Source organism: Aquarana catesbeiana, linkage group LG04 (assembly GCF_042186555.1).
Source record: "Aquarana catesbeiana isolate 2022-GZ linkage group LG04, ASM4218655v1, whole genome shotgun sequence".
Lineage (NCBI taxonomy): Eukaryota > Metazoa > Chordata > Amphibia > Anura > Ranidae > Aquarana > Aquarana catesbeiana.
Window position 1 is genome coordinate 413,320,095 of NC_133327.1, and position 205,978 is coordinate 413,526,072.

The window sequence follows — 205,978 nt, forward strand, 5'->3', positions numbered from 1 at the left end:
TTACATTGGGGTGTATTGTTCATATAATTTCATATAGTATATGAATATTTTGAGATGGGGCTCCAGGTTGGGCCGTGGCTCTATTTCCATTTTTAAATTATCATACATTTTTTCTATATGTATATATAATAGGAACACTACCATTTTTTAGTATAAAATCTATTTGGGTTCTCTCTTTTTCGTTTTTTCATTTAAATACCAATCTGAAATATAATTATTTTTTGTGTATACTTTTTGTGTATATACCTCCTATTATATACACTCATATTATTCTGTCATCACAGCTGTCTTACTTCTGAGAATCTGTGTGACACTAATACATTGCCTTTATAATATGTCCACACCTTTTAACCTTTGGCCCTTTAATATATACTTTTATATGCATATGTTATTTTATTTTAACATTTTTTAGGCGTACGTTAATCTTCAAAGTCAGGTACTCTGCTATGTGTACTACTACCCCGTTATAATGATATAAATCTTTGAATCAACGTTATGCTGTTAACACTAAGATATCCCCGTTATGCGCTTCATTTGTCCCTACTCACAAGGAGGCTTGGGTGGCAGCGTTGTGACGTCACAACGTCAGCTTTTCAATCTAGACGTCGCACTACAGATGCACTTCTGCGCTCCAAGCGTGCGTTCCGGATGTCTCCACTTAGGAAGGATGAGACTTGCAACGCACTCCGCTAGTACGATGTACTTGAAATCTGTGTCAAAAAATGTCCCCGCTTAGAGCGAGGCTTGCAGCACACACTGCCAGCGCCATTTTCCGTACCTGGAAGTTACTGTCATTGAACGGTGCATTTGATTGGAGCCACGTCTCAACATGGGGGTTCTTCTTAATATATATATATAGGGCAGCATATACAGTGGTGCGGTACCCCAGATGATGTCCTAGAGGATGAAACGCGTCGGGACGGACTACTGACACCACTGGTACTGCCACACATTCTACTTACAAAGCGCTTTTTTATCTTCAAGAAATGTGAGTGTTTTTACCCTCAATAAATATGCTATGAGCTTTTTTATACAGTATCACACTATGTGCTCTCATATTTCTTTCACATATAACCTTGATGTCTGATTGGACCTATCTTTAAAAAATACATCTTTGCAAGCACCTGGGCCACCTGGAACTGAGTCCTCTACGGTAGCTATAGTAATGAAAGTGGTTAATGTACTAAACCTTAAAACTCAAAACAGAGCTGCTACAAACAATGTGACAAACATAAATATATGGTGGGTAAATTGTAGCGCTAATAAATAAAAAAACACAACATAAACACCATGTGAAGTGATGTGTAAATGTCTCTCCAAACCTCTACTACACTGCCTAAATATATAAATAACTTTAAAAATAAAATTATAACACAAGACCAAACAGCTAAGAGGAGACTGGATGAAGGAATTTCATTGGATAGAGGATGGCCACATGTTACATGTGGCCAAGACTCACCGTGAGATCCAATCGTCAGCCAGTCATTGGACAGACCTGCCAAAATCACCCAACCAGAAGGGCACACGTCACATGACCAGACAGTCAGCTGACAGGCCCGGAACACATGTCACGTAAGAAAGCCCGCGAAAAAAGCGAGACGGACCACGTGACGATGGCGTCCACCCAGAAGCACACACACCTCATGGCAGGGCGGCCAGCCGGCTCCGTGCGTCACGTCAAAAAGCCAGCGAAAACGCAGGACTGATCCCGTGACGATCACATGACCTGGCCGACATGTGACCAATGTCAAACAGTGTCATATAGAAAAAAACCACAAAGACGGAAATAAAAAGCACGGGATAAACAGAAAACAAGGCATGTGGCCCCGCAGAAAGGAGCCGGAGCCCACAGACGGTGGGGCCACTTGACAGGTCCAGATCACGTGATTTCAACCACTAAACAAAAAATAATTAAATGAGAGTAAGCATGAAAATGACCATAATATTACAAATAAACTGAACATGAAAACCTGACCATCTCAAATGCTCAAAAATGGACAAGGAGAGATATATAAGAATGACCAAACCGGAGATAATTATATCTCCAGAGATGGTCACCAACATACAGTAAGAATAATAACTGTAAATCATAATGAACACCAAAAAAGTACATAACTGCCAAAAATTGTGCATATCGGTGGGGGTTAAGATTGATTAATAAATGAGTTAAGGTCCCACTCAACGTTTAACCCAAACGGAAAGTAGGACCTGAGCTCATATATCCAATAGGTCTCCAACTTTGAGACGCCACGTAGACAGGATTCCCCCCTCCATGAGGGACAAATTTGTCAATCACCTGGAATAAGGTTCCCGTGGGATCCCTATTATGATGTAATAAGTAATGGCGGGGTACCGTGTGTTTACTTTTGCCACTCTTTATGCCTGCAATATGTTCGTTCACACGTGCAGTGAACGTTCTGATGGTCCGACCCACGTATTGCTTCTTGCATGGGCAAGTCAGCAAGTATACAACATACTGAGTGGCACAAGTGGCAAAATGTCTTATGCAATAAGTGCGTGAAGTAGTGGTGGAGCAAAAAGTGTCAATTTTGCGTCTCCCTGCAATGTTATGCGCACACACGTTGCACTTTCGACACGGATAAAAACCCTTGCATTGTTGAAAAAAACGAGACTTTTTTGGGGGGGTCAATGATGTTAGGAGCAATTTGCCCCTGTATGGAGCGTGCACCTCTAAAAATAATTCCAGCCTGCTCAGGAAGGACGGGACCCAGGAATCTATCATTCTTGAGTACCTTCTAGTGTTTCCTAAAAATCCCTTTGTTTGGTCTGGACTGTGTGCAGTACGTTGTAAAAAAAGACCATCTAAATTTAGAATCTGAAGGATCCATAGGACGTTCAACCAGAGTAGAGTTTCTATCAATAAGTGAAACTCTATTGATTTCTGCATCCAACTATTTGGGGTCATAATCCTTGGCAATAAATCTATCTCTGAGTACTTGAGACTGTAAAAAATAATCTGAGATCCTTGAACAGTTGCGACGCAGTCGTAAAAATTGGCTGCGTGGGACCGACTTAAGCCATTGGGCATGGTGGCAACTATCTGATGGAATGTAACCATTTTGGTCGGTGGGTTTGAAAAAAGTTCTGAACTCAAAGTGTTGGTCTACCATCATAATTTCGAGATCCAAAAAATGAATGGAACTCGAACTAGCGTCATAGCTCAAGGAGATACCGCAGTCGTTGAGGTTAAGTGTGGCCATAAAACCATCCAAAGATTTGCGGTTTCCATGCCATAGGAGGAGGATGTCGTCAATGTACCTAGCCCAGAGAACCAATTCTGGTCTCCGGGAGGCATAGACGACATCCTCCTCCCATTGGGCCATGAAGAAGTTGGCCAAACTGGGGGCAAATTTAGCCCCCATGGCCACACCCTTCTGCTGTAAATAAAACTGATTTTGAAACCAAAAATAGTTATGACAGGTAGCAAACCTAAGAAGCTGCATAATGAAATTGCGCTGTATTAATGGGAGGGCATTATTTTTAGATAGATGATTTTCCACAGCATCAAACCCCAAGTTATGCGGTATGCATGTGTACAGTGCGGCCATGTCAGCCGTAACCAAAATCATCCCCTCACTAAGCTCTACGCTTTCAAGAAGTTTGCTAACGTCTCTAGTATCCTTAAGATAGGACGGAGTGGACCGGAAAATAGGTTGGAGATAAAATTCAACATATCTCCCAATCCTGGAGGTGACTGAGTCAATCCCGCTGACTATGGGTCTGCCCGGGTGATTGACTGGGTCCCTATGGACTTTATTGAGGTAGTATATAGCCGGGATCCGCGGAACAAGAGGCACAAGGAAACTTTTCTCCTTTTTGTTAAGAATCCCAAGGGAGAAGCCCTCGTTGATCAATTCCTCTAGGGCTCGTTTGTAGCTATTAGTGGGATCATAATTAATAGGAGTATAGGAGTATAGGTGTCTGGGTCATTCAAGATCTTATACATTTCTTTAACATAATCTTCCTTATCTAAGATGACGATCCCCCCGCCTTTATTGGCGGGATGAGTAATAAGGCTTTTTCTCTCACAGAGTTCTTTAAGTCCAACTTTAATCTGGGGTCCATATTTACCCTTCTTTTAGAGTTGGAAAGTTTCTCTAAGTCCTGTAAAACTAGACCTTTGAAGACCTGAAGTGAAGGTGCTAGAGTCTCTGGGGGGTTCAACAGGGAGGGGTTAGATAGTCCGGAATGTACATATCCATTATCCTTTAAAGTATTATTGGCTACAGAGGAAATGGGAGGTTGAGTCAAAAAGTGTCTCTGTATACTCAATTTTCTAGTAAATTTCAATACGTCAATAAACGTAGTAAATTTGTTCAGTGGTTTCGGGGGAACAAATTTAAGTCCCTTGTCCAATACAGATTTCTCAGCATCTGTCAAAAGGACAGAACTCAAATTAAAAATCCCAGTGCCTCTCAAGTACTTTTTCTTTTGGCTTCAGACCTTCCACCCCCCTCTGGTCCCTCTTTTCCTTCTTGGTTGCCTGGGTAATTTTCTATCAGTCTCTGAAAACCCGATGGTTCACTAAAACCCAGGCCTTTTTGGTTATATTGTAAGGGGATCTATTTTACGGGTCTTCTTCCCTCTCATATTGGGAATAAGTCTCATGATAAACATCCCGTGGTGGATGGTCTTGAAGAGGCTTAAATCGGTTTTGAGTATGAATCCCATAATTATAGTCGCGGCTATAATGTCTTTGCCCTTGATTATCTGGGTAATTTCGCCAGTTATGGGGGGAACCACCGGGAACCCCACAATAGGATGGATCAACTGGGTATCCCCATTGGGGGCCCCTGCCTCGACCCTATATCCTCCGCCCCTATGAGAAGGGGGGTGATGGGAAGGTGGAGGCGGGCGTTGAAATGCATTTCTGGGACTCTGATTTCTAGGGTTGTTATTTTTCGGTTCAAGAGTGCGTCTAGGAATTTGGTAGGATCCTACTCCAGGATTGTGTGATGGTTTGTAAACCAATCTCTTGTCTGAGTTTGGTACTATTGGATTACGAGCCCCCATTGGAAGAGACTCACTCTCCAAAGGGGCAGAAGAAGTAATCTTTTTTTGCCAGTTAAAAACTACAGTAAATGTGTATTATAGTCAGTAAAATCTCTGTTGTATTTCTTTTGCTTTTTGTTTCTTTGATCTTTTTCCTCCATCTCCAAATTGTTTTTTAGGGTGGAGGAAAGAGTAATGTATTCAGCTGTAGTCTTGTGTAGAACTAGCTTATCTCTTAGACCTTTGATTTCTTTATCGATCAAGGATAGTTTGGTTCGTTTTCTATTAATTAAAAATTCCAAAAATTGAATCCCTACATCATTGAAATATTTGAACCATGACTCTAGGTCCGGTCCGTCTTGCTGTGGGTGAATATCCCAGCGGAGACCTCTAGGTACCATCCGTTCCTTGACATACTGCTCAAGGAAAGCTGTATCCCATTGAAGGTGGATTTTGCTGATCATCAGGTTTTTAAGCCTAATGAAAAGCCCACCAATCTCAGAATCTGGATTGGTTACCACAAAGACACCCTCAGTGTTTAAGGACCTGGCAGTCCTGTAATAGAATACATCCATGAGTATAAAAAAGGAAAACTAAGAAATAGGAAGCAGCAAAAACAAAAGTCAAGGTAAAACCCCCACCGATATGCACAATTTTTGGCAGTTTTATGTACTTTTTTGGTGTTCATTATGATTTACAGTTATTATTCTTACTGTATGTTGGTGACCATCTCTGGAGATATAATTATCTCTGGTTTGGACATCCTTATATATATATATATATATATATATATATATATATATATATATATATATATATGCTTTATTTCCGTCTTTGTGTTTTTTTCTATACGACACTGACATTGGTCACACGTCGGCCAGGTCATGCGATCGTCACGTGATCAGTCCCGCTTTTTTGCGGGCTTTTTGACGTAACGCACGGAGCCGGCTGGCCGCTCGCCATGCGGTGTGTGCTCTTCTGGGTGGACGCCATCGTCACATGGTCCGTCCCGCTTTTTTCGCAGGCTTTCTTACGTGACATGTGTTCTGGGCCTGTCAGCTGACTGTCCGTTCATGTGACGTGTGCCCTTCTGGTTGGGCGATTTTGGCAGGTCTGTCCAATGACTGGCTGATGATTGGATCTCAGGGTGAGGCTTGGCCACATGTAACATGTGACCATCCTCTATCCAATGACATTCCTTCTTCCAGTCTCCTCTTAGCTGTTTGGTCTTGTGTTATAATTTAATTTTTAAAGTTATTTATATATTTAGGCAGTGTAGAGGTTCTACTATGCCCCTGTTGAAGGTCTTTTGATCGAAACACGTAGGGAGGCTACTACTCTCTACATTGCCACTTTGTTTTTTATTCCTGTGATCACTTTTATGTACAGTGGTTTTTTTAGCAATGAACAACCTTGATTTGCACTATGTGGAGGCATTTCACTTTTTTCCACATACTTGCCGGATATGAGAAGACGTCTGCACTTTGAGTCCATTCCTGCTTTGGTTATTGCGATCCAGCCGTGTGGTCCGTGTCCGGAAACCATCCATCCTCTCTGGGCCATCTTTACACCTGCCCGTGGTGGCACACTGCTCGATTGACTCTATGCTGCTGGCACTAGAGTCCACCGGTTCTGGTAAGTGTACCTAAACCCATTTACTGTTTTGAAGACCCCAGATTGGATATTTAGAATGTTGAAGGAGCTTCATTCCTGATCCACTTCAACTCATCACCATTTTCATTGACTTTATACATTTTTGAGTATGCCCTTTTAGTGGTGTACTCTCACATGTTTGGAGAGACATTTACACATCACTTCACATGGTGTTTATGTTGTGTTTTTTATTAGCGCTACAATTTACCCATCCTTTACGGTAGCCACCATTAAGGATCCCCACTTTACAAGCCTGATTGACCCAGTGGGTATAAGCCCACCTGGGTCCAATCTTTCTGGTAAGCCTCCATTAAGAGCGGTGGTGGATCTTCTATCAACACACTTTCAATATTTTTTTGTGTCACATTTTGTTGTGTCACCTTTATACAGACTAAGTTTATGTGTCACTTGTATATGGACTAAGTTTATGCACCTAAAGCTACCTGAAGAAAATTAGTGGTGTTCTTCTGATCCTATTAATACCACAGGCAGGCAGCTGCAGTATTTACAGTTAGTGTAGTGCGTCCTCAGTACAGTGTGCACCTAAAGCTATCTGGAGACAATTGCTGTTCTTCTGCGCCTATTAATACCACAGGCAGGCAGCTACAGTATTTACAGTTAGTGTACTGTGTCCTCTGCACAGTGTGCACCTAAAGCTACCTGAAGAAAATTAGTGGTGCTCTTCTGATCCTATTAATACCACAGGCAAGCAGCTACAGTATTTACAGTTAGTGTAGTGCATCCTCTGCACAGTATGCACCTAAAGCTACCTGGAGACAATTGCTGTTGTTATGCTCCTATTAATACCACAGGCAGGCAGCTACCGTATTTACAGTTAGTTTACTGTGTCCTCTGCACAGTGTGCACCTAAAGCTACCTAAAGAAAATTAGTGGTGTTCTTCTGATCCTATTAATACCACAGGCAGGCAGCTACAGTATTTACAGTTAGTGTAGTGCATCCTCTGCACAGTGCGCACCTAAAACTACCTGGAGACAATTGCTGTTGTTCTGCTCCTATTAATACCACAGGCAGGCAGCTACAGTATTTACAGTTAGTATACTGTGTCCTCTGCACAGTGTGCACCTAAAGCTACCTGAAGAAAATTAGTGGTGTTCTTCTGATCCTATTAATACCACAGGCAGGCAGCTACAGCATTTACAGTTAGTGTAGTGCGTCCTCAGCACAGTGTGCACCTAAAGCTACCTGGAGACCATTGCTGTTGTTCTGCTCCTATTAATACCACAGGCAGGCAGCTACAGTATTTAGAGTTAGTGTACTGTGTCCTCTGCACAGTGTGCACCTAAAGCTACCTGAATAAAATTGGTGGTGTTCTTCTGATCCTATTAATACCACCGGCAGCTACAGTATTTACAGTTAGTGTACTGCATTCTCTGCACAGTGTGCCCCTAAAGCTACCTGAAGACAATTGCTGGTGTTCTCATACTAATAATACTACGGGCAGGCAGTTGATTCTGTTAGCTGCAGTATCAGTATATATATACATCCCAGCTTTGTGCAGCTACATGACTTGGTAGAGTGGATGACCAGGCCGTCCTCATCCTCCTCATCCTCTCTCACCCAGGCTCAGGGTACTTTGTCTGGCAAAGCAGCTGCCAACGCGGCCTCTTCCTTCGGCTCAATGGCATCAGTCACTCCTTCCCTAGCCCCACCATGTCTTCCTGAGGAGTCCCCCAAACTGACCACAGTGTTGGATACATGCTCCAGGAGGATGCCCAGCATTTTGAAGGCTCCGATGATGGTACCCAGCTAGAGGAAGGCAGTAACGTGAGCCCAGAGAGAGGGGGTGCCCAAGAAGGACAGCAATCTGGCAGTCATGTTCCCCCAGCTGCAGCATACTGCCAGCTTTGCTCCAGTGATGAGAAGGGAGGGGATGATGAGGTCACTGACTCAACGTGGGTGCCTGATAGGAGAGAGGAGGAGGCATATCACCAACAAGGTAGGATGCCCTCCAGGGGCCAGCTTAAGGGCAGCACACCGACTGCATCACACCGCAGAGCTCCGCATGTGCAGGGCGCTGCTGTCTCTGCGCATTATTCCAAAAGTTCTTTGGTGTGGGCCTTTTTTGAATGAGTGCATTAGATCCCACCGCTGCTATTTGCAACATATGTGTTGACCTGCCATGCAGTTCGTTGGCAAGCGTACCTAAAAGACCCACACCAAAGAACAAAGAGGACCTCTCCTTGCTCCTCATCAGCTGGGATCTCCAACCCCACTATACCTTCAGTCCTTCTCTGAGACCTGCACTGAGAGGAATGAAGGTGTAGAATTAGGTGTGTCACAGCCAAGTACTTGGGGGCAATCTGCTATCGGTACACCAACGTCAGATTGTACCAGGCAAATTTCCCTGCCCCAGCTGCTGCACCGCCGAAAGAAGTTCGCTCCCAGCCACCACATTCCCAGCGGTTGAATGCTAGCTTGGCTAAATTGCTAGCACTTCAACTGCTGCCTTTTCAGTTGAATAGACTCTGCCCCCTTCCGTGAGTTTGTGGAATGTGCGGTTCCTTAGTCAGGTTCCCAAACGCCACTTTTTGTTATGGAAGGCGATTCTGGCTCTCTACCGGCATGTGAAAGGCAATGTCTTGGCCTCGCTGGACAGGGCGGTCAGTGGTAAGGTACATATTACCGCTGACTCATGGTCCAGCAGGCATGGACAGGGACGTTACCTATCTTTCACAGAGCACTGGGTGACTCTTCTGCCAGCTGGGAAGGATGCAGGGCAGGGTACAGTAGTGTTGGAGGTTGTTCTGCCACCATGCCTCCAAAATACTACTAGTGGTGATTCTGCCACACCTCTCTTCTCCACCCCTCTTCCTCTTCTTCCTCCATGGCCTCTTCCTGTGCTGATTTGACTTCGGAACCAGCGGTGCTACGCAAGCACGCAGGCCAAAAGATGCCATGTGGTACTTGAGCTGGTGTGCTTGGGGGACAGGAGCCACACTGGGGCAGAGATTCTGTCAGCTCTGCAGGGGCAGGTTCAGAGGTGGTTGACGCCACACCAGCTTAAGGCAGGTATGGTGGTTTGCGACAATGGCACCAACCTCCTCTCCGCCCTTCAAAAGGGACAACTGACCCATGTGCCCTGTTTGGCTCATGTCCTTAATTTGGTGGTACAGCAGTTCTTGAGCAGGTACCCGGGCTTACAGGATGTCCTGAGGCAGGCCAAGAAAGTCTGTGTGCATTTCCGCAGGTCATATAATGCCAGTGCTCAGCTGGCTGAGCTCCAAAAGGAATTTAACCTGCCCAAGAACCGCCTAATCTGTGACATGCCCACCAGGTGGAACTCAACGTTAGCCATGCTGCAGCAGCTGCACACGCAGCATAGGGTTATCAATGAGTACCTGTGCGATTATGGCACCAGGACAGGGTCAGGGGAGCTTGTTTTTTTCCCCACGGCAATGGGCCATGATCAGGGATGCATGCACTGTCCTGTCACCATTTGAGGAGGCCACGAGGATGGTGAGCAGTGACAGTGCATGCATCAGTGACACTGTCCCCCTTGTCCACCTGTTGGAGCACATGCTGCGTGGAATAATGGACAGGGCACTTGAAGCAGAACAGAGGCAGGAAGAGGAGGACTTCCTTAGCTCTCAAGGCCCCCTTTATCCAGACAGTGTTCCTGCGTGCCCGCCGATCACACAGGAAGAGGAGGAGGAGGATTGTGTCAGCATGAAAGCGGAGCCTGGCACTCAGCATCAGCAGCAGTCTTTAAGGGATCATTTACAGTCCCAAGAAACCCATGGACTTGTATGGGGCTGGGAGGAGGTGGCTGCGGATCATGTCGTCCTTAGTGACCCAGAGGACTCTGAACCGAATGCCTCAGCAAACCTACGCTGCATGGCCTCCCCGATCCTGCAAAGCCTGTGGAAGGATCTTCGTATTTGTGGTATTAAGGAGAGGGATCAATACTGGCTGGCAACCCTCCTTGATCCACGTTACAATGGTAAGGTTGTGGACCTTATCTTGCCATCGCAGAGGGAGCAAAGGATGAAACATCTTCGGGAGGCCTTGCAGAAAGGTCTGTGCAACGCGTTCCCAGAGACTGGGAGGTTACAAACACCTGTTCCTGAACAATGTGTTGCTGAGGCTTCTGTCAATCAAAGAAGGACGGTGGAGAAGGTGGTCGTCTGACCGATGCGTTCGGTTCCGGCAACCATCGCCAACGTCTGTTTTACATGGTGCAGGAATACCTAGGGACAAGATCTGACTTGGACAGCTTTCCCAGCGAAAATCCTCTGGGTTACTGGGTCTTGAGGATGGATTACTGGCCAGAGCTTGCACAGAATGCAATTGAGCTACTGGCCTGTCCTGCATCCAGCGTTCTTTCGGAACGCACATTCAGTGCTGCTGGAGGTTTTGTAACCGATCACAGGGGGCTCCTGTCCACCGACTCGATCGACTGACCTTCATAAAAATGAATCAGTCTTGGATCACCACCAGCTACCAAGCACCTGCTGCTAATTTTTTTTGAAATGTCAGATCCCTTCAACACTGCCTATGCTGATGTTGAGTGACTATCCTGTTATGCTGAGTGACTATCCTCTTCCTCCTCAATGATCATGCTGATAGCTTGTAAGAATATTTTTGGTTCTAGGCGCCGCCACCAGTGGCTAAGGCCCAATTTTTCAGCCCCTGTTTAACAGGGGCGTGTAATTACAATTTTTGATGTAATACTTTGCAGCAGGGCTCGTTCCTGCGCTCCAACTAGAGTATCTGTGAGGGGTTGCAGTGTTGTGGCACCAGCACCAGTGCCTAAGGCACAATTTTTCAGCTACTGTTTAACAGGGGCGTGTAATTACAATTTTTGATGCAATATTTTACAGGAGGGCTCATTCCTGTGCTCCAACTAGAGTATCTGTGAGGGGTTGCAGTGTTGTGGCACCAGTGTCTAAGGCCCAATTTTTCTGCCCCTGTTCAACAGGTGCATGTAATTACAATTCTTGATCTAATATTTCACAGCAGGGCCCATTCCAGCTCCCACCAAGAGTAACTGTGAGGACTTACAGTGTTGTGGCAACACCACCACCACCACCACCAAAGGCCCAATTTTTCTGCTCCTGTTCAACAGGTGCGTGTAATTACAATTCTTGATCTAATATTTCACAGCAGAGCCCGTTCCTGCTCCCACCAAGAGTAACTGTGAGGTCTTACAGTGTTGTGGAAACACCAACACCTAAGGCCCCAATTTCTGCAGAGTATATAGGGCAGGCCCCTACTTTCAAACATCCAACATACAAACGACTCCTAATTGCAAACAGAAGGAGACAACAGGAAGTGAGATGAAATCAGATCCTTCCTGTGGCCTCTAATGGAGACGAGTGAAGGGAAGATGGCCCCCACCCATCTCCATATCTTTGCAGGGCGGAAGCGACATCAAAACGTCACTTCCTCCCATAGCTCTTAAAGGGCCATTTTTTTTTAAATGACAATTTTTTTTTTTAATTGCATTTTAGTGTAAATATGAGATCTAAGGTATTTTTGACCCCAGATCTCATATTTAAGAGGTCCTATCATGCTATTTTTCTATTACAAGGGATGTTTACATTCCTTGTAATAGGAATAAAAGTGACACTTTTTTTTTTAAAACAGTGTAAAAATAAAAAATAAAAGGTATAAAATGAATAAGAATAAAAAAATGTTTTTTTTTAAATACTCCCCGTCCCGATGAGCTCACATGCAGAAGTGAACGCATACGTGAGTAGTGCCCGCATATGAAAACGGTGTTCAAACCACACATGTGAGGTATCGCCACGATCGGTAGATTGAGTGCAATAATTCTAGCCCTAGACTTCCTCTGTAACTTAAAACATGCAACCTGTAGAATTTTTTAAACGTGGAGATTTTTAAGGGAAAAGTTTATCGCCATTCCACGAGCAGGCGCAATTTTGAAGCATGACATGTTGGGTATCAATTTACTCGACGTAACATTATCTTTCACAATATAAAAAAAATTGGGCTAACTTTACCGTTGTCTAATTTTTAATTTAAAAAAGTGTATTTTTTCCAAAAAAAGTATGCTTTTAAGACCGCTGCGCAAATATGATGTGAAAAAGAAAGTGAAAAAAAATTGCATGAAATGTATCAATATCCATGTCAATTACAGACATGTACCTGCTATAGATCCATGGTGTGGATAAGTGACCAAGAACAACAGACAAACAGCCGCTCGGGTAGAAAGCGACTGAGATGTAGGGCTGGATAGAGGGACGCTGAGCAGCATCTCTTTGTAGTTAAAAGGAAGCAATATATCTTATTGTAAGAAAAAGCCAGAGGGGAAAGGGATAGGACGTAAACTAAAAATTACATGAAGTGTATCAATATGCATATCAGTTACAGACATGTACCTACTGTAGATCCATAGTGTAGATAAATGGCCGAGAACAACAAACAAACAGCCGCTCGGGTAGAGAGCGACTGAGATGTAAGGCTGGATACAGAGACGCTGAGCAGCGTCTCTTTGTACAAACGTCCCGCTTTGTGGTCAACCAATCGGAGAAGCCGATGTGACGTCATCCAAGCCGGTCGCTGGGTGCAGACTGCGCATGTCCTCACTCACAGCGTTGGCAAAGGAACAGCCTGACGCGTGAGATAGGGAACACGGCCGCAACCAAAGGCATATCAGGGGGATTAACCCTGGTAATGCCTAATGTGTGCCTCCAGCCCTGGGAAAGGGATGTGGCGCTGGGCGGCTGCATAGTGGTGAAAGTGAGCCCAGGACCTATGCAGGACCAGACTGGCACGGGTTAGCAAGACAGTAGGATTTCAGAATCGCAATATCTATAAAAAAAAAATGAATATTGTTAATTGCAATCTTTTTGCAATTGCAAAAAAATTGCAAAACGTAGATACAATGTAATAGAATAGTCATAAAAACGGCTGATTTATGTAACAATATCTAGGATTATAGGAGGGTAGAGCATATAAACATTAAGTAAATAAGAATGAAATGACAGCCCCACCTATTAACCCCAAACACAGACAATATTAAGGTAGGAGATAATTGGGGAAATACTGATCTTGGAAAACCAATAAATAAAATAGGGACCAGGAAAAGAAATGACAGAAAGGGCTTATATGTATGGGCCTCATTGATGCCTGGGGCATGCATAGCACCAAGGCGCTCTATCCACATAATTTCTTTTTGGAGAATGTATTTATCCCAGTTCCCCCCTCTAGGATCTTTTGGGACCACTGACAATACAATAAAAGATATCAGAGATACATCAAATTTATAGTACAGATCTAAATGTCTGCTGACTGCAGTGATCATCTTACCCTCAGCTGAGTAGTAAACATGATCTTTTATTCTGCATCATAGATGTCTGATAGTTTTCCCTACATAAAAAGCGCCACACTGGCATAACATGAGGTATACTACTGCTTCAGTATCGCAGTTGGCATGAAATTTGGGGGTAAAGGTTTCGCCATTAGGAAGTAAGAACGCTGTGCCTACTTTAATCCATTGGCAGAATGGGCATTTGCCACATCGTGATAATCCATATATAGATTGTTTAGACTTGATATTTGTAGAGTAGTGGCTGGATGTCAGTTTATCATGTAGGGACCTGGCCCACCGGAAATTACTTTCAGGGCCAATATACTTCTTGAGGATAGGATCCTCTTGAAGAATCGGCCAATGGTTGGTTAAAATATCTCGAAGTTGTTGGTGTTGTTGCGAAAATCTCGGAGCAATTGATGGTAGCTGGTTTCGTTTTATAAAGTAAGGAGCTTCGTGATTGACATATGGCTTTGTTGTAGACACTACGCAATAACGTTTTCGTATATACCCTGGGTATATCCTGGCACAAAGGGTATTCGCTTGGAGTTTGAATTCCTCCAAATGAGTGCAATTGCAGTGCAATCTTAGATATTGCGCGTATGGAATACTCTTAATGAGTGACCTAGGGTGGGCACTACCTGCGTGTAACAGGGTGTTCCCTGCCGTCTCCTTCCTAAAAAGGGTAGAAGCTAAGCAGTTCTCATTATCTTTGAAGATAGTTAAGTCTAAAAAGGTTATTTGTTGAGGATTACTTGAAACTGTAAATTTTAGTTTAAACTGGTTTTGATTGATGGTTTGAATAAATGTATCAAGTAGATCAGGAGCGCCCGTCCATACAACAAATATATCATCAATATAACGTCGCCAAATAAGGGTGTGGTCCACAAACGAGGTCAGTAATTCATCTGAAAAAATGCTACGTTCCCACCCCCCAGGTACAGGTTGGACAAGAGCCCATAGCCACTCCCTGTACCTGGAGGAAGTGGGAACCTTTAAAGCAAAAGTAATTACGAGTGAGCACAAATTTCTGTAAATCCAGAACAAATTCACAGTAATTCCAGCTATAGTGATCCTGTTCTCGTAAGAAGGTATGGACCATCCCGATGCCCTGCTCGTGAGGGATGCTAGAGTACAGTGACTCAACATCCAGAGTCACGAGAAGGGCATCGGGAGGGACAGGTAACCCCTCTATTTGTTTCAAAAGGTCCAATGTATCACGAGTATAGGAAGGTAAACCCAGTACTTGTGGTATTAGAACGGAGTCGATTAACCGACTAGCATTCTCCGTCAGGCAACCAATCCCAGAGACAATAGGGCAGCCAGGGGGCATTGTAGGATACTTATGTATTTTTGGTAAAGCATAGAAGGTAGCTTCTCTGGGATTTCGTACATTTCGATAATTGTAGATGTCCTGATCAATAAGACCTCTCTGGTGGACCGATCCAATAATACATAGGTGTAAAACAATTATTTTGGGACGTGGCACCTAATACTTTATATGTATCCACAGTACCACTATGTGCTGATACTTATTTGATCCAACAGTCTTTAACAGTTCCTAACTCAAACGTAACAGTTCCTTCAGCTTCACTACAACTGCTTCTTGTAGTTCTTCAACACTGAGCTCCCAGTCTCTCACTAGACCCACTGTTTCACTGACTCTGAATCCCTTGAGCTCCTCCAATCTTTGTGGTGGTATCTCCCTCAAGCGTCACCACACTTCCTTGCTGGGTCTCTAGCTTGGTACTCCAGATACTTCTCAAACTTCACCCCTGCTGACCGGCTCAGTCCCTGGCTTGACACACAAGGATGCTCTGCAAGCGTCACCTCCGCTAGTTGGGACCCTGACGTGATCACTGCCTGAAGTTTCCTGATTCTCTACCATGCCCGTTCGGTGAGAATACTCCGGTACTTGCTTTCGTTACTCGCTGTTGTCCCTTGTAAAGGTGGTTGGTCCCTTAATGGTGATAGCTCCCCTTCTACCTACGACCACGACAGGTTCTCTGGCCGGCAGAACCATCACTTTTGGTTGGACTGCAGGCTGCAATCCCAACACTGCGCTGCCCTCTTACTTCTGGATAGGCCATCACACAGCCTGGCAGCCAGATGCCCCAGGATAGGCCCAATCTCCGGCCTAGCACCCTAGGGCGTACGACACATGTCCACCCAGACAGCCGTCCAGGTGGCACAGAACGTAGATCACCTGACTCCACCCAAATATATAGGTGCCCCCAGCAGGCTACGGGATTCAAGAAAACCGCTGCCCATCGGCTGAGGTACCCCATATACCCATAACCAGACCTTGGGTTTCCCTTCTCATATCTAGTACCACCAAGTACCTGGCCACCTAGTGGTAGAAGAGAAAAGTGCAACAAGGCCAAAGTTAGGGAGACATCAATGGATGTCTATCAATCAACCAGGATAACTACTTCTGGCAAGTAAATTTGTGAGGATCTCCCTGCCTAAGCTACAGGGTGCTACATCGTATAGCTAATCCACACCAATGACATAGATACACAGTCTACTGGGCCTTAGATTGTTGCCCCACAAACTGGAAAATCTCTGCGCAGGGTGAGGCTGAGAGTGAAAATTATCACACCACTGACCATCAACGATTGGGGGATTTTTTTTTTGAAGTTGGAGGTGCTCAAATTGACAAAGTTCTGTTGAATTATTATTGTTTTTAACTTTAAACCTAGGTTCACACATATGCAAGCTCAGTCATCGCATGTGATTCGCACCTGTACCGCAGGTGTCAATCACATGAAATGTCTGTGCAATGGGAGTTCAGCCATACAGTTGTATGGCTGAACGCACATTAGATTCGCAGAAAAAAAAGTGCAGGGAATTTTTTGAGATACTTGAGTTCTATTCGATTTCATATACAGATGCATCTGACCTTAAGCTGACCTCTTTCTAAGCTGCGTCCAGTTGCTTTTTTATTCCTATGGTCTTGTATGGAAAGAAAAAAACAAAGTGTACACTGGACCTAATATAAATAGTCTGCCTCTCATCCTGATGTAAATAAGAAACATACACATAAGCATGTAAAACATTGAGATATTATGGATGAAGACATTTTGGGGTAAAACTCCCATTAAATGCATGGAAAAGCTGATTAATGTACTTATGATGTGTATTATAAGTATCTAGAAGGCAACAAGAAACTGCAGGATAAAAAAATAATTATTGTGCACGTAGTACCCTCCTCTATAGGTGCTAGGATTAGGTGAATTTAGTTTTTACTCACTGGATCCAGTAGAGCTGCTGTTTTGTTGTTAGGTAAATTTAGAGTTGCTTATTGTAATGGTTATTCTTATCTGTTCAGTGTTTCACATGTCACAGGTTTGATTGCTCTCTCTACTTTCTGAAGAACTGTGGATCTCTCTAGAACATAGGTGTGGAGCAAGGCAAATGGGCAGAATGAATATTTATAAAGCTCTGGCCAATCTCTGGGAGAGTGGCCCTGAAGGCTGCTGGGAGTCTATATAAATACTCTAAGACACAGAGCTTCCAGGTTTTCCTGTAGGAGAGGAACATAGCCAATCGGTTGCCCCCTTAGGAAACCCTGCCAAGTGCTTGCTGTTCACAAGGCCTTAGGAGTGCAACCTGAGGGCCTGCTTTGCTGGAAGCTACTGAAAGCTTACTGAGGGTCTGTCGTCTGAAGATCTAGTCTGGTATCGCAGGAAAAAGGGTGTTTCATGGATGTTCAAAGGAAGCAACCAACTTTCCAATGACATTTTGTGAGTACAAGCTGCAGTGAGAGATCATAGAGCCTGTGGGCTGCTGCCACCTCTCTGGTGCTAGAGAGTCAGTTGTGTCTGTGTGTAAAGGGGACATCGTCTGGTGTCCTGAAGAGATCAGTCTTTCTAATTCTTTGTGAAGGGACTCTGCTGTGATTAATTGTAAATGGAGGTATGGCGCTTCCTTGTGGAGTGTATAAATGATAATGATGTGACTGATATGAAATGTACCATACACAAACAGTGATTAAATACTCATACTAAATGACCCCATAAATGATAAATCAAAATACATGTGATAAAAAACGTGATAAAGACCCTTATTAATTACCATACACCTATGTAACACAGGTAATTACAGAAAATAACCACTAGGTGTAGCTGCTGATACACTATGCAGCTAATGTGATGAATCCAACATTTATATATGCAAAAAAGTGAATGACAGTGCAATCAAATCCAAAAAATAAATGTGTAAAAAACATATATGAATAAAAATAATAATAAAAAGCACAAAAAAGTCTGTCACAAGTGATACGTCCCAAACTGCAAATAGCAGAAAAAGAAAAAAGTTCCAAGAGCTTAGTGACTGTGGTGCCCTTATAGATGAAAATCCGTGACTTCTGTGCTCCCCTTTTGGCTCCCCACTCACCGGCTCCCACTACCCCTGCAGGGGTAACAGGCACTTTAAAATCCCAGTCCCGTCCTCTTGGCCGATATCCCGTGGTCACTGAGATAGGGTGTCCTCTCTCCCAGCCGTTTCCAGATTGCCTCTTTATACCACCTCTTTATACCACGTCCAAGACGGGGATCCCCAGAGAAATCCTCACAAAAAGAGATGCCACCTCATAGTGTAGTATAATTAAAACTTTAATAGAATAAAACTCCCCACATGGGAGAAATTAAAACCGTATAACACTACACTATGGGTGAAGCCGAAAGCCAGGAAGTGCTTCACCGCAGCATGCGGTCCAGCTGCGTTCCAGGCTCTCTCGCTCCGTACCCGGAAATGACGTAAGTGCGTAGCCCCGCCTTACGCGTTTCGTCATCGACGTTTTCAAAGGCGGTGCCATCTTACTACATCTCACAGGTTATAAGGTGAGCGGACATGCTGGATCCTCCCTTCTCCCGTCACTATAGGAGTTTTGATTGGACATTCAATCCTAAGGCTCCTCCTCCCGGTACATTCCCATTAGGAGAACCCAAATCAAATCCCTATGTCCCTAGGTCAAAAAGTAATAATACTTATTACGGACCCATGCATCTCCGCTGACCCTTACATAAATTAGCAGACATATTTCACACAAAGTAATAGTAACATCAGACATCTTATTAATATATAATACAGGTTAAATTCAGTTAGAAAAAACAGGTAAGTATATCATATAGGCAAAAACCTCAGTGGTGGGTTACGGTACTGCATGTTCTCCATCTTGCAAACCCAGTGCCTATCTTGTAAAAGTAAATAAAGTGAAAAAAACTGAGTCCCATTCAAGGTCTATTTTTGTGTAAAGGTAAAGGAAAGATATTAAGTATTCATTACTATCTTTATGGGTATCTACCTCAGATCTCCAAACGTCAGAAGAGAGAAAAAATTTTTTTTTGTATTAGACATCTGAGATTTGGAACCAAATGTAATTGGTGTTTCTGAGACCCTCCAAACCACTCGGAAAAATTATAATTAAAAATATATACATAAGGACTAACTTCCAAACATTTCTATATGGGCCGGTGTGTTCCTAGGTATAGGTATTATATAAACATTTCCAACTACAAAGCACTAATACACCTGGTTACTATCCCACGTACTGCAGCCTCCCAGTGGTGTGTTCTAATAATGCACTCTCTCACGTACACCCAGATACTACTTAGTAGGCGTTCTCTAATGTAGTGTCAGCACCCCAAGGTTGCATTCTGGGGTGCTAGGAATCCGGAGTACATATTATCACCCCGGGGGTGTGGGTTGCCTTAAGGACATAGGAAATGTAAATATAAATATAAAAAGAAGCCACATAAAGGGCATTAGTAAAAACAAACGGAAAACAGCATAAAAGACATGATTGGAAATATATATACATATATATGGAAGCAATATCCATATGTGTGTTAATTCCACATAGTCCCTCATAGCTAAGTATGGGTATCCCCACCTACATCCATATATGCACATGTGCCTAATTAGTTCTGTATGTTAATGGTGCTGAGGGTGTAGGCTGTATTCAAACCCATACTCCAATCCCATATTAATCATGTCTATGATTTTCCTACTGCTGTCCCCTACTTCATCATTAATCTACCAGCACATGTATACACAGGCAGTAGATTAGTTATCTACTGTCATAATGTTTTGTTGCACTCTGCCCCCTTTTCCCTTCTGGACACCCAACTGGTAAGGATAAAGGACATACATCATAGAGGACCTGGGGAAGTATAATTAAGATAATACTACTGTAGATTGGTTTAAGGATTAGCTATGAAACAGTTGAGGTCTATGTCCAAATTCAAGCCTCTAGGGGCAATAGACCCCAACCGATATATCCACCCTGTCTCATTCCTAGAGACCAGTGTTTCTTTATTACCCCCTCTCCAGTGGTTTTTCACTTGATCAATGCCGTAAAAAATGAGGCCACTTGGATCTTTTTGATGGAATTCGGCAAAATGCCGTGATAGATGATGCTTCGGGAACCCTTTTTTGATATTTTTAATATGTTCCCGTATTCTGACATAGAGGGGGCGGGTGGTTCTCCCCACGTATTGTAAATGACAAGGGCATTCAATGATATAAGTAACGTGGGTACTACGACAAGTTATCAGCTCTTTAATATCATATTCTTTATGGTCTACAGTTGACTTAAACTTTTCCTTCTTTCTAGGTTGGGGTTTGCTAACTCTGCAAGGTAAACATCTGCGGCATCTGAAAAACCCTTTCATATTGGGTATAATGTGGGTTTGCTTGGGGGGGTCAATGACATTATGTACAAGATGGTTGAGAAGTGTAGGTGCTTTCCTATACACAAACTTCGGTTTGGTGGGGAGGATTTTGGCTAGTACACGGTCCTCTTTCAGGATAGGCCAGTATTTCTTAATGATCCGTTCCACATCCTTATATTGGTTGTTAAACCCTGTAATAAAGGTTAACTCTGTTTGATCATTTCTGGCCCTATTGTTCTTCTTAAGTAGTTGGTTTCTATCCATGTTCTTGATCTCCTGTTTCAGCTTGTCCAGGTTTTCCTGTGGGTATCCTTTCTCTTGGAACCGCTGAATAAGGACATCTGCCTGAACATCAAAATCTTCCAGTGTGTTACAGTTTCTCCATATCCTTAATAGTTGGCCTTTTGGAATGTTGGATTTCCACTTCGGATGGTGACAGCTTGAAGTGGGTATGTACCCGTTCCGATCTGTACTTTTAAAAAAAGTACGGGTATTGAGGGAATCCCCTGCTTTAAAGATTTCCAGGTCTAAATAGTCAATCGCCTGCAGGTTCCACTTGCCCGTGAACGTAATCCCATACCTATTCATGTTCAGCTCCTCAAGGAATTTCTCAAAACTGTCTGTTGTACCATCCCATAAGATGATTAAATCATCAATGTATCTACGGTACATTTTAATTTGGGGGATATTCTTGTTATAGATGTATTCCTCCTCCCACATGTTCATGAACAGGTTTGAAACACTTGGTGCATATCGTGCCCCCATTGCAACACCTTTAGTTTGTACAAAATACTCCTTGTTGTACCAGAAGTAGTTGCATTCCATTGCCATTTTAAGGCCTTCCCGAATGTAATTGATCTGCCCCTGTCTCATTGCTGTGTTCTCATATAGAGCCTTTTCTACTGCTAGCAACCCATCCGGTTGTTCAACACTTGTGTACAATGAGTTGACGTCTATTGTTGCCAATACCCAATTTTCTGTACCTTTTATATTTTGGAGTTCTTCGATGAGCTGTAAGCTGTCGCGCAGATATGATTTCCCTTGCTGTACCAGAGGTTTCAAGTATTTATCTAGGTATTCCCCTAATCTTGAGAAGATCGAGTTTATGCCACTGATGATGGGTCTTCCAGGTGGTTTATGCAATCTTTTGTGGATCTTCGGTGTGTAATATATCACGGGGGTCTTTGTAGAGTTAGAGTATAAATATTCAGCTTCTTTAGCATTCAATATCCCCATAGCTTTTCCTTTAGTGATGTACTTCTTTAGTTTTTCCTCATATTTTTTCTTTGGATTCGTTCTAAGCTTCTTATACGTATTTTCCACATTTAGTAGGTTGCCCATCTCTTCTTGATAATCTTTTTTATCCAAGATAACCAGTCTGCCTCCTTTATCGGCCGGGCGTATAACTACCTCATGTCGTTTCCCTAAATCTCTGATGGTCCTCCAGATATTTTTCCTCTTTCTTTCCTTCCCCTTCAGATTTTTCAGATCCTCTTCTACCATTTTCTTGAAAGCGGTCAGGCACTGACTCCCTGGCGTTTTGGGGTTGAAGGTAGAGTTATTCCTCAGGTTGGTTTGGATATATTCTGGATTGTCTTTAATGCTAATGTTTGTATTCATAGCAAAGTGTTTTTTCAAATTGAGTTTCCTCATGAACTTTTGAAGATCAATATAGGCCTCAAATTTATCCAAGCCCTTATCCGGTGCAAATTTTAGGCCCAAATCAAGCACCTGTAGTTCTTCGGCTGTAAATGTTACATTACTTAAATTATAGATGCCCTTTCCTATTACACTCTTCTTCTTTTTCTTCCTGCCTCCTCTGCATCCTCTTGTCTGCCTCTTCTTACCGGGTTTCTTCGCATCTCCTCTGTGTTTATTCTCTGGCCATGCTCCTGTCCGTAATTGGGGTTCCTCCTTTCTCCATATCCTCGATTTATAATTGGGGTTCGTTCTTCTCCAGTTCCCCATTGGTCCTCTCTCTGCATATTGCCTCTGTTCGTATTCATTCCCCTCCATCCATGGGCCCTGTAAGGAGGGCGGGTCTTCCATCTTCCCGGAGGTCTGTTTCTCTGTCCTCCATGAAAATCCCTCTCCTCCCTCGAATCTCTCCTATAGGAGGGATGAGATTCATATTGGTATCTCAGGGGTGAAAATCTATTATGTGTGGGTACTTCATACCTCACATTACTTGGTGTCCTATATTCATGGGGTCTTTGATGGCTTGTCCTTCTATGGTTAGATCTATCTGGAGCCCTATTGAAAGGTCTAGATCTCCCACGGTTCCCGCCGTTAAAATACTCTGGGGATAGGAATTGGGAATTATCGACCATCAATTTCATCATCCGGCCCTCAGTGGGTTCATCTGGGCTATCATCCATGCTGATGTCATCCATATCATCATTATGATCTCTCATCATTGATTGCCACTTGTATACTTTCCCATTCCTATAGTCAAGAACATCCCTTTTAAATTTCTTTTGTTTTTTTGCTTGGATCTCCCCATCATATTTTATGATGATTTCCTGGAGTTCCTTTTCCTTATCCTTATATTCCCTTTGGGTAGAGAAGTGTGCCAACATATTTTTAATCTCTGTAATTTTTGCTTCTATACCCCTTAGTTTAAATTGTCTTCTCTTAACAATATTCCGCAGCAACTCTCCCTCACACTTATTAAAGAAGGAGTACCAGTCACCCATAAGGTCTCCATCATCAATATTATCATTCGGGTGTCATTGGATATATGACCAGCAGAAATATAGATTTAGGGGGCGTGTTCAGTCAGGAACAAGTCACCAACACACAGGATATGCAGAGCCTCATGAGGCAGCTCAGACATGCCATGGAGAAGCAGCTGAGAGTGTGGTGGGACATTGCCACCTTAGATATGTACATCACTGAAAAAATGACCCCTAGGAGACTAAGGTGGGACTTACACCCGAATGATAATATTGATGATGGAGACCTTATGGGTGACTGGTACTCCTTCTTTAATAAGTGTGAGGGAGAGTTGCTGCGGAATATTGTTAAGAGAAGACAATTTAAACTAAGGGGCATAGAAGCAAAAATTACAGAGATTAAAAATATGTTGGCACCCTTCTCTACCCAAAGGGAATATAAGGATAAGGAAAAGGAACTCCAGGAAATCATCATAAAATATGATGGGGAGATCCAAGCAAAAAAACAAAAGAAATTTAAAAGGGATGTTCTTGACTATAGGAATGGGAAAGTATACAAGTGGCAATCAATGATGAGAGATCATAATGATGATATGGATGACATCAGCATGGATGATAGCCCAGATGAACCCACTGAGGGCCGGATGATGGAATTGATGGTTGATAATTCCCAATTCCTATCCCCAGAGTATTTTAACGGTGGGAACCGTGGGAGATCTAGACCTTTCAATAGGGCTCCAGATAGATCTAACCATAGAAGGACAAGCCATCAAAGACCCCATGAATATAGGACACCAAGTAATGTGAGGTATGAAGTACCCACACATAATAGATTTTCACCCCTGAGATACCAATATGAATCTCATCCCTCCTATAGGAGAGATTCGAGGGAGGAGAGGGATTTTCATGGAGGACAGAGAAACAGACCTCCGGGAAGATGGAAGACCCGCCCTCCTTACAGGGCCCATGGATGGAGGGGAATGAATACGAACAGAGGCAATATGCAGAGAGAGGACCAATGGGGAACTGGAGAAGAACGAACCCCAATTATAAATTGAGGATATGGAGAAAGGAGGAACCCCAATTACGGGCAGGAGCATGGCCAGAGAATAAACACAGAGGAGATGCGAAGAAACCCGGTAAGAAGAGGCAGACAAGAGGATGCAGAGGAGGCAGGAAGAAAAAGAAGAAGAGTGTAATAGGAAAGGGCATCTATAATTTAAGTAATGTAACATTTACAGCCGAAGAACTACAGGTGCTTGATTTGGGCCTAAAATTTGCACCGGATAAGGGCTTGGATAAATTTGAGGCCTATATTGATCTTCAAAAGTTCATGAGGAAACTCAATTTGAAAAAACACTTTGCTATGAATACAAACATTAGCATTAAGGACAATCCAGAATATATCCAAACCAACCTGAGGAATAACTCTACCTTCAACCCCAAAACGCCAGGGAGTCAGTGCCTGACCGCTTTCAAGAAAATGGTAGAAGAGGATCTGAAAAATCTGAAGGGGAAGGAAAGAAAGAGGAAAAATATCTGGAGGACCATCAGAGATTTAGGGAAACGACATGAGGTAGTTATACGGCCGGCCGATAAAGGAGGCGGACTGGTTATCTTGGATAAAAAAGATTATCAAGAAGAGATGGGCAACCTACTAAATGTGGAAAATACGTATAAGAAGCTTAGAACGAATCCAAAGAAAAAATATGAGGAAAAACTAAAGAAGTACATCACTAAAGGAAAAGCTATGGGGATATTGAATGCTAAAGAAGCTGAATATTTATACTCTAACTCTACAAAGACCCCCGTGATATATTACACACCGAAGATCCACAAAAGATTGCATAAACCACCTGGAAGACCCATCATCAGTGGCATAAACTCGATCTTCTCAAGATTAGGGGAATACCTAGATAAATACTTGAAACCTCTGGTACAGCAAGGGAAATCATATCTGCGCGACAGCTTACAGCTCATCGAAGAACTCCAAAATATAAAAGGTACAGAAAATTGGGTATTGGCAACAATAGACGTCAACTCATTGTACACAAGTGTTGAACAACCGGATGGGTTGCTAGCAGTAGAAAAGGCTCTATATGAGAACACAGCAATGAGACAGGGGCAGATCAATTACATTCGGGAAGGCCTTAAAATGGCAATGGAATGCAACTACTTCTGGTACAACAAGGAGTATTTTGTACAAACTAAAGGTGTTGCAATGGGGGCACGATATGCACCAAGTGTTTCAAACCTGTTCATGAACATGTGGGAGGAGGAATACATCTATAACAAGAATATCCCCCAAAATAAAATGTACCGTAGATACATTGATGATTTAATCATCTTATGGGATGGTACAACAGACAGTTTTGAGAAATTCCTTGAGGAGCTGAACATGAATAGGTATGGGATTACGTTCACGGGCAAGTGGAACCTGCAGGCGATTGACTATTTAGACCTGGAAATCTTTAAAGCAGGGGATTCCCTCAATACCCGTACTTTTTTTAAAAGTACAGATCGGAACGGGTACATACCCACTTCAAGCTGTCACCATCCGAAGTGGAAATCCAACATTCCAAAAGGCCAACTATTAAGGATACGGAGAAACTGTAACACACTGGAAGATTTTGATGTTCAGGCAGATGTCCTTATTCAGCGGTTCCAAGAGAAAGGATACCCACAGGAAAACCTGGACAAGCTGAAACAGGAGATCAAGAACATGGATAGAAACCAACTACTTAAGAAGAACAATAGGGCCAGAAATGATCAAACAGAGTTAACCTTTATTACAGGGTTTAACAACCAATATAAGGATGTGGAACGGATCATTAAGAAATACTGGCCTATCCTGAAAGAGGACCGTGTACTAGCCAAAATCCTCCCCACCAAACCGAAGTTTGTGTATAGGAAAGCACCTACACTTCTCAACCATCTTGTACATAATGTCATTGACCCCCCCAAGCAAACCCACATTATACCCAATATGAAAGGGTTTTTCAGATGCCGCAGATGTTTACCTTGCAGAGTTAGCAAACCCCAACCTAGAAAGAAGGAAAAGTTTAAGTCAACTGTAGACCATAAAGAATATGATATTAAAGAGCTGATAACTTGTCGTAGTACCCACGTTACTTATATCATTGAATGCCCTTGTCATTTACAATACGTGGGGAGAACCACCTGCCCCCTCTATGTCAGAATACGGGAACATATTAAAAATATCAAAAAAGGGTTCCCGAAGCATCATCTATCACGGCATTTTGCCGAATTCCATCAAAAAGATCCAAGTGGCCTCATTTTTTACGGCATTGATCAAGTGAAAAACCACTGGAGAGGGGGTAATAAAGAAACACTGGTCTCTAGGAATGAGACAGGGTGGATATATCGGTTGGGGTCTATTGCCCCTAGAGGCTTGAATTTGGACATAGACCTCAACTGTTTCATAGCTAATCCTTAAACCAATCTACAGTAGTATTATCTTAATTATACTTCCCCAGGTCCTCTATGATGTATGTCCTTTATCCTTACCAGTTGGGTGTCCAGAAGGGAAAAGGGGGCAGAGTGCAACAAAACATTATGACAGTAGATAACTAATCTACTGCCTGTGTATACATGTGCTGGTAGATTAATGATGAAGTAGGGGACAGCAGTAGGAAAATCATAGACATGATTAATATGGGATTGGAGTATGGGTTTGAATACAGCCTACACCCTCAGCACCATTAACATACAGAACTAATTAGGCACATGTGCATATATGGATGTAGGTGGGGATACCCATACTTAGCTATGAGGGACTATGTGGAATTAACACACATATGGATATTGCTTCCATATATATGTATATATATTTCCAATCATGTCTTTTATGCTGTTTTCCGTTTGTTTTTACTAATGCCCTTTATGTGGCTTCTTTTTATATTTATATTTACATTTCCTATGTCCTTAAGGCAACCCACACCCCCGGGGTGATAATATGTACTCCGGATTCCTAGCACCCCAGAATGCAACCTTGGGGTGCTGACACTACATTAGAGAACGCCTACTAAGTAGTATCTGGGTGTACGTGAGAGAGTGCATTATTAGAACACACCACTGGGAGGCTGCAGTACGTGGGATAGTAACCAGGTGTATTAGTGCTTTGTAGTTGGAAATGTTTATATAATACCTATACCTAGGAACACACCGGCCCATATAGAAATGTTTGGAAGTTAGTCCTTATGTATATATTTTTAATTATAATTTTTCCGAGTGGTTTGGAGGGTCTCAGAAACACCAATTACATTTGGTTCCAAATCTCAGATGTCTAATACAAAAAAAAATTTTTTCTCTCTTCTGACGTTTGGAGATCTGAGGTAGATACCCATAAAGATAGTAATGAATACTTAATATCTTTCCTTTACCTTTACACAAAAATAGACCTTGAATGGGACTCAGTTTTTTTCACTTTATTTACTTTTACAAGATAGGCACTGGGTTTGCAAGATGGAGAACATGCAGTACCGTAACCCACCACTGAGGTTTTTGCCTATATGATATACTTACCTGTTTTTTCTAACTGAATTTAACCTGTATTATATATTAATAAGATGTCTGATGTTACTATTACTTTGTGTGAAATATGTCTGCTAATTTATGTAAGGGTCAGCGGAGATGCATGGGTCCGTAATAAGTATTATTACTTTTTGACCTAGGGACATAGGGATTTGATTTGGGTTCTCCTAATGGGAATGTACCGGGAGGAGGAGCCTTAGGATTGAATGTCCAATCAAAACTCCTATAGTGACGGGAGAAGGGAGGATCCAGCATGTCCGCTCACCTTATAACCTGTGAGGTGTAGTAAGATGGCGCCGCCTTTGAAAACGTCGATGACGAAACGCGTAAGGCGGGGCTACGCACTTACGTCATTTCCGGGTACGGAGCGAGAGAGCCTGGAACGCAGCTGGACCGCACGCTGCGGTGAAGCACTTCCTGGCTTTTGGCTTCACCCATAGTGTAGTGTTATACGGTTTTAATTTCTCCCATGTGGGGAGTTTTATTCTATTAAAGTTTTAATTATACTACACTATGAGGTGGCATCTCTTTTTGTGAGGATTTCTCTGGGGATCCCCGTCTTGGACGTGGTATAAAGAGGTGGTATAAAGAGGCAATCTGGAAACGGCTGGGAGAGAGGACACCCTATCTCAGTGACCACGGGATATCGGCCAAGAGGACGGGACTGGGATTTTAAAGTGCCTGTTACCCCTGCAGGGGTAGTGGGAGCCGGTGAGTGGGGAGCCAAAAGGGGAGCACAGAAGTCACGGATTTTCATCTATAAGGGCACCACAGTCACTAAGCTCTTGGAACTTTTTTCTTTTTCTGCTATTTGCAGTTTGGGACGTATCACTTGTGACAGACTTTTTTGTGCTTTTTATTATTATTTTTATTCATATATGTTTTTTACACATTTATTTTTTGGATTTGATTGCACTGTCATTCACTTTTTTGCATATATAAATGTTGGATTCATCACATTAGCTGCATAGTGTATCAGCAGCTACACCTAGTGGTTATTTTCTGTAATTACCTGTTTTACATAGGTGTATGGTAATTAATAAGGGTCTTTATCACGTTTTTTATCACATGTATTTTGATTTATCATTTATGGGGTCATTTAGTATGAGTATTTAATCACTGTTTGTGTATGGTACATTTCATATCAGTCACATCATTATCATTTATACACTCCACAAGGAAGCGCCATACCTCCATTTACAATTTTTTACATATGTTAGTCCTCTTTGAGGGCTTAACTAGGGGTGGCAGCATACCTTTACTCTCTCCTCTTTCCCGTTTCTTTCTCATTGGGGTAATTTACCCCTTGCACCTTCCCCAGGCCCCCCCCCCCCTCCCCCCCGGGTATTCTCCTCCCTCCTTTTTGCCCTCCTTTTTCTTTTTTCTTTTATCTTTTCTCCCTCTTTTTGTCCTAAGCGCAGAGGTTGTGTGTTTTTGTTCTAACTCTGCTGTGATTGCCCAAATAAGGAGGCTTTTGTGCCTTTAGCTACCACTACTTCAAAGTCCACTGACTGCTTTTACAAGGACTTTGCTTACAGTTCTACATGAAAGAAGTTTACAGTCCTCACTTTGTACTTTTTTGAGTATCCCACTCAATTCCCCAACCCTATCCAAGTTACCCGAAAATAAAAACACCAAAAGGAACACCCCTAGACTGATCATCGAGCCAAGGAGTGACTGTGAATGTGTGCCTGGCTGCAGGATATCACTGGAAAAAAAAACCTGGGCACAATGCCAGAGGACCCTATGGGGTTGCACATTCACGAAACTACCAGTAATGATATATTGAAGCATACATTCTTTATTGTACAAATGTTCTGGTTCAAATACTTTAAAGTGACTTTAAAGGTGAACATAACAAAAATGCAGCAAATTCTACTCATCAAGCAGCATAGTTCTTGAATGTGTATCAGTTTTCACTTTCTTTAACTTTTCAGGTGGGTCTTGTTCATACCATCTTCCAAACAGAGTTGCACTTAGTAGGGGATGAGAAGAAATACCAACTTTACTAATAAGCCGTCCATCATTTAAAACCTGAATGAAAACAATGTAATTACAATGATTATGTTAAAATGATACCATATGGAAATGAGCAGGTATACTGTATGTTACCCAAATATTGCATTGGCAATGTGTGACTGAACACAAAAGTTAAAGTGTGCCGAAATTCATTTTTTTTAATTTATTGATTCATTACTGGATAGGTTATGGAACCTCCAGCATAGAGGATAGAGGGGGAAGATTCAGTTTCTGTTTTGTTCTGGTGATCGTTAAAAACTGTCATCAGAACAGAAAGAGATTATCTGAGCTCCACACTTATCATCTGTCAAACCTATGTTCCTGCTGCAAATTGCATTCTTTCTCTCTGGGTCTTTGTACTGCTTTTGACCATACTACAGTTGCTTTATGCAATTCTGTGTAGACCTACCCCTTTTGCGTCACCTCTGGCCTTGTTGGGCTTAGTAGATGCATGGAGATGGCTTCACTCAGGCTCCCATCAATTCTCATTTCATTCCAGCACCCACTCCACATTATCGAGGATAGACTATGCCCTTGTAATCCATTCCACCCTTCACCTTCTTCAAAATATTAATGCCTGGGCTACATTCACATAATCATACCTATCAAATGTTTGAGATGGAATGAGGGACAACTATTAGCAACAGTATGTAGGCATAGGAGACACCCCTGCTGACACCCCGTAAAGGAGAATTATACAAAAAAAAATCTGTTAAACCCACAAGTGCTCTTTTTAACACTACTATTCCTTTATACTGGCTTCTGAAAATTACAAATGCAGCAATTTAGAGTTTGGATGAACGGTTTACCTCTGGCAAACACTTTTTGAAAGATAAATAGTGCATATATATGCAACTATCTAGATTAGACCAAAATGAGAAAAGGAGGGACAAATGGGGATAAAAGAGGGACATAGTTACAAATCAGAGACATTTCCGTGAAAATTATGGACAGTTGGAAGCTATGCATAATTCCTACTCAGTCTTTTACTGCAATGGGGACTCAGTCTGTAGGCGGGTAGTGGTTAACAAGTTGAGAGTTAATTGTGCTTCCTGAGTTTTTCTTCACAGGATTTTCTTGTGCCTGACCCCCTGTGTGCTATAAAAAGGACAGAGGCCCAGACCCTAGGGCTGCTGCCAAGTGGATTCTTGTTGCTGTTCTGTTGGTTCGGTTCTGGCCGTTTTGTTTGGGTTGGACCTGTTCACTGCCATTACCGGAGTCTGGCTTGCCAGTAATATGCTGAGGTTGGAGTTCTCACTGCCAAGGAGGATTTCTGGGGCTTGCAGACCTTCCTAAAGACAGCAACCTAGGACTCTGCCAAAGAAGGACTTTTTCCTGTGCAGGTACGCTGGGGCAGCCACAAGCCTGAGTTAGGGACTAGGGATGTTATGGAAATGTTTGCACTTTATTCCAGAATATCTATGTCACCATTGTAATTTACTCATATAAAGCTTTTGAAACTTTGCTTTTGCCTGTATTGAAGTTACTAAAGGGGTGTAATGCAAGTAAACGGCACACATAGTTGCAGGTAGCTCGGGTCATTCATCACATCGGGGTAGGAAGATAATGGTATAAGAGTTTAAGCAGTGTGAGGATGCAAGTGGTTACCATGGGTAATGAAGGTCTCTCTAGCAGCCTGTCGTAAGCATGTATATGTGCCAGGTGAGATACCCTCTTGTAGCGAGGGAGACGTTGTTGGCACTCCTTCAGCAGCGATCCATCTCCCATGGCAATGGGAGCAGAACTGCACTGCCGGGGCACAGGTACAGAAGAGAAAGAGTTAAGTGAAGTGCATGTATGGAGTCCACTCTAGGTGCACAGCGGGATCCTATACCCTTACTGGGAGTGAGGTAGCGGTGATATGCTGCACAGATGGAGAGGACAAGGTGTCTGTGGTGATGTACAGTGGTACAACATGTTTATTAGAGATCAGCCGGTTGTTTCATTAAAGGTACCCTGTGTAAGGCAGTGATCCTTTCCAAAAGTGACCAACGTAGCCCAAAAGACCCCCCCCAGGGGTAGGACTCTCACATGACCCTTGCTTTGAGCCCAACAAGGAGGCAAAGATGGAGGATGTGACGACCAACTGCACCCCACCATGGCACCTACTACCCCTTACAAGCCCCCCCTCTAACATTGTGGAAATGTAACTCCTTTTGATTTTACTTGTTCACAGAGGACACTGATCTTACTTCCATGGCCTACTTGGGGATTTTGTCTGCTTCTTCCGATCAGAGCATGCTAAAAAGCTCTGATTAAGCCTCTGATCCCATGGAGAAAGCAGATCATTATCTAATGATGTACAACAATGTGATAAACACTAATGCCATGATCGGACATTCCGACAACAAAATCCTTGATTTATTTCCAACGGATGTTGGCTCAAACTTGTCTTGGATACACACGGTCGCACAAATGTTTTCGGAAATTCCAAACGTCAAGAACGCGGTGACATACAACACGTACGACGAGCCAAGAAAAATGAAGTTCAATAGCCAGTTCAGCTCTTCTGCTTGATTCCGAGCATGCGTGGAATTTTGTGCATTGGAATTGTGTGCACACAATCGGAATTTCTGACAACGGATTTTGTTGTCAGAAAATTTGAGAACCAGCTCTCAAATTTTTGTTGTCGGAAATTCCGACAACAAATGTCCGATGGAGCCTACACACAGTCTGAATTTCCAACAACAAGCTCACATCGAACATTTGTTGTCGGAAATTCCGACCTTGTGTACGCGGCATAAGAGTGAGGCTTGGATTGAATAAATAATTAAAATTATTTGATTGGAAAGAGGCTTGGATTAATTTTCTGATCAAGGAGAATAAAGTTTATCTTCTAGCATGAATGGAAAGGTGTAATATTAATCTTGTACAGGTTAATGGTCAGAGGAAATACGGTGGCCATCCTGCAGACTGAGTTGGAGCCCCTCCACTTGGGACAGAAATATTTATCAACAATATCCCTCAAGAAATCTATGAAGATAAATGAATTCCACTTTTTCAGACTGCTGGAACATTGTACGAGCTTTGTCTCATAGACTGTTGTAGACCGATGCCGGACAGTCTGAGGTGGGCTGGGATCAATGATTAATGAAAGCATTGTCTGGGTTGCCTAGGCAACTAGTTGTTAATTAGATCACTGTTAGCTGTTGGCTGTTCCTTAGATGTGCTAATGAGACCACTGTTTACAGTCTGCATTGTTAGAGTAATGTGATCAGGCTCTTATCTGATCTTGTGTGCTATATATTCTGTGTGAGTTTACAATAAAGTGAGTTCCTGGTACCAGACTGGAGGAAGCTGTATCTTTGCAGAAGCACCCAGTATTTCAGGTATTGATATATCATTGTCAATTTACGCAGCACTTTACATATATTGTACATACACATCTGTCTCTGCCGTCAAGGAACTTACAAAGTATGGTCCCTAGCTCACATGCAAAAATACACATACTAGGGCCAATTTGGACCGGAACCAATTAATCCACCAAAAAATGTCTTTGGAATTTAGGAGGAAATACATGTTAACATAGGAAGATATGCAAATTCAATGCAGGTAATGTCATGGTTGGGACTCAAACTAATAACCCTAATGCTGCACGGTCTAAATGGCAAACTGTAGTAAAACCTAGAAGGTTAAGGTGAGAAGGGATGAAAGGAACCAAAAATCCCACCACTAAACCACTGTTTGGCACACTAGAGCGTTCTTAGTACAGAAGGTATTTACATGTCCTATTCCTATTGCATCACATAACCCAAAACTTATGGAATTAGTTCTTATTTCAGGATTTTAGGTCCAAATCACACATTAAAAAAAACGTAAAACAAAACTATACAGTATATACAGTTACAAACCTGAAACAGCTCAGGAGCCAAATTAATTTGAGTCAACAAAACTTCTGGGAAAACATAGGAAGTGGAGAAATTTCCACTGAGAGAAAATGATTCAAATCTAGTAGAAGCTTCCTCAACAGATTCTCCACATGATGCAATATCTGTGCTTTGACACTTCAATAATGTGCATACCTGGATAATAAAAGTCATAATATACATAAGGTTATCTTTATAATACTTAAAAGTTGTGTTATTAGTAACTGATTATAAAATGCTATGGAGCAAATATGATAGTAGCATATAACTAGTATTCTTTTTTTTTCATATTAACAAGCCATTTCTAACCATATCGGTTCCTGATTACACACCTTCTCCTATGTTCACCCCACACTGAATTGCAAATAGTATTCCTAAATGGGGAAAATGGCGAAAATGGCAAGGTAATGTTTAGAGGTTAGGTTGTTTATGTTTTAAACTGCTTGCAAACTATACAGTAAGCACACTGTGGGGGTGATTTACTAAAACTGGTGCACTCAGAATCTGGTGTAGCTGTGCATGGAAGCCAATCAGCTTCTAACTTCAGCTTGTTCAATTAGGCCTCATGCACACTGGACGTTTTTTGACGTTTTTACAGCAGCTGTTTTTGGCTGTAGACGTTATTTTCTACAGTCATTAAACTCTACATCATGCTATCCTATGTGTCCATGCACACATAGGCTGTTATCAGTAGTTTTGAGCAGTGGCGTTTTTCAGCATCAGCAGTAAAAAAAAAAAAAAAGAAAAACTAGTGGGTTCTGAGAGACATTTTTTCAGCTGTAAAAACGATCTAACAATGAAAAACGCTGATAAACATCAATAAACGTATATATAATATCTAATATAATATATTTTTTTCTTCAAAAAAACGCTCATTAACACTAAAAAACGCTATTGCAAAAACGTTGAAAAGAGTTGAAAGAAGTTGAAAAACTCACTGCAAAGCTACTGGAGTTTTTATAACGTTATTTTAACATCCAGTGTAAGCTGATTGGTTTCTGTGCAGAGCTGCATCAGATTTTGCACGCTCTAGTTTTAGTAAATCCCCCCAGTGTGTTATTTTGACCCAAGTCAATGTAGAAATGCCCATGTATGACATAACTCTTGTTGCACCAATTTAATTTGCCTAGTGTGTTTATGCCTAAATATTATTCCAGCACACTACCTTGGCTTGAGCAAACTGTTAACTTAAAATAAATGCCACCACATAAGTCATAGACCTGCCACTTCCAAGTATTAACCAATCAGCAAATGTAAATACAGCTGGCCCCATGAAACAATGTGCCCGTCATCTAGAAGGTATACATAATTATCAAACTACTGTAAATAGAGGTAGAGTCATTCTTCATATAGCATAGTATGGCTTACTGGATCCAGAAAGAGATAAGGTTACGGTTAGTTAGGGCAGAGCTGTTTTGTGTTTATTTTCTGCCCTGAAGCAAACTTGTCCACACTTGTTTTTTATTGAGTAGGAGAAGGCTAAAACCCCTTTTAGTATTTTATTGTCTGTATCCCCATGGAGAGCTTCCTTCAATTCCTCTTCAGGCTATGTTGTTACTGGGATAGGAATTGAAAAGAAATCTCCTTAACAAGATCTTAAACAGCAATAAGAAGCCAAAAAGAGTTTTAGTCTTCCACCAGTCTAACCACTCCTGAGAAAAAGTTTTTGAAGTTGTACATTAAGTATTCAAAGACAGTGAGTCCAGACTGTAGCAGTTTCCTATTTTGAATTCAAGTATGATTGCTACTTTATGTTGACCAGTTTATTAGTAAAGGCAAATTATTCACTTTGAGCACACTAGGCAAACATTATCACAAAAAAAACTTAACTACAGTTATATTACCTGTAGATAGTATTCTCCTTCAACTACATGTAGACCATCGAAAACACCTAATACGTAAATCTCACCCTCGTGTTTGTCTGCCATTTTAAATTTTAAATGACAGCACAGTTGGTTTTGACAAACCGTATATTTCCCTTGCAAGTCTGTGAGCTCCATGAAAGTGTAGTTATCAGAAAAGAGGTATCCATTAAAAACATTGCTGCCAGGAGGATAATTCTGAATCATAGAGGCATGCAAGTTCCATTTGGTAGGGGAGTATGTTTCAGATTTCCGTGGATGGGAGCTCAGTTCAGAGATAAGCAGTTTACCTTCCTCATTCTTCATATTATAGAAGTATGGCACAATTTTATCTGGGGAAAATATTCCACTGCCTGAAAACAGGAAACGATAAATTGATTAGTTTGAGAATTGCTGGGAAATGTGGCAGTTTTTCTAGCAGGAAATACAAACTAAAACAGAATTAAAATACAAATTATACAAGGGACGTTCCCATGCAGAATACAGTCTTTACCGTCTCAAAAAACATGCAATATAACAAAAATCCATTGGGTATGTAGCTCCCTCCTCTAGTTCTCTAGGTTCAATTTAGGCTTTGACTTGTGATTGTTTTCATCTGTTCAGGGTCTCCTGTGCTGAGGGTTTGATTCCTCACACTTGCCCCTGAAAGAAGTTTCCAGAGTATAGAGCAGGGAGATTCAAATGATCAGTATGAATGTTTATTATGCCCCAGCCAATTCCTGGAAGGTGGAATCCAGAAGGTGGCTGGGGAGTTGATAAATGTTTTGGAAGCCTTACTAGGATGTTCTTTTCCCTCCGGGAATGGTTCTGGAGTCTCTTGAAGCTGCTGCCCCTGCAGGCAGCTTTACTGAGCTAGGCCTTAGCAGTTGCTAGACTGAGGGACTGGAGGAGATTGCCAATGTGTGTTTGTTGGACTCTGGGGGGTACTTGTGTGTGTCAGACAGCCCTTGGGACACTGTCAGTTAAAACCTTGCTAGCGACTATTGGTTTGAACAAGTGTCAGATTTGTCCAGATGGACTGCTGCTGTATATCCTAGATATACTGGCTATTCCCTGTTACATCCAGAAAAGCTGGTATTGGAAGATTAGAGAAGTTTCTCCTGTTGAAGTTTTTCAGCAATAAATACTAAAAAGACATCCTCAAGACTGAGCCGGAATTGTCGGTGTGTGTGGGACTGTGCCTTTGTGACTGGCGACCCCTCTACTATTGTGGGGGAACCTGTCTATTTCCAGTGGCCCCTCTGGGGGTGAGCGCTACATGTATATTAGAAAAAAATTGAAAACACAGTTGTCAGTTGTACTGTTGATGCATTCTCATGCTTTTGACCCCACTTCTCAAAAAGGCATTGCATACAAGTCTTCTTTACTGATAATATAACCATTAAAAACATAAGTGGCTTTAGGTACTGTCAAATCAAATGACCCAAAAATCACATGTTGCCATGCTTAAAAAGAACTTATTTGGGGTTGAGAAATTTTTTTTTTTCAAGTTTGCTATAGGGATTTGAGCTTATAGCAATAATACTTCTAGATAAAATTGGTTCAGCTTGAAAGGATGATTATTAGTCAAGTCACTATAGAATAGGATGTTCTTTTTATTGCTAGCCTAGGACCCCCTGTAAAACCTAGGATACTTTAGGGTCCTAGGATCGCCTGTCCTTTCAGCCAGTTGGGTAACGGGTCCCAGGACTGGCTTCCTGATTGGCCGAGAGGAGGATCAGTGTGAAAATAGCAAATATTAATTTGCTATTGCTCACCACTGGGTGGGCTCGGGGTGCAGAGCACCCTTTTTTAAGCCTATTAGAGCCTCTAGCCCATTGGAATCTCTGACCCATTGTAATCTATACGTCCAGCGCTCTGCATGTAGATTAGCGGACCCAATGCATGGATAGGGGGACTAATGAATGGGCAGCTTGTAGTAGTTCTTGATTCATACTTACATTCCTGAACTGCATACTACTTCCAGGCCAGTGACCCAGTCGTAGAAGCCATTAAGTTAGTTTAAAAGCCAGGAAAGGAGGACATATGCAAGGCAGATTTTGTGCTTCTTTTATGAAAGCTTCACTTTAAAATGGAACTGTAGTTCCATGCCTCCATTCCTGGTATCTGTTGGATGCCAATAATGGATTTGTGATGCCAGGTCAGCTAATGCACTTGCCAAAATATTGCAAGGACTGCCAATATCTTGCAAGAACTCCTGACCACAGAGAAGCTCCTGCATTGCTGAAGTCAACATTGGGCTGTCTCAGTCTAGCAAATGGAGGCATGCCCTGCATCAGAAATGGCAGAGCAGGGAAAGTTTCAGCTTTGTTTTAAATTGGATCTGGATATAAAAAGTAAAGAATTGCTATTTTAAATGTGTAGCCTGGTGCTGCCGCCAACTGTGTTTTTCCACCCACTTCACCCCCATGTTGGGAAGTATGGCAGAGTTACTGTACTGTAATAGGGGAGAGGTGCAGCTGCGAGCTCTGTGTGACATCCCCGCTCACCCCAACTTTTACTCTGTCGAGCAGACTGTGTCCAAATTCAGTTATTTTGACCTGGATCAATAAATTGAGTTCATCTACCACTAAACGGTCTTATGTCTATTTTCTGGTAGTAGCCTACAGCCAGGTTAAAGGTATCTATACTCATATCCTTATATGTGCATGCAGTGATTTTCATTCAATCAGGTGTGCCAGAGAGGCTGAGGTTGTTTTTGGAGACAAGGCGCAAAAAATAGAATCCATAATTACCAAACAGTTCCTTCGGGGAGTAGTGCTACAAAGGGAACATTTAAAATGTTAATTGTGCCTATACAGTACACTGAAAAATGTACAACCTCATGGAAATAGCAGTGCACATCCTGGTAAATGAGTGTGCCTACAGCCTTATAGCTGTATTTCAGTAGTGTGAGATCTAAGGCACTGATGTCTCCGACTGCTCATGCAAGGAGATATGGAATGAGATTTGGTGATGTCACCACTGTGCTTTTACTGTTCTCCTCACTGGAGACAATGAAATGAGGAAGCAAAGCCATGTCTCTATCAAGATGGCTGCCTCCAGACTCTGAAATGAGGAAGCAAAGCCATGTTTCCACCAAGATGGCTGCCTCCACACAGGGACACAGTGTAGAACAAGGCAAGGTAAGTTACTACTAGTAGAAAGATCAGTTGCAGGGAGATCACAGGCAATAACGGTGAATAATCATTTGCCTACATCTTAACTTTGTGAGATGGGATCGAGGGCTACACTGCACTGTATGACAAATGCACCAAAGTAGCTCCTTCACTTTTTTTCGCAGTGAGCCTCATGCGTTTTGCCACGCAGCTGCTCCCAATGTTTGGAGTGCCGTGAAGGCACTGAAAACATGATGCACATTTTTCACCTGTTTCTGTTCACATTCCAAAAAACACCAAGGTGTGAATGAGGCCTAAGTGAAGTATTTATTGCTGCTTACCTGTCATCCTCATGCTAGTATTATGGGTATTTGAAGACAGCAGATTAACACCCATTCCCATGGCCCATGCAGAGTGAAATTCCACAGCAGTCAGATGAGGGAGAAGGTTCATCCATGCAGTTGGGAAAAGAATAGTGTCTACATTGTGCTCGACAACCAGAGCAACAGCTGGGTTATAAAATAGCAGATCAAAGCAAATAAAAATGCCAAATTTTCCAAAAGGTGTTTCAAATGTCACAAGCTCAGGTTCATTGGGCGCGTTGAACTGCTTTTCCCCAAGGAACAAGTTATACTGCAAATTATATATATAAAAAAAAAAAGCATCAATACTGATAAAACAAATGCTAAATGAAACTAAATTATTTAGGTCAGACAATAAACACTATACTGAAAGTTGGTACTGTTAGTACAGCTCATGCTAAAAGAACTAAAAGAGAAATATTATTTTTTCTTACTTAAACCAAAAGGGTATCAGATTTGGCATGAACAATCTGACTTGATGGACCAATACAAAAAAATAATAGCAATAATAATAATAGCAATGATGTGAAACTACATACCTTGTGGTAACGTGCTACTAATTTTCCTTGAGAGTCGTACACAACAGCAGTGTTATAATTATACTGACCATCATCTGGGCATCCAGAATCAGAGGTATTACACAACTTTTTGTCTCCAAAGTTTGCAACTACGTATATAGAGTTATGTTTAGCCATACAGCTCAACCTTGTCTGCACTGGTGCTGGACCATACCTACACAAACAAATAAGACTTTAATGAGTATATAAACTTTAATACTATATTTTTCCCTAAATATTGGCAGTAATTGCAGGGTTGTTGAGTTCAGTCTTTGGTCTTAGTTGGCTTATGTACAGCATTGATCAGTTGGATGTTTGGCACCTATCAGTAACAACAAATGTGCAGGTTGGTTACAAAATTAAAGCAGTATTAAACCCACAAGCAAACATTTGTTATATTGCAGCTTACCAGTTCTTAAATGTGATGGCTGCATTAGATTTATTGTTTAGGCTTTTCTTTCTTTTACTTTCATCTTATGATCCAGCCAGTACATCTGTTGTTTTTCAAAAGAACAAGCTCTCTTGCAGGTGCATCAGTTACAAAGTTGAGACAAACCATTTACCACTGGCAGAGGTGCTTACAAAGAACAATTTCTATTTATTGATGAGAAACCTTTATCCCAAAAGGAAAAAAAAACTGATGTAACTGTTTTGCTGGAATTTGGCTTCAATGTGTTAGTGTATCTAAATCTGCTAGTATAACTAACACTCCCCTCCCCCCAGACTGCCAGTGCTGCTGCCCCCTGTGCTCCTTCGTCCAGGGTGGGGGCACTATAATACAGGAGATGTGTTACTGACCAGACCACACGGTGAAAACAGAGGGAAAAAGCCTAAAACAAAAGAAAACTAATATAGCCACATCTAAGTATAGATAAGCTGCAATATGTTACATTTTTGGCTTGGGGTTTAATACCACTTTAAACTGTAAGCGTAAAGCAGTGCCTGCACATTTATTTATTACAGGTATTTACACATGTAAGCAGTGCTTTACATATATTTATGATAAGTCCCTGCCCTCAAGAAACACACATGTAAAAACCTGCTTTTTTTGCTACAAAAAAATCACTAAGAATCCCCAAATATTATATATTTTCTAAAACATTTCTATAGTTGCAGTTTATTTTATGTCACACCATATTTGCACAGTGATTTAACAAACACAAATTTTCAAGAAAAATACACTTTAACCACTTGCTGACCCAACCTTTTTCTGACATTTGTTGCTTACTAGTTAAATCCAGTAGTTTTTGCTAAAAAATTACTTGGAACCCCCAAATATTATATATATATATATATATATATATATATATATATATATATATATATATATATATATATATATATATATATATATATATATATATTTATTAACAGAGACCCTAAAGAATAAAATGGTGGTTGTTGCAATATTTTAGGTCATATTGTATTTGCGCAGCATTCTTTCAAACGCAATGGTTTTGGAAAAAATACACTTTAATTTAATAAATAAAAAAAAACAAAGCACAATAGCTACCCCAATTTTTCGGTATAATGTGAAAGATAATATTATGCCAAGTAAATAGATACCTAACATGTCATGCTTTAAAACTGCGCACGCTTGTGGAATGGCGACAAACTACAGTATCTAAAAATCTCCATAGGCGACGCTTTAAAATTTTTTACAGGTTATCTGTTTAGATTTATAGAGTCTTGCACTAGAATGATTGCAAATGATTGCAAATGCAATGCAACCTCACATGTGTGGTTTGAACACCATTTACATATGTGGCGCGACTTACATAGGGATGGGAGGATGGTGGGATGGGACACTGTCCTTTTTTTTTATTTTATTTTTTTATCACTTTTGTTCATATTGCAAGGAATGTAAATATCCCTTGTAATAGAAATAAGCATGACAGGTCCTCTTTATTGAGAGATCTGGGGTCAAAAAGACCCCAGATCTCTCATTTACCTTTAAAAGCAAAAGAAAAAAAACATTTTTGACTTTAAGGAAAAACAAAATCCTTTGTTTATGCCCGAGAGCCACAAGTGGCAGCAGAGGTCGCTCCGGTCCTTCAAGGGCATAGAGCCGAGTGGGGCCATCTTGCCCTCACTCAACTTCTTGCCCAGCAAACGCCGCATTGGATAGTTTCCGGGCTTAACAGATGGCTCCGGTAAGCTTGAAAATGACTGGGAAGTGTCGGGGGGGGGGGCACCTCTCCCGCCACCTATAAAATCCACCACTGGGATCACATTTATCGAAAAGTTGGCTACCTAATTAAAAAAAAGATACTGGGGTTATGGCATCTAGCTGCAGCCATAACCCCAGTATTTAATGTCAAAATATGACGTACATTTATAGTTTGGCGGTCTAATATACAAAAACACAATATGATACCCAACTGTTTTTGTAAAATATAAAAGATGATGGTATGCTGAGTAAATAGTTATCTAACATGTCATGCTTTAAAATTGCACATACCCATGGAATGGAGACAAACTACGGTAGATTCAATTATCCATAGGTGATGCTTCAGAAGCCTTTACCAGTTTAAAGGTAAACAGGACGTCTGGTGATTTTATTTCACAACAATACCTTATATGTGTTGTGCAATTACTGTTTACATAACGATCTATGTGCGTGTAAGCATGAAGTGACAGGTTTGCTTACATTTTTTTTTTTATTATTATTTATTTTATTTACATTTATTTTTTGACACTGTGTTTTTATTTTTTTATTGTTGTTTTGTTTTGTTTTTTTGTTTTTTATTCTATCATATGTATTGCTATCAAAAGGGATTAACAACATCCCTTGTGATAGAATGGGTAGTGACTGAGAAATCTGGGGTCTATTAGAGATCAGTTTGATCGACAGCCAAAACCGGAAGTGATAAAATCCTTGTTGCTTCTGATTTCAAACATGATAGAGATGATCAGGTAATGGAAATCCTTCCTTCATCTCTATGGTTAGCAAGTCCAATGGCTTACAGTGGCTCCAGGCTCCCCGGTGGGACAGTAGAGCCCAGAAACAGCAGCGTGCAGCATGGTCGAGGGGCCCTACTGCTCCTTGTAAAAGTCATCAGGCAACTGTTTAGCCACTCGAATCACTGTTACATGAAAGGGCATCACAAGCACTGAAGAATGATATCTGGATCATGATCCGGATATCACCACTTCCTGAGGATAACATACAGTGGGGACAGAAAGTATTCAGACCCCCTTAAATTTTTCACTCTTTGTTATATTGCAGCCATTTGCTAAAATCATTTGAGTTCATTTTTTTTCCTCATTAATGTACACACAGCACCCCATATTGACAGAAATACAGAGAATTGTTGACTGTGCTGACAGTGCTGTGAAAAATTATTTGCCCCCTTCCTGATTTTTTATTTTTTTGCATATTTATCACACTTTAAATGATTCAGATCATCAAAGAAATTTTAATATTACACAAAGATAACCCAAGTAAATCAAAGATGCAGTTTTTAAATTATTATTTCATTTATTAAGAGAAAAAAGCTGTTCAAACCTGCCTGGACCTATGTGAAAAAGTAATTGCCCCCTCCCATGCTGAATCATGAATGAACTGTGATATAACCACAATTTTTTGGATAGCTGAGTTTAATTTCACTTGCCACGCCCAGGCCTGATTACTGCCAGACCTGTTGAATCAAGAAATCACATAAATAGAAGCTGTCTGACAAACTGAAGCAGATCAGCTAGCTAGCAGAACAGAAAAAGCCAAACATCATGCCACAATCTATAAAAATTCAAGAACAGATTATAAACAAAGTAATGTACATGTATCGGTCTATGAAGGGTTTCAAAGCCATTTCTTAGGCTTTAGAACTCCAGCGAACCACGGGGAGAGCCTTTATCCACAAATGGAGATAACTTGGAACAGTGGTGAACCTTCATAGGAGTGGCTGGCCTACAAAAATTACTTTAGAGCATGACGACGACTCATCCAGGAGGTCATAAAAGAACCCAGAACTACATCTAAATTAACTGCAGGCCTCACTTGCCTCAGGTAAGATCAGTGTTCATGATTCAATAATAAGAAAGAGACTGGGAAAAAATGGCATCCATGGGAGAGTTTCAAGGCCAAAGCCACTGCTGACCAAAAAAAAACACAAAGACTCATCTCACATTTACCAAAAACATCTTGATTATCCCCAAGACATTTAGGCAAATATTCTGTGAGACTGATGAGAAAAAAAATGCAATTTTTTGGAAGGTAAGCGTCCAGTTACATCTGGCAGAAAACAAATACATTTCATAACAAGAACATCATACCAACAGTCAGACATGGTGGTGGTTGTGTGATGGTCTTTGCAGCTTCTGGACCTGGGCGACTTACCATAATTGATGGAACCATGAATTCTTAGCTCTACCAGAAAATCCTAAAGGAGAATGTCCAGTTGTCAGTTTGTGACCTCAAGCTCAAGTGCAGTTGGGTTATGCAGTAGGACAATGATCCGAAACACAACAGCAAGTCCACCTCCAAATGGTTCAGACAAAGCAAAATTTAGGTTTTGGAGTGGCCTAGTCAAAGCCAGTCTTAAATCCCATTGAGATGCTGTATCATGACCTTACACAGGCCATTCATTTTGGAAAACCCTCCAATGCGGCTGAACTAAAACAATTCTGCAAAGAAGAGTGGGCCAAAATTGCTCCACAGTAGGGATGAGCCGAACACCCCCCGGTTCGGTTCTCGCCAGAACCTGCGAACGGACCGAAAGTTCACGCCAACTTTAGAACCCAGTTAAAGTCTATGGGATTCGAAAGTTCGAAATCAAAACTGCTAATTTTAAAGGCTAATATGCATGTTATTGTCCTAAAAAGGGTTTGGGGACCCGGGTCCTGCCCCAGGGGACATGTATCAATGCAAAAAAAAGTTTTAAAAATGGACGTTTTTCCGGGAGCAGTAATTTTAATGATGTTTAAAGTGAAAAAAAAAGTGAAATATTCCTTTAAATATCATACCTGGGTGGTGTCTATAGTATGCCTGTAAAGTGGCACGTGTTTCCCGTCCCTGTACAAAATGACATTTTTAAAGGAATAAAAGTAATTTAAAACTGCTTGCGGCTTTAATGTAATGTTGGGTCCCGGCAATATGGATGAAAACAGTGAGACAAACGGCATGGGTACCCCCCCCCCAGTCCATTACCAGGCCCTTTGGGTCTTGTATGGATATTAAGGGGAACCCCGCACCCAAATTAAATAAGGAAAGGCATGGGGCCCCCTGGGCCCTATATACTCTGAACAGCAGTATACAGGTGGTGCAAACAAGACAGGGACTGTAGGTTTGTTGTTAAGTAGAATCTCTTTGTAATTTTGAACTGGTACATTTTTAAAGAGTAGCTCCAGCCAAAAAATCTATTTTTAAGCTTTTTGGAAACCATAGGGAAGGGTTATCACCCCTGTAACATTTGTTTTGCTGTCTGTGCACCTCTTCAGAAGATTTCACCTCACTTTCTGTCCCAATGACAAATGTTTTTTTTAAATTTGGGGGTTTTAGTGAAACAAGGATTGGTGATAAAGCATCAGTGGAGAAGAGACATGTTTTTCCCATATTAACTCTTACAGGAGAGAATTTCCCTTCCTAGGGGTAGATTTCATCTCACTTCCTGTTGTCTCCTTTAGTTTGCAAGTAGGAGTCGTTTGTAAGTTGGATGTTTGAAAGTAGGGGCCTGCCCTATATACTCTGCAGAAATTTGGGCCTTAGATGTTGGTGTTGCCACAACACTGTAAGCCCTCACAATTACTTTTGGTGGGCGCAGGAACAGTCCCTGCTGTGAAATATTAGATCAAGAATTGTAATTACATGCCATTGTTGAACAGTGGTGGAAAAATTGGGCCTTTGGTGGTGGTGGAGGTGGTGCTGGTGCCACAACACTGTAAGTCCTCACAGTTACTTTTAGTGGCTGCTGGAACAGGCCCTGCTGTTAAATATTATATCAAGAATTGTAATTACATGCACCTGTTGAACAGGGGCAGAAAAATTGGGCCTTTAGTGGTGGTGTTGCCACAACACTGTAAGCCCTCACAGTTACTCTTGGTGGGTGCAGGAACGAGCACTGTTGTGAAATATTAGATCAAGAATTGTAATTACATGCCATTGTTGAACAGTGGTAGAAAAATTGGGCCTTTGGTGGTGGTGGTGGTGGTGGTGCCACAACACTAATGCCCCGTGCACATGGTCGGATATTGATTGGACATTCTGACAACAAAATCCTAGGATTTTTTCCGACGGCTGTTGGCTCAAACTTGTTTTGCGTACACACGGTCGCACAAAGTTGTCGGAATTTCCAATCGCCAAGAACGCGGTGACGTCAACCACGTACGACAAGACTAGAAAAGGCCAGTTCAGAACCAAGTGCGGCACCCTTTGGGCTCCTTTTGCTAATCTCATGTTAGTAAAAGTTTGGTGAGAGACGATTCGCGCTTTTTCAGACTCGTGGTTTTCAGATCGTTTTCTGCTGTTCAGTTTGTGCTTGTGGGTTTGTATCTGCTCTTCAGTGCGTGCAAGCAAGCTATGCATGACTTTGATTAGTCATTGTGTTCTTGTTCGTTCGTTACTGTTTTTCAGGTCGCTCTTCACAGGTCTTGCTGTTCTTCAGTGCGTTCTGTTACTTCGTTTTGAGCAGCCGACCGTTTTCTAGCCATGTTGCGTATACGTACTCCTCGTAGAGTTCGTGCTGTGCAGGGGCTTGGTGTTGGGGTCCTGACCTTGACACAAGTCCAGTCCATGAACAGGGTGGGGAGGAGTTCATGGACCAAGAATTGGTTGCTTCAGTGTGACCAGTTCTGTCATATGCCTTTGCTCCATGAGATCCGTGAGAATAATCCTGATGATTTCAGGAACTTTCTCCAGATGACGGACCCTGTATTTCACTGTTTGTTGGCTTTGCTGACCCCTTATATTAGCAGGCAGGATACCTGCATGAGGCAAGCCATCACTCCGGAGCAGAGGCTCATCGCCACCCTGCGGTACTTGGCAACGGGGAGAAGCCTGCAAGACTTGAAGTTCTCGACAGGCATCTCCCCCCAGGCTCTGGGTATCATTATCCCAGAGACCTGTTCTGCCATCATCCAGGTCCTGTTGAAGGAGTATATTAAGGTAAGATTTTTATCCTTTAATATCACATTTTATTGTATTTAATGTTTGCTAATATATTGTATTTCTTTCCTCATTCCCTAATGACCATGATTGTAATATGCTGTGAATGTCCCCTTTGTCCTCATGCATGCTGGAATTGTAGGTAATTATTTTTGTTGTCCTTCATACATATTTGCCTTCACTTACCTCCCCAGCATGGTTTCTTGGCCCTATATTCACCTCATGTAGTCACTTAACAATGTATTTTATCAGCTCCATAGTAGTGCTTTACCCCAAACACCCCCTAAAATGTTTTTAAATGTGATTGGTGCTTTAAATTCAGGCAGAGTGCCAGAGGCTTTTTTTGGGGGGTCCCCAAATCATTTGGAACCCTCCCTCCCCCCAACTGCTAAGTCAGCTGATACCAATTCTCTATCTATCCTCAATCATCTATCTGCTGACTTTGCCAAACCCATACACACTATACCCATCTCTTCTGTGCTCAGATTTATGGATGAATTCCCCAAAGCATGTAGTGCAAGGGCTTGCCTGTATACTTTCAAATGGTACTGTTTAAAGTTTTGGTATCCTATTATTATCTTGATAGGTAATAGCAGAATGTCCAAATGTGCTCAAATGTGTACAATGTGTATTTATATCTTTGAATTATGACACTTCTTACCTGTCCAGTGGGCTGCCAATAGTGTAACTAAGGAGGGGCTGTTCAAAGTAATACCCATTATTTAGGCATTTATCTCTCAATGAAGTGGAGAGGGTTACCTGTCCAAGAGCTCCCCCCCCCATAACGTTAGAAATGGCCCAGGAGAGGGGGGGGGAATATGATAGGTGTACCTTATACTTTGGTCTTTAAAAATTCCCAATAATAAATGTTATCTTGATGTTGGCCAAGAAGGTTTGTGTCTAATCTGCTTTCCATGTTTGAATGTGCAAAAAGACTAATTTTTTTTGTTTTCCTCAACAGTTTCCTTCCACGCCACAGGAATGGCAGACTGTGGCCTCCCACTTTGCCCAGCGGTGGGACTTTCCTAACTGCGGAGGGGCAATTGATGGGAAACATGTCCACATCGTCCCACCACCCAACTCAGGGTCATACTATTATAATTATAAGGGGTTCAATAGTATTGTGATGTTGGCGGTGGTGTCAGCTAATTACGAGTTCCTGTATGTGGACGTGGGGAAGAATGGCCGGATGTCCGATGGTGGAGTCATCACCCAGACGGAGTTTTACAGGCGTCTCCAGAATGGCAGCTTGGACTTGCCACCTCCAGAAGACAATGTGGAAGGACTCCCATTCGCTTTTGCGCTGGGGGACTATCTTATGCGGCCATCCCCGATGAGGACCCTCACCCCGGACCAGAGGGTTTTTTTAATTACCAGCTGGCCAGAGTCAGAAGAGTGGTGGAGAACACATTTGGAATCATGGCCAGCCAGTTCTGCCTATTTCTTACACCCATACATATGGCGGAGTATAAACTGAATCATATTATCCTGGCGTGCTGTGTTCTACATAACTTTTTACGGCAATATTCTGCCAACTATGCTGGCTCAGTTGGGCCTGAGGCCGGAATTCTAAATGAAACAACCCTGACAGTGCTTGAAAGTGGCCGTCCTGGCTTGCCCTCCCTGAGTGCCCGTGATGTCCGGCTAAGATACTTTGATTTCTTTGCGGGTAGGGGGGCCATCAATATGCCAGACAATGTGTGAAACCTTTATCAAATAAAAAAAAAATAAGCAAATCTTTGGTGACATTTACTGCTTGTGTTTGTTTTAGCTGACCCTGACAGAAATGTGGTGAGTCGTGAAAATGGCGTGATTGTGTAACCTTACAAAGCACTGTTGGGTGTTATTTACTAAAGGCAAAGACACTTTGCACTACGAGTGCACTTGAAACTGCACTTGTAGTGCAAAGTGGATTTGCCCTTATGAAATAACACCCATTGTCACAGAAAGCAGCAATTAGAGCACCACAAAAGTGTTGTAGCGTTGAGACAATTATCCACACATTCTGGATTAATAACAATCTTTTTCATACCTGCACAATCACATGTGCATTTTGACAAGGTTTTTAAAACAAACCAACATGTTTAATGGAAAAGGAAATGATTAATGCGCTACCTGAAAAAAGAAAAAACCAAAGCTGCTACAAACCATGTGACCAAAATGTGAACCAATACTAAATAAATTGTAGCGCTAAAATACACATATATCATATGAACAGAATGTCTCTGTAAACATAAAATAATGTCCCAATAGTGACGTATAGTCAAAGGAAAACCTGATAATCCACAGTGAATGAATGTGAACAGTGGAACCGTATGGCCCTGTTGAAGGTCTTTTGATCGAAACGCGTAGGGCGGTTTTATACCCTGTACACTGCCTTTTTTACATTTGTGATCATTTTTAGGTATAGCGGTTTTTTAGTAATAAATTACCCTGATTTACACTATGTGGAGGCATCCCTCTTTTTTTCCATATACTTTCGGGATTTGAGAAACAACTTCAACTTTGGAACCAGTTTTTGGCTTATTTCCCGTGTATCCAGAGGTGACATCCAGGCCTTACAGAGGCTCCATCTGCTTTCGACCACTTCACTTACCTGCCCGTGGTGGCTCACAGCTCGATTGATTCTATGCTAATGGCAGTAGAATCCAACAGTTCCAGTAAGCGTACCCCATCTATTCATGAGTTTGATGACATCTGAATTGGGATTTGGGAAGCAGAAGGAACTGCTACACCGTTCACATTCATTCACTGTGGATGATCACGTTTTCCTTTGACTATACGTCACTATTGGGACATTATTTTATGTTTACAGAGACATTCTGTTCATATGATATATGTGTCTTTTAGCTCTACAATTTATTTAGTAAACCAACATGTTTGTTGTATAACAATTTTTGGGGTGGCATTAGAAAAAGTAGAAATGTCCATTTAACATAAAACTGGCATGTGTAAAACCAACAAGAAAGACACAAATCTTGAAGTTATAAAGTTCACATTTGGTAGAACTTGAAGTCAATATCAGACATGAGTATTTAGGAACTGTGTTTGATATTGCGTTCATATGGGGTGAAGTCACCCCAGGAAAAGCCAAATTTTGAAGATGCACACCAATTTACGAATGTCAACATGTGCTAGCTGCCATCACGGGGGATCAAGGAACGTGTTTTGGGGGAGCAACCCCTTCCTCACAGATAATTTATTATTGAGGAAGGGGTTGCACCCCCAAAACACGTCCATTGATCTCCCGTGATGGCAGATAGCACATGTTGACACACTGTGTGCATCCTCAAAATTTGGCTTTTCTACAATTCACAAAAAATTTTAAATGTTGTAGCTAACCTTCTTATTTTTTTTAATAACATCATTGATGTTTTTCGTGATGTTTTCCAATGCAACATTACACCCCATGATCTCCCCGATCAGGATCTGTGCACTTTCTGAGGTGAAATGCTCTGGATCCACAACATCACGATCACCTAAAAAGAGAGAAACCAAAAAAAAACATGTATTATAAATCTGCCGGCATACATCTCTTACCTGAGCCTGTGGTCGCAGACACTCACCTGTTGTGGTGACTAGTTCCACCACGTCTTCTTCCTCCTCCTGCTCTTCTTGTGTTTGGGGTATTTCCCCTTCTTCCAGAGGTGGAGGGTCTCTGGTCTCCTCGGATGAGGGGTGTCCTCCGAGTCTTTTCTCCCCTATGTGAAACAAAAATGGTATACTTAGCACACAGATATTTGATGGCAGAACTATAAATATGAAACATTGCTTAGAAGTGGGGTACAATTGTCTATTTTGGCAGAGTTCCAAGATGTAGAATTTTGAGTGTCCTTTGTCAAGCTTGAATACTTACCTGTCTTGTACAAGCTTCACAGATGGAGACCCCCCTATAGTATACACTGGAGCACCTGTGTGGGCCCCCTAATAAAAAGGGTGTTCTTGTGTCCCACACTAGAGCTCCAGTGTCCAGATGTGAAAACTGCTGCTAAGTGTCCTCTCCTTACACAGAATCTAGTTTGCATTTCATTCTAGTAACAAACACATCTACACAACCAAATTAGTTTCATACAAGTAGGCCCTCAAAAATGTGGTCAAATGCATATGGCCAAAACAATGGTGTTTTATAGGCTGAAAGAAAAATGTTTGATACGAACGAATAAAGTGCCAATGAACATGAAAGTTGCCATTTTAAACTGTACAACAGTTAAGAAAAGCACATGGAGCAGCATGAACGTAATAAACACAAAAAGAATAGGAACACAGCACAACTACTTACTATTTTGCAGCACTCTCTGGATCTTTCGGTACTGCTCATGCTCTCTTAATTTTAGGTCCGACCACCGCTTCCTGAGTTGATCTTTCGATCGTTGTACTCGAAATTCCGGTGCAGACTCTTGACCACTTTCACCATGATCTTGGCCTTTCGGATATTGGGGTTGGGGTAAGGTCCATACTTTCCATCATAGTCGGCCCTCTTCAGGATGTCGACCATCTCCAACATCTCCCCAAGAGACATATTTGATGCCTTAAATCGTCTCCTTCAGGATCCAGACGTTTCCGGCTCTGGGCTTTCCTCCCCCTCCTCCTCGTTGCTATAATTAGCACGCACCTGCTGTGTCTCCGAAGGAAGAAGTGGAGGAGCCCAGCTTGAGTCAGGTATAGCATTCTTCTACAGATTTCTGGTCAATAAAGAAATGATCTTTACTAGATGTTACTATTGATCACTAATTGCTGATTTAATAAAGTGTTTTACATATCAATAGACAGTAGTGGGCAAAAATAATTGGGACAAGAATGAAAAATGCTGGGCTCAGAATTATCATCAGTTATATTTGTTAACATTCAATTTGCAACAGTCAGGAGGTGACAATTGTATGTGATTGATGACTATAAAAACTGAAAAAAACTGAAAAATGTCCCTTTTTCATACACAGGAAGACCTCAGCCAGGAGGAGGCTCTGGAATGTGGCAGCCAGGAAGAGGCGGGGCTAAGTTGCAGCCAGGAGGAGGCGGGGCTAAGTTGCAGCCAGGAGAAGCCTGGAACCAGTTGCAGCCTGACTGAATCGCAGGTTCTTCCCCCCCCCGCCTTCCATACAAAAGACCCAGGAAGGGGACTCACATGCAGGATTCAGCGCTCAGGCTCATTCAGGCTTCTGCATCCCTCAGAGCCTTACCTACTCCTGAAGAGGCCTTTGCCTGCATGGCTGCCACCAAACTGAAGTGCATGCAGGAGGATCAACGCCTCATGTGTGAGCAACTTATTTATAAAGTCCTAACTAAGGAGGTGAGTGGCAAAATCACACTCAAGACCGACGTGATTGAGTTGGACCATCCTCCTCCTCCTTCTCCTGCTGCCACAACTCCACCACCAGAGCCACAGCGTGGAAGGAAGCGTGGAAGGAAGTGTGGAAGGAAGACCAGAGAGTGATGGCCCTGGGTTCAGTCTGGTCTGACAAAAGATGCAGTCTCTTGTATGACCACAGCCTGGGGACACAGATGTCATCTGCTGCTTTCTGGATCTCTGGGACTTCTGGACCAGACTGCACTACCTTAGATATGGACTCCTCAGGCCACCAATTTTGCAGTAAAATAATTGATGTCTGCCCTGGGGGTCAAAGGCTTCACCTATTTCTGCTGTTTCTCCAGTGTTTCCTCCCTCTTTTTTTGGTTGTGAGCCCTTAATAAAGGCATTTTTGGTTCAATTATACTCGCCTATGTGTGTTTTCCTTCCAAAAAAATAGTTTGTTGGTGAGGATTCAGGTACATTTCAAATATACAATGTGAAATTAACAAGTGACACCAACACCAAACAATCTCATTGAGATTCAATAATATAAGATATCAATGGTGTTGTGGTAACTTGACACACAAAACACACACCAAAAAATTCTTTATTAAAAAGCATAAAAAATTTTTTAACAAAAAACAGCCTTGAAAACAAATTTTTTTACAATTAAAAACAAACCAAAAAAAAATTGGTCAGATGTGACAAATCAAAATATATTGAGGGAATCCCAATAAATAATAAAGAAAGAAGTTTGTGAGAAGTCTGTGTGAATATGAGCAGCAAAACTACTTCATTCTTCTCCCATTATAAAGAAGAAGAGAGTGCGCTGTATTAAACCATTTTTTACATAGCACCGTGATGAAAGTTCTATATCCATTGCGAACGCTAATTTTACCAGACCGGGCTGTTCCGTCTCTGAATTTCTTCTGAGCATGCGTGGCACTTTGTGTGCCGGAACAGGCCACACACGGTCGGAATTGACGCGATCAGATTTTGTTGTCGGAAAATTTTATAGCCTACTCTCAAACTTTGTGTGTCGGAAAATTCGATGGAAAATGTCCGATGGAGCCCACACACGGTCAAAATTTCCGACAACACGCTCCGATCGGACATTTTCCATCGGAAAATCCGACCTTGTGTACGGGGCATAAGTCCTCACAGTTACTCTTGGTGGGCGCAGGAACGGGCCCTAGTGTAAAATATTATATAAAGAATTGTAATTACGTGTCCCTGTTAAACAGGGGCAGAAAAACTGGGCCTTAGGCACTGATGCCACAACACTGCAACCCCTCACAGATACTCTAGTTCAAGCACAGGAATGAGCCCTGCTGCAAAGTATTGCATCACAAATTGTAATTACATGCCCCAGTTAAACAGGGGCTGTAAAATTGGGCCTTAGCCACTGGTACTGGTGCCACAACACTACAACCCCTCATAGATACTTTAGTTGAGCGCAGCAACAAACCCTCCTGCAAAATAGTGCAAAAAAATTGTAATTACACGCCCCTGTTAAACAGGGGCTGAAAAATTGGGCCTTAGCCACTGGTGGCGGTGCCCAGAACCAAAAATGTTTTTACAAGCTATCAGCATGATCATTGAGGAGGAAGAGGATAGTCACTCAGCATAACAGGATAGTCACTCAGCATCAGCATAGGCAGTCTTGAAGAGATCTGACATTTCAAAAAAAATTATTCGGTTACATCAGCATCAGGCGCTTGGTAGCTGGTGGTGATCCAAGACTGATTCATTTTTATGAAGGTCAGTCAATCGTCCGAGTCGGTGGACAGGTGCACCCTGTGATCGGTTACAAAGCCTCCAGCAGCACTGAATGTGCGTTCCGAAAGAACGCTGGATGCAGGACAGGCCAGTAGCTCAATTGTATACTGTGCAAGCTCTGGCTAGTGATCCATCCTCAAGACCCAGTAACCCAGAGGATTTTCGGTGGGAAAGGTGTCCAAGACAGATCTTGCCCCTAGGTATTCCTGCACCATGTAAAACAGACGTTGGCGATGGTTGCTGGAACCGATCATACCTTGGGGCTGCGGACTAAAAAATTGTCTGAACGCATAGGTCATACGGCCAACTTCTCCAACGCTACTTCTTTGACTGACTGAAGCCTCAGCAACACATTGTCCAGGAACGGGAGTTTGTAACCTCCCAGTCTCTGGGAACGCATTGCACAGACCTTTCTGCAAGGCCTCCCAAAGATGTTTCATCCTCTGCACCCTCTGTGATGGCAAGATAAGGTCTGCAACCTTACCCTTGTAACAAGAATCAAGGAGGGTTGCCAGCCAGTAATGATCCCTCTCCTTGATACCACAAATACGAGGATCCTTCCACAGGCTTTTCAGGATCAGGGAGGCCATGTAGCGTAGGTTTGCTGAGGCAGTCGGTCCAGAGTCCTCTGGGTCACTAAGGACGACATGATCTGCAGCCACCTCCTCCCAGCCACGTACAAGTCCATGATCCCTTGAAGACTGCTGCTGATGCTGAGTGCCAGGCGCCACCTCCATGCTGACACAATCCTCCTCCTCATCCTCTTCCTGTGTGATCGGCGGGCACACTGTCTGGATAAAGGGGGCCTTGAGAGCTAAGGAAGTCCTCCTCTTCCTGCCTCTGTTCTGTCTCAAGTGCCCTGTCCATTATTCCACGCAGTGTGTGCTCCAAGAGGTGGAAAAGAGGAACAGTGTCACTGATGCATGCACTGTCACTGCTCACCATCCTCGTGGCCTCCTCAAATGGTGACAGGACAGTGCATGCATCCCTGATCATGGCCCACTAGCGTGGGGAAAAAAACAAAGCTCCCCTGACCCTGTCCTGGTGCCAAAGTCGCACAGGTACTCATTGATGGCCCTCTGCTGCCTGTGCATCCGCTGCAGCATGACCAATGTTGAGTTCCACTTGGTGGGCATGTCACAGATTAGGCGGTTCTTAGACAGGTTAAATTCTTTTTGGAGGTCAGCCAGCCGAGCACTGGCATTGTATGACCGACGGAAATGCACACAGACTTTCCTGGCCTGCCTCAGGACATCCTGTAAGCCCGGGTACCTGCCCAAGAACCTCTGCTCCACCAAGTTAGGGATGTGAGCCAAACAGGGCACATGGGTCAGTTGTCCCTGTCGGAGGGTGGAGAGGAGGTTGGTGCCATTGTCGCAAACCACCATTCCTGCCTTAAGCTGGCGTGGCGTCAACCACCTTTGAGCCTGCCCCTGCAGAACTGACAGAATCTATGCCCCAGTTTGGCTCCTGTCCCCCAAGCACACCAGCTCAAGCACCGCATGGCATCTTTTGGCCTGCGTACTTGCGTAGCCCCTTGAACGTCTACAGAGCACTGCTGGTTCCAAGGACAAAGCACAGGAAGAAGCCATGGAGGAACCACCTCTAACACTACTGCATCCTTCCCAGCTGCCAGCAGAGTCACCCAATGTGCCGTGAAAGATAGGTAACATCCCTGTCCATGCCTGCTGGACCATGAGTCAGCGGTAATATGCACCTTAACGCTGACCGCTCTGTCCAGTGAGGCCAAGACATTGCCTTGCACATGCCGGTAGAGAGCCGGAATCGCCGTCCGTGAGAAAAAGTGGCGTTTAGGAACCTGCCACTGAGGAACTGCACATTTCACAAACTCACGGAAGGGGCAGAGTCTACCAACTGAAAAGCAGTTGAAGTGCTAGCAAATTAGCCAAGCTAGCATTCAACCGCTGGGCATGTGGATGGCTGGGAGCGAACTTCTTTCAGCGGTGCAGCCGCTGGGGCAGGGAAATTTGCCTGGTACAATCTGACGTTGGTGTACCAATAGCAGATTGCCCGCAAGTACTTGGCTGTGACACACCTAATTCTACACCTTCATTCTTCTCAGTGCAGGTCTCAGAGAGGATTGAAGGTATAGTGGGGTTGGAGATCCCAGATGAAGAGGAGCAAGGAGAGGTCCTCTTTGTTCTTTGGTGTGGGTCTTTTAGGTAAGCTTGCCAACGAACTGCATGGCAGGTCGACATATGTCTGGTCAAGCATGTGGTGCCCAAGCAGGTAATGTTTTGGCCACGCGAGATATGCTTGAGACATATGTTGCAAATAGCAGTGGTGCAATCTGATGCACTCGTCCCAAAAAAGGCCCACACCAAAGAACTTTTGGAATAACGAGCAGAGACAGCAGCGCCTTGCACATGCGGAGCTCTGCGGTGTGATGCAGTCGGTGTGCTGCCCTTAAGCTGGCCCCTGGAGGGCATCCTGCCTCATTGGTGATGTGCCTCCTCCTCTCTCCTATCAGGCACCCACGTGGAGTCAGTGACCTCATCATCCCCTCCCTCCTCATCACTGGAGCAAACCTGGCAGTATGCTGCAGCAGGGGGAGCATGCCAGATTGCTGTCCTTCCTGGGCACCCCCTCTCTCTGGGCTCACGTTACTGCCTTCCTCTAGCTGGGTACCATCATTAGAGCCTTCAAAACACTGGGCATCCTCCTGGAGCATGTACCCAACACTGTGGTCAAACAGTTCGGGGGACTCCTCAGGAGCACATGGTGGGGCTAGGGAAGGAGTGACTGATGCCATTGAGCCGAGGGAAGAGACCACATTGGCAGCTGCTTTGCCAGACAAAGTACCCTGAGCCTGGGTGAGAGAGGATGAGGAGGATGAGGACGGCTTAGTCATCCACTCTACCAAGTCTACCGCATGTTGCAGCTCAACATGACCAGCTGCCGAAAAAAAGGACAAGCGTGTCCCACGGCCATGTGCTGATGAGGATACACTGTGTCCACGACCAGCACTGTTGCCTCTAGACACAGAGCCTGCTTGCCCTCTTTTATTGGCTTGTGACTGTCTGCCTCTCCTTGTTGCATACATACTAATGACCTGCAGTGAGATGTAGCTGCACAAAACTGGGATGTATATATATACTGATTATACTGCAGCTAGCAGAATCAACTGCCTGCCTGTAGTATTATTAGTATGAGAATACCAGAAATTGTCTTCAGGTAGCACACTGTAAAGGGTACACAGTACACTAACTGTAAATACTTAAAGCTGCCTGCCTGTGGTATTAATAGGATCAAAAGAACACCAGCACTTGTCTTCAGGTGACAATAGGTGCATACTGTGCAGGTTGCAAAGTACACTAACTGTAAATATTTAAAGCTGCCTGCCTGTGGTATTAATAGGATCAGAAGAAGAACACCAGCACATGTCTTCAGGTAGCTATAGGTGCACACTGTGCAGGGTACACAGTACACTAACTGTAAATACTTAAAGCTGCCTACCTGTGGTATTAATAGAATCAGAAGAACACCAGCAATTGTTTTCAGGTAGCTTTAGGTGCACACTGTGCAGGGTACACAGTACACTAACTGTAAATACTTAAAGCTGCCTGCCTGTGGTATTAATAGGATCAGAAGAAGAACACCAGCACTTGTCTTCAGGTAGCTATAGGTGCACACTGTGCAGGGTACACTAACTGTAAATACTTAAAGCTGCCTGCCTGTGGTATTAATAGGATCAGAAGAATATATATATATATATATATATATATATATATATATATATATATATATATATATATATATACATACACACAACACACTGTAAGTGCAGCTAACTGACTCGCCTGACTACTGTATCTAACTTAAATCAAATGACACTGTCTCTCTCTCTGTCTATCTCTCTCTGCCGCCGCAACACACTACATAAGGCCGCCACGCAGGCGGCCTTATATAGTGTGGGGCGTGTACTAAACCCCCTGAGCCATAATTGGCCAAAGCCACCCTGGCTTTGGCCAATTACGGCTCTCTGTACAGACGGCACTATGATTGGCCAAGCATGCGGGTCATAGTGCATGCTTGGCCAATCATCAGCCAGCAATGCACTGCGATGCCGCAGTGAATTATGGGCCGTGACACACCACTCGAGTTTGGCACAAACGGCCCAAAACGTTCCCAATTTGACGAACAGGCGATGTTCGAGTCGAACATGGGTTCGACTTGAACTTGAAGCTCATCCCTACTCCACAGCAATGTGAAAGACTCATTGCCAGTTTACGCAAATGCTTGATTGCAGTTGTTGCCTCCAAGGATGGCACAACCAGTTATTAGGTTTAGGGGGAAATTACTTTTTCACATAAAGACAGGCAGGTTTGGACAGCTTGTTTGCCTTAATAAATTAAACCATCATTTAAAAACTGCATTTTGTATCTACTTGGGTTAGCTTTGTGTAATAATAACATTTGTTTGATGCTCTGAGGCATTTAAGTGTGCCAAATATAGAAAAAAATATATAAAAACAGAAAGGGGTCAAATACTTTTTCACAGCATTGTACATACACTTTGGCTCATTTGGACAGGAGCCAATGCCTCCCGCTGCTGTCTTAGCCAATGAGGAGGGAGAGACGCAGGACAGTCAAAGCTCTTGTGCACATCGCTGGTTCGAGATGGGGCTCAGGTATGTATTGGGAGGGGGGGGACGGACTGGGGGCTGCTGCAGCACACAGGGGTTTTTTTTTTAACCTTGAGCCTTTATAACACATTAAAGCATTTTACTTGCATTTGTTTATTTGGGGACTTCCTTATGGCAAGGATAATATTTTGAATGTTGCTAAATATACACACGTATACAGTATATGGATATTTTAGGAGGTTTTTCTAAAGTATGTTTTTTTAATTCTTTTTTTCAATTCAAAGTGAAGAAGAATCTTTTGTATGAGAAATAACTTTCTTGTATTTTTTTTTCTATAGATGTTGTTGTGATTTCATATCCTATATTAATATTTCACTGGAATGCAGGGTATCCATCAATTAATTATAGTTATACTTCTTGATAAAGCATTGAGCATGTATAAAAACATGACATGGGGTTTAGATGCACTTTAAGGTGTATTTTGTTGACAGGGCTAAAGTTGCATACACCTAAAACATTAATGCCGCGTACACACGAGCGGACTTTCTATCCTACTTGGTCCGGCACACTTTCCGACGGACTTTGTCCGCCAGGTGCGCCGGACTTTAAAACGGACGGACTTGCCCACACACGCCGGGACTTTCCGGCGGGCTAAGTCCGCCCGTCTTTCCGACGGACTTTCGCCGGAGTTCCGGCGGACTTTCAGAATGAACGGACTTGCCCACACACGGACAAGTCCGTTCATTTTGAACGTGACTCAGGTGCGACGGGACTAGAAAAGGATGTCAATCTTGCCGCTTTTATCGGCGAGATTGACACCTTGCTAGCCCCGTCGCGGGGCATACCAGGCCCTTAGGTCTGGTATGGATTATAAAGGGGAACCCCGCTACGCCGAAAAAACGGCGTGGGGTCCCCCTAAAATCCATACCAGACCCCGATCCGAGCACGCAGCCTGGCCGGTCAGGAAAGGGGGTGGGGACGAGCGAGCGCCCCCCCCCCCTCCTGAACCGTACCAGGCCGCATGCCCTCAACATGGGGGGTGGGTGCTTTGGGGGAGGGGGGCGCCCTGCGCCCCCCCCCCAAAGCACCTTGTCCCCATGTTGATGAGGACAAGGGCCTCTTCCCGACAACCCTGGCCGTTGGTTGTCGGGGTCTGCGGGCGGGGGCTTATCGGAATCTGGGAGCCCCCTTTAATAAGGGGGCCCCCAGATCCCGGCCCCCCACCCTATGTAAATGAGTATGGGGTACATGGTACCCCTACCCATTTACCTAGGAAAAAAGTGTAAGTAATAAAACACACTACACAGGTTTTTAAAATATTTTATTAAACAGCTCCGGGGGGGGGATCTTCCTCCGGCTTCGGGGGTCTTCTTCCGGCTTCGGGGGTCCCTCCGCTTCATCTTCTCCCGGCGTCCGGTTGGTTCTTCTCCGCTCTCCGGCCTCTTCTCCCGGTGTCGCAGGTCTTCGGCCGGCCCCTCCGCTCTCTTCATGTAGCTCTATTGCGAGCGGAGGTCCGGACTTCTGGGCTTCTTGGCTTCTTGGCTTCTCTTCTCTTCCCCCAGATGTTGACACGACGCTCTCTCCGGCTGGACTGGTCTCTGAGGGCTGCGTTGTGACTTATATAGGCGGAGACCCCGCCCCCATATGATGTCACAGTCCCTGGGCATGCTGGGACTGTGACGTTTTAGGGGGCGTGGTCGACCACGCCCCCTAAAACGTCACAGTCCCAGCATGCCCAGGGACTGTGACATCATATGGGGGCGGGGTCTCCGCCTATATAAGTCACAACGCAGCCCTCAGAGACCAGTCCAGCCGGAGAGAGCGTCGTGTCAACATCTGGGGGAAGAGAAGAGAAGCCAAGAAGCCAAGAAGCCAAGAAGCCCAGAAGTCCGGACCTCCGCTCGCAATAGAGCTACATGAAGAGAGCGGAGGGGCCGGCCGAAGACCTGCGACACCGGGAGAAGAGGCCGGAGAGCGGAGAAGAACCAACCGGACGCCGGGAGAAGATGAAGCGGAGGGACCCCCGAAGCCGGAAGAAGACCCCCGAAGCCGGAGGAAGATCCCCCCCCCGGAGCTGTTTAATAAAATATTTTAAAAACCTGTGTAGTGTCTTTTATTACTTACACTTTTTTCCTAGGTAAATGGGTAGGGGTACCATGTACCCCATACTCATTTACATAGGGTGGGGGGCCGGGATCTGGGGGCCCCCTTATTAAAGGGGGCTCCCAGATTCCGATAAGCCCCCGCCCGCAGACCCCGACAACCAACGGCCAGGGTTGTCGGGAAGAGGCCCTTGTCCTCATCAACATGGGGACAAGGTGCTTTGGGGGGGGGGGGGCGCAGGGCGCACCCACCCCCCATGTTGAGGGCATGCGGCCTGGTACGGTTCAGGAGGGGGGGGGCGCTCGCTCGTCCCCACCCCCTTTCCTGACCGGCCAGGCTGCGTGCTCGGATCGGGGTCTGGTATGGATTTTAGGGGGACCCCACGCCGTTTTTTCGGCGTAGCGGGGTTCCCCTTTATAATCCATACCAGACCTAAGGGCCTGGTATGCCCCGCGCTCGCCGCAATAGGAAGATTTGTTTTTCCTATTGCAGCGAGCGCGAGATGCAATACCATCCCCTCGTGTCGTATTACGAGCGGGCTTTCCGTCGGACCAGCACACACACGAGCGGACTTTCCGCCCGAAACTGAGTCCGACGGAAAGATTTCAAACATGTTTAAAATCTAGGTCCGGCGGGCTTTTGGGAAGAAATCCGCCGGAAAAGTCCGCCGCCGCCCACACACGGGCGGATTGTCCGGCACACTCTGGTCCGCCGGACCAAGTATGCCGGAAAGTCCGCTCGTGTGTACGCGGCATTACACAAACTTTTTGTATTACAGCAGTGACATCATTACAGGGATACGGTGATAATAGCACTGTGTGTGTCCACAATAGCACTTGTCTTATGTGTATTATGTGTTATGTATGATATATTCAGCAAGAACATCCACAGAAAGGTGGGACTGTTATACCCCAATAGCTTGAAACTTCAGAGGTTCAGTCATTATCTCTACAACAATTTGTAATATACCTAACCAAAGTAAACATGTATTATGATTGGAGTTTACATGTGTTTGCGTAGGGTTTCCCAAAATAGTCTGGTTTACTGCCACACTCCAAAGACAAGCTGGTATGTTACTTGGCGCCTGTCTATATTGGCCCTAGTATGCGTTAGGGATGAGCCGAACACCCCCCTGTTCGGTTCGCACCAGAACATGCGAACAGGAAAAAAGTTTGTTCGAACACGTGAACACCGTTAAAGTCTATGGGACACGAACATAAATAATAAAAAGTGCTAATTTTAAAGGCTTATATGCAAGTTATTGTCATAAAAAGTGTTTGGGGACCCGGGTCCTGCCCCAGGGGACATGGATCAATGCAAAAAAAAGTTTTAAAAACTGCAGTTTTTTCGGGAGCAGTGATTTTAATAATGCTTAAAGTCAAACAATAAAAGTGTAATATTCCTTTAAATTTCGTACTTGGGGGATGTCTATAATATACCTGTAAAGGGGCGCATGTTTCCCGTGTTTAGAACAGTCTGACAGCAAAATGACATTTCAAAGGAAAAAAAGTAATTTAAAACTACTCGCGGCTATTGCATTGCCGCTCCGACAATACACATAGAAGTTCATTGATAAAAACGTCATGGGAATTCCCCACAGGGGAACCCTGAACCAAAATTTTTTAAAAAAATGACGTGGAGGTCCCCCTAAATTCCATACCAGACCCCTCAGGTCTGGTATGGATTTTAAGGGGAACCCCGCGCCAAAATTAAAAAAAAAAAACGGCGTTGGGGACCCCCAAAAATCCATACCAGACCCTTATCCGAGCATGCAACCTGGCAGGCTGCAGGAAAAGAGGGGGGATGGGGGACGAGAGAGCGGCCCCCCCTCCTGAACCGTACCAGGCCAAGTAGGTAGCCCCCCAAAACACCTTGTCCCCATGTTGATGAGGACAAGGGCCTCATCCCCACAACCCTGGCCCGTGGTTGTGGGGGTCTGCGGGTGGGGGGCTTATCGGAATCTGGAAGCCCCCTTTAACAAGGGGATCCCCAGATCTCGCCCCCCCCCTGTGTACCCCTACCATTACACTAAAAAACTGTCAAAATGTTAAAAATGACAAGAGACAGTTTTTGACTAATTTCCTTTATTTAAATGCTCCTTCTTTCTTCTATCTTCCTTCATCTTCTTCTTCTTCTGGTTCTTCCTCCGGTGTTCTCGTCCAGCATCTCCTCCGCGGTGTCTTCTATCTTCTTCTCCTCCATGGCTTCCGCACCCATGGCATGGGGGGAGGCTCTCGCTCTTCTCTTCATCTTCTTCTCTTCTTCATCTTCTTCTCCGGGCCGCTCCGCATCCGTGCTGGCATGGTGGGAGGCTCCCGCTGTGTGACGCATCTCCTCTTCTGACGGTTCTTAAATAATGGGGCGGGGCCTCTCGGTGACCCCACCCACCTCTGACGCATGGTGACTTGACGGGACTTCCCTGTGACGTCACGGGGAATGCCACAGGGAAGTCCCATCATGTCACGTGCTTCAGAGGGGGCGGGGTCACTGGGTGGCCCCACCCCCCCATTATTTAAGAACCGTCAGAAGAGGAGACGCGTCACACAGTGGGAGCCTCCCACCATGCCAGCATGGATGCAGAGCGGCCCGGAGAAGAAGATGAAGAAGAGAAGAAGATGAAGAGAAGAGCGGGAGCCTCCCCCCATGCCACGGGTGCGTAGCGGCCCTAGGAGAAGAAGATAGAAGACGCCGCAGAGAAGATGCTGGATGAGAACACCGGAGGAAGAACCAGAAGAGCCAGAAGAACCAGAAGAAGAAGAGGAAGAAGAAGATGAAGGAAGATAGAAGAAAGAAGAAGCATTTAAATAAAGGAATTGTCAAAAACTGTCTCTTGTCATTTTTAACATTTTTGACAGTTTTTTAGTGAAATGGTAGGGGTACTTTTGTACCCCCTTACCATTTCACACAGGGGGGAGGGCCGGGATCTGGGGGTCCCCTTGTTAAAGGGGGCTTCCAGATTCCGATAAGCCCCCCACCCGCAGACCCCCACAACCACCGGCCAGGGTTGTGGGGATGAGGCCCTTATCCTAATCAACATGGGGACAAGGTGTTTTGGGGGGCTACCCCAAAGCACCCTCCCAATGTTTAGGGCATGTGGCCTGCTACGGTTCAGGAGGGGGGGCTGCTCTCTCTCCCCCCTCTTTTCCTGCGGCCTGCCAGGTTGCATGCTCAGATAAAGGTCTGGTATGGAATTTAGGGGGACCCCCACGTCATTTTTTTTTAAATTTTGGCCGGGGTTCCCCTTAATATCCATACCAGACATGAAGGGCCTGGTATGGAATTTAGGGGGACCCCCCCCATGTCATTTTTTAAAAAATTTTGGTTCAGGGTTCCCCTGTGGGGACTGGCAATGCAATAGCCGCGAGTAGTTTTAAATGACTTTTTCTCCTTTGAAGTGTCATTTTGCTGTCAGACTGTTCTAAACACGGGAAACATGTGCCCCTTTACAGGTATACTATAGACACCCCCCAGCTACGAAATTTAAAGGAATATTACACTTTTATTGTTTCACTTTAAGCATTATTAAAATCACTGCTCCTGAAAAAACGGCCGTTTTAAAAACTTTTTTTTTGCATTGATCCATGTCCCCTGGGGCAGGACCCAGGTCCCCAAACACTTTTTATGACAATAACTTGCATATAAGCCTTTAAAATTAGCACTTTTGATTTCTCCCATAGACTTTTAAAGGGTGTTCCGCGGCATTCGAATTTGCCGCGAACACCCCAAACTGTTCGCTGTTCGGCGAACTTGCGAACAGCCGATGTTCGAGTCGAACATGAGTTCGACTCTAACTCGAAGATCATCCCTAGTAGGCGTGTGTGTACATATTGTAAGCTCCTTATGGGCAGGGGTATGTCAATATACTGTACACTTCCTATCCAGGTACAACCCATTTTCTTCAAATGTGTCAACTCCCTGTTTTGAGAGTTTGTATGGTCCCACTGGAAACCTTGAATTCAGCTCCGACTTCTCCACCTTCCCAAACGCCAGGGTGGAGTCAGCCTCCTAGATATACGGGTGTACTACAAGGGGGCCCATCTCACTAGGCTGATCGACTGGCATTGTCATACCGAGGCCAAACACTGGGTGGCTATGGAAATGGAAGACTTATGTGGAACTGCGAAAGCTGGCCATGGATCACTCTTTCATTGCCAAAGGATCTCAGTGATCATCCCACTCTTGGTGGTACATTGAAGGTCTCCAGAAACACCTTTCTCAGCTCTTTGGTCTCTCCATTACCTTCCCCCCATGATCCCTATTCTGGGTAGCCTGGAATTTGAGCCGGGCCTTCAGAGTACCCAGTTTCAGCTCCTGGTGTCCGGTGGTCATCTCCACCTCTGGGACTTCTTTGGGCCTGATGGTAAGCTTACTTCTTCGGCCCTGGCCACCACCTCAGATCCCCCTTTAGATTTCTGGAGTGCTCCAACATTTTCTTTGTAAATGCTCTTGCTCTCCTGGTATTTTTTGTCCACTCTCGGAACTGGAGATTATCTGTCACAGGAACCAATTCGCCATAGCCTTTCTATCATATATGCAGCCATATGGACTTTACCCCTGGCTTTCTCTCCAAATGGGAATCTGATTTGGTCATGCAATTCACAGATTCACAAAAAGAGAAAATTCTCCACTTTGCGCAGAAGTCGTCTATTGGCCATAAAGGTTCAGGACACCAATTACAAGATCTTAACCAGATGGTACTGGGTGTCCATTACTCTGCATTGTTTCTTTCCTCAGGTATCAGACACCTGCTGGCAATGTGGTGCGGGACAAGGTACAATGCTACATAGCTTTTGGGACTGCCCAAAATTTACACAGTTTGGCAAGCAGTGGCCGGGACTGTTAAACACTTGACAAATGTTGACCTGGTGGGGAAGCCAGTGGCATACTTGCTGCACCTCACAGGATGACCCATTAAAAAATATAAAGCTTCCCTTACAATTCACTTGCTGAATGCAGCAAAGGCATATATCCCCTTGTGCTGGAGGTCTGTGAATCCGCCTTCAAAGTCTCTTTGGTTTTCCAAAATCAATGAACTCAGGGACATGGAGGACCTCACGGCTATCCTACATAACAGGGAGGAGATCTGTTGTGACACTTGGAGGCCGTGGCAATATTTTTTGTACACTAATGCCTATTTGCAGGAAGTCTTACAACCCGGCTGAGCCACCAGGGCCTGTGGATCTTTTTTTTTGCCCCCAGGTTGAGAGAGACTGTTTTTGCTAGTTTCTCCCTCCTTCCTTCACTTTTTTCTTCTTTACCTCCTTTTCCCTCCTCTCCCTACCCCCTTCCCCTACCTCCCTTATTCCCCTCCCATGCCCTTTATGAAGTTTGGTTATATATCCTTTGTAGTTTTGGTAGTTACCCCACCATATTTATTATATTATATATTTTGTCCATCTGGTTGTAGGCCATGCCTCGGTCATTATAGCCTCTGGGACCTCTCTGATTCTTTTGCTGGAAACTCACACCTGCCACCTCTTTCTGAGACTTTCATGTTTTATGTGCTTAGTCACTTGCTTTGCAGATTGTCATTTCTTGGGTGCTCCTTGATGCTGTGCAGACCTTATTGTATTACCATTTATTTTGCAAGTCTGTCTATTCACGTGACCGAGTTGTGCACTATTTTTGCACATGTTTGAAAATGCAACTTTTTGTTAAATAAAGGAATTACAAAAAATATATACTGTATACTATTTAAATCACAGTCTAAATTTTCAACACCATATAAATATCTGCAATAAATCTAGTATAACATTAAAATCAGGTCTGACTATAAAAGATAAGGATTTGTATATAATTCTTTAGCAACCAGACTCCAAATTTTATTTTTATAGTGTTCAATTAAAAGTTTAAGTATCACTAAAGGCATTTTTGGATAGAATGGAGAGAGATTAGAACACTTGTTAATTTTTACCCTCTCTATTTGTCCTGTTTACCAAAATCATTGAAAGCAAAAGTAAAAGAAAATCGCAGATTTTGGGTTGTCCCCAGAAAAGTAATAGAGGGGAAATATTCCAATGGTGACACTAGTTCTGGTGACCTGGGGGTCCCAATGAATTCTGTTAATTTGCAGGGATTTCCTCTCATTTCCTGTTTGGCTATGGGTTAGGAAGCGAAGGAAAATCTCCCTAATGGGACACAGATTGGGAGAAAAAAAAATCTGACAGGAGTTTTAACCCTTCCTTGCTCTATCCAAAATGAAAAAAAAAGTTTTGCCAATAGTTTCACTTTAAGAACAATTAAAGGGGTTGTAAAGGCAGAAGGTTTATTCATCTCAATGCATTCTATCCCCTAATACTTACCTGAGCCCCATCTCTCTCCCTCCTGAGACACAGCAGTGGCGCTATTGGCTCCCACTGCTATCAGTTAGCCAATAAGGAGAGAGAGGGGGCAGGGCTGAACTGAATGGACACACGGAGCTGCAGCTTGGCTCGAGTGCCCCCGTAGCAGGCTGCTTGTTGTGGGGACACTCAACAGGAGGGAGGGGCCAGAAGAGCTGAGGAGGGACCCGAGAAGAGGAGGATCCGGGCTGCTCTGTGCAAAACCACTACACAGGGCACGTAAGTATTACATGTTTGTAAAGTCTTGTTGTATATTATATAAAATAACAATCACTTTAATTTTGTCAACTAGACATTCAATTCTGCTTTTCTCTAGTTTTCAAGAGACCTGAAAAGTCTGCTGTACATTTTACGAATCCTAAATTCCAGTTGGAAGGTTTTTGATAGCAAGCTGTTTTCTATACAAAAATGAAATTGTTTATGTCACCAACAGACAAAGCACCTTTCAGGATCAGTGCATGGAATCCAATTGACTCCGGGGTCTGGAATATCTTCAAGATATGGTAAAATTGTTTCTCTAGTAAATCTCCAACCATAGATACCATCTTCTGGTGTGACAATCAAATGAGCACCCTGAAAAGGTAGTAAGATATATAAAAAAACAGTGAAGATAATGCATATTAAGCCTTTCAACATGATGGGTTTCTGTAACATAAAAAAACAAACCGGTTTAAACAAGCTGCTTGTCACTGCAGACCAGAGACTAGGAAATCTAGGAAAGCAATATAATTTAAAGTGTACGAGATGGGTGGCAATCTATCAGGAGCTGATGTAACATTCAGAGAGGAAATTCCAGGTGAGCGAAGGAAGTTTCCTCAGTATAGGACGGGTTATTTTGTTGCATACCAGAGAAGGATACGGACCAACAGCACATATGGAAAAAAAACCTAGCGGAGAGCCATAAGGCTGTTGTGTGGAGTGCTGTGAGCTGCACTGTGGGGAAGGGTGTGGTATACAAAGCTATGAGAAGCTGCACTGGGAGCAGAATAGCTAACCCCCCTCCCCCTAAGGAGAGTGGAGTGTAGGGGAGGCTACTGTACTGTATCAAGTCCTGCAAGTGGAGGAGAAAACCATAGAGAGCCTGCTGGGACTTAGGTTGAGGACTCTATAAAGGGAGAAAGAACAGGCCTGAAATGGGACAAGACCTTACATGGCTGTGGGGGTGGATATGTGGACGGACTACCAAATAGGAGGATACTTATCCAGCAATGATTGTGAGAAGCCGCTGACCACCCTTATACTGTATAGTTTTGTCTTCTTCGCTTTACAGGGATTTAACTGCTGCTAGCAAGGTTACCTTAAGGAGACTGCTACACCCATCCTGTTACAGTGGATTATAAATTCTCTCTCCTGATATTGATCGGTCTTGTGAAAGTTAAAGTGGAACTTTAATCAGAAAATGATGTCCTGCTAGATCACTTCAGGCTGGCCCCTTTTACAGGTATAGCTATGTAAAACATTAAAAATAAGTGTCTATACTGTTTAAAATCCAGTAATACACTGTCTCACCCTGCTGTGCACTTGCTCAGTTGCTCTCCCTTTTTGGCATTGTGCCGAAAATCGGAGCCACTAGAGGCCAATCTGCTGACAACCTAAGTATTTAGTGCTGCTCAGGGACTTTGGGCTTCAGCAAAATGGTGGCTTCTACTGGCAAGAACAAACAGGAGCAATCCCGGAGGCAATTTACAGTACACTAATTTTTGTAACAATTAATAATGTGGAATGTATAATCCTTGCTAAAGATGGCCTTGGGCGTGTTTGAAATCCCACGTGCCCTATCCCGCCAGGAAGCTAACACTGCACACAGCTAATCACAGGCAGTGAAACATTTCCTGGTCCGCAGCTGCACATCGGATCGGGCATGTGAGATTTCGAACACGCCCAAGCCCATCTCTAATCCTTGCTAAAGCACTTTATTTTTTATCAAGTTGTTGTGGGTAAAGTTCCACTTTAAGCGCTCCACTGCTGGCAGGCTTATATCTATAATTCCACTGGCTGGTGGCTTAGTTATGGCCTTAAAAATGCAGGTATTGCTGAGCATCTCCCCAGCAGCTCTCTTTAGAGACACTGTTTGACTGTGTTGTTAACCATTTTGTATTGATATTGCTTGTGCTAGTGTATAGTATCAGACTTAATGCTGTACTTTCAATTGAAGGGCTTTCTTCCCCTTTTTATATAAAGTCCACCCAAAATTACCACTGTGTCCATTACCAGTAAAGGTCATCCAGTACCCAAGATGAAGAGGCCAAACCGTTCTCCCCTTATATGTGATGTGCAAGCCCAACCATCTTAACAATGCCTAATGTGCGCACCTATTTATCATATCCATTTACAGAGTGCAGGGGTTAGAAGTGTTTAACATACAGAGAGTGGGGTCAGGAGTAAAAATTATTTTCAGAGTTCGGGGTTCATTAGAAAAAGTAACATACAAAGTGCAGGGGTCAGCAAAAAAATAACATGTGGGGTGCAGGGGTCAAGAGTAAAAGTAAAGTACAGATTGCCAGAGTCAAGAGTAAAAAAAAAAAAAAAAAAAAACATACAGCCCAGTGAACAGAATGTGGAAGTTAGGAGAATGAACATATATAGTGCAGGGATCATGAGTTATATGCACCCTAGTGTACAGCACCCTCCTATGATTCATTGTACCCCCTTTATTCATAGCACAGCACTACCCTCTATGAGCAATTTGACAAAACACACCCACATAGATACAACCACACACTCATACATACACATACAGTACATACACACAGTGATTCGTGTTGTGGGCTGAAGCACATCTACTGACAGCTAGGGTACATCATGTGATGCCATGTGGTGCCCATCCTACATGAAACCCCAGGGCAGCTGCCCCCCCCCCCAATCCTTGGCCCAGCCCTCGGTGTGTTGGTGAGTTTCAGGTTGAGTTGGGCAGTAGAACTCAACATTTCAGCAGCTCCTTTGGGAGTCAGAGTTACATACAGTATCTCACAAAAGTGAGTACTCACATTTTTGTAAATATTTTATTATAACTTTTCATGTGACAACACTGAAGAAATGACACTTTGCTACAATGTAAAGTAGAGAGTGTACAGCTTGTATAACAGTGTAAATTTGCTGTCCCCTCAAAATAACTCAACACAGCCATTAATGTCTAAACTGCTAGCAACAAAAATGAGTACACCCCTAAGTGAAAATTGGGCTTAATTAACAATTTTCCCTCCCTGGTGTCATGTGACTCATTAGTGTTAAAAGGTCTCAGGTGTGAATGGGGAGCAGGTGAGTTAAATTTTGTGTTATCACTCTCACTCTCTCATACTGGTCACTGGAAGTTCAACATAGCGCCTCATGGCAAAGAACTCTCTGAGGATCTGAAAAAAAGAATTGTTTCTCTATATAAAGATGGCCTAGGCTATAAGAAGATTGCCAAGACCCCGACACTGAGCTGCAGCATGGTGGCCAAGACCATACAGTGATTTAACAGAACAGGTTCCACTCAGAACAGGCCTCGCCATGATCGACCAAAGAAGTTGAGTGCATATGCTCAGCATCATATCCAGAGGTTGTCTTTGGGAAATAGACGTATGAGTGCTACCAGCATTGCTGCAGAGGTTGAAGGGGTGGGGGGTCAGCCTGTCAGTGCTCAGAACATATGCCCCACACTGCATCAAATTGGTCTGCATGGCTGTCGTCCCAGAAGGAAGCTTCTTCTAAAGATGATGCACAAGAAAGCCTGCAAACAGTTTGATGAAGACAAACAGACTAAGGACATGGATTACTGGAACCATGTCCTGTGGTCTGATGTGACCAAGGTAAACTTTTTGGTTCAGATGGTGTCAAGCGTGAGTGTGGCGGTAACCAGGTGAGGAGTACAAAAACAAGTGCGTCTTGCCTTCAGTCAAGCATGGTGGTGAGAGTTTCATGGTATGGGGCTGCCGCCACTGGGGAGCTACAGTTCATTGAGGGAACCATAAAGTCAATGTGTACTGTAATATACTGAGGCTGAGCATGATCCCCTCCCTTCGAAGACTGGGCCGCAGGGCAATATTTCAACATGATAATGACCCCAAAACACCTCCAAGACGACCACTGCCTTGCTAAAGAAGCTGAGGGTAAAGGTGATGTACTGACCAAGCATGTCTCCAGACCTAAACCCTATTGAGCATCTGTGGGACATCAAACGGAAGGTGGAGGATTGCAAGGTCTCTAACATCCACCAGCTCCATGATGTCGTCATGGAGGGGTGGAAGAGGACTCCAGTGGCAACCTGTGAAGATGCCCAAGAGGGTTAAGGCAGTGCTGGAAAATAATCATGGCCACACAAAATATTGATCTTTTGGGCCCAATTTGGACATTTACACTTAGGGGTGTATTCATTTTTGTTGCCAGCAGTTTAGACTGGCGGTATTCCCGAGTCTGGCTCGGGGTGGATTTTCAATACCAAAAGCAGTAACCCCGAGCAAGACTCGGGAACGCATCACAGGATCCATGTAGAGGTTACTTAACTTGTCCCCTGGAACCTGCAAAGTCTCTCTGCTGTGATCTGCAAGCCGCCGCGTCTCGCTCGATTCACAGTGCCGAGCTCCGTTCCCTGCGAGCGTTGCAACGCACGTTGATGGAGTTTGGCGCCAAATTCAAAAAGTAAAGAACACAGTATAGATACAGTATACTGTAATCTTACAGATTACATTACTGTATCAAATAATTACACATCCCCTTTGTCCCTAGTGGTTTGTCCAGTGTCCTGCATGCAGTTTTATATTATAAATACTGTTCTTTCTGCCAGGAAACTGGAGATTGCCCATAGCAACCAAAAAATGTCCATTTACGTCAAAAGTGCTTTTAGACCAGCTAGAAAACAGCGATAATAAATTAGAATCACTTGCAGAATTGAGCGATAGTGATTTGTGGGGAAATCCGTCATCAAACACTAAAAGTAACGAAAGGAACAATTCTGCAACTGAGCAAATTTCAGTGTTTTTGATTTGATTACATTATTACATTATTTTTATTATTATTATATTATTGTTTGTTATAATTATTTATAGTTATTTATTATATTATAATTTTTTATTTTGTTTTTCAAACTTTATCATACCCAGGATGTCTACTAGACTCTTGTTTGGACAGATATAAGTGAGTTATTCCTAATAATTACAGGCCTACAATATAAAATGCCAAATTTCCATGCAAAATAATTGTACCGCTTTCAGCATCAAAAATCTGAAATAATCATACCGCCAGGGTGGTTAATGGCTGTGTTGAGTTATTTTGAGGGGACAGCAAACTTATACTGTTATACAAGCTGTACACTCACTACTTTACATTGTAGCAAAGTGTAATTTCTTCAATGTTGTCACATGAACAGATATAATAAAATATTTACAAAAATGTGAGGGGTGTACTCACTTTTGTGAGATACTGTATATAAAAATGTGTGCTTAATTTGATTGATGCTTTAAACTCACATGAGATTGCTGGTGTGGATGGTTTCTAGTGAATCACCCATATACTATTAATTCAACATGTTATTTTCTTATGTGTATTAAAAGCTCATTGTAAGAACCATCATTTAGGATATCATTTTTATTATTTTTACTACTACATACCTATTTTGGATTACAATTTTATTCTTTTTTGTTATGTAATTGATGTGTGCTTGTGGTAAATGTAAATATAATAAACTGAAATTGAACCCCTCACTCTAACACATCCTTTGTGTGGACACCCACCACAATTATGAGTCAATAGGGAGGTGCAGGAGGATAAGTTAAGCACACTTTTTTCTGGTAAAGTCAGAATTTTTTAATAGATTACTCTAGGTTCCAGTCTCCTGAAATGCTCTGAAAATATTCTCTATGTACCCACAAATATTTTAGTTCCAGTTTACTCACATATTTACTTTAAAGGTTACTTCAATATGAACTTGTCCCATTTTAAACACAATTGGCATTCCAGTCATATCACAGAGGTGTTCAACAGGTTTGAGGTCAGGACAAGAAATACTGAAGTAATACTGAAACAGAACAAGCCTTTCACCATCTGTTGCATAAAGTGCTTTTTGTACCTCCCCCAGGAAAAAAAAACCCAGCACTAGTCTGTACTCCACCCCCCCCCCCAAAAAAAAAAAAAGAAAAAGAAAAGAAAACTCCAGCAGTAATCTGCACCCTCCCCCAAGCATAAATTCATTCCGCAAGCCAAAATACAATTCTCCCAAACAAAAATCTCCAAATCAACCCAATCCCTCCTCACAACTCCCCCCAATTTCTCCCTCCTAGCACAAATCCCCACCCCAAAAAAAAACACCCCCCTTACCCCCCTAAATTTGCCCTTCTAGCACAAATCCTTCACCCATAACCCCTCCCAGCACCATCCTGGCACAAATCTTTCCCCATCTTAGCATAAATCTGCTGTCCCCCAATCGCTCTTCTTATCACAGCACCTCCAAGTTCCCCCTTTAGGCACAAATCTTTGTTCCCCCCTTATTCCTCCTCCCAGCTCACATCCTCCCCACCAATGCGACCCTCCAATCACAATTCCCTTCCCCAAAAATCACCCCTCCTAGCACAAATCCTCTCCCCTAAGTCCCCCCTTTTAGTCCAAATCCTCCCCTCCTGCAGTCCCCTCTTCTAGCACAAATCCCTCCTCCCCCATTCCACCCTTCTAGCACAGATTTCCCCCTCAAAAACCCCTCCCAGCACAAAAAATCCTCTCACCCCAAATCTCCCCTCCTAGCAGAAATCTACCCCCACATCCCCTATCTTTGCACCCATCCCCCTAAACTTCCACTCCTAGCACAAATCCTCCCCCCAAATCCCCCTCTCTTCAAAAATCCCCTAAATTACCCTCCCTAACACAAATCACTAATTCTCTCCCCCCCACCCCCTTCCTAACACAAATTCTTCCCCCCACAAAAACCTCCCCTCCGCCACCCCCGCCGCTTCACATGATCTTACTGCACCAGGGCAGCAGCCCCTCTTGCCTGGAAACACCTGAACTCAATAATTTGGAGGGGTGTTTACAAAAATGTAATCAAATAGTATATGTGTATTAGTGTTTACCTTTCCTGCTTCCAGCATATTCCCATTTATTTTATGATATCGTCTTTACGAATACCTTTTTTTTCCTCATTGCTGAATTTCTACATGAGTTTTAAATATGAAGGTCCCAGGTACTCATAAGGGTTTACTGGAGGAGTTGAGGATTTTTCACTTTGGAAACCAGATGGTTAATTAGCTTAGTAAATGCCGTAAAAAGATTTAAACTTTAGATACAACAGTGGGCTCCATTCAGAAAAGCAACTCGCATGAGGTATATAGGTGTCCGGACACAATTTGCCTAAATATCGCATGCGATCCTGAAACTGTCAATTCACTATGTGGTATTTAACGCAAATGCTTGGTAAATACCGCTTGAAAAAGGCAATAAACTCAATTCACAAAAGGAAATGAATAGTTGCATTGAGTTGAAATGCATGCTGTAGTTAAGTAGTGATCTAGGCATGCAATATTTGTGATCAGTTCTCTCAACAGTAATGCCAAGAGGTCGACACGTTTCGCATATTCGCTTCCTCTGGACCTCAATATCTTGGCAGCAAAGAGATTTGGCCTACCCAAGAAAAAAGGATTACAATAATCAATACAATGATATATATCAGAGATCTAGGCGACATGAATATATGGTTATTTTATTTCTTTCACATTTTTGTAATAAATATTTAGTTTTATCTAAATTAAACCTGTCCGTCCTTCTCTTAGTACCAGTAAAATCCAATATTTCCTCATTTTTTTAGCATACATTCCATATGTATGAGGTACCCCCCCATATAGCCTTATTCTCTCTTTGCATATGTTAGAGTGAATGAATCAGTCACAACCGATGACACTTCAGAGGCAGAGCCAATATAGAACTATGTCAAGTAGTTTAGGGTAATGTTTATCCTTTTATTGAAGTCAGTGCAAAAATATCAAATAATAAAAAAAAAATGTAATTTACTAAAAATGTATCATCACACCTCAAAGGTAAACTGAGCATTTTACTGTAAGAAAGAAAGTGAGGTTACCTGTTCAGCTGCAGCCTTTACTGCGGTCTCTAGAATATCCATGTTTTTATTCATTAAGTCCAGGGCCTCCTGTGCTGAAACAGGTATCACTGTGTCTTTTGGAAGTATAACAGCATGTTCATAGACTGCGCCAATGAATTTCTTTAAAGTTTGGCTCTCCGCAGGACAGAGCAGCAATGAAAACAAAACATAGGCAGCGATCATGGTGTATGCCTGTGTATAACTGAAGTAACGTCAGGTGTATTTCAGACCTCTACACTTATCAGTTCTGGTTACGCAAATGTTTTTTTTTTACAACAGTTTGAAAGTTTATTGCACAACAAACAAGATAGCACTACGAAATTCCCTCTAGGATCTTCTGCACAACACATCCTTTGTCAGCTGTGAAGATGATTATGGATTTGGCTTGTTAACACTTTGGGAGTGGCACAGATTATTAGAGTGAGGTATTGTATTTGCATTTTTGCAGGGGACACAGTATACATGCTTTGCAGTGTTTTGATTAACAAAAGGCATCAATATTGGACACTTTATATATTATTTTTTTTTGTTTGCATTTTTTGTATATTTATTTACTGGCACAGTTTTGGCAAGTTTGTGGGTAAGCTCTGCCATTTTGTCCCTGTCTCACAATTTTGCTCCTGAACCCACTCTGGCTTATGATGGATAGACCCCCTATGACTAAGCCCCAGAGACAGGGCGAAATGCGTCTTTTTTTACGTTTCCTTGCATGTGATTGGGTATTCTTTGCAAAGTGAAGTTTCATCTTGTTTATGAAGCCCTGGAGCAACTTCGCTTGCAAAAGAGTGCATATCATATTTTTTTTTAATAATTCAACAGAAATAATCTGTCTGGTATCAGGAATAATATGGGTTTTTAGAGCCTGTTTAACCATTAAAGTAGAAGGATATAACATCTTAAAGAAAAAGAAATGAAATGAAATCCCAGTTTAAACTATATGATCATAGGGCAATTTAATGCATCAAATTGGATAAAAAATCTAAAATGGTTTGTTTGGATGCTAACTCTGGAGATAAACCCTATCCTGTGGTAAAAACCTTCCACTTAGGGATATTCTGGGCTTTCAGCTTTGACTTTCTTGACCTTCCCTTTTGAGGTGATGCCTTTGTCCCCAACAGACTTCCCTGTGCCGGTGTTCCGTTAGAATAGGCAACTTGTCAGATTAGGTAACAGAATTGACGTTCCATCAGTTAAATACTTACTGCGCACGAATAGCAGGTTTGCTAATGGGACAGAACACCTGCAATCAGAAGGCAGCAGTGGACATGTTACTACACCCAGCTACGTCTTGAACTTCACAGTCATTTTAGCAATAAACTGAGCGGATATAAATAAATATAGTATATTGACATCTGTGATGCTGTTTTGAATGTTACATTTTGAAAGAAGCTGGATGCCAGCAATAAAAAGGTGGCGAAGGCCATCTTAGTACACCCCACACTGGTCAGCGCTAAACTTTTAGGCTTTGAAAATGTAACATGAAAACAGCATGACAGATCTCAATATACTATATTGATTTATATACACTCACTTTATTCATTAAATGACTGTGAAATTCAAGATGTAGCTGGGTGTAGTAAGTTGTCCACTTGTGCCTTATGACTGCAGGTGTTCTGTCAGATTAGCAAACCTGCACATGCGCAGTAAGTATTCAGTTGACGGAACGTTACTTCCGTTACCTAATCTGATGGGTCGCCTATTCTGACAGAACACTACACTTGGGCAGCGCACTTACTTTCTTTTCCTCAACCCCCTACCCCCTCCCCCCTTTTCCCTTCTGCTGCTTTCTTTCCTGCTTACCCCTTTTTCTTTCTTTTTGTCTAGTTTTTCTGTTTGTACTACAAAGTTATATGGGATATACAGTTGTGCTCATAAGTGTACATACCCTGGTAGAATTTATGATTTCTCCATTTTTCAGAGAATATGAATAACACAAAAACATTTCTTTCACTCATGGTTAGTGTTTGGCTGAAGCCGTTTATTATCAATCAATTGTGTCTACTCTTTTTAAATCATAATGATCAGGGTAATTTGGGTAGTTTCTGTTTTCAAAAGTTTACATACCCTGGTGATTTTGGCCTGATAACATGCACACAAGTTAACACAAAGGGGTTTGAATGGCTACTAAAAGGTAACCATCCTCACATGATCTGCAGGGAAAGGTAGTTGAACTGTATAAAACAGGAAAAGGGATATAAAAATATATGCAAGGAATTGAGAATGCCAATAAGCAATGTTCAAACTCTAATCAAGAAGTGGAAAATGAAAGGTTCTGTTGAAACCAAACCAAGGTCAGGTAGACCAACTAAAATTTCAGCCACAACTGCCAGGAAATTTGTTCGGGATGCAAAGAAAAACCCACAAATGACTCCAGGTGAAATACAGGACTCTCTGAAAGCATGTGATGTGGCTGTTTCAACATGCACAATAATGTGACGTTCCAGGTGGAGATACCCCCAATGGGAGAATCGTGCTGACTGAAGCTTCACATAATACAATTATTGAAGCACTAGAGGCGGATTCCTTTGGCTATAGGTCCCCAACATTAAAAATGATAACTAAAATATGGAAAACTGTTAAAAAACAGATGGGATATAATGGGCTAACTGAATTTACTCCCCTTTGGAATAACTACAATCTGCGGGAAACCCTCTTGATAGGAAAAATAAGAGAATGGGAAATACATGGCATCAAAAGACAGAGACAACTGTACCTGGGAAATACTTTTAAAGAATTCTCCGATTTGAGAGGAGAGTTCAATATATCGCAACGCTCATTTTATTCCTACGTACAGTTGAGGCATGCCCTTGAAGCCCAATTTAGGAAACAGCCACCAGTATGGAATGAAATGCCCCTCTTTCAGAGTATACTCCAGGTAGGCTCCACTAAGGGACTTATATCTGAATTCTATGGACAGATAAGCAAAGAAGTTAATGCTGAGGGGAAACTCTGTAAAGAGAAAATAGGATGGGAAGAGGATATAGGGAGAATAACACAGGAGCAGTGGAAAAGAATCCTAGAAATGGGCTCGAGGGTATCGGTCTCACCCCCTCAGAAGATATTCCACCTGATGTTGTTACGGTAAATAGGGCTTATTATACTCCTAAGAGGCTGTTCAAGTTTGGCAGAAGATCAGACGATAAATGCCCCAGATGTCAGGGAACCGGCAATCTTATACACATGGTATGGAGGTGCCCCAAACTGTATCGGTACTGGGAGGAAGCGCTTAAAATCATAAGTGATATATTTAAAGTAACAATGAAAATGGATGCTGTGGTATGCATATTGGGGTACAGGAAGGAGCGGGGGGAGAGGAATAGTACCACAATTGCAATAGTGAGGTGTTTGTTCCAAGCCAGAAAAATTATCACAACCAGATGGCAATCTAGAACAACCCCTACTATGAGAGATTGGATTTGGGAAGTGAATGAGACTATATGTAAAGAAAGAGCAGTGTATACAAAGAGAAGCAACCTTAAGGAATTTGATGCGATGTGGAGGAGATGGTTGGAAAAAATGGGTTCCCCCCTATAGAGTGATAAATGAATGGGAGGGGTAGGAACGAGGGGAGGGATTAAGGGGCAATGCTTGGTTCGTAACACTGAAGATAGGTGAAGTGAGCGGGATGGAGGAGGTCTTTTGGTCACTTTGGTTTCTTCTACTCATCTTACTGTCTTTTAATATAATGCGCCTTCACTTCTTGATGAGGTACTTATCCATTTTATTATGTAAGAGAACGTTTTGTGTATTCACTTTTTAACTAATTTGTTAACCCTTGGAGGAAGCGAAGGGGAAGGGAAAGAAAAATTGAACAAAGATTAAATGGGGGGGAGGGATAAAAAGGGGAAAGAAAACACTACAGCTACTATGATGTGACATGTGATGGGACAAAAATGAACTTTAATGGTGAATTAAGTATCCCAAAAGAACTTGCTGAAGTAGCTTTAAAATATAAAAAAAAAAAAAAAAAAAAAAAAGATGCACAATAAGGAGGCTCTTGAAGAAAGATGGGCTCCATGGTTGAGTCGCCAGGAGAAAGCCATTACTATGCAAATGCCACAAAGTATCCCGCTTACAATACGCCAAACAGCACAGAGACAAGCCTCAAACCTTCTAGCACAAAGTCATTTTGAGTGATGAGACCAAAATTTTGCTTTTTGGCCACAACCATAAACACTTCATTTGGAGAGGAGTCAACAAGGCCCATGATGAAAGGTACACCCATTTCTACTGTGAAACACGGAGGCGGATAGCTGATGTTTTGGGGATTTGTGAGCTACAAAGGCACAGGAAATTTGGTCAAAATTGATGGCAATGCAGTATGCTATCAAAAAATATTGGAGGAACATTTGCATTCATCAGCTAGGAAGCCGTTCATGGGACATACTTGGACATTCCAACATGACAATGATCCAAAACACAAGGCCAAATCGACCTGTCATTGACTACAGCAGAATAAAGTTAAAGTTCTGGAGTGGCCATCTCAGTCTCCTCAATATCATTGAGCCACTCTGGGAAGATCTCAAAATGTGCAGTTCATGCAAGACAGCCCAAGAATTTACAGAAACTGGAGGCTTTTTGCAAGAGGAATGGGCAGCTTTACCATCTGAGAAGATAAAGAGCCTCATCCACAAATACCACAAAAGACTTCAAGCTGTCATTGATGTTAAAGGGGGCAATGGTATTAAGAACTGGGGTATCTAAACTTTTGATCAGGGTAATTTGGGTAGTTTCTGTTTTCATTATGATTTAAAAAGAATAAACGCAGTTGATTGATAATAAATGGCTTTCTTTCACTCATGGTTCAAACACTAACCATGAGTGAAAGAAAAGTTTTTGTGTTATCATTCATATTCTCTGAAAAATGGCCAAGAAATCATAAATTCTGCCAGGGTATGTAAACTTATGAGCACAACTGTATGCTTGTCAAGGTTCCTTGGGCGAAAGGAACTCTACTTCTACTTTTTGGACGGACCTTGCATTTGTTGATCTGCAGTGTTTTTACTGTTGACTTTATTTCTCTATGTGAACCATGCTCTTTGCCCATGCAAATTGTTGTTTTGTGGGAGCCTGTAGGCCCCGATAATCCCTGTATGATGTAAAATCTGATAAAGACTTTAAAACCTTCCACTTATTCCAAGCTATAGAATAATCTGCCCAAGTATTGGAAGCTAAGGAATTTCTGATGGAATTATTGACGATAGCGAAATCAATTCCCAAAAGTGGTTAGGACAGACATGATCGTCTTGGTCTGCCTCTAGTAAAAGCTTCAGAGGCATCTCCCTCTTGTTTAGGTTATCAGGAATATATTTAGACTTCACCCAAATATTTAATTTTAAGCAAAGGAGAACAAAATGTCTTAACAACTTGATAATAAATGGGGATTTTGAAGAAAGGCAATTGATAGCAAAAATAACCCTATTGATATCTGAATGAGGCCCAATCACACCTGAGCAGGGCGATTTTCAGGTATTTTTATTTGATAGTTTTGTAAGTGTATTGGAAGCATTTTACATGTGTATTTGAACTTCAGGTGTTTTACTTTAGTCAATACAAAACACTAGGGGAAGGAAATTAGGGCTGGAGCTGCTGTTTTTCCAGAAAACGTGACAAAACGCTTGTAAGATGCGTGTAAAATGCTTATGTTGAGAATTTTACAGGCATTCCCATTGAAGTCTATGAGGCCAATCTGCCTCAAAGAAGCTTGTGTACTTTTTTGAGCGACAAACATTTTGCTACAGGCAACAAAATGCTCAGATGTGAACAAAGGCTATTTAAATGGATGGGGTTTTGTTTGTTGAGCCTATTAGAGCTCCAAGCTTCAAGCAGAAAATTGATTGGGTGTGACCGGGGTCTGAAATAAAACGTACTTCACTATCAAAACCTGATTCAAAAACAAACACCCATCTTAAAAAAGTGGAAATAATTTTAAAATAAGAGCATGAAACAGAGCAACCCATTGGTAGGCATTTATAAAAAAAAGTATGAATTATCAAAATAAAAACCAAATGAATTGAAGGCTTCTGGGACAATAGGTAAATGCCTAAAGGCAGATTTAATATCTGCTTTAGCTAGAAGAGCATTCTTACCAAATCCTTTACATTTTGTTTATTGCCACATTAAAGGAGACATATGACACTAAAGTTGGGGAACTATCAATGTCATCCTTAACAGAAGCCCCTTTTGGTTATGACATCTATTGGATTATAAATAATTTCATGTGAGAGAGTAGGCACTCCAAGAAGAGATCCAGGGCCCCAATGCTGGCTAACTGTACTTAGACTCACTGGCCAGTGGTTTATATAGTGTTTTCTTTAACTTTCAGTTCAGGTGCTTTATAACGGATTTGTATATTTAGATTCAATAGAACATATAGATGTTCTATTGAATAGTATTATCTTCGCTGGTTGTTCCACTCATTTTGTTCTCTGCAGGGCTTTTGTCTGTTCATTAAAGCCCATTTAAAGCCATATGTGTGTGGTGAGGAGTGTGGTGCTTCTCTCTAGAATTGTGGAAACTGGGAATCGGGGACCAGACAAAATATCCTTCAGGGGTGAGCACCATATCAGTCCTGTATCAAGGCCATCTTTGGTCACTTGCACACCAACACACATTCAAAACACTGTAAAAAATAATAGATAATAGTTTTAATAGATTTTTTTAAACTGGCTCCAGTTATTATTTTAAGCCATTATTTTAAGACAGCAAAGAAACATTCAAATCTTCTGGATCCTTCTTATAATTTCTACCCAGTAGAGTGACGCTGAGAAGTGCATGTGAAGATATATTTGCATTGCTTACTAAGCGTCCATCATTTAATACCTAGAGTAACACAGAGAACAGAATTGAATTAGCAGCTATTCTTCCATTAGACTTGTAGTTATGAATTATATCATTAAATTGTAACAATCTGAATAATAAAAGTAAAGTGTATATAAATCCTAAATCTATTTTACGGTGACTATTAATTATTAGAAATATTGTTGAATTGTAACAAACCCAATGGTAAAATTAAGAAAGCATTCAAAGATGTCACGTATTAAAACAAGTTTATATATTTTTTCAGGGGTAATTCTTGTTTGTCCTCTACTTTTGTATGTTTACTCTACATTTTAATAAAACGTGTGAAGAAAAACAAGTTTGTATTAAATATTATGTGGAGAATATGCCAAATGAAAAGAACACGGTTACAGAATAATTGTATATAGAAGTGCAGCTAAAGTTGGCCATAAAGAGTTCCAATCTGTGAACTGTCTTTGCATGATTGCTGTTGTTTTCCCTTCCTCATGTACACTGCTGCTGGTAAAGGGATGTTTAGTAGCAGTTGGGCAATTTTTATCAGTACATGTCAAATCTTTTGGTAGATCATAAGCTCAATAATAGCATGCAGTGCCAAGCTGTGGTTTCCAAAGCGAGCAAAGTCCTTTCTTGTATTAAGAGGGGTATGGACTCCAGAGAGAGAGATATAATTTTACCCTTGTACAAATCATTAGTAAGGCCTCGTCTGGAATATGCAGTTTAGGTTTTGGCACAAGTTCTCAAAAAGGATATCGGGGAACTGGAGAAAGTGCAGAAAAGGGCAACCAAATTGAGAAGAGGCATGGAGGAGCTCAGCTATGAGGAAAGATTAGAGGAACTGAATTTATTCACTCTTGAGAAGAGGAGATTAAGGGGGATGTGATCACCATGTATAAATATATAAAGGGTCCATATAGTGAACTTGGTGTTGAGTTATTAACTTTACGGTCAACACTAAGGACGAGGGGGCACTCTTAACGTCTAGAGGAAAAGAGATTTCATCTCCAAATATGGAAAGGTTTCTTCACAGTAAGAGCTGTGAAAATGTACAATAGACTCCCTCCAGAGGTGATTCTGGCCAGCTCAGTAGATTGCTTTAAGAAAGGCTTAGATTAATTCCTAAATGTACATAATATAACTGAATACTAACATTTATAGGTAAAGTTGATCCAGGGAAAATCCGATTGCCTCTCTGGGATCAGGAAGGGTAGCAAATTGGATCCTGCTTTTTTGGGGGGTTTTTCGCCTTTCTCTGGATCAACCTGACTAACTATGTAACAAGGAACAGACCAAAGATGATCATAGTGCAGTATGTTTTATTCCATATTCCATTAAAACTATTTAACTATGTACACAGGGTCATTTATAGTTGTTTCTAGAGTACAGAATAATAATATAAGTACAGGGAATGTGTCCCTTTAAAAAGACAGATTACGTATATGCAGGGGTACTAAATAAAAAAAATAAAAATAAAAAGTGAAAAATACACCTAAAGAAAAAGAAAATTTTTACTAAAACACAAGTAAAAAAAAAAAAACGTCTGAAACATCATCCAATCTAAAATGTTCTGTTTCAACTCCCACGTTATGCATTAACATTAGGGATGAGCCGAACACCCCCGGTTCGCAGCAGAACATGCGAACAGGCCAAAAATTTGTTCGAACACCGTTAAAGTCTATGGGACACGAACGTGAAAAATCTAAAGTGCTAATTTTAAGGGTTAATATGTAAGTTATTGTCATAAAAAGTGTTTGGGGACCCGGGTCCTGCCCCAGGGGACATGTATCAATGCAAAAAAAGTTTTAAAAATGGACGTTTTTTCGGGAGCAGTGATTTTAATAATGCTTAAAGTGAAACAATAAAAGTGAAATATTCCTTAAAATTTCATACCTGGGAGGTGTCTATAGTATGCCTGTAAAGTGGTGCATGTTTCCCGTGTTTAGAACAGTCTCTGCACAAAATGACATTTTTAAAGGAAAAGAGTCATTTAAAAGTACTGTACTTGCAGCTATAATGAATTGTCAGTCCCGGCAATACAGATAAAAGGAGTAAAATAACAGCATGGGATCCCCCCAGTCCATTACCAGGCTCTTTGGGTCTGGTATGAATATTTAGAGGAACCCCGAACCAAAATTAAAAAAAAAAAATGAGATAGCCCCCCCCTTCTGAACCTCACCAGGCCACACGCCCTCAACATGGGGAGGGTGCTTTGGGGTAGCCCCCAGAGCACCTTGTCTCCCTATGTTGATGGGGACAAGGGCCTCATCCCCGCAACCCTTGCCTGGTGGTTGTGGGGGTCTGCAGACAAGGAGCTTATCGGAATCTAGAAGCCCCCTTTAACAAGGGCACCCCCAGATCCTGGCTTCCCCCCTGTGTGAAATGGTAATGGGGTACAAATGTACCCCTACCATTTCACACAAAAAAGTGTCAAAATGGTACAAATGACAAGACATGGCTTGGGACAAGTCCTTTATCAAAAAAAAAAAAATGTCCCACGAAGTCGTCTTCTCTCGCTTCGTCAACGGACCGAAAAAAAAAAAACAAGGCCGCGGCCAACCGCTTCCGTGACCCCGCCCCCCCTCTGACGCCCTGGGAAAACCATAGGGAAGTCCCCGTGCATCAGAGGGGGGCGGGGTCACCCCGGAACGTCACTGTGTGATCCTGCCCTCAGTTATAAAAGAACTGTCATCTGCGAGGATGAATCATACGGCGGGTGTCTCCCATGGAGACTGGTCTGTCGCAGCTTTGGTTTTTTTTTTTCTTTTTTAATAAAGGACTCCCTAGCCATGTCTTGTCATTTGTACCATTTTGACACTTTTTTGTGAAATGATAGGGGAACATTTACCTCTTACCATTTCACACAGGGGGAGGCCGGGATCTGGGGGTCCCCTCGTTAAAGCGGGCTTCCAGATTCCGATAAGCCCCCCGCCCGTAGACCCCACAACCAACTGGGCAAGGGTTGCGAGGACGAGGCCCTTGTCCCCATCAAAATGGGGACAAGGTGCTTTGGGGGGCTACCCTAAAGCACCCTCCCCATGTTGACGGCATGTGGCCTGGTACGGTTCAGGAGGGGGGTTTATTGTTTCACTTTAAGCATTATTAAAATTACTGCTCCCGAAAAAACGGCCGTTTTTAAAACTTTTTTTGCATTGATACATGTCCCCTGGGGAAGGACCCAGGTTCCCAAACACTTTTTATGTCAATACCATGCATATAAGCCTTTAAAATTAGCACTTTTGATTTCTCCCATAGACTTTTAAAGGGTGTTCCGCGGCTTTCGAATTTGCCGCAAACACCCCAAATTGTTCACTATTCGGCAAACAGGCGGACACCCGATGTTTGAGTCAAACTTACGTTCGACTCGAACATCGGGCTCATCCCTAATTAACATACTTCCTTGGACCCAGCCAATCCAAACAGTATGATCACCTGCAGGTTACTGTAACTCTTAAAGCGGTTGTATACACATATATCATAAGGCTTACCTGTAGGTAAAATTAATGTCTCCTAAACCTGTACAGTTTAGGAGATATTTACCTTGCATGCAGCTGCTGACGTCAGTGGCACATGCGCTCTGAAACTCCGGCGAATGCTGCCGGACCTTGCAGGAATGAAGGACTCCCGCGCACATCATGGCTTCGGCCACTAACAACGCCGGAGCCACAAACCCAGAAGAAATGCAGAGGGAACATGACAGCTCCTTCAGCAGTGACCAGGAGGCAGTGCGGGCGCTTCATTCTAAGATAAGTATTTCATAATGAGCTAGTATGTGGTGCAAGTCTTTTAGGCATCTGGTTACCTTGCACTAACGCACAACTGCTGGTACCCAGTGCAGTTTCCAAAACACTACACAGTCACAGGGATCAGTTTAGTGGCTTTACCAACAAGTCCCCAGGACAGGTGCCTCCTTCCAGCTTGCTCCTCAGTGAGTAAGACGACACCTCTCTAGACCAGATCCCCTGTGGTGAGGTTCTGCAATTGGCTCAAAGCAAAGTCCACCTAGGTCCTTAGCCCTGACACCACTAAGGGCTCTAGAGCAACTGTATCGTCCATGGTCTGCCTCAGGGCATCAGTCCCTTTGGCTCTGGAACCCACCTGGGGAGAAAGAACCCAGCTCTCCAGTGCTTCAGACCATTTATCACCATTCCAGACCTCCTCTCCAGGGATTGGCTGGAATCTGTTATGTATTCAGGCATGTTATTTTGAATCTCCCACCCTAAGCTCTGGAAGCTTCTAACAGAGGCAGGGGGAAGCAATCAAACTCCCAGCCTGTGAAACCCTGAACAGATCAAGACAATCACTGCTCCCTTAATTACAAAAGGAGTCAAAACTAGATATTCCTAGCATCCTATGCTGTGAGGGTGCTACACATTGTTCATTTTGGCTACAACAATTTTTTTCTGTTTTGAAAATTTAGGCTTGACAAATTTGGCATATATTTACTCAATGCAACATCATCTTATTTATTATTATATTAGGAGTGATACTGTTGCACAATATCATGCGAAAAATGAGAAAAATAGGCTCAGGTAGTGAAAGGGTTAATATTCCAATAAAGTACCAATATGTAATGAGTGAACCATAGTAGTTACCTCAAACAGTTCAGGTGCCAGTTTAACACCACTTAGCAGAACCTCTGGAAACACATGAGAGGAGTTAAATGTACCGCTAACAGAAAATGATTCAAATTTGGTGATAGCATTTTTCGGAGCTTCAGCAAGCGACTCTAGACTGTTATACTTTAGTAAAGTACACACCTAAATAAGAAGAAAATAAATTTAGAATAAATACCTAAAAAATAAGACATAAAAAAATAATTTTAACTCTGAAAATCAAATAAGGGATCTATTTCCCAATTCACTTATCAGTTCAAATGCCAAAGTATTTACAAAGGCTTAAAATTGTTCATGTGTAATGTGTACACCAAGGCTGCTGAATGTTTGCCAAAGAGATGCATATCAGAGACACTGGCTTACCATACAATGAAGTAATAGAATATTTCGCAAGATATGACTTGAAAAATGTGTTGGCTCGCAGCAGCTGATTTCCACTGTAAAGTTTCTCAGCATTAATTAGTAAGGCTCTTGTTTGTTTCACACACTTTACTTACCATGAATGCATAATACACTTTGAAGGTTAAGTGCATTTGTAGTTAACATACAGTATTTATTAGCAACTATTGCAATCATTAATTTAAATTAAAATTGTATGTGCATCATAGGCTTCTATAGGGTCATTACCAAAGCCTCTCTTGACTCAGTAGACAGACCTTTAGAAGTCAATATATTACTTTATCTAATAGTACTGTAAAAGGATAGATGAGCACCATCAGAGAAAATTCTTACAGTATTGCTGTCATTTCTACCTTTAGGAATAGAGAGCCTTGGTCAGTTAGATCTAAGGGTGGGGGTGTGTGGGGGGGGTACCATCATCCTTTGAAGTGAACTATTGGAAAGAAACACCAGGGGCTGCTCCAAGCATGCCCCTGGTTTAGAGAAGGATTAGGACTATCGCGGTACCCATGGATAAGGCAGGGATTGTAATAAAATTAACAATTTATTTAAGAAAAGGACATGATTAAAGTAGGGATGAGCTTCGAGTTTGAGTCAAACTCATGTATGACTCGAACATTGGCTGTTCGCCCGTTCGCCAAACAGCGAACAATTTGGGGTGTTCGCGGCAAATTCGAATGCCGCGGAACACCCTTTAAAAGTCTATGGGAGAAATCAAAAGTGCTAATTTTAAAGGCTTATATGCAAGTTATTGTCATAAAAGTGTTTGGGGACCTGGGTCCTGCCCCAGGGGACAAGGATCAATTCAAAAAGAATTTTTAAAAAGGCCGTTTTTTTCAGGAGCAGTGATTTTAATGATGCTTAAAGTGAAAAAATATGTGAAATATTTCTTTAAATATCGTACCTGGGGGGTGTCTATAGTATGCCTGTAAAGGGGCGCATGTTTCCCATGTTTAGAACAGTCTGACAGCAAAATGACATTTCAAAGGAAAAAAAGTCATTTAAAACTACTCGCGGCTATTAATGAATTGCGGGTCCGACAATACACATAAAAGTTCATTGATAAAAACGGCATGGGAATTCCCCACAGGGGGATGACGTGGGGGGTCCCCCTAAATTCCATACCAGGCCCTTCAGGTCTGGTATGGATATTAAGGGGAACCCCGGCCAAAATTTTTTTTTAAAATGGCATGGGGTCCCCCTCAAAATCCATACCAGACCCTTATCCGAGCACGCAACCTGGCAGGTTGCAGGAAAAGGGGGGGGACCAGAGAGCGGCCCCCCTCCTGAACCGTACCAGGCCACATGCCCTCAACATTGGGAGGGTGCTTTGGGGTAGCCCCCAAAAGACCTTGTCCCCATGTTGATGGGGACAAGGGCCTCATCCCCACAACCCTTGCCCGGTGGTTGTGGGGGTCTGCGGGCAGGGGGCTTATCGGAATCTGGAAGCCCCCTTTAACAAGGGGACCCCCAGATCCCGGCCCTCCCCCCTATGTGAAATGGTAAGGGGGTACAAAAGTACCCCTACCATTTCACAAAAAAAGTGTTAAAAATGTTAAAAATGACAAGAGACAGTTTTTGACAATTCCTTTATTTAAATGCTTCTTCTTTCTTCTATATTCTATCTTCTTTCTTCTATTTTCTTTCTTCTATCTTCTATCTTCTATCTTCTATCTTCCTCCATCTTCTTCTTCTTCTGGTTCTTCCTCCGGTGTTCTCCCGTTACGTAACCCCACCCCCTTCTGACATCATGGGGAATGCCACAGGGAAGTCCCGTCAAGTCCCCGTGCGTCAGAGGGGGGCGGGGTCACCGGGTGGCTCTCCCCCCCATTATTTAAGAACCGTCAGAAGAGGAGAAGCATCACACAGCGGGAGCCTCCCTCCATGCCATCATGGATGCGGAACGGCCCGAGGAGAAAAGGGAAGAAGACGCAGCAGATGAAGATGCAGGACGAGAACACCGGAGGAAGAACCAGAAGAACCAGAAGAAGATGGAGGAAGAAACCAAAGGTAGATAGAAGATAGCAGAAAGAAGATAGAAGAAAGAAGAAAGAAGAAGCATTTAAATAAAGGAATTGTCAAAAACTGTCTCTTGTCATTTTTAACATTTTTAACACTTTTTTTGTGAAATGGTAGGGGTACTTTTGTACCCCCTTACCATTTCACACAGGGGGGAGGGCCAGGATCTGGGGGTCCCCTTGTTAAAGAGGGGTTCCAGATTCCGATAAGCCCCCACCCGCAGACCCCCACAACCACCGGGTAAGGGTTGTGGGGATGAGGCCCTTGTCCCCATCAACATGGGGACAAGGTGTTTTGGGGGCTAACCCAAAGCACCCTCCCAATGTTGAGGGCATGCGGCCTGGTACGGTTCGGGGGGGGCGCTCTCTCGTCCCCCCTACTTTGCCTGTGGCCTGCCAGGTTGCGTGCTCAGATAAGGGTCTGGTATGGATTTTTGGGGGGACCCCACACCATTTTTAAATTTTGGCGCGGGGTTCCCCTTAGAATCCATACCAGACCTGAAGGGCCTGGTATGGAATTTAGGGGGACTCCCACGTCATTTTTTTTAAATTTTGGTTCGGGGTTCCCCTGTGGGGAATTCCCATGCTGTTTTTATGCTGTTTATTATTTATAGACACCCCCCAGGTACGAAATTTAAAAGAATATTACACTTTTATTGTTTCACTTTAAGCATTATTAAAATCACTGCTCCCAAAAAAAACGGTCATTTTTAAAACTTTTTTTGCATTGATCCATGTCCCCTGGGGCAGAACCCAGGTCCCCAAACACTTTTTATGACAATAACTTTCATATAAGCCTTTCAGATTAGCACTTTTGATTATTCATGTTCATGTCCCATAGACTTTAATGGTGTTCGCGTGTTCGAATAAATTTATTGCCTGCTCGCAAGTTCTGGTGCGAACCGAACAGGGGGGTGTTCAGCTCATCCCTAATTAAAAGCAATTGTACATAAATTAATAAGCAGTTAATTACAACTGTACATGGTAAATACAGATGGTTCCGAAGGAACACGTAAACCCCATTGGTAGTATGGGGAGCTAAGATGTATGTCTTGACGTGGTACTATACATGTTTCGCGAATATAGTCGCTTTCTCAGGGGGAGTCAATCATTCCCATGAATACTGAGCCCTCGAGGCTATCCACAGTAAGCCTGGATTCACACTTATGCATTTTTAGTGCTTTTTGCATTTTGCAGATTTGCGCTACAGAACGTGTCCCATAGGAAACCATATTAAATGCACTAAAAAACGCATAGGTGTGAATCTAGCCTTAGGCTTATTTTATCACCCTAATAATCCATTGTGATGGGAACTTTGCATGCCTATCAGCAGCACCTCCCAAGTGGAGAGGGTTGCTGCTGCAGACTCAAAACCCCATACATCCTACTCTGTGCTTCTGGATGAAGTGCTAAGTTTGGTGCACGAGCTTTGCTCTCATGCATATTCATGTTTACTGATCTTCCAGGGGCTCTAATTTGGCTACGACTAGATCCATCTGGAATACTGAATACAGCCTTTATCCAATGAAATGTTTAGCCTTGCACTGATGGAATGACACTATCATCAGTCTTTGCCTGTGACCCCCGGGTTTTCATACACTATATTAACATATTAGGTGGGTTTGGACCATTTATTCATTCCCTCTCTCCTTTATTTTGGTGGTTCGTTTGTTGTCTCTCACTCCTTCTGTTTCTTTCCCCCTCCTCTTTTTCCTCTTTCCCCTTCCCTCCCTTTCTATTTTTTCTTTTTTCTTCATCTGTTTCTCTTTTTCTCCCTTCCCTCTGGCCCCCCTTTCATTCTCTCTTTTTTTTTCCTCCCCTCCCCTTCCCCCCTTTCCACCTCCCCCTCTCCTCGCATTTCTTTCCCCCAACCTTCTTCCCCCCCTTCTTTCCTCCCCTTCTTTTTATCTTTGCCCCCTTTTTTCCCCTTTTCCTTTTCACTCTCTCCCTTTTTTCCCCTTCTTTCCTCCCCCTCTCCCCCTTTTTTTAACTCTCCATTTTCATTCTCCATTATTCAATGTTTTCTATTTATGGTTCCTCACCCTGTTTCTAATGGAATATTACCTTGTTATAGTTGCTTATAGGCGACTACCTTTATCTAGCACTACTTCATTATACTCTTCTTTAAAATCAGAATATCTACGCACTCAAGTGTCTCCCATGTCTGCAGGGGGGGGGGGATTACCTTTGGGTGCCTCAATAGGTTCTGCTTTGTGTTCCGCTTAATAAGCAATGCACGAACAAATAGGAACCTTAATATTCATACTATGTGTGCTCTATTGTATATAGTTTTGATTATTATTATTTTTCCTGTCATTAAATATTTTAATTATTTGTGAATATGTAACTATGAGAATGTACTTACCTTATAGTTGGGATTGATTGACTCCTCCTGAGGAAGCGACTATAGTGGCCATACACTAGTAGGTTTTTGTAGGAATGTTGCATATGAAAAAAAATTGTCATTACATTCAATAATGGCATCAGAGACTTTACAAATGTCATTTGAAAGTACTTCAAAATGCCATTTGGTTTTAACTTTCAATCTTGGAATCAATGGAATTTTTCAAATGAAAACCACATTCACAGTTAGAATTTAGCTCATTCAATTGACATTTCCCATCCTACTCCTTTGATTTTGTTCATCACTACAGTTGAAAACAATTTAACCCCATTAACAATTAGAAAATTGAATGATTTTTCAGGAATAAACTTTTTTTTTGGATGAACTCCCTTTCTAAATTAAATTGTCAACTGAGAATTTCATGTAAGAAAATTAATTCATGCTGAGTGACATGCGATGAGAGATCTGCTCATTCACACATGCAATGCTGAAGCATTGAGACTAGGGATTAGCTTCGTGTTCGAGTCGAACCCATGTTCGACTTGAACATCGGCTGTTCGACCGTTTCGCGGAATTGCGAACGAAAGGGCCGTTCGCGCCAAATTCGTGTGGTGCGTCACAGCCCATAATTCGCAGTGCATTGCTGGCTGATGATTGGGCAAGCATGCACTATGACCCGCATGCTTGGCCGATCACAGCGCCGTCTGTAGAGAGAGCTGTAATTGGCCAAAGCCAGGGTGGCTTTGGCCAATTATGGCTCAGGGGGTTTAGAACACGCCCCACACTATATGACGGCAGCCCTGTGTAGTGTGTTCCAGCTTGACAGAGAGAGAGACAGTGTCATTTGAGTTAGATAGATTAGGCTGCACTTACAGTGTATTGTGTATATATATGCATCCCAGGTGTTTTGTGTATATATATATATATATATATATATATATATATATATACACTGTATTCAGTTTAGCTAGATCCGTTCCTGTTATCTTCCTACTGAGAGGCAGGCTTGTGTTGTTACAGTATTTACAGCTACCTGAAGAAAATTGCTGATGTTCTTTCGATCCTATTAGTACCACAGTCAGGCAGCTAGACTGTTTACAGTTAGTGTAGTGCGTCCTCTGAACAGTGTTCAGCTAAAGCTACAAGTTAGTTTAGTGTGACCTCTGCACAGTGTTCAGCTAAAGCTACAAGTTAGTGTAATGCGTCCTCCTCACAGTGTTCAGCTAAAGCTACAAGTTAGTGTAGTGCGTCCTCTGAACAGTGTTTAGCTAAAGCTACAAGTTAGTTTAGTGTGACTTCTGCACAGTGTTCAGCTAAAGCTACAAGTTAGTGTAGTGCATCCTCCTCACAGTGTTCAGCTAAAGCTACAAGTTAGTGTAGTGCGACCTCTGCACAGTGTTCAGCTAAAGCTACAAGTTAGTGTAGTGCGTCCTCTGAGCAGTGTTCAGCTAAAGCTACAAGTTAGTGTAGTGCGATCTCTGCACAGTGTTCAGCTAAAGCTACCTGTAGAAGGTTGGTGGTGTTTTCCTGATCCTATCACTACCGCAGGCAGCTAAATTATTTACACGTTAGTGTAGTGCGACCTCTGCACAGTGTTCAGCTAAAGCTACCTGTAGAAGGTTGGAGGTGTTTTCCTGATCCTATCACTACCGCAGGCAGCTAAATTATTTACACGTTAGTGTAGTGTGACCTCTGCACAGTGTTCAGCAAAAGCTACCTGTAGAAGGTTGGTGCTGTTCTCATACTACAGGCAGGCAGTTGATTTTGCTAGCTGCAATATAAGTATATATATATATATATATATATATATATATATATATATATCCCAGCTTAGTGCAGCTACAGGCCATTAGTATGTCTGGAAGGCCAACAAGGAGAGGCAGACAGTCACAAGCCAATAAAAGAGGACAAGCAGGCTCTGTGTCTAGAGGCAACAGTGCTGGTCGTGGAGATGGTGCATCCTCATCAGCACGTGGCCGTGGGACACGCTTGGCCTTTTTTTTGGCAGCTGGCCATGTTGAGCTGCAACATGCAGAAGACTTGGTCGAGAGTCATCCTCTCTCACCCATGCTCAGGGTACTTTGTCTGGCAAAGCAGCTGCCAATGTGGCCTCTTCCCTCGGCTCAATGGCATCAGTGACTCCTTCCCTAGCCCCACCATGTCCTCCTGATGAGTCCCTCTAACTGTTTGACCACAGTGTTGGGTACATGCTCCAGGAGGATGCCCAGCGTTTAGAAGGCTCTGATGAAGATACTGAGCTAGATGAAGGCAGTAACGTGAGCACGGACAGAGGGGTGCCCAAGAAGGACAGAAATCTGGCAGTCATGCTCCCCCTGCTGCAGCATACTGCCAGGTTTGCTCCAGTGATGAGGAGGGAGGGGATGATTAGGTCACTGACTCAACGTGGGTGCCTGATAGGAGAGAGGAGGAGGTGGAGGAGGCACATCACCAACGAGGCAGGATGCCCTCCAGGGGCCAGCCTAAGGGCAGCACACTAACTGCATCACACCGCAAAGCTCCGCATGTGCAGGGCGCTGCTGTCTCTGCACGTTATTCTTAAAGTTCTTTGGTGTGGGCCTATTTTGAGACGAGTGTATCAGATCGCATCGCTGCTATATGCAACATATGTTTCAAGCGTATCTCGCGTGGCCAAAACATCTCCCGCTTGGGCACCACATGCTTGACCAGACATATATTGACCTGCTATGCAGTTCGTTGGCAAGCGTATCTAAAAGACCCACACCAAAGAACAAAGAGGACCTCTCCTTGCTCCTCATCAGCTGAGATCTCCAACCCCACTATACCTTCAGTCCTCTCTGAGACCTGCACTGAGAGGAATGAAGGTGTAGAATTAGGTGTGTCACAGCCAAGTACTTGTGGGCAATCTGCTTTCGGTACACTGACGTCAGATTGTACCAGGCAAATTTCCCTGCCCCAGCTGCTGCACCTCTGAAAGAAGTTCGCTCCCAGCCATCCACATGCCCAGCGGTTGAATGCTAGCTTGGCAAAATTGCTAGCACTTCAACTGCTATCTTTTCAGTTGGTAGACTCTGCCCCTTTCCATGAGTTTGTGGAATGTGCGGTTCCTCAGTGGCAGGTACCCAAACGCCACTTTTTCTCACGGAAGGTGATTCCTGCTCTCTACCGGCATGTGGAAGGCAATGTTTTGGCCTCGCTGGACAGGGCGGTCAGTGGTAAGGTGCATATCACCACTGACTCATAGTTCAGCAGACATGGACAGGGACATTACCTAAGTTTCACGGCGCATTGGGTCACTCTGCTGGCAGCTGGGAAGGATGCAGGACAAGGTGCAGTAGTGTTGGAGGTTGTTCTGCCACCACGCCTCAAAAATTCCACTACTAATGATTGTGACACATCTCTCTCCTTCACCCCCTCCTCTTCCTCCATGGCCTCTTCCTGTGCTTTGTCCTCGGAACCAGCGGTGCTCCGTAGGAATTCAAGGGGCTATGCAAGTACGCAGGCCAAAAGATGCCATGCGGTGCTTGAGCTGGTGTGCTTGGGGGACAGGAGCCACACTGGGGCAGAGCTTCTGTCAGCTCTGCAGGGGCAGGTTCAGAGGTGGTTGATGCTATGCCAACTTAAGGCACGAATGGTGGTTTGTGACAATGGCACCAACCACCTCTCTGCCCTCCGACAGGGACTACTGACCCATGTACCCTGTTTGGCTCACGTCCTTAACTTGGTGGTGCAGTGGTTCTTGGGCAGGTACCCGGGCTTACAGGATGTCCTGAGGCAGGCCAGGAAAGTCTGTGTGCATTTCCGTTAGTCATATAATGCCAGTGCTCGGCTGGCAGACCTCCAAAAGGAGTTTAACCTGCCCAAGAACCGCCTAATCTGTGACATGCCCACCAGGTGGAACTCAAAATTGGCCATGCTGCAGCGGCTGCACATGCAGCAGAGGGCCATCAATGAGTACCTGTGCGACTATGGCACCAGGACAGGGTCAGGGGAGCTTGGTTTTTTTCCCCACGCCAGTGGGCCATGATCAGGGATGCATGCACTGTCCTGTCACCATTTGAGGAGGCCACGAGGATGGTGAGCAGTGACAGTGCATGCATCAGTGACACTGTCCCCCTTGTCCACCTGTTGGAGCACACGCTGCATGGAATAATGGACAGGGCACTTGAGGCAGAATAGAGAGGCAGGAAGAGGAGGACTTCCTTAGCTCTCAAGGCCCCATTTATCCAGACAGTGTTCCTGCGTGCCCGCTGATTACACAGGAAGAGGACGAGGAGGAGGAGGAGGATTGTGTCAGTATGGAGGTGGAGCCTGGCACTCAGCATCAGCAGCAGTCTTTAAGGGATCAGTCCCAAGATACACATGGACTTGTACGTGGCTGGGAGAAGGTGGCTGCGGACCATGTCGTTTTTAGTGACCCTGAGGATTCTGGACCAAATGCCTAAGCAAATCTACGCTGCATGGCCTCCCTGATCCTCCAAAGCCTGCGTAAGGATCCTCATATTCGTGGCTAGGGATGAGCCGAACACCCCCCTGTTCGGTTCGCACCAGAACATGCGAACAGGAAAAAAGTTCGTTCGAACATGCGAACACCGTTAAAGTCTATGGGACACGAACATGAATAATCAAAAGTGCTAATTTTAAAGGCTTATATGAAAGTTATTGTCATAAAAAGTGTTTGGGGACCTGGGTCCTGCCCCAGGGGACATGGATCAATGCAAAAAAAAGTTTTAAAAACGGCCGTTTTTTCAGGAGCAGTGATTTTAATAATGCTTAAAGTCAAACAATAAAAGTGTAATATCCCTTTAAATTTCGTACCTGGGGGGTGTCTATAGTATGCCTGTAAAGGGGCGCATGTTTCCTGTGTTTAGAACAGTCTGACAGCAAAATGACATTTTGAAGGAAAAAACTCATTTAAAACTACTCGCGGCTATTGCATTGCCGACAATACACATAGAAGTTCATTGATAAAAACGGCATGGGAATTCCCCAAAGGGGAACCCCGAACCAAAATTAAAAAAAAAAAATGACGTGGGAGTCCTCCTAAATTCCATACCAGGCCCTTCAGGTCTGGTATGGATATTAAGGGGAACCCCGGCCAAAATTAAAAAAAAAATGACGTGGGGTTCCCCCTAAATTCCATACCAGACCCTTCAGGTCTGGTATGGATTTTAAGGGGAACCCCGCGCCAAAAAAAAAAAAAAAAAACGGCGTGGGGTCCCCCCAAAAATCCATACCAGACCCTTATCCGAGCACGCAACCTGGCAGGCCGCAGGAAAAGAGGGGGGGACGAGAGTGCGGCCCCCCCTCCCTCCTGAACCGTACCAGGCCACATGCCCTCAACATTGGGAGGGTGCTTTGGGGTAGCCCCCCAAAACACCTTGTCCCCATGTTGATGAGGACAAGGGCCTCATCCCCACAACCCTGGCTGGTGGTTGTGGGGGTCTGCGGGCGGGGGGCTTATCGGAATCTGGAAGCCCCCTTTAACAAGGTGACCCCCAGATCCCGGCCCCCCCCTGTGTGAAATGGTAAGGGGGTACATAAGTACCCCTACCATTTCACGAAGAAAGTGTCAAAAATGTTAAAAATGACAAGAGACAGTTTTTGACAATTCCTTTATTTAAATGCTTCTTCTTTCTTCTATCTTCCTTCATCTTCTGGTTCTTCTGGTTCTTCTGGCTCTTCTGGTTCTTCCTCCGGCGTTCTCGTCCAGCATCTCCTCCGCGGCGTCTTCTGTCTTCTTCTCCTCGGGCCGCTCCGCACCCATGGCATGGGGGGGAGGCTCCCGCGCTTCTCTTCTTCTTTTCTTCTCTTCTTCTTTTCTTCTTTTCTTCTCCGGGCCGCTCCGCAATCCATGCTGGCATGGAGGGAGGCTCCCGCTGTGTGACGGCGCTCCTCGTCTGACAGTTCTTAAATAACGGGGGGGCGGGGCCACCCGGTGACCCCGCCCCCCTCTGACGCACGGTGACTTGACGGGACTTCCCTGTGGCATTCCCCGTGACGTCACAGGGAAGTCCCGTCAAGTCACCGTGCGTCAGAGGGGGGCGGGGTCACCGGGTGGCCCCGCCTCCCCCGTTATTTAAGAACTGTCAGACGAGGAGCGCCGTCACACAGCGGGAGCCTCCCTCCATGCCAGCATGGATTGCGGAGCGGCCCGGAGAAGAAAAGAAGAAAAGAAGAAGAGAAGAAGAGAAGAAAAGAAGAAGAGAAGAGCGGGAGCCTCCCCCCCATGCCATGGGTGCGGAGCGGCCCGAGGAGAAGAAGATAGAAGACGCCGCGGAGGAGATGCTGGACGAGAACGCCGGAGGAAGAACCAGAAGAGCCAGAAGAACCAGAAGAACCAGAAGATGAAGGAAGATAGAAGAAAGAAGAAGCATTTAAATAAAGGAATTGTCAAAAACTGTCTCTTGTCATTTTTAACATTTTTGACACTTTCTTCGTGAAATGGTAGGGGTACTTATGTACCCCCTTACCATTTCCCACGGGGGGGGCCGGGATCTGGGGGTCACCTTGTTAAAGGGGGCTTCCAGATTCCGATAAGCCCCCCGCCCGCAGACCCCCACAACCACCGGCCAGGGTTGTGGGGATGAGGCCCTTGTCCTCATCAACATGGGGACAAGGTGTTTTGGGGGGCTACCCCAAAGCACCCTCCCAATGTTGAGGGCATGTGGCCTGGTACGGTTCAGGAGGGAGGGGGGCCGCACTCTCGTCCCCCCCTCTTTTCCTGCGGCCTGCCAGGTTGCGTGCTCGGATAAGGGTCTGGTATGGATTTTTGGGGGGACCCCACGCCGTTTTTTTTGTTTTTTTTTTGGCGCGGGGTTCCCCTTAAAATCCATACCAGACCTGAAGGGTCTGGTATGGAATTTAGGGGGAACCCCACGTCATTTTTTTTTTTAAATTTTGGCCGGGGTTCCCCTTAATATCCATACCAGACCTGAAGGGCCTGGTATGGAATTTAGGGGGACTCCCACGTCATTTTTTTTTTTTAATTTTGGTTCGGGGTTCCCCTTTGGGGAATTCCCATGCCGTTTTTATCAATGAACTTCTATGTGTATTGTCGGCAATGCAATAGCCGCGAGTAGTTTTAAATGAGTTTTTTCCTTCAAAATGTCATTTTGCTGTCAGACTGTTCTAAACACAGGAAACATGCGCCCCTTTACAGGCACACTATAGACACCCCCCAGGTACGAAATTTAAAGGGATATTACACTTTTATTGATTGACTTTAAGCATTATTAAAATCACTGCTACTGAAAAAACGGCCGTTTTTAAAACTTTTTTTTGCATTGATCCATGTCCCCTGGGGCAGGACCCAGGTCCCCAAACACTTTTTATGACAATAACTTGCATATTAGCCTTTAAAATTAGCACTTTTGATTTCTCCCATAGACTTTTAAAGGGTGTTCCGCGGCATTCGAATTTGCCGCGAACACCCCAAATTGTTCGCTGTTCGGTGAACTTGCGAACAGCCAATGTTCGAGTCGAACATGAGTTCGACTCGAACTCGAAGCTCATCCCTATTCGTGGTATCAAGGAGAAGGACCAATACTGGCTGGCAACCCTCCTTGATCCACGTTACAAGGGTAAGGTTGTGGACCTTATCTTGCTGTTGCAGAGGGAGCAGAGGATGAAACATCTTCGGGAGGCCTTGCAGAAAGGTCTGTGCAACACTTTCCCAGAGACTGGGAGGTTACAAACTCCTGTTTCTGGACAACGTGTTGCTGAGGCTTCGGTCAGTCAAAGAAGGAGCGGTGGAAAAGGTGGCCGTCTGACTGATGCGTTCAGACAATTTTTTAGTCCACAGCCCCAAGGAATGATCAGTTCCAGCAACCATCGCCAGCGTCTGTTTTACATGGTGCAGGAATATCTAGGGGCAAGATCTGACTTGGAAACCTTTCCCACCGAAAATCCTCTGGGTTACTGGGTCTTGAGGATGGATCACTGGCCAGAGCGTGCACAGTATGCAATTGAGCTACTGGCCTGTCCTGCATCCAGCGTTCTTTCGGAACGCACATTCAGTGCTGCTTGAGGGCTTGTAACCGATCACAGGGTGCGTCTGTCCACCGACTCGGTCGATCGACTGACCTGCATAAAAATGAATCAGTCTTGGATCACCGTCAGCTACCAAGCACCTGATGCTGATGTAACCAAATCATTTTTTTTGAAATGTCAGATCCCTTCAAAGACTGCCTATGCTGATGCTGAGTGACTATCCTGTTATGCTGAGTAATTATCCTCTTCCTCCTCAATGATCATGCTGATAGCTTGTAAGAACATTTTTGGTTCTGGGCACCGCCACCAGTGCCTAAGGCCCAATTTTTAAGCCCCTGTTTAACAGGGGCATGTAATTACGATTTTTGATGCAATACTTTGCAGCAGGGCTCGTTCCTGCGTTCCAACTAGAGTATCTGTGAGGGGTTGCAGTGTTGTGGCACCAGCACCAGTGCCTAAGGCCCAATTTTTCAGCCCCTGTTTAACAGGGGCGTGTAATTACAATTTTTGATGCAATACTTTGCAGCAGGGCTCGTTCCTGCGTTCCAACTAGAGTATCTGTGAGAGGTTGCAATGTTGTGGCAACAGCACCAGTGCCTAAGGCCCAATTTTTCAGCCCCTGTTTAACAGGGGCATGTAATTACAATTTTTAAAGCAATACTTTGCAGCAGGGCTCATTTCTGCGTTTCAGCTAGAGTATCTGTGAGGGGTTGCAGTGTTGTGGCACCAGCACCAGTGCCTAAGGCCCAATTTTTCAGCCCCTGTTCAACAGGGACATGTAATTAGAATTCTTGATCTAATATTTCACAGCAGGGCCCGTTTCTGCGCCCACCAAGATTAACTGTGAGGACTTACAATGTTGTGGCACCAGCACTACCACCAAAGGCCCAATTTTTCAGCCCCTGTTCAACAGGGGCATGCAATTACAATTCTTGATATAATATTTCACAGCAGGGCCTGTTCCAGCGCCCACCAAGAGTAACTGTGAGGACTTACAGTGTTGTGGCACCAGCACCACCACCACCACCATCACCAAAGGCCCAATTTTTCTGGCCCTGTTTAACAGGGGCATGTAATTACAATTCTTGATCTAATATTTCACAGCAGGGCCCTGTGAGGGCTTACAGTGTTGAGGCCACAACAACACCTAAGGCCCAAATTTCTGCTGAGTATATAGGGCAGGCCCCTACTTTCAAACATCCAACTTACAAACGACACCTACTTGCAAACGGAAGGAGACAACAGGAAGTGAGATGAAATCTACCCAATAGGAAGGGAAATTCTCCCCTGTAAGAGTTAATATGGGAAAAACTTTTCTCCTTTCCACTGATGCTTTATCACCAATCCTTGTTTCACTAAAACCCCCAAATTTTCAAAAAACATTTGTCATTGGGACAGAAAGTGAGGTGAAATCTTCTGAAGAGGAGCACAGACAGCAAAACAAATGTCCCAGGGGTGATAACCCTTCCCTATGTTTTCCAAAAAGCTTAAAAACAGATTTTTTTGGCTGGAGCTACACTTTAAAAATGTACCAGTTCAAAATTACAAACAGATTCTACTTAACAACAAACCTACAGCCCTTGTCTTGTTTGTACCGCCTGTATACTGCTGTTCAGAGTATATAGGGTTTGGGGGCCCAATGCCTTTCTTTTTTTTCATTTGGGTGCGGGGTTCCCCTTAATATCCATACAGGACCCAAAGGGCCTGGTAATGGACTGGAGGGTACCCATGCCGTTTATCTCACTGATTTTCATCCATATTGCCAGGACCCGACATTACATTAAAGCCACAAGCAGTTTTAAATGACTTTTTTTCCTTTAAAAATGTCATTTTGTGCAGGGACTGTTCTAAGCACAGGAAACATGCGCCACTTTACAGGCATACTATAGACACCCCCCAGGTACGAAATTTAAAAGAATATTTCACTTTTTTTTTACTTTAACCACTTGCCGCCCGCCCTATTACCAAATCACAGCGGCGAAGTGGTTTGATATTCCTGACCGGACGTCATATGACGTGATCAGGATATCGAGCAGCTGCGCTCCCCCGGGGGCGCGCATCCCAGCGATCGTTGTTGCGGGGTGTCAGTCTGACACCCTGCAACACTGATCTAGGTAAAGAGTCTCTGACGGAGACTCTTTACCACTTGATCAGCCGTGTCCAATCACAGCTGATCACGATGTAAATAGGAAGAGCCGGTGATCTGCTTTTCCTCACTTGCGTCTGGCAAGTAGAGGAGAGCCGATCGGCTGCTCTCCTGACAGGGGGGGGTCTGTGCTGACAGCCCCCCCTCAGATCCTGCCCAGGACCACCAGGGAAGCCGCCCAGGACCACCAGGGAAGCCATCCACACTGGACCACCAGGTATGCCCCTAGACCCCCAGGGAAATACCATTATGTGCCCAGGCAGCTGCCAATCAGTGCCCACTCCAATGCCTACCACTGCCAGTGCCACCAGGGATGCCTATCAGTGCCTCATATCAGTGCCGCGTATCAGTGCCCATCAGTGCCATGTATCAGTGCCCATCAGTATCCAGCAGTGCTGCCTATCAGTGGCCAGCAGTGCCCAGCAGTGCTGCCTATCAGTGCCCAGCAGTGCCACCTATCAGTGCCACCCTATCAGTGCCCAGCAGTGCCACCTTTCAGTGCCCATCAGTGCCAACCAGTGCCACCCATGAGTGCCAAGCAGTGCCGCCTATCAATGCTCATCAGTGCTGCATATCAGTGCCACCCATAAGTGGCGCCTACCAGTGCCCATCAGTGCCGCATATCAGTGCCCATCGTCAGTGCCGTCAGTGCCCGCTCATTGGTGCCACCTCATCGGTGCTGCTGTATCAGTGCCTGTCAGTGCCGCCTTATCAGTGCCCATCAGTGAAAGAGAAAACTTACTTATTTACAAATTTTTTTAACAGAAACAAAAGCAAAACTTTTATTTTTTTCCAAATTTTCTGTCTTTTTTTATTTGTTTAGCAAAAAATAAAAACCACAGAGGTGATCAAATACCACCAAAAGAAAGTTCTATTTGTGGGAACAAATGTAAAAATTTAGTCTGGGTACAGTGTAGCATGACTGCGCAATTGTCATTCAAACTGCGACAGCGCTGAAAGCTGAAAATTGGCCCGGGCAGGAAGGTGTCTAAGTGTCCAGTATTGAAGTGGTTAAGCATCATTAAAATCACTGCTCCCGAAAAAACTGCCGTTTTTAAAAGTTTTTTTTGCATTGATACATGTCCCCTGGGGCAGAACCCGGGTCCCCAAACCCTTTTTAGGACAATACCATGAAAATTAGCCTTTAAAATGAGCACTTTTGATTTCGAACGTTCGAGTCCCATAGACGTCAATGGGGTTCTAACGTTCGTGCAAATTTTCGGTCCATTCGCAGGTTCTGGTGCAAACCGAACCGGGGGGGTGTTCGGCTCATCCCTAATTGAGACTAGCCACAGTATTCTACCAAACATGGCTGAGGTCTGGATTCAGATCATGCATTGTAAACACTTCATTCAGTTTTCTCCACAGAAAATGGAAACATGTTTAGTGTATTAGATCATTTACTACTTGTTGGAAAGACGCTTTGCATGATACCAAGCAATTCAATCCTCAAAACCATTTGTTAACACCTTCGAGTAAACATATTCTTAAATGTCTCAAGTGTGGTTTGAATCTGTGCATTGCTTACAATTATCATGCAGTTTATGATCTTATTTTATGTGTACAGTTTAAAAAAGAGTTGAAGTCCCTAATGTATATTGAAAAACTGGACTCGATTACCCAAGCCTTTGGTCCTAGAAAATGTTTTTTCCATCAGATGGAAATGCATGGAATATACTTTATCGGATTCTGAATTTCCCAATTTATGACCTTTTTTTTTCAATATACTGAACGGTATACTTGCAGGTGTGGCATATCCAGATGCTGATTAGACAGCATGATTATTGCACAGGTGTGCCTTAGGCTACGTGAGGCAAATGTTGGTCACACCAGATACTGACTGGTCTTCGGACCCCCTGACCCCCCCCCCCAATACTGTAAAACTGCACATTTTAGAGCGGCCTTTTATTGTGGCCAGCCTAAGGCACACCTGTGCAATAATCATGCTGTCTAATCAGCATCTTGATATGCCACACCTGTGAGGTGGATGGATCATCTCAGCAAAGGAGAAGTGCTCACTAACACAGATTTAGACAGATTTGTTAACAATATTTGAAAGAAATAGGCCTTTTATGTACATAGAAAAAGTCATAGATCTTTCTTTTTTAAGTTCAGCTCATGATAAATAGGGGCAAACACAAAAGTGTTGCGTTTATAATTTTGCTCATTGTGTAATTTAATATATATTATATATATATATATATACATACATACATACACACACACACACACACACACACATTACACACAGTATATTTTATGCTGCGTGCCTTATTATAAATAGGTATAGGAACAATAAGTCTTTTTATCAGTTTACTAGGACATCAGCTAGTCATTTCCCTTGCTTCCTATTTAAGCTTTTCCAGAACTCCCTTTTTGACATGTTAAGAATATATGGACAGATCTCATAGAGGTTTATTTACTAAACCTGGAGAGTGCAAAATCAGTCTCACTTCTGCAGAGAAATCAGCTTCTAACCTCAGGTTGTTCAATTAAGTTTTGGCAATAAAACCTGGAAGCTGAAGGGTTTTTCCGCATCCAATTCACATGACAGGTGAGTGTAACCGGTTCTCAATGGAACTGGTTCACGCCGACGGGGCAACAGTTGTCCGCATTCAAAAAGGGTCCTATGCATCAGGTGCAAATTCAGGCAAAAATTCGGACCTGAATCACACCTGGACCGGTGAACAGGGACACACCGGACCCCAGGCATGAACCCGCGGCTGTACATATGTGAATCAAAAAGATCAAAAATTGCATAGCTTATCTAATGTATTAGACAATATTCTCAAATAGCGACTGTCTCCGAATCTACCTGATCCATGTTGCATATCAAATCTGGGGAATCAGTTTAATAATTTCTGTTATTGAAAGATAAAGGATTACCTCTACATAAAAGACTTGGTGAGGTCCATGCAAGCCATCATAGGCACCAAACACATATACTTCATCATTCCTCTTCTCTAACATACTGTAGCTGAGATGGCAGCAAAGATTATTATGACAAACTGTAATATTCCCATTGTAGTCTTTCAGTTCAGTAAGGTTAAATACATCTAGAAAAACCTTTCCTTTGAAGACTTTGTTTTTTGATGGTGGTTTACTGATTTTAGATGCAAATAAATTCCAGCTGACCAATGAACAGTTTGCACTATGTCTTGGATGGGATCTCAGTTCTGATATCACCAGGTGTCCTTCATCTTGATCTTTGTTGTAATAGTATGGTCCAAGTTTATCTGGTGAAAACACTCCACTCCCTTTATTAGGAAATAAATTAGAACATGGATGACTAAAATCTAAAACACTTTTAAAACAAGTTCAGGTTCTATGCATTACAACATACCCTACAAATGCATTTGTGAGTGACAAAATGGAACAGTTCAGTTAGGATTTGATGTTTTAAGCTACATTACAAATCTTGATTTGATTAATTTATTGCTATAAAGGGCAGAGGAGATGATTTATGAACTGTTTTAAGTGTAGTGTGTTTTGAGTGTGTGCAGAAAAACAGCTCATACACTATCTCTTGACGTTTACCCTCTTCAGCTCTTATACCTCCATATCCCTTATAGAACATAGCAATTTTTACATTTCCATTATGAGTTTGTTCATTCAGCAATAACCTTATCATTACCTAAAATAATATCAATATTAATTCTATATAATAATGCTCTTTGGGGGCAAACTAGGCTTTTTTGGCAATATTGTCCTGTAAAAATTGTTTTGTTTTCTATGTAATCAAGAGACAAAAACAATGGGAAAATGTTTTCTTTTGTGAAAAGTGTTAGTTTAAAAAAATAATGTTTTACTTTAACTAAAAAGTATACAATGTATCCTGTAATATTTCAAGTTTAAAGTTACACTAAAGTTATTTTTCTGGTACAGTTATTTGCAAATTAAATAAATCCTTTTTTTGTTTTTGATTTTGTTTTATGCAACATAATCATTGAAAAAAATAGGGAAAATCAGCAAAGAAAAAAAATGGAAGAATTAAATTAGGGAGTTAAACAGGGCTGATAATGGTTACAGTTACTAAGGCTTTATAAGGAGTTACAGTGCCTTGAAAAAGTATTTATACCCCTTGAAAGTTTCCACATTTTGTCATGTTACAACCAAAAATGTAAATGTGTCTTATTGGTATTGTATGCGATAGACCAACACAAAGTGGCACGTAATTGTGAAGTAGAAGGAAAATGATGAATGGTTTTCAACATTTTTTACAAATAAATATGTGTAAAGTGTGGCGTGCATTTGTATTCAACCCCTCTGTGTCAATACTTTGTAGAACCATCTTTTTCTGCAATTACAGCTGCAAGTCTTTTTTGGGGATGTCTCTACCAGCTTTGCACATCTAGAGGAGTGGCATTTTTGCCCATTCTTCTTTGCAAAAAAGCTCAAGTTCTGTCAGATTGGATGGAGAGCATCTGTCAACAGCAATTTTCAAGTCTTGCCACAAATTCTCAATTGGATTTAGGTCTGGACTTTGACTGGGCCATTCTAACACATAAATATGCTTTGATCTAAGCCATTCCATTGTAGCTCTGGCTGTATGTTTAGGCTTGTTGTCCTGGTGGAAGGTGAACCTTCGCCCCAGTCTCAAGTCTTTTGCAGACTCTAATGCTGCGTACACACGGGCGGACTTTTTGACCGGACTGGTCCGACAGACTTTCCAGCGGACTTTCAACGGACTTTTGACAGACTTCCAACGGACTTTTTAACGAACGGACTTGCCTACACACGATTACACCAAAGTCCGATGGATTCGTACATGATGACGTACACCAGACTAAAATAAGGAAGTTGATAGCCAGTAGCCAATAGCTGCCCTAGTGTCGGTTTTTGTCCGTCGGACTAGCATACAGATGAGTGTTTTTCTGGGTCCGGTGGAGTTACGACGTAAAGATTTGAAGCCTGTTCCAAATCTAAAGTCCATCAGAATTGTGGCTGGAAAAGTCTGCTGAAGGTCCAGTAAAGCCCACACACGATCGGATTGTCTGCCGGATTTGGTCTGTCGGCGTCCGTCAGACCAGTCCGGTCACAAAGCTCGACTGTGTGTACGCCCCATGACAGGTTTTCTTCTAAGATTGCCCTGTATTTGGCTCCATCCATCTTCCTATTAACTCTGACCAGCTTCCCTGTCCCTGCTGAAGAAAAGCATCCCCACAACGTGGTGATGCTGCCACCACATGTTTGATGGTGTGTTCGGGGTGATATGCTGTGTTGATTTTCCACCACACATAGCATTTTGCTTTTAGGCCAAAAAGTAAAATTTTGGTCTTATCTGACCAGAGCACCTTCTACCAAATGTTTGCTGTGTCCCCGACATGGCTTCTCACAAACTGCAAACAGGACTATTTATGGCTTTCTTTCAACAATGGCTTTCTTCTTGCCACTCTTCCATAAAGGCTAGATTTGTGGCATGCACGAATAATAGTTGTCCTATGGACAGATTCTCCCACGTGAGCTGTGGATCTTTTAAGCTCCTCCAGAGTTACCATGGGCCTCTTGGCTGCTTCTCTGATTAATGCTGTCCTTGCCCAGCCTGTTAGTTTAGGGGGATGGCCATGTCTTGATAGGTTTGTAGTTAAGCCATACTCTTTCCATTTTCAGATGATGGATTGAACAGTGCTCTGTGAGATGTTCAAAGCTTGGGATATTTTTTTATAACCTAAGCCTGCTTTAAACCTCCCCACAACTTTATCCATGACCTGTCTGGTGTGTTCTTTGGCCTTCATGATGCTGTTTGTTCACTAAGATTCTATAACAAACCTCTGAGGGCTTCAAAGAACAGTTATATTTATACTGAGATTAAATTACACACAGGTGGACTCTATTTACTAGTTAGGTGACTTCTCAAGGCAATTGGTTCCACTAGATTTTAGTTAGGGGTATCAGAGTAAAGGGGGCTGAATACAAATGCACGCCACACTTTTCAGATATTTATTTGTAAAAAAAAATTGAAAACCATTTATCATTTAACTTCACAATTATGTGCCACTTTGTTTTGGTCTATCACATAAAATGCAAATAAAATACATTTACGTTTTTGCCTGAAATATGACAAAATGTGGAAAATTTCAAGGGATATGAATACTTTTTCAAGGCACTGTACATAGGAATACATTTTTTGTAAATTTTTGTTTACTTTAACTGATGACATATGCACATTAATCTACATATCACACATTTAAAGTATATGTAAACCCTCACCTTATAAAACAAGCCATTCAGTTTAAAACAGAAGATGAAAGACAAAACATTTGTGTATAGATATAAAAAAAATCATCATAAATACCCCCTTTTTTATATGTGATCACATTCCCTCTGTTCTCAGCTGCAAACGAGCTGGGGGAGGAGAAACAGCAGAACACTAAACTTGGCAGTGAAAGGTGTTGGGGGGGGTGTTAGAACAAGTCTGGTCATTGGAGGAGAGAAGGCTGAGTTCCCAGGACAGCAGAGAACTGACCACAGTGTGCTTTTCTGCTTAGTGTGGTCAGTTATTGATGGTTGATTTCACACACAGGAAGCAATACAAAGAGAACATAATACTTTTTCATACAAGTATATGGTGCAGTAGCCACATATCAGGAATATGAAATGTTTGGTTTACATACTCTTTAAAGTGATTGTAAGGAGTTACACAGGAATACATCTTTTGTAAATTTTTGTTTACTTTAACTGATGACATATGCACATTCATCTATATATCATACATTTAAAGTATATGTAAACCCTTACCTTGTGAAACAATCCATTCAGTTTGAAAAATAAATGAAAGGCAAAACGTGTGCATACTGTAGATATTAAAAAAAAATGATCAATACCTTTTTTTCCCTTTTTTATAAGTGATCACTAGGGATAAACCAAACACCCCCCAGTTCGGTTCGCACCAGAACCTGCGAACGGACCGAAAATTTGCACGAACGTTAGAACCCCATTGAAGTCTCAGGGACTCGAACGTTCAAAATCAAAAGTGCTCATTTTAAAGGCTAATTTGCATGGTATTGTAATAAAAAGGGTTTGGGGACCCAAGGTCCTGCCCCAGGGGACGACATGTATCAATGAAAAAAAAAGTTTTAAAAACAGCCATTTTTTCGGGAGCAGTGATTTTAATGATGCTTAAAGTGAAAAAAATAAGTGAAATATTCCTTTAAATATCGTACCTGAGGGGTGTCTATAGCATGCCTGTAAAGTGGCGTGTGTTTCTCGTGCTTAGAACAGTCCCTGCACAAAATGACATTTTTAAAGGAAAGAAAGTAATTTAAAACTGCTTACAGCTTTAATGTAATGTCCGGACCCAGTAATATGGATGAAAATCAGTGAGTCAAACAGCATGGGTACCCCCCAATCCATTACCAGGCCCTTTGGGTCTTGTATGATTATTAAGGGGAACCCCGCACCCAAATTAAAAAAAGGAAAGGCGTGGGGCCCCAGGCCCTCTGAACAGCAGTATACAGGCGGTGGAAACAAGACAGGGACTGTAAGTTTGTTGTTAAGTAGAATCTGTTTGTAATTTTGAATTGGTACATTTTTAAAGTGTAGCTCCAGCCAAAAAATCTATTTTGAAGCTTTTTGGAAAACATAGGGAAGGGTTATCACCCCTGTAACATTTGTTTTGCTGTCTGTGAACCTCTTCAGAAGATTTCACCTCACTTTCTGTCCCAATGACAAATGTTTTTTGAAAATTTGGGGGTTTTAGTGAAACAAGGATTGGTGATAAAGCATCAGTGGAAAGAAGACACGTTTTTCCCATATTAACTCTTGCAGGAGAGAATTTCCCTTTCTACCTCCATTATCCCCTTGCATCTATTGACCTGATGTGAAGCCTCCCCTGTTTATTTAATTAGTTTATAATTGTTTTACAATTTTCATTCACCAATGTTTTCTTGTCATTTTAATATCTAAGTCATCTATTTGTTCCCGGAGTGCAGGGTTGCCGAACTGTGGCAGGGTTGCCATGGCATCGGGTTTTTCCTGATCCGGGGGCTGTGACGCACACTACGGGCCTCCGCCTAACCCCGCCTCCTATGACGCCTTGGGGAGGCGGCGGCACCTTACTGTGTGTCGACATCACGCCTCCCACGCTGCACGTGCGGCGTTCCCCGCGCCGTCACGTGGGCATGCTTGGGTTCCCACACTTGTTGACTACGGAGGAGACTGGTTTGCCGGCGAGTCGGGGTATACTTCCGACTGTCGGCGTCCCTCCCCCGCTACGTGCAACACGGCGTGATGGGGGTGGGCGGCCCTTTGGTGGTGTTCATAGGGGCGGCCTTCCGGGCGGTCCGGGCACATGAGGCTCTCCCTTCACTCACCTCCACACACAGGACTCTTGGCTCCTCGTCCATACAGGTACTTACTTACTTCTCACGTCTCACTTTCCCCAGCGTGGCACTGGTTTTCTGGTTTCATCTTGGTCGGTGGTCACTCCCTCGGGCATCATTCAGAGCTGCCAGCATCTCACTTTTAATTTCAGTTTTCTCTGCACGGTCCCCTCCTTTTCTCCTTCATCACTTGCTAACTCTTTAGCCCCTGTCTACCTCACTATCCTTCACCTCTTTCTCTCTCAATATTCTCTCCTAGAGATACCTTGTGGTCCCGTGCCCGCCTCGATCGCTGGCTTCTTGGTGCCCCCGCTGGGCTGTCCACCACGGCCCCCGGTAGGGAATGTCGCCTGTTATTCCTGGCGCCATGTCAGTGTACTGGTAACCGTTGGACCTCAACTGGTAGGTATGCACTTTGATGCTGATTGGGGCTCTACTCTACCCCATCATTATTGACAGCTTTGTTGTTTTTCCTTTATTATTTCCACCATAGATTACACGCATGCTCCTGACGAGTGGCGAAGCAGCCACGAAACGCGTAGAGCTAATTGATGCGTTTTTTACTCAAATACATCCAGATCTCAACTTTTTATGTAATTGTACCTCTACAGGCTAAAGTGAGGCCTCAGGTCCTGCAGGCATTACCTCGTAATTTTAACCTTATCTAACCCACCTCAGGTTGAACTCTGGGAATTTTGTTATGGTCTTATTCACGGCTTTGTATCATCATTTGTACCATTTTGTTTTTATCTTGCCTGAACTTGTACCATTGATTGCATTTGAGACATATGTATTGCCAAATTATGGTTAACTATATGTACCCCAATGCTTACCTATTCTATTTTATTGATATGAACACTATATGTATGGTTACCAACTATGTACACAAAATAAAGTTCCCTTGTTCAGCTAACTATCTATACGCTACCAAGTGCTTCATTTAAAGTCCCACTTTCCCCAATTCCTTTGTTTTTGACTTGTCAGGGATGGAAATATATGACCTTACCAGGCCATGATTTCATTTAAAGTCCCGTAGGGATGGAAATACGTGACCTCACCAGGTCTGGGCTTCCTTAAAGTCCCTAAAGCTCTTCTCCCCCCCCTTTTTTTTTTGCATAACAGAACCAGGGATGGAAGCACTTGGTTATGCCCCATGATTTTACCTCCATTATCCCCTTGCATCTATTGACCTGATGTGAAGCCTCCCCTGTTTATTTAATTAGTTTATAATTGTTTTACAATTTTCATTCACCAATGTTTTCTTGTCATTTTAATATCTAAGTCATCTATTTGTTCCCGGAGTGCAGGGTTGCCGAACTGTGGCAGGGTTGCCATGGCATCGGGTTTTTCCTGATCCGGGGGCTGTGACGCACACTACGGGCCTCCGCCTAACCCCGCCTCCTATGACGCCTTGGGGAGGCGGCGGCACCTTACTGTGTGTCGACATCACGCCTCCCACGCTGCACGTGCGGCGTTCCCCGCGCCGTCACGTGGGCATGCTTGGGTTCCCACACTTGTTGACTACGGAGGAGACTGGTTTGCCGGCGAGTCGGGGTATACTTCCGACTGTCGGCGTCCCTCCCCCGCTACGTGCAACACGGCGTGATGGGGGTGGGCGGCCCTTTGGTGGTGTTCATAGGGGCGGCCTTCCGGGCGGTCCGGGCACATGAGGCTCTCCCTTCACTCACCTCCACACACAGGACTCTTGGCTCCTCGTCCATACAGGTACTTACTTACTTCTCACGTCTCACTTTCCCCAGCGTGGCACTGGTTTTCTGGTTTCATCTTGGTCGGTGGTCACTCCCTCGGGCATCATTCAGAGCTGCCAGCATCTCACTTTTAATTTCAGTTTTCTCTGCACGGTCCCCTCCTTTTCTCCTTCATCACTTGCTAACTCTTTAGCCCCTGTCTACCTCACTATCCTTCACCTCTTTCTCTCTCAATATTCTCTCCTAGAGATACCTTGTGGTCCCGTGCCCGCCTCGATCGCTGGCTTCTTGGTGCCCCCGCTGGGCTGTCCACCACGGCCCCCGGTAGGGAATGTCGCCTGTTATTCCTGGCGCCATGTCAGTGTACTGGTAACCGTTGGACCTCAACTGGTAGGTATGCACTTTGATGCTGATTGGGGCTCTACTCTACCCCATCATTATTGACAGCTTTGTTGTTTTTCCTTTATTATTTCCACCATAGATTACACGCATGCTCCTGACGAGTGGCGAAGCAGCCACGAAACGCGTAGAGCTAATTGATGCGTTTTTTACTCAAATACATCCAGATCTCAACTTTTTATGTAATTGTACCTCTACAGGCTAAAGTGAGGCCTCAGGTCCTGCAGGCATTACCTCGTAATTTTAACCTTATCTAACCCACCTCAGGTTGAACTCTGGGAATTTTGTTATGGTCTTATTCACGGCTTTGTATCATCATTTGTACCATTTTGTTTTTATCTTGCCTGAACTTGTACCATTGATTGCATTTGAGACATATGTATTGCCAAATTATGGTTAACTATATGTACCCCAATGCTTACCTATTCTATTTTATTGATATGAACACTATATGTATGGTTACCAACTATGTACACAAAATAAAGTTCCCTTGTTCAGCTAACTATCTATACGCTACCAAGTGCTTCATTTAAAGTCCCACTTTCCCCAATTCCTTTGTTTTTGACTTGTCAGGGATGGAAATATATGACCTTACCAGGCCATGATTTCATTTAAAGTCCCGTAGGGATGGAAATACGTGACCTCACCAGGTCTGGGCTTCCTTAAAGTCCCTAAAGCTCTTCTCCCCCCCCTTTTTTTTTTTGCATAACAGAACCAGGGATGGAAGCACTTGGTTATGCCCCATGATTTTACCTCCATTATCCCCTTGCATCTATTGACCTGATGTGAAGCCTCCCCTGTTTATTTAATTAGTTTATAATTGTTTTACAATTTTCATTCACCAATGTTTTCTTGTCATTTTAATATCTAAGTCATCTATTTGTTCCCGGAGTGCAGGGTTGCCGAACTGTGGCAGGGTTGCCATGGCATCGGGTTTTTCCTGATCCGGGGGCTGTGACGCACACTACGGGCCTCCGCCTAACCCCGCCTCCTATGACGCCTTGGGGAGGCGGCGGCACCTTACTGTGTGTCGACATCACGCCTCCCACGCTGCACGTGCGGCGTTCCCCGCGCCGTCACGTGGGCATGCTTGGGTTCCCACACTTGTTGACTACGGAGGAGACTGGTTTGCCGGCGAGTCGGGGTATACTTCCGACTGTCGGCGTCCCTCCCCCGCTACGTGCAACACGGCGTGATGGGGGTGGGCGGCCCTTTGGTGGTGTTCATAGGGGCGGCCTTCCGGGCGGTCCGGGCACATGAGGCTCTCCCTTCACTCACCTCCACACACAGGACTCTTGGCTCCTCGTCCATACAGGTACTTACTTACTTCTCACGTCTCACTTTCCCCAGCGTGGCACTGGTTTTCTGGTTTCATCTTGGTCGGTGGTCACTCCCTCGGGCATCATTCAGAGCTGCCAGCATCTCACTTTTAATTTCAGTTTTCTCTGCACGGTCCCCTCCTTTTCTCCTTCATCACTTGCTAACTCTTTAGCCCCTGTCTACCTCACTATCCTTCACCTCTTTCTCTCTCAATATTCTCTCCTAGAGATACCTTGTGGTCCCGTGCCCGCCTCGATCGCTGGCTTCTTGGTGCCCCCGCTGGGCTGTCCACCACGGCCCCCGGTAGGGAATGTCGCCTGTTATTCCTGGCGCCATGTCAGTGTACTGGTAACCGTTGGACCTCAACTGGTAGGTATGCACTTTGATGCTGATTGGGGCTCTACTCTACCCCATCATTATTGACAGCTTTGTTGTTTTTCCTTTATTATTTCCACCATAGATTACACGCATGCTCCTGACGAGTGGCGAAGCAGCCACGAAACGCGTAGAGCTAATTGATGCGTTTTTTACTCAAATACATCCAGATCTCAACTTTTTATGTAATTGTACCTCTACAGGCTAAAGTGAGGCCTCAGGTCCTGCAGGCATTACCTCGTAATTTTAACCTTATCTAACCCACCTCAGGTTGAACTCTGGGAATTTTGTTATGGTCTTATTCACGGCTTTGTATCATCATTTGTACCATTTTGTTTTTATCTTGCCTGAACTTGTACCATTGATTGCATTTGAGACATATGTATTGCCAAATTATGGTTAACTATATGTACCCCAATGCTTACCTATTCTATTTTATTGATATGAACACTATATGTATGGTTACCAACTATGTACACAAAATAAAGTTCCCTTGTTCAGCTAACTATCTATACGCTACCAAGTGCTTCATTTAAAGTCCCACTTTCCCCAATTCCTTTGTTTTTGACTTGTCAGGGATGGAAATATATGACCTTACCAGGCCATGATTTCATTTAAAGTCCCGTAGGGATGGAAATACGTGACCTCACCAGGTCTGGGCTTCCTTAAAGTCCCTAAAGCTCTTCTCCCCCCCCTTTTTTTTTTGCATAACAGAACCAGGGATGGAAGCACTTGGTTATGCCCCATGATTTTACCTCCATTATCCCCTTGCATCTATTGACCTGATGTGAAGCCTCCCCTGTTTATTTAATTAGTTTATAATTGTTTTACAATTTTCATTCACCAATGTTTTCTTGTCATTTTAATATCTAAGTCATCTATTTGTTCCCGGAGTGCAGGGTTGCCGAACTGTGGCAGGGTTGCCATGGCATCGGGTTTTTCCTGATCCGGGGGCTGTGACGCACACTACGGGCCTCCGCCTAACCCCGCCTCCTATGACGCCTTGGGGAGGCGGCGGCACCTTACTGTGTGTCGACATCACGCCTCCCACGCTGCACGTGCGGCGTTCCCCGCGCCGTCACGTGGGCATGCTTGGGTTCCCACACTTGTTGACTACGGAGGAGACTGGTTTGCCGGCGAGTCGGGGTATACTTCCGACTGTCGGCGTCCCTCCCCCGCTACGTGCAACACGGCGTGATGGGGGTGGGCGGCCCTTTGGTGGTGTTCATAGGGGCGGCCTTCCGGGCGGTCCGGGCACATGAGGCTCTCCCTTCACTCACCTCCACACACAGGACTCTTGGCTCCTCGTCCATACAGGTACTTACTTACTTCTCACGTCTCACTTTCCCCAGCGTGGCACTGGTTTTCTGGTTTCATCTTGGTCGGTGGTCACTCCCTCGGGCATCATTCAGAGCTGCCAGCATCTCACTTTTAATTTCAGTTTTCTCTGCACGGTCCCCTCCTTTTCTCCTTCATCACTTGCTAACTCTTTAGCCCCTGTCTACCTCACTATCCTTCACCTCTTTCTCTCTCAATATTCTCTCCTAGAGATACCTTGTGGTCCCGTGCCCGCCTCGATCGCTGGCTTCTTGGTGCCCCCGCTGGGCTGTCCACCACGGCCCCCGGTAGGGAATGTCGCCTGTTATTCCTGGCGCCATGTCAGTGTACTGGTAACCGTTGGACCTCAACTGGTAGGTATGCACTTTGATGCTGATTGGGGCTCTACTCTACCCCATCATTATTGACAGCTTTGTTGTTTTTCCTTTATTATTTCCACCATAGATTACACGCATGCTCCTGACGAGTGGCGAAGCAGCCACGAAACGCGTAGAGCTAATTGATGCGTTTTTTACTCAAATACATCCAGATCTCAACTTTTTATGTAATTGTACCTCTACAGGCTAAAGTGAGGCCTCAGGTCCTGCAGGCATTACCTCGTAATTTTAACCTTATCTAACCCACCTCAGGTTGAACTCTGGGAATTTTGTTATGGTCTTATTCACGGCTTTGTATCATCATTTGTACCATTTTGTTTTTATCTTGCCTGAACTTGTACCATTGATTGCATTTGAGACATATGTATTGCCAAATTATGGTTAACTATATGTACCCCAATGCTTACCTATTCTATTTTATTGATATGAACACTATATGTATGGTTACCAACTATGTACACAAAATAAAGTTCCCTTGTTCAGCTAACTATCTATACGCTACCAAGTGCTTCATTTAAAGTCCCACTTTCCCCAATTCCTTTGTTTTTGACTTGTCAGGGATGGAAATATATGACCTTACCAGGCCATGATTTCATTTAAAGTCCCGTAGGGATGGAAATACGTGACCTCACCAGGTCTGGGCTTCCTTAAAGTCCCTAAAGCTCTTCTCCCCCCCCTTTCTAGGGGTAGATATCATCTCACTTCCTGTTGTTTCCTTCCGTTTGCAAGTAGGAGTCATTTGTAAGTTGGATGTTTGAAAGTAGGGGCCTGCCCTATATACTCTGCAGAAATTGGGGCCTTATGTGTTGGGGTTGCCACAACACTGTAAGCCCTTACAGTTACTCTTGGTGGGCGCAGGAACGGGCTTTGCTGTGAAATATTAGATCAAAAATTGTAATTACACGCCCCTATTGAACAGGGTCAGAAAAATTGGGCCTTTGGTGGTGGTGGTGCTGGTGCCACAGCACTGTAAGTCCTCACAGTTACTCTTGGTGGGTGCAGAAACGGGCCCTGCTGTGAAATATTAGATCAAGAATTGTAATTACATGCACCTGTTGAACAGGGGCAGAAAAATTGGGCCTTAGGCACTGGTGCCACAACACTGCAACCCCTCACAGATACTCTAGTTGGAGCACAGGAACGAACCCTCCTTGCAAAATATTGCATCAAAAATTGTAATTACATGCCCCTGTTAAACAGGGGCTAAAAAAATTGGGCCTTAGCCACTGGTGGCGGCACCCAGAACCAAAAATATTCTTACAAGCTATCAGCATGATCATTGAGGAGGAAGAGGATAGTCACTCAGCATAACAGGATAGTCACTCAGCATCAGCATAGGCAGTCTTGAAGGGATCTGACATTTCAAAAAAAATTTTTTAGTTACATCAGCATCAGGTGCTTGGTGGTGATCCAAGACCGATTCATTTTTATGAAGGTCAGTCTATTGACCGAGTCGGTGGACAGGCGCACCCTGTGATCGGTTACAAAACCTCCAGCAGCACTGAATGTGCGTTCTGAAAGAACGCTGGATGCAGGACAGACCAGTAGCTCAATTGCATACTGTGCAAGCTCTGGCCAGTGATCCATCCTCAAGACCCAGTAACCCAGAGGTTTTTCGGTGGGAAAGGTGTCCAAGTCAGACCTTGCCCCTAGGCATTCCTGCACCATGTAAAACAGACGCTGGTGATGGTTGCTGGAACCGATCATACCTTGGGGCTGCGGACTAAAAAATTGTCTGAACACATCGGTCAGACGGCCACCTTCTCCACCGCTCCTTCTTTGACTGACCGAAGCCTCAGCAACACGTTGTCCAGGAACAGGAGTTTGTAACCTCCCAGTCACTGGGAACGCGCTGCACAGACCTTTCTGCAAGGCCTCCCGAAGATGTTTCATCCTCTGCTCCTTCTGCGATGGCAAGATAAGGTCCACAACCTTGCCTTGTAACGTGGATCAAGGAGGGTTGCCAACCAGTATTGATCCTGCTCTTTGATACCACGAATACGAGGATCCTTCCGCAGGCTTTGCAGGATCAGGAAGGCCATGCAGCGTAGGTTTGCTGAGGCCTCTGTTCTGCCTCAAGTGCCCTGTCCATTATTCCATGCAGCGTGTGCTCCAACAGGTGGACAAGGGGGACAGTGTCACTGATGCATGCACTGTCACTGCTCACCATCCTCGTGGCCTCCTCAAATGGTGACAGGACAGGGCATGCATCCCTGATCATGGCCCACTGATATGGGTAAAAAAAACAAGCTCCCCTGACCCTGTCCTGGTGCCATAGTCGCACAAGTACTCATTGATGGCCCTCTGCTGCGTGTGCAGCCGCTGCAGCATGGCCAATGTTGAGTTCCACCTGGTGGGCATGTCACAGATTAGGCAGTTCTTGGGCAGGTTAAATTCCTTTTGGAGGTCAGCCAGCTGAGCACTGGCATTATATGACCTGTGGAAATGCAAACAGACTTTCTTGGCCAGCCTCAGGACATCCTGTAAGCCCGGGCACCTGCCCAAGAACTGCTTCACCACCAAGTTAAGGACGTGAGCCAAACAGGGCACATGGGTCAGTTGTCCCTGTCGGAGGGCGAAGAGGAGGTTGGTGCCATTGTCGCAGACCATCATACCTGCCTTAAGCTGGCGTGGCATCAACCACCTCTGAACCTGCCCCTGCAGAGCTGACAAAATCTCTGCCCCCGTGAGAAAAAGTGGTGTTTGGGAACCTGCCACTGAGGAACCGCACATTCCACAAACTCACAGAAGGGGGCAGAGTCTACCAACTGAAAAGGCAGCAGTTGAAGTGCTAGCAGTTTAGCCAAGCTAGCATTCAACCGCTGGGCATGTGGATGGCTGGGAGCAAACTTCTTTCGGCGGTGCAGCAGCTGGGGCAGGGAAATTTGCCTGGTACAAACTGACGTAGGTGTACCAATAGCAGATTGCCCCCAAGTACTTGGCTGTGACACACCTAATTCTACACCTTCATTCCTCTCAGTGCAGGTCTCAGAGAGGACTGAAGGTATAGTGGGGTTGGAGATCCCAGCTGATGAGGAGCAAGGAGAGGTCCTCTTTGTTCTTTGGTGTGGGTCTTTTAGGTACGCTTGCCAAGGAACTGCATGGCAGGTCAACATATGTCTGGTCAAGCATGTGGTGCCCAAGTGGGAGATGTTTTGGCCACAAGAGATACGCTTGAGACATATGTTGCAAATAGCAGCGGTGGCATCTGATGCACTCCTCTCAAAAAAGGCCCACACCAAAGAACTTTTGGAATAACGAGCAGAGACAGCAGCGCCCTGCACATGCAGAGCTCTGCGGTGTGATGCAGTCGGTGTGCTGCCCTTAAGCTGGCCCCTGGAGGGCATCCTGCCTGGTTGGTGATGTGCCTCCTCCTCCTCCTCTCTCCTATCAGGCACCCACGTGGAGTCAGTGACCTCATCATCCCCTCCCTCCTCATCACTGGAGCAAAGCTGGCAGTATGCTGCAGCTGGGGGAACATGACTGTCAGATTGCTGTCCTTCTTGGGCACCCCCTCTCTCTGGGCTCACGTTACTGCCTTCCACTAGCTTGGTACCATCATCAGAGCCTTCAAAACGCTGCGCATCCTCCTGGAGCATGTACCAAACACTGTGGTCAAACAGTTTGGGGGACTCCTCGGGAGGACATGGTGGGGCTAGGGAAGGAGTGACTGATGCCATTGAGCCAAGGGAAGAGGCCGCATTGGCAGCTGCTTTGCCAGACAAAGTACCCTGAGCCTTGGTGAGAAAGGATGAGGAGGATGAGGACGGCTTGGTCATCTTCGGCATGTTGCAGCTCAACGCGGCCAGCTGCTGAAAAAAAGGACAAGCATGTCCCACAGCCACGTGCTGATGAGGATGCACCGTCTCCACGACCAGCACTGTTGCCTCTAGACACAGAGCCTGCTTGCCCTCTTTTATTGGCTTGTGACTGTCTGCCTCTCCTTGTTGGCCTTCCAGACATACTAATGGCCTGCAGTGAGATGTAGCTGCACAAAGCTTGGATGTATATATATATATATATACTGATACTGCAGCTAGCAGAATCAACTGCCTGCCTGTAGTATTATTAGTATGAAAACACCAGCAATTGTCTTCAGGCAGCTTTAGGTGCACACTGTGCAGAGGACACAGTGCACTAACTGTGAACACTGTAGCTGCCTGCCTGTGGTATTAATAGGAGCAGAACAACAGCAATTGTCTCCAGGTAGCTTTAGGTGCACACTGTGCAGAGGACGCACTACACTAACTGTAAATGCTGTAGCTGCCTGCCTGTGGTATTAATAGGATCAGAAGAACACCACTAATTTTCTTCAGGTCGCTTTAGGTGCACACTGTGCAGAGGACACAGTACACTAACTGTAAATACTGTAGCTGCCTGCCTGTGGTATTAATAGGATCAGAAGAACACCACTAATTTTCTTCAGGTAGCTTTAGGTGCACGCTGTGCAGAAGACGAACTACACTAACTGTAAATACTGTAGCTGCCTGCCTGTGGTATTATAGGATCAGAAGAACACAACTAATTTTCTTCAGGTAGGTTTAGGTGCACACTGTGCAGAGGACACAGCGCACTAACTGTAAATACTGTAGCAGCCTGCCTGTGGTATTAATAGGAGCAGAATAACGCCACAAATTTTCTTCAGGTAGCTTTAGGTGCACACTGTGCAGAGGACACAGTACACTAACTGTAAATACTGTAGCTGCCTGTCTGTGGTATTAATAGGAGCAGAACAACAGCAATTGTCTCCAGGTAGCTTTAGGTGTACACTGTGCAGAGGACGCACTACACTAACTGTAAATGCTGTAGCTGCCTGCCTGTGGTATTAATAGGAGCAGAACAACAGCAATTGTCTCCAGGTAGCTTTAGGTGCACACTGTGCAGAGGACACACTACACTAACTGTAAATGCTGTAGCTGCCTGCCTGTGGTATTAATAGGATTAGAAGAACAGCAATTGTCTCCAGGTAGCTTTAGGTGCACACTGTGCAGAGGACACACTACACTAACTGTAAATGCTGTAGCTGCCTGCCTGTGGTATTAAGAGGAGCAGAACAGCAGCAATTGTCTCTAGGTAGCTTTGGGTGCACACTGTGCAGAGGACGCACTACACTAACCATAAATGCTGTAGCTGCCTGCCTGCGGTATTAATAGGATCAGAAGAACACCACTAATTTTCTTCAGGTAGCTTTAGGTGCACACTGTGCAGAGGACACAGTACACTAATTGTAAATACTGTAGCTGCCTGCCTGTGGTATTAATAGGAGCAGAACAACAGCAATTGTCTCCAGGTAGCTTTAGGCGCACAATGTGCAGAGGACGCACTACACTAACTGTAAATACTGTAGCTGCCTGCCTGTGGTATTAATAGGAGCAGAACAACAGCAATTGTCTCCAGGTAGCTTTAGGTGCACACTGTGCAGAGGATGCACTACACTAACTGTAAATACTGTATTTGCCTGCCTGTGGTATTAATAGGATCAGATGAACACCACTAATTTTCTTCAGGTAGCTTTGGGTGCACACTGTGCAGAGGACTGTCACGTACCTGACGGTAGAGCCTGATATGCAGGGAGTGGCCTCTATTACTCCTCTGATTCTGGCCCCCTGATAGAACAGACAGGAGGCGCAGAAGTGCAGAGTCACACGGGTGACTGACGGGTCGTCTTCCTGGAACTGGGAACAGCAGCAGGGGGCACGGTACTTGAGCAGGATTCTCCAGCTGGCGGAAGAGGCAGGTTAATCAGACCGGGTCATACACTGGCGGGAACGTCGGGAGCAGAAGCGGAGGCAGAAGCGTAGTCAGGACACAGGCCGGGTCGACAACGGGCTGGCAGCGTGGTAGTAGAAGGAGCAGGCAGGTGCGGAGGTCAGAACAAGCCGGGTCAGGTGCAGGCAGCAGGCAGCGAAGTCAAGGCAAACTGGGTCGGTAAACAGGTACAGGTATCAGAAGTAAGCAGGCAGAAACACACAGGAACGCTGTAGAACGGACAGCACTGGATGCAAGCACAGACCAAGTTTAAATAGCCTCTTGGTCATGTGCACACAGGTGCACCGAAGGTGTTCTGGCAGAGGCTGAGGTCACAGGTCGACTTCTCTGTCGGCCATCTTGAGTACTGGCTGGTCTTCCCTGACAGGCTGAGGTCACAGGTCGACTTCTCAGTCGGCCATCTTGAGTACTGGCTGGTCTTCCCTGACAAGGACCCAGTACATTAACTGTAAATACTGTAGCTGCCTGCCTATAGTATTAATAGGAACAGAACAACAGCAATTGTCTCCAGGTAGTTTTAGGTGCACACTGTGCAGAGGATGCACTACACTAACTGTAAATACTGTAGCTGCCTGCCTGTGGTATTCATAGGATCAGAAGAACACCACTAATTTTCTTCAGGTAGCTTTAGGTGCACACTGTGCTGAGGACACAGTACACTGACTGTAAATACTGTAGCTGCCTGCCTGTGGTATTAATAGGAGCAGAACAACAGCAATTGTCTCCAGGTAGCTTTAGGTGCACACTGTGCAGAGGACACAGTACACTGACTGTAAATACTGTAGCTGCCTGCCTGTGGTATTAATAGGAGCAGAACAACTGCAATTGTCTCCAGGTAGCTTTAGGTGCACACTGTGCAGAGGATGCACTACACTAACTGTAAAAGCTGTACCTGCCTGCCTGTGGTATTAATAGGATCGGAAGAACACCACTAATTTTCTTCAGGTAGCTTTAGGTGCACACTGTGCAGAGGACACAGTGCACTAACTGTAAATACTGTAGCTGCCTGCCTGGATCAGAAGAACACCACTAATTTTCTTTAGGTAGCTTTAGGTGCACACTGTGCAGAGGACGCACTACACTAATTTGTAAATACTGCAGCTGCCTGTGGTATTGTACTAACAGGATCAGAAGAACACCACTAATTTTCTTCAGGTAGCTTTAGGTGCACACTGTGAAGAGGATGCACTACACTAACTTGTAAATACTGCAGCTGCCTGTGGTACTGTACTAATAGGATCAGAAGAACACCACTAATTTTGTTTAGGTAGCTTTAGGTGCACACTGTGCAGAGGACGCACTAAACTAACTTATACATACTGCAGCTGCCTGCGGTACTGTACTAATAGGATCAGAAGAACACCACTAATTTCTACTGGTAGCTTTAGGTGCACACTGTACAGAGGACGCACTACACTAACTTGTAAATACTACAGCTGCCTGTGGTACTGTACTAATAGGATCAGAAGAACACGACTAATTTTCTTCAGGTAGCTTTAGGTGCACACCGTGCAGAGGACGAAGTACACTAACTGTAAATACTGTAGCTGCCTGCCTGTGGTGTTAATAGGAGCAGAACAACAGCAATTTTCTGCAGGTAGCTTTAGGTGCACACTGTGCAGGGGACGCACTACACTAAACTGTAAATACTGCAGCTGCCTGCGATACTGTACTAATAGGATCAGAAGAACACCACTAATATTCTTCAGGTAGCTTTAGGTGCACACTGTGCAGAGGACGCACTACACTAACTTGTAAATATTGTAAATACTACAGCTGCCTGCGGTACTGTACTAATAGGATCAGAAGAACACCACTAATTTTCTTCATGTAGCTTTAGGTGCACACTGTGCAGAGGACGCACTACACTAACTTGTAAATATTGTAAATACTACAGCTGCCTGCGGTACTGTACTAATAGGATCAGAAGAACACCACTAATTTTCTTTAGGTAGCTTTAGGTGCACACTGTGCAGAGGACGCACTACACTGACTTGTAAATACTGCAGCTGCCTGTGGTACTGTACTAATAGGATCAGAAGAACACCACTAATTTTCTTCAGGTAGCTTTAGGTGCACACTATGCAGAGGACGCACTACACTAACTTGCAAATACTACAGCTGCCTGCGGTACTGTACTAATAGGATCAGAAGAACACTAATTTTCTTCAGGTAGCTTTAGGTGCACGTTGTGCAGAGGATGCTCTACACTTACTGTAAATACTGTAGCTAATAGGACTAATAGGATCAGAAGAACACAAGCAATTTTCTTCAGGTAGCTATAAATATATAAATACTTTAAAAACACCTGCCTGCCTGTCAGTAGTAGGAAGAGAATAACAGGAACAGATCTAGCTAAACTGAATACAGTGTGTGTGTGTATATATATATATATTTATATTTACACAACACCTAGGATGTATATATATATATATATACACAATACACTGTAATTGCAGCTGACTCTCCTGCATACTCTAACTTAAATCAAATGACACTGTCTCTCTGTCTATCTATCTATCTCTCAACGCTGGAACACGCTCCACGGGGCCGCCGTGTAGGCTGCCTTATATAGTTTGGGGTGTGTACTAAACCCTTGAGCCATAATTGACCAAAGCCACCCTGGCTTTGCCCAATTACGGCTCTCTGTACAGACGGCGCTGTGATTGGCCAAGCATGCGGGTCATAGTGCATGCTTGGCCAATCATCAGCCAGCAATGCACTGCGATGCCACAGTGAATTATGGGCCGTGACGCGCCACTCGAATTTGGTGTGAACAGCCCATATCATTCGGAATACGGCGAACGACCAAACAGGCAATGTTCGAGTCAAACATGCGTTCGATTTGAATAAGAAACTCATCCCTAGTGATCACATTCCCTCTGTGCTCAGCTGCATAAGAGCTGGGGAAGGAGAAGCAACAGCACACTGATCTTCCCAGCGAATGGCTGTACAGGGGAGGTGTGTCAGAACAAGTCTGATCATTGGAGGAGAACAGGCTGAGTTCCAAGAATAGCTAGAGAACTGACTATGGTGTGCTCTCCTGCTTAGTGAGGTTAGTTTTTAATAGAAGAGCAGAGGGACTGGCAGGAACACCAGGGATTTCACACAAAGGAAGCAATACAAAGAGAACGGATACTTTTTTAAACAAATACAGTACATGGTACAGCATGTACATATTAGGAATATGAAGTGTTATGCCCTGTACACACGACCGGTTTTCCCGTCGGAATAAACTCTGAAGGTTTTTTCAACGGGGTTCCGACGGAATTCCGCTCAAGCTGTCTTGCATACACACGGTCACACTAAATTCCAACCGTCCAGAACGCGGTGACGTACAACACGTAGGACGGGACTAGAAAACGGAAGTTTAATAGCCATTAGCCAATAGCTTCCATCTCGTACTTGCTTCAGAGCATGCGTCATTTTTGGTACGTCGGAAAAGCATACAGACGATCGGTTTTCCCAATAGGCATTGGTTCTGTCGGAACCATGTTCACTTTCTAGGTCCGTTAGAATTTTCGTCGTAGAAAGTCCGATGGGGCATACACACGATCGGAATATACAATGAAATGCTCCCGTCTGACTTTTTCGGTCGGACATTCCGCTCGTGTGTACACGGCATAACAAGCACTTTAATCTACATATCACACATTTAATCTACATATGAATAAAATAATAGATACAATCAAATATTACATTTGACAGCTGCTTTTGCTATGTTGTAATACATACCCATTCCTGACTGACATTTTGACAGCTGGTAGATGCTAATAATAAAGACAGGGGGGATCTGCAGCAGGAGAAGAGGTGCTGAACGTAGGAAATATGTCCTAGAAACTTTGCTGATGTTTTTTTTTAGAATGTATCACTCATGTTAACCATCCTTAAAGCTTTTGTTACCCCAACACTTCATATTCCTTAATATATGCCTGTTGTACCATGTACTTGTATGTGAAAGTATACTGCTCTCTTTGTATTTTAGTATTTTATGTGAAATCCCTGGTGTTCCTGCCAATCCCTCTGCTTTCCTATTAAAAACTGACCACACTAGGCGTGTGAGTACAGCATGGTCAGCTCTCTAGCTATGCTGGGAAATCACTGTACTCTCCTCCAACAATTAGACTTGTCCTGACACCCCCCCCCCACCCCCTACTGCACAGCCATTTACTGGGAAGCTCAGTGTGCTGCTGCTTTTCCTCCCCCCAGATCGTAAGAATGATTATGGTGGGTCTCAGAAGAGTGCAGGGCACTAAATATGGAGAGGATCAGAGATGTAGAGTGGAATTACACACTGTAGGTGTCTATTCAAAAATGGATGGGAGCCTATATAGGATGATATTAAAAAGGAGACACCACTAGGGATGAGCTCTGTGTTCGGGTTGAACCCATGTTGGACTCGAACATCGTGTTTTCGGCCGTTCGCTGAATTACAAACAATATGGGCAGTTCACGCCAAATTCCAGTGGCGCGTCATGGCCCATAATTCACTGCGGCATCGCAGTGCATTACTGGCTGATGCTTGGCCAATCACAGCGCCGTCTGTACAGAGAGCCGTAATTGGCCAAAGCCAGGGTGGCTTTGGCTGGTTATGGCTCAGAGGGTTTAGTACACGCCCCACACTATATAAGGCCGCCTACACGGCGGCCCTGTGTAGTGTGTATCAGCGTTGAGAGAGAGATAGATAGACAGAGAGACAGTGTCATTTGATTAAGTTAGATAGAGTATGCAGACGAGTCAGTTAGCTGCACTTAGGTGCATATATATATATACACACACACACACACATATATATATATATATATATATATATATATATATATATATATACACTGTATTCAGTTTTGATAGACTGTTCCTGTTATTCTCTTCCTACTGACAGGCAGGCAGGTGTTTTTACAGTATTTACAGCTACCTGAAGAAAATTGCTGATGTTCTTCTGATCCTATTAGTCCTATTAGCTACAGTAATTACAGTTAGTGTAGTGCATCCTCTGCACAGTGTGCACCTAAGGCTACCTGAAGAATATTAGTGGTGTTCTTCTGATCCTATTAGTACAGTACCGCAGGCAGCTGCAGTATTTACAAGTTAGTGTAGTGCATCCACTGCACAGTGTGCACCTAATGCTACCTGAGGAAAATTAGTGGTGTTCTTCTGATCCTATTAGTACAGTACTGCAGGCAGCTGCAGTATTTACAAGTTAGTGTAGTGCGTCCTCTGCACAGTGTGCACCTAAAGCTACCAGAAGAATATTAGTGGTGTTCTTCTAAACCTATTAGTACAGTACCGCAGGCAGCTGCAGTATTTACAGATAGTGTAGTCATCCTCTGCACAGTGTGCACCTAAAGCTACCTGAATTAAATTGGTGGTGTTCTTCTAATCCTATTAGTACCACAGGCTGCTGTAGTATTTACAAGTTAGTGTAGTGCGTCCTCTGCACAGTGTGCACCTAAAGCTACCTGAAGAAAATTGGTGGTGTTCTTCTGATCCTATTAGTATCACAGGCAGCTGCAGTATTTGCAAGTTAGTGTAGTGCGTCCTCTGCACAGTGTGCACCTAAAGCTACCTGAAGAAAATTAGTGGTGTTCTTCTGATCCTATTAATACCACAGGCAGGCAGCTACAGTATTTACAGTTAGTGTAGTGCGTCCTCTGCACAGTGTGCACCTAAAGCTACCTGGAGACAATTGCTGTTGTTCTGCTCCTATTAATACCCCAGGCAGGCAGCTACAGTATTTACAGTTAGTGTACTGTGACCTCTACACAGTGTGCACCTAAAGCTACCTGAATAAAATTGGTGGTGTTCTTCTGATCCTATATTAATACCACAGGCAGGCAGCTACAGTATTTACAGTTAGTGTACTGCATCCTCTGCACAGTGTGCACCTACAGCTACTTGAAGACAATTGCTGTTGTTCTGCTTCTATTAATACCACAGGCAGGCAGCTACTGTATTTACAGTTAGTGTACTGCGTCCTCTGCACAGTGTGCACCTAAACCTACCTGAAGACAATTGCTGGTGTTCTCATACTAATAATACTACAGGCAGGCAGTTGATTCTGCTAGCTGCAGTATCAGTATATATATACTGTACATCCAAGCTTTGTGCAGCTACATCTCACTGTAGGCCATTAGTATGTCTGGAAGGCCAACAAGGAGAGGCAGACAGTCACAAGCCAATAAAAGAGGTAAAGCAGGCTCTGTGTCTAGAGGCAACAGTGCTGGTCGTGGAGACGGTGCATCCTCATCAGCACGTGGCCGTGGGACACGCTTGTCCTTTTTTTCGGCAGCTGGCCGTGTTGAGCCGCAACATGCGGAAGACTTAGTAGAGTGGATGACCAAGCCGTCCTCATCCTCCTCATCCTCTCTCACCCAGGCTCAGGGTACTTGGTCTGGCAAAGCAGCTGCCAACGCGGCCTCTTCCCTTGGCTCAGTGGCATCAGTCACTCCTTTCCTAGCCACACCATGTCCTCTTGAGGAGTCCCCCGAACTCTTTGACAACAGTGTAGGGTACATGCTCCAGGAGGATGCCTAGCGTTTTGAAGGCTCCAATGATGGTACCCAGCTAGAGGAAGGCAATAACGTGAGCCCAGAGAGAGGGGGTGCCCAAGAAGGACAGCTATCTGGCAGTCATGTTCCCCCAGCTGCAGCATACTGCCAGCTTTGCTCAAGTGATGAGGAGGGAGGGGATGATGAGGTCACTGACTCCACGTGGCTGCATCACACAGCAGAGCTCCGCATGTGCAGGGCGCTGCTGTCTCTGCTCATTATTCCAAAAGTTCTTTGGTGTGGGCCTTTTTTGAGATGAGTGCATCAGATCCCACCACTGCTATTTGCAACATATGTCTCAAGCGTATCTCGCGTGGCTAAAACATCTCCCGCTTGGGCAGCACATGCTTGACCAGACATACGTTGACCTGCCATGCAGTTCATTGGCAAACAGACCTAAAAGACCCACACAAAAGAACAAAGAGGATCTCTCCTTGCTCTTCATCAGCTGGGATCTCCAACCCCACTATACCTTCAGTACTCTCTGAGACCTGCACTGAGAGGAATGAAGGTGTAGAATTAGGTGTGCCACAGCCAAGTACTTAGGGGCAATCTGCTATCGGTGTCAGATTGTACCAGGCAAATTTCCCTGCCCCAGTTGCTGCACCGCCAAAAGAAGTTCGCTCCCAGCCATCCACATGCCCAGCGGTTGAATGCTAGCTTGGCTAAACTGCTAGAACTTCAACTGCTGCCTTTTCAGTTGGTAGACTCTGCCCTCTTCTGTGAGTTTGTGGAATGCGCGGTTCCTCAGTGGCAGGTTCCCAAACGCCACTTTTTCTCACGGAAGGCGATTCCGGCTCTCTACCGGCATGTGGAAGGCAATGTCTTGGCCTCGCTGGACAGGGCGGTCAGCGGTAAGGTGCATATTACTGCTGACTCATGGTCCAGCAGACATGGACAGGGACGTTACCTATCTTTCACCATGCACTGAGTGACTCTTCTGGCAGCTGGGAAGGATGCAGGACAGGGTGCAGTAGTGTTGGAGGTTGTTCCGCCACCACGCCTCCAAAATACTACTAGTGGTGATTCTGCCACACCTCTCTCCTCCACCCCTTCCTCTTCTTCTACCTCCATGGCCTCTTCCTGTGCCGATTTGTCTTTGGCACCAGCGGTACTCCGTAGGCATTCAAGGGGCTACGCAAGCACGCATGCCAAAAGATGCCATGCGGTGCTTGAGCTGGTGTGCTTGGGGGACAGGAGCCACACTGGGGCAGAGATTCTGTCAGCTCTGCAGGGGCAGGTTCAGAGCTGGTTGACGCCATGCCAGCTTAAGGCAGGTATGGTGGTTTGCGACAATGGCACCAACCTTCTCTCTGCCCTCCGACAGGGACAACTGACCCATGTGCCCTGTTTGGCTCACATCCTTAACTTGGTGGTGCAGCGGTTCTTGGGTAGGTACTCGGGCTTACGGGGTGTCCTGAGGCAGGCCAGAAAATTCTGTGTGCATTTCCGCAGGTCATATAATGCCAGTGCTTGGCTGGCTGACCTCCAAAAGGCATTTAACCTGCCCAAGAACTGCCTAATCTGTGGCATGCCCACCAGGTGGAACTCAAAATTGGCCATGCTGCAGCGGCTGCACACACAGCAGAGGGCCATCAATAAATACCTGTGCGACTATGGCACCAGGACAGGGTCAGGGGAGCTTGGGTTTTGATCAGGAAAGCATGCACTGTCCTGTCACCATTTGAGGCCACAAGAATGGTGAGCAGTGACAGTGCATGCATCAGTGACACTGTCCCCCTTGTCCACCTGTTGGAGCACACGCTGCATGGAATAATGGACAAGGCATTTGAGGCAGAACAGAGGCAGGAAGAGGAGGACTCCCTTAGCTCTCAAGGCCCCCTTTATTCTGACAGTGTTCCTGCGTGCCCGCCGATCACACAGGAAGAGGACGAGGAGGAGGAGGAAGAGGAGGATTGTGTCAGCATGGAGGTGGAGCCTGGCACTCAGCATCAGCAGCAGTGATCATTTACAGTCCCAAGAAACCCATGGACTTGTGGCTGGGAAGAGGTGGCTGCGGATCATGCCGTCCTTAGTGACCCAGAGGACTCCGGACCGAATGCCTCAGCAAACCTACGCTGCATGGCCTCCCTGATCCTGCAAAGCCTGCGGAAGGATCCTCGTATTCGTGGTATCAAAGAGCAGGATCAATACTGGTTGGCAACCCTCCTTGATCCACGTTACAAGGCAAGGTTGTGGACCTTATCTTGCCATCGCAGAGAGAGCAGAGGATGAAACATCTTCGGGAGGCCTTGCAGAAAGGTCTGTGCAGCGCGTTCCCAGTGACTGGGAGGTTACAAACTCCTGTTCCTGGACAACGTGTTGCTGAAGCTTCGGTCAGCCAAAGAAGGAGCAGTGGAGAAGGTGGCCGTCTGACCGATGCGTTCAGACAAATTTTTAGTCCGCAGCCCCAACGTATGATCGGTTCCAGCAACCATTGCCAGCGTCTGTTTTACATGGTGCAGGAATACCTAGGGGCAAGATCTGACTTGGACACCTTTCCCACCAAAAATCCTCTGGGTTACTGGGTCTTGAAGATGGATCACTGGTCAGAGCTTGCACAGTATGCAATTTAGCTACTGGCCTGTCCTGCATCCAGCATTCTTTCGGAACGCACATTCAGTGCTGCTGGAGTTTTTGGAACCGATCACAGGGTGCGCCTGTCCACCGACTCGGTCGATCGACTGACCTTCATAAAAATGAATTAGTCTTGAATCACCACCAGCTACCAAGCACCTGAAGCTGATTTAACCGAATAATTTTTTTTGAAATATAAGATCCCTTCAAGACTGCCTATGCTGATGCTGAGTGACTATCCTTTTATGCTGAGTGACTATCCTCTTCCTCCTCAATGATCACGCTGATAGCTTGTAAGAATATTTTTGGTTCTGGGCGCCACCACCAGTGGCTAAGGTCCAATTTTTCAGCCCCTGTTTAACAGGGGCGTGTAATTACAATTTTTGATGCAATATTTTGCAGGAGGGATCATTCCTGCGCTCCATCTAGAGTATCTGTGAGCGGTTGCAGTGTTGTGGCACTAGTGCCTAAGGCCCAATTTTTCTGCCCTGTTCAACAGGGACATGTAATTACAATTCTTGATCTAATATTTCCCAGCAGGGCCTGTTCTAGCTCCCACCAAGAGTAACTGTGAGGACTTACAGTGTTGTGGCAACACCACCACCACCACCAAAGGCCCAATTTTTTTGCCCCTGTTCAACAGGTGCATGTAATTACAATTCTTGATCCAATATTTCACAGCAGGGCCCGTTTCTGCGCCCACCAAGAGCAACAGTGAGGACTTACAGTGTTGTGGCACCAGCACCACCACCAAAGGCCCAATTTTTCTGACCCTGTTCTGCAGGGGCATGTAATTACAATTCTTGATCTAATATTTCACAGCAGAGTCCATTCCTGTGCCCACCAAGAGTAACTGTGAGGGCTTACAGTGTTGTGGCAACACCAATACCTAAGGCCGCAATTTCTGCAGAGTATATAGGGCCCCTACTTTCAAACACCCAACTTACAAATGACTCCTACTTGCAAACGGAAGGAGACAACAGGAAGTGAGATGAAATCTACCCCTAGGAAGGGAAATTTTCTCCTGTAAGAGTTAATATGGGAAAAACGTGTCTCCTCTATACTGATGCTTTATCACCAATCCTTGTTTCACTAAAAAACCCAAATTGTCAAAAAACATTTGTTATTGGGACAGAAAGTGAGGTGAAATCTTCTGAAGAGTTGCACAGACAGCAAAACAAATGTCACAGGGGTGATAACCCTTCCCTATGTTTTCTAAAAAGCTTAAAAATAGATTTTTTGGCTGGAGCTATACTTTAAAAATGTACCAGTTCAAAATTACAAACAGGTTCTACTTAACAACAAACCTACAGTCCCTGTCTTGTTTGCACCGTTTGTATGCTGCTGTTCGGAGTATATAGGGCCTGGGGGCCCCACGCCTTTCCTTTTTTTAATTTGGGTGCGGGGTTCCCCTTAATATCCATACAAGACCCAAAGGGCCTGGTAATGGACTGGGGGGTGGGGGGTACCCATGCCGTTTGTCTCACCGATTTTCATCCATATTGCCGGGACCTGACATTACATTAAAGCCGCAAGCAGTTTTAAATGACTTTTATTGCTTTAAAAATGTCATTTTGTGCAGGGACTGTTCTAAGCACGGGAAACACTTTACAGGCATACTATAGACACCCCCCAGGTATGATATTTAAAGGAATATTTCACTTTTTTTTCACTTTAAGCATCATTAAAATCACTGCTCCTGAAAAAACGGCCGTTTGATACATGTCCCCTGGGGCAAGACCTAGGTCCCCAAACCTATTTTAGGACAATACCATGCAAATTAGCCTTTAAATTTAGCACTTTTGATTTAGAACGTTCTAGTCCCTTAGACTTCAATGGGGTTCTAAAGTTTGCGCAAATTTTCGGTCCGTTCACAGGTTCTGGTGCAAACCGAACCGGGGGGTGTTCGGCTCATCTCTAGACACCACATTAAAAGTCCACAGTTAAATTCAGCTATTAAGTTTACTAGGTACTTACATGTATGTCTATTCTTGTGAAATTATACTCTTTAATCTTCTTGATAGATGAGCTACAAATTTTACAGAAATCCTACACTTCTGGGGGTGTTAGATCCCCATTTCCTTTGGCCTTCTCTCCTGTCCAACATTTCTCCTACCTTATTGGCTGCAAATTCTTTGCCGAGTTTTGCTTGTGTCCATTTACACCCGCCTACCTCTGGGTCCAATCTGGCTTGCTTGAAAAAAAAAATGTAAGGGATCCATCCTCTTCCATTCAGGCAGATCAGATGGGTTTACTCCCAGCCCCCCATAGAGCAGATCGGACTCTGTCAGTGTCTTCTCTACAGAAACTGAGCAGACATGGATGCGTCATCTGCCCGCTCTGTACTGATCAGCAGGGCAGGGGATCTAAGAGCTGATCCCTTGCTGATCGGAAAGGAATCTGCCCCATGTGAAAGGGGCCTAACAACATGTGATCACCTGCAGAGTGGCAGCTGTTTTGTAGAGCTTTGGACTTATTGAGATTGGTTTACTAAAGGCAAAAAAGGTTGTACACTTTGTAAGGGAATTTTGCGCAGAGCTTAGTGAATGAGTTGAAGCTCTGTTGGCTTCCACCGTCCAATCATGTGCAAACAAAAAGGATGTTTTGTTTTTTTTTAAATTGTCCTTGCACGTGATTGGGTATTTTTTGCAAAGTTAAATTTTACCACATTCAGTAAGCTCTTGGGTTAATTTTCTTGTTGAAAAACAGGGGCTGAACAGCTTATTCCAAATGAATTGAACCCCATTACCCTACAGAGCTGCTAACAGTCAGAACAAAAGTTCTCTTCATTGCAGAAAATGTAATAATCAGGGGGACTTTGAAATAAATGTGGCAGTCTGATAAGGCTTCCAGTGGTGTTTGTCTTGCACAACAAACGAGAAACATATAGGGTGTAAAAAATATGTTCCTGTCGTTCAGTTTTGCACTCTATTCCAATTTTACCTTATTGGCCAGCTTTTACCACAGATCAAAGATACGCGCTACGGCTCCCAGACAGACCATACATATTTTGGGACAGAGCTGTTAGTAGTTCCAAATAAAAAAGTAATTTGTCTCAATGGTTGTCAGGACCAGATTTTTATTCCCAGGCCTTCAGTTTGAGATCTTGTACATTCTGGGACAGCCCTAATAAAGCAGGGATATCTGATCACCCTAAAGTTATCCTGTTTCTAGTGTAGTTCCCACAAAATAAAACTTGTTTTATTCGTGAGGGAGTTAAGCATTATGCTAATGCTAACTACCCAAAGTCACATAAAGTGCTCTGTTGTGAGAACGGAGAGGAAAAAGTCTGTGTAAAAAAGCAATGACCTGGTGTTGTAATGGAATAGAACTAAATGAAGAGCAGCACACCCCCTATGGAGCCACAAGTAGAACAGGGATCCCCTCACCCTGCACAGCCAGACACCAAATCTTCACAGACACTCCAGAGTCAGAGAACCGTCCAGTGCTTTGTTTTTTTGTTTTATTGAGGGATTAGAATTTGGATAGGAATTGGGAAATTATGGGATGCCCACTTGACTTCAAAACAACTTCAGGGACAACTTCTCCTTTATAAAGTCTATATACACTCCTCCTCTTCCTCCAGCACTAACAACCCACCTGTCTGCAGCTGCCCCTTTCACTAGCCCCCCTGGCAAACTTCTCCACAGTCCTCTCCAAACTGAAAAATTCACCAGCCCACCCAGCTGACTCCTCAGGAAAACTCCCAGATGTGCTGTCCCTCTCCCATTGTCCTCTGCTTGCTCCAGTGCCTCCAGGATAGAATTCCTCCATGTGTTGTAGAGGGTACCTCCAGAACATGAGCCCCAGGTCTAAAGCCACCCCCCCCCGACTAGGGGGCACCCTCAAGGGCCTCCGACAGACTCCTCAGCACTCTCCACCCGACTGCCCCTGCTGGTCTTACCCATGCATATTTATGAGGTAAATAGGTCCCGTTCCAGTCTCTTTCCACTGGGGATTGGTCAGGACCTCATAAATATGCCAAGCAGCGCCTCCTAACTTCTGACCCACCACTTCTAGAAAACTCTCCAAGGTTCTAGAAAGCAGGGGGAGGTACCAGAGATGCTGCCCGTTGAGTCATCAAGCCTCCCTGAGTCACTCAGCCCTGACCCAGATTCAACCGAGCCTGGCTCTTAGCCAAGCTAAAGTTTCCTACGCTAACAACTAAACCTATTTACATCTATCACACTGGAGGGTGCTACAGAAGGAAAATATTACATATGGGGGGCAGAAGAGAAGATTCCAGCAGATAATTCAAGAAACCTGGATTAAAGAGAAACCGCTTAATTAATGGATCTAAAAGATCATTTGCCCACATCAAACAAAGAAACCCAGTGGTATTTGGAAATCATAGGAATTTATCTTTGTGTTATTTTTCCTCTATTTTGAATGAATCAAAAATATGACTGAAATAAATGCAGCAATCTGGTGTAGGTGTTGCTTACTGTGATGGGGCATGATTAACTAGGCATGGTTTAACAGCAGTGTCTTTTTCAGTATAAAAGACTATTATTATAACAAAAGCTATACACAAATGGCACAAAAGAAGTAATTAAATAGTTGTGCGCTGCCATCTAGTGGTAAGTGAACAAAGGTTTATAGTATAGAAAAGCTGTTGATATCACCTATGTGTTCCAACATCAACAGCAATAATATATGAAATCTACATGATAGCGCTGCTTATGAAACTTAATGCAATATGTGACTATACAAACATACAATTAAAGTGTCAGTGCCAATAAATAATGTGCCAAACAATCAATAAGTGCACACAGTTTATATAGAATCCATATGTGATATGATGAGTAAAAAGATTTTGAAGTAATGTGCACATGGAAGTGCAATGCACAGCACAAACAAACAAAAGTCTTCCCAGCACACTTGCCAGCTAGCCTGCAAAAAAAAAAAGTCACTAACAATTTGTGTTAAAAAACAAAAGGAACTTCTCATACCCTTAATTTATCCATTGCTATATTCACTGATCAGCCATAACATTTTAACCACCTATTATAACATGACCACCCACCTAATACTGAGTAAGTCCCGCTATTGCCATCAAAACAGCCCTGACCTGTCGAGGCATGGGCTCCACTAGACCTCTGAAGGTATGCTGTGGTATGTGGCATCCAGCTGTCATTAGCAGATCCTTTAAGTCCTGTAAGTTGTGAGGTGGGGCCTGCATGGATTGGACTTGTTTTTCCAGCATATCCCACAGATGCTCAATCGGATTGAGGCCTAGAGAATTTAGAGGCCAAGTCAACACCTCAAAGACACCTTCCATTGCTCCATGCTCCAGTTCTAAAGCTAATGTGCCCATTGTAGGTACTTTTGATTGTGGATTATGAACCATATGATGAAACGCATAGGGTGGAGCCAGAATACACGCCACTGCGCTTGCGCCAACCAGTCATTTTATTTGTGGAGGGGAAAAATGGAGCTCGCTTTGTTTGAATGCCTGCTAACACCAGAAATATTGTAGGTGCAACTCTTTTAATAAACCATATTGTTTTAAATTGATTCACTCTATGGAGAGCATTTTTCTTTTCATGGGAATGTCGATATATGGAGCCCTATTGTCCAGCGTATGTAGTGATACAGTGTGACACATACTGCTCTGCTGTAATCGGAGTGAGTGAACCAGAGGTCCTGCAGAGCCAGCACATACTTACAAATGCTGTTATGACTTCTCTTCAATGAGGGTCATTGATATATGGTAAACCCCCATCTCACCTCCACTGTGGTGATTCACTGGGGTTTGGAAGTCAGTTCCTTCTCCTTCCACCCTTTTACTGTGTCAATAGATCACCAATCACCTGGGATTTTTTGTATGGGACTTTTTAAATTTTTTTCTGCATGGGAATTTATCATTTACTATTGTAATATATAATATTTTCATGTCTAGCACAGATTTTTTCATATTGTACAATATTGGTGATTCATATTAGAGTGCTGCACTTTTGTGTTTACTTTTGGCTGTGGACATGGGTCAGAATGGGCACCTCGACTAGTGTGTAGCTATGCAGCCCCATATACAACAAACTGGGATGCACTGTGTGTTCTGAAACCTATCAGAACCAGCATTAACTTTTTTAGCAAACTGAGCTACAGTAGCTCTACAATTGCATCAGACTACACGAGAGACTCTTCAATATAAAAGTTAGGACCACACATTACAGAGTGGCTTAACGGATTCCTGCCCGGTGTATAGTCAAATGACTGTTTCTGGGAGGGCATCATATGACGTCCTTCCATTCTTGGTGCGCAGAGTGGAGACTGACATTGAGCCATGTCCCTCGGATACAGCGCATCACCAAGCGTGGTAAAGAGCCAATGACACCAGCTCTTTACCACATGATCAGCTGTGTCAAATCACAGATGATCACAAAATGTAAACAAAGACCAGTAACTCGCTGTTCCCAGCTTTTTCTACTCACACACAGATCAGTATGAGAAGAGCCAGGGAACTGTGAGTTAACAGTCTACAGAGCATTACTGTGCACACAACACCCCACTGCCCTACAATAAAGAGTCCCTGTCTGCCCATCAGTGCCTTCAGCAGTGCACCTGTAGCTCATCAAGGCCCATCAGCAGTGCACCTGTCACCAGTCAGTACCTGTCACACATCACCCATCAGTGGCGTCATCAGCAGTATACCCATTACACAGCTGCTCATCATCAGAGTACCTGTCCTACAGCCTCCCATCAGCAGAGTACCTATCACACAGCCTCCCATTAGCAGATTTTCTGTCTTTTTCATTTATAGCACCAAAAATAAAAAACCCAGTGCTGAGTAAATACCACCAAAAGAAAGTTCTGTTTGTGTGAAAAAAATGACAAAAATGTTATATGGGTACAGTGTTGCATGACTGAGTAAGTGTGAGAGCAGGGAGGGGTATAAGTGCCCAGTAGGAAAGCAGTTAAAAAACTTTCTTTTTAATGCAAATTGTTTTTTTCTGTTTTTTGTTTTTTGTAGGCTAGTCGGTGTGTGTTCTTTGAAAACTTCTGTTTGTTTGTGCTATTACTTTAACTTATACCTTGCCCCAGGAATTACTGTGCCACATCCCCAATTATTTATACACTAATTGTTTTCTCTATCATTTGGGACTTTATAATGACACATTTAACACACATATACCAGTTTATCTCCTATTAAAAAGTGTTCTTTTCATTTGTTATAATTAGCTTGTATAAAAAAACTTGTATAAAAAACAAAATACTGTACAGTGATAATATAAAATTTGTTTTCATCGAAGAACCACTAGAGGTCTCCATATAGCCACAACATATTTTAAGGAGATATAGATACAGTGTATGTATGTATATATATATATATATATATACTTGCATGTGGATCATGACAGTGGGGTAAGGTTTAGAACAGCACCAAGCACAAATAGATCTGAAGACAAGCACAGGTAATTGCCTATTACCAGTTTATACACTTTGTTGGACATGGCCAACTTGTTACTCAGGAACCCTTAAAGCTTAAATTTAGTTACAAAATCTTTAACTTATATATATATTCCTCAGTTGTCACAGAGGATATACATTTACTTTGTGTGCACCAGACATCTTTGCAAACCGAAAAACTAAAAATATTAGATAAATAAAAACTAACCTTAGATGCCGATAAACCTCACTCTTCAGCTCTTTGTATACTTAGTACCATTTGTGGACCAGATCGGTAACTGGCATGTATGGGATATGCCATTCTGCATTGGTTTGTAGAAGCCATGTCCCTAGTCTGTTCATATGGATTGTCTTCTTAACATTAGCATCTTGAAATCATCCCAAAAGCTAATGTCGGACTACTGTGACTGCAAGCAAGCTGTGCTAGGCTTTCTCCCTTGCTTACTCAGAATGCCCAGTGTGGGCAACAGAACAGAGATACAAGCTTTAATAGTTTGATAAACTGATTGATAAATCATTTTTATGTTGATGCTTATTTTAGTAAAAACAAAATGTAAAAATTAACAAAAAGTCCCCATATCAAGTTGTAATGAAGGGCTGTCAAGCACAGATCCTAAAAGGGTTAGTCAACTAATCCTAAAAGTCCAACTTTGATAACTACAAGCTAGATTTAAACTCTGTATGCAGCTGAATTATTAAATGTTAAGCCTATGTGCTAAACCAAAACATAATCATATAGCACAAAAATATTACAATGTATGATATTTGATTCAGTAATGCATAGACAATAATCAGCTATTCATTTGTCAGATGACTTTGCAAACCGCCCAAGTGTGCTTTAATTCACAATGCAATATCTGTGGTATTTCTGTTGTGCTTCTTTGCCATCTAGTGGCAAAGTTCTGAGTTATTATTTTTAATAGTTTGGGCATCAGCAGTCCCAATATTACCTATACAACTGTCTTGCAATAATACATCAAGCTTAGAGATTGTGATATCAGGAGCTTGATTTTATATTGGAAAATATGCATTGACATTCACAATTAAAAGCTCAACTCTAGTCAAAACTTTAAGACAGAATATGGAAGTAGTAGGACCCATATTTATTGTTGTCCTAGTCCCCCTTGGTAAAACTTCCCTTCAATTACTGTCAAACAGTGTTAGAAATAAGATTTTGTTTCTAGAAAAACGGGGAAGAGTTAGATCTTCTGCCAGGTCATTATTACTGTCTTCCTGTCTCACTCTCTATGGATACCTCTTGTCCTGCCATCACAGTGACGGAAAAATAAGGTAAAATCTGCCAATCAGCTAACGGACAAAAAAAAAATTAAAAAAAAAAAAAAAAACTTTACAGAAGTTAGTGTCCAGGGAAAAATAAAAAGGCCTTGAATGCGAATTAATTCTTATCAATAAAAAGTTATAAATAATTCTCCTTTAAATACCATACCTGTAATTCCCAAGCTGGTGTTGTGTATATTAGATGACAGAAGGTTGGTTCTCATTGACATTGCCCATGCTGAATGAAACTGAATAGCGCTGTAGTGAGGCAATAAATTAAACCAAGCTGTAGTAAAAATAATAGTATCTACATTGTGTTGACTCACTAAAGGTACAGCAGGATTATAAAACAATATATCATAGCAGATAAAAATTCCAAACTTTCCAAATGGTGTGTTAAAGGTACTAATTTCTGGTTCCTCTGGGACATTGAACTGTACTTCCCCAAAAAAGAGATGATACTGCAAGAAAAGGATGATAAAAGCAAAATATTTACTATCACAATACAAAGATTAATTCACAAGTTTGTGGGGTCATAGAGAAAATCTAACTATGCAACATGGTTTTATCATTCTATATATTCATGTTCATAATATATCAGCACTGTTTACTTCCAGTATGCTAGCTATGTGAACAACCCTATCCCAATGAGCTCTAGTACATTTATGGAAAGGAAACCACACATTTATTAACTCATGCTGTGATGAATACTATGAAGATATAGTTGTGCCATCAATTATTTAATATCAGTTCAGTTATTGTTCTAAACTCATGAAAAAATATCTTCTATATATACTTTTTTTTATATTTGTCCATTAACCAGAAGGAACATTTTTCAATGACATGAATTTCTAGTACATGTTGCAGAAATTATCTAGCAAGCTGGAACATTTTTGTAATCGAAGGCTTAAACATTTAAAAAGATGCAATGATTGTTAAAAAACTGAAACTTTCCTTTCACTATGCATGTTACTGCCCAAAGCTATAATAGACCACGCAAGCTTTGGTCAAAAAACATAAAAAGCTGGCTGGATTCCCTCTCGCTCCCTCGACTTTCAGAGGAGCAATTGGACATCCTAAATGCCCCTTGCTCGTCGGAGGAGGTGGCCTCTATTATCTCCTCTCTCAAACCCTCTAAAGCCCCAGGCCCGGATGGCTTCTCTCCTGTTTATTACAAAAAGTTCGCTGAATCCCTACTCCCCACACTCACAAATATGTTTAATCAAATACTCAAAGGACAATGTTTCCCTGAGGAAATGCTATTGGCCAACATGTCCCTTATTCCCAAGCCTGGCAAAGATCATACCCTACCCCAAAATTTCCGCCCCATTTCGGTTATTAATAACGATCTCAAAATATTCGGGAGGATCCTGGCTGACAGATTGGCCAAAGTTATTACAACCTTGATATCGCCCGATCAAACCGGATTTATCCCATCGAGACAGATTACAGATAATATACGTTTGGCCACTAATATTTTGCAGGACGCCCATATGAATTCTAACTCAGTATTGCTTTTAAGTTTAGATATAAACAAAGCATTTGATAGTGTCCTCTGGACATATTTAGATACAGTGTTGGCCAGATTTGGGTTTAGTGGGGCATTTTTACATGGCTTTAAGGCCCTTTACCATAACCCAAAAACCCGAATTAAACTTCCAGGATGCTACTCAGATTATTTCTCTCTGGGGTGTGGCACTAGACAGGGGTGTCCTTTATCCCCGCTTCTGTTCGCGTTGGCTATGGAGCCCCTGTCTAGATCCATCTCTAATGACCCAAACATCAGGGGCTACAGTAAGGGAGATCAGGAATTTAAACTTAGCCTGTACGCAGATGATGTACTACTGTTCATCTCAGACCCCTTACTTTCCCTCCCTAACCTTATGTCCTCCCTTGACTCTTTCCATAAACTATCAGGCCTGAGCGTTAACCCCTCCAAATGTTCGGCTCTACCAATTCACCTTCCGCAACCCCTATTGACCACCCTTACAGAAAAATTTCAATTCTCATGGAACCATATCTCTCTACAATACCTAGGAGTTAAATTGGCCCCCTCTTTAAAACAGTTATACTCATTGAACTACCCTCCAGCTTTTTCCAATGTCAAATACCTGTTAAATCAATGGTCCTCCTATCACATATCATTCCTGGGGAGAATCCAAGCAGTAAAAATGAATATCCTCCCTAAACTCCTATTTCTCTTCAGATCCCTACCTCTATATGTCTCGCGATCAATTCTTCAGAAGGTTCAGATAGACCTGCTCAGATTTATATGGCAGAATAAAAAGCCGCGAGTGGGACGGGCACTGGTGTATAGAGCCCAGGGGAGGGGGGGTCTGGGTTGCCCGGATCTATGGAAATACTTCCTGGCATCTCGGCTTACCCAAATGGCACAGTGGCATTCCTTCCCGACCCCGGTGCCATGGCTACAATTTGAGCGGATCTCAATAACTCCATACTACCTCCCTGGCCTTCTCTGGTCCCGTTCAGTCTCTCCTAAAGATATTACCCCATTGAACAATATTGTTGGTCAATCACTTTATCTATGGTCCCTTTACCGTAAAAAGTTCAGGTTGCATTCTGACGTCCCCCTCTTGTCCTCTTTTTTGGGAGAACCCTCTTTTCCCCCAGCTTTTTCCTCCAATCTGCCATATCTTAGATGGATTGCATTGGGCTTGGTGGACCTCGCTTCTCTGCTGCAGAACGCCTCTTTCTGCTCCTACACCCACTTGCAGCAGACCTATGGGATGGGTAGATCCGAGTTCCACCAATACTTGCAAATTCGACACTTCTACTCGACTCTTTTGAGGGATGGGGTGGAGATGTCGAAAACCCCTTTTGAACATCTGTGTGGAGAGGCGGCGAGAGATAGGGGGACAATCTCCGTACTTTATCGATACCTCAATGACCACAACGCCCCTCGAAAGTCGTTGGCGATGGTGGCTTGGGAGATGGAGTTGGCCCAAGAGATCCCTGATGGAGATTGGCAAGACATGCTAGATAACATGCACAAATGTACACGTTCTATGTCAATAAAGGAAACAGTGCTTAAGCTTCACACTAGATGGTACTACACTCCGGAGCGTCTTCATAGAATATATCCCCTGGTCGCTGGCACATGTTTCAGAGGATGCCAGGACAGGGGAACGCTGTTGCATACGTTCTGGAGTTGTAAAGCCTTGGACACTGTTTGGCACAAAACTACATCCCTCATCAGACTTCTCTCCGGAATATCACTTACCTTGACATGTCAGATGTGTTTACTGTTTGCGGAGCTTCCAGGTGTTCCCCACCCCTTACAAAAATTAATCCACACACTCTTCAGTGCAATTCAATGGGCAATAGCATTGAACTGGAAACGCCCCCAGGTATCCTGGTCACAGGTGATTTCTCGCATGGAGTCTATCAGGTCTATGGAGAGAATACATCATACTCTCCTAGATTCCATGCCTATATTTGACCGAAAATGGAACATCTGGACAGCTCATCTATTGAGCAACAGACTGGAGGATCCCTCAGATGCTTCAGCTGACCCTCTATAAAATGAGGGTTAGCTTTATTTGTTAAGAACACACTAAAGGGACACCCCAGGGCCTTCACAACATATTAGATCCTTACAATAATAGGCACATTGTGTCTTACTCCCTGACTGTAAACCTATTTTATTAGAAGTATACATAGATCACAATTGTATGATTTCGGTTTTCCCATTTCTTCATTACTCGTATGTCTTTTTATTTTCCTTTTTATTTTATTATTTTACTACTATTGTTTTATGGGCTCACTTTGTACGCTTGTATGAGCTATGATCTGCACTGTGTGTGATACTTCATTTATCTGTTAAATGCTTTCGTACCATTATGATTCATGTCTCTACAGTGCCTGTACACCCAAATGTTATATTTTCCTACAATAAAAACGTTTGAAAACAAAAAAAAAACATAAAAAGCTCCTTATGGGTTGACATTGAGAAATACCTCACCAACACTAACTCATTGGGGAATCTGCTGCTCGCAGATCTCTGGGATCCAATACCACTTACCGATCTACCCTTAACCACTAGAGCGTCCATCATTGCTTGGAGGACTCTCAACCAATCCATTCAAAATCTAGAGCACCCTGAGGCAGAACGCCTCCCTATTAGCATACTCTATTAAAAACCTTAAAGTAGAAGTCCACCCGAACACTAAAATCCCTGCATCTATAGACATCCACGATCTAGCACTAACCTATCTAGCCCTGTAAAGAAGAAATCAGTATACATACCTTTTCTGAAGCCGATCCGACCCAATCCCATGCTGAGCTGTCAGCTATGGCTTTGCTGTAGAGGGGGGGGCAGTCAACAACAAAAGCCCCATAGTAACTCTATGGGTGGCATCACTTACCATTCATTTCACAGCTGTTGTCGGCTGTGTCCTCTGCAGAGCGGCTTCAAAAATTATATGTATACTGATCGCTTTTTTACAGGGCTAGATAGGTTAGTGTTAGATCATGAATGTCTGTAGATGCAGGGATTTTAGTGTTAGGCTGGACTTCTACATTAATCCCAAATGTGCGCATTGGTGATTGGGGTTGCTGTAGTATTCTCTGAGTTGAGGACCTTCTTATCACCCGATACCCTAGAAAATATCCTCATGAGTTTTCATTTACCCAATACTGCCTATTTCATCCTTTTACATATTAGACACTTCCTGGTGTCTTCTCCAAATCCAACAATGCACCTTCACCCCAAAGTCGGGCACTGCATATCCCATAATGACAAATCCCAAAAAGGTATATCTTTGCTGTATAATTTGTTGAATGACAAATCTGTGTTCTTTGGAAATAAATCTATGCTCAAATGGGAAGAAGAACTCAACTCATACCCAATGGCAACAAGCCATATGCTACTGATAGCATAACTCGCTGTGTAAACCATTGGGAATTTGCTCTAAAAATGAATACGAGATGGTATCTCACACCTTACAAGTTGAACAAGTTATATACCGAGAGCTCCCCCCTCTGTTGGAAAGGTTGTAGTCGAACAGGTAATGCGTTCCATATATTGTGGTTCTGTAGCAGTATCCGCAGCTTCTGGCGGAAAATTTTCCAAATCATATCATAGGTTTCTGGTATTCTTACTCCTCCAAACCCAAGCTTGGCTCTCTTAAATCTGGGAATTGACCATTACTCCCTTTAACTATCGTAAGATGATAGCCAATCTCCTCCTATCAGGTAGGCTAACTACCATGAGGCACTGGAAAAAAGAACTAGCCCCGAACTTGTCAGAAGCTGTGCATACTACACAACAGCACTATCTTTATGAAAGCGCACTTGCTGTCTGATTTGACACCCTGCCTGCATTTGAAAAAACCTGAAAACACTAGCTTGAATGGTACACTGTCTGATTTTGCCTAATGATACATTCTCTGTTATATAAACTGTGTATGATTGCTTTTTTACTTTTAAATGTCCTGGAAGTAGCCTTTTTTTTCTGTGATTGTGATGCATGCAGCACCATGCTTGATTTGCCAACCATACTTGTGTGCCCTAAAGTAGATGTAAACCCGATTCATGAAATTTGACCTAAGCACATATATCTGCAGTGTTTTATTATCTCTCTTCAAAGCCCTAAGTCCAGTGCCTTTCTCCTGCTACATTCTTCTGTTATCAGCCTGATAACTTCTGACAAGTTCTCTAACACGTGATAAAACCAGCCTGAAATTTGTGTCAGGGCGGGTGCTATAAATAGATTAGCAGCGAGCTGGTCTATTCACAGTACAGCTCTGCGAGTCTCTGCCTATGAGGAGAGGGGGTGTGTGCCTTTCCTCCAATCAGCTGTCTCACAGTGTATGGAAAGACTCAGCTCCCCTTGCTGGAACAGGAAGAGAAAATTCTAACAGGACGTCCACTTTCTAAACAGTATATAAAGTTGAAGACAGCAGATATAGATGTAAAAACTTATGTAGGGAGATTTGTTTCATCTCCATATATTATCTGAGGCTGTTCACTTCACTGGGTATATGTGAGGGTTTACATCCACTTTAAGCGTCTTTTCCTCTGTTTGTTGTGTCCTTTCATTACATTTGCTCTAATTATCCTCTGTAAGGTACAGAATCACATGAAGTTTTGTATGTTCTACACACTTACTGCAGCTGTGCCCATGTATACTCTACATGTACATTGTACTCTTTCGAACCCAAGAAAAACAATTGAAAGATTTAAAAAAAAAAAAAAAAACACACAACAACAAGAGAAGCTTGGCCTACATACAGTACACCAGCACAGCAATCTGATTCTTTTCAGGGAGTATTATCAGTAGCATCTGTTTTTTCATCAAGCGGCAATAAGTCTCCTTGATCAGCAGATAAAAATTGGCCAGTGGATGTTCCTGTTATTGCTACTAGAAAACTGTCTTGCCACTCTCCAAGTTCTATTCAACAGGCATTAAAGTGGTAGTAAAGGCTTTTTTATTAATTTATATCTACAGGTAAGCCTATAATAGGGATTACCTGTAGGTACAGTAAATATCTCCTAAATGTGCACCATTTAAGAGTTATTTAATTTACCAGTGCCAGTGATGTCACCAGCGCATGGACAGTAAGCTCTCAATAGACAGCCTGCTGTTCATAGAGAGAGCAGTGCCACTGTTAATTATGATACTGATTTGCAGAAAGACTTTTTTTTTGCGGTTTACTATCGCTTTAAGAATAAGCAGAGCTGATAATGCAGGCAGAGGCAGGTGTTTTTGTACAAGAATTAGGAGTCCGCACAAAATAATTCAGTGCAAACATTGATCAGCAGCAGGACAGTTTTATTGAGAAAAACTAGACTGCAATGTAGACACACAGCATCCTTTTTTTCCCCACAAATAGAGCTTTCTTTTGGTGGTATTCGATCATCTCTGCAGTTTTTATTTTTTGCGCTATAAACAAAAAAAGAGCAACAATTTTGGAAAAAAAAATATACATTTTTTCCTTTCTGCTATAAAACATATCCAAAAAAAATATGTAAAAGATCTAATTTCCTCATCAATTTAGGCCAATATATATTCTGCTACATATTTTTGTTAAAAAAAATTCCAGTTAGCGTATACTGAGCACGTCTACTATGTACACTAATCTTTTTGGCCTTCATTGAAATAAAAAAATGTCTCAGGCTGCATAAAAATGTTACTAGCCTATGACAGCAATTGGTTAAGAGTCTGGGATAGAACTACATATTTTGTTCAGCGTATTGAGACAGATTGCAATTACAGGAATTTGTATACTGAATGCTTCGTTTCCAAGAATGCCACAGACTCAGAAATGAAACGCCACAGGGCATGTAATGAGGATCATGCTAATTGATCTAGCTTTTGGAGCTATGCTTTTAAATACCTGTACAAGAAAATTACAGAGAGAGGTTTTGTTTGGCATGATCCAATTTTTTAGGACAAAAGGTAAAACAGTAAGATAATTCTGTGTTCTATTAAAAGACTCGGTCAGGTTCAAGTGGGACTGAAGTGAGAAGATGTCAAAGAGTGAAACCTAATGCATGCAAGTAGTTGTATTATCACTAGTAGAGGAAGACTTCGGCAGCAGTAGAAACTTCTGCGAAGATGGCACTAGTAGAGTGGCAAGGGAGAGCATGAAGCGGTCATCGCTGGAGCAGGGAAAACTAAGAGGTAAGTTTGGCATACCGTATGTACAAGTATACCATTATACACATTATGGCAAAAGCTTCTGCTGTGCTTCTCCCACTCCCATTTAAGTAGAAAAAGTCAATAGGAATATTAATACTGTTTAAAGCTAACACAGCTTACAGGTTTGCCAAGCTGGTGTCAAGAACAGAAAATAGCATTTTTGTTCTCAATGTAAAATCCTTTTTCCCAATTTCCTCGAGAGATACTGTACTCAAATTAGACCCGTTGATACTGTATATACTGACTCTTACAGATCTAGATTAGCAATGGTATGAATTACTTTCTTTAGTAAAGCTCCCCCTCTTAATATCACTATGTCACATACAAAGAAGGAAACAGAAATTAAAGGTTATTTTTGGGTAAAATCTAAAAAAAAAGCACAGCTTAAAAAAAAATCATTGCGCATTTGCCCATGTTATCTTTTCACTAGTGCAAGTAGTGACACATATCTAATGATCCTGCCAGAAATACAGTTAGCTACTAACTTCTTGTAGTGTCCTGACTGTCCTGACAACAGTTCCACTGCAGCATTGTAGTAACAGTAGGCTAGGAGAAACAGCAGGCGAACAGAAATATGGAGATGAAGAGATGGGGGGGTGCTGATGTAGCCCAGCAAAGGACAACTCAGGCAGGGCTGACAACACTGCTTAGAATTCCATGCAGCAGAGGCACCATAATGCCGCGTACACACGACCGGACTTTACGGCATACTTGGTCAGGCGGACCAGAGTCCGTCGGACAATTCGACCGTGTGTGGGCTCCAGCTGACTTTTTTTTCCCAAAAGTTCGACGGACCTAGAAATGAAACATGTTTAAAATCATTCCGATGGACTCGAGTCCAGTCGAAATGTCCGCTTGTTTGTATGCTAGTCCAACGGACAAAAACCGACGCTAGCTATTGGCTACTGGCTATGAACTTCCTTGTTTTAGTCCGGTCGTACGTCATCACGTACGAATCCATCGGACTTTGGTTGATCGTGTGTAGGCAAGTCCGTTCATTCGGAAAGTCCGTCGGAAAGTCCGTCGAAAAGTCCGCCAGACCTAGTCCGTCGAAAAGTCCACCCGTGTGTAAGCGGCATTAGAGGAATTTAGGGTATCCATATATTTCTGGCAGAATAAGCAGGTATTTTTTTAGTACTTGAAATGTTTTAAAAGATGCATAAAGTGAAGAATGTGTATGTATTAGAAAGAGGAATATATTTTTTGAGGATTTTGCAATTCATTCTCATCATATTCATAGGTATACAGTTTTTACCTTGTGATATCGTGCTACGAGTTTTCCCTTGGGATCAAATGCAATGGTGGTGTCATAAAAAAAATGCCCATTCTCAGGACAGCGGGAATCACTAGAATTGCATTGTTTCTTGTCTCCCAAATTTGCCACTAGATAAATATGGCTCTTTTTGGCCATGCAACTCAGTCTGTTCTGTACTGGTGTTCTGCCAAATCTAAATAAATATTTAAAATGAATTATTTTTAATTAGAAATAAATTATTATTATGATGATTATTATTATTATTATACAGCATTTATATAATGCCAACAGCTTGTGCAGCGCTTTACAATTCAAAGGGAGACAGTACAGTTACAAAGGAATAGAATACGAGAGGGTTAAGAGGGCCATGCTCAAGAGCTTACAATCCAGAGACATGAGAGCAGGAGGTCTTGGAAGGAGTGTAGAGAATGATTTGGGTGATATTTGGAGACAAGATTGGTGATAAAGCTTGCAGCAGAGTTGTGAATATTTGTATGTTGTTGTTAGTATTAGCAGACACTGAGCAGTTGGTAATGTAGATGAGTCTGGCAGCAGCATTCATAAAAGACTGAAGAGGGCACAGCCTATAGGGAGGTTGGACTATGAGAAGGGAGTTGCAATAGTCAAGGTGACAGATAATAAGGGAGTGAATGAGTAGCTTGGCGGATTCCTTCGTTAAAAAGGAACAAATTTTACGTTTAATGTTACAGAGCTGAAATTTACAAGCTTTTCATAGTAATTGTATTTAGGGTCGAAGGGACAGGTAAGAGTCTAGAATTACAGCTAGTACCCTGGTGTGAGGAAATGGGACTGAAAGTTGTACTATTGATCTTGAAGGAAAATCCAGGAAGCATGGGCACGAGTGGGGGGGGGGTAATATTACAAGCTCTGTTTTAGAAAGATTTAGTTTTAGGAAGTGATGTCAATTAGTAAGTTAGTAATGCGAGAGGAGACTAAAGGAGTGAGGCGAGGAGTAAAGAGATAGATTTTGGTGTCATCGGCGTAAGGATAGTATTGGAAGCCCTGTGAGGTTATCAAGTGACCAAGAGAGGAGGAGTAAATAGAGAAGAGAAGGTGTCCAAGAACAGAGCATTGGGGGACCCTACAGAAGTTATAGGTAACACTGAAGGAGCGCTGTGATATATAGAAGGAGAACCAGGAAAGAACAGAATCTTGGAGGCCAAGGGGTGGAGTTTTTTGAAAAGCAGTGGATGGTCAACAGTATTAAAGGCCGCAAAGAGGTCTAGCAGTAAGAGCATGGAGTAGTGGCCATTGCTTTTAACAGTTAGTAAATTATTAGTGAGTTATAGTAGGGCATTTTCTGTGGAGTGCTCAGTGAGGTAGGAGCTCAGATGGTTTTAGACCAAGCATTCTAAAAGTTTAGAGATGAATGGGAGCAAGGAGATAGAACTTAAGTTGTTCAGGTTGGTGGGGTCCAATGAGGGCTTTTTATGTATGGGAGGGGGTAATATGTGCATGCTTTAGAGGGAGGGGAAGGTGCCCGTAGATAGGGAGAGATTGAAGATGTGAGTAAGGCATAGGATAGAAGAAGAAGGTGAGTAGTGGTGAGAAAACAGTATACAGGGGACAATTAGATAGGTGGGCATCTACCTCTTCAGTAGTAGACAGCTCAAAAGTGGAAAGTGTTAAATGTGCTGTTAGACAGGGTAATTGGGGAACATACCTGTTTAGTGGAGGTGTCCTCACAAATTGCATTAATATATACATTGATATTATATTTATATAAAAATACACTGTAATAACAATACCTAATATACATTTTGCATCAGTATTGTTTTTGAAGTGATTGGCAATCTCTTGGGCAGTGAGTGAGTTAGTGGGGGGTGGAGTGACAAAGTAAAGAGGACTGGATGACAAGGTATTAATAAGAGTGACAAAGTAGCTTTGTTTGGCAGCATGGAGAAAGAAATTGAATTTTTGTACAGGGTGAAATCCTGCAGGGATTTGGTTTCATGCTACAATCGCACGGCTGTGTCTCTTGACAGAGGTGTAAAGTGGTGAAGGTTTCTACGAGTATTCATTTTATAGGTGGTTGAAGACAAGAACACTGTGAAACTGATGAGGCTGTGATCAGAGAGAGGAAAGGGGGTAATGGTGGGGTTGCCGCAGTGCAGAGATGAAAGAATACAAGGTCAAGGGTGTTACTATTGGAGTGAGTGGACGTTTGTGTCCATTGTGTTAGGTCAAAAGATGAGGTTAAGATGTATCTGGCGCTGTTAACATTAACTGGAATGTTAAAGTCACCAAGAATGACAGTGGGTATTTCAGAAAGAAAGTAGGGCAACCAGGCAAAGAAGTCATCATAAAAGCTTGATACTGGTCCAGGAGGCCAATAAATCACTGCAATTTTCAGAGAAATTGGAGAAAACAGACAAATACATTGGGTTTTAAAGAGGAAAGGGATAGAGAGGGATGGGTAGGAAGGACTTGAAAGTTGCTCAGTGGGGATAGAAGGAATCCAACTCAACCTAATTTCCATCCACTGGGTCTGGGTGAGTCCAGTGGAGACTACCATTGGAGAGGGCAGCAGGAAAAGCAGAGTAATGTTTCAGTAATAGCAGGTATGTTAAAGCAATGCGAGATAAAAAAGGTCATGCACAGATGTGATCTTGTTACAGATGGAGAAGGCATTCCAGAGGACACGTGAGATGGGGGGGCTTTTGGAAGAAAGAGTATAGAAACTGAGAGGATTGCAGCTGGATGTGGGGGTTTCAGTTGGAAAATGGGCAGTCAGGGTTGGGAGAAATGTCCCCAGGAATTAGAAGGAAAGGTGAGCAAAGTAAGATGGGAGTGGAATATATATGAGTGCACATACCTCACTGTCCTAGTGTTCAGGTCAGCATGTGGCTTCAGTATTTGCAGGAAGTGATATGTGCAGTAATAGGGAGAGGGTAGGAGTGAGGATGATATATATGAGCTGTGGGGTGGAGAGGAGGGGTAAAGCATGGACAATTTGAGGACACAGAACACTAATGTGAGAAGGAAGAGTAGAGGGAGCAAATCAGAGGAAAAAGAAAGTGGGACTCAGACTTCTTAAGAAAGGAGCACAGTTCTTCATACTGCTTTAGTTGACCTGATTTAGTTAAAGTGGTAGTAAAGTCTTTTTGTTTAACTTGTACCTACAGGTCAGCCTATAATAAGGCTGACCTGTAAGTACAGTGAATATCTCAGTGGAGTCACTGGCACATCCACTTTGAAGGGACGACATAGTGCCGTCCCTTCATAGCTCTGTGCTGCGACTCCCGTGGCCTCAGATGGCCGGAGCATCCAAACCCAGAATAAAGACCGGGTGAACATGGAAGCCCTATCAGAGGTGACAGCATGCCGCTGGAGGGCTTCGTTGTAAGGTAATCATTTCATAATGTGCTAGTATGTGATGCATACTAGCACATTATGCCATTGTCTTGCGGGGTTTTTTTTATGTAAAGGCTGCATTGTACTACCAACGTAAACTACTGTGCTGAAACTGTTTTTTATTAGGATTTATTGTAGGTAAGCTTACGTTATTTATTTTGTACTTTGAATTCTCAAATGTAAAATCATTGCCTGATACCTTAAAGTAACAAACAATTTAAATAACAAATTTTGTCAAAACAAGATTTAAGGGGCCTTACAAAGCCATGATGTCTTTTGTCACCTGATGGAAAAAGACAAAGCTTTATTGTCATCTGATGATCCAAAGTACCCACGTGATAAGTCTGCGGGATGAACAGATCATTGTACGAATAGAAGGAAACAAGCGTTCTTTAATATTCTGAATCAAGGACTGCATTTCACATTTAAAAAGCTGTGTTAGACTCAGTTATAATAGAAATCATCCAGACTTATAAACACTTATACATTTCCAGATGAGTGAAGTTCAGCAGTTATCATTATTCATTTTATTTTTTTTCCCATGCCTCTTCATGCTTCTACGGTAAATCCTGCAGATCTTGTAATCATATCCTCATAAACCACTAACAGTTCTCCCACCTCCCTTTACAGAAGAATGAAAAATAATAAGTGTACTTTTAGAATACACCTGTGGTCATAACTGGAACCCTGTTAGACATGGTATGTTAGTGGTCACTATACATAATCCTCGCATATTTGTATAACTAATGCCCTGTACACACGGTCGGACTTTGTTTGGACATTCCGACAACAAAATCCTAGGATTTTTTTCCGACGGATGTTGGCTCAAACTTGTCTTGCATACACACGGTCACACAAAGTTGTCAGAAAATCCGATCGTTCTAAACGCGGTGACGTAAAACACGTACGTCGGGACTATAAACGGGGAAGTGGCCAATAGCTTTCATCTCTTTATTTATTCTGAGCATGCGTGGCACTTTGTCCGTCGGATTTGTGTACACACGATCGGAATTTCCGACAACGGATTTTGTTGTCGGAAAATTTTATATCCTGCTCTCAAACTTTGTGTGTCGGAAAATCCGATGGAAAATGTGTGATGGAGCCTACACACGGTCGGAATTTCCGACAACAAGGTCCTATCACACATTTTCCGTCGGAAAATCCGACCGTGTGTACGGGGCATTAGTGTGAGGTAACCAATGCTTTTATTCTCCCTTCAATAATATCCTAATTGGATTAAAGTGGTTGTAAAGGCAGAAGGTTTTTTTTTTATCTTCATGCATTCTATGTGTTAGCATAAAATGCATTCTGTGTGCAGCAGCCCCTGCCCCCAACCTCATCCCCCCTAATACTTACCTGAGATCCATCTAGATCCAGCGATGTTGCACAAGAGACTTGGCTACCCGGGACTTCCCTCCTCATTGGCTGAGACAGCAGCGCAGCGCCATTGGCTCCCTCTGCTGTCAAAGTCAGTGAGCCAACGTGGAGAGAAAGGGGGTGGGGCCGGGCCACCACTCCATGTCTGAATGGACACAGGGAGCTGTGACTTGGCTTGGGTGACCCCATAGCAAGCTGCGTGCTGTGGGGGCACTCAACAGGAGGGAGAGGCAAAGAGCACAGAAGAGGGACCTGAGGAGAGGAAGATCATGGCTGCTCTGTGCAAAACTACTGCAACAGAGCAGGTAAGTGCAACATGTCTGTTATTTTTAACCAAAAAAAAAAAAAAGTGAGTATCACTTTAAGGCTCACCTTTGTGGATCATTGCATGGAGTCCAGTTAACTGCAGGTTCAGGTATATCTTCAAGGTAAGGATACACTGCTTCTCGGCTCAAACCAAAACAACATATAGCATATTCAGGAGTCACAATGATGTGTGCTTTCTGCAAATAAGCAAATTAAATTGTGCATCAAAACATTTACAACACATTGCAGCTGTATGAGTTTATATTTTGTTTAACCACTTCGCCTCTCACACCCATTCACCCCCTATGGACCAGAGCAATTTTTACATTTCTTCTATGGATCTGCCATTCGGCAATAATTTTGTCATTACTACAGATAACAAGGTAATACATATATTATTTTTTGTTTGTTTTTTTAACTACTTCGAGCCCAGTCCAATTCTGGCATTTCTCTCCTACATGTAAAAAACATTATTTGCTAGAAAATTACTCTGAACTCCCAAACATTGGACAGAACTCCACTCACTCCACCATATGTCTGATCCCCAAGAGGAGGAGATCACACACGGTCCGCTACAGTAATTGCCCCTCTAGGAGACCTTGCCCTCCCTGGCAGGTGCAGCGTCTCCTCCCCTCTCACCTGTGCACCTCGCTCTGAGCCACCAGTAATCCCCATCCTCCAGGGGCAGCAGTGAGCACTCTTCACTGCACTCTTCAATCTCTGAGCACTCTCTGGTAGGACAGTCAATAAGCACTCTATACTCTCTGAGCACGCTCTCGCTATATTGCAATTTTAATAGAACTTTATTCTGCTCTCCCCAGCAGGGAATAGCTCAATCATTTCTCATATTTCCCAGCACTCTGTCCATCTCTGGTGCAGCTCTGACAGTACATATTTAGATTGTCATGGTCTGACTCCCCAGGCACATGTCTCCTTGTCCTCCTCCTCCTGGTTAGGGATGAGCCGAACACCCCCCGGTTCGGTTCGCACCAGAACCTGCGAGGGAACGAAAATTCGCACGAACGTTAGAACCCCATTGACGTCTATGGGACTCGAACGTTCAAAATCAAAAGTGCTCATTTTAAAGGCTGATTTTCATGGTATTGTCCTAAAAAGGGTTTGGGGACCTGCCCCAGGGGACATGTATCAATGCAAAAAAAACTTTTAAAAATGGCCGTTTTTTCGGGAGCAGTGATTTTAATGATGCTTAAAGTAAAAAAAAATCGTACCTGGGGGGTGTCTATAGTATGCCTGTAAAGTGGCACGTGTTTCCCGTGCTTAGAACAGTCCCTGCACAAAATGTCATTTTTAAAGGAAAAAAAGTCATTTAAAACTGCTTGCGGCTTTAATGTAATGTCGGGTCCTGGCAATATGGATGAAAATCAGTGAGACAAACAGCATGGGTACCCCCAAGTCCATTACTAGGCCCTTTGGGTCTTGTATGGATATTAATGGGAACCCCGCACCCAAATTAAAAAAGGAAAGGTGTGGGGCTCCCAGGCCCTATATACTCTGAACAGCAGTATACAGGCGGTGCAAACAAGACAGGGACTGTAGGTTTGTTGTTAAGTAGAATATGTTTGTAATTTTGAACTGGTAACGTGTTTAGCTCAAAAAATCTATTTTAAGCTTTTTGGAAAACCTAGGGAAGGGTTATCACCCCTGTGACATTTGTTTTGCTGTTTGTGCTCCTCTTCAGAAGATTTCACCTCACTTGACAATGACAAATGTTTTTTGAAAATTTGGGTTTCTTTGTGAAACAAGGATTGGTGATAAAGCATCAGTGGAAAGGAGAAAAGTTTTTCCCATATTAATTCTTATGCCCCGTACACACGGTCGGACTTTGTTCGGACATTCCGACAACAAAATCCTAGGATTTTTTTCCGACGGATGTTGGCTCAAACTTGTTTTGCGTACACACGGTCGCACAAAGTTGTCGGAATTTCCGATCGCCAAGAACGCGGTGACGTCAAGCACGTACAACGAGACTAGAAAAGGCCGGTTCAGAACCAAGCTCGGCACCCTTTGGGCTCCTTTTGCTAATCTCGTGTTAGTAAAAGTTTGGTGAGAGACAATTCGCGCTTTTTCAGACTCGTGGCTTTCAGATCTTTTTCTGCCGTTCAGTTTGTGCTTGTGGGTTTGCATCTGCTGTTCAATGCGTGCAGCAAGTTCCGCGTGACTTTAATTAGTCATTGTATTCTTGTCCGTTCGTTACTGTTTTTCAGGTCGCTCTTCACAGGCCTTGCTGTTCTTCAGTGCGTTCTGTTACTTCGTTCTGAGCAGCCGACCATTTTCTAGCCATGTTGCGTATGCGTACTCCTCGTAGAGTTCGTGCTGTGCGGGGGCTTGGTGTTGGGGTCCTGACCTTGACACAAGTCCAGTCCATGAACAGGGAGGGGAGGAGTTCATGGACCAAGAATTGGTTGCTTCAGCGTGACCAGTTGTCTCATATGCCTTTGCTCCGTGAGATCTGTGAGAATAATCCTGATGATTTCAGGAACATTCTCAGGATGACGGACCCCGTGTTTCACCGTCTGTTGGCTTCGCTGACCCCCTATATCAGCAGGCAGGATACCTGCATGAGGCAAGCCATCACTCCGGAGCAGAGGTTGGTCGCTACCCTGCGGTACTTGGCGACAGGGAGAAGCCTGCAGGACTTGAAGTTCTCGACAGGCATCTCCCCCCAGGCTCTGGGTATCATTATCCCAGAGACCTGTTCTGCCATCATACAGGTCCTGCAGAAGGAGTATATGAAGGTAAGATTTTTATCCTTTTCTATCACATTTTATTGTATTGAATGTTTGCTAATATATTGTATTTCTTTCCTCATTCCCTAATTACCATGATTGTAATATGCTGTGAATGTCCCCTTTGTCCTCATGCATGCAGGATTTTTATGTAATTATTATTTTAGGTCCTTCATACATATTTGCCCTTCAATAACCTCCCCAGCATGGTGTCTCCTGGCCCTATATTCACCTCATGTAGTCACTTAACAATGTATTTCTTCTGCTCCATAGTAGTGCTTTACCCCAAACACCCCCTAAAATGTTTTGAAATGTTATTTTTGCTTTAAATTCAGGCAGAGTGCCAGAGGCTTTTTTTTTGGTGGTGTCCCCAAATCATTTTTAGTAACCCTCCCTCCCCCAACTGCTAAGTCAGCTGATCCCAATTCTCTATCCTCAATCATCTATCTGCTGACTTTGCCAAACCCATACACACTATACCCATCTCTTTTCTGCTCAGATTTATGGATGAATTCCCCAAAGCATGTAGTGCAAGGGCCTGCCGGTATACTTTCAAATGGTACTGTTTAAAGTTTTTGGATCCTATTATTATCTTGATAGGTAATAGCAGAATGTCCAAATGTCCTCAAATGTGTACAGTGTGTATTTCTATCTTTGTATTATGACACTTCTTACCTGTCCAGTGGGATGCCAATAGTGTAACTAAGAAGGGGCTGTTCCAAGTAATACCCATTATTTAGACATTCATCTCTCAATGAAGTGAAGAGGGTTACCTGTCCAAGATTTTCACACACCCCATAATGTTAGAAATGGCCCATGGGGGGGGGGGGGGGGGGGAATATGATAGGTGTACCTTATACTTTGGCGTTGTTAAATTCCCCTTAATAAATGCTATCTGGAGGTTGACCCATAATGTTTGTGTCTAATCTGCTTGCCATGTTTCTGATCAAAAATAGTAATGTTTATTGTTTTTTCCTCAACAGTTTCCTTCCACGCCACAGGAATGGCAGACTGTGGCCTCCCACTTTGCCCAGCGGTGGGACTTTCCTAACTGCGGAGGGGCAATTGATGGGAAACATGTCCACATCATCCCACCACCCAACTCGGGGTCATACTATTTCAGCTATAAGGGGTTCAATAGTATAGTGATGTTGGCGGTGGTGTCGGCTAATTACGACTTCCTGTATGTGGACATGGGGAAGAATGGCCGGATGTCCGATGGTGGAGTCATCGCCCAGACGGAGTTTTACAGGCGTCTCCAGAATGGCAGCTTGGACTTGCCAGTTTCAGAGGACAATGTGGAAGGACTCCCATTCGTGTTCGTTGCGGATGAAGCGTTTGCGCTGGGGGACCACCTGATGCGGCCATTCCCAATGAGGACCCTCACCCCGGAACAGAGGGTTTTTAATTACCAGCTGGCCAGAGCCTGAAGAGTGGTGGAGAACACATTTGGAATCCTGGCCAGCTGGTTCCGCCTATTTCTGACACACATCCATATGGCGGAGTATAAACTGAACCATATTATACTTGCGTGCTGTGTTCTCCATAACTTTTTAAGGAAACATTTGGCCAACTATGCTGGCTCAGTTGGGCCTGAGGCCGGAATGATACATGAAACCACACTGACGGCGCTTGAAAGCGGCCGTCCTGGCTTGCCCTCCCTGAGTGCCCGTGATGTCCGGTTATGCTACCTGGAGTTCTTTGCTGGTAGGGGGGCCATCAATATGCCAGCAAATATGTGAAGCCTTTTTATAATAAAAAACAAAAAGAAATTCTTTGTGGACATTTACTGCTTGTGTTTGTTTTAGCTGACCCTGACAGAAATGTGTTGAGTGCAGAAAATGGCGTGATTGTGTAACCTTATACAAAGCACTGTTGGCTGTTATTTACTAAATGCAAAAACACATTTCACTACAAGTGCACTTGCAACTGCACTGAACCTGCACTTGTAGTGCAAAGTGGATTTGCCCTTAGGAAATAACCCCCATTTTCCCTGAAAACAGCAATTAACCCCAAAAGTGTTGTAGTGTTGAGACAATAATCCACACATTCTTGATGAACCAACTTTTTTATACCTGCACAATCACATGTGCATTTACCAAAGGTTTTTAAAACAAACCAACATGTTTGTTGTATAACAATTTTTTGGGTGGCATTATCAAAAATAGAAATGTCCATTTATGATAAAACAGGCCTGTGTAAAACCAACAAGAAAGACAAAAAACTTGAACTTACAAAGTTCACATTAGGTAAAATCTGAAGGCAATATCAGACATCAGTATTTAGGAACTGTGTTTGATATTGCGTTCAGATGGGGGAAAATCACCCCTGGAAAAGCCAAATTTGGAAGATGCACAGCAATTTAAGAATGTCAACATGTGCTAGCTGCCATCACGGGGGATCAAGGGACGTGTTTTGGAGGAGCAAGCCCTTCCTCACTGCTACTTTATAATTGAGGAAGGGGTTGCACCCCCAAAACGCGTCCATTGATCTCCCGTGATGGCAGATAGCACATGTTGGCACACTGTGTGCATCCTCCAAATTTGGCTTTTCAAAACATTTCAAAAAGATTTAAAACATTGGACCACAATCAAAAAAGTGATTTGGTGGGGTTTTAAATTCGCCCCAAAACATCAATGATTTTATTATTTCTTTTAATCACATCATTGATTTTTGTCTTTAGGTTCTCCAATTTCAAATTACACCCCATGATCTCCCCGATCAGCATCCTGGCACTTTTGGATGTGAAAGGATCTTGATCACCTAAAAAGAGAGATACCAAACAAAAACAGGTATCAAAAATCTGCCAGCATCCATCTCTTACCCGAGCCTGTGGTCACAGACACTCACCTGTTGTGGTGGCAAGTTCTACCACATCTTCTTCCTCCTCCTGCTCCACTTGGGTTGGGGGTATTTCACCTTCTTCCCGAGGTGGGGGGTCTCTGTTCTCCTCGGATGAGGGGTGTCCTCCGAGTCTTCTCTCCCCTATGTAAAACAAAAATGGTATAATTAGCACACAGTGATTTGATGGCAGAACTATAAATAGGAAACATTGCTTGGAAGTGGGGTACAATTGTCTATTTTTGCAGAGTTCCAAGATGTCGCTTTTTTATTGTCCTTTGCCAACCTGCAATACTTTACCTGTTTAGTACAAGCTTCACAGATGGAGACCCCCCTATAGTATACACTGTAGCACCTGTGTGGCCCTGTAATAAAAATGGTGTTCTTGTGTCCCACACTAGTGCTCCAGTGTCCAGATGTGAAAACAGCTGCTCAGTGTCCTCTCCTTACACAGAATCTAGTTTGCATTTCATTCTAGTAACAAACCCATCTACACAACCAAATATTTTTCATCCAAGTAGGCCCTAAAAAATGTGGGCAAATGCATATGGCAGAAACAATGTTGTTTTAGAGGGTTAAAAAAAATGTTGTAGATGAACGAATAATAGGCCCATGAACATTAAAGTTGACAGTTTAAACTGTACAATTAAGATAAGCATATGGAGCAGCACAAACTTAATAAAGACAAAAATAATAGGAACACAGCACAACTACTTACTTTTTTGCAGTACCGGATCTTTCGGTACTGCTCGGGCTCTCTTAATTTTAGGTCCGACCACCGCTTCCTGAGCTGATCTTTCGATCATCGTACCCCGAAGTTTCTGTGCAGACTTTTGATCACTTTAGCAATGATTTTGGCCTTTCTGATGTTGGGGTGGGGGTAAGGTCCATACTTGCCGTCATAGTCGGCCTTCTTCATGATGTCCACCATCTCCAACATCTCCCCAAAGGACATATTTGTGGCCTTAAATCGTCTCCTTCTGGATCGGGACGTTTCCGGATCCGGGCTTTCCTCCTCCTCGTTGCTAGAATTAGCACGCACCTGCTCTAACCCCGCCATGTGCTCTTCACCCACTGCGCCGAACAAAAAGGGGCGGGGAATAGACTAGAAAGAATGTCAGGGGCGGGCGGAGTTACACGCATGCGCAGTGTGTTTAAAGCGTAACACGCGTGCGTAGTACGTACGATCTGTGAGCGGAGGAAGGAGCATTGGACGCGCCGATCGTAAGAACGAAGGTAAGAGACAAACTTGTGCCTATACTGCTTCTATATTGAGGCCTATATTGTAACAAGATTAGGAGAGTTTTGTCTGACATTAGGCTTTGTCTTGTGTTGTGTCTTGCAGTGAACATGGATATGATAGTGAAAGACAATGACTTCATGTCAGTATTCATAGATATGTTAAGGGAGCTGCCATGTCTGTGGGAGATCAACCACCCACATTACAAGAACCAAACAAAGAGGAAGGCAGCACTGGAACAATTGTGTGAAATTGTGAAGCAGGTGATCCTCACGGCAGACATCACATATTTGAAGATCTTAATTGGTGGCCTGAGGAGCACTTATCTAAGGGAGCTCAAGAAAGTCCTGGCTTCACAGAGATCAGGAGCAGCAGATGACATCTATGTCCCCAGGATGTGGGGACAGGCTGCATTTTCTGGCAGGCCAGACTGAACCCAGGCCATCCCTCTCCAGTCTTCCTTCCATGCTTCCTTCCACCCCAGCTGAGGCTTCTGACGCCCAACCTGGGCCTTCCAGGCAACAACATGTGGAGGAGCCCAGATTGAGCCAGGTATAGCATTCCTCTAAATATTTCTGCTTGTCCAATCAATGATGTTAACTAGATGTTAGTTTGGAGCACTAATTTATGATTGTGATTGATGATGCAAAAACTAAAACCATGTCCCTTTTTCATACACAGGGAAGTCTCAGCCAGGAGGTGGCCGGGCCGAGCCGGCTGGCTGATCTGCAGGTCCCTCCCCTACACCTGGAAAGAGAAAGTGGCAGGAAGAGGAGTGCCCTAGAGGAGGCTGCCAGAGAACTCTTTTGGAGGGCTACAGAGGTCCTGGGAGCACCACAAACCGTGGAGGAGGACATTGCTGCCACCATTGCCTATAAAATGCAGAGGATGGAGGAGGGCCAACAAGCCATGTGTGAGTCGCTCATATTGGAGGCTCTTAACAAAGGTATGAGGGGCCTAATTACAGCTCAGACACACCTTTGCTATGGTCCTCCTCCTCCTCCTGCAGGTCCTCCTCCTCCTGCATGTCCTCCTCCTCCTCCTCCTTCTCATCCAGGTCCTCCTCCTCCTCCAGGTCCTACTCCTCCTCCTGCCACATCTCCAACAGCACAGCCACAGCCCGGAAGGAAGCGTGGAAGGAAGACCAGAAAGTGAGGACCTTGGGTCCAGTCTGGTCGACCAAAAGATGCAGCCTCTTGTGGTACCACAGTCTGGGGACACAGATGTCATCTGCTGCTTTCCAGATCTCTGCGACTTCTGGACCAGACTGCCCTCCCTTACATATGGACTCCTCAGGCCACCAATTTTGATGTTCAAGAATTGATGTCTGCCGTGGGGGTCCCAGGCTTCGCTAATTTCTCCTGTTGATCCAGTGTTGCCTCCCTCTTTGTTTGGTTCTGATCCCTTAATAAAGGATTTTTGTTTTGAATTATACTCTCCTATGTGTTTTACTTCAAAAAGGACAGTTTTTTGGGGAGGATTCAGGTACATTTCAAATATACAATGTAAAAATTAACAAGGGACACCAACACCAAACAATCTCCTTGAGATTAAATAATACAAGATATCAATGGTGTTGGGCTAACTTGACACACAAAACACACACAAAAATATTCTGGAGTAAAAATAAAAATGACATTGAACAAAGATCAGCCTTGGAAAAAATACAAAAATTAAATCTAAAAAAAAAGGCTTAAAATCCCCAAAAAAATTAAAAAAAAAAAAAAACATTCTGTCAGATGTGACAACTAATAACAATATATTCAGGGAATCCCAATAAAAAAACAAAAATAAAACTTTGTGGGAAGTGTGTGTGAATATGAGCAGCAAAACTACTTAATTCTTGTCACATTATAAAGAAGAAGAGAGTGCGCTGTATTAAACCATTTTTGACATTGCAGCATGACGAAAGTGCTGTATCCATTGCGAACGCTAAGTTTACCAGAACGAGCTGTTCCGTGCCGGAATTTCTTCTGAGCATGCGTGGCACTTTGTGCGTTGGAACAGGCCACACACGGTCGGAATTGACGCGATCGGATTTTGTTGTCGGAAAATTTTATCTCCTGCTCTCCAACTTTGTGTGTCGGAAAATCCAATGGAAAATGTCCGATGGAGCCCGCACACGGTCGGAATTTCCGACAACACGCTCCGATCGGACATTTTCCATCGGAAAATCCGACCGTGTGTACGGGGCATTACAGGAGAGAATTTCCCTTCCTAGGGGTAGATTTCACCTCACTTCCTGTTGTCTCCTTCCGTGTGCAAGTAGGAGTCGTTTGGAAGTTGGAAGTTGGATGCCTGCCCTATATACTCAGCAGAAATTTGGGCCTTAGGTGTTGTTGTGGCCACAACACTGTAAGCCCTCACAGGGCCCTGCTGTGAAATATTAGATCAAGAATTGTAATTACATGCCCCTGTTGAACAGGGACTGAAAAATTGGGCCTTTGGTGGTGGTGCTAGTGCCACAACACTGTAAGTCCTCACTCGCTCTTGGTGGGCGCAGAAACGGGCCCTGCTGTGAAATATTAGATCAAGAATTGTAATTACATGCAAGAGAATATGAAAACACTGCGCTCTAATAGCAAAAATAAAATATATGTGAGCCAGCAGCTGCATACATTGTGACAAACAATAACTGGTAACTGGGAAAAAAATGCAGCGCTAAGAAGTATTAGAAAGTTAAGGTGTAGTGAAACAATTAAGTAAGAGATGCTGTACTGAACAGTAAAGCATATGTGCAAAAACCATAAGTGAAATGAAATGAACAAACACAGTATAAAGTGTCCACATATGGTAAATGGATGATTCCAAACTCAAATTAATAAGAGGAACTGGTATGGACCAAAAAATGATGTGAAACTAGAAAATAAAGTCAATGGTGCACAGTGTGGATCTGTGACTGAGTCAACAACGGGGTACAGAACTTCCGTAGCTGTAAACCAACATCTCGATATGGGGCATCAGAATGAAAACATCAGGAAGTAAGATAAGATGGGTACTCTTACCAGATGACATGGACTCCACTGTCATATGACATGGAGTCAATGGTGCATGGAGCCAAACCTAGGCTGGAAAACGATATCTGGAAAGGTGGAACCTCTGTCTCACTTCTCGACTTCTCTGGTGGGGTGAAGAAACATCAGGAAGGGCCGCCAACTGGATATCAGCCAATAGACCTCAAGGATGTGTTCCAAGGAGAAGCCAGGGACAGATTTGATCCAGACCCCGTGATGGAAGTAGGGCTACTGGAAGGCATTTTCTTGCATCGGGGTAATATGCAAATAAAAAATAAAAAGCTTCTGCATAGTGCAGGTAAACCAGGGATTTTTATTTCTAAAAATACCATACAAAAAATGGATAAAAGTGATCACAATTGAAATAAAATCTAAGCAGCGTAAGGAATGGGCGATCTCCCCTTCCTTACGCTGCTTAGATTTTATTTCAATTGTGATCACTTTTATCCATTTTTTGTATGGTATTTTTAGAAATAAAAATCCCTGGTTTACCTGCACTATGCAGAAGCTTTTTATTTTTTATTTGCATATTACCCCGATGCAAGAAACTGCCTTCCAGTAGCCCTACTTCCATCATGGGGTCTGAATCAAATCTGTCCCTGGCTTCTCCTTGGAACACATCCTTGAGGTCTATTGGCTGATATCCAGTTGGCGGCCCTTCCTGATGTTTCCGGAACGGTGGAACCTCTGTCTCACTTCTCGACTTCTCTGGTGGGGTGAAGACCCCACCAGAGAAGTCGAGAAGTGAGACAGAGGTTCCACCGTTCCGGATATCGTTTTCCAGCCTAGGTTTGGCTCCATGCATCATTGACTCCATGTCATATGACAGTGGAGTCCACGTCATCTGGTAAGAGTACCCATCTTATCTTACTTCCTGATGTTTTCATTCTGATGCCCCACATCGAGATGTTGGTTTACAGCTACGGAAGTTCTGTACCCCGTTGTTGACTCACAGTCACAGATCCACACTGTGCACCATTGACTTTATTTTCTAGTTTCACATCATTTTTTGGTCCATACCAGTTCCTCTTATTAATTTGAGTTTGGAATCATCCATTTACCATATGTGGACACTTTATACTGTGTTTGTTCATTTCATTTCACTTATGGTTTTTGCACATATGCTTTACTGTTCAGTACAGCATCTCTTACTTATTTGTAATTACATGCCCCTGTTGAACAGGGGCTGAAAAATTGGGCCTTAGGCACTGGTGCTGGTGCCACAACACTGCAACCCCTCACAGATACTCTAGTTGGAACGCAGAAACGAGCCCTGCTGCAAAATATTGCATCAAAAATTGTAATTACATGCCCCTGTTAAACAAGGGCTGAAAAATTGGGCCTTAGGCACTGGTGCTGGTGCCACAACACTGCAACCCCTCACAGATACTCTAGTTGGAACGCAGGAACGAGCCCTGCTGCAAAGTATTGCATCAAAATTTGTAAATTACACGCCCCTGTTAAACAGGGGCTGAAAAATTGGGCCTTAGGCACTGGTGCTGGTGCCACAACACTGCAATCCCTCACAGATACTATAGTTGGAACGCAGGAAGGAGCCCTGCTGCAAAGAATTGCATCAAAAATTGTAATTATACACCCCTGTTAAACAGGGGCTGAAAAATTGGGCCTTAGGCACTGGTGGCGGTGCCCAGAACCAAAAATGTTCTTACAAGCTATCAGCATGATCATTGAGGAGGAAGAGGATAATTACTCAGCATAACAGGATAGTCACTCAGCATCAGCATAGGCAGTCTTTAAAGGGATCTGACATTTCAAAAAAATGTATTCGGTTACATCAGCATCAGGTGCTTGGTAGCTGGTGGTGATCCAAGACTGATTCATTTTTATGAAGGTCAGTCGATCGACCGAGTCGGTGGACAGACGCACCCTGTGATCGGTTGCAAAGCCTCCAGCAGCACTGAATGTGCGTTCCGAAAGAACGCTGGATGCAGGACAGGCCAGTAGCTCCAACTACATACTGTGCAAGCTCTGGCCAGTGATCCATCCTCAAGACCCAGTAACCCAGAGGATTTTCAGTGGGAAAGGTGTCCAAGTCAGATCTTGCCCCTAGGTATTCCTGCACCATGTAAAACAGACGCTGGCGATGGTTGCTGGAACCGATCATACCTTGGAGCTGCGGACTAAAAAATTGTCTGAACGCATCGGACAGACGGCCACCTTCTCCACCGCTCCTTCTTTGACTGACCGAAGCCTCAGCAACACGTAAAGAAATAGGAGTTTGTAACCTCCCAGTCTCTGGGATCGCGTTGCACAGACCTTTCTGCAAGGCCTCCCGAAGATGTTTCATCCTCTGCTCCCTCTGCAACGGCAAGATAAGGTCCACAACCTTACCCTTGTAACGTGGATCAAGGAGGGTTGCCAGCCAGTATTGTTCCTTCTCCTTGATACCATGAATATGAGGATCCTTCCGCAGGCTTTGCAGGATCAGGGAGGCCATGCAGCGTAGGTTTGCTGAGGCATTCGGTCCGGAGTCCCCTGGGTCACTAAGGACAACATGATCCGCAGCCACCTCCTCCCAGCCACGTACAAGTCCATGTGTTTCTTGGCACTGTAAATGATCCCTTAAAGACTGCTGCTGATGCTGAGTGCCAGGCTCCACCTCCATACTGACACAATCTTCCTCCTCCTCCTCGTCCTCTTCCTGTGTGATCGGCGGGCTCGCAGGAACACTGTCTGGATAAAGGGGGTCTTGAGAGCTAAGGAAATCCTCCTCTTCCTGCCTCTGTTCTGCCTCAAGTGCCTTGTCCATTATTCCATGCAGCGTGTGCTCCAACAAGTGGACAAGGGGGACAGTGTCACTGATGCATGCACTGTCACTGCTCACCATCCTCGTGGCCTCCTCAAATGGTGACAGGACAGTGCATGCTTTCCTGATCATGTCCCACTGGCGTGGGAAAAAACCAAGCTCCCCTGACCCTGTCCTGGTGCCATAGTGGCACAGGTACTCATTGATCTCCCTCTGCTGCATGTGCAGCCGCTGCAGCATGGCCAACATTGTGTTCCACCTGGTGGGCATGTCATAGATTAGGCGATTCTTGGGCAGGTTAAATTCCTTTTGGAGGTCTGCCAGCCGAGCACTGGCATTATATGCACACAGACTTTCCTGGCCTGCCTTAGGGCATCCTGTAAGCCCGGGTACCTGCCCAAGAACCACTGCACCACCAAGTTAAGGACGTGAGCCAAACAGGGCAATTGTCCTTGTGGGAGGGCGGAGAGGAGGTTGGTGCCATTGTCGCAAACCACCATTCCTGCCTTAAGCTGGCGTGGCATCAACCACCTCTGAACTTGCCCCTGCAGAGCTGACAGAGCCTCTTCCCCAGTGTGGCTCCTGTCCCCCAAGCACACCAGCTCAAGCACCACATGGCATCTTTTGGCCTGCATACTTGCGTAGCCCCTTGAACGCCTACGGAGCACCGCTGGTTCTGAGGACAAAGCACAGGAAGAGGCCATGGAGGAAGAAGAAGAGGGGGGGGTGGAGGAGAGAGGTGTGTCAGAATCATTAGTAGTGGCATTTTTGAGGAGTGGTGGCGGGACAACCTCCAACACTACTGCACCTTGTCCTGCATCTTTCCCAGCTGCCAGCAGAGTCACCGAATGCACCGTGAAACTTAGGTAACGTCCCTGTCCATGCCTGCTGGACCATGAGTCAACGGTAATATGCACCTTACCGCTGACCGCCCTGTTCAAAAGAGGCATGGACATTGCCTTCCACATGCCGGTAGAGAGCCGGAATCGCCTTCCGTGAGAAAAAGTGGCGTTTGGGTACCTGCCACTGAGGAACTGCACATTCCACAAACTCACGGAAGGGGGCAGAGTCTACCAACTGAAAAGGTAGCAGTTGAAGTGCTAGCAATTTTGCCAAGCTAGCATTCAACCGCTGGGCATGTGGATGGCTGGGAGCGAACTTCTTTTGGTGGTGCAGCAGCTGGGGCAGAGAAATCTTCCTGGTACAATCTGACGTCGGTGTACCGAAAGCAGATAGCCCACAAGTACTTGGCTGTGACACACCTAATTCTACACCTTCATTCCTCTCAGTGCAGGTCTAAGAGAGGACTGAAGGTGTAGTGGGGTTGGAGATCTCAGCTGATGAGGAGCAAGGAGAGGTCCTCTTAGTTCTTTGGTGTGGGTCTTTAAGGTACGCTTGCCAACGAACTGCATGGCAGGTCAACATATGTCTGGTCAAGCATGTGGTGCCCAAGCGGGAGATGTTTTGGTCAAGCGAGATACGCTTGAGACATATGTTGTAAATAGCAGCGGTGCGATCTGATGCACTTGTTTTAAAAAAGGCCCACACCAAAGAACTTTTGGAATTATGCACAGAGACAACAGCGCCCTGCACATGCGGAGCTTTGCAGTGTGATGCAGTCAGTGTGCTGCCCTTAGGCTGGCCCCTGGAGGACATCCTGCCTCGTTGGTGATGTGCCTCCTCCTCCTCCTCCTCTCTCCTATCAGGCACCCACGTTGAGTCAGTGACCTCATCATCCCCTCCCTCCTCATCACTGGAGCAAACCTGGCAGTATGCTGCAGCGGGGGAGCATGACTGCCAGATTGCTGTCCTTCTTGGGCACCCCCTCTGTCCGTGCTCACGTTACTGTCTTCATCTAGCTCAGTATCATCATCAGAGCCTTCTAAATGCTGAGCATCCTCCTGGAGCATGTACCCAACACTGTGGTCAAACAGTTTGAGGGACTCCTGAGGAGGACATGGTGGGGCTAGGGAAGGAGTCACTGATGCCATTGAGGCGGGGAAAGAGGCCGCGTTGGCAGCTGCTTTGCCAACAAAGTACCCTGAGCATGGGTGAGAGAGGATGAGGAGGATGAGGACGGCTTGGTCATCTACTCGACCAAGTCTTCTACATGTTGCGGCTCAACACAGCCAGCTGCCGAAAAAAAGGCCAAGCGTGTCCCACGGCCACGTGCTGATGAGGATGCACCGTGTCCATGCTGATATACTGATACCGCAGCTAGCAAAATCAACTGCCTGCCTGTAGTATGAGAACACCACCATCTTCTACAGGTAGCTTTAGCTGAACCATGTGCAGAGGTCGCACTACACTAACTTGTAGCTTTAGCTGAACACTGTGCAGAGGACGCACTACACTAACGTTAAAATAATGTAGCTGCCTGCGGTAGTGATAAGATCAGGAAAACACCACCAACCTTCTACAGGTAGCTTTAGCTGAACACTGTGCAGAGGTCGCACTACACTAACGTGAAAATAATGTAGCTGCCTGCGGTAGTGATAAGATCAGGAAAACACCACCAACCTTCTACAGGTAGCTTTAGCTGAACACTGTGCAGAGGTCGCACTACACTAACGTGTAAATAATGTAGTTGCCTGCGGTAGTGATAGGATCAGGAAAACACCACCAACCTTCTACAGGTAGCTTTAGCGGAACGCTGTGCAGAGGTCACACTACATTAACGTGTAAATAATTTAGCTGCCTGCGGTAGTGATAGGATCAGGTAAACACAACCAACCTTCTACAGGTAGCTTTAGCTGAACACTGTGCAGAGGTCGCACTACACTAACTTGTAGCTTTAGCTGAACACTGTGCACTACACTAACTTGTAGCTTTAGCTGAACACTGTGCAGAGGTCACACTACACTAACTTGTAGCTTTAGCTGAACACTGTGCAGAGGTCGCACTACTCTAACTTGTAGCTTTAGCTGAACACTGTGAGGAGGACGCACTATACTAACTTGTAGCTTTAGCTGAACACTGTGCAGAGGTCGCACTAAACTAACTTGTAGCTTTAGCTGAACACTGTGCACTACACTAAATTGTAGCTTTAGCTGAACACTGTTCAGAGAATGCACTACACTAACTTGTAGCTTTAGCTGAACACTGCGAGGAGGACGCACTACACTAACTTGTAGCTTTAGCTGAACAATGTGCAGAGGTCACACTACACTAACTTGTAGCTTTAGCTGAACACTGTGCACTACACTAACTTGTAGCTTTAGCTGAACACTGTGAATAGGACGTACTACACTAACTTGTAGCTTTAGCTGAACACTGTGAATAGGACGTACTACACTAACTTGTAGCTTTAGCTGAACACTGTGCAGAGGTCGCACTACACTAACTTGTAGCTTTAGCTGAACACTGTTCAGAGGACGCACTACACTAACTTCTAGCTTTAGCTGAACACTGTGCAGAGGTCGCACTACACTAACTTGTAGTTTTAGCTGAACACTGTACACTACACTAACTTGTAGCTTTAGCTGAACACTGTGAGGAGGACGCACTACACTAACTGTAAATAGTGTAGCTGCCTGACTGTGGTACTAATAGGATCAGAATAACACCAGCAATTTTCTTCAGGTAGCTGTACTGTAACAACACCTTCCTGCCTGTCAGTAGGAAGATAATAACAGGAACGGATCTAGCTAAACTGAATACAGTGTATGTATATATATATATATATATATATACACACACACACATACACACACACAACACCTGGGATGCATATATATACACAATACACTGTAAGTGCATCTAACTGACTGACTGTCCTGCCTAATCTATCTAACTTAAATCAAATGACACTGTCTCTCTGTCTCTGAACGCCGGAACACACTACACAGGGCCGCTGTGCAGGCGGCCTTATATAGTGTGGGGCGTGTACTAAACCCCCTGAGCCATAATTGGCCAAAGCCACCCTGGCTTTGGCCAATTACAGCTCTCTCTACAGACGGCGCTGTGATTGGCCAAGCATGCGGGTCATAGTGCATGCTTGGCCAATCATCAGCCAGCAATGCACTGCGATGCCGCAGTGAATTATGGGCAGTGACACGCCACACGAATTTGGCGCGAACGGCCCATATCATTCGCAATTCGGCGAACGGGCGAAAAGGCGATGTTCGAGTCGAACATGGGTTCGACTCAAACACGAAGCTCATCCCTACTCCTGGTATAGAACTTCCTATTAGTCCCTGCGCTCACCTCTGACAGTTTATCTTTCAGCCCCTGTCCTATGTGTCTCTCTCACTCCCCTCCTCCAACCCCCCCTTTACCTTCTCCATTAGTCTCCAGTCACGGCCCCTTCTTGGCTCTCTTTCACTGCAGTTGAGATAAAGTCCTCTGCAGAGTATTGGCCATTCCACCCCAGTGCCCTTAGCACTCGCAGAGGCTGTCCTGGGCGGCGGAGGGCTCCATGCTGCAGTCGGTGCTTCTGGGGCTACTCCCCCCCCACTGTACATACCTGGAAGATTTCTGAGGTGATAGGCTGTGGACCCGGCACATGCTCATTCCTCCATCACCTCCCATACATGAGGCGGGCTCTAGCCTACTGTGATACAGCTGTGTCAGCAGCTGTCTCATCGCACCAATCACAGGTGGCCCGGCTAGAGGTCATCTGACCCAGGTAAAGATCTGGCAACATAACTTGCGTGCCCACAGAGATGGCTCTGCGTGCCATCTGTGGCATGTGTGCAATAGGTTCACCATCACTGCCTTAGAGAATAAAATGGTGGTTGTTGCAATTTGTTATGTCAAACGGTATTTGCGCAGCGATTTTTCAAAACCATTTTTTGGGGGAAAAAGTACACTTTAGTGAATTTTAATGCAAAAAAACAATGTACAACCCAATTTTTTGGTAAAATATAAAAGATGATGTTACGCTGAGTAAATAGATACCTAACATGTCACGCTTTAAAATTGTGCACGCTTGTGGAATGGCGCCAAACTTCGGTACTTAAAAATATCCATAGGCTATACTTTCAAAAATTTTACAGGTTACCATTTTAGAGTTACAGAGGAACTATTGCACTCGCTGGAACATTCGTGGCGATAACTTGTGTGTGGTGTGAATACCGTTTACATACGTGACCCACGTTCGCTTTCGCTTCTGCATGCAAGCACGAGGGGACAGGGGAGCTTTTTAAAAAATAGGATGACATGACCACGCCCCCTTATGACCTCACAGTCCCAGCATGCCCGGGACTGTGATGTCATAGGGGGCGGGGTCACCGCCTATATAAGCCATAGCAGAGCGCACTGACAGCATTACAGCCGGAGAGAGCATCGTGTCAACATCTCTGGAAGAAAAGAGGGAAGAAGAAGATCCAGATGTCCGGGCTCCTCCGCTAGCAAAAGAGTGGCAAAAGAGCAGAAGATAGCGGAGGAGCCCGGCAGAAGGAAGAAGGCACCGGAGAAGAACCAGAGAGCGCTGAGACGACACCGGAAAGAGGGAGAAGAGACCCGAGAGACCCCTGAAGTAGTTAGAAGACACCCGGAGTCAGCTGAAGACCCCCGGAGTCGGAAGAAGACCCCCGGAGCTGCCTAATAAATTACTTTAAAAACCTCTGTACTGTGTTTTTTTCTTGACACTTTTTTCCCTAGGTGAATGGGTAGGGGTACCATGTACCCCATATTCATTCACATAGGGTGGGGGGCTGGGATCTGGGGGCCCCCTTATTAAAGGGGGCTCCCAGATTTCGATAAGCCCCCCGCCCGCAGACCCTGACAATGAACGGTCAGGGTTGTCGGGAAGAGGCCTTTGTCCTCATCAACATGGGGACAAGGTGCTTTGGGGTGGGGGGGCCGCAGGGCGCCCCCTCCCCCAAAGCACCCACCCCCCATGTTGATGGCATGCGGCCTGGTACGGCTCAGGAGATGGGGCGCTCGCTCGTCCCCATCCCCTTTCCTGACCAGCCGGGCTGCGTGCTTGGATAAGGGTCTGGTATGGATTTTGGGGGGGACCCCACGCTGTTTTTTCGGCATAGGGGGTTCCCCTTAAGATCCATACCAGACCTAAGGGTCCGGTATGCCCCCAGAGGGGAATTCCCTCTCGCACTCGCCGCAATAGGAAAATGTGTTTTTCCTATTGCAGCCAGCACGAGATGTACAGAACCCTGTCGCCGAGAACCAATTCTCGCGGCCGCGTACTGTAGTTTGTACAAAAGTCCGATGGCTTTATGTGCACACAATCAGACTTTGCTCCATCTGACTTTTGTTGCCAGAAAGTCTGTCCGTTCGCACAGCTAACAAAAGTCCGATTGAAACAGAAAAAGTTTGTCCGATGGAGCATACACATGGTCGGATGTTGCTCCAAAACAGCTAATTTGCATGTTTGTTGTCAAAAAGTCCGATCGGGTGTACGGGCCTTAAGCCTTTAGGCTACATTCACACCGGCAATTTAAGCTGCTGCAAATCTGAGCGGCCACATGCAGCAATTCAGCTTGCCTGAGCACCCACAGCTGTTTGCGGCTCTCTGCACAGCCAACAATCACCACAGGTTATCACTGGCTGTGAGGACAGCTGTGAATAACCCGCGGACATCGGCAACCTGTCATTGTAGTGAACAGGGCCAATGGCCACAGCAGAATTCCTGACACTACAATGTGCACCGGCCTAAATCGCTGGTGTGAATGTCACCTAAGCCCTGGTTCACACCAGTGCGGCTTTGAAATCACGCTACTTCAGGGCAATTTCAAAGTTGCGCATCAGTGCAATTTTGCACTGCCGATTTAATTGCGCCTTGCGACTTCATTTACCAGAAATCTATGCAAGTCGCAATGAAATCGATAAAAAGTTGTGCAGTAATCTTTTTCACAATTGCTGTGACATGAATCACAGCGATATGAGCGGTTCCATCGCCGGCAATGGGGTGACATGCGATTTGGAACTATCAAATCATATGATAAGTCGCACCGGTGTGAACGGGGGCTAAGTGGCCTCTCTTCCCTCCCCACAAGAATTAACTATTCCTCAGTTTGGATATGCTATAGTTGTTCCAACATCTGTTTTGAATCCTGTACAGAGGGCATCAGTCCAGTGATGACTAATTAGCAACTGCAGACTAACAACTTACCGAGTCTCTCCGACAGACTCGCCAACAAAGACACAGTGGGGTTGATTTACTAAAATTGGAGAGTGCAAAATCTGGTGCAGCTCTGCATAGAAACTAATAGACATGTGCATTAGTTTTCGTCCGAATGCATTTTCATCCGAATTTCAGGTATTTTCGTTATCGTTTTAAGAAACGATAACGAAAGTACAGAATACGAAAACCGAAAGATCCAACATAAACAAATGCTTTATTTTCATTTTCGTTGCAACAACAGTTCGATATAGATAGGAGATTCGACATGACGCTGACAATAACAATCTGTGTCTATCGAGCCTGTGGTCGAATGTACCTAACCTTAACTCTATTAGTCCAAGATTATTCTACACAGAGAGAAAAGATTTGACATAGAGAGAAAAGATTGCTGCTGGAATTGGGTGGGGGAAGTAAAATAAAAATATTGATGATGATGAACGTTATTGGCCGATTGTAACCAAAGAGGAGGGGCAGTCAAATAGCTAGAACTAAGTACACATGTACAGCCAACTTACTTTCACTTACGATTTGCTAGCAGAGAGAGACACACACACTGAATCATTTCAGAAGACAGTCAATCTTAGCTGGTCCGTTTGTCAGAGAACCTGAATTATTTAGCAATTAAGCATAAGCACAGCAGCAGAACAATAATGAAGCAAGCTACAGTTCAACTTAACTTTTTCATAATAATCTGCTGCTATTGTGTTAGTGTTGTGAACTTGATAGAGATACTAGTGTTGCTAGTGTTGTGATAGCCTCAGAGGCTGCCCGTGTTGTGGAGGAGGGGGATTTATTATTATAGATTCTATATTATAATGCCATATTAATATCTGACACAATGTCGGATGCCACGCCTGCCATTGCACTTGGAGATTGAGAAACAAATGTAAAAGTTGGCCGACTGTTGGGGTAGAGTAGACCATTCAACATGAACGACAAAGATTCGACAAAGCAACGAAAAACATACAAACGTTGAATCTTTGGCTTATGGTGTCTGTCGAAAGTTCTAAGAAGATTAGACGGAACAGCTAAACTGTACAACGCTGCAATCGTACATTTCTGGTCAAATGCATCCGCCCATAGGCTATAGAAAAATTCTAATGTTAGTTGACTAGTAAAATAATTAATATATATATAATTATTACTAGTCATACAACATTGGAATTCTACTACAGCTATCTTGTAGGTGGAAAATTCGACCGGAAATGTACACATACAGTTTAGCTGCTCCGTCGAATCTTCTTTGAACATTCGACAGACACCATAAGCCTGCAATGACAGATTCGACCTTGAGATAAAGGTAGATAAAAACGAATTTCGGGAGTAACTAAATAAATGTATTTTTCGGACGAAAACGAAATTCCGAAACAAAATATTTCAGTGTGCACATGTCTAGAAACTAATCCGCTTCCAGGTTTTACTGTCAAAGCTTAAAGTGGACCTTCAGTCATTTTTTTAACTTTTCATCTATTACATCTTCTGCTCGTGTTGTTTTAACTTGGGATAGTAAAACATTTTTTTTCTGCCAGTAAATACCTTATACAGCCCACTTCCTGTTTACAGTCTTCTAAAAAGATTTAATTAATTAGGGATTTGAAATCCGTTGTAAAACAAGCAATATCTTAGTGAAATATACATATAGGAAACTGTCTCCTAAAACCATATGTGAAAATAAAATATGATCTATAAAGGACCTGCCATATGTGTAAAGAAAAATAAAAACAAAAACACTGAAAGTAATTATAAATAAAGCTATGTATACACTCCTTATGTGTTAAAAGATGAAGATAGGTGCCGTGTATAATTAAAATTATATAAATACATGTGTAAAGGTTTATAAATAATTGTGTAAAAGTTTGCATGGAAAATAATAACCCCAAAGGTCAAAAGTTTTGTGACAGTGTAGCGCCCCCCTAGGGGCTAGCAGCAATATTAGTGAAAAATCTTAATTAATATTAAGTGCCAGTACCATAATATATATGTGACCTCCCAAGAATGTTAATTTAACTGGTCAGTGCACCTGACCTCTGTGCTAATTTATAATAAATCACAGTGAGGCTCATGTGATATAATAAATCACAGTGAGGCTCATGTGATATAAAACAAGATTATAACAGCCAACAGTATACGTGCATAGGCAGTTGTTAATAAAGCTCTAATATATAATCAAATATATTAAAAATTACAAATTAAAAAAATCCCCAAGAGTTTCTATGAAAAAATAGAGATATGGAACAGAGTCCAGTAAATGTGCAGTTCATGGATGCCAGGAGCAGTAAACAGTGACTTCCGTGCTCTTATCAGCTGGTGACTTGAAGTGCTCCCCCCCGTGCTCCCCCACTCACCAGAAACAATCACCCCCACAGGGGTACCGAGCGAAGGAGTGTGTGTCTTGGGGTGGTTAGTTCCGACCAAGTTTTGCTAGCGTTCCTCTGCTCCATGGGATCCCTTCAGTGATTTGAAATTCCAACCATGAATTCCAGGACTGGGCTCCTCCACTATTTCCCACCATCAATCTGTTTAATCCTCCATCATATAGAAAGAAAGAAACAGGGGGCTTCCGTGGTGTAGTATGTCCATTTTATTTGATTTAACAGATATTTAAAAATCGTAGATCCAGTGCAGATACGGCTGCAGGCAAGGATGGGACTAGGAAATGAATCCAAGCGTGCGTCCCACCTTGCATTCCCGCCTGTTCTTCCGGGTATGACGTGTGAGCGTGACTCCGCCTTACGTGTTTCGTCATAGGACGTTCTTAAAGACAGTCCTAGCTTCAGCTGCCCACAGTTAAAATGGTTGCAGCCAGACTCAGTGGACATTTCTGCAGCATATTTGGCAAGTACAGAATCACAGTATATATAAAATAATATGCAAAGTAGTTGGAGGGAAGCTTCAGAATGGCAAAGATGTTTTTATTACAAATTATGACTGCCGCTCCTCTTTAATTGAACAAGTTGAAGTTAGAAGCTGATTGGCTACCATGCACAGCTGCAGCAGAATTTGCACTCTCCAGTTTTAGTCAATCAAAACCAATGGGGCAGTCCGGCAGATTATTTTGGATCCTTGTGCAACTTTGAAGTGATATAAAAAGGTTCAAGGTATCCATTTTCTAACCCATAGATACAGTGGGGACTAGGGATGAGCTTTGTGTTCGAGTCGAACGCATATTCGTCTGGAACATCGTGTGTTCTGTCGTTTGCCGAATTACGAACGTTATGGGCCGTTCGCGCCAAATTCGAGTGGCGCGTCACGGCCCAAAATTCACTGCAGCATCGCGGTGCATTTCTGGCTGATGATTGGCCAAGCATGCACTATGACCCGCATGCTTGGCCAATCACAACGCCGTGTGGACAGAGAGCCGTAATTGGCCAAAGCCAGGGAGGCTTTGGCCAATTATGGCTCAGGGGGTTTAGTACACTCTCAACACTATATAAGGCCACCTGCATGTCGGCCCTGTGTAGTGTGTTGCGGTGGAGAGAGATAGATAGACAGAGAGACAGTGTCATTTGATTTAAGTTAGATAGAGTAGGCAGGTCGAGTCAGTCAGTTCTTCTCTTCCTAATATACTCACAGGCAGGCAGGTGTTTTTACAGTATTTCCAGTTACTGTACTGTGTACCCTGCACAGTTGCGCCTACAGTATAACTACCTGAAGCCAGGTGCTTGTTTGGGCTCTTGACGTATTTTCAGTTACTGTACTGTGTACCCTACACAGTTGCACCTACAGTATAACTACCTGAAGCCAGGTGCTTGTGTAGGCTCTTTACGTATTTCCAGTTACTGTACTGTGTACCCTGCACAGTTGCACCTACAGTATAACTACCTGAAGCCAGATGCTTGTTTGGGCTCTTGACGTATTTTCAGTTACTGTACTATGTACCCTGCACAGTTGCACCTACAGTATAACTACCTGCAGCCAGGTGCTTGTGTAGGCTCTTGACGTATTTCCAGTTACTGTACTGTGTACCCTGCACAGTTGCACCTACAGTATAACTACCTGAAGCCAGGTGCTTGTGTGGGCTCTTGACGTATTTCCAGTTACTGTACTGTGTACCCTGCACAGTTGCACCTACAGCATAGCTACCTAAAGCCAAGTGCTTGTGTAGGCTCTTGACATATTTACAGTTACTGTACTGTGTACCCTGAACAGTTGCACCTACAGTATAGCTACCTGAAGACAAGTGCAGGTGTTCTCATACTAATAATACTACAGGCAGGCAGTTGATTCTGCTATCTGCAGTATAATCGGTATATATATACATCCCAGTTTTGTGCAGCTACATCTCACTGCAGGCCAATAGTATGTCTGGAAGGCCAACAAGGAGAGGCAGACAGTCACAAGCCAATAAAAGAGGGCAAGCAGGCTCTGTGTCTAGAGGCAACAGTGCTGGTCGTGGACACGGTGCATCCTCATCAGCACGTGGCCGTGGGACACGCTTGGCCTTTTTTTCGGCAGCTGGCCGTGTTGAGCCGCAACATGCAGAAAACTTGGTCGAGTGGATGACCAAGCCATCCTCATCCTCCTCATCCTCTCTCACCCAGGCTCAGGGTACTTTGTCTAGCAAAGCAGCTGCCAACACGGCCTCTTCCTTCAGCTCAATGGCATCAGTGACTCCTTCCCTAGCCCTACCATGTCCTCCTGAGCAGTCCCCCGAACTGTTTGACCACAGTTTTGGGTACATGCTCCAGGAGGATTCCCAGCGTTTTGAAGGCTCCGATGATGGTACTCAGCTAGAGGAAGGCACACTGACTGCATCACACCGCAGAGCTAAACGTGTGCAGGGCACTGCTGTCTCTGCGCGTTATTCCAAAAGTTCTTTGGTGTGGGCCTTTTTTGAGACGAGTGCATCAGATCCCACCGCTGCTATTTGCAACATATGTCTCAAGTGTATCTCGCGTGGCCAAAACATCTCTCGCTTGGGCACCACATGCTTGACCAGACATATGTTGACCTGCCATGCAGTTAGTTGGCAAGTGTACTTAAAAGACCCACACCAAAGAACAAAGAGGACCTCTCTTTGCTCCTCATCAGCTGGGATCTCCAACCCCACTATACCTTCAGTCCTCTCTGAGACCTGCACTGAGAGGAATGAAGGTGTAGATCTAGGTGTGTCAAAGCCAAGTACTTGCGGGGAATCTACTATGAGTACACCGACATCAGATTGTACCAGGCAAATTTCCCTGCCCCAGCTGCTGCATCGCAGAAAGAAGTTCGCTCCAAGCCATCCACATGACCAGCGGTTGAATGCTAGCTTGGCAAAATTGCTAGCACTTCCTTTTCAGTTGGTAGACTCTGCCCCCTTCCGTGAGTTTGTGGAATGTGTGGTTCCTCAGTGGCAGGTTCCCAAACGCCACTTTTTCTCATGGAAGGTGATTCCGGCTCTCTACCGGCATGTGGAAGGCAATGTCTTGGCCTCGCTGGACAGGTCGGCCAGCGGTAAGGTGCATATTACCACTGACTCATGGTCCAGCAGGCATGGACAGGGACGTTACCTATCTTTCACCACGCACTGGGTGACTCTTCTGCCAGCTGGGAAGGATGCAGGACAGGGTGCAGTAGTGTTGGAGGTTGTTCTGCCACCATGCCTCCAAAATACTACTAGTGGTGATTCTGCCACACCTCTCTTCTCCACCCCCTCCTCTTCTTCTTCCTCCATGGCCTCTTCCTGTGCTTTGTCCTCGGAACCAGTGGTGCTACGTAGGCATCCAAGGGGCTACGCAAGTACGCAGGCCAAAAGATGCGGTGCTTGAGCTGGTGTGCTTGGGGGACAAGAGCCACACTGGGGCAGAGATTCTGTCTGCTCTGCAGGAGCAGGTTCAGAGGTGGTTGACGCCACGCCAACTTAAGGCAGGAATGGTGGTTTGCGACAATGGCACCAACCTCCTCTCCGTCCTCCGACAGGGACAACTGACCCATGTGCCCTGTTTGGCTAACGTCCTTACCTTGGTGGTGCAGTGGTTCTTGGACAGGTACCCGGGCTTACAGGATGTCCTGAGGCAGGCCAGGAAAGTCTGTGTGCATTTCCGCCGGTCATATAATGTCAGTGCTCAGCTGGTAGACCCCCAAAAGGAATTTAACCTGGCCAAGAACCGCCTAATGACATGCCCACCAGGTGGAACTCAACGTTGGCCATGCTGCAGCGGCTGCACACGCAGCAGAGCGCCATCAATGAGTACCTGTACGACTATGGCACTTGAGGCAGAACAGAGGCAGGAAGAGGAGGACTTCCTTAGCTCTCAAGGCCCCCTTTATCCAGACAGTGTTCCTGCATGCCCGCCCATCACACAGGAAGAGGAGGAGGAGAAGGATTGTGTCAGCATGGAGGTGGAGCCTGGCACTCAGCATCAGCGGCAGTCTTTAAGGGATCATTTACAGTGCCAAGAAACGCATGGACTTGTACGTGGCTGGGAGGAGGTGACTACGGATCTTGTCGTCCTTAGTGACCCAGAGGACTCCGGACCGAATGCCTCAGCAAACCTACGCTGCATGGCCTCCTGATCCTGCAAAGCCTGCGGAAGGATCCTCGTATTCGTGGTATCAATGAGAGGGATCAGTACTGGCTGGCAACCCTCCTTGATCCACATTACAAGGGTAAGGTTGTGGACCTTATTTTGCTGTCGCAGAGGGAGCAGAGGATGAAACATCTTCGGGAGGCCTTGCAGAAAGGTCTGTGCAAACTCCTGTTCCTGGACAACGTGTTGCTGAGGCTTCGGTCAGTCAAAGAAGGAGCGGTGGAGAAGGTAGCCGTCTGACCGATGCGTTCAGACAATTTTTTAGTCCGTAGCCCCAAGGTATGATCGGTTCCAGCAACCATCGCCAGCGTCTGTTTTACATGGTGCAGGAATACCTAGGGGCAAGATCTGACTTGGACACCTTTCCCACCCAAAATCCTCTGGGTTACTGGGTCTTGAGGATGGATCACTGGCCAGAGCTTGCAAAGTATGCAATTGAGCTACTGGCCTATCCTGCATCCAGCGTTCTTTCGGAACGCACATTCAGTGCTGCTGGAGGCTTTGCAATTGATCACAGGATGCGTCTGTCCACCGACTCGGTCGATCGACTGACCTTCATAAAAATGAATCAGTCTTGGATCACCACCAGCTACCAAGCACCTGATGCTGATGTAACCGAATAATTTTTTTGGAAATGTCAGATCCCTTCAAGACTGCCTATGCTGATCATGATCATGCTGATAGCCTGTAAGAACATTTTTGTTTCTGGGCGCCGCCACCAGTGGCTAAGGTCCAATTTTTCAGCCCCTGTTTAACAGGGGAGTGTAATTACAATTTTTGATGCAATATTTTGCAAGGAGGGTTCATTGCTGCGCTCAACTAGAGTATCTGTGAGGGGTTGCAGTGTTGTGGCACCAGCACCAGTGCCTAAGGTCCAATTTTTCAGCCCCTGTTTAACAGGGGCGTGTAATTACAATTTTTGATGCAATACTTTGCAGCAGGGCTCGTTCCTGCGCTCCAACTAGAGTAACTGTGAGGACTTACAGTGTTGTGGCACCAGCACCACCACCACCAAAGGCCCAATTTTTCTGCCCCTGTTCAACAGGTGCATGTAATTACAATTCTTGATCTAATATTTCACAGCAGGGCCCGTTCCAGTGCCCACTAGGAGTAACTGTGAGGACTTACAGTGTTGTGGCACCAGCACCACCACCATCACCAAAGGCCCAATTTTTCTTCCCCTGTTCAACAGGGGCATGTAATTACAATTCTTGATCTAATATTTCACAGCAGGGCGCTGTGAGAGCTTACAGTGTTGTGGCAACACCAACACCTAAGGCCCCAATTATATAGGGCAGGCCGCTACTTTCAAACATCCAACTTACAAATGACTCCTACTTGCAAACAGAAGGAGACAACAGGAAGTGAGATGAAATCTACCCCTAGGAAGGGAAATTTTCTCCTGTAAGAGTTAATATGGGAAAAACGTTTCTCCTTACCACTGATGCTTTATCACCAATCCTTGTTTCACTAAAAAACCCAAATTTTCTAAAAACATTTGTCATTGGGACAGAAAGTGATGTGAAATCTACAGAAGAGGAGCACAGACAGCAAAACAAATGTCACAGGGGTGATAACCCTTCCCTATGTTTTCCAAAAAGCTTAAAATAGTATTTTTGGCTGGAGCTAAACACGTTAAAAATGTACCAGTTGAAATTTACAAACAGATTCTACTTAACAACAAACCTACAGTCCCTGTCTTATTTGTACCGCCTGTATACTGCTGTTCAGAGTATATAGGGCCTGGTGGCCCCACACCTTTCCTTTTTTTAATTTGGGTGCGAGGTTCCCCTTAATATCCATACAAGACCCAAAGGGCCTGGTAATGGACTGGGTGGTACCCATGCCGTTTGTCTCACTAATTTTCATCCATATTGCCAGGACCCGACATTACATTAAAGTCGCAAGCAGTTTTAAATGACTTTTATTCCTTTAAAAATGTCATTTTGTGCAGGGACTGTTCTAAGCACAGGAAACACGCGCCACTTTACAGGTATTCTGTAGACACCCCCCAGGTACGATATTTAAAGGAATATTTCACTTTTTTTTTTTACTTTACATCATTAAAATCACTGCTCCCGAAAAAACGGACGTTTTTAAAAGTTTTTTTGCATTGATACATGTCCCCTGGGGCAGGACCCGGGTCCCCAAACCCTTTTTAGGACAATACCATGCAAATTAGCCTTTAAAATTAGCACTTTTAATTTTGAACGTTCGAGTCCCATAGACATCAATGGGGTTCTAACATTCGTGCAAACTGAACCGGGGGTGTTCGGCTCATCCCTATTGGGGACGGAAAGTACTCAGAGCCCATTAAATTTTTCACTCTTTGTTATATTGCAGCCATTTGCTAAAATCATTTAAGTTCATTTTTTCCTCATTAATGTACCCCATATTGACAGAAAAACACAGAATTGTTGACATTTTTGCAGATTAATTAAAAAAGAAAAACTGAAATATCACATGGTCCTAAGTATTCAGACCCTTTGCTCAGTATTTAGTAGAAGCACCCTTTTGATCTAATACAGCCATGAGTCTTTTTGGGAAAGATGCAACAAGTTTGTCACACCTGGATTTTGGGATCCTCTGCCATTCCTCCATTTTTAGGTCTCTCCAGAGATGCTCAATTGGGTTTAAGTCAGGGCTCTGGCTGGGCCATTCAAGAACAGTCACGGAGTTGTTGTGAAGCCACTCCTTTGTTATTCAACGTGTGTGCTTAGGGTCATTGTCTTGTTGGAAGGTAAACCTTTGGCCCAGTCTGAGGTCCTGAGCACTCTGGAGAAGGTTTTCCTCCAGGATATCCTTGTACTTGGCCGCATTCATCTTTCCCTCAATTGCAACCAGTCATCCTGTCCCTGCAGCTGAAAACACCCCCACAGCATGATGCTGCCACCACCATGCTTCACTGTTGGGACTGTATTGGACAGGTGATAAGCAGTGCCTGGTTTTCTCCACACATACCGCTTGGAAATTAAGGCCAAAAAGTTCTATCTTGGTCTCATCAGACCAAAGAATCTTATTTCTCACCATCTTGGAGTCCTTCAGGTGTTTTTTAGCAAACTCCATGCAGGCTTTCATGTGTCTTGCACTGAGGAGAGGCTTCCATCGGGCCACTCTGCCATAAGGCCCCGACTGGTGGAGGGCTGGAGTGATGGTTGACTGTCTACAACTTTCTCCCATCTCCCGACTGCATCTCTGGAGCTCAGCCACAGTGATCTTTGGATTCTTCTTTACCTCTCTCCCCAAGGCTCTTCTCCCCCGATAGCTCAGTTTGGCCGGACAGCCAGCACTAGGAAGGGTTCTGGTCGTCCCAAACGTCTTCCATTTAAGGATTATGGAGGCCGCTGTGCTCTTAGGAACCTTAAGTGCAGCAGAAATGTTTTTGTAACCTTGGCCAGATCTGTGTCTTGCCACAATTCTGTCTCTGATCTCTTCAGGCAGTTCCTTTGACCTCATGATTCTCATTTGCTCTGACATGCACTTTGAGCTGTAAGGTCTTATATAGACAGGTGTGGGGCTTTCCTAATCAAGTCCAATCAGTATAATCAAACACAGCTGGACTCAAATGAAGGTGTAGAACCATCTCAAGGATGATCAGAAGAAATGGACAGCACTTGAGTTAAATATATGAGTGTCACCACAAAGGGTCTGAATACTGAGGACCAAGTGATATTTCAGTTTTTCTTTTTTAATAAATCTGCAAAAATGTCAACAATTCTGTGTTTTTCTGTCAATATGGGGTACAGTGTGTACATTAATGAGGAAAAAACATGAACTTAAATGATTTTAGCAAATGGCTGCAATATAACAAAGAGTGAAAAAATGTAGACTTGTTTCCCACCTACAGGTGTGACCGAGCGCAAGTGCGTTCCCACTCATCGCATGTAAGCCAATCCATTCATTTTAATGGGCTGCCCTATGCATGGAAAATGCTGAAAAGAAGTCCCTGACAGCACCATGCTGTTTGGAATGCACAAAAACAGATATATTTGCAATTTGCTGATGCCTGTGGGGGTGTCATTAAAAATGAATGGCACTGCCATGGATCTCCTAAACGGCAGCGCGTTTCTCTGCATGCCAAGAAAGTGTGGAATTGTGCATGCATTCCGGACATGCAAAGGTCTGAACTTAGCCAGGGTTTTAGATGACAGATCTGTTGTTTTTATAGTGTTGATAAATATATTGCTGGTTTTGGTAACATAATCTCTGATGATTATTTTGTGCAATAAAGAGTTTGTTAAAGCGGAGTTCCACCCAAAAGTGTAACTTCCGCTTTAAGCACTCCTCGCCCCCTTACATGCTACGTTTGGCATGTCATTTTTTTTTGGGGGGGGTGTACCTAGTTTATAGTGGGTCTTCCTGTCCCACTTCCTCCTTCATGCTCTTGGCCGCCTAGGCGACTCCTCCTCTCCCCCTAGGCGGCCCCTCCCTCTCTGCAATCTTCTGGGACACATCAGAGGTCCCAGAAGATTGCCTGGCCACTAGCAGAGAGCAGCGTGATTCGCACATGCGCAATGCGTGCCCGGCCATGAAGCCGAGAGCTGTCACGGCCAGGTGCCCACAGTGGCTATGACAGTGCCGGCGAAGAGGAGGGGGAGAGGAGCGAGGCTCCGGGCGCCCGCATCGCTGGACAGGTGAGTGTCTGTTTATTAAAAGTCAGCAGCTACACTTTTTGTAGCTGCTGACTTTTAATAAACTAAAAAACGTGTGGAACTCCGCTTTAAGGGGGATGTAAACCCTCACTAATACCCAGTGAAGTCAACAGCCTCAGGCGACACACAGAGATGAAACAAATCCTCCTATATAAGTTTTACTTGTAGATCTCCTGTCTTCAACTTTATATACTGTTTAGAAAGTGCACATCCTGTTAGAATTTTCTCTTCCTGATTCACATATGGGTGTGGATTCTTGCCATACATTGTGAGACAGCTGATTGGAGGAAAGGCACACACCCCCACATCCCCACTCCACATAGGCAGAGACTTGCAGAGCTGTGTCTGAATAGACCAGCTCTCTGCTAATCTATTTATAGCACCCACCCTGACACAAAATTCAGCCTGGTTTTATCACAGTTGACAGAGAACTCAGGCGTTATCATGCTGATAACAGAGCAGTGGAGCAGGAGAAACCCACGTGACTTAGGGCTTTGAAGAGAGAAGAAAACACTGAAGATAAATGTGCCCAGCTCACATTTCATGAATCTGGTTTACATCCACTTTAAGTTCAATATACTTCTGTTCTTGTAGTTTAAAGTTGTATATCTGTTACAAAGTGCATTGCATACTTTCTGTAGTATATTTGACTTTACGGTCATTATTAAATATATAAATGCTGTAACAGGTAATTGAAGGTAATAGATGTTAGTACAATGGTTATCTGACTGCATATCTATTTCTGTGATTTCAGTTGGGTTTTAAAGTACACCTCTCATGAAAAAACAGGGGGACAGCATGGTCAGAAAATGTTGGTTGCCAGGCTGTCTTTTTCCCCTTAGTCACACCAGCAGAACAAGTATGCAACAATTGAAAGAGAAGAAAATACTCATGGTGTCACTTGCTTTGGGACTGTGGCTAAGAAAAATAGCACAGGATGATACAAGATCTCTGAAAGGGGAATGGGGAATGGGCAGTTGATTGATAGCTCCCCCCTCCTCCATTCAGAGGTCCTGTGTCATTCATAGAACCTGTAGTATGGTGTATCTGGCAGGATCCAGCTCTTTAATGAGACAGCCCTGTAGCTGCATTAACCTCTGCTACTGTGGAAGATTAAGTTGGCGGCGGTGGGGTGTCAGGGTACCTCTACCACAAAACTGCCTATGCAGGTAAGGGGCACCGGTAGATAAAAAATAAACTGTGCAGTTTGACCAATGTTAAATACCTCTGAAGCCTGGCTGAAAAATTCTCAGGGATCACGCAAAAAAAAGTTCAGAAGGTCCCCTTAGAAACCTTAGGGGGGGGGGGGGGGGCGACAAGCATACAGCCCCCTTTGCTTCTGAATCATACCAAGTCACATTCCCTAGCAAAACACCCTGTCCCCATGTTGATGATGACCAGGTGCTCTTCCCCAGAAGCCTGGCCCGGTGGTTGTTGGGGTGTGCGAGCAGAGGGCTTAACATGATTATTAAAAGGGACTTCCAAATAAGGGGCCTCCAGATTTGAGTGCCCAGAGCCTGAATATTGAGAAAAAGGATAATGAGAGAAAGAAGAGAGAGACAGGGTTCAGCAACAGGTACTAAGTAAAAGTCTTTTTAAATAAAATAAACTGCGCCAAAATTATAAAGACTGAAAAAATGAAAAACGATATGTGTTGCCCCTAGTAAGCAATCACATCCTTAATTGTATTTTATCAGGTCCTTTAGAAAATCTAACATGATTTCATTTTTTTCCTTCTTCCAGTTTATATGAACGCTGCCATGTAAGGTTGGCTATTGTCTTATTGTCCAAACTGAATAGGGTGCAAAGTGAGTGTGCTGCCTACCTACAAGGAGATGGTGCCCTTTGCACCGCCTCAGTAAGGTTGGCTATTATGGTGCAAAGTGCACCATATTGTGTCAGAGCACTCACTGACTTTTTTTACCTTTAGGGCACTTTCACATGGAGGCAGTGGGGGCAGTTGCAGGCGCTTCAACAGCGCTTCCAATGCATTCTAATGGGCAGGGACGGTGGAGGATCGGTGTATACACCGCCCCTAAACCACCCCAAAGATGCTGCTTGCAGGACTTTTTTTTTAACCACTTAACAACCGGCCCATAGCCAAATGATGGCTACAGGGCGGTTGTTTAACTCTGGGAGGGCGTCCAGGGACGTCCTCCCAGAATTCGGCTCTCGCGCGCCCCCTAGGGCGCTCACTCGAGAGCATCCGTGACCGCCGGGTCCGCATCACGGATCCCGGTAAATGGCTGCTGATCGCGGCCGTTTACCATGTGATCGCGCCGTCAAATGACGGCGCGATCACATGTAAACAAACTGGCGTCATCAGTTCCTCTCCTCCCCTCCTGTGTACCGATCGGTACACTGTGAGCGGAGAGGGGGATGGATGGATGGCTGCAGCGTTGTGGGCTGCATCTGTAGTGCCCACAGCGCTGCACAGAGACATGCAGCCATCCATCCATTCATGCTCAGCCATCCCTCACTGCTCTGCAATGCCCCACAATACTCTGCCATACCCTGCAATGCCCCGAAATACCCCGCAATACTCTGCCATACCCTGCAATGCCCCGAAATACCCCGCAATACTCTGCCATACCCTGCAATGCCCCGAAATAACCCGCAATACTCTGCCATACCCTGAAATACCCCGCAATACTCTGCCATACCCTGCAATACCCCGCAATACTCTGCCATACCCTGCAATACCCCGAAATACCCCGCAATACTCTGCCATACCCTGCAATACTCTGCAATACTCTGCAATACCCCACAATACTCTGCCATACCCTGCAATGCCCCGAAATACCCCACAATACTCTGCTATACCCTGCAATACCCCGCAATACTCTGCAATACCCCACAATACTCTGCCATACCCTGCAATGCCCTGAAATACCCCGCAATACTCTGCCATACTCTGAAATACCCCACAATACTCTGCCATACCCTGCAATACATCATAATACTTTGCAATACCCCGAAATACCCCGCAATACTCTGCAATACCCCGCAATACTCTGCAATACCCCGAAATACCCCGCAATACTCTGCCATACCCTGCAATACCCCGAAATATCCCGCAATACTCTGCAATACCCCACAATACCCAGCCATACTCTGCAATACTCTGCCATACCCAGCCATGCTCTGCAATACCCCGCAAAAATCTGCAATACTCTGCCATAACCCGCAATACTCTGCTATACCCAGCCATACTCTGCAATACCCCGCAATACCCAGCCATACTCTGCAATACTCGGTGATACCCAGCCATACTCTGCCATACCCAGTCATACTCGGCGATACTCTGCAATACCCAGCCATGCTCAGCCATACTCGGCCATGCTCAGCCATACCCAGCCAATCTCAGCCATACCCTGCCATGCTCAGCCATACCCAGCCTCTGTATGTGGCCAGGCTGTGGAAGTCTCACACATGTGGTATCGCCGTACTCAGGAGGAGTAGGAGAATCTATTTTGTCATTTGTCATTTTGTCATTTTTGGTATGTACATGCTATGTGTTAGAAATACTGTATAAATGGACAACTTTGTGTTAAAAAAAAAAAAGCGTTTTAACCACTTCCCGCCTTCCGTCATACGACGTCCTTGACTTTGTGTGGGGATATCTGAATGATGGGTGCAGCTACAGGCATCATTCAGATATCAGCTTTTTCAGCCGGCGATTCCCTACACCATAAGAATGATCATAGCGGCTGTTACACTGCTTGATCGTTCTTACGGGAGGCGAGAGGGGACGTCCCCCCCTCCTGCCGCCCTCCGGTGCTTCTACCGACTCACCGCTACGATCGAAGCCAGGATCTTTTTTTTTTTTTTTTTTTTATTTCAGGCACAGCCTAGAGGTGAGATGTGGGGTCTTATTGACCCCATATCTCACTGTAAAGAGGACCTGTCATGCCATATTCCTATTACAAGGGATGTTTACATTCCTTGTAATAGGAATAAAAGTGATCAAAAAAATTTTTTTGGGGAAAAAAGTGTCAAACTAAAATAAATAAAGTAAAATGAACAATAAAAAAAAAAAAAAAAAAACAATTTTAAAGCGCCCCTGTCCGTGTGCTCGCATGCAGAAGCGAACGCATACGTAAGTCCCGCCCACATATGAAAACGGTGTTCAAACCACACATGTGAGGTATCGCTGCGATCGGTAGAGCGAGAGCAATAATTTTATCTCTAGACCTCCTCTGTAACTCAAAATTTGTAACCAGTAAAAAATTTTAAAGCCTCGCCTATGGGGATTTTTAAGTAGCGAAGTTTGGCGCCATTCCACAAGCGTGTGCAATTTTGAAAGGTGACATGTTAGGTATCTATTTACTCGGTGTAACTTCATCTTTCATATTATGCAAAAACATTGGGCTAACCTTACTGTTTTGGGTTTTTTTTAAGCAAAAAACTGTTTTTTTTCCAAAAAAAACACGTTCGAAAAATTGCTGCGCAAATATCGTGCGAGATAAAACGTTGCAATGACCGCTATTGTATTCTCTAGGGTCTTTTCTAAAAAAACATATATAATGTTTTGGGGTTCTATGTAATTTTCTAGCAAATAAATGATGATTTTTACATGTAGGAGAGAAATGTCAGAATTGGCCTGGGTGCTCCAGAACGCCTGAAGGTGCTCCCCTGCATGTTGGGCCTCTGTATGTGGCCACGCTGTGTAAAAGTCTCACACATGTGGTATCGCCGTACTCGGGAGTAATAGTAGAATGTGTTTTGGGGTGTAATTTGTGGTATGCATATGCTGTGTGTGAGAAATAACCTGCTAATATGACAATTTTGTTAAAAAAAAAAGAAAAAAAAAACAAACTTGATTTTGCAAAGAATTGTGGGAAAAAATGACAACTTCAAAAAACTCACCATGCATCTTTGTAAATACCTTGGAATGTCTTCTTTCCAAAAAGGGGTCACTTGGGGGGTATTTTGTACTTTTCTGGCATGTTAGGGTCTCAAGAAATGAGATAGGCCATCAGTACTTCAGGTGTGATCAATTTTCAGATATTGGCACCATAGCTTGTGGACGCTATAACTTTCACAAAGACCAAATAATATACACTAATTTGGGTTATTTTTACCAAAGATATGTAGCGGTATAAATTTTGGCCAATATATATGAAGAAAAATTACTAATTTTCAAAATTTTATAACAGAAACGAAGAAAAATGTATTTTTTTACAGATTTTTCTGTCTTTTTTCTTTTATAGCGCAAAAAATAAAGAACCCAGCGGTGATTAAATACCACCAAAAGAAAGCTCTATTTGTGTGAAAAAAAGGACAAAAATTTCATATAGATACAGTGTTGCATGACTGAGTAATTGTCATTCAAAATGTGAGAGCACCAAAAGCTGAAAATTGGTCTGGTTATTAAGGGGGTTTAAGTGCCCAGTGGTCAAGTGGTTAATGCAAGCACACCACTCCAGTGTGAAAGCACTCGGCTTTCACACTGGAGTGACAGGAGAGGGGCTTTACAGGCTTTTTAGCGCTAAAAGGCCTGTAAAGCGCCTCAGTGTGAAAGTAGCCTTACAGATTAACCACTTTCCGACCGCCACGCGGCGATTGGCAGAATGGCACGGGCAGGCAAAGGGGCATACCTGTATGTCCCTTTGAATTTGCTGCCTAGCGGGCGCAACGCGGGAGCGTGCCTGCTGGTCCCGCAAACTCGATGTTCACCAGCGGTCCGCGATTGCGGCGAGGAGAGGCAGAACGGGGAGATACCTATGTAAACAAGGCATTTCCCTGTTCTGCTTAGCAACATGACGGGGATCTACTGCTCCCTGTCATCGGGAGCAGTGATCTCTGTCATGTTCTAGTGAGCCCATCCACCCTACAGTTAGAACACATCCAGGGAATACACTTAACCCCTTGATTGCCATCTAGTGTTTAACCCCTTCCCTGCAGTGTCATTTATACAGTAATCAGTGGCTATTTGTAGGTCTGATCGCTGTATAAATAGTGTCAAAAGTGTCCATAATGTCACATAATGTCGCAGTCTTGATAAAAATCGCAGATCACCACCATTACTAGTAAAAAAAATTAATAAAAATGCCATAAATCTATCCCCTATTTTGTAGACGCTATAAATTTTGCACAAACCAATCAATATACACTTATTGCGATTTTTTTTTTTACCAAAAATATGAAGAAGAATACCTATCAGCCTAAACTGTGGAAGAAATTTTTTTTTTTTATATATTTTTTGGAGATATTTATTATAGCAAAAAGTAAGACATATTGCTTTTTTTTTCAAAATTGTCTGTCTTTTTTTGTTTATAGCGCAAAAAATAAAAACCACAGAGGTGACCAAATACCACCAAAAAAAAGCTCTAGGACGTTAATTTTGTTTGGGTACAGTGACGCACGACCATGCAATTGTCAGCTAAAAAGACGCAGTGCCGAATCGCAAAAAATGCTCTGGTTAGGAATGGATGAAGTGGTAAAGTGATGAAGTGGTAAAAAAAAAAGAAGGGGGAATGCACTGCCTACCACAGCACTGTAATAGCCAATCTTACTGGGCAGGTACAAAGGGCACCCTCTTGTGGAAGGCAGCACACTCATTGTTTTCAATTAATCACAGAATTAAAAAAAACAATCAACTGAAAAATTACCAGCCAGGAATACATTGACTTTTCTTTAGGCTAGGTTCACATCTGAGTGGGTGCGAGAAGATGTATAATTGCACACATTCCTGAACTGGCAGAGGAAAAACACACTGCTGCTTAGGAGATACGCGGAGGTACACTAGAATGCGGGAAACCCTCAATCTGCACACACATTTCATGCACCTCATTCAAATCGCACCCCCTTGCAATCTGCAGTGGGTGTCAGTGCTATCTTAACAACACCTCAAACAGAGGTTGCAACACAGTGTGTTTGCCTGCACTGGATGGCATTCACAAAACGACCATGCACGCCAGTTGCAGTGCGGTTCCTAAATTGGTGCATGCATGACTTTGGTGCGATCTGAGCCAATTTAAAATGAATGGGCCTTATTTGCACCGCAATCAACACAGTAAGCCTGGTTTCACACTATAGTCTGCATGTGAATCGCACAGGATTTGCACCATATTCTTGTGCAATTTACTTGCGATTCTGTGTGGTGTGATTTGAGCTCATTCATTTTGAATCAGGTGAATCGCACCAGGGCCCAGGCAAAGCTCCTCTCCCAAGCCCAAGGTGGGAGTGACACTGCAAGCTAACGGGAATACAGGGTGTAGAGAGCAGTGAGCTGGACTACATGCACTGCGGACTCCCCACTGTGCTGTCTGGTGATAGATCTGTCAGCCTTCAGCCAGAGCCTGATAGACCGGCCTGGTGGTGTACCACAACGTACATGCGGGTATGCCTAATGATCTATTACAGTTGCTGCAGCAACATTATTACACTCTATGTGGCACTGACTACAGTGCTGCCTGTCGCTGGTGCCATGTGCGGCTGCAGAGCAGGGACACCATGCATTTGATTTTGGCCCGGGGGGGGGGGGGGGGGGGGTTGAACACCCCTGACCCCCCCCCCCTTATCTACGGCGATGCAAACTTATAGAGAATGGAAATAACTTAGTCCCCCCTGATGTCATTAACATTATGTATACTTGCCTTGCTGGAGGTTAAATACAGTATATGATTATTGTTACCTTATATTGTTTTCTTATCTTCTCTTGAAAAAGTAATAAAAATGATTGAAACGAAAAAGGGAACAACTAAGCGAATTTCACATTAGAAGTAACTAAATAACAGATTTCTTAAATGCGTTTATTACTAATACTAATTCAAATCAAACATTACCTTTTGTGCTGCTCTTATAACTGCGGTCTCCAAAACATCAAGATTTTTATTCATAAGAGACAAAGCCTCCTCTTGCGATACAGGAGCCTGTATGGAATTTGGAAAAAACGGCACATGCTCGTAGACTGCTGCAATGAATTTCTCCTCAGCATAACCAAAGTATACGCAGGATACAATATAAAATAAAAAAATAGGGAAAGTCATTTTGGACATCGAGTAGAAAGCTGGTCTATAAATTAAACTTTCAGGAAGTTGTGTCCAGAAATGTGTGCTGGATCCAGTCTGGAAAAACACCTTATTAACATAAATAGAAGATACTGTTGCTAATTGTGCAATTGCAAACATGCCGAATCAGCATGCCAAGCAAGCTCTGTAAACTGGTTACACAACAGATGACAGGAATCTGTGTCAGATGTATTAAAAGTACACTTTGCTAAAGAATAAATATTTTGTGCCTTTAAAGTGCAAAGCCTTGTACAGATTTTCGGACGAATGTTCACCCGTTTTTTGTTGCATGCTAGTCTCATGTCAAAAGTGAAGAGGTTACTCACCATATGGAAAATTCAATTGCAAAAGTGTTGCTCTTACAATTTTTTTCGTCTGAAAACCGTACTAGTTAAAAAGAAAATCGGACGTTAAGTTCACATACGACAAAAATTTTATAAACTGCACATCCAGCTTTGGTCGGACGAAAAGACGGAATCGGCTGTCGAAAGAACCATACTAATGATCCGAAAATCGCTCGTCAGACGAAATTTTACTTCTGATTTTCGTATTGTATGTATGGGCCTTTACTTTACCATTGGGGGGAAAAATAGCAAAATGGATCTTTTTGCAATACTAGGCCTTTAAATAATGTCTATTTATAATCTATCTCAGGCTACGTTGAAACTTGATCAGATCACCTTCATACAATGCCCATTTCTTGGCCCTTTCATCCAGAAAGGAAAAATGAACAACGTCAATTAGATCGCTGTTCAAATTGTGGAATATGTTGAGGTCAATGAAAAATCATCAGGTGTCTCAGCAGTAGAACGAATAGCCAGGGAGTCAGACATGACTTCTAGTTACTCTACTGTTTACACAAAACAGATTCCACTGCAAAGTGAAGTGGAAGCTCCATTCATGTGCCTGTTTTTCACATGAGCTGTTTACTATTAATTTACTGTTTACTATTAATGTCCCTTAAAGTCTACGTTCAGTTAAAAAAAGGGATATTACTTTGATCAAGCTGTGCAGCCCCAATGGGGCATAGAATTTATATAGATTGTTCCTTAACCATTTTCTTTGGACGTTTATAAATAGTTCACATGCTGCCATCTAGTGACATTTTGTGGTAATTCACTTGTTTTCTTACGTTCTTTTTCCCTAATGATATGACACACTTCCTTTATATGTAATGCTCCACCCTTCTTTCTGAGATTGTACTTCCTGTGTCATGGATGCAGCTAACAAGCCACATGTAACAGGGCACATGTATTCTGCATAGTAAGCTACAGACAATATCATCTTTTGACTGCATAAATACTACAACCTATTCATCTGTTTGTATCCTGTCATCTACTGTAACCTGATGTTTAGAATAAAGGCACCCTTGTGGATGGAATCAGTATTTGGTGAGTTCAAACTATCTGATGAGGATTACCCTTAGTGATTATATCTTATACAGGCCAGGCATAGAGGTCTCACAAGGGATAAATCTCTTCACAACAATCGGAGTCAGAATACAAGCAATCCAAAGTGTCCCTTGTGCTGCTGGCTCCTGCTTCATTGTAAATCTCCTATCCACCCTCCTCATGTTATTTTTTTTTCAGTGCTGCAGGGTCTAATAGAGCAAAGGGACCTGCCATATGCACTTACCAAGAGTGCCGTATATACCTGCTCTTGCCACCTGCTCCCCCATTCATAGAAGCTGTACTATAGCTTAGATGAATGAAAAGCTATCTATGAATGAAGGAGGAGGAACTTTCATTTATCTGTCTGTCCTCCATTCATAGATAGTTTTTTTATTCACAGAAGCAATATTGATGATTTATCAGTCATTATTAAAAAATAAATAAATAAACCATAGCAGGGATGGTATAAAATTATAATGTGTGTATTGTATTGACTGAAGATAAGTTGTCAGAGAATCCAAAAAGCAAGCGAGTGCAAAAAGACCTATTGGCTAACCTAGAGCATTATGAGTTAGGAAGTTAAGAATCCGGACATGGAGTCAAGGAGGAAGATTAATAGAAAAAGCTTGTCATCATCAGTGTTCAAGCTTGGAGACCAGTAGCTATAGCAATAGAGATGCTCTCACTGACCAGCAGGGTAGGTATGCAAGCAGGTCACCCTGGCGGATGACAGGGGCTAACCTGAGGTGCGGATTCTAAGCATTAACTAGAGTTCACCAGAGCTGCTGATGGTGGAAATGGGTTTTCCTTCATGTTAGTAACAGGTCACGGTCCTCAGGATCACCCCACTAGGAGGTGAGCAAGCCGGGTTCCAGTAGCAGATGTAGCAGGTAGGGATTAAGTGGAAGCATAGTCAGTAAACAAGCCAAAGGTTGGTAACAGGTGGTTGCAGGTTGGGCTCCAGCAGATGAGTAGTCGAGGAACAAGTCAAAGATTGATAATGACTGGCAGCAGATTTATGAATTGCAGCAGGACTAACAGGAGCAAGATATTAGCTGGAGAGAGAGTATAATAATCTGGAAAACAGGAATAGGCATGGCTTAAATAAGAAGTTCATGTGAGGAGCAAAAAGTTAAAATGTTCAAATGTTCACAAGAAGCATGGTGCAAGGTACAAGGCAAGATTGTCCAACGCTGCGGGCCGTAGTGACTCTATTGCCGGGCCGTGCCCGGAAGGAGACTGTCTGTGGTGCAGCAGCCCGAGCAGAGATGACATCATCTCTCATTGCCCACACTGCTGTTCTGGCCTTACATACAGGGCCGCGAAGGCTGCTCTACACAGAAGTGCAGCCCCGGCCAATGAGAGAGAATGACGTAATCTCTCACCGCCCGCCCTCGCTATATGTAGGACAGTACCTTCCAACCCATGTGCTCAGCTAGCTTTACCAGCGCTGAGAGACTGTAAGTATAGTGTACTCTGCACTGCTGGGGGGAGGGGGGACTTGATTTTACAATAAAATGAGTAACAGTGACAAGCTGCTATTTTTTGGTGGCAAGTGACAGTGACAATACACATCTAGTGGCATGCCACAGTAGTGGGAGGCCGCGGCAGTGACAATCCACATCTGCGGCAGAAAAGTGACAATCCACAAATCCACATCTGGTGGCAGGCCGCCTGAAGTGGGAGGCCGCAGCAGTGACAATCCACATCTGGGGGCAGGCCGCAGTAGTGGGAGGCTGCAACAGTGACAATCCACATCTGGGGGCAGACAGCGTGGCAAGTGACATTCCTCATCTGGTGGCAGGGGACGTGGCAAGTGACATTCCTCATCTGGTGGCAGGGAACATGGCAAGTGACATTCCTCATCTGGTAGCAGGAAACATGGCAAGTGACATTCCTCATCTGCTGGCAGGTGACGTGGAATGTGACAAGCTGCATCTGGTGGCAGGCGATGTGGAAAGTAACAAGCTGCATCTGGTGGCAGGCGATGTGGAAAGTGACAAGCTGCATCTGGTGGCAGGTGACGTGGAAAGTGACAAGCTGCATCTGGTGACAGGTGACGTGGCAAGTGAAACGCTCAGGGCTCCCACTGATTCTGCATTATGGTGATTTAAGGTTATTTAATTTTAAATTACAATGTAATATAAGAAATAATGCTCTTCAATCATCCTGACACCATACCAACCATGGTCCCATGATAATTGAAGCGCCAACACCAGCTATTGCCCTGATAAATTGCCCGCAAAAAAATCGCTTACCCCCCCCCCCCCACACGCGGTGCCAAAAAGGTTGGGGATCAGACAGGGAGCTGTCCAGCATTTCAGTTGGCTCAACAAAAAGAGTTGCTGCCAGACACAGCAGAGGTCCTGGGTTCAGATGCATGCCTTGACAAAGCTCCTGCTCGAAGCCATGCTTCTCAATGAGTTGTTATGTGGCTGCAGAATTAAAACCCTTGTCCGTTTTTACTACAAAAAAAAATAAATTTTAGCTAATTTCCTGTCCGATTAAACCATTTGCTTGGGGTCAGTAAGTGAGGGAAAAACTCTTTAACGGAGCTGCAAATAGCAGTGAAAACTTGACATGAGTTCTAATTCTTTCCCACGCTATCTAAAACAATAAAAGTCACTGCAGTTATTCCAACCTTGTGCTTTTAGAGGGAAGTGGAAACGCTCTGTAACCTGCAACATCCTGTTTTACAGTTAGCAAAAGTTGCCATTACAGAGAGTACATTTTTTTTTAATGAAAACCCATAAAAGGCACCTACAATAATATAACAGTTGTGTCTGTAGAAGGGCTGCCAAATTTGTTCACGGACACATCTGGTGGCATTGCAATATGTGATATTACTGTACAAGCACCAATAGACTAAAAGCATACAACATATGGTAAGCATCCACATTTCATTTTTAAGAGGGTTCCAAATGGTCAGCTATAGACAAGAATGTCCTCTTCTACTATGATAATTTGACAATCTGTATGGCCCCGAGCAGACCCCTTTTCTATTTTGGTGCCACTTAAATACACAAGCTGTGTTGTCAACATAATTTCTTGATGTATAGAAACATAGTACTAGAATGTAAATCACTGTGTAGGAAACATACCTAAACATACCTTTTTTAGAAGTAGTAACTGAGTTCTATAGTGTATATCATTGTTCAAAGACAGGAAAAGTTAAAATTCTTATTTAGCAATTCTAAGTTTTTTTTTTTTACTTATGCATTGACATGAGATTATTTGACCCGTGATGATGTCTTTCAAAAAATAATTGTTTTGTTTTTACTAAATTAATCACAAGTAATTTACAGATTTAAAGCTGGACTTCAGGCAGCCCCCAGAGTAAAAGCAATTCCTTTCATTTTCACAATTACCAGGCAGAAATCCTTCTTCAAGGTCTCTATTTCCATACCGCATGATAGTAATTTGAACTCACCACTGATTGCCATTGCCTCCTCTCCTTGAACTGGGAACCGCTCTTGACACAGTCCATCTGTAGATCGGGCTAGCAGTGCTGACATACTTATGTTTGCACTGCCTGAAGTTGGCCCGTGCAAGTTCATAGCCTTTTATGGCCAAATTTTTCAAATAAGTACTTGTCCATCCCTCACATTTCTTAAGGAATCAGACATGCACAGTTGTTCTGGAAGTCACATTTGTAGAATGTCACATGCCTCCCCTCACCCCCCACCTGTGCTCAGCATTAGCAACTAAATCTGCTGCATTCTATAACCTTACAGGTATGAAAACTTGGATCTTCTGGCCACTGAGGATACGTATTCAGAAAGTAAAGATGCATTTTGTACTGCACATAGGAAGAGACAGGATTGGATGCCTTACAAGCTTCATCCATGAGATCAGTTTTAACATGTTTCACACAGTTTGGCAGAATAAAGCAAGTAAGAAAGAAGAAAGAAAGAAAATTTCGTTTTTTGTAAAATTTTATAACATATCCCACAGTTGTAGTTACAGTTACAATAATAGGTAGTAATAAAACTAAAAGAATTCAAACTTCACATTACCACGTTTTCTATTCTGTTTTTGCATTACTAGAATTGAGAAACAAACGTATCCAGCTAGACAATCAGTGAATAAGACAAATGACCATACTAAATACATGGGTTTGCATGTGTGAGGGGTTTCTCACACTACATAAACAATTTAACCATACTTTGTTAACCCTTAACATCACTTACCATGCCACTCTAAGTGGGCTTTAATGCCCAGGAGGCAGTACGGTTTCTGTATCATGTGACCATTGTGACTGGCTCCCATTTAGAGGCTTTCACTAGGAGCAGTGGTGACAGCTTGGTCAGTGTGCTAGGAGTGCGCAATGAGTGTGCTCTCAGCACACAACCTTATGCCGCCATGGACGCTTATGTGCGTAAGCTGGATGTTAAAGCCCACATTTCTTGCCATCACATACAGTATATGCATTACGGGGTTGGCTTGAGGTTAAAACAGCACATTATAATAGGCCAAAGCATTGTTAAAGCCCAACTCAAGGAATTATAACAACTGCCTTTACAGCTTTAACTCTAGGAGATGAGGAATAAGGTGCAATACTTACCTTACTCCTCGCTCCAACCACCTCCTCCATCTGTGGGCCGTTCCCCCAAAGCCTCTTCTCTAAGGTGCTGTGGGCCATGGTCACATATTGATGTTGTCATCTACAATGCAGGGCCAACAGCCCTAAACTTTATGCTATGATAGCAAAGGACCACCCACAACCCAGAGGGGAAGAGAACACTGCTGCCTGAGCAAGGACTAAATATCACATCATAATCCTTTTCCAGTAAAGTTACCAAGTATTTAACCCTCGCAGTGTGGAGGGATGGGGGCACTGCAAAGGGTAGTTTTTTTTTTAATTCATGGAGTTGGGCTTTAACAAAGGATACATAACTCAGAGTCACGCGCAGAAGGGGGGAAAAAAAAAAAACAGGTCAAAATTTTTTTTTTATCAACTCCTTATTGTTACTGTACAGATATGTACTGATGCTTTGAATTTTTGCCTATAATGACCAGATCGAACGTGCCATTTTCTAGAATCTCCACTTTGTAATACAATGTAATGATTTTATTCTAAGACTGCATGTTTTTAATGATCTAGATGCTAAAGACATCACTCATACAGTTAAATTTACCATTGCAATGATGATATATTCTTGTGAACATGCAAGTCATGTCTGAAGATTAAATCAACTCATAAATCTTGATTGCTAAATGATACAAATAATTCCAGTACCTTTGTTGAACAATCGGAGTGGGTATACATAACTGCCAAAGATAACTTAAAGAAAACTTTCCTGAGACACATGGGGGGCTGCCATTGCCGACCCCTTCTAAAAATGCCACAGTGAGTGTAGAAAAGAATTACCTCCCTTCTAATAATGCCACAGTGGGTGTAGAAAAGAATCACCTCCCTTTAAAATAATCACATTTTGTTGCTTTGCAGCCTGCAATGAAGATAGACACAGTTTTTGTTTTATCCAGCTGTATTTACTTATAACATTCAAGTGAAAGATAGAACATCAACATCTCAGATTTTTTTTTCTAAATCAAAAATTCTCCAGGGGGTGTGGTTGCACCCAGGGAAAGCAGTGAAAAATTCTATATATACACAGTATATGCTGCAATGTGGCCATGTGTCGTGCGGGGGTAATGCGAGAATGGTGCACTGTGGGTAAAATAGCAGTTGTCTATATATTACCCTACTGCCCTGACCACATCACCTGCGCATGACAATGAAACATTTGTGGAATTTGTTGTATTATTATAAACTGTGACAATTGCTGGCATCCCTGTAGATTGGGCATGGGGGTATGTGTATGCATGGGTATGTACAGTGCCTTGCAAAAGTATTCACCCTCCTTGGCTTTTTACCTATTTTTTTTTCATTACAGCCTTTGGTTCAATGTTTTTTTAATCTGAATTATATGTGATGGGTCAGAACACAATAATCTAAATTGGTGAAGTAAAATTAGAAAAATATATACATAAAACTATCAGAAATAAAAAATCTGATAATTGGCATGTGCGTATGTATTCACTCCCTTTGTTATGAAGCCCATAAAAAGCTCTGGTTCAACCAATTACCTTCAGAAGTGACATAATTAGTGAAATGATGTCCACCTATGTGCAATCTAAGTGTCACATGACCTGTCATTACATATACACACCTTTTTGAAAGGCCCCAGAGGCTGCAACACCTAAGCAAGAGGCACCACTAACCAAACACTGCAATGAAGACCAAAGAACTCTCCAAACAAGTAAGGAACAATGTTGTTGAGAAGTACAAGTCATGGTTAGGTTATAAAAAGAAAAATGTCCAAATCTTCGATGATCCCTAGGAGCACCATCAAATCTATCATAACCAAATGGAAAGAACATGGCGCAACAGCAAACCTGCCAAGAGCACACCAAAACTCACAGACCGGGCAAGGGGGGCATTAATCAGAGAGGCAGCACAGTGACCTAAGGTAACCCTGGAGGAGCTGCAGAGTTCCACAGCAAAGACTGGAGTATCTGTAAATAGGACGACAATAAGTGGTACGCTCCATAGAGTTGGGCTTTATGGCAGAGTGGCCAGAAGAAAGCCATTACTTTCAGCAAAAAACAAAATGGCACGTTTTGAGTTTGCAAAAAGGCATGGGGGAGACTCCCAAAATGTCTGGAGGAAGGTGCTCTAGTCTGATGAGACTAAAATTGAACTTTTTGGCCATCAAAGAAAATGCTATGTCTGGTGCAAATCTAACACATCACATCACCCAAAGAACACCATCCCCACAGTGAAACATGGTGGCAGCAGGCACAGAGGCGCCACTCTAAGTGCAGTAAACGTGGAATTTTTAATGAGCAAATTGAACATATATACTCACAAAGGTAGGATTAGAAAGAGCATGTCAGGAGTAGGTGAATAAACCTCCAGGAGGGAGTCCATCCGTGGCTGTGCACTGGTGTAGTGGAGCGGGTTGCACCTGTGGTTGCCGGCGTTTCCTGGACCTCGTTCACACAGGAAGCCGAGGGATGGCGTCACTTCCGGTCACTTCCGGTTATGGCAGTGGACCAATAGCCAATAGCCTATTGGTGAATAGTTATGCACATTGACTTTTTCTGTTATTTTGTCCCATTTGTTTGCTTCACAATAAAAAAAAAAAAAAAAAATCTTCCAAGTTGTGGGTATGTTCTGTAAATTAAATGATGCAAATCCTCAAACAACCCATGTTAATTCCAGGTTGTGAGGCAACAAAACACGAAAAATGCCAAAATACTTTTGCAAGGCACTGTACTGCAGGTCTGGGATAAAATATTATATTTAAAAAAAAATTATTTTGTTTTTTTGTTTGTTTTCTTTCTCCTTTTTTTTTCCTACTTTTTTTTAGTTTAGTTTTGTCGTGTTTTGTGTGATGTGTTATACACCACTGAAGAGTCGAAGACACGGAGTAGTAAACCATATATTACATCTAAGTTGGATGGAAGAAGATGAGATATGGTTATTTTTTTCCAGGGGTTAAAATCTGAATAGTCTGGTGTACCACCATATTTTTCCTTATAATATATGAGTCTATTTATTGATAGACTGTCCCTAATTGTACTCTAATTAGTTCTTGCTTTCTTTTTGGTAGGGATTTCTGCAGGGTGTATGCATATGTCTATATGTAATATGTTTTATGGTATGTACATTTCTGCAGGGCTTTTTTTCTCAAACAATAGGTGCTGGAACTTAACCACGGCCCCACAAAACCCCTCCCCTTACACAGACCCTGCAAATCACATCAAATAGTGGGTGTGTTCAGTCAAATTTCACAAAAACAGTAGGAGGGTCTTAAGGGGGCATTAAATACCAGGATTGTATTACAAACAGAGTGCAGAGCTGTCACTTGTAGACACAGAAACCAGACTTCTGTGTTTACAAGCGATTGTGGTGAGCAGGCACCAAAGGGTCTGAGCCAGAGGTGGTGGAACTGGAGTTCCACCAAGTTCCCCCTGAAAAAAAAGCCCTGCATTTCTGTAATGTGATATGCTTTTCATTATTGCCTATGGTATGTGGATAATGTCTTTTGTTATATAAATTTGTATAACATTTCAATAAAGTTAGAATTCAGATAAAAATCAAAAACAGAATCACTAAGTTGGAAAAAGACTTACCTCCCTCCTAAAACTCAATCAGGTGTAGCTAATCACCTTCTCAATGGCACACAAAGCCATTTGACTTTCTTTCAAAAGATTTGTATTGAAGTTTTAACATTGGAAAAATAACATGGTACAGCGAAGGCATATATCAATCAGATAATAAATCAACTGTGTGTTACAGAGGTGCAACAAAGCCAGAACAAACAAGGTCCTTCGTATAGAGTAAAGTCAAGGAGCATTCTTCATCATTATTCGCTAAAGGGCGGAACTCCTCAGTCCCAACACCCCTAATGGGAACTAACTGTGTTGGGGTCCGAGGAGTGTCACCCCTCCCCGGGAGCCGCTCGCTCAGCTATTGTTCGCTTCCCGGCTGTCTAGCCAGGGCCGCTTGTTCGGTGAGGACCTGTTTAAAAAGCCTGTAGGAGTCTGTTTGGGTACATCCCCATATTTTCACATACAGCTCTGCTGCATTTAGTATCTGTGACCTCGACTAGAACCATGCTGTACTTATATATCAAACCAAGGTAATAAAGGGATCGCAAAGATAGAAAAAAATAATAGGGAGGAAAAGGAGAGAGAGAAAGAGAGGTGTTGATAAAGTGACATAAGACAGAGTGGTGCTTGCTCCTCTGCGTTCAATTAGGAGGTGAAACACGATTCAGTGGCCCAGAAATGTATTTGGCCCAGGGTTCCCAAACTGCGTAGTTTCTGTCTACCGTGTCCAGAAGGATGCTGACTGTTTTTTCCTGAGTCATAATCCAGGATATCTTTCTTTTAACTAACATAAATGAGACTGTGGGCTGTTTCCAAACTCGAGCTATTGTTATTTTAGCTCCAAGAAGGATGAACCTGATAAGATTTTGGGCTAATTTCGGTATATCCGGGTTGAAGAAGTTTAATAAAGCGTACTGCGGAGTTTTCGGGATAGGTATGTTCGTAATTTTCCTAATAATATGGAATATTTTGTTCCATAAACCCCTGATTTTGGGGCATTCCCACCAGATATGGATCATGGAACCAATATGTCCGCAGTTACGGAAGCATAAGGGGGATGCATTCGGGTAGATTTTAGCTATCCGCGTGGGAACCATATACCATCTCATTAAAATTTTTAAGTTAGCTTCAACTAATGCTATATTGATAATGCCTTTTGAAGCAGCGACAGAAGCTCTGTGCCATTCAGTTAGGGTCCATTCTTGTTGTAGATCAGTCTCCCATTCTCGCATAAAAAGCGTTTTAGATACAGCTCTAGCAAGTGCCTGGAAAATCACTGTTACTCCCCCCCTCTGCTCCATGGCTTGACCGCACCATAGTTCACATTCCGTGATGGATAGAGGTTTGTGAATGGAGAACCGTAGAGATCTAATAAAATGGGATATTTGTTGGAGTCTAAACCTTTCCGTTTCTGGCATGTCAAGTTTACTGGTGCAGTGGGCAAAGGTAAGAGGACCCGTCGGGTTTACAAAGTGACCAATCCTGTAAAGCCCCTTATCTAGCCACCATTGGAAGGCTTTAATGTCCTGTCCAAGCGGAAAAAGGGGATTTCTGAAAATGTGGGATAGAGGGCGCCAGTGGGAGATCAAGTGCGAATTGTTTTAGTGTTAAGGAATGAGCGAGTGTGGGTGCTAGGAAGGCCGGTCTGGTCTTGGTTGAACACCAAAGTAAATAGTCTAGAGTGTAGTGTGGGATGGCCTGTTGTTCTGAAGGATCTGAAGAGATACAGGATGCGGGGTAGTAGGGTCATTTTCACCGAGCTCACCCTGCCTAGCCAGGAAAGGCCCAGTTTGTCCCATTGAGAGATCTTACTCCATTTTGCGAAAGATTTCAGGGAAGTTGGCTGAGTAGAGTTTATCTATAGTCGCAGTCAAATTAATCCCTAAATAGGGGAGCGCAGTCTCTGTCCACCCAAACCTAAATTTGTTTTTAAGCTGAGAGACCAGCTGAGCTGGTAGATTAATATTGAGAGCTAAAGATTTTGAATAATTGACTATGAGTCCCGACACTTTGCCAAAATCATTCAGCACCCTGCATATAATAGGAAGGGAGGTGATTGGCGAGGATATAAAGAGCAAGATGTCGTCGGCGATCAAAGCGCATTTGTGAGATTGTGGTCCACATTGTACTCTTTGTGTGTCAGGGTTGTCTCTGATGGAAATGGCCAGGATCTCGATGATCATGGCAAACATTAACGGGGATATAGGGCACCCCTGTCTCGTACCGCGGAGGATTGGGAAGGAATTTTGAGCAGTATCCCTGCATCTTAATTTTCGCTTCCGGAGTAGAATACAGAGCACCTATTATGATCATAAAGAACTCACCAAATCCCCATTTTTGCAGGGTAGGGACCAGAAAAGACCATGAGACGGAATCGAACACCTTCATAAGATCCAGCGAAAGCAAAAAACCCTTTTGTTGAGAACCATCCCATCGTGATCCCAAGAGCGAGACAACATCGATAGCCCTCCTGATCTGGTCCGGCCCTTGTCGCCCGGGAATAAAGCCAACTTGGTCCTTATGAATGTAAAGGCCAATAAAGTTTGAAATCCTGTCAGCTAAAATTTTTGTTAGAATTTTAAGATCATTGTTGATCAAGGGCCTAGAATTGGAGGTACAACTGGGGTCCTTTCCTGGTTTAGGGATCACTGTAATGAATGCTGAGGCCTTATCAAGGGGCACTCTGGATTGGAGATGATTAAAAGAGCAAGCTAAGTATGGGGAGAGTATTGGGGAGAAATGCTTATAATACGGAACAGAGAAGCTGTCAGGGCCTGGGGCCGAGTTTTAATGACCTGTGCTACTTCTTCCGTTGAGATTGGAGCCTCTAACTCATCCCTGTGCTGTTCCCTGATTTTCGGGATCTTCACTGATCCCAAAAAGGAGTCTATGATGTTGGGAGATGGTTCCTTCCCCATCTTGCTATACAGAGTCAGAGTCAGAGTAGTCATGAAAGGCTTCCATCATTTTTTTGGGGTTCTGTGTGAGGGACCCGTCACTTAATTTTATTTTAGGGAGTGCATGGGTTCTGAGTTTAGAGGTTAATCGTCTCGCTAATAAAGAATCTAGTTTATCATTTTTGGTGGTAAAATCGACCCCCCTCCCATTGGAGGCTCTTTTCCGCTATTGCGGTGAGGGCTAGGTTCAAGGCTGTGCGTGCCGATTCCAGCCTTTTTGTGGTGCTATAGGAAGGTTGGGATTTATGCAGTTTGCTTAGGGAGGAAAACTCCCTCTCTAACCTATCAATATCCATCTTGCGAGCCTTGCGTATTCTAGAAGAAATTTGGATTATGCTACCCCTAATTGCAGCCTTATGAGCTGCCCATAGAGTGGACGGGGAGATGTCGTCAGTGTCATTCAGAAGGAAGTATTCCTGAATATGTTTTTCGATTTTGCTAATGTGCGTGGAGTTGCTAAGGATGGAGGCGTTAAATCTCCAGTGGAATCCCGGACGTTGAATTGGACCGCCATTTAATGTCAGTAGGAGAAGGGAATGGTCTGACCAGGCAGAGTCACTAATGTCTGACCTATGCACCAGCGGAACATATTGTTGCAGAATAAAAAAATGGTCTATTCTAGAAAAGGATTGATGCGGGTTGGAGTAGTGCATATAGTCCCGTGCCCTTGGATTCATTTCCCTCCAGATATCCACCAAACCATGATGAAATATCTGTCTGGCCACATTAAGACTATGCCTGGTAGGAAGAACCCGGTTCTTGCCTGGGGGACGGGTTTTATCGATTCCTGCATCGAAGGCTAGGTTGGAGTCTCCTCCATAAATGACTAGGTCTTTAGTAAGCAGTGCTAGTTTGTGGAAGAGGGATTTAGGCCGATTCTATGCCTGAATTTGGCCCTGAAAAGCAGCCAAAGACGCACAGCGTTTTTGTGCAGTGCGCACCGCAGCCGCCCCGGAGATATGTGAACTGGCTCCATAGGGAGCCAGTCACATTCTCCTGCTATGCGAATTAGAGGTGCGGAAACGCACCTCTAATTCGCATAGGTGTGAACCCGGGCTTAAAGAACTTAGTCTGCCCCTTGTTTGGCGTGTAATATGAAATGAGGGAGTAAAGTTGTTCGTCTATGAGGACCTTCACCAGCAAAAATCTACCCTCCGGATCCTTGAATTCAGATACCAGGGAGAACTGAGTTTTGCGAGAAAAGAACAGGCCTACGCCTTTGGTCTTATTGTCAGAGTTTGCTAAATAAAATCTGGGGAATTTGGCATGAATGAATGAAGGGGTATAGGATTTAGGGAAATGGGTTTCCTGCAAGAATAGTATATCTATTTTTTGGGTATGATAATGTTGGAAGATTTTCCTTCGTTTCACAGGGGAATTAAGTCCCTGAACATTGTGGGTGGCAATGCGTAGAGCTGGTCTATGTGTGGTGGGGTCAGCCATGGAGCAGTTTAGAGGGGCAAGCGGGCGATCCCCGACCACTTACCTTCGTATCCAGGGTTAGTTCCAGAGCTCGAGCTGCGAAAAGGTTTACCGTGTCATCCAACCGGATCCTGCAAAGGAGCGAGACCACTTCTGTCACTGAAAGAAAAATTAGAGAGGTGAAGGAGTGAAAAGAAAGAAAGAGAACAGGGAAGAGAGATGGTAGAAATAAGCTCCGGGGTAGAGGGAAAATCATACCCGTCCCACCCGGAGATACAATCATGGTGTCCCCCCTCTGGTGGGGGATTTCACGACCAGAAATGGAAAAACCAAAACGGTTAATGGCCTTGAGTACGGGAGGAGGTGCATTGGACCCGTCCTCTGCGCCCCTAAAATCTAACTAGGAAAAAAAAAGATAAAGTTAAAAGCACAAGCAATCAGGGTGTCTGACCCGTATAACCTCAAAACAGATAGGTCAGAAACAAGGGATAAATCAGGGTGTGGGCAAGGGAATTGGGGTATGCAAGAGAATAGGTAACATACAACGTGAAGTTCGCTTCATTTGACAGATTTGAGATGACCGGTCGGTCGAATTTGGGGACTTGTAGGGAGTCC

At 43.8% G+C, this 205,978-nt stretch overlaps 2 protein-coding genes and 1 long non-coding RNA gene across 3 annotated transcripts; all 3 read right to left on the reverse strand.

The window, feature by feature from the left end:
* Nucleotides 1-29,648: 29,648 nt before the first annotated feature.
* On the reverse strand, nt 29,649-75,161 carry LOC141140288 (pantetheinase-like). Its single transcript, XM_073627296.1, has 7 exons — nt 74,891-75,161; nt 67,292-67,422; nt 39,614-39,806; nt 39,054-39,345; nt 35,597-35,967; nt 33,738-33,908; nt 29,649-29,901 (listed from the first exon to the last, which is right to left on the reverse strand). The coding sequence occupies exons 1-7, from the start codon at nt 75,092-75,094 to the stop codon at nt 29,743-29,745; spliced, it is 1,521 nt and encodes a 506-aa protein (XP_073483397.1). The 5' UTR covers nt 75,095-75,161; the 3' UTR covers nt 29,649-29,742.
* On the reverse strand, nt 50,028-55,883 carry LOC141140289 (uncharacterized). Its single transcript, XR_012243920.1, has 3 exons — nt 51,013-55,883; nt 50,300-50,434; nt 50,028-50,212 (listed from the first exon to the last, which is right to left on the reverse strand). It is a non-coding gene; the product is annotated as an uncharacterized lncRNA (long non-coding RNA).
* Nucleotides 75,162-81,543: 6,382 nt separating the features above from the next.
* Nucleotides 81,544-191,631, reverse strand: LOC141140290 (pantetheinase-like). The gene is made up of 7 exons (XM_073627297.1): nt 191,248-191,631; nt 152,664-152,794; nt 147,540-147,732; nt 138,791-139,082; nt 104,087-104,457; nt 86,302-86,466; nt 81,544-81,733 (listed from the first exon to the last, which is right to left on the reverse strand). Exons 1-7 carry the CDS (start codon nt 191,590-191,592, stop codon nt 81,608-81,610), a joined length of 1,623 nt encoding a protein of 540 aa, XP_073483398.1. The 5' UTR covers nt 191,593-191,631; the 3' UTR covers nt 81,544-81,607.
* Nucleotides 191,632-205,978: the final 14,347 nt, after the last annotated feature.

What these genes read in the sequence shown, in the direction of transcription:
- LOC141140290 (XM_073627297.1), bottom strand. Translation starts at nt 191,592, where the DNA reads ATGTTTGCAATTGCACAATTAGCAACAGTATCTTCTATTTATGTTAAT. An exon ending in TTATAAGAGCAGCACAAAAG is followed by an intron (nt 152,795 to 191,247) that starts GTAATGTTTGAT and finishes GCTTATTTGCAG; the next exon opens with AAAGCACACATCATTGTGAC. An exon ending in CACCAGCTTGGGAATTACAG is followed by an intron (nt 104,458 to 138,790) that starts GTATGGTATTTA and finishes TTCCTAATAAAG; the next exon opens with GGAGTGGAGTGTTTTCACCA.
- LOC141140288 (XM_073627296.1), bottom strand. Translation starts at nt 75,094, where the DNA reads ATGATCGCTGCCTATGTTTTGTTTTCATTGCTGCTCTGTCCTGCGGAG. An exon ending in TAAAGGCTGCAGCTGAACAG is followed by an intron (nt 67,423 to 74,890) that starts GTAACCTCACTT and finishes CTACCTTTTCAG; the next exon opens with GGTGCTCATTTGATTGTCAC. An exon ending in CCATGCACTGATCCTGAAAG is followed by an intron (nt 39,807 to 67,291) that starts GTGCTTTGTCTG and finishes TTGTTTGTGTAG; the next exon opens with GTATGGTCCAGCACCAGTGC.